Source organism: Ruditapes philippinarum, unplaced genomic scaffold (assembly GCF_026571515.1).
Source record: "Ruditapes philippinarum isolate M1 unplaced genomic scaffold, ASM2657151v2 ctg3532_1_1_1_1, whole genome shotgun sequence".
Classification (NCBI taxonomy): domain Eukaryota; kingdom Metazoa; phylum Mollusca; class Bivalvia; order Venerida; family Veneridae; genus Ruditapes; species Ruditapes philippinarum.
Window position 1 is genome coordinate 5,001 of NW_026865641.1, and position 211,835 is coordinate 216,835.

The 211,835-nt window shown below is 30.8% G+C and overlaps 1 protein-coding gene across 3 annotated transcripts; it reads left to right on the plus strand.

Annotated features, from left to right (window-relative positions):
• The first annotated feature begins 28,341 nt into the window (after positions 1–28,341).
• Positions 28,342–196,620, plus strand: LOC132729872 (dipeptidyl peptidase 4-like). Of its 3 annotated transcripts, none has more exons than XM_060715704.1 (26): positions 28,342–28,958; positions 152,328–152,442; positions 154,358–154,453; positions 157,561–157,658; positions 158,759–158,833; positions 173,222–173,274; positions 174,154–174,229; positions 175,530–175,656; positions 176,236–176,396; positions 176,978–177,072; positions 177,917–178,040; positions 178,773–178,814; positions 180,878–180,997; positions 181,593–181,687; positions 183,281–183,331; positions 185,861–186,036; positions 189,225–189,323; positions 189,739–189,814; positions 190,490–190,684; positions 191,226–191,277; positions 191,597–191,696; positions 192,631–192,695; positions 193,185–193,257; positions 194,817–194,890; positions 195,438–195,528; positions 196,109–196,620. In XM_060715704.1, exons 1-26 carry the CDS (start codon positions 28,782–28,784, stop codon positions 196,177–196,179), a joined length of 2,577 nt encoding a protein of 858 aa, XP_060571687.1. In that variant the 5' UTR covers positions 28,342–28,781; the 3' UTR covers positions 196,180–196,620. The 3 variants fall into 3 exon arrangements, with proteins under 3 accessions (XP_060571687.1, XP_060571688.1, XP_060571689.1); XM_060715705.1 differs by lacking the exon at positions 28,342–28,958 and adding an exon at positions 58,957–59,148; XM_060715706.1 differs by lacking the exon at positions 28,342–28,958 and adding an exon at positions 135,913–136,208.
• Positions 196,621–211,835: the final 15,215 nt, after the last annotated feature.

The window sequence follows — 211,835 nt, forward strand, 5'->3', positions numbered from 1 at the left end:
TTCTTTTGCCATTCTAATTGATGACGTGGGATATTACTTTGTTAACCTTCATGTCAGTTATACTTATGTGTATTTCTTTTCCTCGCTAATACATCAAAATAAATGCTGTTTTTTTTCATTTGGCGTGTTGTACAAGTTATATTTATGTAATTAAAACAAAAAATGCTTTTTGTTATTTAAGTGCTCTAAAATGAACGTGCCTACACGATTTTCAAATACGTCGTTTTTAGCACAAATAGCCATTCATTTATTCAACTGGATTGTAAAAAAAAAAGAAAGAGATCAATGAAGCAGACGAAAAACATCATAAACGCTCTAATTTCTGTTACAAACTATGCAATTTACGGCGTACATGTATATATAACTTGTTAACTTACATTATTATATATGAACTATTCATTTTCAAATGATCAACATCCATTTTTTCTTCTTTTTTTTAAAAAAAATTTTATTATTCTTTTAAACTGTGTTTTTTTTCCTTTTTTTTCTTTTGTGTCTGTGTGTGTCTCTTATAATTATGCTGTTAAGAAAAAGCCCCAGCATGAAGGGTAATAAAAGATAATTGATCTCATTGCTAATTAGAACTGCACTGACCACACACCGCCCGAATTTAATTTTTTATTTTATTCTTTATTATTGTCTCATCAATGTGATACAGTATATACAACATATCATATATAAAATGCATAATTAAAAAGAAGACACATTGTCACTCTCTACAGAGTTATAAGAGACTTTGTATATGTTAATATCATAAATACAAGTAAAATCGTTATAATTACACCATTAAAATTCACATATTATAGTACAAATATAATATTTTCATCTATATATGGGACATTCATGATTGAATATAGTATGCCTTAGTCATGTTCTGGATATGTTTAAGTAAAAACATGGATATATAGGATGTAATTTATTGTATGATGTGAGAATTTGTATATACAGGACATGACTAGGTACACGTACATGTTTATAGGGAAGGTGACCAAATTTAAACAAGGAAGTATAGGATATTTCAAGTAGGGACATAAATGTATATGATCTGATCAAGTACATATTTGTAAGGGACATAATCATGTAAGAATATGAGTATAAAGAATGTTACAAGTAAGAAGCCGGTATCAAGTTCATGTTTGTAAGTAACCTGGTCATGTATAACAAGTAAGAACATAGATGTTTAGGACGTGACTAAGAATATGTTTGTAAAGGACATGGCAATGTAAGAACATAGAATATTACAACAACATATAAGTATAGGACATGACCAAATACATGTTTGTATGGGATATGACCATGTAAAAGAATAAGAATGTAAAGTATATACAAAGTAGGAACATAGATCTACATGACATGACCACAAAAATAACTGTAAGGAATGTGACTAGGTAAGAAAATGAATGTATAGGATATGGTTAATGAATAACATGAATGTTTCGGGGTATATTGGTATTATCAGATATTATTGGGTTATTGGCTTAAAAATAGCAAAAATTAAAAATACTAAAAGAAATGTGTTATTAAAACTAAGTAAATATACATGTACAATTAAAAGTAACAGTCTACACTTAAAACTAACTGTATAGAAGATTCGATCTCATATTTAATATTGAGAAACAGGTTTTGGCACTTTCTCTAACAATATTATTATTAGATAGAACAAATTCAAATTTTTGATCATCATTCCAATTGTGAAACTCATGATTAATTTTAACAGCTTCTTCATATAAACTATTTCTTATGGTTTGATATGTAGAACATTCTAATAAGACATGTTTTTCCGTTTCAACTGCATTTTTACAAATAGGACATAGTCTAGCCTTAACAGGCATATTTTCATATCGCCCCGTTTCTAAACGTATAAGCGCAACACCACATCTGAATTTAGCTAGAGCTAATCTGTGTTTAGCAGGAATATTACTTGTAGATACATACATTTCTGTTTCATAATCTTGTTTGAAAACTCTATATGATCTTAGTTTATTACGACCATTTCTACTTGGACCAGACATATTATTAATACTGTTTTTCCAACTAGCTATATAAATGTTCATAGTTTTTTTCTTCCACATTGCTACAAAACACTTTAGATGACATATTACTACAATTCATTAAAAAGTCATCAAGATCTAAACTAGACATGTGAGCGTTATACATAAATTGCCAGTTTTTACATATAGAATTACTTTTATTTCTACATGCCATAAAAATCTTATAGTTCAGTCGATTTATATCCATGGTGCATAATCTATCATTTAATGTACAGTTGACTGTCATACAATTAATTAATTTATTTATTTAATCAATTTATTAAAAAAATATTTATTTATTAATTCATCAATTTATCAATCTATTAATTTATTTATTGATTTCTTTATTTAATTATTTATTTATATATTTATATATTTATAATTAATTGAATGAATGAATGAATGAATGAATGAATGAATGAATTTATTTATTTAGAATTAATTAATTAAATTGACTGTCATACTGTTTAAACAATTTTTTTAAATATTTCTACAATGTATAATAATACTTATTTATTTAAGTCTCATTCATGCACATACACAAATAAAATTCATAAGCAAACATAAAACACAGAAAAGTACATGACCATTCAATCATTGAATTATAAGAGACTAGTAAAACATTTATAATAACACGAAACTATCATACTTATCATAAAATTATATCCTACTATAAATAATAACTAACTACACAGAACAAATACTATAAATTAATGGAAAGAAATATACATTTATATATTTATATGATTAAAAAAAAAACAGTCGCTATTAATGTTTATGAAACTTAAGGTAATAATCCAAGCGAAATCATAATATTTCAGATATATTTTAATTCATTATTAGACTAATTGGACATTTGTAACATTAATTCAGAAACCAATTAATTAATTTATCTATTTTATCAATTTATTAAAAAAATAATTTATTTATTTATTAATTCATCAATTTATCAATCTATTAATTAATTTATTTATTGATTTCTTTATTTAATTAATTAAATAAGTGTATTAATTTATTAGTTTATTAATATATTGATTTATCAATATGTTAATTTAATTATTTATTTTTCTATTTATTTATATATTTATAATTAATTGAATGAATGAATGAATGAATGAATGAATGAATGAATTTATTTATTTAGAATTAATTAATTAACTAATAAATAAATTAATAATTAATTAATTGAGTAAATAAATAACTAATTGGACCGGACCTATTTCATTTTAAAAAGGTCGGAACCGAATATTAACATGTAGAAACACTTTTACTGTTAAACTTTCGATCCAATAAGTAAAACAAAAAAAAAAGATATAGATGAATTCTCCCATAATGTTATTCTCCCATCACGCTCTAATGGGGTATTTCTCCAAGTTAGCCATCATGGGAGATTTCTCCCATTTTAATTTTGGGAGGTTTCCGCACCATTTTAATTTTGGGAGATTTCTCCCATTTACTAAATGGGTTAGTTCAGCCAATGGGAGAATTGCAAAATTCTTTAAATATATTCCTCGAATACTTATAAGTTTATTATAAGTATTATATATTCAACATATGTAAAAATATTTAGAAAAAAAAAATATTTTTCCTCCCACGGTTTTATTCTCCCACTTTAAGAAATGGGGTTTCAACCCCACTAAAGTCCCAGTGGGATACGTAAAAACCCGTGGGAGAATTGAAAAACCCCATGGGAGGTCACACTTTGAACGCTCACACAGCGTTTAATTATTGCGCTATCTTTGTGTAATCGGTCAATAATCGTCTATTTTTATCCAAATTACTGTTTAATTTAACTGTTTGTATTGAAACTATGTTAAAAAGGGTAGTTGAGTTTGCGAAAATTCCGGATTTGCAAACTTATTACACAAACATATTAAAAAGACATTCGAAAAGCTGTTAACAAAATATATATACAATCTATAGTACAGGATATACATTTAATATGTAAATTATTAGTACATACGTGTTTCATAAACAGAATGATTGACATGTTTATTTGTATTTTAAGAATTTAGTTCATGTAGACAATTATTGAGAAAATAAAATAATTATTTTTATGACAATTATACAGTTAAGACAGTAAGTACAAATTGTAACGACTTGACGAATACATATTTACAAATGTGTACTTTATATAATTTGTATAAAAGTATAATATATCGTTAACGTTACTATAATTCATCGTTTAATTGTACATTTCCACGTTTGCAATTTGCCAGATAGATATATTTTGCAAGTTTGTTAAGAGTACATTTATTTTCACATTTCATCAAATTTTTAAATTTCTGTATACTTGGCCAAGAATTGTAATATTTTGGCAGATTTTCCATTCTTATTGATCTATAATATGGACATACCATCAAGAAATGGTATTCGTTTTCAATCACATTCATGTTACATTTAGTGCATTTTCTATTGTTTCTATCAATATTCCGATGTCTGCCTTCTTCAATCAACAAGTCATGTGCAGAACATCTAAATCTACACAATGCATTCCTGTAATTTATATTATTAATACATATAAGATATTTCTCTGAGGAAAATTCGTTTTTAAATAAGCAATATGTATCTAATTTTGACATACTATGTATACTATTATACCACATTTGAATATATTGATCTTTTACTCTTTGTATTAATTGTTGCAATTGACCATTTGAGATATCAACGTAGTTCCACATATACGAGAAGCCAAGATCATCTAATAGTTCTTTAACTTCCAAAGACCATCTATTCACAATAATACCATTAACATCTACCATTTCATACACTTTATAAATCAAAGAATCTCGATTATTCTTCAACCTTTGCCAATATTTCAAAATTCTTATTTTTCTATACACATACAAAGGAAATCTACCTAGTTCACCATAAACGGTTGCATTTACAGTTTGTTGTCGGACATTTAATATTTGCTTTAAAAACTTGATATGAATACGCTCAATATCTGGAGCTTTATGAAGGCCCCAAATTTCAGAACCATAATTTAAAATTGGTAATACCATAGCATCAAACAATTTTATCTTTTCAGAAATATCCATTTGCACTTTGTCAAACAGGGCATTTAATGAATATAGTGCTTTGTTTGCCTGCTTTGATAAGGCTTTCTGTGTTTGATAAAATTTACCATTTGAAGATAGAGTAACACCAAGATATGTAAATGATTTAACAAAATTCAATTTCTCATTATTATAAAATACATCAACATTTTCATTCCTATTTCCATTTTTAAAAAGCATTACTACAGTTTTGTTCGTATTTACCATAATACCCCACTTTGCACAGTATTGATGTAGTTTGTTTAACAAATGCTGTAAACCATCCACAGAGTAAGAAAATAAAGCAGTATCGTCAGCAAATAGCAATAGAAATATCTGTAATTCGTCAACAGTAAATGTATCTAAAGTGTCTTCGCTAAGTTGAATTCGCATATCATTAATAAAAAACAGAAATAATAGAGGAGATGTTATCATATTTAGAGACAAATTGCCGTGGAATGCAATAGAAATTCAAATGATATCAAGTATGACGTTTCGAGTGTCAAAACAAAATATAGGAATGGTTAATCCCAATGATAGTGTTATTGTAAATTATTAACCAAGAAATATTATCATGTAAAAGCGAAGTGTTCAGATTAAATAGTTTTTTTAATATGTAGAATGATGCATTGAAACGAAAATGATAAAACGAAATAAGCTTAACGAGATGAAAAAATCATTAAATTGACGAACTATCTAATATGAATCATTTACCATTCGGGAAGGGTTTATGTTCGAATGTCTCGTACCAATTGTGCAAAATTATTAAGTGAGCACTTGATAATTCAAGACGAAATATGACATTTGAAATTCGGAATGTGCATGCTGAATATCCTTCAATTAAACTCTTTGACTGACCTCTGAAGGTACAAACATCGGGTACAAATCCCGCTGGGAATTTTGATGGTATTATATGCGGAAGCTATTCAGAAGCATGCTAACGGTACGTTGGATCTTTAACTCAGTTCCCGTTCGTGCCTTAGATAATGCTAAAAGGGGCAGCTGAGATTTCCCCCACCATTGAAGCTAAAATGTCGCCATATGATCTCTTCTGTGTTGCTGCGACGTAAAACAAAACCAAGCCAAGGGAGGTGAAATCAATGCAGTGAAACAGTAATTATAAGTGATAGCAAATCAATGTCTAGACACACACAGACATTAACGAAGAGTATAATTGTCATATTAATGAAATAATATGTTTTAATCAAATTGTATTCATAAGATTATAACAAAATAATCACATAATGATTATTGACAGACACATTAAAGATTACACTGTAGAGAATATTCATTTGTCGATAATTAACTTTTATTTAAACAAATCGGTCATAACTTTTCTGATTTGTCAGCATTTATTTCATAAAGCTGCTTTTGATCTGTGGAAATATTTTAGTTTTTTATAACAATGCTTGTGGTGCAGTATTTATATGATGTTTACTTGTTTCATCACATCGTTTTTACAAAGTTGGTGATATACTTCGTTAAATACTTCCTTTGTTAAAATGATATTACTTTTAATTTAGGTAAACATTTACATTTGTACAATGATATTATTGGGTTGGTCAAAAAGTTAGATATTTCGTTAAATTTTATTTTACCCTTGTTGGATAATTAAAACGACTGAAACGTATTGAATTTGACACCGAAAAATTTAATATGTCTAGTTTTTAGATTATTAGTAAATGCAAGCAAATGCTTACTATCCAAATAGGACTTGTATGATTAGATATCTGTAAAGCGGCATGCATTTGTATCTTTGCTCTTGTTGTACAATATTATCATCGTATTTGTTTCATTAAACAATGAATTGTTTTAGATAAGTTAAACTAATTTCTTTATTTCTAACGTTAACGTTACAATAAGACCAACAAGTCGCAATTACGAACAAAGTTTTGAATACAAGATATTACACGCTTTACGTTTTATAATACTGAACATATTCTACAAACTGCAATATCGTGACTTGAAATATTCTTGTTGGGTTTTTTTCCATATTTTCCATATTGTTTTATTTTTATATTCAAACGTTAGCCTATTTAGATTAATGACTTATCGTTAAGAGATGACTTAAGAACATTGTTTTTCCTTGGCATTGTTTTTATTTTCTCTTTAACACTTCATTGACCTCTCCTTAAAGTGCTATGTTAAGGTTTTATAGATCAGAGATAAATACTCCTTTTCTGTAAGACAGCGTTGAGTATACTCTTTCCTGTCCTTTCATAATACAACCATCTAAGTCTACAGAATAATGAGTTGGTAGTTCGAGAAGCAGTATTTGTTTAAAATATTTCATAAGTGAACGATCGTAATGTTAATGTTTTTATTTATGGACTCTTTTGTACGATATATTTTATAATATATTAAATACGTTAGAAATGTTTGTCACTTTACGATGATATTTTGCTGTGTATCTTTTACATTGATATATTCCTAGGCTGTCATGGTGGCGTTTGCTGACAAAATAACCATAATAATGTTTTTTGTATGGTCAATGTTTGGTCAATGTATCGCGACCATTGAATTATAAACTATGTTTTACGTTATGATAATGGACAATGCATCATACTTTGAGTTGTTTTCTTTAGACATCTAGTGTTATCTGGCGATAAAAGCGATTGCGTGGAACATCATCTTACCCTCCATCTGTTACGATGAATTGTGGCATCTTAATACAGCTTAATTAAAGTTGTCAATACCTTAAATGCATTTAAACATTGAACTTTAAAGCTTAAAAAAGTCTAATGTCAGACTCTATGAAATTCTTCAAACACTGTTAAACGTTTAGAAAACTGTCATTTGTAATAAAACATGAAAAAATGCCCTTTAAATAACAGTGTCAAAAACTAAAGATTGTTTTAAATTTCTTATTTGTTTTCTGATAACAACTATTGTAAGTAGCCCAAGTTACAAAATTACTATCTTTATTTTAACATGTTTCCATTTTAATGTCATTTCAATACAGATGATCAGTGTACGAACATAAGTTGTTTTTCCTTCCTCCTCGTTCAGAAATGATATGAACTTTTGTTTTATTAAGTAATTTGAGCATTTGCTAATTATAATTAACTTCTTTATCATATTTCTATCAAGGTGTACTTTAAAGAAATATAATGCTCAAAAATACTGATAATTAATAAACAGACTCTTTTTACAGTTGCAATTAACATCTTTTGAGTACACACATATAATATATTTAACGTTGTAAACTGTACATAAATCAGGTAAACGCAGCATGGATACATAGCGTTATTAAAAAACTGGCAGAAAGGACCACATTAACTTGACCAGGGAATGCATGTATTTATATTAGACATATTAATTATGGATCTCCTAGATTTCAATAGGTTCTGTAATAAAAGTATTATACACATGGTTGAGTCAAGTATATATTTAATACTAGAAAAATGTTGAAAAATTCAGCATAATATCACGCAAAGAAATGTAAACTTAATGTTGAATTGTTCGATGTTAAGAATTGTTGCTGTTAACGACACAATGATATAATGTGATGTTGTACTGAACATAATGAATAGCTGGATAAAGAAATTAGGTACTTTTAGATAGTTTTGGACTTGCTAAAAAGTAAGGTTTTTAAACGATTCCTTGCAACCATATTCATCGGATTGTAATTAGAGATAATCATGTCATTAATATCAGAGCTTAGTGTTTTTCTGTGTCTTTTTGCATGCGTAAATATCAATTTTGGTATATATAGTTGTCTAATATAAAAAGAGTAATACCCCTTTGGAAATGCGGAGAAAATAAGATATTCTTTTTTAACTGACTATAAACCAACAGGGAATGAAAATGAAATTATTTAGAACAAAGCGAAGAGACCGGAGAAGATAATTATAGTTTTCTATTTTAGTGCTTTCAGAAAAATCTCGATTTCAGCTTAAAAGAATGGTTAATGGGCAAAACGTTAACCATAAACATTTTTTGTTTGTTGGTTTTTCTGTTTTCTGGATTTTTTTTTTATGGAAAATATTCTTTACTCCAGTTTGCATTGCATAAAAAATACGTGCTTAGCTTTCCATGATGAATATGATATTTTGGAAAAATCTGCAATCATTGATGATTGTGTCCTATATATTGCATCTAGTAAACATAAAATAATATTAACTGTTAGCAGACAGTTTCAAGTCTTCCAAGAATGTAAAGGATGTTGAATATGAACGGGAACCATGTTGTTTTCAGTAGTGGCATAATACGTTTACATGTTGCCATAATTGTTTTCAATTATATGTATACTCTACTTCACATGTATAATCAATAACCAACGTGGCTCGGGGAACATTCAATCATATTAAATATCCTTTGGAATATAGGTAACGTCAAATTCATATTAAAGGATCGGAAATCCTTTTTATAGGTTTGACACTTAAATATTTTTATATCCTTCATATTTTTCATCATGAACTTTTTGTCAACGACTTTTATATTAGTTATTCAAATAAATATTTATATTTTTTCAGCTCATTTTCATTATCACTTTCATCTGAAAACAGTCTCATTTGCCCCAAGACAGTTATCTTTATGCTTTCTTGAGACATTTTCTATTCTGTTCCATTGTCAAATGTACTGGGTCAAAGAAGGGTTTTCCATTCAATATGTTTAAGAGATTCCTGTTGGGTTAATATTTGGATCGCCTCAACGTCAGGTTTTTTCTTAATATTTGAAATGCGTCCGATTTTGTTCAAAACATTACTGAGCACTGGCAGAGTTAAAGGCGGTTGACGAATCTGGCAGAAAAATGATTTTTTCTTCTCTTTTTCGACTTACGTTGTGTTATTACTTAACTTCTTCCTTCTCGACAAATGTTTAAATTCTTTTAAAGAATCTTATATACAAAAGGCCCATAATGCCCAGGAATGCCTTTATTTTTATTTCTAAAAAAACTTTCAAGTTTTGGTGCCCTGATGTAGTTTTCAAAAAGTTATTCATGTGCAAATTCCCAAAAGTATCTTTTATTTTATTTTTTTTCTGTTTTGTTTTTGGCAATTCATACAGTTACAGTTATTTAGTATTTTGTATGGAAGTCAACTATTTTGTTTACATTTTACTACTTTTTTGACAAAAAGTTTATTACTGTAACAGTGATATTTATTTAGGTGATAAACATCTAACATTCCTAATTTTCATTTAAATAAAAGTTTTAAAACTCATCTTAGCTCTTTCTCATCGAGGTAAAAATATTTTTTTTCTGGGGCATAATGTGCTTTTAGGTAATAGTAATCATGACTTACTGTCTGACTCACGGCAGTTTTGACATGTCTCTTGCTGACATTACTGCTGATGTATTCACATGAACAACGTTTCTTTATTGTCTCAACAAATGGAGCCTTATCTTCTTCTCCTGGTTCGCAAATATCACCATAAATAGTTTTTCTAAGCGTGTTGCAATTAAAGGACCTAACGAGTTGTAAAGAAACAGTATGTTTTTATATGCCCGAAAGAATTTCGGACATATTATGTTATACCCCCTGGCGTCCGTCCGTCTGTCCGTCCGTCCGTCAGTCAGTCCGTCCGTCCGTCCGTCCGTCCGTCTGTCCGTCCGTCCGTTAGCAATTTGGTTTCCGGAGCATAACTTAAGTTCCATTTGGCCCACAATATTCAAACTTCATAGGATGATTGTCCATATTGGGTAGAAGACCCCTATTGATTTTGGGGTCATAAGGTCAAAGGTCAAGGTCACTATGACCTTAAAACTGAAAACGTTAGCAATTTGGTTTCCGGAGCATAACTTAAGTTCCATTTGGCCCACAATATTCAAACTTCATAGGATGATTGTCCATATTGGGTAGAAGACCCCTATTGATTTTGGGGTCATAAGGTCAAAGGTCAAGGTCACTATGACCTTAAAACTGAAAACAGTTTCCGGAGCATAACTTAAGTTCCTTTTGGCCCACAGTGTTCAAACTTCATAGGATGATTGTCCATATTTGGTAGAAGACCCCTATTGATTTTGGGGTCACAAGGTCAAAGGTCAAGGTCACTATGACCTTAAAACTGAAAACAGTTTCTGGAGCATAACTTAAGTTCCATTTGTCCTACAGTGTTCAAACTTCATAGGATGATTGTCCATATTAGGTAGAAGACCCCTTTAGATTTTGGGGTCACAGGTCAAAGGTCAAGGTCACTATGACCTTAAAACTGAAAACAGTTTCCGGAGCATAACTTAAGTTCCTTTTGGCCCACAGTGTTCAAACTTCATAGGATGATTGTCCATATTTGGTAGAAGACCCCTATTGATTTTGGGGTCACAAAGTCAAAGGTCAAGGTCACTATTACCTTAAAACTGAAAACAGTTTCTGGAGCATAACTTAAGTTCCATTTGTCCTACAGTGTTCAAACTTCATAGGATGATTGTCCATATTAGGTTGAACACTTCTACAGATTTTGGGGTAACAAGGTCAAAGGTCAAGGTCACTATAACCTAAAAACTGAAAACAGTTTCCGGAGCACAACATAAGTCCATTTGGCCTACAATATTCAAACTTCATAGGATGATTGACGATATTGGGTGGAAGACCCCTATTGATTTTGGGGTCACAAGGTCAAAGGTCAAGGTCACTATTACCTTAGAACTGAAAACAGTTTCCGGAGCATAACTTAAGTTCTATTTGGCCCACAGTGTTCAAACTTCATAGGATGATTGTCCATATTGGGTAGAAGACCACTATTGATTTTGGGGTCACAAGGTCAAAGGTCAAGGTCACTATTACTTAGAAATTGAAAACAGTTTCTTGAGCATAATTTTAGTTCAATTTAGCCCACAATATTCAAACTTCATAGGATGATTGTCCATATTGGGTAGAAGACCCCTATTGATTTTGGGGTCACAAGGTCAAGGTCACTATTACCTTAAAACTGAAAACAGTTTTCGGAATATAACTTAAGTATCATTTGGCCTACTGTGTTTAAACTTCATAGTATGATTGTCCATATTGGGTAAAAGACCCCTAATGATTTTGGGGTCACAAGGTCAAAGGTCAAGGTCACTTTTACCTTAGAATTGAAAACAGTTTCTGGGACATAACTTAAAGTTCCATTTGGACCACAATATTGAAACTTCAAAGGAGGATTGTTATTTGAAGGAGGTAATACTTTATTTTAGTCCCATGTCTTACAAATGCTTCATCTTTACTAAAAAAAAAGCACTTTCGGGCATATAATGCTCCGCCTAGCGGTGCTCTTGTTTCCTTCTGTACAAGAACAAAAAAAATAACGTGCAACAAGTCGTCTTAAATATTTGCGCAAGATATTTAAGCAAGAATGTAAGCAACGTTTTGTTTTCCATCACACTGCAAGTTATTGTGAAATAGATAAAAAACACATAAAAACAATGAAAAGAAATACCAACATGGCAGAGCGACATTAACTAACCGCATTCCCTAACAACACTCACATACAAGGACTTTTTTGCCTTACAAATATTTAGGTTTGTGCAATATATCGCGATATATTTGATATCACACTATTTTAAATGGCAATTTTATATCACAATATGTTTTTAGATATCGCGCTATATCTAGGCTATGGACGTTTAACAAAATACCTTTAATTATATAAAAGATACTTAACCTATACATATAGCTTATTTTCAACTGTCAATTAGCATAAAATTGTTTAAACGCCTTCACTTCCAATGTCTTTTTACCAGGATGTGAAATAATTGTAAGACGGTCACGCATGTATATTTATTTGGACATAATATTTATCGATGAACTCTTTCACTTAAGTCAATATTATGTAACTTAAAGTCTTATCTTTCATTTTCCGGCATTTTAAATAGTACACAATACACAGCAATATATTGCAAAATGTTTGTAAAAATAGTATTATACTGAAATATGAATTTCCTTTGAAATACTCAGACAAACTTATATCTATAGGATATACTTTGCTTATGTGTCTTAAATGTCCTGAACAAAACACAATATTGAAAAGGTTACTGTTAAAAATAACGATCGCAATTTAATATCTAGTCAACAACAACAACAACATTAACTTTATTAAGCTCAAGCCATGATAACAAGCATGTGAGCATACAGCGAATAATTCAAACAAAAATACCTTGTGAGGCCACGTGACAGATTGTTTGCTTAACAGGGTTGACAATAGTGATAGTGTGTTTCTCCATTTATTCTTTTGAAAAGGACTATAAATTCTTGTCTGGAAATGTTCTATTTTGAATTCGTTTATTGGGTGGCTGAAACTAATTTAATAATCTACACGTTTTAATAGTTATTTGAATTTTAAACACTATTAACACCATTTTATATTGTTTTTAAAAGAAACAGAGTTTATTCGTATTGTATTTGTGCAACCTGAAGTAAATCACTGCATCGAAACCGCGCTATACCCAAAAGGGTAGTGTGTAAAGCCAGGTAACTTCGCGTAAAATGTGTTAAGTAAGATAAATTAATTAATAGATGATTATCAACGAATGGTTAGTTTAAATATTCAAAAGATGGATATAAAATGTTTCGAAGCATCTGGAAGTATTCACCATTTGATCATAAAAGTATCAGTTTAGCAAATTTAGCAGAAGACTGAGAAATGTCATAACCTGATAAAGTCACGTGTCTTCATAGAAGTAGAACATGTAAACATCAATTAAATAAGAATTTCCATAGTTATTTTATACTCGTGGAAAAGGATTAATTTGATTGTATACATGTACAACTGATAAACTACATCTATATAGGCATATTGAATCAATATAAATTCTGTTACTATCAACATTCATCGTGAAATAATATTACCGGTATTAGTAAAGAATGTTAATGAATACTTATTAGTAGAGGAAATGGGATATTATAGCTTTATAAGATCTTATTTGATTTTTTTCAGGAGAAAATCTGAGAAAACTATTTAATTTTCTTTACAAAAACAATACTTTTATCAATCAAATGTCACTTGACTTATTTGTATCAGTTATATATCATTTGTTTGAGATAAACTATATGATACTGTCTCATGTATCTTTGTCTCGCTGATTCAATAAAATTGTAAGGATAGAGTGCGCTCGTGTTGATATTATTAAGTGTTTACCGATTCAACAAATTGTCAGCGTGTGTGAGTGTGCTAGCGTTTTATAGATAAATGCTGCACCGTTAAATAGTAGCGATAATGTTGCACTTAATTGCTTCATATGAACACAGACATGTGACAGTTCAGCTTCATATAATAACATAGCGCTTTAACTTCTTTGTCCTTGAATGTTTTTGTCGCTTTAACTTATTGATTGCAACTTCTAAGTTTCGAATTATTGCAACAGATGTGTTAACTTTAATAACAAAAGGATTATTGCAGTTCTAAAGAATATGTGTCAACAATGTTATGTTAAATGTCATCGTACCAGCATAATTTGTATAACACGTTATGGAATTATATATCATAAAAAAGGTATACGTACGGCTTGAATTGTTAAATGGATAAAGGTTGGAATGTGAAATTGACTGAAATAAAATGTGGTTGAACAGTCCGTAAATGTCGTTTTTTCCGGTAAATGCAAGACAAGTATCGTTTATTCGTATGAGAGTAAAGGTAACAAACAGCTGCAAATGATTTTTATCATAATGTGCTACTACAATAAAAGATGGTGACCTATTTGTTTTACTTAATATATGAAATGTGTGTGTTTTTTAAAACAGCATCGTTCTTATAAATAGTGAAAATATGAAATCGTTTTGACATGAGAGGAAATAAGTGCTCTATTAAAATTATATTGTCATGGAAAGTTAACGTTATCTTTGTTTGTGTGAGGAGTACGTCCACCTAATAATTGATATTTTTGGAATAGAATAATTGTGTTGTGTTATTGAAACTAGATATCATAATGAAAAGAGTGTGAAATATATTATTATGTGAAATATTCCTACGTAATATTGTTAAGAAAATAACAATAGTTTCATTTTTTTTGCGAAAAGGGGCTTCAAAATGCATCAATTTCATAATACAAACAGTTATAAAGGTGTGGATACTGCAGCTTTAAAGAAGTTTGGTCGAACCTGTGCAAAAACTCCTTCAGTAGTCGGTCTTCAACTGAGAAAAATTCGAGACCCACAGATTATAATAATTCGGAATAAATATACGAAGGAAATCGTGGATTTAGAGGTAGGTTTTCGCTTTTGCTAGACGTATGTAAGGGAGGGGGCAGGGGTCTCTAACCGATCAATGATGTTTTATATTACACAATATTTAATACCAGCTTGTATTTAATACCTGTAATTTTGGTCCTTCAGAGTCATTGGAACAACTATACCTTTATTTAAATACACGATACTACCTTGGAGTATGTAAATACGCGTGTGCTCGTGATTGTATATTCATCTTTTATTAGCAAACCAAATTTGAAAGGTTTGTTTGTATTTTCGTAGATTTCATGCTATTGATAAATTTCTGTTTCCTAAAGTTTTTTACACGTTATATCTCGTTATCTGACTGATGACGGTATGATTTTCTTTAGACATTGGTTACTTCCGTTAATAAAATGAATTAATGGATTTAATATATAAAATAAGTATCGTTTAAAAAAATAGAAATAGGAAAAAGTGCGCAGGGATAACCGTGAAAGAATGATTCCAATCGGACTTAGTCAAACTGTTTGTCAAACAGAGTAATTCAACTGTTACTTATCGATTTTGTTGCATATGTTAATGAAATATTTATCTTATATAATTACTAGGTTATTTTTACAATGTTTGCATAATTGGTGTTTTATGCAGAATATCAAATACATGTTTTGACATAAGTGTTTCTTTTTATATTTTCTTATAATACGTGATACTAATACAAAGTTCAAGCCGTTGATTGCTTAACCGATAATCAGATTTCATTAAGATATCTGTATCATTTAGCATCTAACGAATAAAAAAATATAATATGTAAGAAGAAGATATCTTTAACGTATAAGTACCTTAAAGTTACATGAGTAAATGTTAACTGTTCATGTAAAATACAAAACAACTTTACATTTTGTCATTTTTTATTTATTTTATTATAACGTTGCCTTAATAATCAATAACCCCCGCGACCCACATAAATATCTAAAAAATCCGTCAGAAGTTGTCGGTAACATTCTATTTTTAAAAAAAGAGTGGGGCATTCTATTTACATTTAAGGAAGTTTTAATATTTTATACTTAATGTAAGTCATCATCAGTTATTGGTAAATGGCCAAAAAAAAGTCACTCTTTCAAAATATGTATTTTGGCTCATCTTGACAGTTAAAAATAGGCATAATTTTTGTCACTAAGTATTTGACCAATCTTAAAAAGTTAAAAGCAAAAATATTTTTCAGAATTACAAAGTAAAAATGATCAGATAGCGTTTATACTAAATATTCATAATGCAGTACAATAAAATTGTTTCCTCCGTTTATGGTCTTTCTTCGTTAAAATATTTTTGCTGCGAAACTGAAATGATTGCATATTACATATCTAGTTTTAGTATTTTATGAAATTTTAAGCAGAAAGGGGATGGTCCATCTGGCGGAAATAAATAATAATTGATAGTATAGTCGGAAGGAGAAATCTAAGGAAGATTCATATAACAAACCTTTGTTTAGTTATCGTTTTTTTTTTCTATACATCAAAAGAAAAGACAAAGTTCTGAACATAACGTAATATTTAGTTAAGGTTGAGGTTGAGTAAGAGAATTGCAATATATTATTTGAATCAAGATATGCTTCAAACGGCGATTACCTATACCTCTCTTTTATCAACGTTGTCATTAAACCATCATACCAGAAAGAAACCTTATAACGTTTTGTAATAATGATCTTCATAATTGAAACAATATGATGGAAGTATTTAAATATGAATTGTTATAATATACAGCCAAATAATATGTCAGTTGGCTGACGGTTATGGACAAAATACTACATAAGACTAAGCATTCAGTTTATATCTTGATGCTTATTATGATGGTCTTCAGTGCAAAATATAGCAAATTTGGGAGTGTCTCGTTTCGTTCGAAAGAATCGTCAATCTTAAAATTGTACATGTACATCCCTATATCATTGTGTAATTTTTTTATCACAAATAGTTAATTTAAGAATAGTTTGGCCTGTTATCTAATAACATATCATGGGTTTATTGCCTTGTATAATTATTCAAGTTCTAATACAAGATGAACTCGGTAGCATGTGAAACAAATGGTCAAATTTGCATAAACTGTTTTCAATAGCGTTAACCATTCATTTAAACGTCGCGCCTATTTTTAGGCCAAAGTTGGTATAGATAAACTTGTAATTGTTTGAATACACAAATTGTCGCACATGTTATCAATTAAATCGCTATTGATAAGGCTCGATATGGGTATTAATATGTAGTTATTGTCAATTTCTTATTTTGGGAACATACGATGAAAAATGTATAAGAATGCTGTAACAAAATGAAAAACATGTAGACTAGAATCATTCTCCATATATAACAAATTTGAAAAATTTGAAAATTTTACAATTTCTGAACTTTTAGGCGGATGTAGTTCTGAGTTGTTTTTATTATTTATACCAGACAAAATATTCCTTTATATTTGTTGTATGCATTAGAAATATTCAAGACGTGAATCTAAGTGTATAAATACAAACAAATCGATACTGAAGAATATTCCGTTGAGAATTATAGACGTCTTGCGTTATTTATTGCAGAATATCATGCAATATTTATCAAGAATTATACGCTCGTTTATAGCATTTGTATTTGTTTAATAAGCGAGAGATAAAATAGTTATATGGGTTGTAAAGATAAGACTTTCTTTTAAAACGTGTATGTATGCACTAAACCATATTTCTTTCAAGAAAGCAGATCTCATTTTAAACTTTCGTCATAAAGTGCAGAGGTTTATTTAATGTCTAGCTTTTTGTGCTTATTTTCGAAGCAAACCTATAGAGCTATCCTTGCTTTAATTAGGTATTTTGTTTTGAAGTAGTCAAACATTATCATAAAGGAGAATTTGTCTATAACTTGAGTGAAAAACCTTTTAAATATCTTCGAATGTTAAGAAACAGAAGATTAAAAAATCAATTGTGCTCAAGAAATGCTTTCTTTAATTTCCCAATTTTTTTCTTTCTTTCTTTTTATACAGTATTTGTGTCCTGTCTAAGTTACTATAACGTTACTCATTAGCTAATAACCTGAATTATAGTTGTTTCTTTTTCTCTCTAAGAATTGAGTTATTTTGATTTAGTATATTGTATGGAAGTCAAAAAACCTCATTCTTTGCCTTGTGCTACCTTAATGACAAATGAGTTCACATAAAGCCTTTCTTTCTACACCATTGTTAATTACCTCATTCATACAACAATAATTGTGAAAAAAGGAATACTTTATGCGCAGTGAATAAAAGTTGTGAAACACAATTCATGCTCACTTTGCCTAGATATTAATTAAACGAAAGTGTCTTTAACAGCCACAGCAATAATATCATTCGGCAAATATGATTATATTTTAAATAATTATAGAATAATGCAATTTTTAGTCTTTATAGGCGACTAAACCGATGATTGAAATAAGACTAAAACATTATAAATTTATTTGATATGTACACAAAATATCAAAGGAAACTATTCTTTTTAGCAATAATTACATCTAAACACAGTGTTTTATGACGCGTAAATAAATCATTATCCCTGCAGCCAGTTTCACATAAGATATTCTAGACGGATGATATTAAGCAACATATATTGTTACATTAAACGTGAGACAAACGATACACCAGATCAAATGTTCAAAGTATTTCTTGATAAAACTTTGCAATTTATTAAATAATCTTAACATCTCATTCAAGAACAAATTTATTTGTTCTGCATTTACATCCTCTTTCAGAAGATTACCTAACAATCTTTATTTATTTTCAAAAACATTTACTACTACAATTCTATATAGAAATATTAAACTGTTTTAATTTGTTAATTATTGTCACGTTTAAGAAAACATTTACAAGGTCAAAATTTAGCATTTTTTTGCACGACAAATAAGTGTTGAATAAAATTTATAAATTGACATGACCTAACTTGGTTACTAACGCCAAGCACAACAACAATAACAAATGATTGGTAACGTTATTATTTAATCATAATTTTCCATCTATTTATAAAATATTGTCTGCGAATGATTAAAATCTTGTTGATATTTGCAGTCATATGATCTCTGAATACAATTTTTAATTCTAACTCACTTAATCCGTGTTGTCTGAACAACAACCTATAAAATTTAAATCTGTAAATATATTAATATACTTAATTATCTTGTAAAGACGTGATTTTATTTAGAATATCGTCTATGGTTATTAATATAGCATTTGTCAGGATTTACTTCTGCAAATATAATTGGAAAACAGAAATGAAAACGGTTTGTAAATATCATTTTGTTTATGCATAATGTTATTTATATGTATCTCAATACCATTACTGTTTATATAAGATTAAGGCTATAATTTTTATTTTATAATTTGGTTAATTGTTTGTAGGGTGGAAAGCTTTCACTTATATCTTAATTTTTTTAAAAGGTAATGAATATCCTAAAGGTACCTATCGAAGAGCAAAAATTTAAAAAAAAATTACATTATTGAAAAAGTATGACAAAGTATGTTTTTTCGTGTATCGGTCATATTTTATTTTTCGTTATATTAAGAAATGTGATACTTTTGTACGTGCTTTTTCAAAATATAAAACACAACAAAAGTCACGTTGTTTCAAAATTAAAAAAAAATAAATAAATTATGGAATAGAAATCTGAATTTTGGTGTTATTCAGAAGATGTCATATTGTGTTTCTTCTTCAAAATCGATTTTCAGATAAATTATGTGTTTTATTAAGACTTCTTGATTACAGCAATATTTGTGGTGCTTAACTACCTCATCTGAAAACATAAAGTTTGAACTTCCGTTTGTGTTTAATAAACACGCAAGTGATCAAGAAATGACGTTCGTCATTAAAAGTCCATTACAGTTAGTTAGAGCATTTAAAAAATAAATCGGTGCAATTTATCAGATACAACACAAAATGCAGTTTTACTGATTCAAGATAAATAAAGTGATTTATCTCTGAAATTGACTTTGACAAAATCGACAAATCCCTAATACATGTATAGTTATCTAACGCAATTATCATATCCAAACACTTAAAACTTGTGTTTGTTCATCATGGATATTCTCATTTTTATTTTTATTTCGTGTGTATAGCAAGCTGTTTCTTTACACTTTTTAGAAAATTTTGGTTCTTAAAACTTCAACAATCGATCGATCGATCTATCCATCCATCCATCCATCCATCCCATCGCACCCACCCTAGCATATTTACAGTTTAGCGTAGAATAAATCAGTCTATACATGCAATGGTTTTAGCTTTCACTTCGCTTAGCTCTATTTTTTTAAGATAAGGAATAGTTTGATACCGTGGAAACAAAACACATTTAAAATATCTATCTGTATATTTCCATAATAATGTGTACTAACATAAAATTTGTTCCCAAAGAACAGTTCCTAGTTCTAAGCAGGACAAATTTAGGACAACGGAGTAATGAGTAATAACTGACTTGTTTACAGTGACATCATAAGCCACTTGACACTCTTAAAACATCTCTAGCAAAACATTCCGTTACTATTGGTACAATAATTGGGATGGGAAAAATAAATGTATTTCTGCCCTAGAAGACGAAACGAAAGCATACATCTGTTTACATTATAGTTGCTCTTGGAAAGTAGAAATACGTTCTCACATTTAATGTTATTTGTCATGAAATGTTGTATGCATTTGAGGAGAACGTTTGGCTAATTCACTTTCTTCGGATACAAAGCGAATGTGGTGATCACACTTTTGCAACAATCGCTGGATTTTTCCCCTAAGTCATTTGTTATTTGTTACCGTACATAAGCTGCAGAACTACAGATAACTCATTACAAAAGCTTCTGGTATCTACAAAATTGATTACTCCTTTTAAATGTGTTTTGCTATAAAGTCAAAGTACATTTTCAACATCGTCCAAGTTGTGACCAAAAGTCAGACGAATTTTTAATCGTAAAATTCAACGGAAAAAAGTCATTTTATAAGACATTTTACTAGAAGTTGAATGCCATGTTCAGCGAAAATTATTCGTTAGATGGCATTTTAGGAATATCTAGGGGCAATTAGTGAAGGTAAAGTCCGCTCATATGATAAAAATATAGAACAGAACTTGTTTGAAATCAACAGTATTCTGTTCCAGTAAGTTGATTATTTAGTTGTGTTTTATCTTTTTTATTAATCGGATTTTCTTCTACTTGAATTGACGGTGTTAAAGTTCAGATGCAAAAGAAATAAAAAAGAAATTCAATTCTAAAACTCATAAAAATGATAGATTAAATGCAAATTTGCACGAGGATCTTTATTCAAATTGCAGCTCTGACCATTGCAAAATATTAGTTCCAATACAATGTCACTTGCATTTTTTAATTAAAAAATAATGTGTTTTGTTTGCACGATTTTATGTTTTCCTAAAAAGAACTCATGACATGTAACATCGTCCTCTGCAAATTCTGTTTCGACATGGCAATATATTTAATGAACCAAAATGGTATACCTTTTCACTAAATAAGGCTCTCAAGTGAATAGACAACTAGCGTTGAACGAGAATACACAATTATCTCAACCGGTCACTAAATTTGCTTATTTACTGAGGATAATTAAATGGAAATTCAGACCTAACTTCGCATATGAATCATATGGCATAAAGCAAAAATATAACTGGAATTGTATGATATCAGTTGAAAAACATTCTATTTTTATCTGAAACAGCTAGTTATCAAGAATGTTACTTAAATGTAATCTTAGTCGAAACGTATGTTTTATGTCTGAAGTTCTCGTGGTAATCGGCGCTAATAGAATTATAAAGCCATTAAAACATGAAGTTAATATGGAAAAGTCAGACAGTATGATAATTTGATAATCCCACGTTGACATTGTAAAAGTGATGATGTTAACGATTTTAGCTGAGAACGTAGTTAACTAGATATATAGTGCACTTAAACCAGTACGGTGATTTGTGCGGATGTTTTATAGTAAATCATACGCGTTTTGTTGTAATTTTGAAGTCACATTTTTGCATAAATTGTGTTTAACTACAGTATAAACATTATAAGAACGGTTCAAGAATTATTTCGATTCGGCATAACTACTGCGTCATTAGCCATTATTCGTTATATGTTAAAAATGTACGGATCGTGCGATATAATTCAAATTAGGTATTTAAGGTCCTAAATATCAAATCCTACTTTGATATCTCTTTTGTTTGATAGAACAGTTTACAGTAAATTTACTTGCTGCACATTGATTGATGTTTAGTGTAAACAGCAAACGTTTCTGCAGTTCCATCATGCAACATTAAACCTTCCACGCAGCAAGATGCGTCTGCTAATGGGCAAAAACAGTGCTGTACTTGTCGATTTCGACGTAGTTTAATTATGAATCAGCTATTATAATGACTCACTGAAAAAGTCAAATATGTTTAAACTGTAATTCAACAGCTGCTTAGTTATTTATATACACAGGTATGATACCTAGTCATTAGCTGTATGTCCAGAACTACATGTACAGTTGTCTAGACACTTTTAGAAAAAACAGGAAGTGTAATTAAATGTATCAATGCTTTAAAACTTCAAATCTCCATTGCATGTGTTTGATTCACCCAGCCCCTGTCCCATATGTATACTAGTTTTAGTTCTGTGCTTTTCTTTGGTGCTTAGTTTGTCCTTAGTGTCAGGATATTGTAGAGAACTTACCTGTTTCTTCGTCTCTCTGAAGTCGATTGTTTAATGGGAGCATTTTACATTTTACTGTCTAATATTATTTTTTCCAAGTATAACATATTTGTTGATTTCGGTCAATTATGTCATTTTTATCTTAAATTTTGTTTTTAAAATACAAAATGTAACTCTTGTTTTTCTTCAATTGGTAGTTGTCTTTAATTTTCTGAGCACTGTCCCAGCTAATCACCGAAGCCATGTGTTTTCTTTTAAAGTGCATTGCTTTGTTTTCAATCTGAGCTTTTGGCTTCAGTAATTTAAATAGTTTTGATCGAAAACACTTGTCAGTGGTAAGAAACTTGGGGAACCTTTATGCGTTATACAGGGACAACCGCGTAGGACATTGTTTGAGAATATGGTTCTATTTTCCCTGCGTTAACTAACCTTTTAAAGATAGGATGTACTGAAAAAAACACAGTTGATTAACATATTAGAGATATTACTCAACAACTTTCTCAAAATTGATATATTAAGATGTAAATAATATTGTTTCCATTGTTGTGTTACTTTTATCGTATCTTAACAGTACCATACTTATATTTCATACATTATACTTCAGAATGACCGGCATTTCAATGATATACGTTATTAATTATTGGCTTCGTTCAAGCTTTTGAAAAACTTTTAAGCACTTCAAATAGCCTGCAATTTATTATTTTAATCAGTCGATTTATTTAACAACACTCCGCTTAATTCTTTGAGGCAACATAGAAACAATTAAGTACTTATAAGATTATACTACAAAATTGTCTGTAATCTTTATTGATCACTGGGTCTGGTAATTAAAGCTTTGTTTGATCATCCAACAAAATGCAAGATATATCCTGACCATTCCTTCGGAATCTTTCCTAGACTTTCCTATTTTATTTCCAGATTAATGATATATCTCGGAGCAATTTAATACTGCTGAATGTTTACAGCGCAAAAAGTAACATATCAATTATTTACAGGCTACAGTCGCTGAATAGTTCAAAGGAACATTTTTGATAAGACGACAATTGTTTTGTTTTGATGTATGACATAAAAATCAGATCGCTAAAGACTTAATGCCTAGAAAATAATAAATATTTCTTTCAGCGTTAAATGTGAAATTATTTATGATACAAGTGGAGCAAATGTGTAGTTCTAAGTTACAAACGTCTTTAGAAGTTCTTCTAACAAACATTTTTGTAAGTAAAAAATCGGCCAATTGCTTCTTTTTTAAAATCATTGCAATTACGTTGAAATATGCATTTACTCGTAGATGATAGCGTTTTGTCCATATTCACTCAATAGATGTATACTATATTTAGAACAAGTGATTGTGGTTATTTGATATCAATAATTCAATATTATATCATACATTATCACGTACCGATCTGTCACTCTGATATATATAGACACTAACTAATTGATTGATAAAGTAGTCTTGATAGAACAGACATAATTTAATCAAAAAGTTGTTGTTTCGGCATTAAGAAAAACTGTTTGATGCACACATAAACAAATACCACTATTTATTTTGATGAAAATGATTACAGATATTAAACTTCTTCAAAACTGAATGATCATTACGCCAATGTATGTCACATTCACTATGTATATACTTTGTTTCGGTGTTCTAAATGAGACCAGAGATCAATACCAGTTTTTGGAAATTAATTATTAATGTGCAAGAACAAAATAGTTAAGAGGAGTAGTTGTTACAGACAATGGACCTTTCCGGTGTTTACAGTTTTATGTAAATTGGTTAACTTGTTATCCAATTGCTACACTGAGATAATACATAGTCGCTGGTTGACCTAGTTTGCACAAAAGCACATATGGTTATGTTTGTGATACTGTTTGTGAGCAGTTGACCTAGCAATGAATGGAAAAGATGTGGCTAAATGTTCCGCTACGACAAACCGGAAAGGTCCATATTAAAAAACGTATACAAGAAGATAATCCGATAGAAAACATTCTGGACAGCTTATTGGTTTGTTCATAATAATTGTTGAAAATTGTGGAAAGAAAAGTTATCGATTTGTCATACCTTTTGATATAGTACTAAACTCGACACATTATTGAAATACACTAAAAAGGAGACTATTTTTACGAGACTTGGTCTTCCGTTCTTATCATTTCCTTGAATATAAAACTGTATGATTTGTATTGTTTTTGTATATATGTAAATGTATGTATTCGGGTAAAAAATGTTTTTAAAAACTTAAAGTCGAGGAAACGACTTTTGACTGTAAATTATTACACGTATATTCCTTGAAGTGTATTTTGGGCACTAAACTACAAGAATCAAGAGAAACATTACAGCGACCTTATAATTAGTTAAATGTAAACTAGCATTCATTTTAGTCAGTCATAATTGCCCTTATATACTGCAAGCGATTTGTAAAAGAAATGTGTTTATACCCTCTATTTGAATCAGTAAAGGTCTGACGGTTTTAACCTTTGTAAATATAATGTAGAAATACTTGTTCTTAACTATTTCAGGTCCATAGGTTAAATAAATCATGTCATTGTGACAAACGTTCACGGTAAATAGTATTTTAAAACTAAAAGCAATATTATTTCTATCATCAGAGGAACAATTAAGCAATGAAAGTACTGAATTCTAGTTTCAGCAATTCATTTGCAAACATTGGCATCTTAACAGGTTACCTAATATCGGTTTCATTTTTGTTTTGTCTTTTAACTTAATCTAATGGAAGGTGTTATTCTTGGAATACACGGGAGAACAACCATTAAAGTTAAAATGTTCATCAGTTCTCCACGATAGTTTTTTTTTATACCAGAGCAGCTTTGTTTAATTGTTTCTGGGTCAGTGTCATTCTCAAACAATTTGTCTAACATAAAAAAAATGTATGCACCTAATATTATATTCGTATAAAATTGTTTCCGCTTGGAATGAATGACAATGAAATAATTAAAAACAAAATGAAGAAACCCGGAGATGAAATGGTTTAATTATAATAGTTTTCTATACAAAGTTTTAGATTAATCTTGATTTCAGCTATAAAGCATGGTAACTTTGGAAAATATTTAACATATACATTTATTTTCTTCTGCGCGTTTATTTTCTAGCATGCCTTGCTGTTATAAACATTAATGTTACAAATGAATTTAATAGTTAAAAAAAGTAATATACTGTCATTATAACTTGTCCAACAGAGCAAAATGGGCAAAAGATAGTATTATATGTGCTAAATACGAGTAAGTATTTTATTGGAAGCTGTAACACGATACCAAAAATAAAGAAAATTTGAATAATACAAACGACTGTATTTGCAGACATAATGGGTGTTTAAACAATTTCACTGATCTGTAAAATCAATGAATTAGTAGATCATTTACCCTGACCTGACAACAATGATTATAGTTTCATTTTAGTTCAAAATAAATAACAGGCTATCAGCTACCATTTGGACAGTTCGCATATTTTATGTCATATATGTCTCTTTAATAGTACCTTTTAAAGACAATGTATATCATGAACTTACTGAGATAAAAACGTGCTTAACATGAAATGAAGATTTGACAAGTATTAATGATACAATTAATTATATATGTCTTCAATATAATTCGTTACCAGACGATTCCAAAATTTGGTATATTTAGGATTTCTGAAGGAGATTAACTTAATAACCCTCACGTCTTGATAGAGTACTAATAGTTCTACATAATAGGAACGAAAGTTGATTATGCTAGAATTTGTTATGAAAGTGAAAATTTAGAATAGGATATTAAGAGAAATGAAAGAAATGTTTTACCCTTAAATCACATATCAAATTTATTCTGATTGAATTTTGCACTCAACTATTTATCGATTTAGGAAAACAGATCGTCATCAGTTTCCAATGAATACTTTGAACTGTTTTGTCATGACTATTTCCTGTAAACAAAACGTGTTTAGAACACTAGACGATGAAATGTGTTCTTTTTATTTATTTCACGAAACCATGCTAATTACAATTCGTAATGGATTGAACATCCTTGAGAATAATTGCTTTCTTTGGTCTTAATTTATGGAAACAAGTGGAAATATTTCACAAACATATGTATTTTAAAACTATCATGAATCATTCTTTCCTTATACAAAGTGCATGTTAAAGCACATTTCTTATTTTAATATATCTGTCATAACTACATCTTTTCAAAGATGAAAGAACTAAAACACTCAGAAGAAGGAGGTCTGCCTAAAATTGATATAAACACTCGTATTTTTACTCGTATATATCGACTATTTCGTTCTCTTTTATTGTACAAGTTAAATAAGATAGAAAAATATTCATCAAAAAAATCATTAGAACGCATAACACTCTTGCCGGGATGGATTTTATCCTTACCAATACCTGTAGAGTGTGCTTTGGTTATAGTTAGTCATTATAAAAAAAACACTAGCAATCACCAGAAACATTATTCAACGATAAAAAAGGGTTTTAAAATAAACATTTCAAATAAAATATCTCTTTTAAAATGTTATTCACATACTCGCTATTCTGGAAATGTTAAGAGTGCGATAAGTAATAGAAAGAGCATCGAAACACGAGGATATCTTATTTGTATGAGGGGGCGAACCCCCCGAGTATAAATCAGATTGCCGAGTGTTTTGATGTTCTTTCTATTACTTATCGCACTCTTAACATTTCCAGAATAGCGAATGAAATGAACCAATCAATGGGCATGCTCTGGAGTGCGGGTAACTAATACCTGCACTCCAGTTAACATGCTGTGCATGTATATGTATACGATTTAACTCTGTCACATTTTCAACAGAAATGTCCCCAAACTATGATACAAGCAAGTATATGTGCAGTGACAAGTAAACGTAAAAAATGTTGTAAAATGTTTTTTTAATCTTTTAAATGGAATTCTTCAGACAGTTTGCATATTTAGCGTTAAGCCATCGACACGTGTCACGTTTTTGTAAATATTTTTATCATTGTGTAATATGCCATGGACAATATAATAATATCTATTTAAATATATTTTGCTGCTTCTAGAAGACCAATAGTTAAGAGAGAGCGTTCGTGTTATTATTGGATGTTTACCAATTCAACAGATTGTCTGTGTGCGATAACGTTTCGTGGATAAATATTGCAGCATAAATAGCAGACTGCAGTATTACTTAAAGCATCAGAACAGTAACAGCGACTCTTAAAATTTAAAAGTAAAAGACTCCAATCTTTGTTCTCGGATGATTATTTAATTCGGATTATTGATTGTTAACTTGTGTTGAATCATAGCAAGTGGAATGTTATAACCAATGATGCATTCATGGTGAATTTCTGGTAAATTATTTGTAAACAGTTTATGTTACAGTAAAAGTCTTAGAATACAAATGTTTAGCAGAGTTCATGAAACGGAATATAAGCATGCAATATATGAAAGGAAACGGTGTGATTTCGGGAATATCTAAATGAAATAAAACGGTTGTCCCCAGTCCGTGTCCTTATTTCTTCAACGTTATGAAAGCTGTGGATTAAAATCTGGCGATGGTTTTTTCGTCATTAGTCGTTTTTTCTTCGAGCAAATGTGTTACTTTCATATTTCTTATATACGCAAACGCGTGTAAGTTATACGTTTTGTCTTTGTGTATTTAACGTGTCACCTAAACTGTAAAATTATTGTGTTCCGAAGAGTGTAAACACAGCTTTGGGAGAAACAGAAATGGTGATGCAAGTGAAAATGTGTATGTTAACATATAAAGTCATGGGAAGATTAACGATATATTTATCTGAGCGTGTGTACGTCCGTGATTATTGATATCATTTAGAGTAATATGTTATACCATTCAAAGTTAAATATGATATGTAATTATATCAAACAAAGTAGTAAAACAGAATAATGCATGTGAAAGATTAATGCAAAATAAATTTCTGTAAAATATATATATAAAGTAAGGAGGAAAGGAAAATTGGGTTTAATTTCAAACAGCAAGGCTTAAAATGCATCAATTTCATAATACAAACAATTATAAAGGTGTGGATACTGCAGCTTTGAAGAAGTTTGGTCAAACTTGTGCAAAAACTCCCACAGTTGTCGGTCTTCAGCTCAGGAAAATTCGAGACCCACAGATTATAATAATTCGGAATAAATATACAAAAGAAATCGTGGATTTGGAGGTATGTTAAACTTGTTATTTCTAACCATTGATGTTTTTATTTTGTTATCTTAATTTCAGGCTAATCAGTCATTAAAACTATTATATCATTATTTTTTACTCGACTGTCTCCTTTGAATTTCATTTGATTTTAATTAAATTTGGATATTAAGATAAAAGAAAGATTATGCTGATTTGCAGAAAGGATATTATATGCATATATCTTTCAATGTAATATATCAGGTTTCTCTTGATCGAATAATGTATTCATACAATCATTTTGTTGATGGGTTTTTGGTTTAAAATCAAGTAAACGGGCATTGTTTGTGCTATTATGCCAGACGACTACTAGTAGAATTAGTTCAATCCGACATCATAATGATAATGTCGACAAGAAAAATTGAACTGTAATGTTGATCCCGATGTTAAACAATTAAATTATTAATTTCATACCACTTTTTTCAGTTTAAAAATGATTTAATAAATTACATTTTAGAAAAATAATCAATTTTAATATTTGATTCAAATTACTAGACGGAAGCATGTTATTTTTTCTAAATCAACGTTGACTTTCCTTTAGTGTCTAATAGACACGCACAAAGTCTACATTAACAAGTAAGTAATGAATGGTATTCGTCATTAAATGTGCATTACAGTATCTTAGAAAATAATTATAAAATCGATGCCGTTTCACAGATTCTAGATAAATACAGGGACTTATCACTAAAATTGTCTTTGTATCACTTCCACAATAGAGTTTTTTTTAAATTACAGCTTCGGTACCTCATTTTAGTATTTAAAATCGCAGTGTTTGCTTGTAAATGTTTCTTATCTAAATACTTAGTATTATTTTGCATTTGCGTGAACATTTGTACCTTTAAAGCTTTATTAATATTGAACATAATTATTTTGTATATGTAAAAAATATGCACCGAATAGTAAATATCAATGTGTTGGTAACATTTTAGGAATAAGTAATAATTACTTTGAATTTATATTCCGTATGTCATTGTACTCCAGATTCATCTTCAGTAATTATAATTGTAATATATAAAACATGTAAACATATTGAAGGTCCATTAAACTTCGAAAATGCTTTCATTTGTCTTAAAACAAACATTTTACTTTTATTTTTAGTGTAAACAATCATTTTGTTTTTATTTTCGGTGTCCTGATATAGTTTTTCTAAAAGTTACTCATTGGCCAAAGACCTGAACCGTTTTTGTTTTTTTTTTTGCATTTTAGCAGTTGGTAATATATGGTGATAACTTATTTTGTAAGAAAGTCAAAGTACCAGTTTTACTTTTATCACAACTAATTTAACATTAAATGCTATTTTTCCAGGTGATCTAAGTACATGATGGCAGTATTATAGAAACATAATTATTTGAACTTTCAACAAAAGGAAACAAATGTTCTTTTCTAATGCTTGATATGCCTTTAACAATACCTTACCAATAGATTCCCTCATTAGAGGAAACGTATCATAACACGATCTTCCATATTTAATTTAATTCTTGTATATTTTAAGAAATGTATCATATAATACATTATGTGTTGTCTTTTACTTTATTTGTTCAAATCTTAGAGGATAAGGAATAAATCAAGCCGTTGAGACAAAACACACAATTAAATGTCTTGTGAAGGATGAGACATCTTTCTTGAGGACGTTTTAATAGATAAAACTGGTCTCAAATGTATATTTCTTAGTTCTTAGCGAGGGAAAATCAAATACAACATATCCTTATTTAGATGACTAATTACATTCTTTTTATAAGTCATTCGTAGTATTTTAAAGAAATCGGTTAAAAACAGCATTATATTATCGGTACAATATTAAAGAGAGCGAAGTATACTTAGAAGAAAAATGTAACGCTTAGTGACATAATTAACCATCATGGAATAAATATACGTACATACATCTACAATAATTGTAAACACTAGGAAGTTTATAAGAACTGAAAAACTTTTCATGAAATAAATTGAATGTTAAAAATTCCATGATGTAATACCTGTTAACTGTACAAACTTCTTGTGTCAATAAAAAAATATTTGTGTTAAATTTTTTATTATTTTTTTATTGTACGGATACAAATACACACAATATTTTTCCATCTATCCACCTCCTGGTGATTTCATGTTTATATATATCATAGGATATAAACAGCTAATTTTGTGTCATTTTTAGTTTTGCTGAACACTTCAAAACTTTTGTTACAACGAGTCCAATAATTTATCTCTAATTACTAAAGAAAATGGTTGCAGAAGATGTTATGACTGGTTAAGGCACGGAATAATGTCTGTCATTTCACAAAGGCAACTATAATAAATTAATGTTGAACCGTACAAAATCTATTTGAAGGCTTCATTACTTCAATAACAAGCCTTAAAATGTTCACTGACTTTGTAAAACATTTTTACATACGAAAGCGTATTTCTATAAAGTATCGTTTGATGCCATTTGTCATGAGATGCTAATTTACCTAAAACGAGAGTGTTTGGTTAATTTACTCCTTCGCATACAAAGCAAATTTCGATATTAAACCTTAGAAACACGCTAACAATGTTCCTTAATTTGTTTCTAATTAGATTCTTCATTTATTTAACTGCAGTTAAGACGATTCGTGACATTACAATTTCGTTTCATCTAAACAAATTTTATAACTCTCTTTAAAATTGTTTTACTACTTAATAGGAGTGAGATTATAATATAGATCTTCAGACTTCTTTCTGGATTTACAACCGCAATTCGCAAACGAAAGTCAGAACCAATAAATGTTTATTGGTAAAAGAAACGAACGAAATACGTATTTGAACGCTGCATTTTGTGTTTTACGTTAACATTTCTTTAGATGAAGTTGTAAGAAACATACTAATAAGTAAGATGTATCAAGTCCCTGACATGTTTTCCTATCTTTTGACGTGAAAGTGTTTCTAATATATTACAATATAAAAATAATCTAGTTATCAATTAAAAAATCATTTGACGTTTTTTGTTTGTTTGTTTGCTTGTTGTTTTTTAAGTTGGATTTTTTAACTTCGACGTTTATTACGATAAAATACATGTATCAGCTGATTAAACATTATGAATTATGATTGTGATGCACCTGCAAATCTAGATAAATTATGATTTAAAGGTTGATTTCAAACTTTCATTATATTTTATGTTTAAGACATTTGTCTCCTTAAAAATGTACTACTTTAAAGCTAGTCAACTTTTAAGAATCGATATTCTGTTACTGCTGAAATATCTTTTACTTTTAAAATAACGATTTCGTGATCATATTTTGTTTAACAGAATGTTAGTGTAAACCGTTTTAAAAAAACAATTTACATCGATAGATAGCAGACTACAGTATATCTCATTGTAAAGAGTTTGTTTTTCTTGCTTTCTGGTAAACATAAAGTTGACGGAAATAGTGAAAAAATAGAGAATTTTACTGTTGCTTAGCGAATACTTATGCAATTTAATGATGTAATATAAAACTTTACCCGCAACGTTTAAAACGTTTGGTTATTGACGAACAGTGTTGTTCTGGCATTTTTTGACGGCAAATTTTGCTTCAGAAACGAATGAATTTGTACATTTTAGAAAGAAAAACATTAATGGTATAATGTTTAAATAATGGTTTAAGGGCTTGTTAGATGAGAAAAAGTGCTTAATGTTATGTTTTATTTCTATAAAAATGGGATCTTCTTTATGATAATTCTTGTTATGATAATTATCATACCGCAACTAGTGAAATATTTATTTTCATACCACTTAATGAAAATAAATCCCATGTTTTTAGCAAACATTTGAATATCCCCTATAAAATACTTTCTTTTAATATGTCCGTCCTGAAATACAGACGGTCTAATTATTTGTTCATAATTCTGATGATTCATGATTCAGTTGCTAGGTTTCTTTTAGATTTTATAATGAGATATCATCTTAAAATGTATAACCTCGCCCCATTATGTCATCTTAACCTCTCATATTCTGTTTTTTTTTAATAGCTCTTACAGTTCTTTCGCTTGTATCAAGTATTTTGATGTCATGATTACATGAATAGCCGATGCCTTTAAAGTGTTTTTTCTTGTTTTCTATATGAACTTGTGGTCTGAGCAATATAAATGTTTTGATCGATAGAACAGTAATAGTTAAAAACACTATTTATAAGAGCCCATGTCGAGATAAGACATCGTTTGTTTATTCAGGTCTGTTGCCCTATATGAGCGTATGTTTAAAACGTAGCCACTGCTGTTTGATACAGATAAAAATGTATTGATAGCTTTAGCTTAAGCCCGTCATCTTTTTCCGATTGTCAAGCGCAATCTAGTAGAGCAATTTATTGTATTACTGTTTCGAGTACCAAAGACAATAACGTAAGTCTTTGTAATATTGATATTGAACTGCAATTGATTAATAAACACTATTATCATACACGATGTATGAAAATATATGTTTAAATAATGGACTGATAATTGTTTTCATGCAGAATGTTATAGTTTCGTCATAGATACCTTGGGGTGTTTTTTTTAAAGAACGTATCAGTTATATATTGCATACGTTATAAGTTTACATTATGTTAAAAAAATACTCACTTTTTAACTGTTCCTTAAGGACTAAGGAATTAATAATCCCGATAGACAAGAAAAGTTATAACAACAATTACGAAACATTTTTACAACTGTCTCACATCTTGTGACATTTTCTTACGAGAATACAACAAAACTAAACATCTTGTGACATTTTTTGACGAGAATACAACAAAACTTTGGTAAGGGAAAGGTTTCATAAAAGTCACAATACTAAACACTCGTTTTGATACAATTTAAGTGTCTTAATATCCCCTGGATCAAATATTGTGTTCTTTAAATTTGTCTACAAGCCATATTACAGTTCATCAACAGTTTGTTTACATTGTTAAATTTACATGAACTTCAATATTATCACTCCATTTAGTTAAAAAGAAATAGAAATATATATATTCTTCCTTAAAATCTATACTTTAGAATTATATAAATATAAAATCCAATTAAATGCATGTACAGTTCACAACGTAGTTAAATATGTGTTTATCTTGTTTATTTCTATTCTCTTTTATAAAGACATAAATTGTGATTGATTCAGGCTATATTCAGAATAAATAAGGACGATAGTTTGATTTCAATCATTAACGGCAATTTCATGACATTATCACAGCATCGTGTTATCACTTTGAACTATATTTAGAAAACTGATGTCAGTGCACTTTGTCAGATATGGAAAATTCAATTATTCTTGTTTTTTCTACATCAAATGATATTCTGGCCACATTGGCGTGAAAAGCGATTAACACGTATAACTACAATGTAGCTTTGTTTGTATCAGTACTAGTTTTGGTTCAATACCAATAATTTTATTTTGAAAATAAAAAAAAAAACAGTACCGTACATGTACCTTCAAATTTTCACTTTTGCTGCATACGCAATGTCAAACGACAATCCAAGATGAAAAAGTCGTATAGTTTAACAGGTCAGTACTGTAGCTATTTTGAACGAATTGCGTGCCTGGTCAAAATCTAATCCTGTTGTTTAATATTTAGTTAACTGTGAAACAATACAATTATCTTACGTCTTAAAATGAACATTTACACTTATAAGAACATATGAACATATACTAACTGTAACAACTACATTTCCATTTTGAACAACATCTCATAACATGGGTTTACCTCTTTCAATATTTTGTGTAAACCTTAGTAATGCCTCGGTATAACAGTACCAGTAGCACATTTTTGGACGGCATAACAGTACCCGTAGTAGCAAATTTTTGTTGTGAGCAAAACGAGTGCAATACGTAATCCAGTACCAGAACCAATAATGCATTTCTGCTTCCAACACAATTTAACTATATAAATTCTTTTACAACTAAATGATATTGATTTGTGCTAATGTTACATATCACAGCAATATAATTCTGATAATAATATCAGATTCATCTTAAATATCACGTGATCGGTATATACAGAGACACATAGATTACAATGTTATCCGAATTTTAAAAGGTCATTTGCACAATACACACATAATTAGAATATATAAATCTTTTCTTATTGAAAGCAGTTTAGAAATATGCAAGGCATTACGAATGATTATAAAACATTCAATCAAATTATTAATTTATATTTCATGATCCTATAACACATTTTTATGGTTTTATATTATAAATATAATGCTCAAATGAAGATTTGTCAATATTGTAAGTTCCAAAAAGCATATAAAGATATTACCGAATTTAACATTTCATGTAATTAAAAGGAGGTAATTACAAATTTATTTTCTATAAAGTCTAAGTCCAATTTTCAATAAGAAATGAATGCATATATTTTAATGATTACATATAATGTACACAAATATTTGCAGTACATATTTTACATATTCTTCATTGTTTGAAAATTGTTTTATGAAAATAATTATATACTTATATAAAATTTCAATTAAGTGAGGTATACAACCTCAATTACAACATACAGGATCTTTAAGAATATGAAAAAATTACATGTAAGTATTGCTGAAAAAATCAAAAATAGAGCAATGCCTAGGAAGACAGTTCAACTGTAACTTGACGACCATGCATGTTGCATAGTATTACTTAAGACATCACTCAACAACGTGACGACATGGCCGAGTGGTTAACGCGTCGGACTAGTAATCTAATAATCGCTAGCCGCATGGGTTCAATTCCCGTCGTTGGCAAGTCGTTCTTTCCTTGAGCAAAAAACTTCACACTCATTGCTCAGTACTGGTTGGTTCCAGGAACCGATTCGAAAGTGTGTCTATAAGCTTATAGCTTCCTACATAATCGAACTAAAATAAGTTCTGTATCAACAAACAAGCTGTCTTTATAATGATGGATCGTAGTCTTAGATTGCCAAGCCAATATTTATCTGCTGTGCTTATACATAATATTATAAACAATTCATAATAGTTAGGAAACAAACTCATGTATTACAAACATATCCAAACAGCAAATGATGACCAGAATATGAACACTTTCTCTATGACTTCTATAATACATGCACAATGTAGTTACTTATTCTTACTACTCATTAGAGGATACGAAGGATGGGTCATATATGTAGTTTTTAGTATTTCTTGTTTATAAACATTTCCTTAACCATGCTTATTGTCATAAATGTACTTGTTCATCTTTCAGTTTGGGCAAAAACATTCGTCTTTATAACCGAATTTTTTAAAATAAGTACGAGGGATGATCAAAAATTATCCGGACTTTGTAAATGATTCTTTACCTGATAAATGAATTTACATCAAAATACACGGACAATAAATCGGAATCTTTCCCCTAAATGATGCAAAAAATACTAACAAGAAATATCAACAAATAAAAAAGTTATGCTTTTATTGGCATGTACATGTAAAGCAATGCGGCGCACGGTATAACTAAAAATTGACGTTAACGACGTCACAAGCGTATTGTCCTTAACGGAGCAGCTTTTTATTCATACACGAAGTAGGCCAATACGTGGTACACATGTTATCCACTGCCTATATATATATATCTGTACAAGTCGGTATCATATTGTATTGTAATAGAATGGATGATGATAAAGAGTCCCTTTAGTTACGCAAACTCCCGTTCTTTCATTCTATAACTTGATTGCTGGAAAATGGAAAAATCGCACATGCAATAAACTACATTATGTTTTACAAATAATGTGAAATAATGCTGCTGAATGATAATGTATCATACATACAAAAAATAAAAGAATAATACAACTAAGAACAACATTGTCATTATTTTAAAATAAATAAAACGCATAGCCGAATTTGAACCGTGACCGCTAAATTGTTTACACAATTTCTCCGTACGACTACTGCGTAAATTAATAAAATCATTTATACAATTGTAAACCAAGAATACAATAAATATAATTAATGCATTAACAATTATCATTTAGAAATCCTTAGAGATGACTGCACCGTCCCGTAGCTACTGTCGAATATCACTGACAATGTCCGCAGTCAATCGATTGTCATTTTTCAACGTCTCTGCGATTGACGTCACCAACGTCATTGAAAATTTCTTCTTTCTGTCTCTCACTTACTTGTTTTCTATTTCTCTACTACCCTTTCTTTATCCTTTATGCTTATCAAAATCTATGCCGTGGCTTCCTGGAACTTTTCTCTTGTTAGCCATAATCTTTTTCTACGTTTTAGACAGCTTCTCGCCTTACTTTTGACAAACTTTTCTTATTGATCGATTTCCGAGACATTCCAACGACATAGTATTAACACGAGTATTTCTTTAACAAGTGACGTTTGAGTTGCGATTGCAAATATAAATATGATTTAAATGAAGTTATTTTTTCTGACATCGTCAAAGATATGGTTCATGACGTTTTGGTGTATTTTGAAATCTAAATTAGCCATATTGTAAAATATACGCAGCATAAAGCGCCGTATGTCAACACAAATTGACGCACTGCGCCGGTCGTGCGTTACCATGGTTTTTGAATTCGCTGTAACGGAGAAGCTAGTTGAGTTATCAGATTAGATATAGCATCAGTTTACAGGTATTGTTTTCCGATTAAGTGTGATATATAACAATAAGTGATAGGTTGAACATTCTTCAATTGACAGTCACAGTCCGGTTTATTTTTTATCATCCCTCGTACATACTAAAAAGCGAACAGTGTTAACAATGATAATACGGCTCGAGTGTGACGGCTGACCATGATCTGCAATGGTTGTATAGGTAATTTCTGTTGTCGCCAGCAAGCTCAGTGTCAAAGGACCATAAACACTAATAGCATCATCATATTTCTTTCGTTGTAGTATTTTCAGTGCATTCTTAAATTGGTATTTTGCTATCAAATTCTTCTATTCCAAAATAAATATAAAACATTATCATCATTATTATTATTATTATTATTATTATTATTATTATTATTATTTTTATTATTATTATTACTATTATTATTATCATCATTATTAATAATAATATTATCATCATCATCAACATTATTAGTATCATTATTCTTTTTATTATCATGATTATTATTAATTTTATTATTATTATTATTATTGTTGTTGTTGTTGTTGTATCATGTACAACTCTCTGTCAAAAAAGTAGCATCTGTTTTAATGAAGAATACCCAAATTATGAATTTTAGACGAAACCAAATAATAGTTTCCTTTCATGTTCAAGATTAACTTATGGTTCAATTTTAAAAGACTGGTAGGAACGTGAACTGTTCTCTCTATTCGTTCAGTTTGTTTGTTTGTTTGTTTTTGGGTTTTACGTCACATCGACACAGTATAGGTCATATCGCGACGCCTTTAGTTTAATCATATTTTATTGCTATATACATGTATATACAATACAGATACAAATTTTATATGTATTCTAAACAGCAAAAGCAAACGGGTTGGGCGTTTCCCGCTTTTTCTAGTAAAAGGGAAAAACCCAAAGGGGGTTCCGGGGCATTATTTCAGGCACGAACGGGCCAAACCCGAATAGAAAACCCCCGAAAGTTTCCGTAAGCTAAACTGGATAGGGTTCCTCACATGAAAAAAACCCAAAATTCCCCGTCGGGATTCCCAACCCTCCCCGGTGGAGGGGCCCAAATGGTTTTAAGTCAACACCTTTTAATTCCCGGGCCCCGGGGGGCGTACATTAAAAAGAAGAAAGATATACTGTTAAAAAACCCGGTTTTAATTTTTGGGCCCCCTACATGAGGGATTATGAATGGTGCAACATCCCTTTATCCCCCCTTAGCACCCGGGTTTTACGATACTCCCAAACTTTAAGAAAATTAAAAATGCTCGGTTTTAAAAAAGCTTTTTTTTCATAAACTTGCACTTCATCATTTTTCATGTAATATTCAAGTATTAGAGACAATCATTTAACAAGAATTTAAATGCAAAGTGTCGTTTAATTAAAAAAAAGATTTGTGTTCAATAAAACAACTGACAAAAGCCAATTTCACATCTATAAGTTATGCTCTGTATTACTTTATTTCTACCGTACTTCAACACATATGCTCAATTCTAATACAAAATTATATTATTTTCAAATAGGAATAGCGTATACAATTTTTGTACGCACAGTAAAACGTGGTGTTTTTACACAAAAATAGCTTTTTAAATTAATGAAAAGGCATTCAAATTAGACATGACCAAAGATGTCTTTCAATGGTCTAGCTGATGAATTATTCATTTCATACATTAACAAACAATCACTTTAGCACAGCGTTTGTTCATTACAATTTCAATTGTACACTGTATAATTTGTTTTTGACATAAGTTAAATAACGGATAATATTGGTTTTGAATGCCGTATTAATTTCCGTCCATAGATATTTCTAATAAACGGACAAGACAGCTCAGCGAAATTCATTAAACTACTCGGTCTGTATGATTGTGTAGGTTTCATGCACGTATTAGAAATCATTGTACTTTCTACTTCGTTACACAGCAGATATTTTTATTGGTTGTAACTTGGATATTATTGTTTCAAACAAATGTTTATAAAATCCTTTATAAACGAATTTTAAAAAATATATCAAAGGAATAAATCAAAATCAACAATGTAATTAAAAGAAAGTGTTATACTTCTTCGGTTAGACAATATCACGTATTGAAAATCATATGTGTGTCATTTGTACTTTGAATTATCCAAAAAATATTTAAAAACAAAATTCAGTACATTAATATACCAGTTAGTATGCAAGGGCGATTGATAACCCTACATATAGTTCTTTTTTCATATAACACTCTTGTGTGCCAATTTAATAGAAAACTTTTCATAGACTCACATTTCGCCGCTCCTGAAAGACCAATAGTAAAGATAGAGTTGCTGCTATAAAAGCGTGTTTATCAGTTTCAACAGATTGTTAGTGTATGACAGCGTTTCATAGATCAATGCAGAAGCGTTAAGTAGCAGACGACAATATCATACGTGCTTTGTTGTACAAGTTGGCTCAAATAAAATAGCAAAAAAATGGAATATAGTGAATTGCAATTCATAAAGTAGTGGAATAAGTGAAATTATGAATATAATTTAAATACAACTATAAACTTTGATAGTTAAAATCTATTTGTGTTCTAGTAAAATAAAGAAAAAATGTGTAAAAAAATTTTAAAAAATACACTAAAATTAATTTTTTAGCCAAAAATTAAAAACTTTAGATTTTTTTTTGGTTTTTTATTTCAAATTGTCACGGTCTGGGTTTTAGTCCCGGAAAACAAAAACTCTTAAAAAATGTACGTTAAAAAAAAAAAATAATCAACAAATGATTTTCTTAAATAAGAAAGATACCCTTTTTTTTAAAAATGTGACAATAGAAAATTTTAGGTTTAAAAAGATCAGATGGTTGCCTATCTAGAAAATCTTTAAAAATATTTCTATTCATTTCAATAAAATGTTCTTACAAAATTCGTTATGAAGCAATCATCAATCCATTAACCCTTTTGTTTTGTGAGTTCAAAACACTATTGTGTGATCCGTGTATAATATAAAATTAAGCTTTCAGTTGAATATAATCTTTACAATTATTCTGATTGCTTCTTTTTTGTGACAATTATATTTGAACTCGATCTCTCGCGTTCCTATGTAACATGGTTATATGCAAAAAATATTGTCTTTCCAGTTATTGGAGAAAAAAAGGCTGGATTATAGAGAGGCGACAGTAGTATTTAACGAAGAGAGAGAAAGAGACAATGTTAATGTTTTATGATGTTTTTGTCTAGAATTTACTATGACAAAATTTATAACATACATGTGTACATTTATTGAATTGTCTACACGCGACAAAACAAACTATGGATATTACTTGTACTGCAGATAAAAAATGTTCAAGTTGAAAAGAAGTAAATAAATGTTATTGCAAATTTGAATAACTGTAAATATGTGAAACGTATCAAAATATTCTTAAAATGTTATAAAAACAAACTATACCCTAAGATAGAAAATAAACTGGAACAAAATGCATCAGTTTCACAATACAAACAGTTTTAAAGGTGTGAATACTGCAGCATTAAAGAAATTTGGTCAAACATGTGCAAAATCTCCCACAGTTGTTGGTCTACAACTCAGGAAAATTAGAGACCCTCAGATAATTATTATAAGGAATAAATATACGAAAGAAATCGTGGATTTAGAGGTAAGTGTGTTCATGTATCTTTATGAAGAAGGCAAAAACTTGTGTAATTTTTTATTTGATTTGGTTTCGTTGTATTCCGGTTTTTATATGCTATTGAACTGTAAAGAGTATTGCAATACGTTTAATTAATTTGATTACACCGTAGCCTATATAGCCACTTGAAATTCTTTCTTTTTCTTCTTGCTACTGAGAGATACTGCATGAGTATGTATAACATATTTTTTTCAATTAAGATAAGAATGGTATTAAAAAAGATATTGATGACAAAAGTTTTGAAAATACTTAATCATCGGAGTGCTCCGAAAAGTTAGCATTAACATTAATTGTATGCATGGTAACTTAATATTTACATAGTCTGGTGTTTCTCATAGATGGGTTATCAAGCTGTATAGATTTTTCATCATTCACATTATCAGTCTTTAAAATATTTGCAAAGTGTGATATTCGTAAAAACAGAACAAACACGTGTTTTCCTCTGTTTGTTTGCGTGTGTTTTTGTTGTTTGTGTTAAAAGGCTGAAAATAAAAGAGAAAATACAACCGATACACGAAAGTTAAATCAATTATTTGCGCAATTTCTATCACGCTCCATGGCACCGGTTTAAGCGGTACTCTATTTTCAGTAAGGTTTACTATACAGGAAGTACCCAGGCGCAATAGGTCATGAATTTTCGTTGCTATTCACTGGATTTGTACGGCGTTTTCTTAGATGCCATTGTGCTGTTTTACCAAGATTGCATTGCATATGATCGGTTGTTACATGGATTGTTATTTTTATTTACTACTCACTAGAATGGACTTTGCTGAGCTGCCGCAGCAATTATTACGCTTCCAGGGCGGCTGTACCACTTTTGCAATATCAACGAACTTTTTAAACAATAGTAAAGTAAAAAATGGGTAAGAAGAAAAAACTGGCATTAAAATTTAATATGGGTTATGTTTAAAAAACCCCCCCGTGTTTTCCCGCAGCAAAAACAGATATTCCCTGAAGAAAAATGAAAAATGCTAAAAAACACCTTTTCAAAGGGTTATCTGTATAAACTTTGTTTTAAAAGGGAAAAGGCCCAAAAGGATGTCTTTTACCACGCGTTTAGCTCCCCTGAAAACATCGAGCCCGAAAAAAGGCACTAAGAGAGATCCTTTCAAATTTCCCGCAAAAAAAAAGCAGGAAAATTTGTAGCAATGCAATAATCCCTGAGGGCGCCATTTGGCTTTTTTTCTGGGCCCCAAAAATTTTGAAATTTAAAAAAAGATTAAACGTCCGGAAAAGGGTTAAAATGAATTACCCAATTAAAAACCTTTTTAAAAAAACCTGGTATTGTGAAATTTTAAAAAGGGAATGACCACCCCCGTAATAAAATACTTTTAAGTAAAAAATTTCCTTTTTACCATTAAAATAAAATGGGGAAATTTCCCCTTAACTTAGTGGTTTTGGGCGGTAAATTCAATTTTCCAAACCATGAACACCCGTAATCAAAGGGCATTTTTAAAAGTACCTTTTTGGGGGTTCCCCCAGGGAAATTTCCTATCAGTTTTTTCTTTCTTATAAATTTTTCTCAAATTTGTGTTATTTAAAATAACCATTTCAATTTAATTTTAACTAACAAAAAGGAAAAAACATGGAAAAAAAATTTAAAAAAATTACGTTTTTTTCCCTAAAAAACCCTAATTTTGTACCCCTTTTAAAACATATCTTCTTTTTGTCTCTGTCTTGACGAAGAAATAATTTTAAATCTCTAAGTTAAGGTGAGCTCGATTTAGACCTCACCTCTTAATTGTTCTAGACATTTCAAGAACTAAAATATACGAATTTAGTGCTATACAATGCTTACCTAAGCGGTAATTTCCCAAAATAAAGTATCTTGTTCTCTTTTATCTTTAAAAGTTCTAGGTCTTTGCCTGAAAGTGGCTCTTTTCCATGCTCTAGTCAATTATTGGGTTTGTTAGCTAGTTAAATGTAGGGGATAGGAGACCAAATACGACGCCTTTATTAGTTAAACTATTGTCACGTGTCAGACCTTTTTTCCCTTTGTTTTACTTATCATGCATATTGTGTTTCCCTTCCTTGAACGAATACATACGACCTCCTGACACTGAAATGACTGATACACTTAATTTAACAAAAAAAATAGAACTGTAAAATTTTTAATTTGAGTCAAAAATTTTTGTCGGACGCCAAAACCCTTTTAAAAATTTTATATGTTTTAAATTATACATTTTAAAAAAAAGTTAAAATTTGTTACTATTTTTTTCAAAAAACATAAATATTGCAAGTGTTTTTAATGTAATTAAGAAGGAAAAACTTCAGAAACCAATAAAATCAAAAAAACAGCACTGTAGTGCACTTTTTTTATGCGTATATAGGGCCCATTAAAAAAGTTTTCGGGCAATGACAGCCCCGGCAGTTTCATTTTCAAAATAAAATAATTGTTTAATCGTTAATTTTTGTTACAAATTGTACGTAAAATCGTAAAATTTATTGTATATTATATCAGCTCACTTAATCATTTCATGAATTAAGTGTCATTACCTTTACCAATATTTGCTTAGCATCACACTCTTCACCATTAGAACAGTCAAATCATTGACATAACTAAGAGTACAATTCAATTCTTGAAATAGATTAAAGTGACATTATGCTCATTCTTTTCATTGTCCAGTTGACCTATGTTGAACTGGATTGCGAATATATTCAGCAAAGATCGACTGATTGATTAACTAAACAAACAGTTGGTATTGGAAAAAAAGATGAGGTTTATCTACGGTAACCTTAATTATGAATAGACTGCCCATATTTATAGATTGAACGTTACAAGTATATTATTATCTATGATGATAAAAAGTTATGGAAATAATATCAGCATCTATCATATAAAGGTAAAGACACCACATTAAGCCTCATAAATGAATAAATACATTTCACTTCCTTAGAAGTGATAAACCACTTTATACGGTTATAATAATGGATTAAATGTTTGTTAGATGATTATAACCATATCAAAGTAGCGTCAATTAGACAGCTATTTGAATGAAAAATAGTACCATGTAAACTAAGTGGTATGTTTAATTCCATACAAATCCCTGAATCACTTTAAATTTTGTATCGAAGTCAAAATGGCACTTGTTTGGCTAATAATTACAAATTCAACACTTTTTTCTTTGAGTATTCTTCATGCTCTAAAACAGTAACAAATTGTTTGCAGAAAACTATTCGTTTCTTTAGCATAATTTGCCTTAAAAGGAATTGTTTGATGAAAAGGGATTAAAACCACCACAATGCTATCAAGTGTGATATAGCATAAATCTTTTGAACAAATGAATGCTACGAACACATTCAATTTAAAAAAAACAAATGCTTTTTCGGGTATTCAATTAGGATTTTCTGTGTATCTGGAAGTGTAAAATGATTTCAGTTTTCTGTACTTTTGTCTCTAATGTGATAAAACATGTTCAGTATTATCATTTAAAGTGTTTTTTTGTGTCACTAGAGAACATATTGTATATGGCTTTCTGGCACAATGACAGTTACAATCTAATAATACGGTTTCAAGGGTGACAAGTTATATAATGTAATTTCTGTCGGGAATCGCTTTCTTACATAAAGAAGTGTACAGCTGAAGACGAAAAACATATTCAATGATTGAATTCAGACTTTTTTGACATAATTATTTTGCTTTTGGACCTGTAAGAAATTATACATTCTGATTTTCTTTATCAGACATTTTTCTTTTTAGCTCAACTGAGCTAGCTCAGGATGAGCTTTTAGGATCGTTGAATATTCGTCGTCCGTTTTCTATCGTCCGTTTACATTTGTTCGTTAACACTCTAGTGGTGACATTTTTGCCTCAATTATCATTAAACTTTTTCAGGATCGTTGTATAAGACATTGCTCGGATGAGTTTGAACATGGGTCATCTCGGTTGAAAAACTTGGTCACTGGAGCTAAAAATAGAAAAATCTTGTTAACACTCTAGTGGCTACTTTTTCTTATCCAATTCGCCTGGGAATTGGTGTGAAAGTTTGTTTTGATTATTTCTAGGGCAAAATATGGAAAAACCTTGTTAACACTTTATTGGCCACATTTTTGCCTCAATTATCATCAAATTTTGTCAGGAGGCTTGTTTTGGTTATTGCTCGAATAACTTCGAAAATGGGTCATCTCGGATGAAACACTAGATCACAGGAACTAAAGTTAGAACAATTTTATGTGGCAACTGTTTTCATCCAAATATCCTGGAAATTGATATGCAAGTCTGTTTTGATGATTTCTAGGTCAATTTTGAATATGGGTCACCTTGGATCAAAAACAAAGTCACACTGCCCAATTATGATAATTGGTCGCATGAGTTCGAGCATAGGTCATTTCGGATGAAAAACTAGGTATCAGGAGTTAAAAAAAGGAAAATCTTGTTAACGCCCTAGTGACTACTGTTTTGATCCAAGTATCCTAGGAAATGTTCTGAAAGTTTCTTTAGATGATTTCTATGTCAATTTCGTATATGGGTCACTAGGGGTCAACAACTAGGTCACATCGCCCAAATATGGCAAAATTTGTTAACACTCTAGTGGTCACATTTTGACTCAATTTTCATCAAACTTTGTCAGCGTGCTTGTCTAGGTAATCGCTCTGTTGAGGGCGATGGGTCAAGTAAGCGATCTAATTCTATCTTGGCGCTCTTGTTATTCTTAATTTCTTCTCTGTTATAAGAAAAATATTGCTGTTTAAATATAATAAAGTCGTTCAACGTCTCGCATTTAAACGTTTTTATATACAATTTTCATAGTTTTACACATTTCTTCTGGTATTCCAGAATGATTTATTCGCATTCAAGACATGTTTCTTGATTTTACATTAAGATTTCATTGACAGGTATCTGTGAGAACCAGGTTGCATAAATAATATCTTATCCCCATTTTATGAATACATTTGTGCACTTCCGCTTGCTGGTTTTCTTGTGAATAAACATCATTTTACTTAAAGGGAACTTTTCGCAAAATGAAATTGCAGGAACGTAAAAATTTGAAAATTCTGTGATATCATCTGTGGATCTTGATCATTTCTTTATATCCCATTTAAATGCTATAATTGTACCCAGGATGTATGGTTGGTTTATGGGATAAACCCGGTGACGTGCATGCACAGACTCTATCGAAGCGAGCTTTTTTTTTCATTTTTACCGATATAGGCAACTTTTGAGAGTTGCCGCAACAATATTACATAATAACTCACGTGAAGAATTCGTACTTAATTTGTACTCAACTTTCTCCTTATGTTCACAATGTTTATTATAAATTCCTTATTATGATTCCAACGGTCATCCGTATTTAAGCTTCCTTGAAATAGTATGTAAATGTGAAAATTGAAAGGCATTATTAAGACGACAACAATGATTTTATATAATAATTCATAATTTATATTCAATTATCTCAGCGTCTATCTATCGTATGATTTTATGTTCAGACATATGGAATGTCCAGATTCAGATATAATATACATAGATCAGCTAAATAAACATAGCTTGATACAGCTAAATTAATAATGGTACAATGTCTATATATGGTTTCTAAAATTTAACCCTTTCCCCCATGAGCATATTGTGAAAAATGGCCGTTTTCACTGAAAAGCCTCCTGTTACAAGTTCAAACTGCTATGAAACTATGAAAAATGCTTCAATACTAATCAAACTTGGCACAAATGTTGACTGGACCATTGCCTTTGTAACGACATGCTCAGTCTTAAATTTCTTGTTACCATGGCAACGAGGGGACATCTCAAAATTGCCAAAAATCACTATTTTGCCTCGATTTTGTCCATCAAAATTTATTTCAAAGTGCTGTAACTGCTCAAGGGATTGAGATAGAGTCAAAGGCTTTTCAGCGTAGGTTAAACGTTACATTATGATCTACCTGGGGTTATTTTTAGCCTCTCACAAGTCCAAAATTTTCTTGGCGATGAGGGGGACTCCGCCCCCCTTCAAACCCCCCTAACAGAAGGGGGCACATCCCCCTTCTGGCAACCCCCTGATGTATCTTTTGGGTGGGGGGCAGCGCCGAAAAAGTGCTCACTTTTTTTAGCAACATTACTCAAACGAAAACATGTGTTTGGGGCCCAAATAGGACATTTTTTCACTATTTCAGGCCTAAAAAAAGGGGGGGGTCGAAAGTGCGTTGTTTCGCGTATATATGTGGTAAAGGGTTAACAAAAAATGATGAAAAACTTTGGAATCACCTAAAAACTAGTTTTTCCATGTTAACATGTGGTCTTTCACCTAATTTTGGTGAAAAATTGTTGTTTTGAAACATTTATAATTTTTTTTAGTTAACCCTTTCCCCCATGAGCATATTGTGAAAAATGGCCGTTTTCACTGAAAAGCCTCCTGTTACAAGTTCAAACTGCTATGAAACTATGAAAAATGCTTCAATACTAATCAAACTTGGCACTAATGTTGACTGGACCATTGCCTTTGTAACGACATGCTCAGTCTTAAATTTCTTGTTACCATGGCAACGAGGGGACATCTCAAAATTGCCAAAAATCACTATTTTGCCTCGATTTTTTCCATCAAAATTTATTTCAAAGTGCTGTAACTGCTCAAGGGATTGAGATAGAGTCAAAGGCTTTTCAGCGTAGGTTAAACGTTACATTATGATCGACCTGGGGTCAATTTTAGCCTCTCACAAGTCCAAAATTTTCTTGGCGATGAGGGGCACTCCGCCCCCCTTCAAACCCCCCTTACAGAAGGGGGCACATCCCCCTTCTGGCAACCCCCTGATGTATCTTTTGGATGGGGGGCAGCGCCGAAAAAGTGCTCACTTTTTTTAGCAACATTTCTCAAACGACAACATGTGTTTGGGGCCCAAATAGGACATTTTTCACTATTTCAGGCATAAAAAAGGGGGGGTCGAAAGTGCGTTGTTTCGCGTATATATGTGGTAAAGGGTTAAGTAGATACACCACAATTCGTTTAATTGGTATAAAGAAAATACTATGTATATTTGAAATTTTATGAATGAGGAAAAAATGTTATCATATCATAATGCTGAATGGCAGGACAAAAGTGTTTGATTAAATCAATCCACATTTAATGATATGCATGAATGAAGCAAAACATGGCAATACATTGTTCACTCAGAAAAGGAAACAATGTGATAAATATAATATCAGCTGTTTATCTTTTTAAACACAATATCAAATGATAAATTATGTACATGCATTGCTTTGTAATATGTGTATAATGTTATATATGCTATTTCATTAGCCCGCTTGACTCAAAAGCGTGAGTATCGGATTAGTAATCAAATGGTTCGCTGGTTTCGAGCGGAAATGTCTCCGAGACAATGAACCTTGGATATTGGGTCTAATGATATTTTGTCCCTCATCCCGACTAAAAAAATCATATTGGATGCATAGTCGCTAATATGCGAAAGATCCGCTAGCTCCAGTATAGCAGGTGCAATGGGATCTACCACGGGGACGTGACCGGATTAAATCGACGAAAACAGTCAGATAAATGCTAATTTAATGTGCAAAAGGTGTTAAGCCTAAACCTTTTCATATGTCATGACGGTATCATCAACTGTTTTCAAAAACTGCACACTTTGTGTCTGTTAAATCGTTTCACACAATTTTGTGAAAAAAAATGTTTGATTTAATTGTTGTTTTTGTTATTGTTGTTGTTTCTAACCGCGTTACTCGTTTATATTTTCTTTGTCTAGCTCAAGTGGTTAAGCACGCGAATATGAAATTACTAAGCAAACACAAAAAGATGGCTTCCCTCCAAATATTGTTTAACACCGACATTATTGCTAATTAAGCTGCAAAACAACTCAGGCAAGAAACAAAATTCTTTAAATAGAAATGCTGATTAGAAGAAAATGTTCAACATACTGATTTTGTAGAAATTATCGTACATGCATAATAATGAATTATTTTGTTTGATTAATACTTAACTCTGTTGGTTATTTTTCAGTTATTCGTGAAGACTATATCTTGAACAAATACCTTAAAACCTTATTTAAAACAGAGAGAATGGAAACCCTTAAAGTTATATTCCTGGTCAAATTCATCAAAACAGATTGTCAAATTAACGCCTTATTGTTATCAAATGCAATCACTATCTCATGCAATTTATTTTTAATTGAGATATAAAAACAGTAACACAAATATAAAAAAGACATAGCTAATAGTTGAGCTTCTTGATAATTGAACTGCAATTTTATTCTCAATCTGTAAATTGAACAACAACATTCGCTGTTTTCTTGTTTTGTGATTTAATGCAAAAATAAATCAAAGAAGCAACAGTTGCGTCATTTGCAATGTTTCTGTTTTATCAGCAACGTTTGGGTTATTATGAAAATTATTTGATTAATTTGCTAATTAATTAATAATTTGCGACTAAACATTTCAATGAAACATTTCTTGAACATTCGGATTCAAAATCATAAGATTATAATATTTTAACCATAAACCAATTAATGTCTTATATCCACTATAAACATAAATTTGTAACAGAGTTACCAATGTCCACCGCATAAGGGAAGTTTTTCATGAAGCACAAAATTGATTAATGACTGGTACTTGACTTTCAGTGAAACAATTTAGTCAATGAAAGATCTGCAAATGCAAGTAACAATAAATTCATAAGAGAAATGGTATGCAATAACTCCTATGTACCTGTCAACAGAAATACATTTGTATACCTTGACCTTGACCTCAAGACAGGGGTCTAGGTGTTGCGTATGACATGTCATCTAAGTATTGTTAACATTTGGGCCAAGTTATTTTGATATCCATTGATTGATGAAAATTTATATATACCGTACACAAAATATACCCTAGAACAGACCATCTTAAGATTAAGCACTCAAGTGTGACCTTGACATTGAAGGTAGGAGTCTGGCTATTGTAAACGACACGTAGTCATGTTGAAAATTTGTGCGTAGGTATTTCAAAATCTTTTGATAGATGAAAATGTTTTGGACCGGACAGCACGAATACTCTCGAACAGATGATGTTGACCTTTCTTCACCAAATGTGACCTTTATCTTAAAGAAAGGCATCTGGGTATTGCGTACAGTATATCACTTTTTTACTTTGAATATTTGTGTCGAGTATTTTCAAGATCCCTTGATGGATTAGTTCTGTACATTCAATCAGAAATGTTATATTTTCGATCCTTAAATATCGTTCAGCACGACATTATTGTTGTTTTTGTGGTATTTTTAGTTTTAACTATTTGCTTTTTCTAGTTGGCTAATTCGAATATTCCTACTTGAATAATGTTGAATCACACCAAGGATATGTTGCCTGCTATGTAACTTTGTCTATTGACGTTTCATCTGTGATATGCAGGCTTCATGACATCTGATCCCCTTTCAAAATGCCATATTGTTTTGGTTTGCCCATTGTTTTCTCGTTTATTTTGTTTTTGTTTGTTTGTTTCATTTTACGACTTTTTCCGGCAGTATTTCAGTCAGTCAGATAGGCGGGTAGTTTCCTAACCATCGTTCCTGGAGGATTACACCAGTACTAGACTGCTACATACGTATCACATAGAGAGGATGGAAATGTTACCATAAACGAGTGAAAGGGGGAATAGGAAATTGCTTATTTTTCTTTCTGTAATTTATTGGTTGTCTTACAGTTTACCTGTTTCAATAACACACTTATTATTTTGAGTTGTAAATCATTGTCAAGTTTTAGTTAAGTCAAAATGTAACAATATCAGACTGGACAGACATTGAATTTTAACGTTGTTGATATCAGCTTGAGAGGTATATATCCGCATTTCCAACACTAGTTAAGTTTTCTGATCTTATGTAGAGACTGAGGTAAATGTCTTATGTATGTGACCAAATTGTGCATGCATGGACATTTTACAAGAATGTCAATTACTCTTACGCACATAAATGCCTCAAAAAAGACAACTACTAAATTATTGTAAAACGATGCATTTTATTACTTATCTTATTCAATAACTACACCAATGATTCAAGGTTTGCTAGGTTTGCAATATTTTCCTCAACGTGTCTCGTTTTTATTAATTTAACTCAGCTGATGAAGTCAATGTCGTTCTAAAAAATTTCTGAAGACGGTATTATTTTATAATATATTGTTTATGGGTAAATTTGCCAGGATTTACCAAAGTCAGAATAAATGAAAAACAGAAAAGGGTAAGTATTATATAACCCAAGCTTAATTGACATTTTGTCCTTTCTCAATCCAGTCAATTAGTTTGGCGCCTTTGTTACATACAGTATATCTGTACGTATTTTAGGATATTTTTCGTGAGATTTGGGGATATTGTTTTCCTTCAAAAGCTTAATTACACTAAACGATATTTTTATTTAGAATTAAATAACAACATCACATCTTCAAAAATTTGGAAACATTGTCTTGCTGTTAACAATGTTATTTGTAAATAATGTATAAAAGTATATGTGATACTAAAATATGATAAAGTACTCTATTTGGATAAATTTAATAGATCTAGATATAAATTATTTGTGTCATGGTATAAATAATTGGTATAAACTTGAAAATAGTAATCGTATATTTTGAAGGTACGAATAAAAATTTAATTCAGTAATAAATAAATATCAACATTTATACATAGATCAATAATAAAGACATAAATAGCACATACATAAATGAAAGACAATCCGTTTTGTTACTTTTATCTGCCAAATACAAGAATTTATAAATATGACATTGTGATATTGCCCTATGTGATAGCTTTTCAGAGCCTAAAATTAAACAAAAGTCATGTCGCGTTAAAAGTTTAAAAGTTTAAACTCATTTGAAAGGAAAAAAAATTAATGTGATAAATAAGTGTGTTTGAAGATGCCATATTGTTCTATCATTATACGAGTATGTCACATTTTCTTATCCCTTATGTCGATTAAGACATTTTAATCATCGGTGACAACCATATCCGTTACATGTATGCTTAACTGCTTCGTCTACAAGACATCAATGTTGACTTTCCTTTAGTGTCTAATAGACACGCACAAAGTATACATTAACGAGTAAGTAATGAATGGTATTTGTCATTAAATGTGCATTACAGTATCTTAGAAAATAACTATTAAATCGATGCCGTTTCTCAGATTCTAGATAAATACAGGGACTTATCACTAAAATTTCCTTTGTATGACTCCACAAAAGAGTTTTTTTAAATAACAGCTTTGATACCTCATTTTAGTATTTAAAATCCCAGTGTTAGCATGTTACTGATTTTTTATCTAAATACCTTTGATAAGTATTATGTTGCACTTGCATGAGCACTTGTACATTTAAAGCTTCATTAATATTGAACATAATAATTATTATTGTACATGTAAAAAATATACACCGAATAGTTAATATCAATTTGTTGGTAACATTTAGGAATAAGTAATATTTATTTTCAATTTATATTCCGTATGTTATTGTACTCAAGATTCATCTTCCGTAATTATAATTATAATATATAAAGCATGTTAACATACTGAGGTCCTTAAAACTTCAAAAATGCTTTCATTTGTCTTAACCAAGAATTTTACTTTATTTTTTGGTGTCATGGTATAGTTTTTCTTAAAGTTACTCATCGGCCAAAGATTGAACAGTATTTTCTTCTCTTTATTTTGCAGTTTAGCAGTTGGTACTCATATGGTGATAACTTATTTTGTAAGAAAGTCAAAGTACCAGTAGTACTTTTATCACAACTAATTTAACATTAAATGCTTTTTTCCAGGAATAAATTAAGCCGTGGAGACAAAACACACAATTAAATGTTTTGTGAAGGAAGAGACATCTTTCTTGAGGTCGTTTTAATAGATAAAGCTGGTCTCAAATTTATAGTTCGTAGTTCTTAGGAAAATCAAATGCAACATATTCTTATATAGATTACTTATTACATTCTTTTTACAAGTCATTCGTTGTATTTTAAAGATATCGGTTAAAACAGCATTTTATTATCGGTACAATAATAAAGAAAGCGAAGTATTCTTAGAAGAAAAGAGTAATGCTTAGTGACATAATTAACCATCATGGAATAAAAATATACGTACATACATCTACAATAATTGTAAACACTAGGAAGTTTATAAGAACTGAAAAACTTTCATGAAATAAATAGAATTTTAAAAAATGCCATGATGTAATAACTGTTAACTTCTTGTGTCAGTCGAAAGATATTAGTGTTAAATTTTGTATTTTTACTATTTGTACGGATACAAATTACCACAATACTTTTCTATCTAGCCACCTTCTGGTGATTTCACGTTTATTTAGTTTAGGATATAAACAGATAATTTGCTTTGAAGCATTTCGTTTCCTTTTTAGTTTTGATAAACACTTCAAAAACTTTTGTTACAACGAGTCAATTAATATGTCTTTAATTACTAGAGAAAATGATTCCAGAAGATGTAATGGCTTGCTAAGACACGGGATAATGTCTGCAATTTCGTAAATGCAAATGTTGATTGTTCTTGGTTAAATCGTAAATAATCTACTTAAAGGCTTCATTACTTTAATTACAAGCCTTAAAATGTTCACTGACTTTGTAAAACAATTTTACATACGAAAGTGTCTTTCTATAAAGGATCTTTTGATGCCATTTGTCATGAGATGCTAATTTGCTTCAAACGAGTATCTTTGGTTAATTTACTGCTTCACATACAAAGCAAATTTCGATCTTAAACGTTAGAAACACGCAAATAACGTTCCTTAATTTGTTTCTAATTAGATTCTTCATCTACTTAACGGCAATTTAGACGATTCATGACATTACCACTTCGTTTCATCTAAACAAATTTTATAACTCTCTTTAAAATTGTTTGACTACTTAGTAATAGTGAGATAATAATATAGATCTATAACTTCAGACTTCTTTCTGGATTTACAACCGCAATTCGCAAACAAAAGTCAGAACCAATTATTGTTTATTGGTAAAAGAAACGAACGAAATACGTATTTGAACGCTGCATTTCATTTTGTGTTTTACGTTAACATTTCTTTAGATGATGTTGTAAGAAACATACTAATAAGTAGAATGTATTAAGCCCGTGGCATGTTTTCCTATCTTTTGACGTGAAAGTGTTTCTAATATATTGCAATATAAAAATAATCTAGTTATAAATTAAAAAATCGTTTGGCGTTTTGTTTGTTTGTTTTTTTTTAAGTTGGATTTTTTAACTTAGACGTTTATTACGATAACATAAATTTATCAGCTGATTAAACAATAAAATAGTTCAACAGAACAGTATGAATTGTTATTGTGATGCACCAGCAAATCTAGATAAACTATGATTTAAATGTTGATTGAAAATTTTTTTATATTTTATGTTTAAGACATTTGTCTCTTTAAAAATGTACTACTTTAAAATCAGTCACCTTTAAAGAATCGATATTCTGTTACTGCTGAAATATCTTTTACAGTTAAAATAACGATTGCGTGATCATATTTTGTATAACAGAATGTTAGTGTGTACCGTTTTAAAGAACAATTTACATCGTTAGAAAGCAGACTACAAAATAGATCATTGTTAAGGGTTTGTTTGTCTTGTTTCAGGTAAACATAAAGTTGACGGAAAAATTAAAACATAGAGAATTTTACTGTTGCTTAGCGAATACTTCTGCAATTTAATGATGTAATATAAAACCTTTCCCACAACAAAACGTCTGCTTATTGGCAAACAGTGTTGTTCTGGCATATTTTGACGGCAAATTGTTCTTCAGAAACGAATGAATTTGTACATTTTAGAAAGAAGAACATTAATTTTATAATGTTAAAATAATGCATTAAGGGCTTGTTACATGAGAAAGTAGTGATTTACGTTATATATGTTTTTGTTATTAAAAAATGGGACCTTTTTTTCATAACGTATCAGTTACATAATGTATACGTTATAGGTCTACATTATGTTATAGAAATACTCATTTTTAACTGTTCCTTAAGGACTAAGGAATAATAATCCCGATAGACAAGAAAAGTTATAACAACACTTACGAAACATTTTTACAAATGTCTCACATCTTGTGACATTTTCTAACGAGAATACAACAAAACTCTGATAAAGGAATAGTTTCTGACACGGGCAATATAAAGGTCACAATACTAAACACTCGGTTTGATACAATTAAAGTTTTTTAATCTCCTCTGGATCAAAAAGAAAATAAGTTGTTCTTTAAATTTGTCTACAAGCCATATAACAGTTCATCAACAGTTTGTTACCATTGTCAAATTTACATGAACTTCAATGTTTTAACTTCATTTAGTTTAAAAGACAAAGTAATATAATTTATATTCTTCATTAAAATGTTTACCTTAAAATCATATGAATTTAAAAACTAATTAAATACATGTACAGTTCATAACGTAGTTTAAATATGTGTTCATCTTGTTTAATTATATTCTCTTTTATTAAGACATCAATTGTGATTGATTCAGACTATATTTAGAATAAATAAGGACAATAGTTTGATTTCAATCATTAACGGCAATTTCATGACATTATCACAGCATCGTGTTATCACTTTGAACTATATTTAGAAAACTGATGTCAGTGCACTTTGTCAGATATGGAAAATTCAATTATTCTTGTTTTTTTTTCTACATCAAATGATATTCTGGCCACATTGGCGTGAAAAGCGATTTACACATAACTCTACAACGTAGTTTTATTTGTAGTAGTTATGAATATATACCAGTACTAGTGTTTGGTTCAATACCAATAATCTAATTTTCAAAAAGAAAACAACAGAAAACAGTAACCAGTTTTCAATTTTGCTGCATACACACTGTCAAACAACAACCCAAGATGGAAAAGTCTTATAGTTTGAAAGGTCAGTACTGTAGCTATTTTGAACGAATTGTGTGCGCGGTCAAATTCAAATCCTGTTGTTTAATATTTAGTTAACTGTGACTTAATACAATTATCTTTCATCTTAAAATGAACATTTACACTGATAAGAACATATTTCATTTGCTATATAAATTCCACTTTATTGTACTGTACTAACAAGTCCCTTTATTTTAACAGATATATATGAACATATACCAACTGTAACAACTATATTTCCATTTTGTACAGCATCTCATAACATGGGTTTACCTTTCTCAATATTTTGTGTAAACCTTAGTAATGCCTCAGTACTTCAGTACCAGTAGCACATTTTTGGACGGTATTTGGTTTAAGTAATTCAGTGTCACTATCTGTATTTGCAAGAGTGCAATACGTAGTCCAGTACCAGAACCAATAATGCATGTCTGCTTCAAACACAATTTAACTATATAAATTCTATTACAACTAAATGATATTGATTTGTGATAATGTTACACATCACAGCAATATAATTCTGATAATAATATCAGACTCATCTTAAATATCACGTGATCGGTATATACAGAGACACATAGATTTCAATGTTATCCGAATTTTAAAAGGTCATTTGCACAATACACATAATTAGAATATATAAATGTATTCTTATTGAAAGCAGTTTTGAAATAGCATTACGAACGATTATAAAAAACATTCAATCAAATTATTGATTTATATTTAAGGTAATATAAAAATATTACATGTAAGTATTGCTGAAAAAAATCAACAATAGCGAAATGCCTAGGAAGACAGATAAACTGTAACTTTACGGCCATGCATGTTGCATAGTATTACTGAAAACATTAATCAACAGCTGTCTTTATCATGATGTATCGAAGTTTTAGATTACCAAGCCAATATTTATTTACTGTGCTTAAACATAATATTCTGTACAATTCATAATAGTTAGTAAACAAACCCATGTATTACAAACATATCCAAACAGCAAATGATGGCCAAAATATGAAAAAGTTCCCTATGACTTCTACAAATAGTTACTCATTCGTACTACCAAGTAGAGGGTACGAAAGATGGGGCATATATGTAGGTTTTGGTATTTCTTGTTTATAAACATTTCCTTTACCATAAGAATTTTTTTGTTCTATAAAACAACTGACAAAAGCCAATTTCTCCTCTATAGGTTATGCTCTTTATTACAAATTAACTGTAAGCAAATACCATTGACTTCCTTTCTGCCACGCTTCAATAAAAATGCTAAAATTCTTAAACAAAATATATATTATCAAATAGGAAATAGTATATACAAGTTTTGTACCCACAGTAAAACGCGGTGTTTATTTACAAAAATAGCTTTTTAAATTAATGAAAAGGCATTCAAGTTAGACATGACCACAGATGTCTTTCAAAGGTCCAGCAGAGGAATTACTCATTTCATACATTACCAAACAATCAATTTAGCGCAGCGTTTGTTCATTACAATTTTAATTGTACATTGATAATGTGTTTTTACCATATGTTAAATAACGGATAATATTGGTTTTTAATGCCGTATTAATTTTCACCTATAGATATTTCTAATTATCGGACAAAACAGCTCAACGAACTTTATTTTAATAGTCAGCTTAATAGTATGATTTTGTAGGTTTCTCGTGTTTATACAACATATTAGAAACCATTCTACGTTCTACATTATACAGCACGTATTGTATGGGTTGTATCTTGGATAGTATTGTTTCAAACATATGTTTCAAATACTTAGTAATATATAAAAGAAAATCCAAATTTCATAATATATGTAAATCAAAAACAATAATGTTATTAAAAGGAAGTGTTATACTTTTTCGGTTAGACAATATCACGTACTAAAAATCATATGTGTGTCATAAGTACTTTGAATTATCCAAAAAAATATTTAAATCAAAATTCAATACATTAATATACCAATTAATATACAAGGGCGATTGATTACCCTACATATAGTTCCTATAAGCTTCTTTTCATATACCACTCTTGTGTGCCAATTTAATAGAAAAATGTTCATAGACTTACATTTCGCCGCTCCTGAAAGACCAATAGTACAGATAGAGTTGTTGCTATAAAAGCGTGTTTATCAGTTTCAACAGATTGTTAGTGTATGACAGCGTTTCATAGATCAATGCAGCAGCGTTAAGTAGCAGACGACAGTATCACACGTGCTTTGTTGTATAAGTTTGCTTAATTAAATAGCAAAAAAAGGGAATATAGTGAATTGCAATTCATAAAGTCGTGGAATAAGTGGAATTATGAATATAATTTTAATACAATTATAAACTTTGATAGTTAAAATCTATTTGTGGTCTAGTAGAATATAGAAAAAAAATGTGTAAAAGACATCAAAATACACCTAAATTATTCTAGCAAATTACACTGAGATTTTATCGGTTTTTATTCAAATTGTCACGGTTTGTTGTAGTCGGATACAAAAACATCTAAAATATTTGTATTCATTTCAATAAAATGTTCTTACAAAGTTCGTTATGAAGCAATCATCAATCCATTAACCCTTTTGTTTTGTGAGTTCAAAACACTATTGTGTGATCCGTGTAACGATAATATCAAATAAAGCTTTTAGTTGAATATAATCTTTACAATTATTCTGATCGCTTATTTTTTGTGACAATTATATTTGAACTCGTGCTCTCGCGTTCCATTGTAACATGGTTATATGCAAAAAAGGTTGTCTTTCCAGTTATTGGAGAAAAAAAAGCTGGATTATAGAGAGTCGACTGTAGTATTTAACGAGGAGAGAGAGAGAGAATGTTTTATGATGTTGTTGTCTAGAATTTACTATGACGAAAGTTATAATATACATGTATACATTTATTGAATTGTCTATACGACACAAAACAAATTATGGATATTACTTGTACTGCAGATAAAATATGTTCATGTTGAAAAGAAGCAAATAAATGGTATTGCAAATTTGAATAACTGTAAATATGTGAAACGTATCAAAATAGTCTTAAAATGTTATAAAAAACAAACTATATCCTTTAAGATAGAAAATAAACTGGAAACAATGCATCAGTTTCACAATACAAACAGTTTTAAAGGTGTGAATACTGCAGCATTAAAGAAATTTGGTCAAACATGTGCAAAAACTCCCAGAGTTGTTGGTCTACAACTCAGGAAAATTAGAGACCCTCAGATTATTATTATAAGGAATAAATATACGAAAGAAATCGTGGATTTAGAGGTAAGTTTGACATGTAAATTTATAAAGAAGGCAAATTTGTGTAATTTGTGATTTGATTTCGTTTTGTTGTATTCCGTTTTATATATGCTTCTAAATTTTTTAAGATTATTAATTGTTAATCAAACTTTGTAGTATTGCAGTACGTTTGATTAGTTTGATTTAACTGTAGCCTATTTACCTTTAAATAGCCACTTGCAAGTTTGTTTTTCTTACTACTGAGAGGTACTGTTTGAGTATGCATAAAATATTTTTCAATTAAGATAAGAATGGTATTAAAAAAGATATTGATGACAAAAGTTTTGAAAATACTTAATCATCATAGTTCTCCGAAAGTTAGCATTAACATTAATTGTATGCATGGTAACTTAATATTTACATAGTCTGGTGTTTCTCATAGATGGGTAATCAAGCTGTATAGATTTTTCATCATTCACATCATCAGTCTTTAAAATATTTGCAAAGTGTGATATTCGTAAAAACAGAACAAACAGCTGAACGTGTTTTCCTCTGTTTGTTTGCGTGCGTTTTTGTTGTTTGTGTTAAAAAGCATAAAATAAAAGAGAAAATACAACCGATACACGAAAGTTAAATCAATTATTTGCGCAATCTCTATCACGCTACATGGCACCGGCTTAAGCAGTACTCTATTTTCAGTAAGGTTTACTATACAGGAAGTCCTCGGGCGCAGAAGAAAAGGTCATGAATTTTCGTTGCTATTCATTGGATTTGAACGGCGTTTTCTTAGATTACATTGTGTTGTTTTACCAAAATTGCATGTCGCATTATCGGTTGTTACATGGATTGTTTATTTTTTATTTACTGCTCACAAGAATAGACTTTACGGAGCTACGCAATTATTACGCCCCCAGGGCTGCTGTACCACTTTTGCAATATACAACTGAACTTTAACAATAGTATACAGTAACAATGGATAAGATGGACAAACTTACATTAATTTTAAGATGGCTGATGTAAGCCAGCAAGCCGTGTTTCTGCCAGCAAATCAGAAGATCCATGTTGAAGATGAAGATGCTAATAAAACATCTATCAAGATGTGTGTATAAACTTGGTTTTATAGGAAGAGCAAACGGATGTCTTTCACACGCGTCAGCTCCGTGAAAGCATCGAGCACGAATTGAAAGCACTAAGAGAGATCTAACAATCACCAGCATAAAAAGCAGGAACTTTGTAGCAATGCAATAGTCGCATTGAGGACGCATTCGGCATTTTTATCTGGACGAAAAATATGAGACTTATACCTTTCAAGAAAGATTAAGCTGTCTGGGTGAGGTTAAACTGAATTACAATAATCATTTTAAAGTAAACCTTATATGTGCTGATTTAAAATGCAATGACCACCTCCGTAATGACACATACTTTTAGTTAAAATTCACTATAGCCATATATAAATGTTGAATTTCCTTAAGCTTAGTGGTTCGGTCGGTAGAGTTCATTTCCAGGCCATGAACACGCGTAATCAGGGCATTTTTAAATGTACCTTTTGGGCGTTCTTCAGGGATTCCGTATCAGTCTTATTTTCTTATGAATTTACTCATTAGTGTTATTTAAAATAACCATGCAATTAACTTTGAACTAACAAAGGATAAATCGATGTGAAAAATTAAGAAAATTACGTTTTGTTTCCTAAAAGGCTCACGTAATTATAGTACCGTTCACAAACATATCTTCTTTTTGCATCTCTGTCTTGACGAAGAAAATAACTTTAAATCTCTAAGTTAAGGTGAGCTCGATTTAGACCTCACCTCTTAATTGTTCTAGACATTTCAAGAACTAAAATATACGAATTTAGTGCTATACAATGCTTACCTAAGCGGAAATTACCCAAAATAAAGTATCTTGTTCTCTTTTATCTTTAAAAAGTTCTTTGCCTGAAGGTGACTTTTTCCATGCTCTAGTCAATTATTGGGTTTGTTAGTTAAATGGAAGGGATGAGAGACCAAATACGACGCTTTTATTAGTTAAACTATTTTCACGTGTCAGACCTTTTTTTCCCTTTGTTTTACTTATCATGCATATTGTGTTTCATTTCCTTGAACGAATACATACGACCTCCTGACACTGAAATGACTTATACACTTATATACACGACATAAACTAGAACTGTCAAATTTAATTTGAGTCGAGGAAATTTGTCGGACGCCAGAACCTTTTAAATTTTCGTATGTATTAAATTCCATACTTCTTAAAAAAGTTCAAATTTGTTATTATTTTTTTCTAAAAACTATTAATATAAATATGATATTGATATGAGATAAACAACTGTTGACACCTAAATGACATAAAAAATGTGCATAAAAATGTCCATAGTGGTATTAACATGCATTAACGAAGGAGCAAACATTCAGTAACCAATAAAATCACACAAACACGCGCTGTTGTTGTATGCTATCTCAGGGTGCCATGTAAAGTAGCTTTCTTCAATTATAGCCCAGGCAGTTTCATCATCAAAACTAAACGGTTAAATGGCATAAGCACTACCAGATTAAAGGCATGACGAAACAAGATTATTAATAAGACAAAAAAGCGAAACGCAGAATATCTGAATCAGACATATATTTTTCTGTAAGAATAGAGCTAAATGCATTATACATGCAGGCTCGGGCTTTAAATGCAGCCTTTCGCTTCTACAAATGTTAATGCACGAAAAAGGTGAGAGAAAAAACAAAATTGTTTATACGCTAATTTTTGTTACAAAGTGTACGTAAAATAAACTCACTTTAATCATTTCATGAAATGATTGTCATTACCTTAACAATATTGGCTTAGCATCACTCTCCACCATTAGAAAAGTCAAATCAATGACATAACTAGAGTACATTACAATTCTCGAAATAAATTAAAAGTGACATTATGATCATTCTTTTCATTGTCCAGTTGACCTATGTTGATCTGGATTGCGTATATATTCCAAAAAGATCGACTTGATAAACTAAACAAACAGTTTGTATTGGAAAAAGATGAGGGTAAAATATAAATCTACCTAAAATATGAATAGACTACCCATGTTAATAGATTGAACGTTACAATTATATTGTTATTTATGATGATAAAAAGTTAAGGAAATATATAAGCATGTATCATATAAAGGTAAAGACACCACATAAAGCCTCATAAATAAATATATTTCACTTCCTTAGAAATGATATTAAACCATTGCTTTATACGGTTATAATAATGGATTAATTGTTTGTTAGATGATCATTACCATATCAAAGTAGCGTCAAATAGGCAGCTGTTTGCTTTAAAAATAGTACCATGGAAACATAGTGGTATGTTTATTTCCATACAAATTCCTGAATCACTTTAAATGTTGTATTAAAGTTAAAATGGCACTTGTTTGGCTAATAATTTCAAATTCAACACTTTTTTCTTTGGGTATCTTTCATGCTCTAAAACAGTAACAAATTGTTTGCAGAAAACTATTCGTTTCTTGAGCATAATGTGCCTTAAAAGGAATTGTTTAATGAAAAGGGATTAAGACCACGACAATGCTATCTTGTGTGATATAACATAAATCTTATGAACAAATGTATGCTACGAACACATTCAATTTAAAAAAACAAATGCTTTTTCAGGTATTCAATTGGGATTTTCTGTGTAACTGGAAGTGTAAAATGATTTCAGTTTTCTGTACTTTTGTCTCTAATGTGATAAAACATTTTCAGTATTATCATTTAAAGTGGTTTTTTGTGTCACTAGAGAACATATTGTATATGGCTTTCTGACACAATGACAGTTACAATCTAATAATACGGTTTCAAGGGTGACAAGTTATATAATGTCATTTCTGTCGGGAATCGCTTTCTTACATAAAGAAGTGTACAGCTGAAGACGAAAAACATATTCAATTATTGAATTCAGACTTTTTTGACATAATTATTTTGCTTTTGGACCTGTAAGAAATTATACATTCTGATTTTCTTTATCAGACATTTTTCTTTTTAGCTCAACTGAGCTAGCTCAGGATGAGCTTTCGGGAACGTTGAATATTCGTCGTCCATTTTCTATCGTCCGTCGTCAGTTTACATTTGTTCGTTAACACTCTAGTGGTCACATTTTTGCCTCAATTATCATTAAACTTTGTCAGGATCGTTGTTTAAGAAATTGCTCGGATGAGTACGAACATGAATCATCTCGTTTGAAAAACTTGGTCACAGGAGCTAAAAATAGAAAAATTTTGTCAACACTCTAGTGGCTACTTTTTGATCCAATTCGCCTGGTCTGAAAGTTTGTTTTAATGATTTCTAGGTCAAAATATGGAAAAACTTTGTTAACACTTTATTGGTCACATTTTGTCTCATCAAACTTGGTCAGGATGCTTGTCTTGGTTATTGCTCGAATAAGTTCGAAAATAGGTCATCTCGCATGAACCACTATGTCACAGGAGCTAACATTAGAACTATCCAAATATCCTGGAAATTGATCTGCAAGTCTGTTTTCTAGGTCAATTTTGAATATGTGAAATTGAAGTGAAATTGCCAAATTATGATAATTGTTCGGATGAGTTCGAGCATAGGTCATTTCGGATGAAAAACTAGGTCACAGGAGCTAAAGATATAAAAATCTTGTTAACGCTCTTGTGACAACTATTTATATCCAAGTATCCTGGGAATTGTTCTGAAAGTTTTTTAAGATGATTTCTAGGTCAAGTTCGTATATGGGTCACTAGGGGTCAACAACAAGGTCACATCGCCCAAATATTGAAACACTTGATAACATGGTCACATTTTTTACTCAATTCATAAAACTTTGTCAGGATGCTTAGCAAGGTAATAGCTCTGTTGTGTGCGATAGGTCAGGTAAGCGATCTAATTCCATCTTGGCGCTCTTGTTATTCTTATTTACTTATCTGTTATAAGAAAAATATTGCTGTTTAAATATAATAAGGTCGTATAACGTCTCGCATTTCAACGTTTTTATATACAATTTTCATAGTCTTACACATTACTTCTGGTATTCCAGACTGATTAATTCGCCTTCTTGATTATACATTAAGATTTCGTTGACAGGTATCTGTGAGATCCAGGTTGCATAAAAAATATCTTATCCCCATTTTATAAATACATTTGTGCACTTCCGCTTGCTGGTTATTTTGTGAATAAACATCATTTTATTTAAAGGGAACTATTCACGAAATGAAATTGCAGGAACGTAAAAATTTGAAACTTCTGTGATATCAACTGTGGATCTTGATCATTTCTTTATATCCAATCAAAATCTATAAGTTGTAACCAGGATGTATGGTTGGTTTGAGGGATAAACCCGCTGATGTACATGTACAGACTCTACCAACGCGAGCTTCTTTTTCATTTTTACCGATGTAGGCAACTTTTGAGAGTTGCCGCAACACTATTACATAATAACTAACGTGAAGAATTCGTACTTTATTTGTACTCAACTTTCTCCTTACGTTGACAATGTTTATTATAAATTCCTATACTTTATGATTTCAACGGCCATCTGTATTTAAGCTTCCTTGACATAGTATGTAAATGTGAAAATTGAAAGGCATTGTTAAGACGACAACAATAATCTTATATAATAATAATCCTTATTTCATATTCAATTATCTCAGCGTCTATCTATCGTATGATTTTATGTTCAGACATATTCAGGTATAATATACATAGATCAGCTTTATAAACAGAGCTTGATACAGCTGAATTAATAATGGTACAATGTCTATATATGGTTTCTAAAATTTAAGGGTATGACACCACAATTCGTTTAATTGGTATAAAGAAAAGACTATATACATTTGTAATATTCTGAATGAGGAAAAATGTAATTCAGAAAATCATATCAAAATGCTTAATGGCAGGACAACACATGTTTGATTAAATCAAGTCCACATTTAATGATATGCATGAATATACCTGTCAAATTAAAGCTGAAGCAAAACATGACAGTACATTGTCCACTCAGAAAAGGAAACAATGTGATAAATATAATAACAGCTGTTTATCTTTTAAAACACAATATCAAATGATAAATTGTGTACATTCATTGCTTTATATTATGTGTATAATGTTATAAATGTTATTTCATTAGCCCGCTTGACTCAAAAGAGTGAGCATCGAATTAGTAATCAAAGGGGTCGCTGGTTCCGAGCCGAAATGTCTCTGTGACAATTGACCTTGGATATTGGGTCTTATGATATTTTGTCCCTCATTCCGACTAAACAAATCATATGGGATGCGTAGTCGCTAATATGCAAGAAATCCGGTAGCTCCAGTATACCAGGTGCAATTGGATCTACCACGGTGATGTGACGGATTAAACAGTCAGATAAATGCTAATTCAATGTGCAAAAGGTGTCAAGTCTGAACTTATTTCATCTGATATGACGGTATCATCAATTATTTTTCAAAAACTGGGCACTTTGTGTCTGTTAAAGTTAAAACGTATCACACAATTTTCTGAAAAAAAGTTGTTTGATTTAATTGTTGTTGTTGTTGTTTTTGTTGTTGTTTCTAACTGCGTTACTCGTTTACATTTTTTTCTTGTCTATCTCTAGTGTTTAAGTACGCAATTATCAAATTACTAAGCAAACACAAAAAAGATAGCTTCCCTCCAATTATTGTTTAACACCGACATTATGCCAATTTAGCTGCAAAACAACTCAGGCAAGAAACAAAATTCTTGAAATAGAAATGCTGATTAGGAGAAAATGTTCAACTTTCTGATCTTGCAGAAATTATCGTACATGCATATTAATGAATTATTTTGTTTGATGAATACTTTACTCTGTTGGTTATTTTACAGTTATTCGTGAAGAATATATCTTGAACAAATACCTTAAAACCTTATTAAAACAGAGAAAATGGAAACCCTTAAGAATGCTTAACAGCATTATTGAAATACAATGTTCAGGTTCAGTTTCATAGAGCCTGTTCATTAACAGTAAAATTGCAAGCTCCTGCGTAAGCAGAGTTCATCATTTAACATAAAATTGTTAAGTTTTGAGTTTGTTAGATATTATCTCAATTATGTAATAACAGAATAGTTTGTAAATAGTTGTAGAGTTGAAAGAAAAAAAGAAAATAGATGAGAATAATTGACTACTTCGTTGTCTTACATAAAAAAATACCTGAACCACTTCACACTTATTGAAATTGTATTTGAAACTGTTATCAAAAAACATAAACATGTTAGGGATAAAAACTTAAATCAACTTTGAAATTAAGGGGGGAATATTACCTGCAGACTTTCTTTCGAGTTATTTTAGACAGATTTCTAAAGATAATGTTTTCTGTTGGTATTTTCAAGTTTTGTTTTTTTTTGTTTTTTTTTATGTTGCAATGGAACTTCTTTTTATTCAAGGTTTTTTGTTTATATATGCGCAAATTTAGGACAGCATGTACATGTAATAATAAACACTATCTCAGGCAATTCTTTCTTTAATTGAGATATAAAAACAGAAACACAAATATAACTAAGAAATAGCTAATAGTTGAGCTTCTTAATAATTGAACGGGAATTTTATTCTCAGTCTGTAAATGGACGCAGTTTTCTTGTTTTGTGATTTAATGCAAAAATAAATCAAATAAGCAACAGTTGCGTCATTTGTAATGTTTCTGTTATGGGCCTATTATTCAATCATTTATTTGTTTTCTTTGAATTCCTTATCAGTTACAATTATTTCCTATTATTCAATCATTTTTTCTTCATTCCTTATCAGTTACAAATTATTTATCATTTTAGTGATTAACCTGTCCGTGCTCTGTCTTGTGCCCTTTCCTGTTTTTGTCTGTTTTTGTTTGGGGTCCGCCTAGCCTCTTAACACTGGTTCTTGTTGCTGGTTTGTATGGGGGTTGCGTTCATTGAACGCCGCCTTTCCTTGTTGATCTTGTTTATCATATTTTATTAGCAAACGTTTGGGTTATTATGAAAATTATTTGTTTGATTTGTATTTGCTAATTAATTAATAATTTGCGACTAAACATTTCTTGAATATTCGGATTCAAAATCATAAGATAATTTTTTTAACTTTAAACCAATTAATGTCTTATATCTACTATAAACATAAACTTTTTACAAAGTTACCAATCTCCACCGTTTAAGGGAAGTTTTACATGAAGCACAAAATTGATTGAGGTATAGATCTGGACTTTCAGTAAAAAAAAATTGTCAATAATAGATCTGCAAATGCAAGTAACAATAAACTCATTAGAGAAATGTTATGAAATAACTCCTATGTACCTGTCAACAGAAATACATTTGTATACCTTGACATTGACCTCAAGGCAGGGGTCTAGGTGTTGCGCATGACATGACATTTTAGTATTATTAACATTTGGGCAAAGTTATTTTGATATCTATTGATTGATGAAAATTTATATACCGTACACAAAATATACTCTAGAACAGACAATGTTAAGCATAAGCACTCCAATGTGACCTTGACATTTAAGGTAGGAGTCTGGCTGTTGCATACGACACGTGGTCCCTTTTTGTGAAAATTTGTGCCAAGCTATTTCAAAATCCCTTGATAGATGAAAACATTTTGGACCGGACAGCACGAATACTCTCGATAAGATGATGTGAACCTTTCATCACCTTGATCTTAAAGTAAGGCATCTGGGTGTTGCGTATAGTACATCACTTTTTGCTATGAACATTTGTGTCGAGTGTTTTCAAGATCCCTTGATGGATTAGAAAGTATAACAGACTATGTTAACATTTGACCTCTAACTGTGACCTTGACCTTGGATGTACGTGACTGGTTTTTACGCATAACAAATTGTTTTATTATTTTGAACAGTTGTGACCTTTACCTTAGAGGTAGGCAACTGGCTGGTACGCAGGACACATTGTCTCATTATTGTGATCATTTGTGACAAGCATTTTCAAAATCCCTTGATATATGAAGAAGTTTTGGACCGGACACAAAAGTTCCCCTGTAACAGACTATGTTAATATATGACCTTTACCTGTGACATTCACCTTACAGGTAGGCAACTGATTGTTGCACTTGACATATCCGACTTATTAGTGTGAACATTTGTGCCAAATAATTCTACAATCCCTTGATCTATACCAGAAATATGATTGGGGCACAAAATATACTCTGTAAAACAGACTATGTTAATCTTCTACCTTCAACTGTGACCTTGACCTTAGAGATAGGCAAATGGTTTTACATATGACACATTTTCTTATTATTGTTAACATTTGTGCCAAGTATTTTTAAAACCCCTTCATGGATAAGAAAGTTAAGGAGGGGACACGTCATATATCCTCAAATAGACAATGTTGACCTTTAATCACTAAATGTGACGTTGACCTTGGAGGTAGAGTTCCGATTGTAGCGCATGACACATTGTATTATCATAACAAATATTTGTGCCATAGTATTTCAAATTCCTTTGATAAATGACCTAGTTATGGACACTAATAATGCCAGTATGTACTTCTAATAAGGAGATACTATTGTTTAATCTCATCTTATATCCACGTTATAATATATCATACTGAAGAAAACTAACATCAATTTTCAAAGCTAATGTTTTTCGTTTTGCTCTGTCTGAAACGACTCAAATCGCATTGAATGAGAGAAATTATGTTATTTATATCTTTGTCTGGATGTTCAATCTTATGTTTAACAAAGAACATATTAAGAGGGTTTAGATTGTCTTAAGAAAATCATTTTTGTATACTTCAAATAGTTATTTTGCGTTGATACGACATTTCACGTTAAGTTTGGTCTTGTTGTGGTACATAACTTGATCATATCTTATGTCTTAAATTAATCATCGTTAACATGATGAGTTATCATGCTGAGTTAACTTGCTGAATTACATGCTCAGAATGAAACTGAATTCAGATAAAAGTTAAATATTAAATAAAAGACATTAATTTTACAGTTAATACCTTTACTTAGTATGATATGATTGGGGATTTCAATTCAATTTTATTTGATATCAACATAGTAATATGAACCTGATTTTCAGCAATAATTTAATAAGTTCATATCAGACAATGAAGATAATTTTTAAATAAGAATATCCGATAAAATTGAATCTGTAGTTTCGTGTTGCATTGACTTCTGAACATATGTTCAACATGACTTCGGGAAATCAACATAGTCATGTATAATGTTACAAAAAAGTATAAGTTGTATTCAGTTAAAGTAAAATTTTAACTGTATTAAGACTGTCAACAAAAACGTTACCTAAAAGGTTAATCGAAGTCAAAGGCGACGCAAACAAATTGGTCATGATCAACGCTCCGCTAATTCTTCAACAAGTAAAAACTATAATTATAATATTCTGTTTCACAAATGTGTGATTACACACTTTACATTACCGTTCAGATCTAAGTGCATTATCAAATATTAAATATTTTACTAGACAATGTGAACTTAATTTAATTTTTTTACTGTTGTTTTTATGGTATCTATAAGCAATATCATGAAATTTTTATCCAACTTTTGCCGAGATTAAAATATATGTTTCGGACAATCTATAGGCATGCAAGTAAGGATGGTTACATATAATGTATTATTGATCGTCAAGTCCTTGTTTTCACAAATCTGGATCAAATATGTTTATTTCAAAAATATTATGCAAAAACCTTGATAAAAAATGTACTGATAGTGCTACACATGTGATTGTGTGGCATTTATCCGTTTCTATCATACAAAATCAGTTTATCTTTTATAACTATGCATCAAGGAATTAAAATGGTTAAGTATCTCAATAAATGTTCTGTTGATCTTTGTCTACAAAGTAATGATAATAGAAATGTATTTAATTTGCCAAAAACAGCCGACCGTATTTGCCAAATTTGTAAACATTTTTGTATGTGTAAAACTGAATAACACAAGAATGGAAATGTTTTTGATAGATAGAAAGTTATGCCCATAAAAAGGAAATTTATTTATCCTCTTTGTTTTACTTTCTTTTTCTTACCGTTCCGAACATTTATAGGATGAAGAATTTTTTTTTTTTGACAATTTATCATTAAAGATCCTGTAACACAATTTTTTCATGGTTTTATTTCATAAATATGATGCTCAAATTAAGAATTGTCAGCATTGTAAGTTCCAATAAGTATTATTTATAAAGATATTACCCAATTAAACATTTCATGTAAATAAAGGGGGGTAATTAGAAATTTTTTTTTTATAAATTCTAAGTCAAATTTCCAATAAGAAATGAATGCAGGAATTTATTGATGAAATATAATGTGCACAAATATTTTCAGTACACATTTTACATATTCTTCGATGTTTGAAAATTGTTTTATTTGCATAAGTGTATACATATATAATTTTTTGCAAATGTAGTATACACACAGTAACAATATCAAAGATAAAGATCTTTAACCGTTGTATAAATATATGTGATATCTGATAATGTATCTTATACTGACCAACAACAGCCTCATACAATACCTTCATGGTTTGTTATCACATAGGACACTAAATAACTATCAACATAATTATATCTGGTAAAACAGACCGTCCATTATGGACCAATTAACTGTATTTGGCAAATGAACGTATTCATTTTGCGTTTGGTTTTTCAATGTCTTGAAATATTGGCCACGTTACCATTATAGTTTAACATAATCCCTTGATTACAAAAACTGTCAACAATTTTAATGTTTTTACCATTGATATTCCACATACAATTTTAAGTTGTTCTTTGTTTGTAAATGCATTTTAGTTTTGTTTACATTTCCCTCCCTCCCCTGATAGAACAATTCAAGAGTTCTGGTAAAGCAAATTTGAGTTTTGTCATTCAACATTTTTAGATTAACATTCTGTTTAGGTAACTAAAAACGAAAATCATGTTTTTAACTTTTACATAATCTTTAAATAAATATAACAAAGTTTAATATTAACTGTTTTTTTTTTCTCTTTTCATCTGATGTCCGTTCTGTGTCATAGGTAAGTTCAATTTAAATATCTAACTTTAAAGTGTTATGGTGTTCATGTTGTAATTATTATATGTATTTGTACATTATCGGGCTTTTTACGTGACTGAGATTGGTAAGTTAAATAAGGAATGACTTGACTGTAATTTTTGTTATTGATTATGTTGACATCATTTTTATTTTTTTATCACTAGATTCCATCATACGTTTTGAACACTTAAGACCAGTCAATAATATTATCTACATCTACATCTACATTATACTGCTTAACAATCAATTCTGATTATGACTAGCAGGCGCGTTGTCAGGGAACTGTTAATAAAAGAAATTATTTATATGCAAATTAAAAAGTTAAAAGAATAAAAGTTCTACAAGACTATTAATTTAAAAGACATAGTGTGCGATTTATAATTTATAGAATAGGTCAAGCCTCTCAGTAAAGATGTTTAAACTGGGGCTAGACTGAACAGTTAAAGGAAGGCTATTCCAAAGACGTATGCTCCTAGAAAAGGAAGAATGTTGATGATATTGTGTCCTCGAGTAGGGTATCAGGTAGTTCAGATTTCTTGTTTGAGTAAGGTGTTGGTAATGTTGTTTTGGATTTTATACAAGTAGGTTACAGCACTGATGTTTCGACGCTGTTCAAGGGTTTGCCAATTAAGATCATTTATCATTTTTGAGACACTACTTGTATAGTCATAACCATTAAAAATGTATCTAGCAGCTGATCTTTGTACTTGCTCTATCTTATAAATTAAGTATTTGTGCCAAGGATGCCAAACTATGGAGCAATAATCAACCTGAGGTCTAACATGGGTCTTATATGCAGTTGCCTTTATCTTTTTATTTGGGGTTTAACATTTCTTCTGAGTTTAGATGTAATGTTGTTTATATGTTTGGTCCATGAAAGTTCTTGACTAATAGTGACTCCTAAGTATTTCGCTTCTTGAGTTGAATTTAGTTGGATGTTATGGAGGGTATAAGGAAATATTACAGGTTTTCTTTTTCTTGTTATCCTGAGACCTTCACATTTGTCAGGGTTGAACTCCATCGACCATTTATTTATGTATATTATACTTAATGTCAGTTAAAAACCCCATATGTGTTGAATTATTTGGAAAATTGACTAACAACTAAACGTTGACATTCATCTAGATTTCATTTGTCCTAGTATAAAGCTTCCATTTTATGAAAAGCAAATAATGGTTTAAACAATATTTTATTTCAGTCAAATATATATACACAATATATTACAATAAAATGCAAAAGCAAATAATAACCATTCAAATGATACGAAATTCATTGTAAATTACTCTTTTACTATTTCATGATTGTTCAATTATTCGTTTCATCTCCATTTTACTTTGGATATTACTTTGGATATCTGCTTTCCTATGATTCGTCAAAATGATAAACATTAACACAATATGATTAAAATTGATATGCATCATTGATATGGTATTATATACCATACCGATTCAAGATAGTCCTTACCAAAGTCCACAGCGAAAAAAAAATAAGATAAAAGTTGCTTAATGTATTGTAATGACATCTGTACCACTTGTGGTGTGAAGTTATTTTTTCACTTGAACTTTTGTTTCAAATGTGACACTATATTTTAGAAATTATTAGTTTAAATTTATTTTTTGTCACGAAAAGAACTACGGTATATGACTTTCTATCACTGCGACAGAAACAATCTAATAATATGTGTTTTTGTAGGTGACAAGAAATAATTTAATTATGTTTTTTGTGAAGTTAAAATCTTAAGGGAGTCGGTTTGTTACATTAGAAGTGCTGTTTGTTTTGAGGACAAATATTTATCAAATTTATGAAACTGAGACGTGTAATTTTCTGACACATATTTCTGTTTCACCAAGTAGAAATCATGCATTTTTACACTCCTTTCTCTGTTATTCGTAAATTATTATCCACTTTGAGACCCATGTTCATTTCAGTCATAACAATTATATTTTACAAAGTCATGTCCTTATGACGTTGAGTTGAATTTAGTATATTAGACGGATTGTTATAATTAAGTTATTGTTAAGAAATTAATGTAAGAAATAGTTGATTTTGTATTTAGTAACAATTTTGTTAGTCATGATTTTCCATAGACGCAAACAGTTAATTGATTGAACGGAAATAAATCCATTTGCCCGGATTATAAGTCTTAGGATAAGCATCGATGATGAAAATGTCTAGCCTTTTATATTGATTCGTAGGAATTTTATGAACGTGATGTTTTTTCTCTGAACAAAGACATAAGGATTATTCAAATATATATTAAATTTGGAAACGTTCGCAGCCGTTATGGTAGACACTACCATAAATGTTTGACACGTAGAAGAAATATTCAAAACAAATTAATTTTTTATAGGTTTTTCGTGCGAATGAATCGTCTATATTGAATGTTGTATAGGAAGCAAGTTTTTGTTGTAGAAATAATAATGGAGTGCTGTTTTTGAAAAATCTCCAGCTAATTATTATGGTAAAAAGACTTATACGAGCAAGATCATTTAGACTGAATAAGCGGGGAAATGGTCATCAAATATGAAACGAAGTATAACCTTACACACTGAAGTTTCTTCTTGTTTAACTTTTAAAAATATAAGACATACATGTATTTTTATGTTAAAACAGAAAGAAGATTTATTCCCTTTTTCTCCATTTAAGCATGTTACTACAGGAAAATGTGATTTGTGGATAAGTTATTATCTTTTATGGGTGTTGTAGGTTTTGTTAATCTTACCAAAGGATTGTCGTCTGTGATTAACTGGTAACAATCATCTTGTAAACTATTGCAAAAAAAATACATTGTTAATTTGAATGAAGATAAAAAGTTCATACTTGCTTTTAGATTGGCAAATTTATTTTGAATAAAGAATGATTGTTTTATCCCAGCAAAACAGTTAATCACCGTTGATCAGTGGATCAAATTATGTAACAAAAGTACAGATATTTTGTTGCTTGGCCTTTCTGCTAGGAACAAGGGAAAATGAAAAAAGAAAAAAAAACACCGATTTGTTTGGGTGTTACATGAAGATGATTAGTGATAAGATATGTGAAAAAAACGTTTTCTTTAAAAGGAAAACACTTGGCTAGGTAATTAAAATACATATTCATAGTTTCAAGCTTTGTATTTATAAAATGATCTCAGATCGACAATATTTATGAACTTATATAAACCTTTGTACTTGAGAATAAACAAGTTTTAGGGTTGAAAATGTTTTATTTTTTTCTAAATCAAATTTGCTGTATTAAAACAAAGGTAAATGATTTATAATTATGGTCATTATACTTTATGAGGAATAATTCCTTTTGCTCGGCTATAAATCATATATAATATATTTTGTAGACATTACTTTGTTACAGTTAGTTATTTGTTAACGACTTAATCATGTGTAGGCTATATGCACTTTGTAATATAACAATGCCATTATTCGTCATTAGCATTGACGTTTTGCACCTACACAATTTATCATCTGCTTTATGTTGTATTAACATACCATAAGTAAAATGGTAAAAAAACTATCTGCTCAAATTTTCAATATTTATATTAATTTTCATGACTTTCCTGGAAAATGCCAAAACATCTTCATTTTACTGATATTTAAGTTTGTATATTAGAGCAAATCAGAATAGTGAACAAAACATTTAAACAAGACATTTAAAAAGACATTCCTTGTTATCTGAAAAAAATAAACGGTATTTTTTATAAACAACGAGAGTAAAACAAAGTAACAGTTACTAGTTAATAATAAATAAATGAATAATTTATTCTTTCATTTGTGTTTCCTGATGATTCATTACAAAATCTGCCTTTTTTATTCAAAGTGTTTGTATTGAATTCATTCAAAAGTTCAGTAATTTGAATGTAATGATATTATGTAATTAGTCAGAGAAAACATATTAAATTAAAACAATGAAAAATAATATTCATCTCATAGATTGTAAGGTTGCAAGAAGTGCATTTCTGCCATGTCTCACTTTTTCTCCTTTTTACATATTTAAATGGTGCGAAGACAATTTTTGTATAGAAGACAATCTAAGTTTTCCTTTTTGTATGCAATACTTACTATCAATTTAACATACTAAAATGGAATCCGTACGATTTTTCTTGCCATATTTTACTGTTTTATTTTTATTTTAATAAATCACACATTCTAATGTTAACTTGTCGTACCTTTACCTTTGATATTCCCAAATTTTGAAACAGTATCTAGTTTGGTTTTTTATTTGAATTCGTTTAAAACTTGTGTAAGACTTTTGGGCATTGTCTTAATGTTAACAAAAAGAAGTAAGGATTATTCAAATATACTTTTAATGTGCAAATGTGTTCAGACGTTATTGTAGACAATGCAATAAATGTTTGACACGAAGTTGGAAAATTCAAATATTCCAGAACAAAATTGATCTTGTGTAGGCTTTTTTGTGCAAATGAATCGTTTATGTACGAATAGTACATTTTGTATGTTTATAGAAAGAAAGTTTCCATCCAAGAAAAAATGAATATAGGTTTTAAAGTTGTGACAAATTACCAGTCAATTATGTATTGCTTTTGAATTTTTTATGGAAAAAGTGGAGTATAATTTGGCTATAACAAGTGGCTTTAACTTCAAATTATAGCGGGATTTCTGTCGCGATATGAAGACTTCACTACAGAAAATAATAAAGAAGGGAACATATGTGAAACGTGACAATTAAACAAAACATTTTGATCTGAATGAAACATTAATAAATTGTCTGGTTCCAAAGTAACAATTTTAGTTATAGTAATTGCTTTATGATTTTAAAGGAATACAAGTTATTCTTATGTATTCCTCATGGTTACAATGTATACAAAGCTGAACATTGCCATCAGTGAACACTTTTAATCACTCTGAGTATGCGACTTTTCAACTTTATCAAATCTATATTTTTTGGTAAGCTACTTAAATAAATATAAGGATAATCTTTATGTTGTACACATCTGCCACTATTAGTATTTCGACGACGTTTTTCTTTTAGCTCCTCATTTGCAAAACTGGAGAGGATATAATTGTTTTAATTGAATTAAAGAGACATTGGATTTTTAAAACAGAGTTACCCATTTTCCTCGGTCTGAATAGCTTTAATAGCATTGACAATTCAGGTAATTTATCTTCGTCTTGAAAATATCCTGACTTCCTGAAGAACTAAATCACTTAATAGGTAACACAATTTAGATTGTTTCACAGGGAAAAAATGTGTATACTATATGTAGGTTATTTCCTTATACAAAAGTACAAAGTAAATTTACTTTTCATTATATCGGTTGAATTTCCTAGGTGTTTTACTCATTATTGTTTTTAACTCTGCTGTTGTTGCTGTTAGTTTTGTTTCTTGTAGTTTTCACTTCGGGTTTTTCTTTTTTGTTTTTGTATTTGTTGTTGTTGTTGTTTGTGTTTTTAATTGTTTTTCTCGTTTTTTTAAATTTTATTTTCGTTATTCTTTTATTTGTTTGTTTTATTTTTTTAAGTTTATCACCGCTCTAAAAAAATTCGTTTGCTGAATTTTTTGCCCAAAATGAATTAAAAAGGCACCTTTGGACATCCACCATTCCTATGTCATTGTACGAAAGGATCTTACATTACATTTCATGGTATTGTTCATTTTAGTCTCCACTGTTTCTCAGCAATGATTTCGTAGCGGAAATGTATAATAAATCAAATACGATTCCATTATCGGGAATTTAATTCATCCTAACACGTTTTAAGCGTCTAGAGATTCATTTCATGACCCAGATGACTTTTTACAAAAACAATTTTTAAAGCTAGGGACTTTTTTTACACAAGGAAGTAAGATCTTCAGTTTGTTGATAATCTTAGACATCCTCAAGCTACCAAATTATGTGTGTGTTTTTTTTTGTTTTTTTTAAGCTGTCTGAATATGATTTAACACTTCTGTTTGGAAAAATAGTTGCATCTTTGTTCATCAAGCGATTGTAAATTAAATTGTGGACTTAACAATTATCCAAACATAAGTTCTTATTGTTCTCTTCAAAAACGAAAAAGTTTTCCCTCATATAAACATAGACAATTAATATAACACACACGCAACAATGACTCTGCTAGAATTTATGGAGTAATAATCATATTTTAAAATTTCTTTAGTATTATTGTGGCTTTTTCAGAGAAATGTTGTTAGAAACAAATAAAGCACACATCACTTTTATCTTAGAATTTACCAACTTTACATGAATAATGATCAACATCACTGTAAAGCTATGCACCTGGGTTTTTGGCATGTGGATTTTTTTCAGTTTTGTTAGATTTATTGCCATTGACTTAAAATAAATTTGCAATTTTCAACTTGTTCATGCATAGCTTAAAACATATTTGACCTGTATGCCTGAAAGTTTACAAGTATGTTGGTCAGCATGTGTACTTTTGTACCTTTTTGTTTGCTTGTGGATTCATTCAGTATTTGTAAAGGTCTTTGCCCTTTACTTAGTAAAAGATGTTTAGTTTTCAACTTGTGGCACACAAAGCCCAAAAGATATTTGACCTAGAGTCATAAGATTATCAAAACAGTAGAGTGTGGGGGCACCCGTGTCCTATGGACACATTTCTAGTTGACACATCCTTTAATCGTGGTGACTTTTGATCAAAGAAATATTCAAATGATTTTGCAACCTTGTTTTACAGCAAGTTATGGAAAAACTAAACAAGCTGACGTTATGAAGAGAACCAATATAAAAGTTATTCGTAAATCATATAACGACACATACATGGACTTTTTAGCTGGTCAATATTATGTAATACATGTCTGTACTGAAAACAAAATTGACGGAGGCAACAAAAATACCAAGAAGAAACTTAAATTATAACAGTTCTTCATAATAATAAAATAGTTACAAAATTTATATCGTATCAACAATTTCTTATGTTATCATTGTTTATCACTCTATTTTATTATGCCAAACAAGTTATACAAATTAATTGATAATGAGTCAAGAAATTTTAATTGAAATTTCAACTCTCAAGTAATCATTTAAACAAAACAGCAAAGATGACTCTCAAAGGAGATAGAAATTTAAGAACTTTAGAATAAAGACGGGAAATTATGGGAAACGTGGGAATTAAACAAAATTAAGATAAATTATTTAATCTTTAAAAAAATCTCTGTTTCAAAAGATACCATTTCCAAAGTTTTATTTAGGTTGCAATGCTTGCATGTTTTATGGCTCTATTTCAGCTTTTTTTAAGGAATACAATTTTTTCTGAGCGGATATTATCGGCACAATCAACTTACACTTTAGATGAGATAAATTGTTCATCATGAAACATCCATGACCACCATTACATATTTATATACTTATTTTATGGATGTTTCTAAAACATCCATCATTCGATCAATAGTTTTAAATTGTGGAACACCGCTTATGACGTTGCTTGGATGTGTAGATGGTTGAACGGTTTAATCGCTGCCATCTATGAGCCTTAAGATGTTTCATTGTTTGATAAGAGCATCCAAAGTTCGCCTTATTTTATTATGTATTACCTTCTCAGCCATGATATTTAGGTAACAAAACTGATGTTAAGCTGTCTCTTGCAATGTTTAAAAAAAAGAAAATAACAACACCTTTTTTAACAAAATTCTGACTAATTCACATGTCACTACTTCTAAGACAGAAAGAAAAAAAATTCATTAAACCAATCTTACATACAAAGATAAAGCCTATATAGTGGCATTTCTAAATAAAGACAAAGCAAATCGTAGCAAAACACAGCAACAAATTACTCATGATGTTAATATTACTAAGATCGTATATTATGCTGCAGCAAATAATTTTCATAAACAAATCCGCCCTTATGTTTTATTCACCATGTGTTTTTTTACAAGGCGTTTTTATGCTAGTAGATGTTCTTTCTTCCACTTATTGTTTTACTTAAAAAAACATTTTTAATATAATACAAGCATTCGGTAACTTCCTTTTTTGTGTACTCGTTGAAAACTTTTTCTTTCCCTCTTTTGTTTTCAAGTATTTCCAAGGTTACAACAGCAGTTATCATTAACAACTTGATGTGTGCCAATTTAGCTTCATCGCGTCCCAGAAAAAACAACAAAATTCTCAAAACAGAATGGCTTATTTGAGAAAAATGCTTGCTATTGTTGAAGGATATAAATCATTGAAGTGATACAAATTAGTTTGACTAATTTGAAGAAAACATTTCAATGTCTGAATTTATGTTATAAGATAGAACTGTTGGTATCGTGACACTTTATATAAGTTCCTCAAAGTTATTACTCATTTTAATTTTAAAAAATAAGATGATTGTTTTGATAGTACCAGTATTTCCCCTATTTCCAAATTATTAATTAAAATACAAAAATTAAAAACTATATAAAATGAGCTGGCCTGATGAGCTTTTAACATTTGTCAGATTCTCCGATATTTGAAAGAAAACAAATCGTTTCCTGGTGATGTGATGTATTGCGAATTACAAATCAGTTAAGCAACTGAATTTCATTTCTCGTGCATGTCTGCTGATTGCCATCGATTTTTTATGTTTGATATTTTGAGAAAGAGTAATTAAAGGATCTTTCTCACGATTCATCGGATTATTGTTTTACTATTAATTTTACGATATTGCGTTTAAGGTGTACCATACTCAATCAAAGAACGGTGTTATTATTCCGCTATCACTAGATCTATACCGTAAAGTCTGTTACACAAAACATAATTAAATACAAAAAATGATAGTAATGATAGTTTCTATGACAGGGGGCATGATCTTAGTAATGTTAATCTTTTTAATGTTAAAGACCGAACGAGTTCTTTGCGGAGAAGAAACTGAGAAGAAATTGAATCTGCTTAAGAATCAAAGTTACTTGGCAAATGCTATATAAATTCCAGCAGTAGTATTTAGGTTTTTATATCTTTGACCTGAAAAAATGATATAATTGTCAATTCAATAATGATGCAACAAGTTTTTAAGTAATATTTTTACGCCATTAAATCACACGAAACATTGTAAATTTTATAACTAACTTATATTTCATAGCTTTAAATGTTTTTTTTAAACAATTCTTTTTCATTTTGGGCCTCGAACCTTCATCCGCCGGTGAAAGGTTTTTTCTAGTCATCCGTTTATTTATTTATGCAATAAATCAATAAATCCATCAATCAATCAAAAATGTTGCACAAAACCAGCACTGAAGTGGAATTGAAATATCTAGACCATTCCTACGTCAAACGGTGTCTGTCAAATCACTATTAGATATTAGCTTATGATTCGCTTCAGGTTCTATATCTTTATGTGGTACACTTCTTATATCAACGCAATAATTTAGAAGAAATTATCTTATTTTCTTAGGTATGTTTCAAATTCCTGAACCAGCAGACGTTATAATTTGATTATTTATCTAATACTGAAATAAAACTGGCATAATTTTTTAACTTATCTTTCCCTATTTTCTCTATCTAAAAGACTTTTATGGAATTGAATTATTTTATGTATTAGAAAATGTCTAGAATTACATTCTTGTCTTCAGTAAATCCAAAGAATGGTATTTTTAGATAAATATAATGAAGAAAAGTGCGTGTCTTTCTGTATGCTATACTCGTATTTATCACATTCCCGTGACTTTTAATAAGGAAAACAGTTGAGGCGACGGTTTTTCTTATCTCTTTTAATGGAATTCTAGATATAAAAACTTTTTATGAAACTCAAAACGAGGATCATGTCAAAGTCTTCAGAATGATCACATTTTAATGTGTTATACGGTCAAAAAGTGAACAAAGTACATCTTTATACACCATTATTTTTATTGTTCTGAATACCAGAATGTAATAAAATTAGAAAATCAAAAATAAATAGGCTTCAAATTCACTACAAATAAATGCCAAGAGATATATAGGAGATTCATTTTACATACTACAAGAATATGTTTTTTCTATAACATCGACTTTTTGTTCGTAGTCAAGAAATGAGACAGACAAAATTGGACAGTGGAACAGTGACGGAAATTGAACATATAAGTAGTTATGAAATTATATTTTTATGAGTCAAAACGCTGATGAAAGTCACAGTGACTTCAAATACTTTTCATATAATTTCGTTATAATATCTAAATGTACACTATGTGCAAAGCAAGCATGTATTCCAATCTTAAAAATAAGTTTTATATTATAGAAATGAAAGAAATTTCAATAAACTCGTGTCTACATTAGCTTTGTCAACATGAGCTCTAAAATTGTAATGAGAATTCATGATCCACATTGTTGACTTTTTGATAGTATTGAAGTCACTTATATCCTTTTTTAAAATCGTTTATTATAGCATATAATAACGTTTATTATTGATGATGTTGAAAACCGTTTTTTATCTGTTTTAAAATATGTTCGTTTTAGTCACGTTAGGTATATTTTGTTCATGCGAATAAAAAAATGAAAGGAATCTCGTATAACAGCAGGTTAACTTATTTTGACTTTCATCTGGTCACTCACTTTATACCCTCAGATAGGCACAATGCCACTTTATAGACAATTATAAATTACCGTTTATTTTATGGTTACGATGAAAACAAGCGTTGGCAATAGGTCCTGTTCACTTATATATTGTTTGTCATAGTTGGTCATTTACATTGACATTTGCAATTTGGTTGTGGTTTCCTTTAATAAATGTATTACTGTAAGAAATGAACTATTCACACTGTTATTTATGTAAGAGAGTGAACGGGCTAGAACACAAATTATTTGCACCGATTACATGACGTTGCGGGTTTTGTCCAATACTATGAATGTCAGATCTTTTCTCATTTTTTTGTAGATGCAATTAGATTTTTTTATTTTGTATTTATTCATTTACATATATATCGTTATTTTATCACATTTAAATTGTTTACTTAGAGCATTTTTAGCATTTTCCGTTTGATTGTTTTATTAGCAAAAACGTGTTTAGTTATGTAAAACGATTCATGCTTTTACATGAATATCGATGTGGTAAACATTTGTACAATAAAATGTCTTCAAATTTGTTATAGTAAAGACTTGCAAGTCAGTATAACCATCATCAAATCATAAAATAAAGACATCAGTTTAAGTAAAATTGTTTTCAAATCCTATAAATAATGTTTGCTGGTATGAAATAAAAATTTTAGTATGCCTTTGTCAATTTTTTTAAATATTTTGTGTAGAGAAATAATTCGTTCAATTTTCTGTTGAGAAGTAAAGATGTTGTACCTCTTTTTAAATTATATTTAACGCATATTTATCTTATATTGTTATATAACCAATAGGTTGAATTCTATTCTAAGTCTTACATTTATGTCTTGATAATATTTTTATACATAAAAGATATATAATATTTAGTGCATTATCTACTTTTGTTACTGTTATTGTTTACTGTATAAACAAAGCGTCGAAGACAGCGGTAAAATGTATGCGCTTTACTTAGACCACGAACATGTTACTCTATAAGTTTCAATAAGCTGACAGCTTTATTCACAGTTAAAGTAACTGCTTAATAAAGAGAGGGAACGTAAGAAGATATGTTTCACGACCATGTCATTGCCAATCATGTAGCTACCCTTTGATGCAGAGACCACAACTTGTCACAATCTAAAACTAATAGAATATCGTCTTTGCTTCATTGTACTCTTATGTCCTATTTGACATCAATATGTTAGAGAAAATCAAATTTGAAAGTCAATAAAAATGTGCCTAATGTTTTTTCTGACATCATAACATCTAATAACACCGGTTTGAAAAGGTGACATATTCAATAAAATTTCTTTCGGATACCATTATGATCCCATTTGTACAGACATTTCCGTAAAGATAGACATTGACGAACTCCAGATGTTAGTGGTACCGGATACCTCTGTCCCACTTTCTCAAATATTACGCAACGTTCGATGATTGTTATCTGATTAAGAAAGAAATATTGTTTTCGGATTGTGAAATATCACAAGTGTAGTATAACTGTTTGATCTTACTACAGTTATTGCACTGTTCGTTAAACGAAAGTTACCATTCTGTAAGATTTTTCATACATTTAAAATGGTGTCCGATAATATGAGGTGTTTTTAACTTCTGTTGTCACATTGCAAATAGTAAAACAACAATCATTGTAAATACTTGATATACGATTAATGCATTACATATATTATATAGGTGAATAAAATAAAAACTTAAATGGTTATTAGAATTATTGACTAAGTCACTGATCTCGTTTAACAACAAAACAAAGGATACATAAAATACTGTTTTCAACAATAAAAATATGTATAAATAGTGGTTAGTCTTTTTCAAAATATGAAACGCTCTAGAAATTAAATAGTATAATGGGATATTCCGTTCGTTGATTACTCTGATTTTGAGCCTTGGAGGATATTGTGTTGCTATTATTACAATATGTATATTAAATAAATATGGTATTCAGACAATATCCATATTGAGGCACTTTAAAATTCTCAATATTATTCCTATTAATTTCCCAAAAGGGACATAAATATTATTTTGAATTCTGATGGAGACGCCTAAAGAGGTAATCTGGCACCCCTTTGGCCAGTGATTCATGGTTTGCAGAACAAAAAATGTCAAATTTAATGATATGACAGATATATTTTAGTTTTTGGACGACGAAACATTAAAAATGATTTTGGCATCTCTAGATGAATAAACTTTTAATCATTCTTATTAAAGCATAGAATATAGACTATTAGAGAAACTTATGGAGTGTTTAAATATCCACAAACTTAGTAGCCACAATTTAGCTTCCTGGTTTAATTTATGGGTAGTAAATGTAGAATATAATTGAATGCACTACATAATCATCATTTTTTATAACCCGTTACCAAAACAAGAAGTCCTTTTTAACAAATGTTGACACATTTTTTTAAAGAAATACCGGGAAAAGTGTATAGCTTTAGTCAGTCTTTACATACGAATACATTTGACAATATTGTCAATTTTACTTGTTTCTTTGATTATTAATAATAAACGATGAATTTGTTAAAAATATTGTTTATCTTTTTTAATTGTTATGCAACACAATGTTAAAAAGATACGAAAATGCAATTATTTTGCAAAGTATTTCAGTTTTTTGACATATTAACAGTAAATAAATTTTAAGATAGTGATTGTAGCACCATTGCATACCTTAATTTTAATTCCCAATCTGAACAAACCTGTTGGAGTTCTCCATTTATCAGAAGTAGCATTGATAACTTATAACAAAATATTCAAAAATAGTTTATCGTGTCTGGTTTTTTTTTGTCTGTTTTAAAAGCACTTTTTTCTAAATATTTCTGTACAAATATTTCATAACGTTCTTACACGCACAACAAATATAAATTATTCTTCTTCTCTTTCTTTTACATTTCATGCTAATTTGAATAGTTTATCAAATAGTTCCTCGAAATCAAGACATCAATTTCCCACATGACAATATCACTTTCTCTGAAAACAAAATTATTAATGAATCATGTAGCTGAGGGCCATTCACACCAGATTCAGTCTATTAGATAAAAAAGAAAAAAAACCCTTAGGTAATTTGATTTCAAATTTCTCACATAGTGTGTAATATATTGCATCAAAACATCCAAAGGGTTAATATACTTTCTTTCAATGTGATGATGTATTAACCTTGAACAACATGTATATTCGGTGATGCAGGGCTAGGTGGTTAAAGTATTATGTCATAGCAACCGTATACGTTTATTCATATCATATAATTTGTTAAACGGTAAGATATATTTTGTTCGTTTATTTACCCTGTATCTCTTTTTTTACCCTGTATCTCTTTTTGGCCAATGCTTTGCACAGATTCGGAATTACTTATAACATATTGCGTACATTCTTACTTAACTGGATATATATGGTGTTTTTCCTATGGTATGAACTGATTTTTGCTGGCATATGTTATGTTAAGTTACTCATATTCAACTTGTACATGATTTCTATATTTGGAGTTTTATTTAGACCAGTTACATTCAGATCAAATGATAGTCTTAATGGTGGGAATTTCCTGTATGTGTATACATTTATCTGTTTGGTTTACTATTATATATGTCGTTTACATATATCTCATGTTGAATGAAATGGTCATTAAATACAACGTTAGTAATTATCAACACTTTGATTATATGATATGAGATAATTGTATGTGATTTTCATTAAATTATCCCGGCGTATATCTATCAACAGTTTCTGTTGAAAGACATGTAGTTTTAAATGTATGATATATAGATATGAACAAAAGCCAGGAATTGGCGACCAAGATTTATTTTGATTTATAAATTAATCTCATTTACAGATTATGTGTCATATCAATTCTTTTATGTTGTTGTTTTTTTTAATAGAAAGATAAGTGAGGTTTTTGTTTGATTGTTGTTTACATGTTGTTTTTTTTTGGCTTGTTTTTGTTTTAGGGGGAGGTTCTAGCTGTTGTGTTAGTTTGTTTGTTGGTTTTGTTGGTTGTTTTTGTTGTTGTTGTTGTTTGTGGGGGAAGCATCATTATTTATCTACGTATTTGGTTGTTAGTTTTCTTGTGTCTAATTTTCTATGTAAGGTTAAAATGAAACTTATTTTTTAGCTTTGTTAAGGAAAGAAAGGAATTTTCCACAAGTTTAATAAGAATATTATATTTACACTCTATTAAAAGAAAGGAGAAATAAATTTGAAAGATTTCATAATAACAGAGGTTTCAGTAAATTTATAAATAATAAATAAATTTATATTGAAAATAGGGAAAATCATCTTCACAAATAAATATTATTTCATATCATAAAATTGTCGTTTTGGTTTGACAACATTGTCAACAGCTACTAGAATATGATACGGTTTAAAAACATGTTTGTTCTTCGCCCACTTTGATAGCTTTCTAATCTTTATCTGTGTGTGTGTATTTTAAAGTATGCTTATTGTTGTTAATGTATTTGCGATTTTACTAAGCAACTTTAACAAGAGAAAGAACTGCTAGCTGATTCCAAATAATTTCAAACATTTATTATTGTATTTTTATAGTATTTAATTTCATTATTTGATATTATAACTGTAATATTATTTTCCCGTATTTTATTCATTAATAAATATGTAAGAATATGTATACGCCATTATTGTTTTAAGAATATGTATACGCCATTATTGTTTTTGTTTTTTGTTTTGGTTTTTTTTGGCAATATATATTATGTTTATGCCTTAAAATATACCTTGCAAATTTTGATTTCTGTGATTGGAAAAGGATTTTTTAATCGCGTCTTTCGCTCTAAAGAAAGGTTTCGAATTGCCTTTATATGGTATCATAAATTACTTTTCATTAAACCCTTAAATAAGTAGCTCGTAGAATTTTACTTCTCTTTCTAAAAGGTTCATCTAATTACGGATGGTAGTCTTTCATGTTTGTTACTTAAGTCTTCCAAAATCAGATTACCCTTTTGTTACGAACGAACGGATCGTGTCGAGTATACCACGACTTGCATTAACAAATTAAGCTGACAATTAAATGGGAATAATTTAAAGCTAGGAAACAAAATGCTTTAAATAGAAAAATGAGCCGCGCCATGACAAAACCAACATAATGGGTTTGCGACCAGCAAGGATCCAGACAAGCCTGCACATTCGCGCAGTCTGATCAGGATCGATGCTGTTCGCTTTCGGTTTCTCTTCTTAGTAAAGAGTTTGTAAGAGAACAGCATGGATCCTGATCAGACCCATTATGTTGGTTTTGTCGTGACGCGGCTCATTTATAGCTAGGAAACAAAATGCTTAAAATAGAAAGGTTAATTTGCCTAAAACATTCAACGTTATTGCATTCCATTCGAAATTTAATTATAAACATTGAAGCTAATACCATCAGGAACATCGCCACATTAGAATATGTTTTTAAAAGTTTTGGTATTTAATAAATAAATGAAATAATACATAAATTAATAAATTAATTGATTAATTAAATAATTAATAAAAGAATAAATAAATAAATAGAGGAATTGATATCTCTTTTGTAGAATATTGTAAAAGTAAAAGATTTTAACAAACGTTTTCTTCTTCTTTTTTTTCTTTTTTTTCATTATTGACAATTGTTCATTATTGAAACTTTAAAGTCGGATCATATTTTAAAATTTACTATAAAGTTTCTATCAAACTTTTACATCTACAAATTAACCGCGAGCAAATTGGCAAATATGATGACTCAATGCATTATGTATCCATTCAAAAGAGTTGTGTTGATAGATATTATGTTGCTCCCAGTCTTGTTAACGCTTTATTTTCTTACATGAATCAGAAAGGTACAACATTGCCAACATTGTATGTGCCTATCTTAAAGATGAAGGCCTCTGTCCTTTAAAGTCGGTATATACATTTGTCTTAGATAAGCAGTAAACAATCTATTTAAATTATATTTTTATGACATATTTCGTTGTCTGTGAAGTCTGATGGACCTACAAAATTTGAAATTGACTGGTATCGAATGATGACATCAAAAACATTTTTGTCTTCCGAGATATTCAACTTGAACGATTTGCTACTAAATATCTAAGCGCATTGTTATTTACGCACTTTACACTATATTTGACAAAATAAAAATTACAAATTGCACGTCGTTTTCAATTTTCAATCTCATTAATTTTTATCCAGATATTATAACTCTATTATTTACCATTATACTCAAAGTAATTTACACAAGAATGTCACGCTGTATTCCAAATGCGTTAAACAAGATATAAAACAATATTGAGTTAAACGCCTGCCAGGAATATTAGTGTGACTACTACTTAATATTTTGTAATGTTAATTTCCCATGAGCCAAAATGAGTTTTTCTTATTTATTTACGTGAACCAATTGAGAATTTTATACTGTTACATGAATGACATTACTTTTTACAGTAAAAATCTGGTAATTTGGTATATAAAGTTCAGTAAGTAAAGCCATCCATCACAAGAATCACAAGAATTACCATGAGCACCAACGAATTCATTGTTTGTAACATTTTAACCGTCAAAATAGTAAATGTACACATTTTTTTACAACTGTGCAATTATATCCTACGAGAGGGAGATATTGATTAGCAACTGAAGAACACAAGTCCTTCAAGACTTCATGAGTATAAGTGATTCTATATGAACTACACGTGTGGTAGAAATATATAAAATTCGAACTGCAAATTGTAAAAATGTAAACAAATTTATAGAAAAATATTGTATCAGGATCAGATCAAATGTAGTTCCCAGTCCGTACATAAGATGGATCTGTGTTTTGATTTGTAATCGAAACACTGCTCATTGTAAGTGTTATAGCTGGTGAATGGATTGAAGATATCAGCATGATCTCAAAGAAAAGAAAAGTAGCTCAAGTTCAAGACCAATATAAAGAGCTAACGCATCGGAAAACAGTTTGTGTACTACAAGAAATGATATTTTACTGTAACAAATACAGTTATATGTTATTTACATGCAGACAATACCATCTGAATAACTTGTTTAATATGTTGCGGTATTAATTCTAAATACGTTGTCCATTTTTAACCATAATATACAAAGATCAACTTATCAATTTTTACGTCCATTTAGATGTGATCATTATTTTGTATCATTTTTTAATGCTTAATGTACTTGGATAAAAGTATTCTACTTTCGTTCTTCTAATAACAAGGTCGTTTACAAAGCGATATAGTATAGCCATATTTAACTGTAACTTCGATTTACTGGCTCTTGAGTGCAAGTAGGAAAACAACCTTATCTTTATAATTGTTCACTTGCTTCCCATGATGTTCGTTATTATTGCAAACACGAAAGTTTTACTTCCTTCATTTATTGTTTTATGACCTCATTTAGTTTTAATTTATACAGTAACAAAAACAGCGGTCAATAAAGTAGTATATTTCGTAGTGTTATTGATATACGTTTTACTTTGTGATGTCTAAGTAAAGGTTGTTTAATATTGTGTCATATTAAAGGTCGTTGGAAATTGTTGTATCATGATAGTTGTTGCAGATGAGGTACTTACTCATTCATGTTAATTACTTTGTTCTTTTATTATAAGCATATGATAACCAGGTATGATATTGCGTTAAGAAAAAAACGTTTATACTCGACTAGTTGTCCTTATTCAATAAAGGTCTGTCTTTCATGAAAGCTTCCTTAAAATGTTGTCAATAAATGCCTTTCAACAACGTTTAAAACTTCGTTCAGTCGTTTAATATAAAACATGTTACTCTACAAGTTTAAATAAGCTGACAGCTTTATTCACAGTCTTAGTAATTGCTAAATAAAGAGAGGGAAGGTACGAAGATATGTTTCACGACCATGTCATTGTAAATTATGTAGCTACCCTTTGATGCAGAGACCACAACTTGTCACAATTTGAAACTAATAGAATATCTTCTTTGCTCCTTTGTACTCTTATGTCCTATTTGACATCTATATATGTTAGAGGAAATCAAATTTGAATGTCAATAAAAATGTGCCTAATGTTTTTTCTGACATCATAACATCTAATAACACCGGTTTGAAAAGGTGACATATTCAATAAAACTTCTTTCGGATACCGTTATGATCGCATTTGTACAGACATTTCCGTGAAGATAGACATTGACGAACTCCAGATGTTAATGGTAACGTATACTGCTGTCCCACTTTCTCAAATATTACGCAACGTTCCATGATTGTTATCTGATAAAGAAAGAAATATGAGCCACGTCACGACAAAACCAACATAGTGCGTTTGCGACCAGCATGGATCCAGATCAGCCTGCGCATCCGCGCAGTCTGATCAGAATCCATGCTGTTCGCTATCAGTTTCTCTACATGTAATAAGGTTGGTAAGCGAACAGCATGGATCCTGATCAGACTGCGCGGAAGCGCAGGCTGGTCTGGATCCATGCTGGTCGCAAACCCATTATGTTGGTTTTGTCGTGACACGGCTCTTATTGTTTTCGGATTGTGAAATATCACAAGTGTAGTATTTCTGTTTGATCTTACTACAGTTATTGCAGTGTTCGTTAAAAGAATGTTGCAATTCTGTAAGATTTTCCATACATTTAAAATGGTGTCGAATCATTTGAGGTGTTTTTAACTTTTGCTGTCACATTGCACATAGTAAAACAACAATCATTGTAAATACTTGACATACGATTAATGCATTACATATATTATATAGGTAAATAACATAAAAACTAAAATGGTTATAGAATTATCGACTAAGTCACTGATTTCGTTTAACAAGACAACAAAGGATATATAAAAGACTGTTTTCAACGATATAAATATGTATATATAGTGGTCGTATTCAAAATATGAAACGCTCTAGAAATTGAATAGTATAATGGGATATTCCGTTCGTTGATTACTCTGATTTTGAGCCTTGTAGGATAGTGTGCTGCTATTATTACAATATGTATATTAAATAAATATGGTATTCAGACAATATCCATATTGAGGCACTTTAAAATTCTCCATATTCTCTCCTATTGATTTCCCAAAAGGGATATAAATATTATTATGAATTCTGGTGAAGACGCCTGAAGAGGTAATCTGGCACCCCTTTGGTCAGTGATTCATGGTTTGCAGAACAAGAATTGTCAAATTTAATGTTATGACAGATATATTTTAGTTAGGGACCGACGAAAAACTAAAAATAATGTTGGCATATCTAGCTGAATAAACTTTTTTATAATTCTTATTAAAGCATAGAATATAGACTATTAGAGAAACTTATGGAGTGTTTAAGCTTCGTGGTGTAATTTATGTGTAGTAAATGCAGAATATAATTGAATACACTACATAATTATCATTTTTTATAACCCGTTACTAAAACAAGTAGTCCTTTTCAACGAATGTTGACAAATCACTTTTTTTTTAAATTACCGGAAAAGCGTCTAGCTTTAATCACTCTTTACATACATTTGACAATATTGTCAATTTTACCTGTTTCTTTGATTAATAATAATAAACGATAAATTTGCTAAATACCGTTTATCTATTTTAATTGTTATGCAACACAATGTAAAAACATACGGAAATGCAAATTTTATGTAAAGTATTCTTAACACTTAAGATCACAATAATATAATATAGCGTCATAAAAAGTTTCATATTAGAAAAAAGTCATTTTAAATGATTTATATACCATACAAAATCTATTGTTTAATTACTATAATGTTACCTTGGTTATAACAGAGTAAAGAGTAGTGCTAGTATTTTGACACATTAACAGTAATTAAATTTTAAGATAGTGATTGTATGACTCAAAAGCCTTTAGCACCATTTTATACCTTAATTTTTATTCCGAATCTGAATAAAGAAGAAGAACAAATCTGTTAGAGTTCTCCATTTATCAGTAGAAAAATCGCATTGGTAACTTTAAGCAAAATATTTAAAATTAATTATCGTGTCTGTTTTTTATCTATTTTATTTCATAACGTTCTTACACGCACAACAAATATAAATTATTCTTGTTCTTCTAATGAATCATTGTTTTCCCTCTCTTTCGCATTTCCTGCTTTTTAGCTCGACTTTTCGATAAGAATAAGTAGCGCTATTGTTGTCACCCGAGCGTCGGCGTCGGCGTAACCACTTATGTTAAAGTTTTTGTAATACCTCAAATATTTTCAAAGTCCATTGACATATGGCTATGAAACTTTGCACACTTGTTCACCATCATGACCCCAACCTGTAGACAGGGGGGGGGTAACTGTATCAGCATTTAGACAGAATTATGCCCCTTTTTTACTTAGAATTTATGTACAAGTTTGCAAACCACATCAGATATTTTCAAATACTATTGACATCTGGCTTTGAAACAAGTTGAAAATTTATATCTTCTTTGAGAACATAGTAGGACTCTCTCCAAGGCCTATAACTGTAACATAGATTTAACGAAAAAAAAATCCCTTTTGTTAACTTAGAAAATTTTACATTATCAAGGCTCTTTGACTATCAAGCTTTAGAATAGTCGAACGTCGCTGTCTTACCGACAGCTCTTGTTTGTATAGTTTCTCAAATAGTTTCTCGAAATCAAAACTGTTTGTTTTCAACATTAATTTCCCAAATGACAATATCACTTTCCCTGAAAACAATAATTATAAATGAATCATGAAGCTGAGGGCCATTCACACCAGATTCAGTCTATTAGATATTCAAATTGCAACTTTAAAAAGAAAAAAATACCCCTAGGTAATTTAATTACAAATTTCTCACATAGTGTGCAATATCGCATCAAAACAGTCAAAGGGTTGATATACTTTTTTTCAATGTAATGATGTATTAACCGTGAACAACATGTATATTCAGTGATGCAGGACTAGGTGGTTAAAGTATTATGCCATAGCAACCGTATCCATTTATTCATATCGTATAATTTGTTTAACGGTAAGATATTTTTGTTCGTTTATTTACCCTGTATCTCTTTTTGGCCAACGCTTTGCACAGATTCGGGATTACTTATAAGATATTGCGTACATTCTTGCTTTAATGGATATATACGGTGTTTTTCCGATGGCATGAACTGATTTTTGCTGACATATGTTATGTTAAGTTACTCATATTCAACTCGTACATGACTTTTATATTTGAAGTTTTATTTAGACCAGTTACATTCAGATCAAATGATAGTCTTAATGGTGGGAATTTCCTGTATGTTTATACATTTATCTGTTTGGTTTACTATTATAGTTTGTCGTTTACATATATCTCATGTTGAATGAAATGGTCATTAAATACAACGTTAGTAATTATCAACACATTGATTATATGATATGAGATAATTGTATGTGATTTACATTCAATTATCCCTGCGTCTATCTATCAACATTTTCTGTTGAAAGACATGTTGTTATAAATTTATGATACATAGATATGAACAAAAGCCAGGAATAGGCGATCAAGATTCATTTTGATTTATAAATTAATCTCATTTACAGATTATGTGTCATATCAATTTTTTAATGTTGTTGTTTTTTATTGGAAGATAAGTGACGGTTTTTTGTTTGATTGTTGTTTACATGTTTTTTGTTGTTGTTGTTGTTGTTTTTTGCTTGTTTTTGTTAAGGGGGAGGTTCTTGCTGTTGTGTTAGTTTGTTTGTTGGTTTTGTTGTTGTTGTTGTTGTTGTTGTTTGTGGGGAAGGCATCATTATTTATCTACTTTTTTGGTTGTTAGTTTTCTTGTGTCTTGGTATTCCCTTTCAGGTTATAATGAAACTTACATTGAAATATACATTGAAAAATATATTTTGTATGTATTTCTAACTCTATTGTAGCTTTGTTAAGGAAAATAAGTAATTTTCCACAAATTTAATAAGAATATTATATTTACACTCAATTAAAAAAGAAGAAATAAATGAAATAATAATAACAGAGGTTTCAGTAAATTTATATTGAAAATAGGGATAATCATCTTCACAAATTAATATTATTTCATATCATAAAATTGTCGTTTTGGTTATTTAAATATTTATTTGACAACATTGTCAGCAACTTATAGAATATGATACGATTTAAAAACATGCTTGTTGTTCACCCACTTTGATAGCTTTCTAATCTTTATCTGATCTGTGTGAGTGTTTTGCGATTTTACTAAGCAACTTTAACAAGAGAAAGAACTGCTAGCTGATTCCAAATAATTTCTAACATTTATTATTGTAGTTTTATAGTATTACGCCATTATTGTTTTGTTGTTGTTGTTTGTTTGTTTGTTTTTTATTTATTTATTTTTTTTGGCAATAGAGATTATGTTTATGCCTTAAAATGCATCTGCAAATTTTTATTCTTGTGATTGGAAAAGTATTTTTTAATCGCTTCTTTCGATCCATAGAAGGTTTCGAATTGCCTTTATATGGTATCACTAATTACTTTTCATTAAGTACACAATTGTGTAACCCTTAAATAAATAACTCGTAGAATTTTACTGCTCTTTCTTAAAGGTTCATCTAATTACGAATGGTAGTCTTTCATGTTTGTTAGTTAAGTCTTCCAAAATCAGATTACCCTTTTGTTACAAATGAATGGATCGTGTCGAGTACACCACGACTAGCATTAACAAATTAAGCTAACAATTAAATTGGAATAATTTAAAGAATGGAAACAAAATGCTTAAAATAGAAAGATTAATTTGCCTAAAACGTTCAACGTTATTGCATTGCATTCGAAATTTAATTATAAACATTGAAGCTAATACCATGCCTCATTAAAATATGTTTTTTTTTAAATTTTGGTATTCGATAAATATCTGAAGTAATTAATTATTTAATTAATTTAATTAATCAATTAATGAAGTAATAAATAAATTAATTAACAATTTCATTTTTGTGATGTTTTGCATACGAAATGTTAATTGAAATGTTAAATGTTAAAATTATTAATTAATTAATTAATTGATTGATGAATTCATTAGTTAATTAAAGAATAAATTAATAAATAAAGAAATAAGGTAAACGAAACATTTCATTTCCAAAACATCAGAAAAATGAAATAATTTTTTCATATATTGATAATTTTCGGAATAACTGGATATGTTTTACTTTTAATATTACATGACCGATTAGTTTAGTGTAAAACTACATATCCGCTGCCCGTATTTTTCAAACATCTTGTCTGAATTTTGAAAACAAATGCTTGCAAAATACCCGTATGGAAAATATATGTATGTATATTTCTATAAGAGCGAATGGCGCATGTATTAAATCATGACATGCAATCATCGTTAAACTGTTAAAACCATACAGCATAATTTTTTGTTCCAAACATTATTTCTGTATTATATAACAGAGACAATCTATCGGTCAAACCCATTTAATTCGATAATATCAAACTATCATTCATGGATGGTTCCGATAAAATAATCAAATCTGATTTCAAGAAGAAAGGTTGGGAAATAAAATTGTTCAGGACCACATTCTCCGAGCTTAACTACAAAATCATCATGATGGTTTCAGTATATCTTGAATGACACTAGCTTTTTTGTGTGTATTATCGCTTAACAACTACGGTGAAATAGTATACTTTTTTAATGTGTCTCAAGACACCCGTTTTCATTAGAGGAACATATATGAACTTATAAACGACATAACCTTGTGTATCTACAAATAAAAAATAACACAGCAGTGATATCTGATCATCAGCAATTTATCATTAAAGTTCTGATCTATCAACTAAGTAAATATGTGCTTTTTGAATGACATAGAAAATGAAGCAGCTATGGATAAATAATGATCTGCTGAATAAAATAAATGGAAAGTTGACAAAGAAACATGACATTCTTTCTTTTCTAGAAATTGTTGATGCATTAAATACATTCATTATTAATGCATTTTTATCTCTTAGTTAGAAAAATAATACTACCCATTGCATATGAGGCATGATATGTAAATTTTGGAAGACTAATCATCATGGAGGCTATTGTGTGAGAATTAATGTATTTTTTAATGTTACAGTTGATAATCACAAATTCGCGTTTCAACAAGTAAAGTCTTTATGAACGTGAAAGTTTTATTGTTTGATTTCTTTGTTTCATTTGAAGACGTAATGCAAAAACCTAATCATGTAGGGGTCAGGAAAGGTCAAATTTAGTATGTTTAAACAAATGTTTCTGCTGATAAACAAATACTTTATTGAAATGAAATAAACTTCTCTGTGTATAATGTGATATTAATGTCTGATTAAGTTAAAAGCTGTCTGGTTTTTTGACTGACCTTATTATTAAAATTATACGAGTATGAGGCTCTCGTTTATGCAAATAACAACAGTAATTCACATATTTTCTAATAAATCACTTAAAGATATTGAGTTTACTGAATTGCCTGTCCTAAATCAGCATACTACAGCAGAGACTTTTGAATAAAAAATATTTTCATATCACCCTTGACAATTCTCATTTTTTGTAACAGTATTTTAAGCATGTATTGAGCTACATTTATTCCGAACTAACAAAATTATTTAAATACTCCGTAGGAGTGAAATAAAAATGTCGTTTCTAGGTTAACCCAAAATTTGTGTCATGTTTCTTTAGTATTTGAGATATTAGACTTTACAAATTGTCAAATTAACTCTTGCAATTTTAAGATATTAAAACATAATTTTTTAGAAAGGAAACCAATGAGTTTGCTAAATGACGGGGACGTTAGTTTGTTATTATTGTAATGTTGCTGTTACTTGGTTTGAATTGATTTGATAAATTCATTGTATTATATTGCCTTCAGTTGTTTTTTGTTGTTTTTTGTGTGTGATTTTCTTTCTCCCGAAATAGTGATTTTATTTACTTTGCTTGAAAGGCGGTAGTCTATATCAAAAGAACAAGCTTGTCACAAACATACCTATTTTACAAGTGATATCTAACGGTTACAAAAAAAGTTGATTGACTACACAGAAATATAATATAATGAGTCAGTGACGAAGGAAACAAAACAATTTGTTTGGTAAAAGCTGTAATAAAAGATGTACATACTTATATAGAAAATATGTCGAATAACCCTACTGCCAGTAAAGATCTCCTCTTTAAATGCCTTACATTTTTTCAGCTTTGTATTTCCGTCTCATTTTTCTTTGTTGTAGATAATGTTTTATTAGATTGTACTTCTAGGAGATGCCGCCAAATTATTTAAGCAGCAACCATGTATGAGACGTGTTTACTAACATGATTATTCTGATAATTTCCCAAAGGGTAAGACAACATAGATTTAAATTCATCTGGCAGTTTTGTAAGAAGCATTTTGACATTATCTCTTTTGTAGAATATTGTGAAAGATTTTAACAAAGTTAACGTTGTTTTTTTTTTGTTGTTTTTTTGGGGGGGTTTTTTTTTCAATATTGACAGTTGTTCATTATTGAAACTTTAAAGTCGAATCATATTTTAAAATTTACTATAGAGTTTCTATCAAACTTTTACATCTACAAATTAATCGCGAGCAATGCATTATGTATCCATTCCAAAGAGTTGTGTTGATAAAATATTATGTTGCTCGTAGTCTTGTTAACGCTTTATTTTCTTGCATGTATCAGAAAGGTACAAACATTGCCAACATTGTGTACATTTACTGTTTTGACGGTTATCCGCTTAAAGATGAAGGCCTTTGTCCTTAAAAGTCGGTATATACATTTGTATTAGATAAGCAGTACACTATCTATCTAAATTATATTATTATGAAAGATTTCGTTGTCTGTGAAGTCTGATGGACCTACAGAATTTTTAAATGATGACATCAAAAACATTTTTGTCTCCCGAGATATTCAACTAGAACGATTTGCTACTATATATCTAAACGGATTGTAATTTATGCACTTTACACTATATTTGACAAAATAAAAATTACAAATTGCACGTCGTTTTCAATTTTCAATCTCATAAGTTTTTATCCAGATATTATAACTCTATTATTTACCATTATACTAAATGTAATTTACACAAGAATGTCACGCTGTATTCCAAATGCGTTAAAAAAGATATAAAACAATATTGAGTTAAACGCCTGCCAGGAATATTAGTGTGACTACTACTTAATATGTTGTAATATTTATTTCCCATGAGCCAAAATGAGTTTGTCTTATTTATTTACGTGAACCAATATGACATTACTTTTTACAGTACAAATCTAGTTATTCGGTATTTGGAGTTCAGTAAGTAAAGCCATCACAAGAATTATCTTGAGCACCAACGACGAATTTATTGTTTTTAACCTTTAAACCGTCGAAACACTGCTCATTGTAAGTGTTAAAGCTGGTGAATGGATTGGAGATATCAGCATGATCTCGAAGAAAAGAAAAGTAGCTCAAGTTCAAAACCAATGTAAAGAGCTAACGCCTCGGGAAACAGTTTGTGTACTACAAGGAGTGATATTTTACTGTAACAAATACAGTTATATGTTATTTACATGCAGACAATACCATCTGAATTACTTGTTTAATATGTTGCGGTATTAATTCTAAATACGCTGTCCATTTTTAACCATAATATACAAAGACCAACTTATCAATTTTTACGTCCATTTAGATGTGATCATTATTTTGTATCATTTTTTAATGCTTAATGTACTTGGATAAAAGTATTCTACTTTCGTTCTTCTAATAACAAGGTCGTTTACAAAGCGCTATAGTATAGTCATATTTAGCTGTAACTTCGATTTACTGGCTCTTGAGTGCAAGTAGGAAAACAACCTTATCTTTATAATTGTTCACTTGCTTCCCATGATGTTCGTTATTATTGCAAACACGAAAGTTTTACTTCCTTCATTTATTGTTTTATGACCTCATTTAGTTTTAATTTATACGGTAACAAAAACAGCGGTCAATAAAGTAGTATATTTCGTAGTGTTATTGATATACGTTTTAATTTGTGATGTCTAAGTAAAGGTTGTTTAATATTGTGTCATATTAAAGGTCGTTGGAAATTGTTGTATCATGATAGTTGTTGCAGATGAGGTGCTTACTCATTCATGTTAATTACTTTGTTCTTTTATTATAAGCATATGATAACCAGGTATGATATTGCGGTAAGAAAAAAACGTTTATACTCGACTAGTTGTCCTTATTCAATAAAAGTCTGTCTTTCATGAAAGCTTCCTTAAAATGTTGTCAATAAATGCCTTTCAACAACGTTTAAAACTTCGTTCAGTCGTTTAATATAAAACATGTTACTCTACAAGTTTAAATAAGCTGACAGCTTTATTCACAGTCTTAGTAATTGCTAAATAAAGAGAGGGAAGGTACGAAGATATGTTTCACGACCATGTCATTGTAAATTATGTAGCTACCCTTTGATGCAGAGACCACAACTTGTCACAATTTGAAACTAATAGAATATCTTCTTTGCTCCTTTGTACTCTTATGTCCTATTTGACATCTATATATGTTAGAGGAAATCAAATTTGAATGTCAATAAAAATGTGCCTAATGTTTTTTCTGACATCATAACATCTAATAACACCGGTTTGAAAAGGTGACATATTCAATAAAACTTCTTTCGGATACCGTTATGATCGCATTTGTACAGACATTTCCGTGAAGATAGACATTGACGAACTCCAGATGTTAATGGTAACGTATACTGCTGTCCCACTTTCTCAAATATTACGCAAACGTTCCATGATTGTTATCTGATAAAGAAAGAAATATGAGCCACGTTACGACAAAACCAAGATAGTGCGTGTGTGACCAGCATGGATCCAGATCAGCCTGCGCATTCACGCAGTCTGATCAGGATCCATTCTGTTCGCTATCAGTTTCTTTACTTTAATAGAGTTGGTAAGCGAACAGCATGGATCCTGATCAGACTGCGCGGATGCGCAGGCTGGTCTGGATCCATACTGGTCGCAAACCCATTATGTTGGTTTTGTCGTGACGCGGCTCTTATTGTTTTCGGATTGTGAAATATCACAAGTGTAGTATTTCTGTTTGATCTTACTACAGTTATTGCAGTGTTCGTTAAAAGAATGTTGCAATTCTGTAAGATTTTCCATACATTTAAAATGGTGTCGAATCATTTGAGGTGTTTTTAACTTTTGCTGTCACATTGCAAATAGTAAAACAACAATCATTGTAAATACTTGACATACTATTAATGCATTACATATATTATATAGGTAAATAACATAAAAACTGAAATGGTTATTAGAATTATTGACTAAGTCACTGATCTCGTTTAACAACAAAACAAAGGATACATAAAAGACTGTTTTCAACGATATAAATATGTATAAATAGTGGTCTTTTTTTTCAAAATATGAAACGCTCTAGAAATTAAATAGTATAATGGGATATTCCGTTCGTTGATTATCCTGAGTTTGAGCCTTGGAGGATATTGTGTTGCTATTATTACAATATGTATATTAAATAAATATGGTATTCAGACAATATCCATATTGAGGCACTTTAAAATTCTCCATATTATTCCTATTGATTTCCCAAAAGGGACATAAATATTATTTTGAATTCTGGTGGAGACGCCAGAAGAGGTAATCTGGCACCCCTTTGGTCAGTGATTCATGGTTTGCAGAAAAAAATGTCAAATTTAATGTTATGACAGATATATTTTAGTTTTGGGCCGACGAAAAACTAAAATATGATTTTGGCATCTCTAGATGAATAAACTTTTAATAATTCTTATTAAAGCATAGAATATAGACTATTAGAGAAACTTATGGAGTGTTTTAATATCCACAAACAAAGTAACAAAGCTTCGTGGTGTAATTTATATAATTGAATGCACTACATAATTATCCTTTTTATAACCCGTTACTAAAACAATATATAGCGTCATAAAAAGTTAAGTTTCATATTCGAATATTTTAATGTTACCTTGGTTATAACAGAAAAAAGGGTAATGTTGGTTTTTTGACACATCAACAGTAATTAAATTTAAAGATAGTGATTGTCTGACTCAATAGCCTTTAGCACCATTTTATACCTTACATTTATCAGTTGAAAAATCGCATTGATAACTTTTAGCAAAATATTCAAAAATAGTTATCGTGTCTGGTTCTCTTTTTTTTTGTCTATTTTAAAAGCACTTTTTCTAAATATTTCTGTACAAATATTTCATAACGTTCTTACACGCACAACAAATACAAATTATTCTTCTTCTTCTAATGAATCATTGTTTTCTCTTTCTTTTACATTTCCTGCTTTTTTCTGTATAGTTTCTCAAATAGTTCCTCGAAATCAAGAATGTTTGTTTTCAACATCAATTTCCCAAATGACAATATCGCTTTCCCTGAAAACAATAATTATGAATGAATTATGTAGCTGAGGGCAATTCACACCAGATTCAGTCTATTAGATATTCAAATTGCAACATTAAAAAGAAAAAAAATACCCCTAGGTAATTTGATTACAAATTTCTCACAAAGTGTGTAATATATTGCATCAAAACATTCAAAGGGTTGATATACTTTTTTTCAATGTGATGATGTATTAACCTGAACAACATGTATATTCGGTGATGCAGGGCTAGGTGTTTAAAGTATTATGTCAAAGCAAACAAATCCGTTTATTCATATCATATAATTTGTGTAACGGTAAGATAATTTTTGTTCCTTTATTTACCCTGTATCCCTTTTTGGCCAAAGCTTTGCACAGATTCGTGATTACTTATAAGATATTGCGTACATTCTTGCTTTACTGGATATATACGGTGTTTTTCCGATGGCATGAACTGATTTTTGCTGACATATGTTATGTTAAGTTACTCATATTCAACTTGTACATGATTTCTATATTTGAAGTTTTATTTATTAGACCAGTTACATTCAGATCAAATGATTGTAATAATGGTGGGCATTTCCTGTATGTGTATACATTTATCTGTTTGGTTTACTATTATAGTTTGTCGTTAACATATATCTCATGTTGAATGAAATGGTCATTAAATACAACGTTAGTTATGATCAACACTTTGATTATATGATATAAGGTAATTGTATGTTATTTACATTCAATTATCCCTGTGTCTATCTATCAACAGTTTCTGTTGAAAGACATGTTGTTATAAATTTATAATACATAGATATGAACAAAAGCCAGGAATTGGCGACCAAGATTTATTTTGATTTATAAATTAATCTTATTTACAGATTATGTCGTATCAATTATTTTATGTTGTTTTTTTAATAGAAAGATAAGTGTGTGTGTTTTTTTATTGTTGTTTACATGTTTTTTGGTTTTTGTTTTCTTTTGGGGGGTTGTTTTATTTTGTTTTTGCTTGTTTTTGTTTTAGGGGGAGGTTCTTGCTGTTGAGTAAGTTTGTTTGTTGGTTTTTGTTGTTTTTGTTGTTGTTGTTGTTGTTTGTGGGGGAGGCATCATTATTTATCTTCTTATTTGGTTGTTAGTTTTCTTGTGTCTTCGTTTTCTATGTAAGGTTAAAATGAAACTTAATTTTTAGCTTTGTTAAGGAAAGAAAAGAATTTTCAAGTTTAATAAGAGTATTATATTTACACTCTATTAAAAAAAGAAGAAATAAATTTGAAAGATTTCATAATAACATAGGTTTTAGTAAATTTATATTGAAAATAGGAAAAATCATCTTCACAAATTAATATTATTTCATATCATAAAATTGTCGTTTTGGTTATTTAAATATTTATTTATTATTTTCTGTTGAAAGACATGTAGTTATAAATTTATGATACATAGATATGAATAAATTATAACTGTAATATTATTTTCCTGTATTTTAATATTTCATTTATTAATAAATATGTTTGTAAGAATATGTATACCCCATTATTGATTTGTTGGGGGTTTTTTGTTGTTGTTGTTTTTTTGTTGTTGTTTTTTTTGGGGGGGGGGTTTGGGGGGGGGCAATAGAGATTATGTTTATGCCTTAAAATATACCTTGCAAATTTTGATTCTTGTGATTGGAAAAGTATTTTTTAATCGCTTCTTTCGATCCAAAGAAGGTTTCGAATTGCCTTTATATGGTATCACTAATTACCTTTCATTAAGTACACAATTGTGTAACCCTTAAATAAATAACTCGTAGAATTTTACTTCTCTTTCTTAAAGGTTCATCTAATTACGAATGGTAGTCTTTCATGTTTGTTAGTTAAGTCTTCCAAAATCAGATTACCCTTTTGTTACGAACGAATGTATCGTGTCGAGTACACCACGACTAGCATTAACAAATTAAGCTGGCAATTAAATTGGAATAATTTAAAGAATGGAAACAAAATGCTTAAAATAGAAAGATTAATTTGCCTAAAAAATTCAACGTAAATTACATTCCATTCGAAATTTAATTATAAACATTGAAGCTAATTCCACGAGGAACAATGCCACATTAGAATATGTTTTTTTAAAGTTTTGGTATTTTATAAAATTAATTAATTAATTGGTAAACGAAACATTTCATTTTCAAAACATCACAAAAATGAAATAATTTTTGCAATATATTGATAATTACGGAAAAACTGGATATTTTTTTTTACTTTTAATATGACATGACCGATTAGTTTAGTGTAAAATTACATATCCACTGCTTGTATTTTTCAAACACATTGTTTGAATTTTGAAAACAAATGCTTGCAAAATACCAATATGGAAGATAAATGTATGCATATTTTTATAAGAGCAAATGGCGCATGTATTAAATCATGACAGGCATCATCGTTAAACTGTTAAAACCATACAGCAAAATTTTTTGTGCTTATTATTGTTTATGTTTAAGTCCGATGCCTAAGTGTATTATATAACAGAGAAATCTATCGGTCAAACCCAGTTAATTAGATATCATTACCCCTCACTTTTTTCGTAATGTTAATTTCCCATAGGCCTCTGGAAGTTATTCTAAGTGTTAATGCAAGTGTATCACGTGACTAAGAAATTTTGTACTGTTACATAGGTAACAGAATTTTTTAACAGTATAAAACCTGGCCTGTGGTCTATTTTCTAAATAAAATGAAATAAAATGGCCGCCATTTTTCTCTCGATTCATTCTTATTTTCGACGATAGGGCAACACCAAAGTAACTTTGACTCTCATAAAATTTAGTTCTTTGCACCCTAGAGTTTTTTTCGCGTATAAAATATCTTTTTGTTGAATAGTCAAAAAGTTAACATCCCTTTTCAACGGAAGTAATTGTAATGTGAATAATTTTGTGTCAATCTGGAACATGCAGACGATTAAAGCATGCAACAAAGGATTATTTAACAATTTTAACCAGTTAAACGTTACAGATAGAGTTGGTGGACAGACATCTGTATGATTTCATCGTTATTTTGTAAATGCACTTTGTCAAAAACCATGCGAGGAATATTCTGGATACATTCACAGATCATAACCTAATAAATGGGTTAGTGTTTTGTTTTCTAAATAAAACACAGCTTATTGTATGTTTATGACTGGTGGATATCATCACTTGCTTAACGAATAAAAGAAAAACAGCTTCTCAAGAAGGCCTACAATACACTTAAAACTTGCAAGGTAAGGACAGTTTAGTTATTGCTACTCTTGGTTTATTTTTGTTACAGTTAGATTTAGTTGACAAATTCAGATCATCACAGTTTTTGTTCGGGGTAATAAAATAAATAACACATGGGTTTGTGTATAACAGTAAAATTATCATCCCTCGTAAAAAAACTGTCACCCTCGGCTACGCCTCGGGTAACAGTATTTTCCTAGGGATGATAATTTTACTGTTACCCACAAACCCATGTTATTTGTATAATATCAAACTATCATTCATGATAGTTCCGATAAAATAATCAAATCTGATTTCAAGAAGAAAGGTTGGGAAATAAAATTGTTCAGGACCACATTCTCCGAACTTACTACAAAATCATCATGATGGTTTCAGTATATCTTGAATGAACACTAGCTTTGTTGTGTGTATTATCACTTAACAACTACGATGAAATAGTATACTTTTTTAATGTGTCTCAAGACACAAACAATTACGATGAAATAGTATACTTTTAAAGTATGAAATAGTATACTTTTTTAATGTATCTCAAGACACCCGCTTTCATTAGAGGAACATATATGAACTTGTAAACGACATAAACTTGTGTATCTACAAATAGAAAATAACACAGTAGTGATATCTGATCATCAGCAATTTATCATATAAGTTTAATTAAAGTTCTGATCTGTCAATTAAGTAAATATATGCTTTTTGAATGACATAGTAAACGAAACAGCTATTGATAAAAAAGGATCTGCTGAATGAAATAAATGGAAAGTTGACATAGAAACATGACATTCTTTCTTTTCTAGAAATTGTTGATGCATTAAATATATTCATTATTAATGCATTTCATCTCTTAGTTAGAAAAAATATTACTACCCATTGCATATGAGGCATGAAATGTAAATTTTGGAAGACTAATCATCATGGAGGTTATTGTGTGCGAATTAATGTTTTTTTAATGTTACAATTGATAATCACAAATTCGCGTTTCAACAGGTACAATTCTTTATGAACGTGGGAGTTTTATTGTTTGGTTTCTTTGTTTCATTTTAAGACGTAATGCAATAACCTAATCATGTAGGGGTCAGGAAAGGTCAAATCTAGTATGTTTAAACAAATGTGTCTGCTGATATTTCCACAGACGTACACAAATAATTAATTGAAATGAAATAAACTTCTCTGTGGATTATGTGATATTAATGTCTGATTAAGTGTAAAGCTGTCTGGTTGTTCGACTGACCTTATTATTAAAGTTATATGAGGCTGTCGTGTATAGGACATATTGTAAGGCGACCATGTAACGAACGTCAATGTGAATCATGCTTCTATACACTCATGCTTCTATTTGCATTTGATCAATAGATCAATGAAATGTTTTAAAGGTACTTTTAGGGTAAACTATCCGCTTATACTGAGAGAAAAAGTACGAACATATACAATGAAATACTATAATTAAAAATATTATAAATTGGGTCTGAAACTATAAAAATAACAACAGAAATTCACATATTTTCTAATAAATCACTTAAAGATATTGAGTTTACTGAATTGCCTGTCCTACATCAGCATACTTTAGCAGAGACTTTTGAATAAGAAATATTTTCATATCGCCCTTGACAATTCTCATTTTTTGTAACAGTATTTTACGCATGAGCTACATTTATTCCGGAACTTACAAGATTATTACTCCGTAGGAGTGAAATAAAAATGTCGTTTCTAGGTTAACCCAAAATTTGTGTCATGTTACTTTAGTATTTGAGATATAAGACTTTACAAATTGTCAAATTAACTCTTGCAATTTTAAGATATTAAAACATAATTTTTTAGAAAGGAAACCAATGAGTTTGCTAAATGACGGGGACGTTAGTTTGTTATTATTGTAATGTTGCTGTTACTTGATTTGAATTGATTTGATAAATTCATTGTTTTATATTGCATTCAGTTGTGTTTTTTGTGTGTGTTTTTCTTTCTCCAAAAATAGTGATTTTATTTACTTTGCTTGAAAGGCGGTAGTCTATATCAAAAGAACAAGCTTGTCACAAACATACCTATTTTACAAGTGATATCTAATGGTTACAAAAAATTTGATTGACTACACAGAATTATAATATAATGAGTCAGTGACGAAGGAAACAAAACAATTGTTTCGTAAAAGCTGTAATTAAAGATGTACATACTTATAAAGAAAATATGGCGAATAACCCTACTGCCAGTAAAGATCTTCTCTATAAATGCCTTACATTAATTCAGCTTTGTATTTCCGTCTCATCTTTCTTTGTTGTAGATTAATGTTTTATTGGATTGTACTTCTAGGAGATGCCGCCAAGTTATTTAAGCAGCAACCATGTATGAGACGTGTTTACTAACATGATTATTCTGATAATTTCCCAAAGGGTTAGACAACATAGATTTAAATTCATCTGGCAGTTTTGTAAGAAACATTTTGACATTATCTCTTTTGTAGAATATTGTAAAAGATTTTAACAAACGTTTTTTTGTTTTTTTTCAATATTGACAATTGTTCATTATTGAAACTTTAAAGTCGGATCATATTTTAAAATTTACTATAGAGTTTCTATCAAACTTTTACATCTACAAATTTACCGCGAGCATATTGGCAAAGAGTTGTGTTGATAAGTATTATGTTGCTCCCAGTCTTGTTAACGCTTTATTTTCTTACATGAATCAGAAAGGTACAAACATTGCAAACATTATATGTGCCTTTCTTAAAGATGAAGCCTCTGTCCTTAAAAGTCGATATATACATTTGTCTTAGATAAGCAGTAAACAAACTATTTAAATTATATTTTTATGAAAGGTTTCGTTGTCTGTGAAGTCTGATGGACCTACAAAATTTTGAAATGACTGTTATCGAATGATGACATCAAAAACATTTTTGTCTCCCGAGATATTCAGCTAGAACGATTTTCTACTCTATATCTAAGCGCATTGTTATTGACGCACTTAACACTATATTTGACCAAAAAAACATTACAAATTGCACATCGTTTTCAATTCTCAGTCTCATTAATTTTTATCCAGATAATATAACTCTATTATTAACCATTATACTCAAAATTATTTACACAAGAATGTCACGCTTTATTCCAAAAGCGTTAAACAAGATATAAAACAATATTGAGTAAAACGCCTGCCAGGAATATTAGTGTGACTACTACTTAACATTTTGTAATGTTAATTTCCCATAAGTCAAAATGAGTTTTCTAATTTATATACGTGAACCAATTGAGAATTTTATACTGTCACATAAATGACATTACTTGTTCCAGAAAAAAAATCTGCTTATTTGGTATTTGCAGTTCAGTAAGTAAAGCCATCACAAGAATCACAAGAATTACCATGAGCACCAACGAATGATTGTTTGTATCCTTTTAATGTCAAAATAGTAAATGTACACATTTTGTTACAAATGTGCACTTATATTCTAGGAGAGGGGTAGAGATATTGATTAACAACTGTAGAACACTATATAGTCCTTCAATGAGTATTAGTGATTCTATATGAAATACACGTTTGGTAGAAATATACTAAATAATTCGAAGCTGCAAATTGCAAAAAAAGGTAAACAATTTTTTAGTAAATATGGTATCAGGATCAGATTAACTGTAGTTCCCAGTCCGTACATAAGATGGATCTGTGTTTTGATTTGTAATCGAAACACTGCTCATTGTTAGTGTTATAGCTGGTGAATGGATTGAAGATATCAGCATGATCTCAAAGAAAAGAAAAGTAGCTCAAGTTCAAGACCAATATAAAGAGTTAACGCCTCGGGAAACAGTTTGTGTAATTCAAGGAATGATATTTTACTGTTACAAATACAGACAATACCATCGTAATTACTTGTTTAAAATGTTGCGGTATCAATTCTAAATACGTTGTCAATTTTTAACTATAATATACAAAGATCAACTTATCAATTTTTACGTCCATTTAGATGTGATCATTCTTTTGTATCATTTTTGTAATGCTTAATGTACTTGGATAAAAGTATTCTACTTTCGTTCTTTTAACAACAAGGTCATTTACAAAGCTCTTAAGTATAGCCATATTTAACTGTTATTGCGGTTTACTTGCTCTTGGGTTTTATCACAAGTAGGAAAACAACCTTATCTTTATAATGGTTCACTTGCTTCCAATGATGTTCGTTATTATTGCAAACACGAAAGTTTTACTTCCTTCATTTATTGTTTTCTGACCTCATTTAGCTTTAATTTATACGGTAACAAAAACAGCGGTCAATAAAGAAGAATATTTCGTACTGTTATTGATATACTTTTTACTTTGTGATGTCTAATTGTCTAAGTAAAGGTTATTTAATATTGAGTCATATTAAAGTATGTCTTTGTACATTGTAGTATCATTGTTGTTGTAGATGAGGTACTTACTCATTTATGTTAATTACTTTGTTCTTTTATTACTAGGTATGATATTGCGGGAAGAAAAACATTTATACTCAACTAGTTATCCTTATATAATATAGGTCTGTCTTTCACGAAAGCTTCCTTAAAATGTAATCAATAAATGCCTTTCAACAACGTTTGAAAAATCGTTCAGTCGTTTAATATAAAAGCGATTTACAGAAAGTTATCATGAAAGTTACGATCAAATGCAAAAACAATCCTTTTTATATTTATTTTGATGTTAATGGAAACGGGTCAATACATTTGTGTAAGCCATTAATTACCATGTTGCATGTACCCAAAAGTTAAAAATGTTTTTGTCAAAAGCAAATCTTTGCGATAATTGTCAGCGAAAAGAATTTTTGAACGAGCTGGAATTCGTACTCAAAGAAAAGCAGAGAATATAAGATAGTAACTTTTCAACAAAGACGCTTTCATCTCCAAGAAACTGGTTTGAAGAGCAAACAGCATTCACAAATCTACCAAACCAAAGTATTTTAAACACAAATAATTATGAGCCTACGATTTACAACTAAACTAATTTTCCAAAAATATGCTGCCAATCCCTAAAAGAAATTAAACATTTTTTTCGATTCAGTACTTTAGTAATTTTGTAAAGTCAATTGTAAAATTGAATGATAAACTTTATATTTCAAGTGCGAATATCTATTGTCGACTGAGCTGTATTCTACAGCAAATAAGAGGAAAAAAACCGTAAACAGTATTTCGAATCAAATAAGTTTTTACTTCTTGAAATAAAAATACTATTTTTATATAAATATTTTTAACATTTTCTTAGTAAATGTCATAATTGAATATATCATGGCCTGATAAAGTGTGACTAGCCGACACGTTTGCAACGTTTGCATTAAATAGATATTTTTCTCCACTAGGTTTGACTTTTGTTGTTTATAATCTAATATGCCCCACAAATTCACTAACTGAGTGGTTTTATCTTTTGTACAACTTTCGTTCAATGTCGGCTGAGATTTGTATGGCACAGTCATAAGTCTTTTTTATTTGATATAGTGATGATTAGAATGTCTAGTTGTGTTCTGTTTGTGCTAAAACCAGACAAAACGATGTAACATAATACATTGTGGGAATTGTAAAAGACAAGGAAATATAGGTCTTTCAAAATTGCCTCCAATAAAGCCATAGGTCTTATATATTTTATAGGTCTAATGGTAATATACGCAATAAATGTAATTTTCTCATTCTAGAAGTTTTGGATATTTCTTGACAAATAAGTTGGTGTATTATTGTCATATATATTATTGAATATCCGTTGATAGGCGTCAATAATTTACAGCATCTTTGTCTCAAATAATTTTAAATTGTTTTGCATAATATATATATATAAAATATATTATATACGTTTGATGGTAAATTCACATTAGCTTCAAAATGTGTAAGAACAAGATGTGACACTTCTTATTAAAGTATTTAGGGAATGCCAACAGGCAATTTCAGTCTTACTTAGCTGTCTGCAATAGCACCAGTGAAAGTCTGATGGTCATTTACCTTCCTATTAACAAGAGGTATAAATGATTTTATTTCAAACAATATGTCTTCTTTTATCACGGCTATAACTCTTTTATTAGTCTAATTTACCACACATTTTGTATTCTTCTCTTCTTTTAGAGATATACGTCATTTTTAAAAAGGACAATTATACGTCTATGAAATAATTAAAATAAAAATCTATAAATAAATTTCATCATTAAGTACAATTTATAATCACTTGTAGCTCAACATTACATGGTTTTGAATGTTAGCACCTTTAGTTACCATAAGGCTACTCATACATTCAAGGTGTTTTTTGCCTCTTATTTTGATCAAATCACCCGTATCAAGTGTTGAATTTTTTTTACGTATGGTCATGATAAGGTGCCCATACCAGGAATTTGATGTCATTGTCTAAATATTATGACCAGGTCACATGTACAAGGTGTTGAATGTGTTCACATAAAGTGATGATAAGGTCACCCATCCAAAGTACTGAATGTAACAAGTAAGAGTGTCCAACAATTATGCCTATGATTCTTAATATACAAAAACCTGAGCATGGGAATATGAACCGGACTTTATATCGACTCTTAGTCAAGTTAATAAGCTATGTTTTCTTTTTAAATGATACTATTAACATAAGTACATTTACATTAGACATTTATAAACAAAGACATTGATGGAGAATGATACCATTAACATAAGAACATTTACATTAGATATTTATAAACAAAGACATTGATGGAGAATGATACCATTAACATAAGTACATTTACATTAGACATTTATCACCAAAGACATTAATGGAGGAACTGAAATTATAACTAGTTGACATAATGAACATACTTTAATAATTTTCTTGTTAGTTTCACGTATAAACTTAGAAACGGTCTCAGAAGCCCCATGTAATTTTACGAACCATTACGTCGATGAGCGATATAACAGGTTATAGAGTATTCCTTTTTGCACATTATAACCTCTGATAGTAGATTTTCTCCACAAGATTCTATAATCCAACACGTTTAAGAAAATCGTCAGTGTTAAATTGAAGTTTCCGTTGTCATTTCAGACAAGCACAATATGTCTTTCTGACACAGTAATAGTGAAAATCTAATAAAAATGATACCGATTTTTCACAAAAGTACTTTAAGGAAAACCAAAGTAACGTCTTAAATGTTAGCGCATTGCAAAAAAATGGGGAAAAAGACATTGAAACATTACCCTAAGCTTTTGACTTTTGAAGAATTGTGATTTATTTTATTCAAACTTATATTGCCTTTGGAATAGTTTTTTTCAATTTGTATTGCATTTGAGTTGCTGACATGAGCGATATTTCTTTTTGAGACAGTGATGACAATCTAATAAAATCTGATAGACGATGTTACCTATATTACACAAAAATGCATCAGGGAAAATTTAAGTATCATTCTAGTGTAACATTGTCACAAATAATGAAAAATGAAAAAAAAGAAGACATAATTATCTTATCCTACTTTATTGACTATTCAAGAAGGTTGATTTTTATTCCAACTGTATTTGCATTTGGCAGTTACTGGGTGAACTTACATAATGGAGATATGCATAGACATTTTACCATCTTGTTGTTTTAACTGAAAATAAGTCTATCTGCCATGTTATTAGTGAAAAGTCACTGTGGCAAAAACCAAATTTATATTTGGTTAACAAAAAGCCATATTTGCAATACATTGTATTTAGTTTTTACATGTAAATTTAATCTGAATATTAAAATAATTTACTTGTTATCGCCATTTTATTCTGTCTTACACCTTTGACTGTAGGTGTATATCCAAACTTTTTTATTTAACAACTTTAACCGTGTGAGCATCATTTATTCCGTAGCTTATAATTTTATTTAATGCTCCGTAAGAATGAAATAAAAAAAAGATCAAAAATTGGTCTAACGGTACTTAAATTTTTGAACTAGTAGTCTTTACAAATTGCCAACGATAAAGAAAGGAAACAAATGAGTTTGCAAAATAAGGGACGTTAATTTGTTATAATTGGAAAAGTACTGTAACTGGGTTTGAAATTTGATTAAATGATACATGTAAGCATTTATTATGTTTATACAAAAAAACGCGATATGTCTAAGATATCTCTCACGTCAAGAGTAACGGCCTAAGTATTATTCACTCTGTAGCACAAAACATATTGAAAGCAAACATCCCGAAGGACCGCAACACTAAAAATGACGTTCATGCGTTCTGGCTCGTAATCATGCTTATGTTTATAAATAATATAATATATGCTTATTAATAAATAAGTTTGGCATTAACATACATATTTTACATACTTATGTTAACTTTATGGTGACAAACGATATGATCTATTCCGCAGAAATTTAATATAATAGTGAGTCAGTGTCTTTGGAAAAGGAATATCTTGTTAGGTAAAATCTTGAATAAAAATACAGAATAATAGAAGTCTCTATGAATGCCTTAAATGAATGGTTTAAACTCTGTATTTCTGTCTCAGTTTCTTTCTTTCTTTGTTGTAGACAATGTTATTTTAGATTTAACATCTTAGAGATACCGCTAAGCTATTTAGACAGCAACCATGTATGAGACGTGTTTACTAACATGATTAGTCTTGTAAGTTCCCAACGGGTTAGACAACATACTTGTTTTCGTTCGGCAGTATTGTATTTTGACATTATATCCTTAGTAGAACATTGTAAACGTTTTGAACACTTTTTTGTTTTGTTTTAATAATTAAAAATCTAAAGTCAGATTGAATTATTATGTTGAATTTTTCAAGTACATCCAATGTAAATAGATTTTAATCAAAATTTTTACATCTCGAGCAAACTTGACAATTTTAACTCTATGCATAAAATATCTATTTAAAGGAGTTGTGTTGACAAAATATGATCCTCCAAATATGCTCTTTTTCCTTTAATGAATTGGTACAAAGGTACACAAAGTAGCAAAATTGTATGTGACTAAGAGGAATGCTCCTGTCTTTTAATGATTTCTACATTCGTCAGTCAACAATATCTTAAAATTACAGTTTATATAAAAATATAGTGTTGTCTGTAAAATCATTTAGACTTTTGGACGACAAAACGAAACAATGGAATTGAAAAGTAATGTAGTGTATTAATGGAAAAAAATAAAATATATTACTATGACATCAAAATACATTTAAAGCATCCAGAGACATCCACCTAGACAGATTTGTTTTAGATATGGAGATATATTTTGAACCTATCTAAGTGTAATGGGTACACGTCTTACAAACTTTATTAAAGTTTACACAATAAAAAGTGGAACATAACACATTGCATGTTGTTCCTAATTTTCAATCTCATCCATTTCTTTTTTTTAGATTTCTCAGATATTATAAAATATTATTTATCATTTGTCTCAAAGTAATTTAGACGAGAATTTCCTGCGTAATCCTATTGTCTTTAACAAAAAAGTATTGGGCTCTATGCCTTCAAGGAATATTAGTGTGACATTTCATATCATTACTTCTCAATATTTTGTCTTATTTATTTCCAAAAAGCTTTATTGGTTTGTTGGTTTTTTTTGTTTTAATTGGGTTTTACGTCACACCGACACATTATCATAAGGTCATATGGCGATGTTCCAGCTTTACTGATGGAGGAAGACCTCAGGTGCCCTTCTGTGCATTATTTCGTGCCTTTATTTCAGGCACGAACGGGCACCTGATTAGAACCACCGACGTTCCGTAAGCTAATTGGATAGCTTCCTCACGTGAAAGAATCCAAAGTCCTTATCGGAATTCGAACCACAGCGGTGAGGGACATGTTGATGCAAATGAACCACGTGTAAGAGAGTTTGTACTTTTACACGAATAACATAACTTTTTTACAACCTGATTATTCTGTACTCTTATCAGAAAACAAAATGATCGCCATTTTTTTCTAAACTGAACGTCTAATTATTCTAAAGTCAGTAAGTAAGGTCATCAAAAATACAATAAGCAATAGAGAATTCAGTTGATTGTGATATTGATTATTTTAAGGGTCGTCTAAAAGCTCCTTCTGTTGAAAAGTAAATTTACAAATTACGAATGATTCGCGGGGGAGGGAGGGGGCTGTGATCGACTTTTTATCAGGCTAAACGGGTTAAAAAGCTTACAACATCAAAAAGGGTTCTAACAGACTTTAGCAGTGCGAGTATAACTGTCACGTGTGGAAGAAAGCATTGATCAACTTGTACATTCCGACCTGCAAATTATGCAAAATAGGATATTATACCAACTTATAGTTTAGGGACCACATCGCATAATCAAAACCTTTTCAATGGATTTGTTTTTCAATTTGATTTTGAACGAACAAGAAAAAAACCTGAAGGTTTTGATAGCTGGTAAAATGATTGTAGATGTCAACTAAATCTCAATGAAAAGAAGAGTAACTTAGTAAGGACATACCACCTCGGGTAACATTTTTTGGAACGATGGATTAATATTTTTACTGTTACCCATAAAAGAAGTTGTTGTTTTATGTCAAGCATATCACCCTCAACTACCTGTTTTTTTTTTTACTCAATTTTTTTGTATCTATTTTGTGCTTTGAGCTAAATAATAGTATTCTACTTTCTTGCTTTCATCAACGAGGCCACAAGACATACTCAATCTACAGATTAATAGCTATTTACTCGGCCTTGAATGAACACAAATAGGAAAAAACCTTATCCCTTTATAAGGGTCACTGCTTAAATAATCGTTATTAACACAAAAACGAAAGTTTTCTTCCAATTTATAATATTTTCCGCTTTTATCTATAATTTATTTTGGGAAAGGGTTTAGCAAAAAACGTGGGAATAAAGTTTTTAGATTTTAAAGGTATGATATTTTTTATTTTGTGATTCTATTGTGAAAGTAAAGTAGTTTAATATTTTGTCAAATATAAAAAGGTTTTATTCAAGAGTGTTTTAAAACCAAAAAGGTTAAAATGTTTTTACAAAATTTTAAAAAGGGAAAACCTTTTTGGAAAAATTGTCATCTAAAATAGTTTTTCAAAAAAGACTAAAAAAACCTAATTTTTTTTAAAGCAAAAATGAGAGCGAAAAAAATATGAAAAATCTTTTTTAAAAAACAGGCTTTTAAAAACCCTTTTTTCGGGGTTTCAAGAACTAAAAAACACATTCACAAAACCAAAGTATTCAAATAGGGACAAAAAGGGCTCGATTAAAAATCTTTAACCAAAATTTCCATTATTAACGCCAAACCCTAAAAATTACTTTTTTAAATTTTGATTGGGAATTTGTATTAATTAGAAATTTAAAAATAATTTTGTATTTCAAATCCGAATAATTAAAGGCAAACAAATTGACGAGTGTATTCTACCAAAATTAGAGACAAAACCCTAAAGGGATTTTTGTATCTATTAGTTTTATTTTTGAAAAAAAAAATATTTTTAAAACTTTTTACAGTTTCTTATTAAACGTCAAATGGATTTTATATTTTATGCCTGATAAAGGTGCTCAACAGTTTCAGCGTTTTTTAAAGATAAATTTTTTCCATTTGGTTTTATTTTGTTGTTTATAGAAAAAATGTGTCCCAATATTTAATTATAATTTTTTAAAAAAATTTTGTTAAATGTGTCGGGGATTTTTAAAAAAATTTTAAAATCTTGATTCTTATTATAATTAATAATTTTTGAATAATTGGGCAGAATTTTATTGTCCAATTTTGTGAACCCAACAAAAATATGTAAAATAAAGCATTTGGGGGGGTTTAAAAACGCAATGAAATAAGAAAATTCGAAATTGTCTCCAATAAGTCATAATCCAAGGTAAATGTTTTAATTCAATACGCAAAAAAGCAAATGCAATATCTTTATAATTTTTGTACTCGAAGATTAATTGCCCCCTTTCCCCTTTTGATAAAGGAATGTGTCCTTATTTTTACGCCCGACTGAGTCGCCCCGAAAAATTTTGTAGGAAATATTTAAAACTTTTTTTTCTAGTTTTAAAATTTCACTTTTTTGTTGCCCCTTTAAGAAAATTATTCACTTTTCAACGAACTCTAATAAGCAACCATCTAAATTAATGCAATGAAAATATCAAATGCGATATTTTTTACGTTCGAAAACTAAAAGTTCCGTTGTGATACAAGAAACAGTATGTTTAAAAATAAGATAAAAAACTGTTTGAATGTTATTCGAACTTATAAGATACAATAAACTGTTAGTATATTGCAATTGCAATTTAATAGTATTTATGAATTTTGAAGTGTCATGGCAAGTAGCAGCCCAACGTATCGTATTTAATAGACCAGTTATAATCTCATTATAACCTCAATCAGTTACGCATAGGCAGATAAGTTAATGGTCTAATTTATTGATTCGATAAAGGGTCAATTAAACCGCACTTAAAATGGAAATCAATACACATCTTTACCAGAAATAAAAATCTCACGATAATTTGTTTTCGTCATTTTATTGATGGTTCTTTCCATTTTCTTAGATAAATTTTTATAATTTTCAATTACGTTAATTTTGCGTTTTGTTGTTTTAATGCTACAATCATCCCAGTTTTTGTGTATCGGGTTAAGTAACAATGAATACCGTAACTGCTGATCAAATTTGTATCCCTATTCAGCCCTATGTTCGATGTTTTTTTTAATTTAGAGGTATTTAAAGAAAACGCATTATAATGGGCGTACGTGGCCGAGTGTGTCATACCAATTGCTTGTAAGTCCGGTTAGCAAAAGGAGTTTTCATTTTTCATCTAACATAAAATATTAAGATAAATAATAATTAATGTTTCTATTATTAACAGATAATATTTAATTTTACAGATAATTGCTTAAATTAATGTAATGCTTTGTAAAGGCTATTTGCCGACGACTTGAAGACAAACTCTTTTCTATTTTCTAAATCTAATGATATTTCTTTATTTAAACAGTCACTTTGAGATACAAACCTGATAATAAAAATTTCTGTTAAAAAAGTTATTCTTTTAAATAAAAATTTTAATTTGTATAAAGTTTCTTAAACTGTATACTTAAGCACAATTTGCACAAATTAAACACTGGTAAGTAAAGAGTAATTACTTTCTATTGGCCCCAAATTTCCGAACTTTATCTATTCCAGTTCGCTGATTATTAAAATGTGCCTATAGCGTGTTTTACTAGTTTTTGATTCTGTTCAATATATGTGTAAGAACATTATTTTGCTGAACAAATAAATTGGTGTTTTATATTGTCATAGAATATTAATTAGATTTCCGTTGTTATGTATTGCCCATAATTGTTCAGAATCTTTGTCCTGAAAAATTATCATTTATTGTCTCGGCAAAAACATATGTACATGGTTGGTGAATATGTCAAGTTGACTTTAAATGTGTCATCAACAAAGGTGTTTACATCTGCTTATTTGAAGCCCTTTAGGGAATACCAACAGAAAACATCAGTCTTACTTAACTGTCTGGAGTAGAACAAAAAAAAAATCTGCTTGCTGGTTAAATATATATTACCCATTATATCAAAGACTAACAAATGGGATTTATTTCGAAGAATATGCCTTCTTTTTGGCACAGCTATTTCTCGTTTCTTTTAATCCAATTTTCCTTATATTTCGTGTACTTTTACTTTATTACCTTTTTTTAGAGACATGCGTTATTACAAAAAAAGGACATTTATAATATCTTCGTCGATGAAATAGTTAAAATGATGATAATATAAAAAGGATTTTTCATCAGTACAATTCATAAAAACGCTTGAAGGTCACCGTCTTGAATGTGAGCATGTGGTTACGATAAAGTCAGTCGTACCAAGATATTGAATGTTTTTCATATCTGGACATGATAATATCACCTGTACAAAGGTTTGACATTTTCATGTCTAAAGTCATGATCAGTTCGCCCATACAAGGTATTAACGTGTTTTTCAAAATGTCTAGTCATGATCAGTTCGCCCGTAAAATGTATTACGTGTTTTCATGTCTAGTATTGATCAGTTCGCCCGTACAAGGTATTACGTGTTTTCATGTCTAGTATTGATCTGTTTTCCCGTACAAGGTATAAAATGTTTTCACACGCACCAGGAAGTGCATGTCCTTAACGTAAAGGTAAGGATACGGTCACCCGCTACAAAGTATTGAATGATTTGGAACGTGTGATCATTGATACCTAGATTTTTGTTAATGTGAGCAAGTAACAATGAAAGCAAAAATAATTATTGTACTAACACCAAAGAAATATAAAAAAAAAAAATAATATACGCTAGTAAATGGGTCATTTTTTGTAATGTGAAAAGAAATTCGTGTGAAATTCAAACAAAGCATTGGCGTTTTTACTTTTGGGAATAAAGGGCGGTTGATTACAATTTTACAAAGTTAATTTCACTTTCTGGCAACAATTGGAAACCTCTGTGGTAGATTTGTACCTTATGGTTTTTGTTTTATAATTATCCTTATTTGTTTTCTATAAAAGTGGTGAGATGTTGAAGATGTTCTTTCAGAACAGGAGCGAAAATTGTCTTTGTAACACGTATTAGATACAATATAAATAACATGACAGAAATATGATACCAGATACTTAAAAAAAATGTTATAGGTAAAATTAAATAACGTCATGAATATAACCTATTATAATAGATAGAAACAAGAAAATTGATACCATTTCTACGACATTTATTACAACAATTGAAAATGTTTGGTATTTTTGTTGCAACTGAGAAAATCATTGTTTTTTTCTGTTTGTTTTGTTTGTTTGTTTGTTTGTCCCTTTCATTTACGGGGCCTGTTTTCCCAACAGTATTTCAGTCATATAAGTGGGTCATAGTTTCCTAACCATCGTTCCTGGAGGAGTTAAAGAGTACTAGACTTAGCTTTCTGTTTGTTTTGTTTTGTTTTGTTTTGTTTGGGGTTTTGTTTTTTTTTTTTTTTTGGGGGGGGGAGGGTTAATGTTGTTTTTAAAAAAAAAATAGTTTATTCTTAATGAACTAATTGACGAAAATCTAAGCTTTGAAAGATGGAATGGAACGTGCTGCAAATAAAGGGGGAATCTTTTTTCATCGGCACCTTTTAAATAAAATTGGTGAGCCAAAAGAAAAATTTCCAAAAAAAAAGCTTTTTTTTTTTAATGGCACTTTTGGTTTTTTTAACAAAAACTTTTGAGGTAAAATACAAAACTTATAGGATTACAAAATTTTTTGGAATGAACAAGTAGGAAAAAATGTTATTATTTAAAGACCTTTATTATCATTATTTACAATTATGGTACACACAGAGGGGTAATTTGGGATATTTTTGTTTCAAAAAATAAATTTACACTTTTAAAAAGGGTAAATAAGTGCTGAAAAATCCCAAGTTGTTAAAGTTCCTCGTTATATTGTTGTCTTTTTCAATATCGTTTCCTTTTTGTGCTTTTTTTGCCTCATTAAGGTTTATTTTTGTTCAACTGGTACATCATCTTCAGTTTTGTGTAGAGTAAGCTTTGTTCGACAGTCGATAATTACTGTAATTTTCTCAACCTTTATTAAAAGAAGCCTTTATAAAGTGCTTAATATCCCTTCAAGTATGTTGTTTATTTGCGATAACGTTGATAATATTTTTCTAGACAATAAATCGAAGAAATAATACTTTTTTCCTTTTGAATTGTACAGATAACCGCTTCAAACTTCTAGGCAAAACTTTCAAAGGGATATATGCCGAAAGTTTCAAGCATTATTCAATTTGATGCAATTTTTCATCAATATATTGTATTCTTTTTTGTCCATATCTGGTAAAAGATTTGTGTTGGAATTGTTTCTTGAATTTATTATTGTATACTAGTATTGTTTTACTTTTTTAGAATAATTTGACCGCTTACATTGTACGATTCGAGCAAAACTGTTTTGGTTTTTTTTACTGTAGAGAAATTTATTTATTTTCTATTCCTATGTCAATCTATTTGCTAATTACTCTTCATCAAATGATATACCTTATGTACTATATTTTATTGTTATTTAAGATCCATATACATGTTTTCCATATATGTATAAGAGTATTTTGCCATAGAAACAATTCGATGTATTATTTCCATATCTTTTATTAAATTTCCGTTACATGTCGTCCATTACTTTCAGCATCATTGTCATACAATCATAAATATTTTCGTCAAACATGATGCATCTTTGATTAAAATGTCAAGTTCCTTTTAAATATGCCATAACAAGATGTTACAATGTTTAGAAAAAAACATTTTGGGAAAACCAAGAAATATAATAAAAGTCTCTATAAATGCCGTAAATGAATGTTTTAAACTTTGTATTTCTGTCTCTCGTTTTTCTTTGTTTTAGACAATGCTATATAAGATTTTACATCTTAGAGATACCGCTAAGCTATTTAGGCAGCAACCATATATGAGACGTGTTTACTAACATGAGTAAGCAGTTTGGTATTTTGACATTATCTCCTAAGTAAAACCTTGTAAACATTTTAAACACATTTTTCAATACTGCCCATTGTTTTGTTTCTCTAAAGTCAGATTGAATAATTATGTTGAAATTTTCAAGTACATCAAATGTAAATAGATTTTAATCAACATTTTTACATCTCCTTATATATCGAGCAAATTTGATAATTTTGACTCTATGCATAAAATATCTTTTTAAAGGAGTTGTGTTGACAAAATATGATTCTCCAAAAATGCTCTTTTTTCTTAAATGAGTCAGTACAAAGGTGCAAAAATTGTATGTCTCCTGTCTTTTTAATGATTTACACATTCTTCAAGCAAAAATATCTTAAAATTACAGTTTATATGAAAAAAATATAGTGTTGTCTGTAAAATCATTTGGACTTTTGCACGACAAAATGGAACAATGGAATTGAAAAGTAATGAAAGGTATTAAAGGATAAAAATATAATATATTACTATGACATCAAAATACTTTAAAAGCTTGCAGAGACATCCACCTAGACATATTTGTTTTAGATATGAAGATATATTTTGAACCTATCTAAGCGTAATGTGTACATGTCTTACAAACTTCATTAAAGTTTACACAATAAAAAGCGGAACATAACACATTGCATGTTGTTCCTAATTTTCAATCTCATCCATTTCTTTTTTTTTAATTTCTCAGATATTATAAAATATATTATTTATCATATGTCTCAATGTAATTTAGACGAGAATTTCCTGGAGTCTTTAACCAAAAAAAGAATTGGGCTTATGCCCTTCAAGGAATATAAGTTGTGACATTTTCATATTCATTACTTCTCAATAATTTTTGTCTTTAAATTTATTTCGCATAAAAAGCTTTATTGGTTTGTTTGGTTTTTTTTGTTTTAATTGGGTTTTACGTTCACACCGACACATTATAATAAAGGTCATATGGCGAACATTCCAGATTTAACTGGGTGGATAGGAAGACCATCAGGTGCCCCTTCCGTGCATTATTTCAGGCACGAACGGGCACTTGAGTAGAACCACCGACATTCCGTAAGCTAGTTTGATAGCTTCCTCGCATGACAGAATCCAAAGTCCTTGTCGGGATGCGAACCAACAGCGGCGAGGGACAAGCGGCCACGGGCGCCCCTTTATGAGTTATTCATGTTGTTGATGCAAATGAACCATGTGAAGGAGAGTTTTGTACTGTTACACGAATAACATAACTTTTTTACAACCTGATCATTCTGTACACTTGTCAGAAAACAAAATGGTCGCGATCGTTTTCTAAACTCAACGTCTAATAATTCTAAAGTCAGTAAGTAAGGTCACCAAAGATACAATAAGCAATAGAGGAAACTGTTATTTTGCATTGATGTTTAGGGTCGTCTCTTAAAAGCCCTTCGGTTGAAAGTAAATTTACCAAATTACCGATTTTTTCGCCGGGGAAGGGGGGGCGGGCCTGTGATTGATTTTTTATCAGACTAAAAGGTTAAAAAAAAGCTTACAACATCAAAAGGATTCTATATAACTGCCACGTGTGGAAGAAAGTATTAATCATTTTGTATATTCAGACCTGCAAATTATGCAAAAAATGGATTTTATAAAAACTGATATTTTATTGACAGGATCAGCATAAATCAAAACCTGTATCAATTGATTTGTTTTTAATTTGATTGTTGAACAAACAAGAAAAAATCTCTTGAAGGTTTGATAGCTCTCGTAAAAAAATAGTAGCTTAGCAAGGACCCACCACCTCGGGTAACAGATTTGGTACGATGGATAATATTTTTACTGTTACCCATAAAGTTGTGTGTTATTTATGTACAAGCAATATCACCTCAACTACCTGTTGTATGTACAATCATTATTTTGTATCATGGTTTGTGCTTTACGAGCTAAGATAATAGTATTCTACTTCCTTGCTTTCATCAACGAGGCAACAAGACATAGTAAAGTACAGCTGTAATTGCTATTTACCCAGCTCTTGAATGCCATCACAAGTAGAAAAACAAGCTTATCTTTAGAATGGGACACTTGCTTCCAATGATTATCGTTATTATTACACACACGAAAGTTTTACTTCCTACATTTATATATTTATGACCGCTTTTAGCTATAATTTATATGGCAATACAGTGGCAAATACAGTTGTAGATTTCAGAGGTTTAGTGATATTTTTTTATTTTGTGATGTCTAATTGTGAAGTAAAAGTAGTTTAATATTGTGTCAAAATACATTAGATGTCTATACAAGAAGTGTTTAATATCCAAAAGTTAAAATGTTTTTATCATCTGAAAAAGGCAAACCTTTGGGATAATTGTCATCTAAAATAATTTTCTAACGAGCTAACTAACCGTATTTTTATAAAGCAAAGCTGAGAGCGAAAAAAATAGTGAAACTTTTTAATAAACAGGCTTTGACCTACATTTTTACGGTTTCAAGAACTAAAAAGACAGCATTCACAAACCAAAGTATTTCAAATACAGACAATAATGAGGCTACGATTAACATCTTAACCAACTTACCATTATTATACTGCCAATCCCTAAAAAAATTAAACTTTTTATTTCGATTGAGTAGTTTGGTAGTTCAATTAGAAATTATTACCATAATTTTGTATTTCAATTCCGAAATATATATTGGCAAAACAATATGTCGACTGAGCTGTATTCTACAGCAAATCAGAGAACAAAACCATAAACGGTATTTTGTATCTGATTAGTGTTTACTTCTTGAAAATAAAAATACTATTTTTATATAAATCTTTTTAACAGTTTCTTATTAAACGTCAAATGGATTTCATATTTTATGCACTGATAAAGTGTGACTACCCAACACGTTTACAGCGTTTGTATTAATAGATAATTTTCTCCATTTGGTTTTACTTTTGTTGTTTATAGTATAATGTGTCCCACATATTACATAGTAAGTGGCCACATCTCGCGTAAAACTTTTGTTAAATGTCGTCGGTGATTTGTTAAGACACATTAATAAGTCTTGATTCTTATTCATAATTTGATATAATGATGATCAGAATGTCTAGTTGTCTACAATTTGTGCCGAGACCAGACAAAACTATGTTACATAGTGCCTTTAGGGAATTGAATAATGCAATGAAATAATGTATTCGAAAATTTTCTACTAAAATATAATCTTAAAGGGTTTAAAGTTTTATGGTATATCGCAATACGAAATGCAATTCTTTTATTCTTCAGTTTTTGTTTGTGTACTACTACGAAGATAAATGGCCCCTCTTTCTTGTGTGCCCTAATTTTACGTCAGACTGAGTCGCTGATTAAACTTATGTTGTTAAATATTCAATCTTTATTTTTTGAATTAAAATTCCCGGTTTTTTTTGCTCTTATCAGTTTAATTATTTTTCATTTTTAATGAAATCAAAAAAGCAACCCTTAAAATTTTGCAAAGAATATCAATGCATATTTTTTCGTTTAAACTAAGTCCCCTTGTTTACAAGAACAGTATGTTTAAATCAAAATATGAAGATAGAAAAAATGTTGAACCTTTAATGATAAATACATAAATGTTTTCAATTGCAATTTTAAAATGTTTTAAGATTTTAAGTGTCATGGCAAGTAAGAAAAACGTTATCTTTTTAATAGCCATTTATAACTCTTATAACCTAACGTTGTATTGCAATTGTAATGTCTTTTTTTGCTTTAAAACAATTTAACCGAAAAAAAAAAAAAAATTTTACCCCCCTTCCGATTTTTTTCTTTTTTTTTAAATCGTTTTTCTAATTTTTTTTTAAATTTTTAAAATTTAAACGCTAAAAAGCCTTTTTCCTAATGAAAACCAAGTTTGTTCTGTGAAAAAGGGGATTATAAGGGTTTTCCGAAAGAACCAAAAAAGGAAAAAATTCAGTTTTATGTTTAATTAAACAAATTTTTTCGAACCAAAAATTTTATTTTTTTCAATTTTTTTACAGGGGAAAATGGTTTTTAAAAGTTTTTTCGATTTTAAAAGGGAGTTTTTTTTCTTTACAATTAAATTTTTCAACCCCCCAATTTTTAAAAAAAAATTAGAAGATTGGTGGGGTTTATTAAAACGTATAATATATTAATTTACAGATAATTGCTTCATTAATGTAATCTATTGTAAAGGCTTTTTGCCGACGACTTGAGACAACTCTTTTCTAATTTTCTAATTTAATGCATTTTTTTAAAACAGTCATCTTTGATATAAAACTGATGTAAAATATTTCTTTTTAAAAATATTTTTTCAATAAAATATTGTTTTAAAAATTTTTAACTGTGATACAAGTTTTTAAAAATTTCCTGTAAATAAAAGTTTATTTTTTATCAAATTTCAATTTTATTATTCCAGTTCGCTGATTATTAAAATGTGCTTATAGCTGGTTTTATTAGTTTTGATTCTGTTCAATTTATGTGCAAGAATATTTTGCTGAACAAATAACTTGGTGTTTTATTGTCATATATATTATTAGATTTCCGTTATGTATTGCCCATAATTGTTCAGAATCTTTGTCTGAAATTATCTTTTATTGTCTCGCAAAACATATGTAATGTTTGGTGAATATGTCAAGTTGACTTTATAATGTGTCATAACAAGATGTTACATTGCTTATTGAAGCCTTTAGGGAATACCAACAGAAAACATCAGTCTTACTTAACTGTCTGGAGTAGAACCAGAAAAAAATCTGCTTGCTGGTTTAATATATCTTCCCATATATCAAAGACTACAAATGGATTTATTTCGAAGAATATGCCTTCTTTTATCACAGCTATTACTCGTTTTCTTTTAACCAATTTTCCTTATATTTCGTGTACTTTTACTTTATCCCTTTTTTAGAGACATGCGTTATTACAAAAAAGGACATTTATAATATCTACGTCGATGAAATAGTTAAAATGATGAATATATAAAGGATTTTCATCAGTACAATTCATAAACGCTTGAAGGTCACCGTCTTGAATGTGAGCATGTGGTTACGATAAAGTCAGTCGTACAAGATATTGAATGTTTTCATATCTGGACATGGTAATGTCACCTGTACAAAGTTTTGAAAGTTACCATGTCTAGTCATGATCAGTTCGCCCGTATAAGGTAATTCGCGTGTTCATGTCTAGTCATGATCAGTTCGCCCGTACAAGGTAATTCGTGTTTTCATGTCTAGTCATGATCAGTTCGCCCGTACAAGGTAATTCGTGTTTTCATGTCTAGTCATGATCAGTTCACCGTACAAGGCATTAAATGTTTTCACATCTGGTCATGATAATGTCACAAGTACACAGTTTTGAAATTTTTCATGTCTAGTTATGATCAGTTAACTCGTGCAAGGTATTGAGTTTTTACGTAAGGTAAGGATACGGTCACCCGTACAAGGTATTGAATGTTTGTACGTGTGATCATGATACCAAGATTTTGTTAATGTGAGCAAGTAACAATGAAAGCAAAAATATTATGTACTAACACAAGAAAGGAAAACATGTACAAGTAAATAGGTCATTTTGTATATGAAAAGGTATTCGTGTGAATTCAACAAAGCATTGCGTTTACTTTGGGGAATGATGGGCGTGTTGATACAATTTACAAGTTAATTCCTTTTGGCACATTGAAACCTCTGGTGGTAGATTTGTACCTTATGGTTCTTGTTTATAATTATCTTATTTGTTTTCTAATACTTTTCAGAACAAAATCAATGTTAATAAAGTGTGAGATGTTGAGATGTCATTTCAGACACGAGCGAAAATTTTCTCTGACACTGTATTAGTTACAATATAATAACATGACAGAATATGATACAGATATTTAACAAAAAATGTTATAGGGAAAATCTAAATAACCTCATGAATATAACCTATTATAATTAATAGAAACAAGACATTGATACCATTTCTTACGTCATTTACTATACATTGAACGTTGGTTTTGTTATTCTCATTTTTATTGCATTGGGAAGTTCATTTCTGGCTTGTTTTTTTGTGTGTGGTTTTTTTGTGTTGTTTTTTTTTTTTTTGGGGGGGGGTGGTTGTTAGTTTGTTATGTTATTGTTATTTTGGGGGGTGTTGGTTTTTATGTTATTGTTTGTTTTTTGTTGTTTTCTTTTTTTTTTCTTTTTTTTTTCTTTTACGTTATGAACATACTTTATTTTTTATCTTGTTAATTTCACTGTTAAATTAAGAAACGGGGTCTGAGAAACCGTAATTAATTTTACGAAGAACTATGTCGATAAGCGAATTAGCAGGTTACAAAATATTCCTTTAGACACATTATAATCTCTGGTAGTAGATTTTTATTATTTTATGTGGCTTCTTTTTCAGACACGTTTAAAAAAACAGGTGTTACATTGACGTTTCAGTTGCCATTTCAGACATAAGCGATATGTCTTTCTGACACAGAGTGTCAATCTAATTAAAAAACTGTTAGATGATTCAAAAAGTGCTTTGTGGAAACGTCATAAATGTAATAAAATTAATTGGAAAAAGACACTTGATTCAATATTTAATGTTACGTTATTGACTGTTCAAGAATGTTGATAATCTTGTGTCAAATGTTTGTTGCTTTTGGCAGATTCTGATCGAACTTACATAGTACACATTTTCATAGATTTACCCCCGTTCAGAAACACACTCTTACTAAACTGTTTTAAGAGTACAACAAAAGACTGTAGGTCATCTACAGTATCATCCTTTATGTCAAAGGTAAAAGAGTTTTATTTCCAATGATCTGCTTTCTTTAATTACAGTTATAACTATTTTATTTGTCTTAGTTTTTTTACATTGATGTAGTCTTCCCTATGTCACCTGAAAACAATGAAATGTCTATCTAATTCGATAAGTCATAAAAATTTGATTTACAGACAAATCTTATTAATATAATTTATAATATAGTAGCCTCAGGTAGTTAATTTTCTTGTCATGGTTAAGATTTGTTTTATCTTGCTTGTCTTTTGCTCCACGAAAAGAATTAATAAGTGTTAACTTAAAGTTTGAGTTATCATTTCAAACAAGAGCGGTGTGTCTTTCTGACAAAGTAACAGTGACAATCTTATAACTATTGATAGAAAAGGTTGCGATTATTTTACCACATTTCTTGAGGGAAATCTAAAAAACCTCAATAAACATAATCTTATTAGAGACACATCCAAAAAAGTAACACCTTATAGTACGTCATTGAAATCCCAATGGAGTTGATGATGATTTTTAGAATGTTGATGCATTTGGGATTTAATAATTTGATACATTCTGTAAGTAACGGGTGAATCAAGCTATTGTATGTACGATAATTTTTCAGTTAGCAAACACACTTATCGTGAGAAGATTGGTCGTCTGTTTTTGAACAAAATAGAATATTTAGATTCTAGATGCCTTCTTGAATAACTTAAGCAAGTTGTGTTGTTTGAAGCATGATACGATAAACATATTAGCATAAATTTAACATTTACACACACCAAACAAAGACATGGATGGTTGTACTAACTCAAAGAACAATTCTACACAATTAGCATATTTCATTATAAATTTTCTATCTTTTATTTTTTAACTTAAGTTCGCTTAAAATATGATATGAACGTTTTAATTTTCAAATTGGATAAACCAAAAATTATCATTTGATTATCATACTTTCCATAACAACAAGTCTTTCAATACATACATTTCATTAAGCAAATATAATAAGAAAACTATTTTACAATAATATCGTCATTAACTTCTGGCTTAATACATTGCCAACTTATGCAAACTTTGTTTAGTTTTTAAGCTAAATAATGAAATTGTAAGCCTGTAGGAAGTGTCAATATCTTGATATAACTTTTTATGATGTGTTTTGAACAATTCCAAAATGTTTCAAGACTTAAAAGAGACGATTTAAAGCAAATCAAACATTGTTAATTTTGCCTTTAACACCAAATTTGGCGAGACAATTGCAAAAGAAAATCACGCTTATTTTCTTAATGTTCTATTTTACCCACACAGCTATTTACAAAGGTTTTAAGGTAGTTACAATCGTTAAAGCACCTACTGATTTGAAGTACCGTCGCAAGTAGGAAACAAGTGTTATCTATTTAATTGACCGGTTATTCCTCATTATTTCACCAATTATGGTACACACAGAGGTGTAATTGTCTATATTTAGTGTTTCAATAAATCAATTTTACACATTTAAAATGGTGAATCAATGAACAATTAGTCAGCTGATAAATGCTCAAGTTGTTGAGTTCCTCGTTATATTGATTGTCTGTCTCAATATTTGTTTTCTTTGTAGCATTTAATTTGCCTCATTAAGGTTTATTTTCGTTCAACTGGTACACCATCTTCAGTTTTGTGTAAGGTTTGTTCGACAGTCGATAATCACTGTAATTTTCTCAACCTTTATTAAATGAAGCCTTTATATAGTGCTTCATATCCCTTCAGTTATGTTGTTTATTTGCGAGTAGATGTTTATGGTAATGTTGATAATATTTTTCTAGACAATAAATCGAAGAAATAATACTTTTTTTCCTTTTATATATACATTTGAATTGTACAGATAATCGCTTCAAACTTCTAGGCAAAATTTTTAAAGGGATAATTTTTCATCAATATATTGTATTCTTTTTTATCCATACCTGGTTAAAGATTTGTGTTGGAATTGTTTGTTGAATATATTATTGTATACTAGTATTTTTACACTTTTCAGGATAATTTGACCGCTTACATTGTACGATTCGAGCAAAACTCTTTGGGTTTTTTTACTGTAGGGAAATTTATTTATTTTCTATTCATATGTCAATCTATTTATTAATTACTCTTCATCCAAATAATATACCTTATGTACTAGATTTTATTGTTATTTAAGATCGATACACTTGTGTTCCATATATGTACATATGTAAGCGTATTTTGCCATAGAAACAATTCGATGTATTATTGCCATATCTTTTATTAAATTTCCGTTACATGTCGTCCATAACTTTCAGCATCATTGTCATAAAATCATAAATATTTTCGTCAAACATGAAACATCTTTGATTAAAATGTCAAGTTGCTTCAAAATATGCCATAACAAGATGTTACAATGTTTAGAAAAACCTTTTGGGAAAACAAAGAAATATAATCGTTACTTATCTGTCTCAAATAGCACCAGGAAAAGTCTGTAAGTCATTTGTCATTCTATATATCAACAGTTATGTTGATTTTATCTCAAACAATATGTCTTCTTTTATCACAGCTATAACTCCTGATTATTTGTCTATTTTATTTTGTATTTGTTCCCTTTTAGAGGCATATGCAATTAAAGAAACTGTTATAATATTTGCTTCGAATGTCAGGAAAGACGTAAGATGTGACGGCATATCTGAATATTTGTTTTCAGCGGGCCGATTATAATATTGACCTATTTGACCCCGGGCTTGAAACTAATAAAACTAATAATTGAAACCATAGCAAATTTGTTATTATATATATAGAAACAACTGTGGTTTCTATTATACTAAGAAGTGTCTTTAATAAATTTTACACTTTTTACAAGATCACTTGAATATATATGTAATTTAAGGAAAATTCCAAATAACTAAAAACGGTTTAAACAGTTCAGACATCTTCGTCTTTCCCAGCAAGTTCAAATTTACTTTTATTAACGCTGTTTACAAAAGAATCTGATGTAAGTTCACTTAGCGTTTTAATACAAACTACAGGTACCATCTATTTAATCACTATAGACGAGTTGTTACTCGTGATAACCTCAATTATAGCACTCACCGAGGTTTAATTGCCTCTATTTATTGTTTAACTAAATCAGTTTAGAACATTTTATATGGGAAATCAATTGACAATTTCATCAGCGGATAAATTTTCAAGTGATTTTATTCCTCGCTCATTAAATTGTTTATGAATCTAAATATGTGTTATATTTTCTTGTAATGTGTTAGGTTCATGATTTTGATATTCGTGCTATTGGTGCATCAGTTTTGTAAAGAGTGAGTGAATATGATTTGTAAGTGCCTTTAGTGCGCCTGTTCGTGATGAGGTCACAATGACATGGCAAGGAAGAACATATTGATTAAACAATCAGTCAACAAGTGGTTGCTCATTGTACCATCACAAGTAGAAAAAAGGGTTATCTTTTTAATAGACCGGTTGTAACTCGTCATAACCTCAATTATGGAACACAAAGAACACGGTCATAATTGTCCATTTTTATTGTTTCAATGCATTTAAAATGGGGAATCAATAAACAATTTTATCAGCTGATACATGCTCAAGTGGGTGATTTCATCGTTATATTATACTGATATTCTTCCTCAATATGTGTTATATTTGTAGTATTTTGAGAGATTCAGTAATATTTAGTTTTGTTCCATTGGTAAATTATGCTATCTAGCTAGTTTAGGGAACGTCAGTTGTTCTACGCAGGTGCCCGTTCGTGCCTGAAATAATGCTCGGAAGGACACCTGAGGTCATCTGCCGCCACAAGAGCTGGAACTTCGGCATTTGACCTTTACTATGTCGATGCAACGTAAAAACCAAGCAAACCAATTGATAAATGATCTCAGTTTTGTAAGGTTGACAGCCAATAATTATACCTCATCATTTATTGAATAAAGCCTTAATTATCCCTACATTACAAGTTATGTCATTTATATGAAGAATATGAAGAGAGTGCTCAAAACTATGGGGCAGATAAGTGCTTAAAACTATGGGGCAATACTATTGTTAGGGATATTTGAAGATTGTTTCAGTCATTTTGTCCATCTGATGCATCTTTTTATTCCCGAACAATTTGATACAAACCTGATGAAAACGATTTCTGATAAAAATATCCGTTGAATAACATATTGTATCTGTATGTTACACCTGTAAAGACAAGTTTGCCAGTCTTGGGAGGAAATTAATTTTTCTATAAAGTAATTCAAACTTTTATCCATTCCTATATATCAGTCTTGTCACCAATATCACTTAAAATGTTTAAATAATGTGCGTATAGGGTTTCTTAATAAAGTTGATTGTTATTACAAATTGATATACTTGTATTTTATATATGTATTAGAAAGTATTTCCCAATAAATAACTCGATGGTTAACTATTATATATATGGTTACAATTCCGTTTAAATTACGACAATAATTTTCAGAATATTTGTCTCATATCAAAAGTTACTGTTTTCATTTTTGCACACAAAAAAAACGTGATATAAGTTTGATGAAAATGTCAAGATGGTGGCTTCATAAGGTGGCATAACAAGGTGTTACACTGCTTATTGAAGCCTTTAGGGAATACGAACAGAAAATATAAGTCTTACTTAACTGTCTGCAATAGCACCAGGAAAGTCTTCAAGTAACTTGTCTTCCTTTATCGTCACATTAGTGAGGTAATGGTTTAACTCCTTGTATAATTTAGTATGATTTCATCCGAACTGTACGATGTATTAACGGTTATATACGTTTTATTTCGAACATTATGTTCTCCTTTCTTATAACACAGCTATAACTCCTATTTATTTGCCTATTTTACTGTTTCATTTAGTCTTTCTTCGCTTTCTCATGCTTAGAGGCATGACTAGGTCACTAGTTACTGCATGGTAAGGAAAGTTAACAAGCCCCGGTCCATGATTATATCACTAACACGGCCAGGAAAGTACTAAAGATTGGACATGAAGTCCTATATAACTAGAACATGACCAGGAATGTTAGTCCGAGTGTTTCAGTGTATGTCAAATGACTATTATATTTGAATGATAGTAAATACACCATGTTTATATTTATATAGTCTTTCAAAACTTGTCATCTTTTGGTACCCCTAAAAATGTAATTTTCAGCTGGGCAAAAACTTGATTATGTGTCCTTGAAAAATGACCAATAGAGACTGAAGTTGCTCTGCGGAACAATAGGTAACAGTAAATCTTTGATACTATTCATTCTGTTTGTCGTATGTGACTGAAAATTTCTCCTACATGACTTAAAGATTAACGGGGAAAGCAGATGATTAGCCACTTAGTAGCCATTAGCGAGAACGTCCATCCTTCCTCATTTTACTTACTGTCTCTTAAAGCACCTTTAATTGTTTCCTTATGTCTTATATTTATGGTGTGTGAGCACTATCTATTGACATTAACCCTAATGATAGGACTCAGATCGTTTTGATCAAGGTTATGTGTAATGTTGATTTATTGTTTGTTTCTTACTTTTACAGTTTATTAAACAATTTATATCATGTGTTTATAAAGGGAAATCATTCTGTTCTACCTAAATATTTGTTAAAACAGTGTTATCTCCCTTAGATGTTATAGAAATAATGCTTCAAAATATAATTGAATACCTTTCAAAGTTTTTGTAGAATTGATTGATTGATTGATTATGATTGATTGATTGATTGATTGATTGATTGGTTGATTTCATGCATGGACAGGCACCTGAGTAAAACCACAGAAAGACATTCCGTAAGCTACTTAGATATCTTTCTCACATGAAAAAAAATAAAGCCTGAAATAAGGGTAAAAATATATAAATTTGATTTAAGGTTTCATCAAAATTAATCATCATACTTAACAAAATGTGAAACAAACATTTTAGTAAATGTATATGTATACTCGTGCGCGTTCATGATAAAAAACAAAGCGTATTATTAGATCAGAAAAAAAACAATCGTATGTAATGCATTAATTGTTATGTTAATCAACCACACATCTTTGTGATCAGTACCAGGTACTTGTTGCATTAATTTGCATTAATTTCTGTATAGAGACATCTCTTCCTTGAAGCTTATGGTAGCTAGGTAGCTATTGATATATATGGAAAGTTGTGAGATATACCGATTTATAATAACTAAATAGAATGACCTCTTTTGAGCATTTCTCTATTTTGTAGTACATTTCCAGATGTACTACTCTCATCTTAGGGTATAATACTTTTATTGCAAAATTTAATAGGAAATGCTAACTGATGTCTAATTTGAAAAAAAGAAAGTTTGGGAAGCTATATTCTCTGTTACTGGTCCAGATAATTTGGTCCGTTTTATTTTGCAAGGAAACGAAAAATCCATTTCTTTAACTGATGACAATGAGAGAAAGAAACTGTACTGATATAATCAATATTTTCAAATTTCAAATTTCAGCACAATATATATTTAACACAATTTAGTGACATTCATTTTAAAGCACAACAGCGTATATTGAAACGCGCATAAATTGAAAAAAAAGAAAATGTTTGCCTATCGCAAATAAGTACAAATATCAGATATATTGTTTATTAAATTTGTGCTGTCCTCAAATTACAAGTACACCACGTTTTGTTGTAAAATTTCCCAATGTGGTTTTCACACACGAAACACAAAAGCTTCAAGCAAACACTGTAAAAGATCTATATATTTTCTTTTATGGCGAAAATAAATTAAAACGTACTTCATTGTATGCCGGTCTTGAATAATGATTGATGAGGTTACTACTGGAAATAATAAACTTATCTGCTCTTAGATTTAGACAATGAGTGCCATTGAAATAAATTTATTATAGTTCTATATCATAATATGTTTTTTGATGGCCTACATATGACATATTCGAAAATTTATTGCTTTCAAAACTTAGCCTTTTTGTAGTAAACAAATATAATTTGAGATGTACTTAAATATCTTTCTCAATCTTATGTGCAACGTTTTTATGATAAGCTGCCAGGCTGCCAACTTCAGGCTGCTAGGCTGCCAACTTCACGAACATTTTTTTAAGAGTGTTTTTCTTCTTATTTTATTCAATTATTATTATTAATTATTGCTCTCAATGTTGTATAAAGAAATATTCTCTGGTTTGTGGTTTTTTCTTCTTATGAATGAGATCAACCTGACACTGGCATGCATACTTGTACAATATGTAAAACATAGTGTGTGTATATCATATATCACTCGTCTAGTTGAACACCGGTGATATCAGAAGCGAACAATGCTGTGCTATTCAACACATTCAAATGAATTACAAGTAAAATGGTTTCCTGCGGGGGACATTTTTAATGATATAAAGATATTTCATTTAACTATTTTCAACATTGTTTGGGGGGGTAAATAAACGTTTGTATCAGGAATATAGTTAACAATAATCGGTCAATATAGAAGAAGGTCTTTGGAAACTGGTGACCGTTGATGACCGGAGAAGGTCGAACATAAAACAATTATTTCTTTTTAAGAAAATGATTAAATAGGCCTACCATTTTATGAATATTTCCGAGCAAAAAAAAAATAAATAAATAAAGTAAACACACAAGTTTACGCAGAAAATATCTCTATTTATTATGACAGATGCCACTACGAATATTTTAATTTTGTAGTTTTACAGTATAAACAATTTATTGTTTGTAGCATTTTGAGATACATATTAAAGAAACATTGATAATTTTCAAACACATCATTCAAGTTTTTCCACCTTAAACGGTCACATAATTATAGAAAATTAAAAATATCACGTAATAGTTTTTTGTTCTTAATTAGGTGTAATTCTGACTTATTCCCTAGAGGTAGATCCGTAACATACCAGCAAACGGTATTTAGCCAGGTGTTCGAAAAGGTCATTTAACCAATCATGTACGGTTTACAGATCACATGCTCCTCCATGTACCGAAAACAGGTCACGTGTTCCTCCATGCCTCAAAAGTTAAACGCGTACCAATACCCTGCGGTCTCCAGACCGCAGGGAATGAAAGGACGGACGGTGAGAACTTCTTTATTTTTGTGAATTTAATATTTAAACTTCACGAATTCACAATTTCAACTTGATGGAAAGGCAATTTCAATTTCGTGAACTCACATGTTCATAATAAAATACCATTTTCATAACTTTACGAATTCACAATTTCAATTTGATGGATAAGCGCTTACAATTTCGTGAACTCACATGATAATTAAAAAATATATATTTTCATAACTTCACGATTTTATGATAAATTCATGACTTCATCGTTTTATGTTCATGGATTCACGATTTCAAATAAAAATATTGAAAAGCAAAATTCGTGAATTCATAAAGTTAAAATCGTGAAGTCATGAAGTTGAAATTGCGAATTCATGAAGTTGAAATCGTGAATTTACAAACTCCGTATATTGAAAACTAAAATTGATTAACATCCCCGTCGGTTTCTAGTAAACGTTTCATAACAAATAAAAAATGTTTGCTGACAGTAAAATGTTTTCGTGCGTAATTGGGCATGCCATTTTTGAAGTAAAATGCACAACAGGTAACACTTCTCGTGAATTTCAAGCAGAAAGTAAAAATTGGAACGTGACAAAAAAAAAACAGCTTACGAATATTTTTTTTAATAGATAAATAAGCATCCTTTATTAATTTGTTGTTTGATTGTGTGTTTGTTTGTTTGTTTTTATTTATTTATTTTTATTATTATTATTACAATGCAATATTATTATTATTATCATCATCATCATCACCACCACCACCACCGTCGTCATCATCATCATCATCATCGTCATCATTATTATTATTATTATTATTATTATTATTATTATTATTATTATTATTATTATTTCTTTACAACGATGCGTTATTTCAAAGATGTACACATTCCAAACTATGTAGTATCGTTCCATTTAAAATTCTTTACCCCAAGAGTAGCATATAGAAATTTATGATTACAAAAAACGTTCCTATTTTCCTCTCAGATGCAGTTTCTATAATAAAGAACACTTGAAGGAAGCATAATCATAACACCTTGAACGCTTTCCTTATCAATATTTGAATCAGTCTGTTGCAGCCTAGATTTGTTTATAGATAATAAATATTTTTACTCAAGTACGTTTTCAGACGAACACAAAATAGTTGCGTTTCTAATGAAACAGAGTGGTGGGTAGAATTTAAATACACTGTGAAAAGATCACTAGTGTAGTGTAATATTTTATAAAGGTGTATATGATAAGGGTATATATTTAATATTGCACTGTGGTTTTAAACGGATGTTTATGGAGTAAGGCTGTTGTAACGTGTTTGTCATGGAATTTTCTGACCAAGCAGTTGCGGAGCCGGCCAGGAGCAACGAGGAGACAAATAAAGTAATGTTTTATTTTTATAAAAAAAATGCGTGGTTGTTTTTAAAAATGATAAACTTAAAATTACAGTAAGATATTTTACATAGGTCAAATTACGCTGAGAATATTAAAACTGGTCTTTATATATACGTATGACTATTGATATAAAAGGCGTCATTTTGGACAATTATGCAATGTCCACAAACCGGGAATATTGATATAGGAAGAACACTTACCATCAAGCAACAACTGTTTGTATATATCTAGTTTCGTTTTGCCCTACTTATTTTGAAAGGGTAACTCTACATCTGTGCCTAGATTTTCTTACAATTCTCACGTGTCTGCCTTTATAACTATAAAACTTCCTAAATGATGAAAACGTTTCATATGTATTAAATAAAACTCAATCTTATAAACGAGCCGCGCCATTACAAAACCAACATAATGGGTTTGCGACCAGCATGGATTCAGACCAGCTTGCGCATCCGAGCATTCTGATCAGGATCCATGCTGTTCGCTATCAGTTTTTCTTCTTGTTATACGGTTTGTAAGCAAACAACATGGATCCTGATCAGACTGCGCTGATGCGCACGCTGGTCTGGATCCATGCTGGTCGCAAACCCATTATGTTGGTTTTGTTGTGACGCGGCTCAAATTATTAAATGTTATGTTTGGAAAGAGTAAGAAAATATTAAGTCAGCGTTCTTGATAACAGATATGTGTTTATATATTATATTACTGTCAATCATCGTGCGTGAAATACGTGTTGCGAGGGAAAAAAGATATTATATGCTTTCAAGGTCTATATTTGTTTTAAAGAGGGCGTTTCATTAGTTTCCAAATGATATATTTCGAAGAAAGGTAATTTTAGGTTTCTTTTTCTCTCATTTGTCTAAAAAAGCGTATATTAAACTACACTGAAAGATGCTGTTGGTTTTATATCTAAAATATCATGCTCAAATTTAGATTTATCAATTAAGTAAGTTGCAAAAAAGCATTATGTATAAAGATATTACCGAATTTAACAATTCATGTAAATAAAGGAAGGTAATAAAAAAATTATTTTATATAAAGTCAAGTCAAATAAATCAATAAGAAATGAATGCATATATTTTAATGATTACATATAGTTAATATATGCAGTACATATTTTACATATTCTTCGATGTTTGAAAATTGTTTTATAAGCATAATTATATACATACATATATATATATAAGTTCACTTAAGTGTGGTATACAACCTCAATTACAACATACACGATCTTCAAGACATTTCAATGACACAAGCACCATTATCTTAGTTACCAGAGATTAGTTAGGAATCATATATTTACCTATTACTTGCTTGTAAAATGCTTGATGTAAGAGATCGTATTTAAACTTATTAATTTAGATAACAGGAGGGTTTGTAAAATTTGCTTCAAGTAGAAAGTGACAATTCCCTTATTTCTACCCCCAAAATTTTTATGGTGAAGTAACGAAGTAATAATGTTATGCAGTGGGAGATTTTAAAAATATTAATATTTTGATCAATATTTTTAGGAACGAATATCTAAAGCCCAGAATAGTGATTGTTCTTGAGAAATAATTGTATTTTCTCCCGTAATTTTTTCTCCCATTCCCGTCAAGAGGAAATGACACCCCATGGGACTCCCACTGTGGGGACCAAAACCACATTGGAGAAATGGAAATACCCAATTGAAGGGCAAACTTTAAATGTCTGCCCTGTATTTAATTTCAAGGGTATCTTCATTTCAAAGGCCATGTTTTACTTGACTTTATCTATATTATTGACTGGTCTTTATTTTTATTTTTCTAATCAATTTAAAAAGGTAGCTGAGTTTTGCAAACTTATTCTTGTGGCTGTTTATCAATGTATTTCAGAAGCATGATAAAATAGGCAGATATGTTTGCGTAAAAAGTCTTATATAAAATTAGATAAATATTGATTGGCACAGTTAAATGCACAGTTTAATGCTTGAAATGAAATATGTATGAAATAAAAACGTAAACGACTTAATAGATAACAACAGTAAAGTGGTTGCCTATCTGAATGAGTGCAATCTAAATCATTCATGATTCGTTATGGAACGCCGTGACTGTCAATAATTCTTATTCAGATCGGCATCGCCGCTTCTGATTTATCTGTTTTGTGGGACTCAATTAAGTTAAAATTCAATTACTGACTTAAAACACAAGTCAAAGCTAGGTGCAGATCTAACTATAATTATTATGTAAATAATGAACTAGGGAAAAATGTAGGACACTATGAGATAATACATGTATAACGAAGCACCTCTTAAAAAGTTAAGATAACTTACAACATGTACAAATTCAGATAATCTTGCTATAGCATGTAATTAACATAAATAGAGCGCGATTTGTTTGTTGTGTGTTTTTTTTTTTTTTTTTTTTTTTTTTTTTTTTTTTTTTTTTTTGGTATTTTTTTTAAAATTTCTTCTGTATCTTTCATTTTCATTAGATGAGTGTTATGTTGATAAACCTCATAAACAATGCCGCAGCATTTTTTTCATTTTCTATAATTTGTATTTATAATCAAAGAAAACTTATTTGTACGGTATTATAGATATGTTATGTTATATAGCCGGATATGAAAGGTTATTAGGTACGTTGGATATATATGAGCCGCGTCATGACAAAACCAACATAATGGGTTTGCGACCAGCATGGATCCAGACCAGCCTGCACATCCGCGCAGTCTGGTCAGGATCCATGCTGTTCGCTTACAAACCCTATTACAAGTAGAGAAACCGATATCGAACAACATGGATCCTGATCAGACTGCGCGGATGCGCAGACTGGTCTGGATCCATGCTGGTCGCAAACGCATTACGTTGGTTTTGTCGTGACGCGGCTCATGTGTATTACAGGTCGTGTAAACTAACGCTTACAACCGCAATAAAAGTGTCCTTGGCGTTTTTCGTTGAATTTTTGTTTTTTGTTGTTGTTTATTGTGAGTTGATTTTGATCTTATTGCCTTGTTTGTTGCTGATTTTTTTATAGAAAAATAAGTTGTGTACCTACCCTAGCCAAAGGTTAGATAAGACCTATCTCAGACATATAACTGACCATTACTACCAGTTTGGACTAGGTCAAGGATACATATCCTTAAAGTCTTGTGATAATAAAATAGAATTATTAGCATAGATGCACGTTTATAAAACGCTTTGCACCCAGTGAAACTGAAACTTTAGTTCGTTGCTTCTTATTGAAAGTTAACCTTTGAAAGTTCAACAACAACCTTTCTGTTTTAAGCATGCGAACGATAGACGTAGTAACGTTCAAATGTGTCTGTATTAACAGTTCATTCTTCTTATTTATTTAAAAACAATACATGTAAGTGACATGTTCTGCAATAAAATAGTATATAGCATTTGGATATATCCTGGCAAGAAAATGACATTTCCTGCGTACAGAAGTATTTCGTTTTGTTGTTTTTGCTGTCATTGTTTTCGTTCTTGTTTAATGCTGCTGCTGTTGCAGCTGTTGTTGCAGTTGTTACTGTTGCTTTTGTTGCAGCTGTTGTTGTTGTTGTTGGGTGGTGGTGGTGGTGGTGGTGGTGGTGGTGGTAGTGATGTTCTCATATTTACTATATAGTTTAATTACTACATGTACTTATTTATTTATTTTAGTTCGATTGTGTTTATATATATAGCTATAATATTATTGCTCGAAAAACTCTCTCTAATTTGTTTCTGGAAGCAATTTGTACTGAGCATTTAAGTGTAAAGTTTCTTGTCAATGGAAACAACAGCTTGCCCCCTGTCGGAGTTGAACCTACAAAGCAAATTCGCATTGTATAATATGTATGATAATAATATAAGAAGGCAGCGCCGTATAAAAGGAGACAGTATCTGATTATTGCCTAGTATATAACCCAATGTTTCTGACATCTAAGACAGAATATCCGCATATTGTAAATGACACATTAGAAAATGGTATGCATAAGAAACGCCTACACGAACAGTTTTGAGAGAAAAAAAGCATCCTGTAACAGGCGGATGTTAATAATATAACCTTTATATCGCCAACAGAAAGGCGCCACATTGTTATATTGAAAGTTCAGATAAAGTGCAAGTAAAATGCAGATTTAATCCCAAAGAAAACGGAATAATTTGAAATACTTAATAAGGGAGGTATTTTGCAAGATTTTCTATCAAAATAAAATCATGTCAAAATTTCGAGTTTATTTGTGATATCAAAATTAGATATCTTGAGTGAGAAAATTTAAGTAATGATATTATTCTCATTTTTTTTTTTTTTTTTTTTTTTTTTGACATTTTTTGTTGAGCTGATTATGCAATATATTTAAAAAATATTGACTATAGTAATGGTGGCCAATAATTGATAAAATATCGAGTTTTAATGTTAAGAAGCCTGGCATTGTATGTTCGTACATGTATTTATTTGTTTGCTTCCTATGATTATGATGATAAGCCAATCAAATTTGTTGTTTTTGGTGACGCTGGTCCATTTTCTCAAGCGCCATGAACATGTTATAGATGTTATTCGGTACTCGGTAAATGTTGTTGTTTTTTCCCCCATCTAATCTCCTGCTACAAACTTTACCAACCGTTCACAATATAGTGATCACAGTTTTAATATGCTTATATATTATTTATTATTATTAGTATTTATTTACAAAGTTGTAACACTTGATACTTTGCTTGTACTCAAGGATAAGCTTGGGTGTGCGTGGCAGGGTTGTTAACTGACTTCAAGCCACTTTCCCATCACCACTGTGAGTTCAGGGACTTTCGATTATTTCACGGGAAAAAGCTATCCCGCTTCCTGATTAAACTTCGGTGGTTCTACTCATGTGCCTATTTGTGCCTGAAATAATGCGTGGACAGGTATCTCTACGCCAGTTAAGCATGGAACTTGCCATATAACATTTCATGTGTGGTTGCGACATAAAACCCAACAAAACAAAATGGGTAGGACACATTTGCCGAGTTCCCAAGTTTTTTATTTGGCTATACTTTATGGCTATCTCGGCCTGATAAAGTCTACCGATTCAGTTTAGTAAACTCTATTGAGGTCAGCTGAAACTTTTTTTTTGGAAAATTATCAATTGTTCAACAATCAAATTGTTATGTTGTTCTTCAACTAAATTGAACGGTAATTGTCTTGACTTTGTTTGAATGTATAACAAGCCGTTTAGACTTATTCTTAAGTAGCTTGCCAACAGTAATTTGATTGGAGAATTTGATTGGAGCTTAATACATACTCGTACTATACCTTGAGAAAAATAAAATGAAAATGTGGTATAAGCTTAAAAATTAGACATATTTAAGGACATCGAATACGGTATGACATATTGCCAAGCGCCTTCTCTAGGAGCACTTATTCATATCTTAACAACGGGTGTAAGTTTAAAATCAGTTAATTAAATACAGCATGAACTTTTATATCAGGCTGTATCTTATCTAATAAGATAAAGCATAGTATATTGAACTTATTAAGAGGTTAACATTTTAATTAAGTGGCAGATTTTCATACATATATACTTATCTCAATTTAACCTAGCCGAATGATAGGTATTTGTAATGAATTTGAAATAGTCCAGCGTTAGATAATGGTATCGACAGCTTAGTAAGGTGACACGAAATTTCTTAAGGCTGACTTTATTTAAAGGCCCATTATGCCTCAGAAATGCTTTGTTATTTCTCAAAAACTGTGATTTTTTTGTTGTTTTTTTTTTTTTTTTTTTTTTCTGCTACAGTTTCCAAAATAATAATCATTTGCCACATAGATTTTTGCTTCGTTTGTTCTGTTTGCCATTGATACCACAAAAGCGAATAGATTTTTGCTTCGCTCGTTCTGTTTGCCATTGATACCACAAAAGCGAATAAGTATTTTGTATGGAAGTGAAAATACTATTTTGTTTACATTTTGCTAACTTAACGATCCATCAATTGGTAAACTTCTAAGTTAGAACTTTCAACTCCATGAATTCGTAAAGTTGAAATCGTGAATTCATGAAGTTGAAATCGTGAATTCATGAAGTTGAAAATTCCCAACCGGTCTTTCGTAACAAGCAGTGGTGTTACGTGTTATGTAGGTTCCGGCTAACAATGCTTAACTGTTTTATCTTTAATATGCAAATGGGTCTGCAATAAGAGAAAAAGCAGTTAGCGTATTTTAACCAACTCAAAGATGTTATGACATAATTATTCGAATCAAAGTGCTCGAAGGACAAATATATTGTTATAGCATTTTTTGCTTATAATTGACAATCGATGTTGTTGTTTTTTTTTATTCTCACATATTTACCAGTAAATTATGCTTTCATATAAAGACGATATGACTGTGGTAATCAAAGAGCTGATTTCTGTATTTGACACATGTGTTATTCTATTAATATTATGTTATAATTATGCAAGATTTCGGAATAGCGTGCTTTTTTCCTACTATAATATAGTTGAACCGTTTCATTTGAGGTTCATATAGAAATTAGCAGTCATTTCTTTGTTTTATTTGACTTTACAAAATATCAGCAATATATGGTTATAACTATTAAAATGGTAACATTTGAATTCAGCAAATAAATTTAAAAATTTGAAACAAATATAAAGATTTCGTCGATCAATTTGAAATAAAAAACAAATCGTGGCTTTTAAGCATTTGTTATTTAATAGAATTTAGATAGTTAAAGAAAGGAAATTAAACAGTATATTAATTTATTACTGTCTGGAAAAGTTTATGCAATTTGCATATTAATACAAATTTGGTTTAGGTGCATGAAACATAGAATAGACTGTACGTAAAAGCATTTCAAATAATGGCTTCTCGTACAAACTGGAATAAACTTCAAAGATTTAGACGTCCCATGGAAGTTGTTGATGAACATCAGGTGATGTGTTGTTTGTTGTTGTTTGTTGTTGTTGTTTGTTGTTGTTGTTTGTTGTTGTTTGTTGTTGTTGTTTGTTGTTGTTTGTTGTTGTTTTCTTTTTCATAATGACTTCATAGTTTCTCTAGAGTAATTAATAAGGGAATTTTAATAAACATAAGGAATTACTTACGACTTTGGTGTACAGATATTGTGTGAAGAAAAAGACGTAACGTTAATTTTTGTAATGAAAGTATGTACTTAATGGCACATTATGCTAAAGAAATTCATATTTTTTATAATTCGAAGGAATTGTCAAAAATGTGTTTTAATGTGTTTTAATAATGGATTTAGAACATGTAACTAGATGTTTAACAACTAGAGAAAAGTAGCACTGGTCATGTAGTAATGTTTCGTAAAGGAAGCAAAATGTAAACAAGGTATACGTAGTATTTTGACTTACAAACAAAGTACTACCAGTAACTCACCACACTTATACCAACTGTAATTAAGCAAAAGAAGCAATAAATAGTCCGTCTTTGTGGTAGATGAGTATTTCTGACTACTATAATAAGAAAAAAAAATAAAGTTTTTGAGAAATAGAAATGAGGCATAATGGGACTTTACGGACGTTTTAGGTAGTTTGCATATAGGCCTATATGTTTATATGAAACTCCAGAAAACGAAATGTGTGAATTTAATTTGGAACCGTTGCACTTAATTAAAAAATTGTCATGAGGTTTTGGGAGAGATGTTCAGCAGTAGGATATACATTTTTTGTATCAATATGTGAAGAGTGGCTGCCATCAAGAATAGTTTGGTTTTTTTTTTGGTTTTTTTTTTCTTTCTTTTGTCATAATTTCAAAAGTTCAGTGGCTGAACAGAATAAAACAAATGATTAAAAGAATACATCTTACTTATTTATTGTACATGTAATATATTCGGACCACATAATAATATTCTTTGGAGGCTAATAATTATATCACGATATTAGGCATCCGTCAATCTGTATGACAGTATTTTTCGTGAAGTAGTCATTTACAAGTTTTTGTTTAGGTAAATTAGGTAATTGTGCTGTTAAAAGGGTATGGACCTTTTTACGACGCGGTCCGTTACAATGTATTATAAAATCGACCGGGATTAGAATTTTCTCGCGCATGCGCAATCTGCGTAGGGCAAAAAATGCTTCGCCCTACATCACGTACATAGAAATATAGTAGAAGTTCATAGACTATTCCGAGTTAGCTCAAGGTAAACGGTAGAAAATTATATAAAATAGCTTTTAACAAATATAGAAAAATGACTTTATAGCTTTTTAGCGAATAATGCCATAAAAAGGCACGGAAAAGATGCTTGTTTAAGAAATTTACGATCACGGACCTGACACTGAGATCATTTGTTTAAAGAAGATGTGGAAATATATCTATTAGCAAATGAAAAGTCAACCTATTTGCTGTTTAAATATTTCATTTAAAAGCAAAAGAAATTTCATAACATGAACTTGAGATTAATAATCATTCTGAAAAAATATCAGAACAGGTGATAATGCATTTTAGAGTTCAATATACCTGATCATTCGATTTGCCTGTGATGCAAACAGCAAAATTTAAGTCACATAAATATATTTTTAATAGTTAATTATTTCTTTGAAAATCTTGAGAAGTTAAGATGGGTTGTTTGGAAGAGATATAACACACATTTTATCCGCTTCTTCGTAATCCGTGTTATTTTTAATAATGCATGTCACACAATTTTTCTCTTCTTAAAATCCATAAACATTGATCGGTATATTGAAAAGTTACATAAATTTACCATTTTAATAAGCGTAACTGATTTATTTAAACGCCCCGGTTGAATGAACAACCGTTCGCGTGCCAATCTGTTTGACACTTGCCGCCTGACCAATCCAGTTATTCAAATGAAGTGTACGATACAAATTGTGTAATATCATGTAATACAGGGGTAATAAAATTTTATCTTTAACATCCTGCTGTTCCAATAGAATAGTCGTCTAATGAGACCTTAAACAAACGACATGTGTGTGCCCTTTTAGACCATTGAATTATTACTCCCGCACATTTTCGTAGTTCTGTTAAAAATAAATCCACGTTTTCAGTACTTACCGCCTTAAGTCATCCCAAAGTTAATATTTTTAGGTGACATAACATGAAATCGCATCTATTAAAGCCTTAAAGTATGACAAACTGTAGACATCGTTATTGCGTTTTGCCCTACGCAGAAAGCGCATGCGCGAAATGCAACATTCGTTGCTATGGAAAATCGTATTGTAAAAAGGTCTATAACTGAGACATAAGTTAGAAAACTGGTAAAAACAACGTTGTTTCTATAATTGTATGGCGTCTTCTTAAATTAAAGTTTTAACAAAGAACGTGTCTTATATTAAGCATTCATAAATATTGTATGTTAAGAGAATAAATAGTTACTTAGCAAAGTATTTATTCTGGTAATTTTATTATCTTTTGAAACATTAAAGCAGCACGCCTCCAGATTCATGTTAATTTTCATGAAATGTTTGGAAAATGTATTTAAAAGTAGTATATTGTGAGGGGTACAAATAAAATAATTAATTTATTGTAATCGGCACTTACAATCCACGGAAATTACCAAAAAGTGGTCAACATATGCAAAAACAGCCCTTACTGTGTTAGTTTCGCAGTGGAAATATGGTGATAAAATACTGCAAAATCATTCTAAAACCGCATATAACATGTAAAATATAACTTTGATATTGAATGTGTTTACCTTTCATAAATGTTTAGTGCATTTTTCTCAATATTGAATTCCTTGAAATATTTTGGCTCACCCGGAGGCGTGCTTTCGTACATGCGTCGCACACTGTAACGGAAATATACAAACATACATTGTATATACAAGCTCTCAAATAGCTTGCCTATTTTGAAATTATTCTGGTTTGAAAATCATCCAATGATTTTGTAAACTACGGGTAGCTGAAATATAGTTTTAAACACATAAATGTGGCTTATTGATAAATAAAATGAATGAATAAAGTAATATGAATCCAAATAACACCTTTTGTTTTATGTAACAATGTACTACAGGTACACTTAACAATAAAGTTCTGCTAATTCCGATTCATTAAAATTTAACTAATTGATAAGACAATATTATATAGATTCATGTGGGAATTTTTTACATTTGTTTCCATCTTCAGCCCCCCGCCCCCAATAAAAACATCTCACACCATTTCATTTGCACGTTCCATTCCTTTACACCATCATGGATGAGGCGATGCGTCACACACAACCTTGGATGAGGCGCTGCGTCGTTTAGTTATCAATAGTTATCCAAATAGGATAAACAATAGCTGTTGGCCAATATTAAAACCTTCTATCTATACACGTTCCTGTAAGTTAATTATAAAAATAAATCTGATTTATTTTTTATGAAAAATGTGAGCTCAGCTATATGCTGCACCTTACCGTTCTAGAGTACAGATACAGTTCTAACGATTCATGTTTGTATTTTGTACATTATTATATACATTATTATATATTGCTATTATTATATATATAAACTATATTTAAACTAGCAATATGTAGGGTCGGATTTTGAGTTGTAGTGGAGGCATACTCTCAGTCAAAGTTCCAAGGTCCGCTTGCCTCACGGTCAGGGAAATCTAAAGATTATTTTCTAAATTTTGTTCAAAAATACATCATATAATACCAGGTGGCACCGGCTCTGCTCACCCTCTTACTCCGCCCATGATCTACCAAACGAAACCCGAATGATGACTGTAGCAATGCTATATGTCGCAACGCCGCTATATGTCGCAACTAACGCTAAATGTCGCAACGCTGACGCTATATGTCGCAATCAACGCTATATGTCGCAATCGCCTACCGCTAAATGTCGCAACGTTGCCGCTATATGTCGCACAAAAATCGATTGCCGCTAAATGTCGCAACCCCTTGACGCTAAATGTCGCACTTGGTAGGAAAGTAACAGATGGAACTGAAACAAAAAGTAAGTGTTGAAACATTTAAAGTGTATACCATTTTAATACACATGAAAACATATCCTAGTAACCAAACAAAAGTTGTATTTCGCGGTATATGGCAAAAACCTTATATAGCCATAGAAACTGTTTTTGATAAAAGGGATGGATTTGGTTCTCAACCACGGACCAGGTGTGAGATCAAACTTTCTCTTTTAGGATGTCTTTCTCACAAAATGCATCAACAAAAACATTTGGATATACATGTATATTTGTTAATATATTATTTGACATAACAGAGCAAACCGCTTGTTAATGCTAAGGGGGAACTATATCTTAAAATATTTTTTTATTATACCTGTTCATAATCTGACTAGATAGGCTTTACTACATGTAAGTATTAAATAATACCCAATTGATCTGTTGATCGATATTCGTAACTATGCGGTGTATTGATTTAGGTTTATGACAGAATTGTTATACTTTCATAACTTTTTATATTTATCTCAATATTTCTTTGGGAACATTAATGAATCAATATACTATGGAATTGCCAAATGTTGACTGCCTACTGCTTACTGTCAACTGCTTACTATCAACTGCTTACGGCTTACTACTTATTATTCACTGCTTATAGCATTAAAATAAAAATGGACGACCTATTACAACTGTATTGGTCAAAAAATTATTCAGTTGCCGAAATAGTTGCCGTTCTGGAGGTCATGCACAATATAGTGCAGTGGTATATAGGCCACTTCCAACAGCCTTGCTGTTGGGTAAACCCTTTAGCGATGTGGCTGAGGTGTCCGCCTACGGACCAAGAGGTCTGTTGTTCAAAACCCGGTTGGACCCTTGGTATTTTTCTGCCTCCTAATTTACTTAAATGGTGTCAGAAGTGTTTGACGGACTCATGCGGTAAGCAGGGAGTGACATTCAGGATAGCTGGCTAGCTCTGAAAAGTAAAGAGGGGAGGAGTGTAGTGCTTGTAGGTATATAGGCCACTTCCATCAGCCTTGCTGTTAGATTAACCCTTTAACGACGTGGTTGAGGTGTCCGTCTACGGACCAAGAGGTCTGTGGTTCAAAACCCGGTTGGACCCTTGGTATTTTTCTGCCTCCTAATTTACTTTAATAGTTTACAGGTACATATATATTCTTAGAACAACATTTAAAGGAATTCACTGATAAATTAATAAATGCATGGACTATAACATGAAATTCCATAAACGACAGCCAATTGTTGACTGCTTACTGCTTACTGTCAACTGCTTACTGTCATTTGCATACTGTCAACTGCTTACTCCCCCACTAGAAAACAACAACAACAACAACAACAATTAGATAAATAAATAAATACAAAAATGAAAAAAAATAAATAAATAGAGGTATTCTTTTATCTGTTTACATATAGAGGTTATAGGCTGACCCATGAAAAAACTAGAGAAACTAAAAATCAAGCCAAAAAGAAATTGTTTTATCATATACTTATAAGTGAAATATTGAGAAATACTGATGAAATAAAATGCGTATTTTCAATTTTAGTATTTTCACTGTAAAAAGCTATTTTTCACTGTAGTGAAATATATTTTCCGTATTTTCACTGCTGTCTTGCCGGACTACTTTCTTCTAAATTCAGACAATACACATAATTTAAGGAGTATTCTTTCAAATTGTGATGTCAAAAAAAAGAAGAGAAATTTATATGATAAACAGACAATTCAAGTTTTTTTCTATAAATACAGTATTTATTATCAACTTGTGGTATGGAAATTATCATATTTCATTCATGGCTACCGCCACTCATAAAATAATTATTGTCTTGCCACTAGATGAAAATAAATCCTGTATTTATAGAAAACACTTGAATATCCTCCATGAATTATGTCATAATATGTTCAAAAGCAACCAGACATAAAATCGTATGTAGTAGATATCTAGATGTATATAAATAATGATAATTCAATAAGCATGAACCGAATGTTCATTTTTTCTTGTGTGTGACAAATTAAGAATAATTCAAATATCGATTGAATTATACATCCAATTTGTCGTTAGATAAATCATCAAAGGGTGATAATAAGACAACAACTTAATACATGTAAATGTGAACAAAATATTACCATTCATAAACGCATTCGTTTTCTGATGAAAACGTGACTTAAACAAACCCTGTTTCGATGAAAGCGATGCTACGCAAACTTAGAGCTGAAAACGAGGCGACAGTAAGAAAACGTCACAAACGTATCTATGAAACTGTGAAGATGAGGCTTAAGAAAAAAACGTTCCAAACGCAACCGTGTGACGACGAAAACGAGGCAACAATAAGAAAACGTCACAAACGTAACCATGTCAGTTTTAAAACGAGGCTACAATATCAAAACGTCAAAAACGTGAGCATGTTTCAATTACAATAAAAACGAGGCTACAATAAGAAAACGTCACAAACGTATATATGTAACATTGAAAATGAAACTACGGGAAGACGATGTTACAAACGTAACTATGTTACGATAATAACAAGAAAACAACAAGAAAACTTCACAAACGGCATGTTACAATGCAAACGAGACTACAATGACAAAACGTAACAAATGTACTGGAATCTATTAGACTTTAACAAAACGCGTAACAAACATCTATGTAACGATGAAAACGAAACTTATAAGAAAAATATAATCTATTCCATTCGCTTTAGTATAGTTGGCTCAGAAAGTAGTCCCAAAACCGCACTGACATACTCGTATGTTAACATTTTGGAAATGAATAATTTTGCGATTTATGTCGCCAGAATAAGGCAACTGCCTCCAAACTGACAGAGGTCCAGACAGGAATGTTTCTACCACATATTAAAATTATATTAAAATCACTTTCAAGTGTTTTGTTTGCATCTGCGTGATGACATCATCTGCATACTTGGACATGACAAAAGTTCCAATAAAAATGATGATAAAATTTATCATATCTTTACAACGTGCTTCTATTTGTGCATTTTATCTATGGTCTTATATTTAAAGTAAAAGTGTTAAAAAATTGTTACGTTTTGACAAGATTCTTGTCATTCAGCATATTGCAGATGTGATATATGTGAGGAACGAACAACTCTGCTTCGAAATAATTTAGAAACATCAAAAATGAAACCATGGTGAAGTTAAAATAAGACTACGATACATTAAGTTAACAAATGTATCAGTGTTACGAGGAAAAAGAGGATAAAACATATAAGGGAGAATAATGAGATAATAATTTAATGTCATAAACGTGTTCGTGTTCATGTAAATCAGGAAATAGAGTAACCATTCACAAACGTGTCCTTGTTTCGATCAAAACGAGAATATACATGTAATTAGAAAATGTCACAAACGTAACCATATTGCAATACAAACTAGGCCACTTAAAGGAAACGTGACAAACGTAACAATGAAAACGAGGCAACAGTAAAGAAACGCCACAAACGAATCCATGTAATAGTGAAAACGTGCTTTACAGGGAGAAAACGTCATAAACGTTACCATGTTACGATGAGAACAAGGCTACAGAAGGTAACCGTCACAAACGTAACCATAACGAGGCTACAGTAAAGAAACGTCACAAACGTAACCATGTAACAATGAAAACGAGGCTACAGTAAAGAAACGTCACAAACGTAACCATGTAACAATGAAAACGAGGCTACAGTAAAGAAACGTCACAAACGTAACCATGTAACAATGAAAACGAGGCTACAATAAAGAAACGTCACAAACGTAACCATGTAACAATGAAAACGAGGCTACAGTAAAGAAATGTCATAAAACGTAACCATGTAACAATGGAAACGAGGCTACAGTAACAAACGTCACAAACGTAACCATGTAACAATGAAAAAGAGGCTACAGTAAGGAAACGTCAAAAACGTATCCGCGTTACAGTGAAAACAAGGCAACAGTAAGGAAACGTCACAAACGTATCCGCGTTACAGGGAAAACGAGGCTACAGTAAGGAAACGTCACAAACGTATCCGCGTTACAGTGAAAACGAAGCAACAGTAAGGAAACGTCACAAACGTATCCGCGTTACAGGGAAAACGAGGCTACAGTAAGGAAACGTCACAAACGTATCCGCGTTACAGTGAAAACAAGGCAACAGTAAGGAAACGACACAAACATATCCGCGTTACAGTGTAAACAAGGCAACAGTAAGGAAACGTCACAAACATATCCGCGTTACAGTGTAAACAAGGCAACAGTAAGGAAACGTTACAAACGTATTCGCGTTACAGTTAAAAGCAGGAAAAGAGACTATAGTAACCCTATTATAATGAAAACGAGGCTACAATAAGGAAATGTGACACTGAAAACCAGGCTGCAATAAGGAAAACTTTACAAAAGTATTTCATGTAATGGTAAAACAAGGCAAATGTATCATTATAAAAATGAAAATGATACTTCATTATGAAAACGCCACAAACGAAACCATGTTGAAGTAAAAATGAAGCTACAATATCAAACAAAAGTATCCATGTAACGGAGAAAAAACGAGGCTTAAACAAAGCGCAGTATAATATGAGAAATTGGACACAGTAGGCTACTTTGGATATCAAAATATTGTTGTATCCCCTGTCGTATAACGGAGAGAGAACACACTGATGTTTCACATTTTATTACTCAATACATAAGTATATATCTGCTCTGGACAAATACCAAATTCGAATTACCTAGACTGGGCTATTCGACCACTATTTATAATGACAGCTATTAACATAAAATGTTAAGATATAGTTCCCCCTTAGCAATAACAAGCGGTTTGCTCAGTTATGTCAAATAACATAACAAATATACATGTATATCCAAATGTTTTTGTTGATGCATTTTGTGAGAAAGACATCCTCAACGAGAAAGTTTGATCTCACACCTGGTCCGTGCTTGAGAACCAAATCCATCCCTTTAATCAAAAACTGTTTCTATGGCCATACAAGGTTTTTGCCATAGACCGCGAAATACAACTTTTGTTTGGTTACTAGGATATGTTTTCATGTGTAAATGTTATAAACTTTAAATGTTTTAACACTTACTTTTTGTGTCAGTTCCATCTGTTACTTTCCTACCAAGTGCGACATTTAGCGTCAAGGGGTTGCGACATTTAGCGGCAATCAATTTTTGTGCGACATATAGCGGCAACGTTGCGACATTTAGCGGTAGGCGATTGCGACATATAGCGTTGATTGCGACATATAGCGTCAGCGTTGCGACATTTAGCGTTAGTTGCGACATATAGCGGCGTTGCGACATATAGCGTTGCTACAATGACAACTAATTGAAACATTGTATTTTTCAGGAGCTTGTCGGCCATACAGTGACTCAGAGGAACTGGAAAGGCATTGTGATAGCATTGGTTGTGATAATTGTTGTTTGTGCTCTTATAGTCGCTACAATTCTACTTATATCTCCAGGTAGGTCTACTCCGTGTTACTTTTATTAATTTTATCATTATAGTAGGTCTCATTCGGTGTAGTTTTTATTAATTTTATTGTAGTAGGTCAACTCCGTGTTAGTTTCATTAAATTTATCAAATTTATATCTCCTGGCAGGTCTACTCCGTGTTTTACTTAGTTTTTTTAAAAATCTTATTGTCATTATATCTCTTAGTAGGTTTTCTCCGTGTTACTTTTTTATTAATTTTATCATACTTCTATCTCCTAAGTCTAATCCGTGTTAAATAAATTAATATCGTCATTGTAGGTCTACTCCGTGTTAAATGTATCATTAATACTAAGGTCAGTCTACTAATTTAGTATTATCATAATAAGTTTATACTGTTTTATTTTATCATTATTGTTTATTCTTAAATTGTTTTCTACTCCATTTTACGATTACAATTATTCAACCAGTAAAGTTGGGAAATCACGAAATGGCGGTGTAACTTGAAAACCCGATTCTGGATATGATATGGTTAAATCCGTTTTTCGTTTATATTCATCTTTAAACATACTTAAAAGATATCTGCTTGGTTTTACAACTATCTGTGTCACACATTTATTTACTTAATGTTGATATAACTATAGGTATAATCCTTTACAATTGAGAATATACTTTTACTTTTTATTTCCTCCTTCGCTCCTTGTGGCTAATGGATTGCCGTTAATGTACTAATTTCCTAGGCAAAAGAAGCAAAAAGTGCTTAAGCTCTTTGGCGAATGAATAATGTTTTGGAAAAATTATAGGGCACGGAAAATAATCTTTTGAATAATAAAGAATATAGCATTTTTACAGCTTATTGGACCTACTCAAACTTAAAAAAAAGTATTAAACTTTTTCATTTACATAATATAAGGTTCTCAGCAGAAAACAAAAACCTAGTTTATCAATTACCACCACTACATTGACGTGTTTGGTATAAACATATTTATTTAAGCTCGATTGCGAAACATGTTTTTGCAACTTATATTAATCACTCTCGAGTCCGCTTCCTGGAACCAACCAGTGCTGGTGTCATATTAAGAACCCCGATTAGGGCTCAATCCCATGATCCCTGTGTTGAGTGGCAGAGATCTTAACCATAAGGCCACCTCTCCTCTTCTCTTTCTCTGGAACAGGGGCTCTTTATCTGTTTATAATATTTATTTGTAGGCAGTAAACTTGAAGTAAGTGATTTTCTGTTGTGATAATGTTATTAGTATATTAGTACATTTAACACTTCACAATTTCATTAATGCCTGTGACCCAGTTCACTATTTCGTTCACAACTATGTTCACAACTCATATTTGAAGCAGTTAAATAAACGGTTACAACGTGTTTAATACATTATTATGTTTAATCGATTATCATTATTATTATCATGACTATCATCATCATTATTAATTTATATTTATATAATTTTTATATTAATAATTATTATTATAAATATTACAATGTATTATTATAATTATTATTATTATTATTATTATTATTATTATTATTATTATTATTATTATTATATTTATTATTATCATTATTATTATTATTATTATTATAATTATTATTATTATTATTATTATTATTATTATTATTATTACTATTATTATTATTATTACTATTATTATTATTATTATTATTATCATTATTATTACTATTACTATTATTACTATTGGCATTTAAGTATTGATAAAAACTTCAACATTTATATCTCTATTTTCTGGAAGCTTGTTCAAAGATGTTTTTATGTTTATCAGCAGTTTTTGGCATAACTCACATCGATAAGCGTTGAATAATTACAGTTAAAATGAATAAAGAATAAACTAAAAACAACGAAAATGCGCATGAATTGCGAATTTTGAATAGCGTTATTACGGACTACTTTTTATGTGAAATTTACCATTCTGTTTCAGGTGAAGATGATGAAAGCACGAAAGCAAAGTTTACATTTGAAGACTTCATGAGTAGAAAATACTCCCCTAGATCCTTCTATTATACTTGGATAAAAGGTATTTGAGCTGCGCCATGACAAAACCAACATAGTGCGTTTGCGACCAACATGGATCCAGACCAGCCTGCGTATCCGCGCAGTCTGATCAGGATCCATGCTGTTTGCTTACCAACTCTATTACAAGTAGAGAAACTGATAGCGAACAGCATGGATCCTGATCAGACTGCGCGGATGCGCAGGCTGGTCTGGATCCATGCTGGTCGCAAACCCATTATGTTGGTTTTGTCATGTCACGGCTCATTTAATATATACTTTTTAATAAAATTTGAGAAATATTGAAATAAAATGCGTATTTTCGTCTTCCATATATTTTGCTGCAAAAAATATTTTACAACAGTAAACATATTTTCCGTATTTTCGCTGGTGTCTTGTAGGACTTCTTTCTTCTACATTCAGTAAATTCACTAAGAGGAAGTCTTTCAAATTCTAAGATCAACTTTCAAATTCTAAGATCAACTTTCAAATTCTAAGATCAACTTTCAAATTTTAAGATCAACTTTCAAATTCTAAGATCAACTTTCAAATTCTAAGATCAACTTTCAAATTCTAAGATCAACTTTCAAATTCTAAGATCAACTTTCAAATTCTAAGATCAACTTTCAAATTCTAAGATCAACTTTCAAATTCTAAGATCAACTTTCAAATTCTAAGATCAACTTTCAAATTCTAAGATCAACTTTCAAATTCTAAGATCAACTTTCAAATTCTAAGATCAACTTTCAAATTCTAAGATCAACTTTCAAATTCTAAGATCAACTTTCAAATTCTAAGATCAACTTTCAAATTCTAAGATCAACTTTCTAGATCAACTTTCTAAGATCAACTTTCAAATTCTAAGATCAACTTTCAAATTCTAAGATCAACTTTCAAATTCTAAGATCAACTTTCAAATTCTAAGATCAACTTTCAAATTCTAAGATCATCTTTCAAATTCTAAGATCAACTTTCAAATTCTAAGATCAACTTTCAAATTCTAAGATCAACTTTCAAATTCTAAGATCATCTTTCAAATTCTAAGATCAACTTTCAAATTCTAAGATCAACTTTCAAATTCTAAGATCAACTTTCAAATTCTAAGATCAACTTTCAAATTCTAAGATCAACTTTCAAATTCTAAGATCAACTTTCAAATTCTAAGATCAACTTTCAAATTCTAAGATCAACTTTCAAATTCTAAGATCAACTTTCAAATTCTAAGATCAACTTTCAAATTCTAAGATCATCTTTCAAATTCTAAGATCAACTTTCAAATTCTAAGATCAACTTTCAAATTCTAAGATCAACTTTCAAATTCTAAGATCAACTTTCAAATTCTAAGATCAACTTTCAAATTCTAAGATCAACTTTCAAATTCTAAGATCAACTTTCAAATTCTAAGATCAACTTTCAAATTCTAAGATCAACTTTCAAATTCTAAGATCAACTTTCAAATTCTAAGATCAACTTTCAAATTTAAGATCAACTTTCAAATTCTAAGATCAACTTTCAAATTCTAAGATCAACTTTCAAATTCTAAGATCAACTTTCAAATTCTAAGATCAACTTTCAAATTTTAAGATCAACTTTCAAATTCTTAGATCAACTTTAAAATTCTAAGATCAACTTTCAAATTCTAAGATCAACTTTCAAATTCTAAGATCAACTTTCAAATTCTAAGATCAACTTTCAAATTCTAAGATCAACTTTCAAATTCTAAGATCAACTTTCAAATTCTAAGATCAACTTTTCAAATTCTAAGATCAACTTTCAAATTCTAAGATCAACTTTCAAATTCTAAGATCAACTTTCAAATTCTAAGATCAACTTTCAAATTCTAAGATCAAACTTTCAAATTCTAAGATCATCTTTCAAATTCTAAGATCAACTTTCAAATTCTAAGATCAACTTTCAAATTCTAAGATCAACTTTCAAATTCTAAGATCATCTTTCAAATTCTAAGATCAACTTTCAAATTCTAAGATCAACTTTCAAATTCTAAGATCAACTTTCAAATTCTAAGATCAACTTTCAAATTCTAAGATCAACTTTCAAATTCTAAGATCAACTTTCAAATTCTAAGATCAACTTCTAAGATCAACTTTCAAATTCTAAGATCAACTTTCAAATTCTAAGATCAACTTTCAAATTCTAAGATCAACTTTCAAATTCTAAGATCAACTTTCAAATTCTAAGATCAACTTTCAAATTCTAAGATCAACTTTCAAATTCTAAGATCAACTTTCAAATTCTAAGATCAACTTTCAAATTCTAAGATCAACTTTCAAATTCTAAGATCAACTTTCAAATTTTAAGATCAACTTTCAAATTCTAAGATCAACTTTCAAATTCTAAGATCAACTTTCAAATTCTAAGATCAACTTTCAAATTCTAAGATCAACTTTCAAATTTTAAGATCAACTTTCAAATTCTTAGATCAACTTTCAAATTCTAAGATCAACTTTCAAATTCTAAGATCAACTTTCAAATTCTAAGATCAACTTTCAAATTCTAAGATCAACTTTCAAATTCTAAGATCAACTTTCAAATTCTAAGATCATCTTTCAAATTCTATGATCATCTTTCAAATTCTTAGATCAAAAAAGTAAAAAATACCGGTATATAATAAACAGAAAAAATCAAACTTTTGCTATAAATACAGGATTTATTTTCATCTTGTGGTATGAAAATTATCATATTTTACTCGTGCCAACGGCCACTCATGAAATATTTATTTCCATATCATGAAAATAAAAAAATGAATATGCTATATTGAAATGCTATTCATAAAGTATACTTGATCTATATTTCTTATACATAAATCAGCTTCAGTCGTTTACAGTAAAAATGAACATTAATTAATTTTCATGGATTAATGAATATTAATTTATGACTGTACATTAATGAATATTAATTAAATACTATGGACAGCAATACATTCATATTTGAATAATATACATAAATTAAAAAAAAATCAATTATTTCCATAGATAAATGAAAATAAATATTCATTTATTGCCACTGATATGTAAATTTTAATTAATTACCATCGTATTATTAATTTTAGCTAAATAGCTACCATGTATTAATGAATATTAATTATCATGAATGAATATTCATAAATTACAGATGTTGACGCCTTTTATTACAAGAATGATGATGGTGCTGTTTTACGATATAATTGCTCAACTAACTCCTCCAATATTATTATGGATAACTCCACATTTGTAAGTAACCCCATATTATTATTGATAACTCCACAATTGTAAGTAGCCCCATATTATTATGGATAACTCTATATTTGTAAGTAGCCCCATATTATTATGGATAATTAAAGATTTGTAAAGTGCTTAATATTGTTATTGATAACTCCATATTTGTGAGTAACCCCATATTATTATGGATAACTCCACATTTGTAAGTAGTCCCATATTATTATGGATAACTCCACATTTGTAAGTAACCCCATATTATGATGGATAATTAAACATTTGTTAATTGCTTAATATTGTTATTGATAACTCCATATTTGTAAGTAACGTCATATTAATATGGATACATTGTAACTCAACATTAAATTTTGTAAGTAGCCAATATTATTATGGATAATTCCAAATGTGTAAGTTGCCCCATATTATTATGGATAACTCCACTTTGTAAGTACATGAAGCCAGTTTTATTATGGATAATTCTACGTTAATAAGTGGCCAAATATAATAATCGATAACTCCACATTTGTAAGTTGCCCAATATCATTATGGATAACTCCACTTTGCAAGTACGTGTAGCCAGTTTTATTATGGATAACTCCACATTTGTAAATAGTCCGAATTATTATGAACATTCCAAATTTGTAATAGCCCCATATTATTATGGATAACTCCACATTTGACGTTGCCCAGTATTATTATTGATAACTCCACGTTTTTTTTTAAGTTGCCCAGTATTATTATTGGTAGCACTTCATTTTTAGTATTATTATCCATATTATTATGGATAACTCAACATAAGTAAGTTGCCAAATATTATGATGGTTTACTCCACATTTGTAACGGCAATTAAGCCATTTTGGCGTTGTAGATTTTACTTAGATATTTTCAATATGATATAATAAGCGGTACTATGTGATGAACAGAATCTAAAATTTAATGTGAATTGCATCCCAGAAATATTATGAAGCTGGTCTCTTTATAATGATGGAATTAGTCATTCTGTATTTTACAGTACTAGAGACGGTTGTGTAGACAATGTCGGCAAAGGTGCTTTTTTGCGCAAAATGTCTGAGATTGATTATATTGTTTTGTTTTATTTTATTTTTTCCTACTAGAAAGAGTTGGAAACTTCCAGTTATACTATATCGCCTGGAGAATATTTTGCATTGCTGCCTTATGAAATCAAAAAGGTAAACCCTTTATACACATATTGTGTTGCACATGCACACATACAAAAAAAAATATGATATAAAGAGAAAATAAAATAACATAGTGTGTCATAGTTACAACTCTTACAGTGTAGTTTCTACAGTGTACTTAAACATGTGGCATGAGAATTATTTATAAAACTTTATACATATTTGTAAGGTCCGTTTTCATTGGGCATTTGTGTTGTATACAGTACTTGTTTATAGTATATTTTTATTATGGTGGCTGATTTGATACGCTTTTGTGCGTCTGGTTGGCGCTAGCGACAACACGACAAAGCGCCAAACGGCGCGTTGTCGGACTTTCGTCTTGCCTTCCTGTCGCTAACAATGCACGCCAAATGGCGCGTTGTCGTGTGGCGTTTTGTCGCGATGTCACATTGTCGCTCGATTCAAATCGAAGGATTGGGTTATAAGCCAAGCGACAGGGCGCATCATGACAACGCGCCGCACGCCAACGCGCCGTTTGGCGTGCTTCGCTAGAGACAAGACGACAGTGTGACAACGCGCCGTTTTGCACTTTGACGTGTTGTCGCTGACGACAAGACGAAAGTTCGACAACGCGTCGTTTGGCGCTTTGTCGTGTTGTCGGTAGTGCCAACTAGACGCACTAAATCGTACCAAATCAGCCACCATAATTTATAATACAAATACATGTACTGCACTTTTGTAACGTCTGTAGCAACGCTATATGTCGCAACGCCGCGATATGTCGCAACTAACGCTAAATGTCGCAACGCTGACGCTATATGTCGTAATCAACGCTATATGTCGCAATCGCCTGCCGCTAAATGTCGCAACGTTGCCGCTATATGTCGCACAAAAATTGATTGCCGCTAAATGTCGCAACCCCTTGACGCTAAATGTCGCACTTGGTAGGAAAGTAACAGATGGAACTGACACAAAAAGTAAGTGTTAAAACATTTAAAGTTTATACCATTTACACATGAAAACATATCCTATTAACCAAACAAAAGTTGTATTTCGCGGTCTATGGCAAAAACCTTGTGTGGCCATAGAAACAGTTTTTGATTAAAGGGATGGATTTGGTTCTCAACAACGGACCAGGTTATTTGACATAACTGAGCAAACCGCTTGTTAATGCTAAGGGGGAACTATATCTTAACATTTTATGTTAAAAGCTGTCATTATAAATAGTGGTCGAATAGCCCAGTCTAGGTAATTCGAATTTGGTATTTGTCCAGAGCAGATATATACTTATGTATTGAGTAATAAAATGTGAAACATCAGTGTGTTCTCTCTCCGTTATACGACAGGGGATACAACAATATTTTGATATCCGAAGTACTGTGTCCAATTTCTCATATTATACTGCGCTTTGTTTAAGCCTCGTTTTTTCTCCGTTACATGGATACTTTTGTAATGGTTTGATATTGTAGCTTCATTTTTACTTCAACATGGTTTCGTTTGTGGCGTTTTCATAATGAAGTATCATTTTCATTGTTATAATGATACATTTGCCTTGTTTTACCATTACATGAAATACTTTGTAAAGTTTTCCTTATTGCAGCCTGGTTTTCAGTGTCACATTTCCTTATTGTAGCCTCGTTTTCATTATAATAGGGTTACTATAGTCTCTTTTCCTGCGTTTAACTGTAACGCGAATACGTTTCCTTACTGTTGCCTTGTTTACACTGTAACGCGGATATGTTTGTGACGTTTCCTTACTGTTGCCTTGTTTTCACTGTAACGCGGATACGTTTGTGACGTTTCCTTACTGTAGCCTCGTTTTCACTGTAACGCGGATACGTCTGTGACGTTTCCTTACTGTTGCTTCGTTTTCACTGTAACGCGGATACGTTTGTGACGTTTCCTTACTGTTGCTTCGTTTTCACTGTAACGCGGATATGTTTGTGACGTTTCCTTACTGTAGCCTCGTTTTCCCTGTAACGCGGATACGTTTGTGACGTTTCCTTACTGTTGCCTCGTTTTCACTGTAACGCGGATACGTTTGTGACGTTTCCTTACTGTAGCCTCTTTTTCATTGTTACATGGTTACGTTTGTGACGTTTGTTACTGTAGCCTCGTTTCCATTGTTACATGGTTACGTTTTATGACATTTCTTTACTGTAGCCTCGTTTTCATTGTTACATGGTTACGTTTGTGACGTTTCTTTATTGTAGCCTCGTTTTCATTGTTACATGGTTACGTTTGTGACGTTTCTTTATTGTAGCCTCGTTTTCATTGTTACATGGTTACGTTTGTGACGTTTCTTTACTGTAGCCTCGTTTTCATTGTTACATGGTTACGTTTGTGACGTTTCTTTACTGTAGCCTCGTTTTCATTGTTACATGGTTACGTTTGTGACGTTTCTTTACTGTAGCCTCGTTATGGTTACTGTAGCCTCGTTCTCATCGTAACATGGTAACGTTTATGATGTTTTCTTCCTGTAAACCTCGTTTGTTTTCACTATATCATGGATACGTTTATGACGTTTCTTTACTGTAGCCTCGTTTTCATTGTTACATGGTTACGTTTGTGACGTTTCTTTACTGTAGCCTCGTTTTCATTGTTACATGGTTACGTTTGTGACGTTTCTTTACTGTAGCCTCGTTTTCATTGTTACATGGTTACGTTTGTGACGTTTCTTTACTGTAGCCTCGTTATGGTTACGTTTGTGACGTTTACCTTCTGTAGCCTCGTTCTCATCGTAACATGGTAACGTTTATGACGTTTTCTCCCTGTAAAGCACGTTTTCACTATTACATGGATTCGTTTGTGACGTTTCTTTACTGTAGCCTCGTTTTCATAGTTACGTTTGTCACGTTTCCTTTACGTGGCCTCGTTTGTATTGCAATATGGTTACGTTTGTGACATTTTCTAATTACATGTATATTCTCGTTTTGATCGAAACAAGGACACGTTTGTGAATGGTTACTCTATTTCATGATTTACATGAACACGAACACGTTTATGACATTAAATTATTATCTCATATTCTCCCTTACGAAAGCCTAATAGTGTCAAATGAAATAAAAAATAAAAATACAAAGGCGTTTTAACGCGAATAAAGGCGTTATAACGCGAATCAAAAGGCGTAATAACGCGAATAAAGGCGTTATAACGCGAATCAAAAGGCGTAATTACGCAAATCAAAAGGCGTAATAACGCGAAAAAAGGCGTAGCAACCCGAATCAAAAGGCGTAATAACGCGAACAAAGGCGTTATAACGCGAATTTAACAACTTGGCACGTTAAAGAAGGGGAAGCTTCTGGAATCAGGGCATCTTTCTATATCTGTAATTGCACTATCCTCCAAAACTAAAATGACTTGTACTCTTCTGGAGGACTCGCCCATATGGGCAACCGGTGGCGAGTATAAATAAACGCAAATTCACACAGTAAGCATTGTCAAAGTTAAAATAAGTACACAAGATTTAGTACATTTTACGATTTGTCAAACACTATTTACGCTTTGACATTGTGGCAAGTGATATTTTACTCGCAAATACGCTTTTTTCTATGAAAGATCCTCAGTAACTATCATATAATAAGAATACAAATAATTGATTAAGCTCATATTGGCCTTGCTGTTTGGCTGAAGACAGCTAACGGTTTTGGCCAGAGAATTAAGGCTTTTTATATCATTGCTTTGCTGTAATGAAAATCTTAATCTGTAACGCTTCATGATAAATATTTCAATGAAATAAAATCTGACTTTTTTTCGAAAAACACATAACATTGATTCTCCACTAAACATTCAAATTAGGCTGTAAGTAATAGTGAATAATTGACATTTGCGCATAGTTACCCAGACACCTTTTTTAGTTGGTACAACTCATGTACAACATTGAACACATACTGGTTCTTTTAACATTTCACCAAAAAACTTGTAATATTTCCTGAAATTAAGTTACCAAGAATTCGAAATTTGTGCAAAAAACAGATACGTTACCATTTTTCCAATTGCTTTCAGAGACTAGATAGAAATAATTAGCATGAATATACACGATTTAGAAATTTATTATCATTCATTTCAGCATTATAGCACCAGTATATATTACAAAATATTATGCATTAATATGCGTTTTAAAAAAAATCTACGTCTAAGAATAGCTTGTGAACTTAAGCTGATGAAAATGTTTACTTATTAATCAGACTTGTTTATTCCAAATACATGAGTTACTTATAAAAAGCATTTAAGGTCAATAAAAATACTGATGTTCCATACTTATCTATTGACACAATGTAGCTCGGATTTTCTTAACAGTATAAATTTATTCCGCTCAGTGGAAACAAATATTAAATCATAGTAACGTATCTGTTTCACAGTTCTTCTATGTACAAAATAATGAAAAACCCTGAACACATAGATAGATATCCATAAAGTTTTTTAAACAACTGACCAATAAATAATATGTCTGAACCAATCCTTTAATATTAAACAGAACACACTATATCATTTAAAGTTTCTTTTAAGGTTTTATTGTTTTATGTGTAGCTTTAAAAAGTCAAATAACATTGTGACTTTAAGAAACAGATTGAACTTAACAAGGACATTTGAATAAAGACACTCATCTATTAGAATGTGTAGCAGCTAGATTAATGTGAGTGTTTCTGACATAGACAAGTGTGAATTGACATTCTCTTGTCTTTTTGGTTCATCTGCTGTTCAATTGTCTTTATTTTTTCTATATACTTTTTCTTTATATACTGGTACAATCTCGATCCTTGATTTTGTCATACTTCGTGATATGAGTAAGCCTACATGTATATGCTTATATACATTTAACAAAATTATATCAGAAACAATGGTACCGCTTAAAGAAAACCAACTTAGTACACATGTATAATAATCAAAACATATATATGTGCACCTTCAAGATTTTGAGCTATATCCAATTAGTCCATCCTACCATCGACAGAAAATCTTGTTGGACCCTGACTAAAATTTAGAAACTAACGGGCATTCATTTAAAAATACTTTAATATGTTTTTTTTTCATAAAGTTACAGGACTGTTATATATTGCCTAATCATATATTACTTATTTAAACCAAAGTTTTGTTGAATATTTAGTTATATATATTAAACAGTACTCAAATCTCATTCGAAACAGATACGTTACTATGATAAACAGATACGTTACCAGAAGTTATACAGTCCTCTACATTTTATTTTAACACAAATTTTGCAAACCAAAATGATTTCAACATATATTTATTCCAGGGAATAAAACAGTAAATCTTTATATGTTTCTTTCCTGTTTTTCAACATTTTATTTTCTAGAAAACTCAACTAATCCTTGAATTTCAAATTCCTGATTCACTTTTTTAGTTTTCCAATAAAATCGAAATCAAAGCATCATTTATTGGCTACACGTACGTTATGCTGTGATTTTTTACATGAAACCATTTCAAAATTGAGCAAAATCGGCAATTAAGATTCAAACAATAAATATTGGTAACGTATCTGTTGGTAACGTATCTGTAGGTCAAAAAAACTAAAATATATCAGATATACACAAATGTTTGCCAAATATATTGAAATATTAAGTTTTTGTAAAGTATATATTTGAATAATGCATAAATGCGATCCTACTTTAAGTACTGGTAATAGTAAAATGTTTCTCAGGTGGATATCATGGTAACTTATCTGTTTCACTTTAAAGTATAATCCAAATTGCTCTGCATCATTGCAAAGGCATTGTGGTTCTAGCATGTATATTGTAGTCAAAATTATTTTTGAATATTGAAATATGATAAAACTTGAGTTCAATAGCAAACTATTAATATGTTACAAGTTCATATTACTCTTACTCAGGTTTACCTGAAGTGAGGTAACGTATCTGTTCAATATATGAGGGACATGCATTTCAGCTGGTAACTTTTTTCAAATTCACTGTAGAAAACAATTAAAATCGCTCACTTAGACATTTAAACTAAAACTTAATACTAAAGCAGTTTTTCTTCAACACATGTTTCAGGTGAAAATATGTAAAACCAACAGTAATATGGGACCCAAGCCTGGGGACATTACATAAATGGTTGTATCATAGTTTGGAGACCTTTCTGTTGAAAATGTGTCAGGGTTAAATCGTATACATATACATGCACAGTGCGTTAACTGGAGTGCGGGTATTAGTTACCCGCACTCCAGAGCATGCCCATTGATTGGCTCATTTTTGCTGGGGTTTACATATTGTGACGGCAGTGAAAGTGAAATCGACAGAAATGTCATATTTAGATGCTCGTTCATTGGTTCATTTTTGCCGGGGTTTCATATTGTAACAACAGGGAACGTGTTTTTATGTTTGACTATGATACAAAAGAGAAAGAACACCAAAACACTCGGTAATCTGATTAATACTCGGGGGCTACGCCCCCTCGTACAAATCAGATAACCTCGTGTTTCGGTGCTCTTTCTATTACTTATACAGCACCTTTGCATGATAATATTTTCGTATAAATCCAACAGACTAAGTCATTAATTTGAATGCTTTACATACTTGACAATGTAATGAAGCAATGGAATGCCCAAAAAGTATTTTTCAACTGCAGTGCAACAAAATATACTCGAGGGACAGAATATTTTCTAATTTGCACATTTAGTGGAGAATCAATGATAACATGAATTATACTCGTACATATCGTCGCCTTATTCTAAAAATGTCCTAACTCCATTTTTACCAAAAATGAGATAACTGCACATTTATTTTAGTATTAGTTTGTTCTATCTCCAAAACAAAACTTGTGAAGATTTACGTCATACTTTTGAAGATATAGCGTCTGTATTTTGTTCTATGTCCAATGGAAAGCTTTGCTGTTAGCCTTTTTTCGTCGTATCTCCAACACATGTAACACTTTTAGGCTAATCTTTCGTGCCAGCCAATCAAGTTGAAAAATATATGTCATGTGACCTGAAGGGGCCTGACAATATAATTGTTCTAACTCCAGTGATAACAACAACAATCGTATCTAAATCAGCCAGCTTACTAGGAAAGTAACAGTTAAAAAATGATTTCTGAAGCATGTAAGTAATATATTTTAGCTTTTTATACGTTTTTATAAGTGAATTTATATTTTGTATTAGTATTTGTTTCATAGTATTATCATTCTTTTATATATATTGCTCAAAGTTTCACAATCACATAGTTTCGGATAACTATATTCGGATATTCGTATGCACTATTTGGAACTATTTGGAGTATCGAACATTGTTGTTGTTTAATTGTTAATGATAATATTTTTTCCATTTCAGGTCAGACTTACTTACATTATCAGACGTTGTCCTTACAGAAATGTTGTCTCTTAGAACTTGTGACTGCAGTTAGCAGAACTTCCATAAAACTATGGAATTTTATATCAACAACATCAAGTCTGTGGGGAAGTTTTGACTTGCCATCAGTTTCAGATAAATCATTGTTTCAAGTCTTAAAATATTCACAAAATAAATAGATATTTAACATTCCAATGGGATCGGGATACCACTGTCTTGTCAAAACATAGATTTTAAGTTTGCATGCGAGTTTCAGTGTTCTCCGGGTCATCAATGATTATATTTATTAGATAATAGCAGAATTCTTAAAGCACAATACGGCATGATCTAAAATGTTGCCGGCTCGGTTTGATTTAGCCTGTTCATGGAATGTCCAGTATCTACGTTGTGCGACAAACACCAATATGGGAGATCGCAAAATTCACTGGATGTAAAATCTTGAAAACGACGATTTTGCAATCTTGAAAGATTGTTAAAGTGACATTATGCTCATAATTTCATAATCAAATTGAGCTGAATTGACTTAATATTTCAAAAGATTGACTGTCAAAATGGTGTTTGACCAACAGTTTATATTGGAAAAAGTTTAGGATAAAATTATAAATCTGCCTTAAATATAAAAAGAACTCTAATGGACATTTACAGAAATTTCGTTTGAATCTGTGCGTTATTCATTGTTTATGTAAACTTAATTATTAAATTAAAAGGAATTATGTCAAAATGAAAACTTATTTTGATCTTCACCCATTCACTCACTATATACTCTTGGGTGGGCATAATGTCACTTTAAGAACTTGAGCAGATATTTTTTCATACGTTGATATTAAACCACAAACAATACTTGAGACTTTGAATGCATGTGGTATTGACTTTAATTGTGTGAATTAAAAAGAATTATTGGTAATATAATTTATATCTGTATCATTTAATCACAATATTAGAGATGGTTACAATCATTTCATTTTTCATAGTGGTTCAAAATATGTCAGTTTGTTTTAGCAAGTTCATTGATTAAAAATTTTGTGAAATGTTTGTTTTTCTTTTTTTATGGCACAATTTTATATTGTTATTATCGAGAAAGGCCCAAGTTGGAGATCACGTGAATGAATTTACACTTTGACATAGTAATTTACGAAGATAAAGTGATTCAGTGTCAGCGGTTCAACCACTCTGGCTGAAAATGTTCTTTAGAATGTAAAAATCTACTAATATTCTATAGTAAAATTATTACTCTTAAAAAATGCTAACTCAAAAAGTATTTACAATTTTTAGCCTTACTTTGTCATATCTCCGCAAACTCATTTTTAGAGTAATTTTTTTTATCTAAAAATAAACATTTTTGGTCCTATCTCCAAATTTTTTTTTTAATTTTTACAATTACTGCAAATTATAAAGGTATATAACAAAGTGCTTTCATCACATGTTGACATCTATAATACCAATCCAGAAGTCCACACTGTTAGGAGTTATTAAATAAAAGTTACAAAGTCTTGAACCTTTAACCCCTTTTTTCCAAAAAAGAGGAAATTGTAGATACACCATTTTTAGAATAGGGCGACGATATGTAACGACGATATTGGTTAGATATCTGTAACCACTTTTATGTTCGTCCTAAAATGCGCATGTCGAGTACGTCATAGTGAAGTTCAAATGACCATAAATACAAACATACGCACAATAGTGTATCTATTTTAAGATAATTTTAAGAACTTTATTTTTCAAAACAAAAAAATGGAACAGATGTGTAAAGAAAACATCTTTTTAATTTATTGCAACAATAATATGAATGACCACTGCCTTTCTGGCGTTAAAATGGAAAAAAACACGCATACGACTAGCAAATAAACTGTTTGTGAGAACTTCATCCTGCAAATTAAAATCTATTTAACATTTGTGACCATGGCCAATTGATCCCTTCCTCAATATAAGCAAGTTGTCTACCTTCCAAATATGAAATACACTTGTCAATAAATAAAGGCTGTAAAAGTGTAGAAATCTATTTTAGAACTGGTGACCTTGACCCAACTGAACCATAACTCCATCCAAAGGAGAATACTTCAATTCCATGTTCCTATCAAATATAAAGGAATCTTTCAAAAGAATAATGTTAAAACACCTGTAAAAATGTTAAAACCTATTTTTGGCATTGGTGACTTTGGCCTTTACCCACAGGACCCCCAACTAAACCAAAAGTAAGAGGACCTCCCTTGGCATGTTTGTATTAAACATGAAATACATAATCTTAACAATAAAGGCTTAATGAGCAAAAATGTTATAAAAAATTCACACCAGTGACCTTGACACTAGAGACCCCTTACTTCATAAAAAATACACGACCATAAATGGTATCCACCTACCAGATACGGAATATATCATTAAATAAATTTTTAAGATAAATCCAACTTACCGGAATAGGTTAACCATACAAGGTCATATTTTCAAAGTGAAAAAAAGGAATATAACTAGGGAAAATGGATGGCAATATCATGAACTTTTTCAAAATAAGTAAGTGTGGAAATAATAAAGCCATAAGTATAGACAGTACTTAAATAAATCCAACTTGCCGGTTTAGGTTAACGATATACATTCTCAAACTGCTGAAAATGAAAATAACTTGATTAGAATTTATGCAATAATTATGTTACTTGCCATGATCAAGTTTATTGTATTGATTAATAAATGTTTAAATTATGAAGCCCTTTGTACTAGTAGATTTTGGGAAAAATCCAACTTGCCGTTTTATTATTTTGATCGTTCCATTTTTTAAAACATGACAACAATTTTAGGCTGCCAGGCTCCCAGACTGCCAGCTTTAGGCTATTAGACAACAAAGTTAAGTGTCCTAGTGGCCTAAAGGTAAAGGCTTTTTCCATAAGCATGCATGTGTATTTGCTTTTGCATGACTTTCATAGTGATTTTACTGTATTTTAAATTGTTTCCATATTTATAATATAAGTCACTAACTTAAAGCTACTAGGCTGCCGACTCTAAGCTGTTAAATTGCCAACTTCAGGTTGCAAAGCTGACATCGATAGGCTGTTAGGATGTTAGGCGGCCTCCTCAGGATACTAGGCTACCAACGTAAAGCTTACAGGGCGATAGGCAAACTCTTAAGGTCCAGGTCGTCAGCAATTAAGGCTTCCTCTTCCGACAGCGAGACAATTCGCCTCCTCAGTCAACTAGGCCATCAGACTGCCACCTCAGGCAGCCTGTCTCTTCTGCCATTTTACAGACACAATTGTACTAAACTTTTTACAGAACAATGCCAATTTTGCAGTTTCATACAAATAGTAGACACTTGTATAATTATCAATATGTACTTGCATAAGATCAGCTAAAAATCGAACGCAAAACAATATACATTTATTTACAAGATGAGTTTTATCGCCGCCTTAATTGTAGCGCAGTTCCATATATAATAAATTCACTCGCTTTCAAATTGAGTAGGCAGATTTAATTAATATGATACAACAATAAAACTTAAGTTCAACATAAAATTACATCTTGCGACATTTAACGGTAGTGTTGCGACATTTAACGGTAAGGGAAATTCGTGCGACATTTAACGTTAACATTGCGACATTTAACGTCAAATGGTTTTGCGACATTTAGCGGCGGTTGCGACATTTAGCGTCAATGGTACGACATTTAGAGGCAAGTGCGACATTTAGCGGCGTTGCGACATATAACGGCGCCACAGACATAAATCGCAAAATTATTCATTTCCAAAATGTTAACATACGAGTATGTCAGTGCGGTTTTGGGACTACTTTCTGAGCCAACTATACTAAAGCGAATGGAATAGATTATATTTTTCTTATAAGTTTCGTTTTCATCGTTACATAGATATGTTTGTTACGCGTTTTGTTAAAGTCTAATAGATTCTAGTACATTTGTTACGTTTTGTCATTGTAGTCTCGTTTGCATTGTAACATGCCGTTTGTGAAGTTTTCTTGTTGTTTTCTTGTTATTATCGTAACATAGTTACGTTTGTAACATCTTCTTCCCGTAGTTTCATTTTCAATGTTACATATATACGTTCGTGACGTTTTCTTATTGTAGCCTCGTTTTTATTGTAATTGAAACATGCTCACGTTTTTGACGTTTTGATATTGTAGCCTCGTTTTAAAACTGACATGGTTACGTTTGTGACGTTTTCTTATTGTTGCCTCGTTTTCGTCGTTACACGGTTGCGTTTGGGACGTTTTTTTCTTTAGCCTCATTTTCACTGGTTCATAGATACGTTTGTGACGTTTTCTAACTGTCGCCTCGTTTTCAGCTCTAAGTTTGCGTAGCATCGCTTTCATCGAAACAGGGTTTGTTTAAGTCACGTTTTCATCAGAAAACGAATGCGTTTGTGAATGGTAATATTATGTTCACATTTACATGTATTAAGTTGTTGTCTTATTATCACCCTTTGATGATTTATCTAACGACAAATTGGATGTATAATTCAATCGATATTTGAATTATTCTTAATTTGTCGCACACAAGAAAAAATGAACATTCGGTTCATGCTTATTGAATTATCATTATTAATATACATCTAGATATCTAATACATACGATTTTATGTCTGGTTGCTTTTAACATATTATGACATAATTCATGGAGGATATTCAAGTGTTTTCTATAAATACAGGATTTATTTTCATCTAGTGGCAAAACAATAATTATTTTATGAGTGGCGGTAGCCATAAATGAAAAATGATAATTTCCATACCACAAGATGATAATAAATCCTGTATTTATAGAAAAAAAACTTGAATTGTCTGTTTATCATATAGATTTCTCTTTTCTTTTTTTTGACATTACAATTTGAAAGAATTCTCCTTAAATTATGTGTATTGTCTGAATTTAGGAGAAAGTAGTCCGGCAAGACAGCAGTGAAAATACGGAAAATATATTTCACTACAGTGAAAAATAGCTTTTTACAGTGAAAATACTAAAATTGAAAATACGCATTTTATTTCATCAGTATTTCTCAATATTTCACTTATAAGTATATGATAAAACAATTTCTTTTTGGCTTGATTTTTAGTTTCTCTATTTTTTTCATGGGTCAGCCTATAACCTCTATATGTAAACGGATAAAAGAATACCTCTATTTATTTATTTTTATTCATTTTTGTATTTATTTATTTATCTAATTGTTGTTGTTGTTGTTTTCTAGTGGGGGAGTAAGCAGTTGACAGTATGCAATTGACAGTAAGCAGTTGACAGTAAGCAGTAGGCAGTTAACAGTAGGCAGTAGTTAGTCAGAAGTAGACAGTAAGCAGTCAACAGTTGGCTGTCGTTTATGGAAATCCATGTTATAGTCCATGCATTTATTAATTTATCAGTGAATTCCTTTAAATGTTGTTCTAAGAATATATTTGTACCTGTAAACTATTTAAGTAAATTAGGAGGCAGAAAAATACCAAGGGTCCAACCGGGTTTTGAACCACAGACCTCTTGGTCCGTAGACGGACACCTCAACCACGTCGTTAAAGGGTTAATCTAACAGCAAGGCTGATGGAAGTGGCCTATATACCTACAACCACTACACTCCTCCCCTCTTTACTTTTCAGAGCTAGCCAGCTCTCCTGAATGTCACTCCCTGCTTACCGAATGAGTCCGTCAAACACTTCTGACACCATTTAAGTAAATTAGGAGGCAGAAAAATACCAAGGGTCCAACCGGGTTTTGAACAACAGACCTCTTGGTCCGTAGGCGGACACCTCAACCACATCGCTAAAGGGTTTACTCAACAGCAAGGCTGTTGGAAGTGGCCTATATACCACTGCACTATGTTGTGCATGACCTCCAGAACGGCAACTACTTCGGCAACTGAATAATTTTTTGACCAATACAGTTGTAATAGGTCGTCCATTTTTATTTTAATGCTATAGGCAGTGAATAATAAGTAGTAAGCCGTAAGCAGTTGACAGTAAGCAGTAGGCAGTCAACATTTGGCAATTCCATAGTATATTGATTCATTAATGTTCCCAAAGAAATATTGAGATAAATATAAAAAGTTATGAAAGTATAACAATTCTGTCATAAACCTAAATCAATACACCGCATAGTTACGAATATCGATCAACAGATTAATTGGGTATTATTTAATACTTACATGTAGTAAAGCCTATCTAGTCAGATTATGAACAGGTATAATATAAAATATATATTAAGATATAGTTCCCCCTTAGCATTAACAAGCGGTTTGCTCAGTTATGTCAAATAATATATTAACAAATATACATGTATATCCAAATGTTTTTGTTGATACATTTTGTGAGAAAGACATCCTCAATGAGAAAGTTTGATCTCACACCTGGTCCGTGGTTGAGAACCAAATCCATCCCTTTTATCAAAAACAGTTTCTATGGCCATATAAGGTTTTTGCCATAGACCGCGAAATACAACTTTTGTTTGGTTACTAGGATATGTTTTCATGTGTAAATGGTATAAACTTTAAATGTTTTAACACTAACTTTTTGTTTCAGTTCCATCTGTTACTTTCCTACCAAGTGCGACATTTAGCGTCAAGGGGTTGCGACATTTAGCGGCAATCAATTTTTGTGCGACATATAGCGGCAACGTTGCGACATTTAGCGGAATGCGATTGCGACATATAGCGTTGATTGCGACATATAGCGTCAGCGTTGCGACATTTAGCGTTAGTTGCGACATATAGCGGCGTTGCGACATATAGCGTTGCTACAACGTCGCTTAAACAATGGATAATGTGACGTTTATACAATAAACATTATAATACTGCAGGTTTGTAACATCGCTTTTCATTGGATAATCGTGACGTTTATATTATTAAAAAGTACTTCATAACTTCACAGCAGCCGTGTACAAAGTTGATTATCCAATGAAAAGCATCGTTACAAACGTACATAACTATAACTAATAATACATACGACTGCTGCGAATTTATGAATATATCAAAGAAAGCAATATCGAAATATTTTAAATTCGATATAGACAATTTTAATAAGTAATGTGACTGTGAACGGAACAGTGGTGGGTTATATAACTGGAGTCGCCGGGTCATATAATATATCTTTATCACGATTGTCATTAATAAGACATATCGTATATGACGCATTTATATATAACGTTGCTGTTTCTTTTACTTCACAGATATATAGACATTCCTCTAGTAAAAAATACAAAGTTGTGAATTTACAAACTAAGTAAGTATATATAGGTAAACCTTTTTTGTCTTACATTACGTCATGACTTTATGCATTCCTATTGATAAGAAACAACAATAAACAATTTCCTATCTGTTTCATGCAGATAAAATCTGTGATAACTTGATAAACTCCCGTATGAATTTGATTTATTTATCGATTTTATTATCATCGATGTAATTATCAATTTTTTATAAATTATCTCCCGCTTTAGAGATATCAAAGCTGCATGTCTCAAGCTTAGCCAAAATTTTTCAAGAAAATCAAACTTTAGAAAAATTTACTCAAGAAAACTTTAGAAAATTTACTCAAGAAAGATTAAAGAAAAGTGAAAAGTGTAAAGATTGAAATAATGATTTACATGCTATGTGATATTAATGTCCGGTTTTTGCAGTATTTTATCGCCATATATCTACTGCGGGACTAACGCAGAAGGGGTTATTTTCGTATATTTTGATCTTTATTTGGAAATTTACTTGGATTTTAAGTATCGTTTGTAATGCATTAATCACTTGCTTTTTTTCACTCTAATAAAAACAAAACAAAAACTCTTCATCTCTATTTTTATGGAAAAAATGTTGTTGAGATCTTTTTTTTCTCTACAGAATGCCGCTTTGCGGAATTTTTTACTGTATTGTGTGACTTAATATAGATCGTGTTCATTAAAGCAATAGCAATATAAATGTACCAAAAATATAAAACTTTTACAACTTATATTATCTAAGATAGACTGTGCAAGAAAATGTTCTACAAAGCTGAAGTATAATGCTAAGGGCATCATCACAACTATAAATTATTGTTTTTCTTTATTATATGAGTTCTTAAAAATTTGAGAATTTGCTCTTATTATTATAATTATGACTTTTTTCTGCTGAATAGAGATGCTACAAATTTACAAGGACCAAGAGGCCAGACATTCCAGTATGTATCCTGGTCACCAACCGTGGACGGTGTGGTAGGTGCTTTTGTACATTTTGCTATCATTTTAACGAAAAAAAAATAATTTTACAATGTTTATCAAATATTGAACGTATAAAAAGGATTTAAAGAAACGAGATAACTAGTATTTCATTTATATGAAAATTTGTTCGGAAGTAGAACTTTATGATCTACTCAAAAATTTTATATAATTATACTTTTTATAGAGCATGTACATTCTTTTTGATAGAGGTTTTACTCCCTTTACATGGGAAGGGAATATATAGACGCTCGGATATCTATCTGTTAATATACATATACTCATAAATGAAAGAATTAGACATATTGATGAAATGAAATCCAAATTTTCATTTTCCCGTATTTACACTGTAAACAAATATTTTTCAATGTACAGTGAAATGCATTTTTCTATGATTTCTTGCAGGACTACTTTCTTCTTAATTCAGCTAATACACAAAATTAAAGGGGAAATATTTCAAATCGTTAAGTCATGAAAATGGAGAAAAAAGTATATTATTAACAGAAAAGGTTTTTTTTACCTTCATCGCGTGTTGTGATGATCTTTTTAATATGTAATATAATATAATAATATAATATTTTACTGGTGGCTCCCGCTACCCGTGAAATATTGATATCTATACCACACGATGGAAATAAATCGGCATTTAGAGAAAAAAAAACTTGTATGTGCTCTATATATACCCCTTTCCCATGATGAGAACAGACAAATACTTCTAAAATACCTCTGTATTTGCTAGCCTATGTATCAAACTTGTATGTAAAGATAAATTTTTAATAGCTATTATTTCACAGGTGCACTGTGTAAGATAAAATTCTGGAAATTTTTGTTTATTTTACTATTATATCGTTTGTACTTTATCTCTTCTACAAGGATTCTTTCTAAACTAAACAACAGAAATATATATGAGCTGCGTCACGACAAAACCAACATAGTGGGTTTGCGACCAGCATGGATCCAGACCAGCCTGCGCATCCGCGCAGTCTGATCAGGATCCATGCTGTTCGTTATCAGTTTCACTACTTGTAAGTTGTAATAGAGTTGGTAAGCGAACAGCATGGATCCTGATCAGACTGCGCGGATGCGGAACTGGTGTTCATGTCCGTCTATTACTTACGATATACTGCCGGGATGAAAGTGTGTTACTCTGGCACGGCATTTGATATACAAATGTAGTTGCTCGTATACCGCAGCTACTGTTGCTATAATACCGTGACTATAGTACAGTCACCATGGTGTAATTACTATGATACGGTTACCATGGTACAGTTGCTATGATATAGTTGCTATGTTTCAGGTGTTTGTTCAGGATAATGACGTATATTATAGACGTAATATATATGGCGAAGAAGGTGAATTCCGTGTAACAACCACTGGTAAACCAGATGAAATTTTTAATGGTGTACCAGACTGGGTATTTGAGGGTAAATATCAATAAAACTGTGATTTCTACAAAACAATGTAATGCTCTAAATGTAAAGGACAAAGAAATAGAAATTATAAACGGAAAAATCTGTAAAGGATAATAAAAACGTACTCGGAATTAAATTGAATATCGATTTTTGTGCGATTCTTAGCCCAATTTGGGTGAAAAACGTTGCAACGCTTTTCATCTTTATGTAATTTTGCACAATTAAATGATTATTATGGAAAACGTGATGAGGGAATGATCTAAAAATCTTCAAACAAGTTATAAGTCAAGAACAAATGGTTCACAAATCCCGGAAAAACTATTTCCAGTCCTATCGTCTCAAAATCCTCAGTTGAGTCCCTTTAAAATTCGTTTTTGTTTTCGTTTTTTCACTTCACATATCTTTTTTTGTTCGTTAATAAGACCAAAATCAAGTAGCATTGGTTTGTATGTTCAAAAGGGTTATGTATACAAAACACTATTATTATTACAGAAAAAGCGCTTACTTTTGTAAATGCTTCAAAATTAAGTAATGAACAATAGGGGTTGAATGTTATTTCTAAATATTACATATTTTTTCTTTCTATTTCAGAGGAAATATTATTCACAGACAATGCAATTTGGTGGTCACCTTCGGGTCATTATTTTGCGTTTGCTTCATTTAATGACTCAGAAATAGGCTTGTTTGATCTTACATATTACGGCGATTTAAAGAACCAGTATGTTGAAAATAAGAAATTATTATACCCTAAGGTAAGTAAAATTTACATTGTTTTCCAGGGGATGTCCAAACTACTTTCCCCACACCGTTTTAGGTTCGAAAAACGTGCATTTACGGCGCGTGGTCACGAAAATTTATCCGTTTATGTATGTTTTCGTCTCCGTTCATGTATGCCTGCTTGCGCAAATTTTATGCAAGAATAATATTTACATTACTGAGCATTACAAGATAAAGATGTTTTTGGCAGTATAATTATCCAGACAATGTTCTAAAAAATCATTATCATTGGAGAGGCACTAATTTTCGTGGTTTCCATAGATAGGTCTAATCACAAATTAAGATCCAGCGCAGTTTTATTACGTTGGCTATAAGATTAATTTAGAATTATATTATTTGCATCTTACTATTGTGCAAAAACAGAAGTCAACAAATGAAGAAAACAACACGAAAAAGTTCTCTGTTTTTTGGGGTTTTTTTTTTTTGGGGGGGGGGGTTTGTGTTTTTTTGCGGGGGGTGTTTTTTTCTTCTTTTTTTGACAAACAAATATGCCCACGAAATTATGTGATTTCACAGAATACAATATTTTGGTTAACTTTCTTGTTCATAATTTCAGGCTGGCACAACAAACCCAACATTTTCGTTACATATATTCAACACACATACAAACGCAACTATAAATATAGATGCGCCCGAAGCTCTCCGAGATATGTAAGTATCCCTTTGAAACCTGAAAATTAAATATTTACTTTACACTACACTTAGTTTTTGGCATGTTGAATCGATATAATTTCAACTTTTATATTTTCATTATAGTGTATACATTTGGTCATGTGAACAGTACATTGTTCCAATAGGAGTAGAGTTTACAGTACATTTGACATATTTTCATTGTATTGTTCTTTGTTAGTAAATTGTATGTTGTATTGTTACATTTGAAGTCAAGGTTACAGTACATTGTACATGTTTTCGTAGTTTTGTGTACAGAACTTGTAAATATCGGCAATCTTTCCCCTGTCAAATCATTGGACAAGTCATGAATGGACATGATATAAAATGTTATTAATGACGTCATCGTCGAAAGTCTTAAATAGCATTTTACTCTATCTCCACTGCATGAATAACATCTAACAATACATTTCTCTAGAACATTAGAGCTCTTATTCAGTTAGAAATGTAATTCTAACTAACCTAAAAATTCTTTCATATGTCACGTGACTGATTCTGTCTAAAACACGAAGTAGGATGATGTTAACAATTATTACAAGAATAACACACTTGTTCTGTTTCCAAAAAAACAACACCAAAAATCAACAAAACACGCAAACATCCAAAACCATGGTAACAAATTAATCAAAAGAAAAAAAACACATTTTCGAATTCAGCATATGTCGTAAAACAATATGCTGTTGTTCAGATTGCCCAGAAATAAACAAGTTATAAAATGGTTTACTTTGGGAGCGATTTTCTCAACATTTAGAAAATGATAGTTGGAGTCTCGTGCCAATAACAATACGCTTCTGCAAATATATGTTTGAATTTATTTTATTTTCAGCGATCATTATTTCACGAGAGTCACGTGGCAGAATGATGACCATGTTCAGATAATATGGTTAAATAGACCACAAAATATGTCAATAATAACTATATGTAGTGCTCGAGATGGATCCTGCATTGAGGTAAGTGCGAGTGCCATTTTACTAAAGTTCGGATCTACTTATTTCTTCCATATAGATCTGATGACCACCGTGTACGTTTCGCCTTGTTTCAATAATTCAGATTTTCCGAAAAAGCTATTTGTAGCAATGCAATCAAACAGGTTTTTACAGATAGGGAATCAAAATACCGTTTCTGTGGAAGTAAAACAAATTGTTGATTTTTGTTAGAAAAATTTGAACATATTAACATGAAATGATGGAGTCATTTTAATGGGCAAGATTGTTTTGCCAGATTCAAGCTTATTTTTATGAAAAAAAATGAAAATGTATTAAAATGTAAAATATTGTGAAGCGAAAAAAAGACAATAATGTACGCATTGTGAACTGCAATAACAATCCTTGTAAATTAGCAAAAACATGTCAAAATATGCAAAACTATCTCTTATTACGTAAGCCAAGCAATTGAAATACGGTGATAATTTCTGCAGCATCAGCAACGTGTAAATTATTACTTGAATCTTGAACCTTCTTAATGTTCTTAAAATCTTAGTACTCACTAATCAGACCACCCTGCACATTAAGACCACTTTAGAGCAGTCCCGTCCTTGATCTTAATTGAGGGTTTTCACAGTAGATGTTTTCCAAAGTTTGATTTGTTTGAAACAATTTGACTCATATGGAGACAGGCACGCAGCATAAAATTACTAAAAGCATATAAAACATAGTCTATAACAAACTTTTTATTTATTTCAGAATTTCAGATTTACAGCACCGTCAGGCGGCTGGGTTGATTTGGTATGAATCTTGAACATTATTATCCTCGAGTATATTTATCTAATATCTGTACTAGATCATACTTTATTTACGAGTGTATTTGTTTGATAAGAGTTGATAAAAAATATATCTGTAACATAATTTACTTGTTAACGTCAAAATACCATTCTACGAGTATTATATAACAATTATCTCAGTTCAATGTATCAAAGACATCATGGAATAATAACACTACTGTTTTTATATACATGTTTCTTGTTTTTATTATACGCCCGTTTGAAAAACGGGACGTATTATGGGAACGCCCCTGCCGGGCGGGCGGGCGGGCGGACGGCGTCCAATTTTGTCCGGAGCATATCTCCTACACGCATAGAGGAACTTTAATGAAACTTCATAGAAATGTTCACCACTATGATATGCTGTGTCATGCTTATGAACTAGATCTGTAGAGCAAAGATCAAGGTCACACTTACAGGTCATTGATAATGCTTGTCCGGAGCAAAACTTCCACATGTATAGAGGGATTTCAATATTACTTGGCACAAATGTTCACCATTGTGAGGCGGAGTGTCGCGTGCAAGATTCAGGTCCTTGCGGCCAAAGTCAAGGTCACACATAGAGGTCAAAGTTCAGATAAAAATATGAAGATGTGTATATGGACCATTTAGTCATCATTTATTGAGGGATTGTAACACAAATGGTCATTATCAAGACTATGGCTGTGATACATATAATTTAGGTCAATATATATACAAGGTCAAGGTCACTAAAGATGATGAAATATCCAGATTTTGTAAATAGAATTTAATCAAAGGGCAACAACAAAGTTATTACTTTGTTCATAAATGACTTACACAATTACTCCCCTTGATCTACTTTCACTTTCAATTCTAAAAATAGAATTTAATCAAAGGGCATAAAATAATCCTCTTTCTTGGACTTGAGTATGTTCTAAAGAATGTAACATTTATTTACACATGTTTCATTCATTGGTCAAGATTCTTAACTGTGATAACTATGGTGTTTCTGTAGACTTGGTATTTGTTCATAAAGATCATACAGTAATTACCTTATCAAATGTAAATACTTTCTCATAGAAATTTAATTATATTTTAATTTTCAAGTAAATATCAGTTCAGCTCATTCAAAGATTAAGAATTGTAATGAAATGTATTTCCCTAGAATAAAATCTTAAATCAGAATTTTTTAGTTATTAAATTACAATTACATGTACTTTTTATCTTCCCTACTGATTTGTTTTAAGGTTCATTTAACAACACAGTGCGGCTGTGCCAAGGATAAAAACTTGCTTGCTAGATAACACTTATCCATAATGCCCCCATCTCCATCTAAAGCTTTCGTAAACGGGCGTATTTTGTGACTATGGCACCCTTGTTTTGTTTTGTTTTTGGCTGTTTTTCGTATCTACATGTACACAGCTTTATTATTTAGTTCAGTCTCCTCAACTTTATCATCTCTTAATTGAACACCACCGTGGTCTAAAAGTCTAAAAACATGAAATTAAGTTCTGAGATAACTAAGCTTGGGTTTTTAGCAGAGGAAAAAAAATGTGCAAGAAATATACACAAAATTGGTTTGAATATCGAATTTATGTGCCATTTTTGGTCGGCTTTTCATTTTTATTTATTTTCTTTTATTTTATTTTAAAATTATGCACACAAGTTGTTTCCTTGACCTACTGATCTAAAAAAAAAAAATTTCAAATCCTGCCATGTGAAAAATCGGTCGATTCCCTTTAACGTATTCAAATACGTAATCCGGATATAAAGTACAAACGTTAAGTAGGTCTGTTTTAGTCTGACTTCGGCCGACGAAGGGTCACATTGCAATTAACATTATTAATGAAATGGAAACGTGGCCTTGAATTTCGGGTTAAAATAGGATCCGTATTAAATCGGGACGAGTCACGAGATAAAGGGTAATACAGTGGCTACATATTTTAATTGTATACATTCATTATAGCAAATATGGGGAATATTTTGCGTTGTTGCTGGTTTTTTTCTGTTGTTGTTGTTCTTGTTGTGTGTCCCAAAAATTTAACATTATAATTTGTTTTTTAACAGTACGTAAATCCAACATTTACGGCTGACGGAGGTCATTATTTCCTGATATTACCACAGCGTGAGGGAGATGCGGGTTATTACCGACATATAGTAAAGATAGACGCTTCTGTAACCGTTAATGTAAGCCAAAATATTCTAGATATTACTTGAAAATATAGCTTTATAATTATATACTCGACTATAAATAATATACAAGTCTTTAACCCCGTTTACTCGTCAAACATTTTATTTTTCATTTCATCTAACAATAATTATTTTTTATGATAACTATTCGGAATAAAGGCTTTATCATTTTTATTTCATACATTTGAAATATTTACATAAAAATGAAATAAATGTATGTTTATTTATAAGTCATATGTCAGATATTTTCTACATTAAATGAAAATAGAAATTATTTCAATTTAAAAACATATGCTGATTATTATCAATTATTTTCATTATTATTATTATTATTATTATTATTATTATTATTATTATTATTATTGTTATTATTATCATTATTATTATTATTTTTAATTATTATCATTATTATTATCATTATTATTATTAGAATTATTATTAATAATAGTTATAATATTATTATCATTAATAATAATATTAATTTTTTTTATATTATTATTGTTATTATTATTATTATAATTATTATTATTATTATTATTATTATTATTATTATTATTATTATTATTATTATTATTATTATTATTATTTGCAGATTCCAGCAGGTATCTATGGTAGAACAGCTGTTATAACAACCGGTTTGTTTGACGTTATATCGATAAGTAGATACGATGAAACTGCAAAGCAAATGTAAGTTATAAAATATTTGTTATATAACGTGAATTAAAGTGGCTTGGTCTACAATTGATACATTTTTCACAAATATTTAAATTATCGATAAATACAATAGAAATTTATTATTTGCGTATTGATATAATATATTTCTCGGAAAGAAAATCAGATATTTATGAAAACGATAGAAATGTATTATTTGCATCTATTTTTATGAAATATTTCTTGGAAAAAATGTTGATTTGGTACTAAGTGATTATAGGGTTATATTGCAAATAGCCGTTTACATACGGCCATACAACCTGTCAACAATCTTTATAACGAATTTATAATACAGCAAGCATCATTTTTTAGAGAAAAATGTAAGATTTTCTTCATGAATCGACAGCAGCCGTGTATATAAACGTCACGATTATCCAATGAAAAGCTACGTTACAAACATGCAGTATTATAAAATATATGTTATAATTGACACTTACCAACATTCCCTTTTAGGGCGATCTTCTACCATATTGTATTCATACGCTCATTTTTTGGAAGTATTATTTTTTTAATTCGAACAATAATTTTTGCGACAGATAAATAGTTTTTTTACACTTTAACTACAATATATTTTTCCACTATGATATTTTAAAAGAGCCCAACTGATGTCAAAAATGTTTTAAAAAAAAAACAAGAAAAAACAACAAAAACAACAAAATTTAAAATTCTTGCATAGATCAAGTGCAGCACTTCAGTTATGAAATAGTGATTTTTGTGCGATTCTAAGCCCAATTTGAGAGTAAAGCGTTGCTGTTTTTGTCTTTTCTATGTTCATTTTGCACAATAGAAATTTAGAAATTATTATTTTGCAAAAAAGGGGTGAGGAAGTTGTCTGAAAATTTGCACACAAGTGTTTGGTTCAAACCTACTTCAAATACTACACATATATTGAAAAGATATTCCAATCTCGTCATGTCAAAAAACTTCAGTGGTGTCCCTATAAGGAAATTGAAGGAAACGGTCATCCTTTTTCTAAATTTTATACTTACATCTGTAATAAACGACCCCATTTATATTATACCTGATTCAGTTTTCGAAAGGCAAACGTACGAACAACTGCTTGGGACATTTCAATTTCATGAATTCTCGATTTTATCTTCGTAAGTTTACAAGTTTAACTTCGTGAATTCACGTTTTAAACATACTGAATTCACAACAACTTCATAAATTAACGATTGTTACTTCACGACTTCACTATTTCAAATTCATGAAATCACGATTTCAACTTCACGAATTCAACTTCGTGAATTCGCGATTCTTACTTCGCGAAATTCACGATTTCAGCCTCGTAAATTCACGATTTTAACTACGTGAATTCACGACTTTCAACTTCATTCAAGTTATGTGAATTAGTGCTGAGTCATGAAATTTCACTCGAATTTAACTTGAAAAACATAAGGTGAAATTTGCACATGTGTATCCGATTGATTTCTCAATTTTGGAATATATGCCAGTGCACGCTATCTTTGTAATCTGTATGCACATTCTTTCATCCTAGCATAGGGTAATCAAAACGTTTCACATATTTTATTGTAGACTTGAAATATCGTTTATCTCTTGTTATTTCAGATATTATCTAGCATACAAAACAGGTGATCCCACATCTAGACATCTTTTCAGGTAAATTAAATGAGCTGTGTCATGACAAAACCAACATAATGGGTTTGCGACCAACATGGATCCAGACAAGCCTGCGCATCCATGCTGTTCGCTTACAAAGCCTATTACAAGAAGAGAAACTGATAGCGAACAGCATGGGTCCTGATCAGACTGCGCAGATGCGCAGTCTGGTCTGGATCCTTGCTGGTCGCAAACTCATTATGTTGGTTTTGTCATGACACGGCTCAAATGTAGAAATTAGGCTTATAACTATCGTGTATAGATAATCTGATAGATATGTATCGGCTGCTAACGGGAGAATATTATCGCAACAATTCCAGAAATGCAAGAAGATGGTGTGAAATATAAATGATTGAAGATTTAAGTATTGAGATTGATCATAAAGATCTATAACTGTTACGTTATTTCAGCGTAAAAACGTTAATGATTATGATAATGTATGCTCTTATTTTACTATGTTATTCAAATAACTTCACCCCTTTTACTAGATTTTTACACTTCACAACAGCAGGTGTCAAGTGCTGTGTGGCAGCTGTTATATACTGCTCCGTACTTAACTTCATTACTCTTATTGGCCAATCAGAATCATAGGTTTCGGCACATTACTTGAATTTTATTTTTTATTTATTAAATAGACCTTCCCATCTTTCAATCTGGACAAATCTATTCATCGCTTTTAGGGGAAATTTTGAAAAGATTTACTGACAGAAAAGGGAAAAATACACATCAAGATCAGATACTGACAGGCTTGATCGCATGGGCAGAATAAAATGCCGTAAACAAGTGTAAACTTTATGCCCCGGTCACATATTCACGGATAATGCCACGGAAGAGCTACGGTCTAATCGTTCACGGACTACTACGGAAATGTGAAATTCCGTAGTCCGCTACGGTTCCGGTACGGACACACAACGGTATGAGTACAGAGTTTGACGGATTTACCACCAAAATCCCCGGGAGAGACACGGATTGTTATGGACCAACACGGTTTGGTACGGAGCGACACGAATCAGGACGGATGCACTACGGATACACTACGGTCTGCTACGGTATAAGCACGGGTTAGTACGAATTAGTACGGGTCTGATACGGAGAAGAACGAATTGATACGGAGAAGAACGTATTGCCACGGACCTATACGGACCTATTATATCCGTCCGCAACCCCTTGCATGCTCATTTTCAAAATGCCTCACAAGAAAAGAACACCTAGAAAACGAATTGCAGAGTTCAATGATTTTGGCGGAGAGGATTCGGCCTCATCGCGTCCGACCCCCGAGTCATATAAGGTCCGATTAAAGTGAATTTCATAAAGGACGCCGGATCCTCAACAGGTTCGGCCATGAGAGCCTCATACTTAACATGTAGGGGTCTTTGTAAACCCCATTTCTAGTCCACCATCTCTTCTTACCTGCTTAGATATGGGCTAGTAATCATTAAAGAAAAGTAGTCATCAATACTGCTTCTCTTTTGATTTTGAAATTTGCTGTTCATTTTACAATAACAGTAATTATCATTAATGTTTATGTTTTAAAAATATGTAAAAAGCTTATTAATTAATCTTATTATCACTCAAGGGCCAGCATCCGAGGCTTATGAGACACTTCGTTTTATGTACATATTTACTCAAATTTCACGATCCAAATTAATGTTTGTAAAATATGTAACATTAAATTCTATTCTATTACTTATGAATTGTAGTACGATATTAATATATTTTTTCCCTTTGTGCATGTCATCAAGCAGCTCGACCACTGCCTCCGCATTTTGAGCTATTTCAATATAAAGTTGCAGCCAGTAAATGGCAATTATCATTTATTGAATGTTCACGCAAATATGTCTATTTTAACAAGAAGGTAGTATTTATACCCTTGAAAAAGCACATGATACTATAAATTTATTCCACGTATGTAATATAAATCCGTGTTTATCCGTACTAAACAGTGGTAGACCGTACCATTCCGTACCGTTTCGTGTTGCAACGCAATAAACCGTATAAGACCATCCTAATCCCTGCCTCTCCGTAGTACAACGTATTACGATTGTAGCTTTCCGTGACAATGCCGTATTAATCCGTATTAAAACCGTAGCTTATACGTAGGGTAACCGTACAAATACATAGTTCTCCGTACCAAACCGTGGAAATCCGTAGCAGGTTAAGGCCTACGAATCAGTACGGACTAGTACGGTTTCCGTACGGACCTGTACGTAACAGTACGGTTTAATACGGACAAGTAGGGATACGCTACGGTTGATTTTTCCGTAGCAAATTTTTGTGCATGTTCAAAAATTGTCAAGGATCGCTACGGATATACAAGGACTACTACGATTGATTACGGTTACAATACGGAGAACTACAGACCAGTACGGGTAGCTACGGACGAGGCCAGAATTAATCCGCGGCTCTTCCGTGGGCGTATTCCGTGAATATGTGACCGGGGTGTTACGCTTCTGAACAATCGTAAACGCTTAATTGTTTCCTAATTGAAATACATCTACCAGATATTTTTATCTGTCTTACATTGTCTAGAACTAGCACAGAACCCGGATCTGATTTTCAAAAACCAGTCTGTATCACGTGCTCAATCTCCAAAGACTGTGATTGGATAAGCGCAGATTTCCCGGATGTAGGGGATAGGTTTATGCTGCAGTGCCTTGGTCCAGGTATACCTACGTATACACTGAGATCCTTGACTTCCAATACAGGTAATTCTTTATTCAAAATGATAATCATGTACACAAAAAGTGTTGTCTAAAGAATCCCAGTATATAAATTAAAAGTAGATTAAAATGATTTACAATTGAAATAAATAAATTGTATACAATCATGTTAAATAGTATAAGAATTCAAAAGTGTTGTGTTGGAACATCGAAATATTTTTTTTTTCTAGAATTTACCTGTAAAACTGCAATGATTCAGACTATAACAGTTTTTTACAAGGCAACAACCAAATAACGTTTATATTCATGATTCTGGGTACCTAGATATTTACAGTACAACTTCTGTAGAGCAACCACCTCTTTACAACAACAAAATTATTTATTCCGAAAGGAATACCTCAAAATAAATTAAAACTCTGTAGAGTCAGCAGCAACCAAACTCAATGTCTCCAAAAGGTCGTTTCTATATAAAGATTGTACTGGAATATAGATATTATATTTATTTAGCTGTTTCAACCAAATGAATATTCTAGATAAAGTGGATTGTTTACATCGCTTCCTTTATTTACCTTCTTCGAATGACCTTTTGTATTTCATGTGATTTAGGCTGCTTTTGCGTATCATATCGACACATAATTAATACAATATACATGAATAGTTACAAGCTTAAATAGCATATGAGCGCTTAATACGGAAATGACTATACCTAAGCACGGTCAATCTACACATTCGTGTTACCAGTATAACCATTATTTATTTATTATCCTCCATAATACATGAAGATTTGAACAATTACACAACCAGTTTTTACATAACTACAGACACAACAGGTATACAAATGTGATATATACATTACAAGACAGAATATAGATAAACAAATGCAAGTAATCTATAAAATGTATACATTGGACAGCACAATTATATGATTTGCCCCTAACTGAAAAGTAAAGCACTGAGTAAGAATTAAGACGGGGAAAAATGCTTGTATATGATTTAGACTTCCCTCTAACCCTAGTGCGAAAACGAAACACTAGGAAACAGAGAGCAGGGAAACAAATCTACAAGTTTTAATTCAATGACATTTATATGAAAACCTAGACCAGTTCACTAGATGATCGAAATGTCATTTTCATAAAGAATATAAACGGTTACTATTTAATTCACTACTATAGTAATCCAAGTTACACTGATTGAACAATTCATTAAAAAACAATATTTTTAAGCAACGCTAAACTGAAAGTTCTGATGTTTGAAATGAATTATTTAACAAAATGATTTTTAATTCCTATAACCACTTAATTGATGGTAAATATCATTTATTTTTAAACTTAAATCTGCTATGCTACTGCTATAAATGGAGTATGAAACAACTGTATAATACAGTCCAGATCGATACACTTTTGCAATTATGAATACATACAGTAAATTTGCAATTAATGAAAAAGATATAGAGGATATTTGTTTGTTTTACATGTAAGATTGAAATATAATTTCACTGAGTGAACACCAGATGCAATATTTTCACAAGTGGCGTAGCCACGAGTGAAAATATAATAGCTGGTGTTCACGAATGAAATATATTTCAATCTTATATGTAAAACAAATAAATTTTCTTTTTATTTCATGCCTTTTAAGTGATTTTAAGTATTTTTTTACTGGTTTTGCCGAGTAACGTCACGCATTCTCCTTTGTGACGTCATCACATCATGACGTCACATAATCAATTTTAAAATATAGGTCTGTTAAATTTCTTTACTTTTGTGTCGTTTTTAACATGATGTATGATGACATCGACTTTCTTTTCCTAAAGAAGCAAAATTTACGCACGACGGCATTAATTTCGGCCTGTTATTCCATTTAGTTATGATTTTCTTTTCATCCGCATTCAGATATAGTCCGGCTACAGTGAAAATTATATTTTATAAATTTCACTAGTGGTTTATCAGAATATAATCATCTGATATATAACAATAAAACACTGGAAAGCATGAAATAAATATGTACGAATATAATTTTCATGAACATGTATAAATGCAAATCAAATATGCATAATTTATGGTTATTTCTCAAATTCATACACAAAGTTCAGCTTTGTTTCAGTAGACATAACATCGATACATAAAAACAATTCTTTCAAAAGAATTGTGCTATTTTCTGATTAATGCACTTTGTACATTTTGAACATACACTTAGTCATCCAAAAGTTTGAAAATTTCGTATCGTTGTTCTGGATGGCCAAGCTAAGGCACCTGACACACTGTTCCCTAGGCTCACGGCCTATCAAGTCCGAAAACCAGTCCATGCCAAGGCGGTCGATTAACGCCGTTCCACATACTTTCAATTAATAAATTGTTTTTCAGAACAGTTCAGCAGCAAATGCGTTGTCATATCGTCTGTTAACACCGAACACTTTGAACACGTTCGAATATATTCATTTGAACAGAGAGTTCCAATGGCGGAAACTAATACTGAACATATATTCAAAAGAGTTTGGTTACATTTTGCTATCTGCCACAGTACATTTGGCTCATTCACTTTTATCACAGCTCTTAAAAGGTCGCCATGATCACTTGTCATTAGCCTGTTATATCGATTAAGTTTTTTCAGTATTAATTATATGTTTTGTTAGTGTACGCGTTTCCAAGCGATTTTCGGATGGAAAGGATCCCGTATCTTTGTATGTATGTAATACATCGCATAGTTGATACTTTTGTAGAAGTCTATAGATATCTGGCAAAAATCCACGGAATGGAGTATTAAATTGCAGAAATCGAACTAGTCTGTTGTTGAAAATATCTTTTGCTAAATAATTGTTTGATAGATGACATAATTGTCCCAAAAATTGCAACTTTCTGTAGTCTATTAATGATTCAATGGACACCATATCAATGGAGCTTAGTACGTAGTCTGTGTGTGTATTTGTCTTCAATGACTGTATGTTTAAGTATGAATCTCTTATAATGCCGAGATGAACATATTTATTCTGCTCAGCAATTGTGTTTAATCCCAGTTTGAACCAAACTCTATACTGTAAAATACTTGGAAATTATTTTGACTTTAGATCATTGACCTGAAATGTTCTGGATTCAAACTGGGTCAATCCCCAAACATAACTTCAAAGGAACGAGGGGGTTATAATTATTATGTGAATTGTACATTTAAAAAATTAAAAATAATCAGATGAAGTTTACCGTCGATCACTAATAGATTAAAAATTATTTTTTTTATTGAAGTAATTACATTTGAAGACAATAAGGACAAAGCCGAGGAGTTGAAGAACATTGCGCTTCCAAGAATCAAAATTATGCAGGTGCCCTTAAATGATAAAGAAAGTAAGTAAATATAAATATTACATGGCATATAAGTATTTTATTTATTTATTTATTTATTTATTTATTTAATTATTTATTTATTTATTTATTTATTTTATTTTTTTTATTCATTTTTTTAAATAATGCATTGAGGGACACCTGAGGTCTTTCTCCTAAAATAAAGCTGTAAAGAATGACCTCTTCTGTGACGTCAACAAAAATGAAAACAGACGTTTCTTGATGTTGCCGATAGACCATATGCTATCTGTTTTAAAATATAAATGAAGTGTCTACCTTTAAGAGGTCTTCAAAATTAAAAAAAAAATAAGCAAGTCAAAACTCTTTAATTTTCTTGTAGAATTTTTATCTGCTTGTGTATCATATTATTTCAGTTATTGCCTTTATACACTTAATTTGGTATATTTTGTATATTTAGTGATGTGGGCGAAATTAAAGCTGCCGGTAGAACTGAAAGAAGATGAAGAAATCAAATTCAACTTGCTCACAGATGTGTAAGCGCGTGAGATTTTCAAATATTAAGGCTCACTATCCCTAAGAAATCCAAACTTTTTTTAATTATTTTTTAATCTTAAACATGTGTTACATGACCTGTTGAATAATTAAAGAACGTAGTGCTGAAGGTTCAATCATTTGTCATACAAGTAGCAAAAATGTAAACAATGTAGTATTTTGTCTTCCATACAAAATACTTTTTCAGTATAATTAAACCAAATATATATATTAGTATATATATTTTTAAAATATATATATTTAAGTCATTTTGTACAAACTATTTTGAAAAAAATACCGTGGAACCTTCAATAGTTTATCAATATAAGAGTGTTTACAAAAAATTTAAAGAATATATTAATTTATATATATGAGCCGTGTCATGAACAAAACCAACATAATGGGTTGCGACCAGCATGGATCCAGACCAGCCTGCGCATCCGCGCAGTCTGATCAGGATCCATGCTGTTCGCTTACAAACCCTATTACCCAAGTAGAGAAACTGATAGCGAACAGCATGGATCCTGATCAGACTGCGCGGATGCGCAGCAGGCTGGTCTGGATCCATGCTGGTCGCAAACCCATTATGTTGGTTTTGTCATGACGCGGCTCAATTATATATAAATATATTGTATATATATAAATATATTGTAAGTGGTTCCAAATACCAATTGCAGATATGGCGGCCCAAGTTCTCAAAAGGTAACTAAGAGATTCACACTGGATTGGGACGAATATTTAGCCAGCTCACACGGCATCATCATTGCCAATGTTGACCCACGTGGTACAGGTGGGCGTGGCGATTCTTGGCGGCATGCTAATTATAGACATTTAGGGACAACAGAGGTGGACGACACTATTGTTGCAGCAAGGTAAAACAAGTCGTCTGGTTGTTTCCTAAATCTGAAAGGCAACCTTATTATAATAATATTGAATAAAATTCAGAAATCTAATTCCTTTATTTAATTCATTATATTAACAATTTAATTCATTATATTAACAATATTTTTAAAAATAGTGTATGAATAATTGAACGATGAATTTTCCTGAAGGTTACAAAATTAAAAATTGTGGGGTTGATATATTTTATGTAACAGCATTAGTATGTTTTGTATTTTTAATGCATGTATTCGCAAAATTTAGATTTTTAATGAACGATGCCAATTTACTTGTGTGAACCGGAAGAGATTATCCGCCTTTTGTGCAGTCTGAACCGGCTCTATACTGCGGGTACCCTATTTTCTGTATTTTTATAATAAAAGTCACGAAACTTTAAATGGACAGTTGCTCTAAAATCATTTAAAGTAGGGTTTTCACAGCCGGTTTAGTGTGAACATTGTAGCTTAAACCTAGTACATGTAATAAATGATTGTATCAGAGTTATGCACCAGAATTTAACATTTTTGTTTTCAGATATTTTAACAAATTGAAGTATGTCAGTGATAAACATGCTATATGGGGTTGGGTAAGTTATTTAATGTGATATAATTCTACATATTCTATGTTTATCACATCACATCGACAAGTAACAGTTGTCTTAGAAACCAACGCTACCATTTTTTGACGCGTTCTACAAGAAAATGCTGTATCTTGGTGTTTCAAAATTCACATTTAATAAAATATTTTGAATAATACTTTTTCTCACAAGTGTTTAATATATTTTTATTCTAACATTATTTTGACAATATTTCCTTTATAGGTATATAATAAATATTTTTATTGGCTTCTAAAAGAGATATATTATAAAATGTGTATCATTTAAATATTGCATATTCTTGTTTCAGTCATATGGTGGATTTCTAACTGGTTTGGCCTTAGCACGTGGCACGGGTGTCTTTGATTGTGGGATAACCGTGGCGCCCGTCACCGACTATAGATATTACGGTTAGTCTCGTTTTATCCAATCATTAAAGTTCTTATTTCTTAATCAAAATAAACTTTGTTATTGGTATAAGATGTGTCAGGACTAATCATGTTCGTATATTTTCTTGTATTACTGTACGTTGTTTTCGATGGGTTGGGCCTCTATGTCTTCCAGTATGAACGTTGCAAGCGCCTTGCAGCGTCAGTCAAATCTTTTTAATTTGGATATAGACATAGACAGGTCATTAAACATTAAGTATATTTGGATCCTAACACAACTTTAACAATCACTGGCCGCCATATTGATTCTCCAGCTGTGTACTCGTCCAAATATATTCCCGTATTGTAAATAAGTAGTGTTACGTTACATAACGCTGAATGGTAAATGTTGTTTACTTCATACTATTTATCCCTCACCACTGCAATTCGAATCTCGCCAGGGGCTTTGCATTCTTTCACGTGAGGAAACTGTTGTTCGACTCAGGTGCCCGTTCATACCTTTAGTGAGGTATTTCTTTACCAGGAAGCTCGAAAGTCGAGGTATTGCGTGCGACGTAAAAACCAACAGAAAAAGAAAAATTTGAAAACCAACGTATTATCATCTATAACATACTGTGCCGCTTTTGCGACTCAGTAAAAATGTTTTGTTACACGGTCTAATTTTGACGTTACGTCATTTGCGTGCTACAAACAGTGTAAAGAAACGCTTAATGTTAGCGTACACTATAAAATAGTCGCGTCAATAAAAATTATTCTTTTTCATTCTTTATTTTTGGGTATGAGATAAATAGAATATGATATTCGTGTAGGTTCATAACTGAAATTATTGAACTCGTGAAAAAGAATCATATTATGCACGTCACAGGCTCGCATTATACATGTATAATTCTATTCAACTCGTTCAATAAATACAGTACTGAACTTACATCCATTCAATATGGTCTATATATTACAGATAGTGTGTACACGGAGAGATACATGGGCATGCCATCCGCAGACGACAATCTGGAAGGATATGAGGTATGAGTTATATGAGTAAATCAATTTAGGGGACAGCGATACCCTACTGGTTAAGGTGTCTTACTTTAAACCTGGGATTGGGGTTCGAACCTTACTAGGGGTTACGGCCATATTTTTCTCATAACTATCACTAATCTCGTGCTAGTTTCCAAAATGGACGGGACTGGAAAATTGTTTCGCAATTCATGTATTACAGATCGTATGTCGTTGTTAACTCTGTACCTTAATGTTTTTTAAAATGGGAAACTCATACATCAGTCCAATAACCCAAAAGTATTTAGGACTTCAAATTATTTTTAGTAATGCTTTTTTTTTACTTTAAATGGTTAAAACACTGCCGATATTATATTTTTGTCTTTCAGTTACATACGATTACCTTTTTACTTGCGCTCCTTAAAATAAAATGTTGGATTTTATTTTAAAGCCCTTTACCAATAGAATAGCCAGACACTGTAATTGAAGATACATAATGTATATTTTTATTTGCAGGCGACAAACATTTCCAAGTTTGCGGAACAATTTAGGAAATCAAAGTTTATGATTGTACATGGTACGGGGGATGGTAAGAAACCTTTATATTTTGTTAAACTAGCGTTAATTCATTTATTTGTCAGAATTGTGAGAAAATGAAGATATTCAAGACATTGTCTCCACATGAATTAATTATGTATACATTTCAGCTTTGTTTACTAATATTTTATTGTATAAATATACACACAATATACAATTTCATATTTTTACAGACATCATCAAGTGTACATACAAAAGAGTTGGGCCAAAAGTTCTAACAACATTATTGTGGGCCCTTCCTGTCTCATGTAATTTAAGCGAATGAATCTCGTTTATTTTCATTCATTTATTATATAACTCGCATATTCGAGGAATATTTGATAGAACACAAAATGCTCGTAATTTCATTTTCCTGTCTTTTCAACGGTCAAAGATTTTATGTTCCAAAACTGCAGTGAATACTATAATTTTTCCGTATTTTCAACGGCTGTTTTTGGTGCCGGAAACTTCTTCTTTCTAATTCTGGGCACTACACTAAATTTAACGGAAATTCTCTCAAATTGTAATATCAAAATAAAAAAATGTATATAATATACAGAAATTGAAGTTCTTTCCTATAAATACAGGATATATTTTCATCTTGTGGTATGAAAATTATCATATTTCACTCGTGGCTACCATGCACTCGATGAATATAAATCCTGTATTTAGAGAAAACACTTAAATATCCTCTATTTATAATTATTAATTTCTATTTTTCTTTTTTGTCATTTCTTTTTTCATTTTAAGAGAAAAAGGATATCGATAGCCTAATTAACTTAAATGAAATGAAAACCATTGCTAGCATAAGAATATTCTTATTCTCTATTTAGTTACTTTTACTCCTGAATTTCTAGATCATAGCTTTATATACATTTTTAAAATATGTTTAAAAGTTTTAAGGATTTTTTGAATTTCTTTATCGATATCAAATAATCAAATGCAGACGTTTCAAAGTTATAATTGAAAAAAAAATCTGCTTCTCTTTCATTTTGTTTTCGATAAGGTTCAAAATAAGATTTGAATGATTAATATAATTTCACTCTGCTATCATTTTGGGCCATAAAACTTATTTTATCTTCTGAGTTAATTGTAAGCCTGATATCGCGAAAACCGATGTCACTCGTACGACTAGGTTAACTGGCATAACAATCTTGCCAATTAACAATTGAGTCTAATATTTCCAGTTTTTCAGATTACTCCAAACATATTTTTTTTCTAAAAAAATTCTACAATTTCTTTTACTTCCACGGATAACGATATTTTGATACTTTTCGTATAATGCCTAACTGTATAGGGCGGTTTGATTGCATGGCTTAAAATAGCTTTCTTCATGAAATACAACTCACAATGGACGCGAAAGAAATACAGTTCTACATGCAAGAAATAGCATATTAAGTAGATATAAAGTTTTGTCGGATTGGACCAAGATTGCTGTTCCGTCAGTACATTATTTGAAATTTTACCTAAAATGATTAAGGGTTATGTCCAAATTGAAAGATGGACAAGTCCGTTTAATATATTTATTGTGGAAACCTGTTAAATGTATTCATTTATAATTCATTCTTTCAGATAATGTTCATTTCCAGAACACAGTTCAGTTGATTCGGGCACTTACGGAAGCTAACGTATATTTCCGATCTCAGGTTTGTATTTCTAAATGTAGGACCCGCATTTGGATAAAATAGCTTAGATATATACATGTACAATTTATTGGTACTTTCTTTATATCATAAAAGAGACAGACTGACACACAGAGACACATACAATTTATTATACTATCATATAAGATTGATAAAGTTCATAGTGATACGGAATCAGACTTCATAACTTGAGACTTGAAACCAAAAATATTTCAGAGAAGAAAACGTATTCTTTGTAATGCGGCAAAGAGCTTGAGGTACATTGATTCATGCTTTTTCACCTATGTATATCATTTGATGTAGGTTCAAATCTCATCATGGACTTTGGGTTCGGTGGTTCTACTCAGGTTTTCCCTACATCAGTAAGGCTGAAAATTCACCAAATGACTATACTATAAAAGGTGTGGTTCGAAACACAGCAAATCACTGCTGAATTTCTTAAAATTATTCATACTGAATAATCCATGTAAGGTTACAAGTCTTTTCCTAATATTTTCTATAATCATTTATTCGGACTTAATGGGCCTTTAATTCTCTTTGTTATATTTAGATCTACACAGATCAGCAACATAGTATAAACGGAGGTAACTCTCGCAGGCATCTATGGAACACGTTAGAAGATTTCCTCTTCCAGTGTTATGGTTAGCTCCCTTTCTTTAAATTTTGCCATAACGAATGAAATATTATTTGAACTGTGCTATAAGAAACAGATTATGTAAATATAAATCACGTATAAATAGAGACAATTAATACAGCATTGAAGATTAGCGTGGGTTTAAACCCTGTCAGGGGCAGGTCGTTGTTTCCTTGAGCAAGAAACTAAACTATACATTTATTGCTTAGTAATGGTTGGTTTCGGGACAGATTCGGGAGGGTTTTAATAAGCTTAAATCTTCCGGCACAATCGAACTTAAATAAATTTGTATACACTAAACTAGCTACTGCCCTTCTTTCTTTACCATTAAGAATAGTGCTACTGTTTTGGAACGATTTATTTTATACATATTTACTGAAATTGGCTATTTTTATTCCTAATATTAGAAATAAAGCACTGAACAATGATATGCCATGAGATGCATAAGTAGCATTTTATGCATTTTGTCAAATATATCTAAGTATTTAAAACACACAGCTTTAAACTGGGCTTTTATCTCAGAACAACAAAAAATATGTGAAAATGTTTATCTAATCACCTTGTTTTTGCTTATCTTTTTCAACCAGGAGGGACCAGGACACGGCTTGATGAGTTGAATAAAGAATCATCAGAAAAAGACGATATGGAGGACGAATAATTTCCAGTATTGAATGAAATAGATATATTGAGATGTTTGCTAATATAAGCGGATTACTTTTCCTCCTTGGAAATTCTATCGGCATTATAATTAAACAGACATTTTTCATATTTGGAGCAATTTGGAACGTTTTGATCAAAATAATATGACTATTCCATACATGGAATATGACTTTTCCATTTTTCAGAGACAATTGCTTTTACAACTATTTCCATCTTCGGAACAAATTCCTATTCAATCATACAATACTGGGATTCTCATCTTCAGAACAAATTGCCATTATATTCATAGAGTCGGAACAAATTGCCATTTCATTCATAGAGTCGGAACAAATTGCTGTTTCAGTCATAGAATAATGAAATATTCTCCGTTTCGGAACAAATTGCTATTCAATTCATAGAATAGTGAAACTCTCACCTTCGGAACAAATTGCTGTTCTATTGATAGAATAGTAAAATTCCCAGCTTCAGAACAAATTGCTTTTCCATTCACAGAAAACACAGATTGTCCAGCTCCGTAATAGATAACTGTGACCAACGGCTAAAAATTGTTCTTTGGAAAACATCATCTTTATAAACTAGATAGATACATTTATTTCCTCCATATTTGGAGAGCAATCCATATTGGAAACGTAATTGTATGTCAAAAATCAAACCTTAAGATGGATTGTCACTGTTTGATTCAATCGAATTAAATACCTGCTCAGTAATATCATAAAATGTCTAATTGTTGAGTTATGAAATAAAACAATCAACCTCTGGATTTTGTAATAATCCGGAAGTCTTAAATTGTAAAACAAACCGATGTAACATTTATTGCCTGGGCAATAGTGCTTTTTATTTATCATATAGTCAGATTATAATTATGTATGTAATGTACATATAACGTTTTATGGACAATGAATCACCACTTTTAAAGAAGTTATTGAACTGATTTATTTTGTAAATGTATATATATAAAATGAACATATTTGTTAATGAAAATAAGAGATATAAGTAAGTACTGTCGCACTGGTCATATTTATATTTTAAATTAGTGTTTTATTACCTACCCCGGTGATATTTTAGACATGTACACAAATATAAGTGCACACATATTTATAGGTTTTATAATTTTATAGCTTACATAGGATCTGCAAAATGAAATCCACCTATATATAAATGACGAGAAATCCACAAAAAATTCATTGTATTGAAATAACGATATGAAAAATGAAAACTACACGAGCAATCAATGAATATAACCAGCTAAATATAACTTAGAATCATTTACATTTATTATATTATATAACCCAGTATAAATGATTCTAAGATTATATAGCCCAAACAGCTTTAGGCAAGTGTATTATATGCTTAAAACCGTTTTTAAAATAAACATGGAAATTATAACAATCCACCTGTAACCTAGAGCGAGTGAAATATCAGTTAAGAAGTGTCATTATAAATATTACAGCATTAAGGTAGTCTTACTGTCATGCTTTCCCGCCAAAAAATCTAACATCGGCCAATATCGTAATGAATCGGTTATTTCCTGAACGTTATTTTTTCACAATCTTTGCTATTCAATAATTTTTAACTGGTTATTACCGGAATTTAGTACAAAGCGATAATGGATGAGTGATTGTAAAGAATTTAATGCCCAATATTTCGAAAAAACAAACGTTCCGATTTGCTACGATTGGGAAAATGTTAGATTTTTTGGCGGGAAAACATTACAGTAAGACAACCTTAACAAATGAAATAAGTAAGTGGTATATATTTGTTCGCATAAATAAACCGTCCGTGACTGATATCCCACTCGTTGAATCCAAAGTAAGATATAGTTATATAATTTTACCCTTAAACGTTTAAACAAAGCTGAATAAGGATGTATTTAACCATTGTATAATTTTTTTATTCTCTAGAATAAAAACCCATCAAATAAACAGATTGTTTTATGTATAACAAGTGTATATAAGGTATAAAACAAGGTTGTTTGATAATATAATTGTTTGTATATTAAAAGAATATATGAGTTTGTTTTGATTTTGTACTGTTTACTTTGTTTTGTAAACGAATTAACTGTAATAAAATATTTTTGTATAAATCATTTGTTGTTTTTTTTTTTTTTTTTTTTTTTTTTTGTTGTTGTTGTTTTTTTTACATTTTCCTCCGAATTAAAGAAACTGAAGTCCAAAAAAAATCCTGTAAAAATAGTTTTGAAATTTTAACATTGATCAAGTAAAGCACTTTTAATGGAAATCTGCAACAGAAGATTAAGAAATATGCTCCGAAATTATATTAAAAATCGATCTTTTTGTGCGATTCTTAGCCGTATTTGAGTGAAAGGCGTTGTAACTATTTTCATTATATTTAGGTCATTTTTTTACAATAAAATGATTATTCGGCGAAAACGGTCTGAGTTGTGGGAGTGACTTAAAAATTTTGAACCATCAAATGCTATACAAATCTCGGAAAAATATTTCGAGTCACGTTATGTCAAAAGAAGACTCGGTGGAGTTCCTTTAGATCGTGCTTGTCAAAATACTAAATACCACATAGTTCCACATACTGTAATAATGCTTTAACTGAAGTCCAATAAAAATGATGAGCATGCTATATTTTCGCAAATTGTACATAAATATATCTGGCCCCATTAAACAAAATTACTTATCCGTTTTGAGGTAAAGATATGCAAGAAGTTCTGGGGTTAGTATCTCGAAGCTATCGTTAGCATAACGACTATCGTATACCTCTCGTTAAGGTTTTCACCGCTATCTCGACGCTCTCGTAATTAACGAATAATCGTTAACATGCCCAATTATTAACGGATGCCTAGAGGGTGTCGTAAGGCTCTCGTTACTATCATTTTGACACAAAAGTAAGAAAGGTGCGATTTTAAAGTACATAAAAAATGAGAATAATATCATTTTATTGATAAAAAATGATGAACCGACATAAATATAGTAGATCTGTTGTATTTCTTTTTATCATGAATTTTCACAGGCCCGTAATAGATTTTCTTGTGTAAATTCACTCAAAGAACTCTTTAATACAATTCCATAAAAAAATATCACTGATTATTTGAAAGAGATAAACTTGTATTCTTGGATCTAATTGGCTCAATTTTATTGTCATTTACAAAGTTTTACATAACATTTTATGCATATTATAGCATTCGACACGATATGGCCAGTTATGTGTTGACGACCCGTAAAAATCCAAACAAACAAAAATTTTCTCACATATCAAACATATGTAAAGCTGGGTTCCCACTGCCGATCAGATCAACTCGATCAAGCCCGATCAAGCGATCGGGTACTGGTCTGGGTCGGTCGGAATGATTGATCGGGAGTGGTCGGGGAGGTCTACCTTGGTCGGCATCGCTCGGGCTTTCTACCCGAATTTTTTTGACATGTCAAAAAAAATTCGTCTAGCGATCGTGTAGCCAAGCGGTCGAGAAGAGCTCGGGAAGCGATCGTGTATTGATCGAGTTGAAGATCGAGTTGATCGAGAAACAATCGTGTAGCGATCTTGTTTGGTCGGATTGGCATCTTTAACCCGATCTGTACCCGATCATCTCGACTTCTACTCGAGTAATATACGATCGTATCCCGATTAAGTAGATCTCTGTTCGATCTCTTGTCCAGATTATCTAGACTGCTACCCGACTACTCCACGACCACACACGACCGCACACGATCAAAACCCCGATCACTGTTCGACCATACACGAGCAGGTCCGACTAGTGGCGATTTTTAGTCACCCACCTCTGTTTCAAGTGAGGCAGTTGGCGTGATATGATTGAAATACTTTGAAAAAGGCATAAAATCAAGAAACAAACAATCAACTCTATTGTATATACATGTATACTTGAAGCTAATTTCCTCCATTAACAAACATATCATGGAAACTATCATATCCAAATAGAAGATGACTTACTATACTTAAACATATCGGGAAATCACTTTAATAACTACTTAACTTGTGCATAATCGCATCATATAGGTTATACACGCCAAGCGTCATTAAAATATCTCTCCAAAGTAACTAACACACTAAATCATATTCTGTTGCCACTCAACTGAACCAGCTCGGGAGTTGAAGTAGTGTTTAAGGTAGTTCCTCTGACTGACCCCAGCGGGATGTCACCACATTTCTTCCATGGGTCCGATCACCATCAGCCAACTGTCTTCCTTGGCGCCATTCACCAGGTACTAAATGGTTATGCTCGTCCTCTTGGTCGACGGCCAGTCTTGCAATGGCAGGTACCGTATGCTGATAAGGTTATGCTGTGTGACACATGCAAGGATAATCAAGTCAACGGTTTCGGGCATCTGGTTCAAGCAGCCAAGTAGGCACTGAAACCGCATAGCGAGAAGACCGAAGGCATTTTCTACCACTCGTCTAGCCCTGGACAACCTAAAATGAAAGGATGGTGATGGTTTATAAGAACAAATTTCTGATTAAATGCATAGCTATTTTGCCAATAGTAATTCAAAAGAATTGTCTAACCTGTAATTGAATATGCGCTCCTCGTTGGTCAAGTTGCGTCTGGAGTATGGCTTCATCATCCAAGTTCTCAACGGGAAAGCGTCATCTCAATGAGGAAGTATGGAGTGTTTCATGTCATCGCCAGGCAGTGGGATCAGGGTCCGGAAAAAAAAAATAAAAACCAAGGGTTGTTTTTCTTTTCTAGCATGGTCTGAAGTTCAGTGTTATTGAATAGCTGGCATCGGATGCACTGCCATTAGCACCCAACGCTTACCCCCGATGAAATTTGTAGTTTGCGTCTACGAGTGCGTAGTATTATGGTAAAGAAGCCTTTATAGTTATAGAACAGAGACCCAGAGTTCTTCGGGTTTCTTTATCCTCACGTGCTTACCATCAAGAGCCCCGCAGACATGAGGAAAATTCCACTTGGTTCGGAAAGTCATCGCAATTTGCTGCCATTTTCAAGCTGTTGTGGACGACCGTCTTGGCGCAGCCTTTCAGAGTACTCCTGTATCTATAGCATCAAACTTCAGGATCGCAATTTACTTATTGTGTTTTTCCCCCCATCGGAATGAGTAATCAAGGGTCTGAATACGAGGCTCCAGTTGCGAGATGACCGAAGAGTGACCGCCCAACTTCTCCAGGCTTCCAGGGCTTCCCTGAAATAGGAGATTGAACAATGTAGTAATAACTTAGCCTCTATGATACCACGGATTAAAGTTTTTAAAATTTTTGACAAATTGACAAACTGTAGAAGTCTGGTTTGGAAAGTGATTTCGTGATATTATTTCAGAAAATACGTTGAAAATGATGGGGGATTCGAACCCATGATTTACCTTGAAGTTGGTGTTTTCTTTTCTGAACTCGTGGGTTGATATTGCGATCAAAACAGCTCGCCACTTATCAGCGTCTACCCTTAGGGAAATTTTTGTATCCTTTTGGTCCTCCCTGTTTTAGGCTCCTGTAGCAGTTGCTCATTGCCCCTACAGTGGGTCGTCGTGAAGCCACTGCTTATCCCTATTTCCTGCGATTTGTCACCTAATCTATGCTACGACCCTCAGCCTTCTTCCTTTTATTCACTCCTCTAGCACGCAATGGGCCCTGTTCTCTGGAGCCTAACCCTCTGGCCCCACAACTGCCAACTGCTCAATCTCCGCTAAATATTTTATACTATGTCTTGGACACCAAAATATTCTATGAAGTTTCAAGATGAAGTGATAATGATCAACCTGTTTGAGTTTTTATTCTAAAATTTTGGTACACGACGGTTCCGACCTTCTACGACTCGAGTCCCGACCATGACGATTGGTCGGGGAAAGATCTGACCGATCGGCGAGAATCCGTAGGTCGGGTGGGATCTGTGGGATCGTGTTACATGTCGGGAATGATCGGCGGAATCGAAGGTGGTCGGGTTGACGTCTGAAAGGAGTCGTGAAAAATCGTGTGGGAAATCGTGTGTATCGAAAAAGAGGTCGAGAAGAAGTCGTGTATACGCTTTTCGAGCTTGTCGGGCCCTGATGGGGGAATTTTGGGTGATCGGGAGATGGTTATCTGATCGGAGTGGGGGAAAGTTTAAAGATTCTTACATTTTAATTTAAGCTTATGTTTGAATGCGGTGAAGAAAACATTTAATTAAACAGGAAGGAAAATTGTTGTTAATTTTCACAAGAAAACATAAATAAATATATGCATACATCTGTGAAATTCAACAAAATTCAAACTAGTTCAAAAATTTTAATTTCGAAAAAGTAAACTGTGACGTTTATGAAGAAAAGGTTAGTAGCTGACAAAATCGGTACAAAAAAGGTGTAATATATAGTGCTTGTTTGTTTTTAGTTTTATATAAACAATATTTTTCACTCGCGAACCACCACGTTTAACTGTAACTCGTTAATTTTATTTATATCAAGCAAACTCCTTTGTTTAAAACAAATTTAAAAAATTTTTCCTATTAATTTCAGGCGCATTAATTTTTGGGGTTTTCGTTTTTTTCAGGGTTTTATAGCCGATTATAAAAAGTAACCCCGGCCCCCCCAAATGGAGTTATTTGCAAACCCCAAAATATTTTTCGGCCTATAAACCGGGTTAAAAAACTTCTATAACGAATTGACAAAACTGTAGAAAAAAAAAGAGATTTTTTTGATAAACTTGGGCGCAGCTGTGTATTAAACTATATAAAAAGCCAATTAAAATTACCCTAAAAAACTTTTCCAAATAAAAAACGTTTCGTATTTAAAGATTTTAAATAAATGCACGTTTTTCACGCCCTTTTCCCTTTGGGGGAAACTGAAATTTTTTAGTTTTATTTTCCCCGGGTTTTTGGCCCAAATTTTTTAAGAAATCTCCTTTTTTTCTCAAAAAAAAGGAAAGTTCGCGGTTTTAATAAATTTGTTTTAAATATTTCTGACATGTTAAATGGTTGTAGGGCATATTCCCATCGCCTAACGGCTCGGGTCTTATATTTCCAAACAAGTTCGTTTAATGTGGGCAAAATTTACCTTTCAAAATCTTATAACTAATAATTAAACGTCATGTATTATTTCCTTATGAAAATCGCTTTAATTTTAATTATATTTATGCTTATGAAAGTTAATTTTTTTGCTTTGCGTATTGTTAGGGGCATGACCGTCTTTGCGCTGTGATAGCAAGTTGCGAATTTTTGAAAGAGGGTTGCTGTCCTATGTTTGTTTGAAGGGTAAAATTTTGTTATGGGTTTCGTGGAAAATATAGTCCTATTTCACTCAAAACGGAAAGCAACAATGTAAGCAACAGTTTTCAAATTTGAATATTTGACAGTATACTTACACCCTACACAAACATGTTGCTATAGCCTGAAGAATGAGGGATGGTTATCTGTTCCCAGATTTTTTGACTGGTATTGAGAAGAAGCTCCGCCAGAATATTGGCTTTAACTATGTAAAGAGTTTAAAATATCGGACTACACTGCTAAATCTTCAGTCTCTGCGTTTATATATACAGTCGTTTTTTTTTGCCAGTTTCTATGTTAAGTTCCCGCCCCGCCCCTCAATTAGAAATCACGCCTGTTTCATTGGAACTTTCAACAGGGGCAGTTCCAATGACTGTTCTCTTTTTTTTAAAGGAACCGTTTTCGTAGGTTTACCACTATCACAATTGATATAATCAAGGCAATCGCGGATTTTCATCGCAAAAACAAGTCTATATTGCTAGACGACAGACCGGCGGAATCTGCACGTGTCGTGTGATTGTGTTCCGGTTTAGCATGATCGTAACCTTATATTCACCTTCGTCTACGCAAAATAATGTTTCGGTGAATATAAACAAGAGCTGTACACAATTTTCGGGTACATGTATTCAAATGATAACACAACGCAATCGTTAATAACTAACGAGTAAGCAACGAACGATTGCTTAACTACTGCTTTCGAGATACCCGCGCTAGTGTCTCGTTAACCAACCCTCCGTCAATCGTTAGCACGTTCGTAAACGCAAATATAACGATAGCTTCGAGATACTAACCCCTGGTCAATGGCATTATGATTTACAAGCAAGAAATAATTACCAGTAATATAGTGGTTAACATATAAGCAAACTGGGACCAGTATCTCGAAGCTATCGTTAGCATTACGACTGTCGTAAGCCTCTCGTTAAGGTTTTTACTGGTATCTCGAAACTCTCGTAATTAACGAATAATCGTTAAAATGCCCAATTATTAACGGTTGCGTTGAAGGTGTCGTATAGCTCTCGTTACTATCACTTTGGCACAAAAGGAAGAATACTTCGAATTTAAAATACACAAAAAAATGAGAATTATATCACCTTATTGATAAAAATGATGAACCTACATAAATATGATATTTTATTTCTTTTTCTCACATATCAAACATATGTAAGAGCTCTTTTAGTTTACATGAAGATGTATATTTAAATGCAGATGAAAAAAATTCATATAATAACTGAAGCATCGAAAGGAATAAACTCTGAAATGTGTAATTTTGCACAAGACAATATAAATAAATATTTGCATGTACATAATGTTAAAATTGTAACAAAATTCGTTACTTTTTACAGAATTATATTTCGAAAAGTTACCTGTGATGTAATGATTTAATGACATGAAGAAAAATGCATTACGTTACGCTGCAAAAATCAGTACAACAGATAGGCATGAAATATATGGAAATTTTGTTTGTTTAACGTAACAGATTGAAATATTTTGCTCTTGCCAACACCAGCTGTTATATTTTTACTTGCTATATTTAAATTTGTAATACATAATCTTTTAAAAGACAAAATGAAAATTTATCCATAAATTAACAGAAGATTATATAAAAATCTGGAAACAAAGTGATCCCTCGGAAGCATTAATCACAACAAAATTACAAGAGAACTGCTGACTCGGTTTGATTGAGTCTGTACATGAGGAATAATGAATACGTGCAACATCCCTCACGCCCCCTAGCAGCGTCTTAAGCGGTATTCAATTCTCATAAAATAAAAGTGCTGAAATCAATGATCCCGAAGACCAGAAAAATATAACAACACTGAAGTGAACTTAGTGAATATCCACTGAAAATAATATTTTTTAATATTAGACAGGTTGCGTGACCTTATATAAACGGTTGTTTGTAAATATAAACCCGAGCCGCAAGAGAGGTTCATATTGCAAACAACCGTTTATATCGGCCATATAACTTGTCAGGAATATTTATAACGAATTTATAAAGCTTCGAAATCGGAAGTTCTTTTTAAAGAGTAAAATTAAGATTTCCAGCTCGTGAAAATATATGGAAATTTATCATGTTTCGTGAACATATTCTATATTTAACTCAAACGAAAAACATCTTAATATTTCTTTAAAACTTAACCCATTCTCGCTGTCGTCGTTGTATCATCATCATTATCATAGAAATAAGCATTGTCACTGGTATATCACGATCGTTTTTTTAACTTACATAAGAAAAAAGAATTCTAGATTAATTATGATGAGATTAAGCGTTTACATTGTATACTAAGCCGAGTTTTGGACTAACTTGAATATTAATTTATTGTCCTGATATGTGTTTAAATAATCAGACTACGAGTATTCAAAATAGACATTATGACAACTGAATGTTCGCTATTTACATTCATTTAGATATTTGCTATTCCAATATTTCATCCATGAAAGTTTGAATCTTGAGAGTATACTTACACCCTGAAACATGTTAAATGCTGTAGCCTGAAAAAAATGAGGGAGGGTATTGAGAAGAAGCTCGGCCAGAATATTTGTTTTGACTTAGTAAAGTGTTTAAAAAAATGTCTGATTTCCACTTGCAGCCTTTACTGCACAATCGTAAGTCTACAGTCGTTTTCCCTCAGTTCCTAGTCTTGCTGTTTCTATTTTAAGTTTTTACCTTTCAATAGTAATCACGTCAGTTTTATAGGAAATTAACATTTGCAATTTTTCTTGGTTTACGTTTTGTTACGACCATTCCTTCCTGCTTTAACACGCTGTTCGCGGTATTCAAATGTTTACATAATTCAATCGTTAATAACTAACGAGTAAGGAACGAACGATTGCTTAACTATCGCTTTCGAGATACCCGCGCTAGTCTCTCGTTCACCAACCTTCCGTCAATCGTCAGCACGTTCGTAAACGCAAATATAACGATAACTTCGAGATACTAACCCCAGTACCGTTGATATATTGGTTTACATAAAATAACAGTATAAGCGGTACAGTGGTTTAGATATAAGAAAACAGTGCTAGCGGTATAGTGGTTTTACATGTAAGAAAACAGTTCTAGCGGTAATGTGGTTTTAAACATAGGTAAACAGTTCTTGTGGTATACTGGTTTTACATGTAAGAAAACAGTCCTAGCGTTATACTGGTTTTACGTGTAAGTAAACAGCTCTAGCGGTATACTGGTTTTACACTTAAGTAAACAGTTCTTGCGGTATATTGGTTTTAACATGTAAGAAAACAGTTCTTGCGGTATATTGGTTTTACATGTTAGAAAACAGTTCTAACGGTATGGTGGTTTACATATAAGAAAACAATGCTAGCGGTATAGTGGTTTACAAACAAGAAAACAGTATCAGCGACAAAATGGTTAATATATAAGTAAACATTATTAGCGGTTGAGTGGTTAAAAAACAAGAAAACAGTATCAGCTGTAAATGGTTTATACAGTATATAAGAAAACAGTATTAGCGGTTGAGTGGTTTACAAACAAGAAAACAGTATCAGCGGTAAATTGTTTATATATAAGGAAATTATATTAGCGGCTGAGTGGTTTACAGACAAAAAAACAGTATCAGCTGTAAATGGTTTATACAGTATATAAGAAAACAGTATTAGCGGTATAGTGGTTTACAAACAAGAAAACAGTATCAGCGGTAAAATTGTTTATATATAAGGAAACAGTATTAGCGACTGAGTGGTTTACAGACAAGAAAACAGTATCAGCTGTAAATGGTTTATACAGTATTTAAGAAAACAGTATTAGCGGTATAGTGGTTTACAAACAAGAAAACAATGATAGCAGTATAGTGTTTTAAATATAAGAATACAGTACCAAGGGGATATTGATTTACATAGAAGGAAGCAGTACTGGCGTCATATATAGTGGTTAACATTTAAGAAAACAGTACAAACGGTATAGTGGGACTACATATATGGAAACAGTACCAGCGGTAAAATGGCTTACATATTAGAAAGCAGTACTAGCGTCATATTGGTTTACATATAAGGCAACAGTACTAGCGGTAAAGTGGTTAACATACAAGAAAACAGTACCAGCGGTTTGCATATATTAGCTGTACTTATAGGGACACCAGAAGTTTTCCTCTAATAGTTAAGGTAAAAAAGCGCTTTATGATCTTACTGTGTTGGTGTTTTAGTGTCTAAAAACTAATTAGGACTTTGCATGTCCTAAGAAGAATTTTATAGAACTTATTACGAGAAATAAAATTCTTATTTGCTATTTTTATTAAAACTTAATAAGATGCTACAAAGTCCTAAATATTATTTTATTTCTCCCGGGTATGCTTTTAAAACTTCCTTTTAATAATTGTCAAGTTTAAATTAGGATTATTTCTCCTATTTACGATTTAAAAAATAGTTGAATCTGAGAGAAAAAGTCCTTGAAAGTGAAAACGACCTTTTTAGGCATTTAAAATTCCTAAACAGAATTCCTAACAAAGCCCCTAATAAGGCTTTTAAATAAAGTTTTTTAAAAACCATTAAGATTTTGCACCGGGCTGTTTCGTACCGAAAAAAAAATTTGAAAAAAGAGATTGTCGACCATGCAACCATATACATGCATCAAGGACATGCTGTAAGGAAAGTGACCATGCGACCATATACATGCATCAAGGACATACTGTAAGGCCGAGTGACCATGCGACCACAAACACGCACCACAGGATTCCCCTTCACTTACGAGAAAGGGACGCAGACTATAAAAATATACATTATAACTATTGTTAATGATAAGCATGCTATTTTTAACAGATATGTTTTTGTGCTTCATCATCATCATCATCCCCTTCATCTTCATCACCACCATCATCATCATCATCACCATCATCATCATCATCATCATCACCATCGTCATCATCATCATCATCATCATCATCATCACCATCATCATTATTATTATCATCATCATCATTACCTTCATCATCATCATCATCATCATCATCATCATAATTATTATTATTATTATTATCATCATCATCATCATCATCATCATCATCATCATCATCATCATCACCTTCATCATCATCATCATCATCATCATCATCATCATCATCACCTTCATCATCATCATCATCATCATCATCATCATCACCATCATCATCATCATCACCTTCATCATCATCATCATCATCATCATCATCATCACCATCATCATCATCATCATCACCTTCATCATCATCGTCATCTTTTTTATTATAATTATAATCATTATTATTATTATTATTATTATTATTATTATTATTATTATTATTATTATTATTAGTGTTATAAGGATATTCTTTAGATGGTCAATAATGAGTAAAAAATAATTTTAAAAAAGTATCAAAACCCCCTAATTGAAACATGACATTTGTAATGTATACCAAACTCAACCATTATTTTATTGAGTAGGGAATCACAAACGACCAGTCAGTAAGGTTTGCGTGACTTCAGCCTATTTTAACCGTTTATGTTCACTGTAAGGTGTTTTTATTGCTCTCAAGTGATGTTTACACCTCATTTAGTCTGTAATTAGTTAACCTAATGCGTTGCAATATGACTGAAAAACTGTAATTAACTAAAATGTTCGGTTAGTACATGTACAGACGAATTGTTACATCAATATAGTTTAATATGCCTTTGTATGTACAAAATTTACTATAGCAAATAATGATGTAGAATCTATGAAAAAATTGATATTTTAATGAATAGATATCATGAGTGTTCCCCATCACCTCCATCACATTCAGATTTTTGAATATTAACATTTTTTTTTCTTTTCCTAATAACGACAGAGAAGATATTATAATGTTGGGAAAGCTTCTGATCATTGTTTTGTTTGTTCGTGTTTTTGTTTGTTGTTGTTTTTATTTTCGTAATTTCTTAATTCAAAGTTGTTTTTGTTGTATTAGCTGTCTTGTTTGTTGTTGTTGTTTTTATCAATGAGGGTGAGGAGCAAGCGGTTCGAAATTGCTTACTCATGATTCATGCTAATTTTCATGAAAAATATTTAAAATATCTTAAAATTAAAATGTTGTTAAATGAACAAAGAAAGTAATTTACCCATTCTGTACTTAAAATCTACGAAGATAACCAAAATTAGGTCAGAATATGCGAAAATAACCCTTTCTGCGTTAGTAACGCATTAGAATAAATTGATAAATACTGCTAAATCAGTCATTAATTGAATTAAGAAGGAGTAAAACAAATAAAGACTACTCGACACAACACTGAACATATTGCACTGCCGTTAAAAAACTACAATTAAACATAAGGCATATTGCATTATATATATGCTAGTTTTATTAACAGAACAGAACTGTTCTGTTCTGTTCTGTTTATTAACCGGAGAGAAACATGTCAAATAGCAATGACAGCACATTTTAGTTACTCAAACCGTAATGTAATTCAGCAAATTATAGTTTTCCAATGCTATAGAAATAGACAAAGTTATGTATAATGCAAATTTTGACATCCCCAAGCAAGATAGAATAAATGCAGTCATTCGGTTTCATACAAAAACTTAAAAACAATTATAAATAATGCTAATATTGTTTATTTACAAACGTGTAATTGAAAAAAGTAATAACTACATTTTAATGACGATCATTAATGGAAGAGGTGGGGGAAATTTGTAACCGTATTGGAACTAATTACCCTTCATTATTAAGCAATAAAATCTTATTATTTATTAGTTTCAAATAAAATATATCCATGCAGAACATTTCAGTATATAAAGTCAAACCTTTACCAGCAAAAATTATCATTACTATGTCACTGATCAATCGTCTAAGACACGTGCATTTCTAATCTTGATTCTTTTTTTTTTTCTTTTCATTAAAAAATATGGCTGGTTCTAAAATATTTCTAAATAGGATAAGTTTGGAATTAATTTTCTACATTGTAACAATGATATGTACTCACTCCGAGGCAGGTTTGTTGCATTTTATTTATTTATTTATTTATTTTTTTCCATTTTTTTCATTCATTCATTCATTCAATCAATTCAATTCAATTCAATTCATTGATTCATTGATTCATTCATTCATTCATTCATTCATTCATTCATTCATCCATCCTTCCTTCCTTCCTTCCTTCCTTCCTTCCTTCCTTCCTATTCTTTCTTTTTTTCTTTCTTTCGTTCTTTCTTCTTTCCTTTTCTTTCTCTTTCTTTTTTCCTTCCTTCCTTCCTTCCTTCCTTCCTTCTTTTCTTCTTTCTTTCTTTTTTATTCTTTCTTATTTAGTTTAATTTTCTATTTATTAATTTATCAATTAATATATTTTGTCATTTTTATTTTTAGATGTATATTTACTTTCATAACTTACATTATGTGCTTATTTGATGTGTTTGTTAAGGAAACCTTTATACTTCATCCGTTCTTATATATACTAATAACTTAAAATTATGTCCAAGGTCCGTTCAACTTTGATATGCCCTTCAATGAATAGTATATGTTTCACTCAGTCCCAAACAGTGTGATATGTTCTATATCGCACTGACATATTGACAAACAGTTTAGTGTCATATCGAAAACCACTGGTCAAAAATATGCATTCTTTATACGATATGTTTTAATATTTCTTCACATTTGGTATTGGTAGTTTTCAGTTTACTTATGAATTTGTTCTTAAGGAATTCATTAATACATTTGTGGTGCGAAAAAGAATTAGTAATGTTTTGTATTTGTCTTGCTAACAAATATGATATATGAGGATTTATCTTTAGACAAAGTATGCAACAAATAGTTAGAAAACTAACTTAATACTTATCTTGCTTTACGAATTATCATTTTAAAAAAATGAAACATGTTTAGCTTTTTTCCTGTCTTAACGTGTAACAGAAAATAACTGTACCAAAGAACGATGTGCACATTTTATTTTCATGAATTTCGATATATCTCAATTTTAACTTCGTGAATACAAGTTTTCAATATACGGAATTCACTAATTCACTATTCCAGCTTCATAAATTCACGATTTCAACTTAACGAATTCAATTTTGCGAATTCACGTTTGGAATTTCACGATTTCAGGCTCGTGAATTAACGATTTCAGGTTCTCGAATTAACGATTTCAGCTTCCAGATTTCACGATTTTATTAAAAGTTTTAAAGAATTTATATTTTAAAGGTCTACAAACAATTTGCTATACTGTTTTTATCTCTGGCAGATCTACGAAAAGAAAGTAAAATGTATTTTTATACGGAAGCTGCTACGTAAGATCATATCAAAATCATCATAATCTGAAAATAATAAATAGTTTCATTTAGATAAATCTGTTTTATAGCTGTACCTGTGTTTACAACACCTGGCTCATCCGGCCGCACCGTTCCCGTGTCGGAAACACTGCCGGCAGGTTCCTCGGTCTACAGAGCCGTTGCCGTCGATGCCGACGGCGATATACTAGTTTACGCACTGACGTCACAGATTCCGGCAAGCCCACAGAGATTTAGCATCGACTCTAAGACCGGCGTGATAACT

Coding starts and splice junctions, on each gene's coding strand:
- LOC132729872 (XM_060715704.1), top strand. CDS start 28,782: ATGCATCAATTTCATAATACAAACAATTATAAAGGTGTGGATACTGCA. Junction 173,275..174,153: donor GTTGTGAATTTACAAACTAA/GTAAGTATATAT, acceptor TCTGCTGAATAG/AGATGCTACAAATTTACAAG. Junction 183,332..185,860: donor ACATCTAGACATCTTTTCAG/GTAAATTAAATG, acceptor TACATTGTCTAG/AACTAGCACAGAACCCGGAT.